This window comes from Equus caballus, unplaced genomic scaffold (assembly GCF_041296265.1).
Source record: "Equus caballus isolate H_3958 breed thoroughbred unplaced genomic scaffold, TB-T2T haplotype1-0000019, whole genome shotgun sequence".
Taxonomy (NCBI): Eukaryota; Metazoa; Chordata; class Mammalia; order Perissodactyla; family Equidae; genus Equus; species Equus caballus.
Window position 1 is genome coordinate 1,146,258 of NW_027222392.1, and position 217,493 is coordinate 1,363,750.

The 217,493-nt window shown below is 45.2% G+C and overlaps 2 protein-coding genes, 2 long non-coding RNA genes, 1 other non-coding gene and 1 gene segment (V, D, J or C); 4 read left to right on the forward strand and 2 right to left on the reverse strand.

The window, feature by feature from the left end:
- Window positions 1-23,541: 23,541 nt before the first annotated feature.
- LOC138922940 (uncharacterized) lies at window positions 23,542-62,296 on the forward strand. The gene is made up of 9 exons (XR_011436077.1): window positions 23,542-23,777; window positions 42,627-43,181; window positions 53,898-53,987; window positions 56,972-58,064; window positions 59,067-59,266; window positions 59,843-59,984; window positions 60,376-60,461; window positions 61,182-61,390; window positions 62,106-62,296. It is a non-coding gene; the product is annotated as an uncharacterized lncRNA (long non-coding RNA).
- A 15,526-nt stretch (window positions 62,297-77,822) lies between these two features.
- On the forward strand, window positions 77,823-78,367 carry LOC138922914 (immunoglobulin lambda variable 8-61-like). The segment is given in 2 exon segments: window positions 77,823-77,868; window positions 77,964-78,367. Coding segments are annotated over 2 exon segments (450 nt in total).
- Window positions 78,368-85,446: 7,079 nt separating this feature from the next.
- LOC138922941 (uncharacterized) lies at window positions 85,447-91,676 on the reverse strand. The gene is made up of 5 exons (XR_011436078.1): window positions 91,538-91,676; window positions 90,367-90,475; window positions 89,162-89,373; window positions 87,956-88,134; window positions 85,447-85,566 (listed from the first exon to the last, which is right to left on the reverse strand). It is a non-coding gene; the product is annotated as an uncharacterized lncRNA (long non-coding RNA).
- Window positions 87,882-88,026, reverse strand: MIR8927-1 (microRNA mir-8927-1). Its single transcript, NR_127913.1, has one exon. It is a non-coding gene; the product is annotated as a microRNA 8927-1 (primary transcript).
- Window positions 91,677-96,843: 5,167 nt separating the features above from the next.
- LOC138922938 (rho GTPase-activating protein 20-like) lies at window positions 96,844-181,856 on the forward strand. Of its 2 annotated transcripts, XM_070259396.1 has the most exons (19): window positions 96,844-97,124; window positions 119,463-119,738; window positions 144,683-145,301; window positions 146,239-146,406; window positions 153,018-153,167; window positions 154,148-154,189; window positions 154,826-154,910; window positions 158,883-158,960; window positions 161,206-161,272; window positions 163,703-163,858; window positions 166,586-166,755; window positions 168,130-168,291; window positions 171,054-171,163; window positions 172,540-172,729; window positions 173,939-174,236; window positions 175,135-176,576; window positions 178,202-178,406; window positions 180,531-180,646; window positions 181,511-181,856. In XM_070259396.1, exons 3-16 carry the CDS (start codon window positions 145,237-145,239, stop codon window positions 175,281-175,283), a joined length of 1,890 nt encoding a protein of 629 aa, XP_070115497.1. In that variant the 5' UTR covers window positions 96,844-97,124; window positions 119,463-119,738; window positions 144,683-145,236; the 3' UTR covers window positions 175,284-176,576; window positions 178,202-178,406; window positions 180,531-180,646; window positions 181,511-181,856. The 2 variants fall into 2 exon arrangements, with proteins under 2 accessions (XP_070115497.1, XP_070115498.1); XM_070259397.1 differs by lacking the exons at window positions 96,844-97,124; window positions 119,463-119,738; window positions 154,826-154,910 and having other exon boundaries at window positions 145,161-145,301.
- A 135-nt stretch (window positions 181,857-181,991) lies between these two features.
- On the forward strand, window positions 181,992-194,227 carry LOC138922939 (myosin phosphatase Rho-interacting protein-like). Its single transcript, XM_070259398.1, has 6 exons — window positions 181,992-182,125; window positions 182,550-182,655; window positions 183,561-183,645; window positions 187,154-187,242; window positions 190,031-190,192; window positions 193,785-194,227. The coding sequence occupies exons 1-5, from the start codon at window positions 182,122-182,124 to the stop codon at window positions 190,038-190,040; spliced, it is 294 nt and encodes a 97-aa protein (XP_070115499.1). The 5' UTR covers window positions 181,992-182,121; the 3' UTR covers window positions 190,041-190,192; window positions 193,785-194,227.
- Window positions 194,228-217,493: the final 23,266 nt, after the last annotated feature.

The window sequence follows — 217,493 nt, forward strand, 5'->3', positions numbered from 1 at the left end:
CATAGAATGGAACTCTTTATAACCCTTTAATGGGAGGATGATATCAAACCATGTATAATCACAATGAGATACCACTTGATATCCACCAGGAAGGCTATAATCAGAAAGATGGAGAGTAACAAGTGCTGACAAGGACATAGAGAAACGAGAACCCTCTTACATAGATTGTGGGAATGCAAAATTGTGCAATAACTTTGGAAGGCAATTTGGCAGTTCCTTACAAAGTTAAACAGAGCTATCATGTGATTCAGCAATTCCACTCCTTATATATACCTGAGAATTGAGAATATACGTCCACACAAAACCTTGTACATGAATGATAGAAGCATTATTCATAATAGCCCAAAAGTGGAAAAACCCGAATGTCCATCAATTGAAGAATGAATAAACAAAATACAGTATATCCATACAATGGAATATTATTTACTCATAAAAAGGAATGATAGAAGCTACAACATGGAAGAACCTTGAAAATATTATGCTAAGTGAAAGAAGCCACACGTGAAAGGCCATATGTTATGTAATTTCATTTATATTAAATTGCCCAGAATAGGCAAACCTATAGAGGTAGAAAGTAGATTAGTTGGCGTAGAGAGGGGATGAGGATGGAGAGTGACAGCTAATGAGGTCAGAGTTTCTTTTGGGGGTAATGAAAATGTTTTAGAATTAGAAATGTTCTGGAGGGGCCGGCCCGGTGGTGCAGTGGTTAAGTGCACACGTTCTGCTTCAGCGGCCCGGGGTTCACTGGTTCGGATCCTGGGTGTAGACATGGCACGACTTGGCAAGCCATGCTGTGATAGGTGTCCCACATATAAAAGTAGAGGGAGGTGGGCACAGATGTTAGCTCAGGGCCAGTCTTCCTCAGCAAAAAGAGGAGGATTGGCAGCTGATGTTAGCTCAGGGCTAATCTTCTTTAAAAAAAATAAAAAGAAATGTTCTGGAAACATATAGTGGTGATGATTGCATAACTCTGTCAATATACTGAAAACTAATGAATCATACACTAACTAATATTAGGAAAATAGCTATTATGTTTTAGGAAAAAAATGTCTTTTTATCTAAACTTATGCAGTTAAAAAAATTCATTTAAACGATAGTGCACATCAACTGTTCCCTCTTCTTTAGAAAAGATGAAACAAAGGTAAAAAGACTGAAATAAGATTAATAATACTTGTTCTCTGCCTGCATAGTCTGCAGTAAAGTAGACACACATACAGACAATTAAATTACACAAAATACATAGAAAAAATAAAGAGATCTATACAAGGTATAACACAGAGGAGAGAAGGTCTAATTTCGGGTGGCATCAAAGAGCTTCGGAGAAAGTATAAATTGATCTGAGTCTTGAAGGACGAGTGCATATTCACCAGACGCACAGGGCATGGAAACACGCACACACCAAGAGGTCTGAAACAGCATGTCAGCTTCTCAGATCTGCCAGTCATTCCATTGGGACAGAACTTTTGAGTTTTTTCAGAAGAGCTGATGAGGCTCAAAAGGTTTTGTTTTTACAAAGAATAAAACTGTGAGCTTTGTTTCATAGGAGATGGAGAGCCATCAAAGATATTATTTGAGGAAGTGAACTATTCAGATTTCAATTTAGGTAGATCATGCTGGCAGCTTTGTGGGGCAAGGATCGCAGGAATACAAGGCTGGAGGCCAAGAGATGCATAGAGAATAAATGATTAAGGCAAGGCAATGACGAAGCAAGATTAGTAGGAATAGAGATCAGGTGGGCAGTTGGAGAGCTCCTTGGAAAGGCACCGTGAGCTGAGGGAAGAGGAGGAACTGAGAATGACTCATCTCTGACTTAGGCAGGAAGTGCGTCAAGGTGTGTTTGTGTTGGTTGAATTTCTAACAAAATTGTATTTAAATCGTAATGTTGAATTTGAAGTGTTCATTGCAGGTATAGAAATCTAGTCAGTAGGATTCTGAGTTTGCAGCTTGGGAGAGAAAGTCTGAGCTCGAGATGTATGTTTGAGGAGTCATTAGAACATACCTGAAGTAATGGGAATGGATAAGATTGAGCAAGAAGAACTGATAGAAAAAAGAAAAGAGAGCAAAGACCAGAAGCCATTAGAATCCTAGATTATGGATACGACAGCATAGAGCCTGGCACATATCGCTCAACGAGTGTTCGTCAAAGAAACAGACAAGTGAACACATTTGGTCCCTAGGATAGCAAGTAGGATGAGGAGACGAAAATGGAATCAAGAAAGAGGGATGCCACAGAATCTTCTTCTCTAGCTGTCTATGTATCACAATGAGAAATAAAAGTCAGCCTTGTTCTTCATTGGCTGGGCATATAATTTTGGAATTTTTCAGCTCAGAGGCGAGATGGCTGAGGAAATGAGTATGAAGAGAAAAGGGAGCTGAAGACTGAGTCCCAGACAGGAAGAGGAGGCAGACTCAGCCACCAGAGAGACAGGCAGCCAGTGGGATGGGGGGAAAGAGAGATCAGAGTGTTGTCTTGGAAACCAAGTGAGGAACATGGAGAAGGGATGGTCACCTGCACCAAATGCTGCTGATTGAGGCAAGTTAGATGAGGACTGAGAATCTTACCCTGGATATGGCAATGTGAAGTCGTTTGTGACCTTAATAAGCGCTCTTCTGTGAAGTGGAAATGGGAGAAAGCCTGGATACAATGGGTTCAGGAGCAAGTGCTGTGGAGGGGCAAAGTAAGTGAGTTCCAGTAAAGGATCCAGGCAGAGAATGAGGAAGTGAAGAGAAGAGAAACAGGTATGGAGCTCCACCATAAAAGGGGCAGAGCTAGAGTGGGATGTGGAGTCAAGAGAGGGCTTGTTTTTAATAAGATGGAAGATATTCCACATGTTTTCATGTTGATGGGAATAATTTAGTGCAGAAAGAAAGGACGATGCAGAAGAGAGAAGGGGTCAACAGAGCCTCATAGAAGTTAAGGAGGAAGAGGACCTGGTACACAAGTGGACAGGTGGGAGGCAGGCTCCAGCAGGAAAGCAGAAGATGTGGCTCCGGATGCAGGAACATTGATAGAATTGATGGAATTTAATTTTGCAGATAAGAAAAAAAGAAAAGTAATAAGTAACTGCCCAAGAACGAGGAAGCCAGGATAGTTAATTTAATTTCTATCTAAAAATTAATGGGACATATGCTAAATGTTGGCCTAAATGGGACACAGTATCATTACTTAAAAATAATGCTATTATTTTCGTAAAGTAATTTGTCTCTTAGGAAGTGTAAGAATAAAATGCTATAAAAGTTTGAATATAGGAGGTAGTTGGTTTTTACATATCAAATAACGTGAAAGCAATTACATTGGAGTCCATGTAAAGGAAGCTTTAAGAAAACTGGACGATTTCTAGGGTCACTTGACTAGCCTGACATTAAGCAGGAAGCCACCAAGAGCAATATTCACTTTAGAAATTCATGTCCAAATCCAACGAGCTCAGAGGGTACGATTCCCGGCAAAATAGAAAATAAATGGCCTAATAGCTGTCTTCCTGGTCATAGTATATTTTCACGAAACACTTTTAAATAATTGCAATTTATTTTACACAGGAGGAACTCAAAAATCATTTCTCAATGAATACACGAATGGATGAACAAAGCTTGAAGAAACATTGAGGAGCTTTCTGGATCCTAGGAATGGTTGAATTATCCTTTCATACATGAGTTACCTCCCCTTCTAGAACACTGCTTGTTTGGGTCCTAAAGCAAAGCACACACACACAAAAAAGTATAAGCTCTAAATCAAGTCACTTTTGTAGAAAAAATAATATAAGGGATAAATGTATCTGACTAGAGTCACATTTTTATTAGATACTGGAAAAAGGCTTGGGCAGGTAAGGTGATAGAGATTTCAAAAAGCATTAGGACACATTTTATCTCCTAAATTCACTAAGTGAATGTTGGATATGGTTATCACTACTCATGTTTTCACTAACTTGTATTGCAACTCGAGTTTCTTTAGTTTGTGATGAGGTTTTCTCTACTGTAAACAAGGCAGTGGGGAAACTGTGTCCACCTTATGAGGTGGCGATATGACTTAAACAACCTGGATTTTTATGTCCAGCAAGGAAAATAATAATATTTAAATACGGCACTTTGCACATGGTGATATTTAATAAATAATTATTAATTTGGTTTAAAGATTGCAGCCATTTCACATGAAGTAGTAAATATTTAACATCATAAGCTATCAGTCCGAGAACGAACTGGAAAATAGTTACTCTCAGATCAGCTGGGGACAATACAGTGATTAGATATGAACAAGCTCTGACCAACAGAACAGATATCCTGCAACTTACTCAATTAAAAAAATAGAATTATGTTTTTTGCAAAATACATAAATACAAAGTAAATGCAAAATACAAAGTAGAAATCTCTCTCGGACTCCAAAAATCAATACACTACCTTACTTGAGAGCTGGATCAGCTTTTTACCCCTTTACTCCTACGTAAAGTAATGTGTGCCATAAATGTTAGTTGGGAAGAAAAATAAGCAAACTTAAGAAATAATCTTTCTTTACATAAAAAGTAAATGGGTTTTTTTTGACAGTTAATCATTTGATTATAGACCATAAAAATCACTTAACAAATAAAACCATTTCAATTTTTAAAGTAAATTTGGGTCCTATTTTATACTCAAGAGCATATTTATTCAAGTCACGAGCATACTTCTGGAGTTTAAGACAAATGGTAATTCATAAGTTGCTAATTGTTCTTCCCTGCTGGGGCTCTAAACAAAATGGATACATTATTTTAGGTTAATTGCTTGAGATAGTTCAATTTGAAACCCCATATTGATAGTTCTGTGATCATTTAAATTCAGAATGCTTTCTAAAAATTGCGTATACTGATACCATCTACTCATTGATCAAATGTTCTTTTTAAGGTGAGAAGTATCCTTACAACTTGTAATACATTTTAATGGCTCCGATTCGAGTGATTCTCTTTAAATGTGCCTAAAAAGTAATTCATGGCCTTTTCTTAATTTGGTGGATTTTTTAAATCTTATTTTTTTAAATTCTAATCATTTCATGTGGTTCTAAAAACAGGCAAATGTTCTACAGCAGTTCGTACACAAATTATATACCCCTCTTCCCTCTTCACTGTCCTTTCCAGGTAAATTATCACTTGGGCTTCTTGCTATCCCTGGAAATGTGTAATTTCACAAAATATGCAATGTACAATGTTCAGAAACTGAAACTTGATGACTTCAGATGAATGGGCATTCTTGAATTGGCAAGATTTTTAGCTAAAGTAATCTGTACCGGGTGTTTATTTGGCTTGGCAGGCCCCTAAGTACAGACTTCTGGGTTTGCATGAGTCTCATCATTTTGATACCATGAGCAGGACTGTCTTTTTTATTCGTTTTATTGACTCTACACCAGAATTATATTTACACAATAAAATCTTGTAGTGTATAGGTTAGAATATTTTCAGCTGCAAATGGCAGAAAACCCAACTCAAACTAGCTTAAACAATCAGATATTTTTTGGCTCAATTAATTAGAAGAGAAGGAGGAGGGGCCTTAGAGGTGACAGTCCTGTCACCTGCTAGAGTTCTTTGCCCCACTCTAAATGGAACCTTCATCTTCAGGGTAATAGCAAAGTAGTTGCAGAACAATCATGCAACGTCTGGAGAGAGGGTTACTCTGAGGATCTCTCACTGGGATGATGAGTCGTTCTCAGATGCCCCTTGGAAACCTCTCCTCACATTATTTTGGTCACACGTCCTCTCCCGTCACTTGCATTAGGGATGGAGTTAGCCTTGGATGCACCAGAGTCACCCGTGGAGCAGGTAGTGAGGTCTGCTTCTCCTGAGGTCCATTCGAGGTGTGAGGAAGGGGAAGACACTTGAATAAAGTCTGCAAAGGAACGGAGAAGCGAATGCTTGTGGACAGCAGAAATGTCTAGTTCAGGGGCTGGGCCGATGGCCGAGTGGTTAAGTTCTCGCGCTCCCCTCCGGCGGTCCAGGGTTTTGCCAGTTTGGATCCTGGGCGTGGACATAGCACAGCTCATCAGGCCATGCTGAGGTGGCATCCCACATGCCACAACCAGAAGGACCCACAACTAGGATATACAACTATGTGCTGGGGAAATCTGGGGTGAAAAAGCAATAAAAAAAAAGTTTGAAAACAAAAAAGAAATGTTTATTTCAAATGGTGATTGGCGATCATATATTAAATAAAGCCCTCCAAAAATCAAAGGTAAATAAAAACATTGAGAGAGCAATGCTCTTCTATATGTAAAGAATTTTTATTTTGTAGCTTTAGAAGTATAGAGAGTCAGGAGACTTTTTGCAATCCTGTCTTTCAAATTCATAGTGTGTTTTCGACTTTTTGCAAAAAAGGAGTCATATACCAGGCGAGTCATTCTGTAGCTGCTATTTTTTAAATCAGGCTGTAACTTTAGAAATAATATCCAACATTTTTTCCTTTTTGCCTCCCCTATTCATTACTGTGCATTTCAGACGATGTTTTTGCTAACTTTTTATGCAACCAGACTTTACCTTTTCTTTTTTTTAACCAAACTTTAACAAGGACTTCCTGTATTCACAGTACGGTGCTAAGCACTCCTTCACACATCTTTCACACATTATTGGCATGTGTAGAGTTCACGTAATCAGTGGAGGAGGTAGAGTTTAAGGAGGATATGCTGGGCTATCTGACAATAGGATTTCTTTGAAGTGATTAATTGTAAGAAATAAGAGATATGCAAAGTGTTATATTACTTTTATATTTATGTTAAATCTCAGTTTAGTTGCTAGACGTATTCAAACATCCTACTAACATTCATGCTTCACTGGACACTTGATTTAAGTGTGATCTTAACTGATGCTTATAAAATCAATCATATGGTTAGAGATCCATCTATTATAACCACCTACAAGAAACTCCTGAGCCTATGAAGCTATTTCCTCCTTTATAAGATACCTCACCGAATTGCGGGAAGATCCCAGTGAGATGAGCTAGGTAAAATTGTAGAGCAATGTCTCTCATAAAGCAGGCTCTCTGTAAAGGTTAAGCAACTTCTGGAAAATGTCTGTTGATGGGGTCTCCCAATTAGAGAAGCTAACATTCAAAGGACGTGAGGCATGTACATGCAAATCCTGTAATTTTGCAGTATTACAAGATTTTTGTTTTTCAAAGATTGGCACCTGAGCTAACAACTCCTGCCAATCTTCTTTTTTTTTTTTCTGCTTTATCTTCCCAAACCCCCAGTACACAGTTGTATATCTTAGTTGCAAGTCCTTCTAGTTGTGGGATGTGGGACGCCGCCTCAACGTGGCCTGAGGAGCGGTGCCATGTCTGCGCCCAGGATCCGAACCCTGGGCCACCGCAGCGGAGCGCGCGAACTTAACCACTTGGCCACTGAGCCAGCCCCTACAAGATTGTTTGTTTAATGAAGGACAAAAGTAAAAAATATAGAAATTAGTACAGTGTCTTGCTGGGTGGCACAGTGGTTAAGTTCACACGTTCTGCTTCTCGGCAGCCCAGGGTTCGCTGGTTTGGATCCCAGATGCAGACCTGGCACCGCTTGGCACACCATGCTGTGGTAGATGTCCCACATATAAAGTAGAGGAAGATGGGTATGGATGTTAGCTCAGGGCCAGGCTTCCTCAGCAAAAAAAGAGGAGGACTGGCAGTAGTTAGCTCAGGGCTAATCTTCCTCAAAAAAAAAGAAAAAGAAATTAGTACAGTTTAAGTTCAGATTCCCAAAAATCTATAAAGAGGAAACCAAAAATTTTTTTAAATTTTTCTAACAGAACACAAACATGTGTGTCTAGTATGGTCTGCTCCATAAACCCGGAGGAAAAAAAATCAGCTACACGTATCTCTTATTTTGTTCCAATTAACCCCGTCAGTCAAAACAACACCTACAAGCAGGCAGCCCAGTAAACCTTAAACTCCACCTTATCCTCTCCTCCCACTCCCCACCCCTGTGACTACCTCCACTTCCCCACCTCCCACCCCACCCCATCACCATTTACCAGCAACCTCCAGGGATCACTCAGTGCCAGTTCGGTCAATCCTTGCTGAGAGGCTGAGTGGAGAGATGACTGAAGTCCAGTCGGCCCACTGCTACCGGTGTTTCTCACTGCCACACAGTGCCACTGTGGAAACCTGGTCCCCAGAGTTCCTCAGGTCCTTGTTAACCCTTGCTGAGCTGGTCCAAGCCCATGCTCTGGCTTCAGGGATGCCTCCTGCTTGGATTCCTGGAGTAGAGCTCTCATTATTTGTCTACAATGTCTTGCTTAGCCATTATTCCCCAAAAACACCATCTCTAGGCAGCTGGGTCCTGAGGGTCTTGTAACATACATCATCAGCTGTGTCAGATCAGTCGTCCTCCCAACAACACTTGGGATCTTATGTCGAGCCTGGATCGGCCAAGACCTGCTCCCTTTTCTAAGGACACTGTATCCCCAGGCATCCCATTGGCCCTCTCTGCTACTGTGTCTTGATGGGAACCCTCTGAGTCTACCCTGACAGCTCACTCTAACTCCAAATTTTGGGGTATGTGTCTTGGTCCCAGTATTTCTGAGTCTGCTATCCTCTTCATGCAAATTTCACATCTGGGTTTGTAAGGAGTAACAACATGGAGTGAGTGTCAAAAGGACTCTATCCTCATGCATACCTCCTCACTCTATACTCACATAACTAGGGAAACCACAATTATTAGTTTCCTATGGCTGCTGTTATAAGTTATCACAAATTTGGTTTAAAACAATACAAATTTATTCTTTTATGGTTCTGGAGATCAGAGGTCTGAATAAAATCTTACAGGAACAAAATGAATGTTTCTGCAGAGCTAGTTCCTTTTGGAAGAGAATCCCTTCCTTACCTCTTCCATCTTCTAGAGGATGCCAGCATCCCTTGGTTGGTGGCCACATCACTCCAATCTGTACTTCCATTTTTACGTCATCTTCTCCTAACTTTAACACTCCTACCTCCCTCTTAATAGGACCCTCATGATTACATTGGAACCACTTGGATAATCCAGGATGATGTCCCTATCTCAAAATGCTTAATTTAATTATATCTGCAAAGTCCCTTTTACCATGTCAGGTAACATTTTAACAGGTCCTGGGGATTAGGACATGCACATCTTTGGGGACTCATTATACCATACCAATCAAGCCATTGCTTAGACAACAGAAATCTGCTTCAGGGGCACATTCTGTTTCCACCCTGTGCTTAGTGGACGGTAACAGGATTTTTTTTTTTTTTTTGAGGAAGATTAGCCCTGAGCTAACTACTGCCAATCCTCCTCTTTTTGCTGAGGAAGACTGGCCCTGAGCTAACATCCATGTCCATCTTCCTCTACTTTATATTTGGGACACCTACCACAGCATGGCGTTTGCCAAGTGGTGCATAGATCCGTGCTGGGATCTGAACAGGTGAACCCTGGAGCACTGAAGCAGAACATGTGAACTTAACTGCTGCGCCATGAGACCAGCCCCAAGGATTTTTAAATATATGCCTCAGTGAACATTCCCTTAAAATCCACATTAAACAGCCTCTACCTCACACCTTCCTAGCTGCATGGCAGAGTGAGAAAAAAACTCAAAAGCCTAGGATGTCTTTATCCAATAGGTTACTAAATAATATGTGATTAGAGGACAAGATGGTCAAAGGCATGATTTGAACATGGAATTCACAACTTCCCCTTCCTATGGTCTATCCTGAGTCTCCTCTTTCTCTCTTTCCTGCTGGGCCTCCCTGAAACCCTGCCTCAGGGCCACCCCTTACAGTTCTCTGCTTGGGTTCAAGGCTGTCCACCTTGGAAAGGCTAACTGCTAGGTAGGTTCGCCTATTTCAGTGGGGCGCCAGGTTCACACTGCCACGAGCTGTAGTGAGCAACATGCTGACCTCAAAAGTGTTGCTGACTTTAGGTTTTTGTCTTGCCTCATCCCTGAACAACGAAAAAATGTTTACTGTGGGCCAATTAGAATACCCATTCCACTTAAGTATTTTAGGCAATGCTAATACAGAAAATACTCAACAATAAAACAATGAGGAGCCACATTTTTAGTCATCTGATATGAACAGTTATCTAATACCAGCTTTATTGGAAAGTACCCAGAATATTAAGTTGAACTACACGCAATTGCCTACTTTTCCAGTTTTTTTAACCTACAAAAATGGTAATTTCATAAGATAAAACAAAATAGAAAGTCTGTTAATGGAGGCCTCACAGACTCCAGCAGCATTCACCTGAAGCTCTATAAGGGACAACTGGTGACTCACCAAAACATACTCCTCCCTCCCCCACCCGGACCCTGGTGATATCTTGGTGTGTTGGGTACCTTCTGTTTGCCTGTCCAGACCCATTCTCCACCATCTCACCATCACCCTACTCCAGATCCTGGGAGACTGGTCTGGCCATATGGCCTTCAGGGGCGTTAGACATGGGGATCAGAGGGCAGGAGGACAATGAGGTGAGAGGGTTTAGTCACCCTCCTCCTACTCCCCCAGCTCATCCTTGGTTATCTGCCTCCCTCCCTAAAGGCCACAGACATTCTCTTCAAATAGCCTCAGGGTCCAATCAGTCCTGGGACAGGTAACGGCTCTCTCCTTGCTACTTCTGGAGTTCTACATAATCGCTTATTTTTGGTTTTTCTTAAACTCTCCCCATGCTTTTAAAAATAATCCTTTTACCTAGTTTGAACTTACTCTGTATTTTCTTCAGAAATCCTGACGAAAACATTTATATAATCACCTAACCCAGGTTCTCCAAAATAATAACTCCCACACATTTCATTTTGTGGGTGGCATCTCCTCTAAGCACCCCCGGAACCAGAGAGAGGGTGGAGGGTTGTGAGGGGTATTGCAGGCTGCACATCCAGCTAGACCCGCCCAGGAGGGAAGGAGTCTTCAGATGATTCCAACCCCAAGCCTCCTCATCCTCCACCTGAGACTCGGGACATATAGGATTGGAGGGCCTGCTGTAGCCCATGTGAATTCCCCATCCACAGAAACCAGGAGACATAAAAACTTACTGTTGCTTTCAGCCACTGCATTTTGAAGCAATTTGTAACACAGCAACAGATAACTACTGCACTTGTCCTCTCTAGTGTCTGCCCTGTGAGGAGCATCCAACCTCTCTCTCTTTCTCACTCTCCATCAGCTCTGCCCTCACTGAGGCTAACCATACAGCAGAGCAGCGCGACTCATTTCTCTGGTTTTCTAAATCTTTCCTGCAAGATTTAACGGCACAACACAGTGGTAAAGGGTGCACACTCTACATCTACCGTGTGGCTTCGAGCACCAGCTCGGCCACTTACTAGCTGTGAGCCCTCGGGCCAGCTATGTGATCTTTACACGCCCCCATGTTTTCATGTGTAAAATAATAATAGCACATGGCTGATAAGGTTATTAGGAGAATTAAATGGGTTATTATTTGCAAAGGTCTTAGAAGAGTGCCTGGAAGATAGAAAGTGTCACATAACTGTTAGTTAAACAAAATAGTGCAGTGTCCCAGAAAATGACCATTTTCCTCCCAAACAAAGCAAAATGGGTAAGATTCACTGAATCCAGAAAATCTTAAAGGAAAATCTTAAAAACCTAGTCTTTTCGAAAGTATTTCAATAAGGGTAAGATGCTAATTACCCGATGTAAGTCCTTGATATAAGTACACAGACATACTGTTTAGCTAGTGCAAATTTTTCTGTGGCTTTCTGAAGCATAATTTTGAACTTCCTTACATAGACTGTAGCTTTCTCCTCTGCTCTTTAATAAGTCTTGAGATGTGTATCACGTCTGGTAGATGAGCCAAGATTCCAATAGGAAACAGATGATACTCTCAAACTGGGTAATTCAAGAGAGTTTAATTAGGGAACTATTTTTAAAAGGTGGATAAGATTTAAGAAAGCCAAAAACAAAGGATAGTACAGCTAGTAATGGCAGGGAGCCATCACCTCCCACAAGCTGGATGGCAAGAAGAGCTCTGTGGAGAAGGCTGTCTTGAAGAGACTTTGGCAGAGGCACATAGCCCACCAGGGATGACCCAGTGGGAGGTTACCAGGTGCTTAGTTATTGGTTGCTGTGTAATGAACCACCCTCAAACCAACTAGGGTAAAACAATAATTATGTATTATGCTCACAATTTTGTGGGCTAGGAATTCTGGCAGGACACAGAGGAAATGGATCATTTTTGCTTCACAATGCCTCAAGCCTCAGCTGGGCTGGTTTGAACAGCTGGAGATGCCTGGGACAGCTCAATGGGGGTCATATATCTGGGGCCTCAGTTCTGCTGTTGGCTGTGTTTCTTGGTTCTTCTCCATGATATATCTGCTGGGGTTGGAATGTCCTCCAAGATGGTGTCTTCACTCACATATCTGCCCGGGAAGGCCGGAATAGCTGAGGGGGGACCAGCATTGCTCTCTTTCCACGGAGTCTTTCCCCGTAGCTTCCTCCAGCAGGGCAGTCACAGGGTAATCAAACTTCTTACATCACAGCTCAGAGCTCCAAGAGTGAGCGCTCCAAGAGACTTGGGTAGATGGGGCTGCAAGGCTTCTTGTGATGACTTTGCCTCAGAAGTCCAAAAATGGCACTCCCTCTGCATTCAGTCATTCAAGCAAGCCACTTAGGCCAGTCCAGATTAATCGAGAGGGAGGAATTAGGCTCCATCTTTCACTGGGAGAAATAGCAGAGAATTTCCCACCATGTTTAGTCCACCATATCAGGTCAACGAAGATTTTGAGCTCATTCTCCTCCTGCCCCCCATCTCATACTGATGCTCCCTATCAAGGCAACCAGTAGCCAGAGGGCAAAGGAGCTTAATGAGGTGGTCCTTACAGGTCAGCCCTCTGGGGAACACAGTAGGACATGGAGGGACAAACGGAAGATGTCCAGCACATCCAATGGCTCTCCTAATCCTCAAATGCTTGTCTTAGGTCTTTCAAGCACTGTGCCAGAGTTATACAGGGGTGTGTTCTTAAGAACATAAGGATGACCATGAGGAGAGAGCCATATAAGCCCTCCATTACCTACACTTGTATTTCCCATTATGGTCCCTTTTACTCTTACCGTCTTAATCAGTGTTCATATAGAGTTTTCATTTGGGATAGAGTTTCATCCTCAAAGCACACTCTCCATTTCTGGTACCTCAATTTCTCCACCTACAGGAAAAATAACCTTACTTCCAGTTGGAATCTGCCTATGGAATATTCTTACAAGTGATTCCTACACTAGAGCAGCGAGCACCGTGTCAGTCTGTGCGTGCCAGCGTGCTGAGGCTTGGGAGGCAGTGCGCTTGACCTACCAGCATTGTTGGACACTGGGTCTTCTTCCATCGTGAGGCTCAGTTTTCCAGACAAGTTTTTTGGTGGAGGGCAGGGAGTGGTAGAGTCTCAGGCAAAAGCCTCAAAAATCACACTCTACGTCTTCTTCTCTTTGCTTTGTCTTAGGAGTCAAACAGTTAACACCTTCTTCAGCAAACACTGGTAAAGTGGCATTTAGATTCCACTTCTTCCAGAATCTTTTGCTAACCATCAAATCAGTGACTTTAAAACATCTTGTAGTCTCATTTTAAACTAAGTCTCATCATAGTTTTCCAGGTTCCCCAAATAGAAAGAGCTTGTTTCTCTTGAATAGTCCACATACGTCTAGTGACAGGTGATACAGGGCACCACAGGAAATCTGGCCCTTTTTGTCCTGGGACCAGGGGATTCTGAAGAGTGGGTGGTAGGAATATTCTTGTTAGTCATTCCTGCACTAGGGCAGCTAGCAAAAACTTAACAATAAAAAGAATTGACTTTGAACCAGTTAAAGATGTCACCTTTAAACTAAACTAAATTAAACATATCTCTACATCAACCTCCCCTTAGCTGGATCCCAAAATGGCTGCAGCCACTCCAGTGATGCTACTGAAGAAGTCCAAGATTGGAAGGTTGGGCTGGCGAGAGTCAGCTGTCTTCATCAGGCAGCAGTTAAACACACACAACCATGTGGACACATTGCTAGGGACCCACTCAGAGACTGAAGAAGGGGCCCTGTGAGCGAAGGACCCTAAAAGCTTCCTTAGCTTTGGGGTAAATCCACCTCCACCCTTTCTGCAGATGAGTTTTCCTGGGGGAGCCCTTGCTCATCTCTGCCTCTGAGCCTAGGTCAGGGACACCCTGATTCAACTTGACAGATCCCCCATCCCCCCCGTGCCAAATCACAGGGAACAAAGTCACATGTTTGAGTTTCTCTCCTCCAGAATTTCGAAGCTTCTTGTACAAATTAATCTAACTCTATCTCAGGGGCTTCCTTTGCTCACGGGTCTTAGAGAACGGCAGCCTTTTGTTTCAAGATCTTCCTTCCACTTCAGACAGGAGAAACCTTCCTATCCTACATTTACATAAATGTAGGCAAAACTTAGATAAGGGCAAAACTTCAAGTGATTCTTAGCAGAACAAAGATCTGATTCAAAGAAACTTTTTGCCTCCTTTTCCACAGGTTGGAGATGCTCACTTAATTTTTAATTCCCCCCCCCCCAATGCCTACCCACAAGGATTGTCTGTCTGAAGAGGCTCCCTGTTACTCATCCATAATATTAACCTCTCTGAAAAGATACAAAGGTAGATACCAGCTTTTTGAAGGCAACTTCAACTAATATATGTATATATACCTATCAATTATATACTCTAACATTTCAGGTTAGAGGATGTGCAGCATATGCATTTTACTGTTCTCAGGGAATTTATAATCTGGAATTCAATACCTTACTAACATTAAGCATCCACTCTGTGCCAGGCAATATTGTAGGAGCTGAGAACCCACTGGTAAAAATCAAACAAACTCAGTCTTACGGCGATTACAGAGATCAGGAATAAACAAACAAATGATAAATATAGACTATAATTTCCAGAACAGATAAATGCTATCAGGAAAAACACAGCTGTGTTTGGCAGTGGGGTGATTGTGTGTCTTATTTCCTTATGTGATCTGAGGAAACTTCTCTGAGATGGATGGTGAGCAGAGACCCACATTAAGAGAGAGGATTAGCTATGCATCTATTTGGGAGAAGGTATTGGTTTTTCCAAGGATTTCCAAGATTTAAAAAATAATCCTAATAGCAATAAAAATTGTTAGTGAGTCACAAGAATAGTAAATAAGGTGTCAGAAACATTATTTGTTCATTCGTTCATGTAATAAATGATTACTGATCCCTTTTATGTTTCTAGGGGTACATATATGAACACCAGGTCCTGGGGGGCTCAACTAGGACCAGCATGAACATGACGCAGTGCCTTCCCTCCAGAAGCTCATGTTCCGATGTGGAAATAAATTTCAAATAAATAGAGCTTTACAATAAGGTGCAATGAGTGAGCGGGTGCTGTAAGATTACTTAAGAGAGATACCTAAATGAGACTTGTGTGGGAGGTGGGGACCAAAGTGGGCCTGGGAGTGTGTGCTTCAGGGAGCATCTGAACTCTAAATTAAACCCAGAGGAAACAGTAGGAGTTAGCCTGAAGCCAGAGTACGAGAGCATATTTTAGCCACATGCAAAGTCCTGGGAAAGCGAGAACATGCTACATTTATGGAATTGTGGCACTGCTGCCTCCGCAGTAAACCGGGTTCAGAGGGCAAATGGCCTTATAGTTCTACTGAGAAGATTGTCCTTTACCAGAGGACAATGGGGAGGCACTAAAGTGTTTCAGGAGGAAAGCGACTCCACCAGGCTTACGCTTTAGAGAGCACTCTGCCTGCGACATGGAGAGTGCATGGATTCACAGGTTGAAGACAAGAAGTAGGATAGAGAAAAGGGGATGGATTTAAGAGTCATGATGAAAGATCAATCTTCAAGACTCCAAGATGGGTTGGAAAGAGAGAATTGCAAAATGAATTAGTTACACCAAAGAGGTGACTTCAGAGACTGGATTCGGAGTCAGTTTTGGATGATGCGCTGGATTTGAATAGATGGAGAAAGGAGTCTGATAGGAAGGAGGAGGCTGGAAGTCCCTTCATGTAGTTATTCTCTGAGCAAGAATTATTGAGCTCTAACTGTGTGCTGGGCACTCTAATTACTACTGTACATTTATGATGTCACTTAATAGTCACAACAAGTCTATGTGGGCTGTTGTTTACTCCTGTTACAAAGAAGGAAACTGAAGCATTGAGCAGTTGACTAAATTGCCCATGGACACAATGCCAGCATATCAAAAGGAGAATATAAACTTCCAATCTAGAGAACAAAAATCAGTCCCATGACTTTATAACCATTTCTCATTTTACAGAAAAAAAAATTGTATTTCCCACCAGTCCATAGGTAGAGTGACTTTTGGCTGTTTAAAATATATAAAGAAACAAATTCACTCTCAGCATAAAGTAAACCAAAATATTGTCAGTAACGAAGAGATGCAAAAAGACTAATGCAGACTCTGAAAGTGTTCCAAAGAGGAATTTCCCGAGATGTTTTCAGCAATGGCAACACAGTGGATCAAAATAGATGGCCTTCCAAGGCAACTATTGCAAAGAGAAAATCACTGGCATTGATCAATTGGGGAGTTTTAAGACATTATTAAAACGTTTTTCAGATTCCCAGCCCTAATATGAAAGAGATTTTGCAGGCCTTACTCTCATGCTGGAATAGTTTGTGCAATGCTTCTAATTTATGCACCAGCTCAGTGAGCTCACAGAGAAGAATGAAAATAAGTGAACTGAAGGAATTGGGGCCTGTTATGAGGAGGTAGTTCCTTCTTTCTATTGATTTACTGATTACTCTTCTTGGAAGTGCTATCACTTAAAGACAACATTTTATGTAAGCACAGCTGGAAATTTTATCCTGGAACTTATAGATTAGTATGACTGCAAGTTATTCCCTTTCACTATATTGTTAATTTTCCTATAAGAAAGGAGTAGGGAAATTGAGTCACTATGACCGCATCTATAAAGAATGAACTTCTAGCTTAATCTATATCGCCATACAGCCTTTGTTTATTCAAAAATGTATTTTCAAGTCATGTATCAAACTTGAGTGAAAAATTTTGCACATTTTATAGTATTCCTAATTTTGGAATCTTGCGTGAGTTTTCATTGATTTTATTAAATTGTAAAATGTTGATTTTTGTTTTAAAACAATTGATTCAAAGAAGTTTCTCCAAAGGCTACTCCTAAAAGATGAAAATTCTCTCCAGTCATGAGGTTCTTTCTTTTTCTCTGGCATGATAATTAAATCCTACTTTTTCTTACAAATTTGGGAGGAGGCAGGCTTCACAACGGTGTCTATGCAGCCATCTGAGATTTTTAAAATGAGACTCTGAGCATCAAGTAAAGAATTTTTATCTATTAAAATAGGAAAGACAAGTGATTCTCTAGACTAGCAATCAAGATCAATAAATCTCTTTTCTCTTCATTTTCTTTTGAAAACACACATTTTTGTTCCTTCAGCCTTTAAAGAGTCTATTTTCAATGACCTACTTTTAAACTGGCTTTTAGTTAAGTGTGTCACACCTGGATGCAGTTGGCTTCAAAGCGTTTCACTCGCCGCTCTCTCTCTAAACTCATTATTTTATTTTTAGTCATTCTGACTACTGCAGGATATTTTCTCTAGAGAAAGGAATCTCTTCTTTAACAGGAAAGTGGATGGGAAGTGTATAGATTTGTTCTGGGTATGAGCGTTTTATGTGATTTTATGTTTCTACGAGTGGTTCATATTATTTATCAATGAAAACAACATAATTCGTCTGTTTAACACACTCTCCATATGCAGGTGAAAGGGCAGAGGGGAACCTCAGGAGCTCCTGCAGTGATCTGCTTCTTAGAAGGGACCTCAAAGCATCATCAACAGATGGGTGTCCACCCCATTTGTGAGAATCTCTAGGGAAAAATTCCACAGTTGTTTTTCATCATGAATCCATCTGTACTACATCCCTCTGTCAGGAAAGTGTGTTTAGTATCTGTCCCAAATCCCTCCTGTTTTAATGTAAGGCCATTTCCTCTCTGTGTGACCTTCATTGATACGAAGAACAGCTGCACACCATCCTCTGCATAATGTCTTTTTACATGGATCAGCCTTTGTGCATCAAACTAAATTCTTGGCTGCTACAAGAGACTTGGGTAGAAAACCTCATGTTTGATTTGGGAAAGAAAATATTGTGTACTGATTGGAATCATTGCACTATAACACAGTTTTATTTTTCATGAGTTGGCTCTGTCTTTGAGATTGAGAATTATGATCTGATTTAAATTCATGGATTTCAAGTACTAGGCTGATCTGTACTTTGCAACAACTTGAAACATGTACTCCAACACTATCCTCAGAAATCTGCTGTTTCACACAAGCCTAGTGCTGCTAAGAGTAAAAGGTGATCTTATTAAGTGTGATAAGACTTCCAAAGACCACTAAAAGAAGTAAAGAATTATTTATTCTTATCAAAGATTAATTGCTGATATCATTTACATACAATATGTATATAGAAATACTGCCCAAGGACTCTAAGAGAAAGCCCACATTTCTTAAATTGACCCAACAAAGATCTGCTGAACATACGCTATGACCCAGTCACCATGCTTTATCACAGTGTTATTCCAGACGGATTGCTGTGCTGGCCTCCACCATCCCCACCTCCTGGTGTTCACATCCTGGTGTGATCCCCTCCTCTTGTGTGAGGGCAGGATTTGACTTGTTTCCAACAAACACAATAAGGTGAAGGTGATAGGGTGTATGTGATTATGTGTATGTGATTGCATGATTATGTTACATAGGATTACAGTGCCTATCTTGCTGGAGTCTCTCTCTTGCTGGCTTTGAGGAACAAAGCAGCCATGTTGGGGAATTCCATGTGGCAAGGAAGTAAAGGTGGCTTCTAGAATCAGAGAGGGCTGGAAGCCAGCTAGAAGCCAACAAGGAAAAGAATCCCTCAGTTCTACAATCGCAAGGAACTGAATTCTGTCAACAGCCTGAGTGAACTTGGATCTTTCTCCAGGTGAACTCAGACGAGACTGCAGCTCTGACTGACACCTTGATGGCCTCATGAAACCCCCTGAGCAGAAGAGCTGGTTCAGCTGAGTCTTGACTTCTTATTCACAGAAACTAGAAGATGATGTAGGTATGTTGCTTTAAGCCACTAAAACTGTGGTAATATTGTTACATAGCAATAAATAACTAATAGACACCTCTTTGGTCTTCATCTTTCTCAACCTGGGAATCTTTGAAGCATACAGGCCAGTTATTTTGTAGAAAGTCCTTCAAAATGGGTGTGTTTATGTGGAAATTCCTCAATCTAATCCTCATGATTAGATTCAGATTTTTGGCAGGACTAACACAGAAGTGATGTTGAGGCCTTCTCAGTATATCCTATTAAAAGGTATATATGGTTGGTTTCTCCAATAAAGCGATATCTAAATGATCACTTGGTTAGAGAGGTATCCACAAGGTCTCTTCATTGTACAGATACTATTTTCCATGGTAACTAATATGTAACTTGTGAGGAGATACCTTAAGATGATGTAAATATCGCAGTCATCACCAAACTTTCGCCTATTAGTTTCAGCAACTGCTAATGATTTTCTAACTATATGATTCCTTTTATGTTTATTACTTGGCATTCTACTGTAAGGGACATTCTCTTCTCTCCTATTTATTTACTTATCTAGTTATTTATTCATATCAGTATAGAATCACAGTTTCTTTAGTCAATGGTTTATAATTTGTTACTACTACTATATATTTTGATATTCCAAGTGCTCCAAATCTGTCCATTGGAAACCCCCTTCTGTTATATCTTCTGTCCTTCTGATACATAATTGCCGTCATTTTTAAGCCTTTTTTATTTTCTGGCAAAACAAAATTTCTGGGCACTTGCACTTTCCCTGTCCTAGATGTGGAATATTTTCTCCAAAGGCTCTTAGTTTCTTTTAAAGTGGAGAATGGTATTTAGAAACCAAAATCTGGGTACTAAGGGTACTCATTGCTACTAGAAGATCATTGCTTCTAGTACCTCTCAGTGACACAGCTGGAATATAGATAGCTAGATAGATGGATAGATATATAGATAGATACATACATATATAAATTTAACAAAATATATGCAACACATATACATTAAAAACTACGAGACATTGCTGGGAGAAATTTTAAAAGACCGGAATAAATGAATAAACATACTATGTTCATGGATTGTAGGACTCAATATTATTAAGATAATTATGAAGATGACTTCTGCTTAGCATCTCACAAGGCTGCAATCCATGTATGGGCTGGGATTGTGGTCTCGTCTGAGGTTTAACTGGGGAAATATCGGAGCTCACTCAGGTTGTTGGCAGATTTTACCTACTTGTAGTTAGAAGACTGAGGGATTCATTTTCTTGCTGGCCAGAGCTCCTTGTAGGCTGTCAACTGGAGGCTGCCCACAGCTATTAGAAGCTGCCTGCGTTTCCTTGTTATGTGGGATTTCCCCACAGACAGACACACATACACACATACATTTTATTTTTAACCTCCAATTCCATTTCAACACCACAATGCACCTTCTAGTCTTACTCCTTCAACAGTGAGAAACCTAGATACCATTATATGTGCAAATATATTTACTCAATTTTATCGAGCCTAGAATACACAGGATTGCTGCAAGGGAGCAGAAGATATCGTGTGGCATTTGGAAAAATAACAAGGCAAGGCAAGAAAGATGTCATGACTCTTACAATTTGTGTTCTCTTTTTTGGAAAAGGAACTTGATCATCCATCATTTTGTTTGTTTATTCTGGTTGTGTGACCAAAGCCTTTAACAGTAGAGGTAGGTAAAAGTCACTCACGTAGAACTTCGTAAGCCATGTTACAGAGTTTGGGTTTTATTCTAGTACAATGGGAATGCATTGGAAGGCTTTCTGTCAAGTCACATTTGTTTGTTGTAAATGGCATTAACAGCATTTTCCAAGTTATTTCCTGGTAATGTTTATTATTTACTCATTCTTCAACTCATTTTAAAACAAAATTTGAGATGCTTAGAGCAATCCATACCAATAAGTTAAAAACATAAAATAATTGAGCAAATTGGGATAGAATAAAATGGAGCTAAAAAACAAGAGGCCAGGGTGAGGTCTGTTCAAAATACACTTACCTTTAAGTACTTTAAAATTACAAGAGGTATTGTTACAATTTTTTCCTGAACTTTCTAGAGCATTCTAGAGCATATCCCTTGTATTATGCTCACCTCAGGTAAAAGACTTAAGCGGGAACCCCCAATCCACCATCTACACCACAGGGAATTGAGACTCACCGATGGGAAAATCCATGGATTGCTTTTCTTGCAGTGAGTTTTTTAGAAACCTTCCTAATTTCTGATAATTTAACCCTTTAAGGTTAGGAGAGAAAAAAGGACACTTGGATAGAGTCTGTTTATTTAATCAAGGCAGCCAACCAAAGCAAATAATTCAAGCCAAAAATTGACTCCATCTTTAGTAGGTAAGTGGAGTTTTAAATTATAATTGACTTCCTGTTCGAAGAAACACATGGATTTCCACAGGGAAACACTGAGCAGTGAGGAGAAAGTCTCTACTTCAAGAGCACTGTCACCAGTATCACAGTAACACATGAAGAGAGAACTCTCATTTTAAAATCGGACACAATTTATCACGCACTACTTCACACACTACTGCTTTGCTTACTTTTTATTGGCTTGTGGTTACTTGCGTACCACAGTCAAGTTTTCGAGAAACTGAAGTTACAAAAGGACAATTCTTTAATGTGGGAAAGATACACCATTGCACTGGAGAAATGGAAGACCTTTTTTAACCTTCTCATATTATCAATTTAATTATGTGTTTCTATGTAGTGAGTAATGTCTTACGTTCTTGCCAAGAATGTTTTGATAGGAGTTTGTAAAAGTATGTCAGTTCAATCACTTTTGGTATATCGCTGCTAATGGGGTCGTTCACACGTTGTGAAACACACAACGCCAGATTTAATTCTGCCCCAAAATTTAGGTCATTGCGAAATACCATTCTAAAATTGCAAATGCAGGACAGGGAGATGGGGGTGAGGACAAAGCAGAGGAAGACACCAATTTCTTCTTGTAAAACATGACAGGGATGGTACAAAACAGAGAAGGAAGGCTGATCCCTTTTATAGAGATTCTTTTTCCAGAGTGTGTGTGTGTCCATGTTAATTCCAGTTAAATATAAATGACGAATTAATGTCAAGTGGGAAACTGGCTGCTCTGCTCTGTACCGGCTTAGCACCGGTGCTCTCAAGTTACCCTAATTGTAGAGAGATGTCCTTGTTTTCTGACTTCATTCACAAACCATCCCTGATTATTTCAGTTTACCTTTTTCTTTTTCCGGAAAATCTTTTTCTAGTCACGAAAAGGGGTTGTCTGATGCAAAGGCACTTAGCTTATAATGATTATTGTTGTTCTTATTAACATGAAGTACGGGAATGGCTTTGCTGGAAGTTACCCACCCAGACCCGGACATCTGTCTTGGCGGCACACGCCCCTCTCCTTACCCGGCCATGGTCGGTGGCTAGGCGATTTGAGCCACCGCACTGGCTGGGCTCCGAGGGAGATCGGTCCCCACTCTCCGCAGACCGGAGCGCTAGGCTGGAGGAAAGCGAGACGGGACAGTCATTGTTCTCCCAGGCCCAAGGAAAAGCGCCCAAGGTAGCACCACCTCTCACGTTCGGGCGAAACTTCCCCGAGCTCCCGCTTTCTGGGCTCGGGATGGGTCTCCACATCGCGACCTTCCCTTTCCTGGAGTAGGCCACTCCGAGAACACACTACAGTCACCTTTGCGCGCTCCCCGGGAGCCGGCATGGCACACAGCGCATCCCAGCGGCCGCGTGGCCTCCTTCTAGCCGTGACCACTTAGCTTCCGGAGAGCTTGCCAGTCGCCGCCGCAGCCGCCTCGCAATCTGGGTACTCGAGAGCCTGCGAGAGCCAGGCTCGGCCGGACCCCAAGGAGGGCGCGAGGCTGCGGCGCAGGGCCCCGCCCGGCACACCTGGGAGCCGTGAGGACTGGGAGACGCGGGGCGCGGCAGAAGGCTGGCCCGGTGCCGGAGCCGCTTCCCCGAAAGCCGGCCAGATTGGAGCAAGGCGAAGAGGGAGCGTCTCGCGGCAGCAGCCTGCTCCTCCGAGGGAGGAACCCCTGCTGGGGCGGCCGAGCAGCGCCCGCGAGCCGCAGAGACGCGCTGCGCCCATCATGGAGCTGGCCGGCCTCGGCTCTGCGCCGCCGCCGCCGCAGCGGGAGCAGGACACAGTGGAAGCCTGGCTGGACGATCACTGGGACTTTACCTCCTCTTACTTTGTTAGGAAAGCCACCAGGTAAGAAGAGCATCCAGGGAAGACGCGACCGGGGCGCGGAGCGTGACCTGGGGCTGATCTCTCCCCTCTTTTGAATTTTCCCCTTCGTTCACCATTAAACCCTCTCCGTTCCCAGGCCCTTCGCTTTTGAAGTAGGTCCTTGGTCCTACTTGGTGTAGAGACCTCGACTTTAAGGCGAGTACAGTCAAAAAACCCAAGCGTCGGATTCGATCCAACTTGCTCACAAAGTTCAAATACAAAAATGTACGTTCCGCCCCCGCGCCCGCCCCCAACCGTGATCGCCCTGGTATTCCCTGGGAGCAAGATTATTTTCATACAGCCGTGCTCCCGGGCCTTCCTCCAGCCCTTCTCTAGCCTCCTGGTTCCCCTAAATATCCTTAGCGAAACCAAAACAGTTTTTGAGCCCCTTCCCTGCAGCTCCGCAAGCACCATTTCCAACTCGGTCCCAGCGGCTCCGCTTCTCCCCCGCCCTGGCGGGGCGGGGAAGCCGGGGAAGGGGCGAGACCACGAGGAAGTCCAAAGGCAGCAACATGCCTGAACCTTCCCAGAGTGAGTGCCTTTTGCCCCCTTCCAGTCCCCCGATTGTCCCGCGCGCCTCCTTTCACTCGCTCTTGCGCCCAAGGCGGCGCCGCCAAAAGGGCTCCGCGGAGGGGATCGCGGCGCGCACACAAAGGGCGCGGGGGAGAGCGGCGGGCAGCGGACCCCGGGGGGCTGGCGGGTCTCGCGCGGCCCCAGCCGACCCCATGAGGCCGGCTCCTCCTGGTCAGGAGCCAAGCGCCGGGCGGCCGCGGCGGAGGGCGGGGAGGGAACCTGTCCTTTGGGAGGCGGCGGCGCAGCAGGCAGTCGGGGCGCGCGTGGGAAACGCTTGCCTGAGAGTTGGGGAGGAACTGAGGCTGAAGCCGAGGGACGAGGAGGGTGGAGCGGAGAGCGCGCGGCGGGCGGGTCCTCCGAAGCCCGAGGAGTCGGTGCGAAGCCGGGGCGCGGGCGAGGCTGCTGCGCGCGGACTCGGGCCCACTCGAGGACCCACGCCTTTGCAGAAGGGTCCCGAACCGCGCCCCGCCGGCTCTGGGCAGCGGCCATCGGGCAGCCCGCGCTGGCCGGCCCGGCCGCCCGCGAGGCGCGCAAGGGGCGGTGATGGTGGAGGAGCCGGCCGGGACTGGGCGCTGGGCTCCCACCCGCCGGCGCGCGGCCTCGGCTCTGCGGGGCGCTCCCCGCCAGGCGGCGCAGCGCGGGGCGGCGGCGCGGCGGCGGGGGCGGTAGGGGACCTGGCTTCGAATCTGGGTCTCACCTGGGCGCGTCGTGGACCCCCGGCGCCTCCTGGAGTCCAGGGTCCGCCGGGGCCGCAGGATCTGCACCTCGAAATTCCCGCGTTTGCTATGTTGCCCTTTGGAGACAAAACAAGGTACTTCCTTCAGCATCCCCCCTGTCCCACTTTCCCCTGGGGTGCGGCGGGGGCCGGGTGCTGGGTGGTGGCGCCGGGTCACACCGGTGGGGCGATGTTTCATTGAATATAGATTGTAAGACATTTTTGTCTTCCTTTAGTCTCTTGGGGATGTATTACTTTGGGGTGTTAGATGTGGCTCTTTTTAACCCTTTCTCCTAACGAGTTGTCGATTTGATCACTTTCGGGGTTTTTGGACAGAGGCGATGGCTTTGGGACAAATCTTATGTTTTGTTTAATTACTCCACCTTCGTTTTAAATCCTCTTTCCCTCTTTCTCTTTCTTCCTTCAAAATCCTAAATCTGGAGCGACCAGAGTAAACCCGGAAAGGAAAGTGGTTTCTTCTCAAAGGGCACTTTTCTGTGAGTTTGGGGCGAGGCACTAAGGCCATCCAGGTCTGGAGTTATTGATTGCTGTCGGTTGACAGTGTTCAGATGTCACCTGCTACCCCAAGGCCATCTGTCCTCACTTTCCTTTCCCCCTACGTTTCCACCTTCTGCCCCCCGTGAATCCTAGCGCACAGAACGGGGAGTGGGCAGAGAACCGGGCTGAGTTTTTCAGCGTGTGTGGCTGTTCATGGAGGTGTTCTTTAGGCTGATTATTAACAGTTGAAAGAAAAAAGTCGTTTTATAAATCAGCATAAATGTCCTTCACCCCCCTCCCCCAATGGCATAAATTTGGGATAGTTTGTGGTAGTTTTTAACTAGTCATACACTTCACTTTCAAAGCCTGCCAAAACATTGAAAGTAACATATTATTGGAAAATAAATGAAAAGAGTTAAGTTACATTTCTTTTCGCATTACTTCTCCCAAGTAGTATAGGATTAAAACCCTAATTCTCAAAATTATACTGCTCTGTGTAAAATTTAGATCGTCTGAGACTATATACTGTTTTTCAGTTAAGGTTTTTATATTATAGTTGATGTTGACAACAGGCTGAACACTTTCTATGATATATATGTGTGTACATATGGTCTTAAGAGAAGAGTTTATGTTGCGTATAAGTTGGAAAGCGAAAGTGTCCAATATTTGAGTAGTACAGGCCCTCATTTTAGGAGTTGCAAAGTGCTGAAAGTTGTCAGTGTAAAGAATATAATCTGAGAGCTTGTGTGTACCCAGAGGTTCTTCACAAAACAATATTCCAGTTTGGGCTGAAATTTGGTGGCATTAACTGGAGACTTGAGACTGAGAGTTTGAACGTTAGTTGATTATAAAAATGCCAAACAGCTAAATCCAGTAAGATTCACATGGTTTTGGTACAAACTTATCGCAGACATTTTAACTTTACAGCTAAGATTTTATTTTTTAACTAGAAGCTCACATTGCTTTGCTTTTTTCCCTTTTATTACACTTTGTAAGTGTAAATGAATACCGTATGTGATTCAGGAACCCATGAAACAGGATAGTTCTGTAGAGGCATTTGGCATGTTTTAGGATTTGAAATACATTTGGATTCACTTAGATTGGCCATCTGTGCCTGTAAACAGGCGTGTTGATGGAACTATTTCTAGTTATTTGATTTAATTGTTGTCCTTTGACATTCATGCATGCACGCTTCTCTATCCTGTCCCCGGACATGAATGAGCTGCACTCAGTAGCAGTCATTGAACAGAATGGAGTTCCTGGCATTCCTAAATTCTCATTTAAACACCTGTGAATTCTGGTTGACCTTGAATGCAGTTGTGCTGCTCTGTTACACTGTTTCTTGTAACTATCTTCAGCTCTGGAGCTAAGCACCCCATTAAAATCTGTAGCTTGGAGCCTAGAATATACGCTTTTTCATAATCACAGCCTGTTTATATGAATTTGAGAGAGTCAGTTGAACAAGTCATAATCTACTGGCATAAAAATGCATTTGAAACTAGTAACCGCAATATGTGGAAAACTTCCACCCTCACTATTGTAGACAACTTTGCAGTCCTCCAGGCCAGAGATCCTGTCTTAATTAAGGGCTCTTAAGGCTCATGCATTCACAGCACAGCCTTCCCCTGCTAACGCCGCTTAACAGCTGTTGTTATTCTTGACAGCATATTAAAATAATGTTACCTTTCATTAGTTACTAATCAGCTCTGTGGTAGTGGGTGATATTTTAGGTCATTTAGTGTGGTAGGGGTAATATAATTGACTTTTTATTGCTTTGTTTTGTACTAGGCAAAAGCTTGAGAATATTTGGTATATACTGGAAATAGGAAATATTAAGTGAGGACAAGTTTTTATGACTGTTTGGATCAGAGCCCAGAACCTTCACACCCCGTGTAGTTTTCTGTTGTAGACTTTTCATTCGACCCTGCAGGGCTGTGCTGAATTAGTTGACCTTCCAGGTCCTGTGTTTGTGATCCTTTCTTTTTGGTAATTTTTTTCTCATCTCTAACAGCTGAAACATCGTTGTTTGCAAGATATTTTTATTAAAATCAGATGATGAATATAAAATAAACATTGCTATGTGCTCTTAAAAGTGACTCTTTCTATAACTACATAGGGACAGAAACTTTTCACAATTTTCAGACAAATGGTTTGTTAAGCAGTCACTAGTATTAAAGATAAAACTCTGTGGGCATGGACTCAATCTGACTTCAATGTTATTTATAATATTTTTCTGATGGTGCAATTACGGCCTTTTTTGCTTTTATTGTGTATAACCAGGGGGTCCATACAGCCAGCTCTAAGCAGTTGTTAGTGACCTAAAAGTCCTCATGTGGATTGAATTCTTCCTTTCTGGAAGAATCCGTAGGAGCCCCTGAAAGGATATTTCTCATTGCCCTTCTAGCTCTAGTGTTCTCCAGGTTTCAAATGCAGATCCATTCAGGTCTTGAAATACAAGATCATGATTCCTAAAATGTGGTAGAATTAATGCAGTCGCCATTAGTCATAGATGGAGATATCTGTGTGCTTAGTATGACATCATCTAAATAGGCCTGTAGTACTATTCAGTAGCTTTTTTTTTTCAGTTTGTGATCAGAAGGTCTCTAGAAACTGCCAGTATTTTCACAAGGTCATGTCTTCAGCACCTCAAGATGAGCACTTTTTAGCATTTTGATTATGTCGTGTAACAAAATTTCCTTTTTAAGTAATTCCACCTAAATAGATGATTTGACTCTGGTCTCTGATATCATTTTCTTTTAAAATATTTGAAACTGCTTTCAAGTTGTATGGATAAAGTTTTCGTCTTCACCTTTCATCTGATGACAGAGAACATGCCTTACTGAGATGCTCCCCTTCCTCTGGATTTGAAAACACAAATTCACTTAGAACTTTGTTTGAACTTCCCAGTGCCTTTTAATAATTCTTGGGAAAGATTTCTTTCATAATTGAAAAGGCTAATTGGAACTGCTCAGTATTTATTAGTTTATCCCCCAAACATTTTTCAACTAATAATTTATTAAACCGTATAAATTTATTATGTTGTATCGAGTTAGATTTGTTCTCTGTTCTCAGAGCTGATTGAAGGATAAAAACCTCTTCCTGGGATAAAAGCCTTTCGTAAAGACTGCAGGGCGATTAAATAAATCCCTGAGTTGGTTGATAGTGGAGGGTTGAACGATGACTGATTTCTGAGTTTAGGATGCAGACTAGCTGCTGACTTGCAGGACTTCCTGTGAAATTAGTTTAACTGGACAGATGGACACTCAGTGGGTCAGTGTTACGGCGGATTGACGTGGCCTTGGCAATATCTGTTATGTCAGGTTCTCAGTGAAGAGTGCCCGTGAGCTACATACCTAGGAGTAAAAAATCGAAGAAAGTCTTTCCACATGAGTCATCTGTTTGATATTTAACTCTGTAATCTTATTTACTGACTCAGTAGTCTCATTTTATTTTGAATTATATATATATATTTCACAATGTAAGTGCTTTATTCATTTTCTCTAATTGGTAGGAGTTTATACTTATTGCCAACCAAATGTTTAAGACAGGTAAAGCGATCTCAGAGTTAAGTTCATCAGAATCATTTAGATAATCATTCTAAAAAGCTTTTCAAAAGCCTTTAAAGAGATCTATGTATCTTTCCCTCGGTCTTCTGGTTTGTAGTTTGCAGGAAACATGCTTTTACAGTGTTCTTGTGCCATTGTTAGCGTCTGCATTCTTTGAGATTTTTCCCTTAATTCTGACTTGTAAAGTAAGATTAACTTTTTGCAAATTATCTTCTCTGAATAATTTTATTATATTTAAACTTGGGGGAGAAAAGATCCTCGCCTGATATTATACTTCTAGTGATAACTACAAAAAATAAGAATCATCATTTCCTCTCTGTTGAATACCTATGCTGAGGTCATAAGAAGAGAAAAGATCCTGATCTTTTAAGCTGGTGAAATAATTAAAACACACATACAGAATCTTTGAACTTTCAAGTTAGAGAGAATCATGTAATCCAGTGTTTCTCAAACTTAAGTAATGTTCCCCTGTTAAAGACACATCTTCTTATTGAGCTCTAGGATATTAGTTAGAAAGCTTTTGGTCACAAGTGACAGAAACCCAACTTAAACTCATATGAAATTAACTCACATAATTGAAGTGCCTGGGGATTGGTTTGGCTCTGAAATTCAGCTGATCAAATAATCTTGTCAAATTCTGTCTGTCTGTCTGTGTATCTAGCTAATCTATCTTTCCTTCTTTCAGTCCATGTATCCATCCATCCATCCGTCCGTCCATCCATCCATCCATCCATCCATCTTTTTTGCCCCTATGCTGTGTTTATTCTCCTGCATACTTTCTTCCTGTGCTAGAAAAGTTTTTCTTGGCAGATTTATGTGGGTCTTAAACTTCTGATTCTAGAGAAGTACCTTCTCATCTATATCAGTCCTCTCAAAATTACTCTGGCCATGTTTGGGTCCCATGCCTTCTCTGTACCAATCACGGTGTCCAGAAGAATAGGGCTATCTGATTACTTTGTTGGGGCAGGTAACCCATAGTTGGATATGTCATTGGGGGAGAGGGAATTCCCAAAAGAAAGTGATGAGGGCACACCCAGAAGTTCCAGATACCTGGGGATTGGTTTGGCTCTGAAATTCAGCTGATCAAATAATCTTGTCAAATTCTATCTGTCTGTCTGTATATCTAGCTAGTCTATCTGTCTTTCCTTCAGTCCATCCATCCATCCATCCATCCATCCATCCATCTTTTGGATGTGGACGTCCTTTTATTTTAATATTAGTTAAATATGGAATTCTTAAGAGTAGATATAATTTAATCACAGTTACAGCGTTTATGCAACTGTAATACCAAAATAAATTTATAATTTAATTATGAATAAAATGATAAAACTCCAGCCAAATGCAAATTGACAGCATTCGTTAACTCACCCTTGCAAAGTGAACGTGGCCCTGACTGCCCGTTGGAGGGTCTGGTGAGGTCAGCTCGCCTTTGCTGTGGCTGCCTTAGAAGGCATCCTTCACTGCTCCCACTGGGTCTCTGTGTGAACAGTCATGAAACTTTATTCCTATGGCACAGCATACCAGCGTTTGGGTTTTACTTGGTTTGAAAGCATATTTGCATATTATATTTACATCTTTTATTTTCTCTTTATCCTACAACCACTCGGCTGCACTGTGATTGTAAACACAAATATAAACCTGACTGCTAAAATTGTAGGACAGTACTTGGTAATAAGGTGGTCATCCCACTAATTTAAAGTATACTTCTTTGCCTTTTTTTGGTTTTACTTGTCATCAGTGTGAAAACACAAAATTAAAAACATTTTCACAGAAAAAGTACAGATCTTCAAAACATACTTGTTTTGGATTCTCAGGACTTCTCAGACCTCAGATTGAGAAACGCCAATAGACCAGTCTCTCCCATATCTAAGCTGCAAAGCAAGTCAGTTTACACATTCACAGCATAGGTTTCAGTTACGATGTTTTTCCATTCAGATGTAAGTAGGTTTTCCTTAAAGGAACATTTTTCATACACGTGATTATGAATGCGCAGAGAATTATAAAATGGGTCTCTTCCAACTCTCGGTCAAATTTGAATGTAAAACCATATGAGGATATCACTTGGAGGTGCCCCAAATCTCCTGTTTCATTTAATACTGTTATAGTATGTTAATCTTTTATTCATCTAAACCGATGCTTCCCAAAGGGCATGCTATTGGCATCTTGGTGGACCAAAAGCTTTCTAACTAATAAGACACTTTTTTTTGTTGTGAGAGACTGTTCAGTGCATTGCAGGCTGTTTAACGTCTCTGGGCCCCAGACACTAAATGCCAGGAGCACCCCCATCATTGTGATGCCATGGTCACAATGCGCCCTAAGGGCTGGCACCATGACTGAGTTGGGAGCCACTGTACAGAACCCTTTAAGATTTATTCCTGTTTATGGTGGGCCAGGGCCCCACGTAGGACAGACTCAGACTTCACCCCCAGAACTACCTCTTTCTGAGAGTATGCCCTTAGGTACTTTATTTGCTTTCTCTGTTGAATGGAAATAAGAGCATTCACTTCATAGAGTTCTTGAGAAATTTAAAGGAAATAACGCCTATTTCCTTACCTTTTTTAGAGTGATTTTCAGTTGTTTACTATTTTACCTTGAGAATCATCAATGCCTTAAATATAATCACCAACTGTGATGGTCATTCCCTTATTCTGGTAAATGGGAATTAGAAGAACAGAACAGGGGTTTTATAGACTTTAAGTGTCCTTCTCATTCTTTAGATGAATTTTTATTGATGGTTTGAACAGAACCTTTGTGGATTGTGTAAGGTCCTGGAAAGGTGACTGGAATGGGAGACCAGACTTCCCGAGTTTGTCCCCAGCTTTGTGACTGCCGCAAGTTAATAAACCTCCACTTTACAATGGGAGATGAGAGGAAATGAGAATCAAGGCAGACAGATTAATCAGTGAGCTTAAAAATCTCGTCCAGCTCTAAGCATTCTGGATTCTCACCAGGAGAGCAGAGTGTCGACTTCTCAGATTGAATAGTTTCCTCCTTTAAGTATTTTCCAAATACCTGTTGTGGATCCAGTTCAAATTATGCCAACTATGTAACTAAAACTGTATAGAATTAGGATCCAAGAGCAGAAAAATTTCTAACATTATAATGTGAGTTATTTTTATGTTTTTCCTACAGATAATTTTAGTAGATTTCCATATGAGTTATCAACTATCCCTTTCCAGACAGGAAATTAGTACACTCTTTGTAATTCTGGCTGTAGTGATTAATTCACATGACTGATGAAGAAAGCACTGGAGAGAAAGAAAAAGGGATGATGTTTTAATAGTAGATTTAAAAACACGAGAACTCGTGTTTTGTGGATCATTGAGGGCGTGCAACTTTTTGCTCTTGTTTTGTTCAAGGCACCCCACAAGTCTCCCCAAATGTTACTGCTCAAGGGACCTGCTATATGGCCATCCTTGAGGCCCATGCATCAGCCTGCTTACAGAATTTCCCCAAGTGAGCCCCCTTGGGTAGGAGCTAAAACAGATCAACTTTAATCCCCAAATCTGCTGTCGCAGAGTGTTAAAGCATTGTTTTATCATGTGTTAAAAACATTCTCCAACTTAGAATGACAGTTATTATGAAATACTGCTATGGTTTTCATCATAGTAATTAGTTGTATATTTTCTCAGTCAAAGGGTTTTATTTTATCTTTGATATTTTGGAAAAAAATCATCCCCCAAACCTATAACTTATTTTTTTTTAAAAAAATTAATTTCTAAGTAGTAATGGAAAAACAAGTTACGTTCTTGCAATTATTTTTCTCAACTAAATGTTCAGCTCTTAATCTTTCTGTGTTACTCAGAACATCATGTCATATGTAAGTGTAGTCGTTGGTCTAGGGACTCTATGTTTTTTCAGTACTAATTTGCGAAAATGCTAACGTTAAAACAACTTTTTCTTATGAGTGTTTCTGTAGAGAAATTAGTGCTTTTAAACTAGGAGCCACAATTGGCTAACATCTAGTTATTCTATAGAAGCCCATCGAATAAATTATTTTTATTTTTACAAAAAAAATTCACTTTTGAGGCTGGCCACATGGTTTAGTGGTTAAGTTTGATGCACTCTGCTTCAGCGGCCCGGGTTCCTGGGTTGGGATCCTGGGCGTGGACCTGCACCACTCATCAGCCATGCTGTGGCGGCATCCCATATATAAAATAGAGGAAGACTGGCATGGATGTTAGATCAGGGCTAATCTTCCTCAAGCAAAAAAAATTAAAATAAATCACTTTTGAAAGTATACTCCATTTAATTGGTTAACTTAAAAACAGTAGCTATCATGTGTTAAACATTGTGTCCCAGGGGGCTGGCCCCGTGGCCGAGTGGTTAAGTTTGTGCACTCTGCTTCAGTGGCCCAGGGTTTTGTTGGTTCGGATGCTGGGCATGGACATGGCACCACTCCTCAAGCCATGCTGAGGTGGCATCCCACATGCCACAACTAGAAGGACCCACAACTAAAAATATACAACTATGTACCGGGGGTGTTTGGGGAGAAAAAGGAAAAATAAAATCTTTAAAAACATTGTGTCCCAGACTCCATGCTATCATTTTATGGGCATCATTTCCTTTTTCTTAAGAACCCTATGAGGGTTATTGCCATTATCTCCATTTTAGAGAGAGAGTAATTAATGTATCTAAGGTCTCACTCTTAGATAGTAGTAGTTCTGGGATTGAAGGCTAAGTCTTTGCCACCTGGGACCTTAAGCACCATGCTCTGCTGGAATTCACTGTCCGTATTCCTGGAAGCAAAGCAAGGCTCCTAGAGTTAATGTCATGTGACTCTCACTCAGGAAGAGGTGGAAGTTTCTCCTAGGGCCTCTTACTGTGCAAGCATCTTACTAAATGATGTGCCTAGAGACCTTGCCCAAGTGGGTTTAGTTTCCATATATAATTTGAGAGTATAAAAAGTGGGAACTCTCAAATGACTTTTTAAAATACAGTGGCTGACAGTTTAGGTACTAGGCCATTACAATTATATTTTTAGTATTAGAACATGAAATACCCTAAGTACAGTATATTTTCAAAATAATTTTTATCCTTTGATACATTATTTTAGGCAAGAGTACAAAATACATTAAACTAGTTGCTCTACAAGTAGGTTTCATCTAAAATCTAATTACATTTTTTTTACAATTTTTTTTTAAGATTGACACCTGAGCTAGCATTTGTTGCCAATCTTCTTTTTTTTTTTCTTCTCCCCACCAAAGCCCCCCAGTACCTAGTTGTATATTCTAGTTGTGAGTGCCTCTGGTTGTGCCATGTGGGATGCCGCCTCAGCATGGCTTGATGAGCGGTGCCATGTCCATGTCCAGGATCCGAACCCTTGAAACCCTGGGCCGCTGAAGCGGAGTGCGTGAACTTAACCACTCGGCCATGGCGTGGTCCCTAATTAGATTTTTAACTCATGAGAGTTATTGTGTTTATATCACAATTTTACTTTACGTTGTAAGTTTTTCTTTTTCCTTACTTTTCTAGATGCCAAGAAATATTCTATAAAACCTAGGCAGCATATTTTAATTATTTTTCCCTTTCAAGACATCTGGAATATTGAATATGAATTTTTAGACATTTCTGTCTTTTTGAAGATTTCTTTTGTAAGATGAGTAAGCGGTTCAGCTTTAGTAGAAAGTAAAGTTATTGCTGCATGGAGCCCTTATGGACACAGGCAATAGTGTGTGTGTGTGTGTGTCCCTTTTGCTAATCATATTTGAAATGCCATGCAAGAGCTTGGGTCCCTCCTTCCTGTTGATAAGTTTTGCATATCCTATTTAATACTTCTAGATAGTAGGCATTTGGAGGAAGCTGTGACTTGTCTAGATTAGTAGTAAATTTCCAGAACACAAAATAAATTATAGTTTTCTTTCCTGTGATAGGTTTATAATAATCTTGAGTGAAAATGAGAAATTGGGAAAGGGGGAAAGTTTTGATTCTTAACAGGATGTGCCATATTTTCATTTTTTAACTGAATGTTACTGATCTATAAAATTTTTAGAAAGTATGAGATCAAGTGTACCCAATATACAAAACTTATTTATATCCCTAAAAAAGGTATTACTCGCTTGGCACCATGAAATTTAATCAATAACTTAATTGAGTCTATGATACACTTTTCATCTACCTGAAACATATGAGCACATAGGAAGTGTAGAATGGAATATATAGCACTTTCTCTCTGCCATGTGTGTAATTTTGATGAAATAAGCCTTGTGTTACAACCATTGTAAAAGAAGGACAGTTCACCTTCTAAGCTTCCTACCCCCCTAGAATTCCTTTGATGTTTTTTATCATTCAAGAATGAATGTATTCATCCCTCTGTGTGTTAGTAAAGACATAGCAAAATGTCCGGCCCTGGAAATGTCAAGTTCAGCTTTTGCCTGCAGCCACTGCTAGACCCCGGCTGCCTGGCCTTGTGAGTGTGTGAACTCAATTTAGTTTTGAAGGGCACTCCACCCACGTTGTAACACCGTCTTGAAGGGCACAGTGCTGTTAGTGCTGTAAAGAAGCCTCATGAAATCAAAATGTGTTGAGCGTTATTCTTCATGACACTGATTTTTATATCAAATTGTCATTGGAGGAGCAGTTTGAGCTGCAAAAGTCTTCTCTGAAATAGAATATTAGGACAATAAACGGGGATTGATTGCATTCATTGTTCAAAAGAGATTTGAGATTTAAAATTCAAGTTACATTTTTGACAACTTATAGCAAGTTTTTGGCAGCTTCCATTGGTTTTATTTCCTACTGTCTAATTCCTATCAGTGTTTTGGGTTCTTGACTTGCTCAGTGTGGGAAAGGGTTGTTCAGCGATCCTGCGCAGCGTCTGTGGTATGCAGAATACAGGTTTGAAGCCACAGATAGGATTTGCATTTGTGTTACCTGAGCAGAATAACTCCCAACATTGATTTTTGGTCCCCTCTGAGATTTCTCCAGTTATTTTAAGACATATTGGAAAAAGTCTAAAACAAAACTAAATCTAATTTACCCACTTAAAATTGGTGTATAATGCAACTCATTTATGAGGTAAGAACTTTTGTGTGTAATAAGATGAGGATGGAAATAAATGACTGGAGGATAATGAAACATGCGGTGAGGGGACAGGGAATGGTTTGGATGGGATGTTAAGCATGAGGATCTCGTCATTGATTATAAAGCCTTGGCATCAGTTTTCATCGCCTCTCCCTTGGGCATGGCTTTGTTTCCAGTGTCTAGGGCCTGTTGTCTTTCATTAAGAGCCTTGTAAACGTTAAATCAACTCAAAGACTTCAAGACGACCGCTCTGCTTGTGAGTGCTCCCAGGTTTGCAGGGCAGTGAGCAAGGACAGGCTTGCACATGGAAGTCAAGTCTCTGAGTTAACTAGTGCTGGTAGCAAAGGGTAAAATACCTTTGTGGAACAGATGTCCCCTTCGTTCTTTTTGCTCGGATGGCTAGGGTGTAACTTATGTAGAGTTAGGATGTAACTCTTCTTTTTTGGGGTAAAACTTAGGGAGAGTCTATAAAGAATGGCATTCTGAAGTATCTGCTTTGGCCAAGGACTTCGAGTCCTCAGGGTGCATGTAGTCAGCCTGTTTCCAGACCCCATCAAGCCCCCTCAGCCTGTGGGCCTGTACCCAGGAACACCACCTTTTTCCCCTTGTCTTTTCCCTGGTTCTCTTGGCAGAATTTTATGAGGAAATAGCCGTTGCTCCTTACCCCAGCCCTACATCTCCATTGGGATGAGTACTAAAGCATGTGAGACAGCAAAACGTTAAATACGTGGGAGAGATTTTGAAATGCTTCCACACGCATTTCCTATCTGACTCGTATGTCAGCCCTGTGCGGTGAGTGAAGGAGTAAGGCTATGTAAAAATGAGGAAGCCAAGGGACAAAAAGAGGCTAAGGAAGTTGATTGACCTAATGATGCCCGCCTGGCCTTTGATACCATAAGCCGTTGTGGGGTCTTCATGGCCTGTTAATACAGCTGCCCATTTTTACACCTGGAGAACCTGAACTCCAGAGAAATTGTAACTAGTTCACCCTCACATATGTGTCGTCTTGTAGCTGGAACTGGAATTATCTGCTGACCGCCAGTTTGGTATTCTTGACTTCATACCCTGCTGAAGTCAGCACCTTGCACTTCGAAAAGAAGTCAGAATAGGTGGTATTTGCCCTGTTTATAGAGGATGAAATTGAAATGCAGAAAGAGAAGTCTGCCACTGGTTACACATCCTGTTAGTAGCAAATGCTAAGACTAGATTAGAATTTAGGATTCATGGGTAAAAAACACAGCTTCTTAATGCTTTGTCGTCCCCCAAATTTTTAGCAGTTAGTCAATCTGTCTTTTATATGTCCACTGCAGTTTGTTTTTTCTCAATTAAATATATTATATAGTATGGTTTTGAGAGTAACAGGAGAAAGCTTGATTTAAGGAGGAATTTTATGCCACAAATTATTAATCCAGGAGCTTTCAAAAGGTTCCTTTATCCATACACAGGAGCACAGTGTTGTATACAGGATCCTTTGTGCTCTTTTGATGATAAAATTAGTATTAGAGATTTGATAGCCTGGAACTCATTAGTATGCTGCATAGACCTTACCGTTTCTTTGTGGTCTTTCTGCCAACAATTCCAGTTGGGAAAAACAGAAGATAGAATGACTAGAGTGGCCGGCTAAAGTACAGGACACCCAGTTAAATTTGAATTTCAGATACTACTTATACTAAAAAATTATTCATTGTTTATATGAAACTCAATTTTAACTGAATGTCCTGTATTTTTATTTGCTAAATCAAGCAACCCTAAGAATGACTCTTGTCTCGAACACATTTATAATACATTCTGTTTAGTGCCTTGTCTTAGATTTCTTAAATGTGACCTGTTTTCAGAGAAATACAGACGTGGGATTCAGGCAGGTTTTTTAAGGACACTAACCTTAAGAATCTTTGTTCTCTTGAGTCCTCTGAGGCAGAGTTCTTACCTCCGTGGTTGAGTGTGCCATCCTTTTGTGATCTGGATGGAAAGAAGTTAGAGACTGTTATTGGAAGTGATCTTACTCTCCCTGGCCTCATGTGCCTGAATTTGACTTTGACCCTTTCTGATGCAGCGGGAGGTTATGGAGGCCTTCTTCATGACAAGCACTGAGGTTCCCGAACTTTTGTATTCTTCCAGGCTGTAAGACTTGGAACAGGAGACCTGGTTTTGCTACCAAATAGCAGAGTATGTTTGGTTCAACCATTTAATTTAGCTTCATCATTGACAAAGCAGGATTGTTAATGCCTGTCTCACTAGGTTTAAATAAAAGGTGCTTTTTTACCCTCAGTATCACTAATGTAAATAGTTTTCAAAGTCCCATACAATCAAGGAAGAGCAAGAAGGGAAAACAGAGATCGTATGCAAGGTCATAGGAGTGATTTGCCCGGTCAGAATCACCACGCAGCTTTCTTGAGTCCTATCTAGTACTTTTTACCCTTATATTTGACATGTTTACAGTCACCTTTTCCATCTTTATTCGTTTGTGTGCATTTACATTTAATTTGATATGACAGCAAGATCCAATATATATATAAATTAACCTCTGAACACAAAATAAACTTCAGTTTGGGGAGGAGAGGTCAGTTAATAATTTATCTGAGGTTGCTCATTACCATTTCCCTGGTGCCCAGCCCTGCTCAGCGATCTTTACCTCATGAGAATAATTCATTCTAGACAAAAAGGACGCTTAAAAGTGAATTCAATTAAAATAGCAGTGAAAATGTTTTAATTGGAACTTTATCTTGAAAAATGGAACCGTAGATTATGAAAGTAAATTTATCTTATTTTAGATTTCATAAAATTGAGATTATAATGAAAACTCCTTGCTAATTTTTACAATAAACAATTGATTTTCTGACAAAACTATACCATAAACCATGGCACATGTTTATCATATAAATACATGTGTACCTCATGTTTGACTTTTGCAGCAGGATCATAAAGAGATTTTTTTCCCCCAAAAAATAGTTTTTTTGAATTAATATTTGAAAACTTCATCAGTTTTTCCAAGGGCCTTTCTTAGTCTAGAATGTAATTATTTGAACAGAATTCTCTTTTCAAGTATCTATCTCATTATCCTGGTTGATTCTTTCTTCAGTTGTTAGCTGGTCTTTAATTGGGCATAGCTCTTGTTCGTCAGTGGCTCTGCGTAATATTAGAATGCTTCTCCAGCATCACTTTTGTCTACTTCTGGAAATTCTGTATCTTGTATAGGAATTTCAATTTCAGTTTGCAGGTGATTTGTACTTGTATAGAGACTGAAGTATTAAAAACTCATCGGAAGAGGATAGAAGTTAGTCTTAAGAGGAGGGGCCCACTTCATCCAGCCACGTAGGTCATGCACTGCAACACTTCTGGGAGGCCTGACGAGGGAGGTGTGAGGGACAATTTAATTTGATCTGTGGTTGATTCATAAGTGATGGTTTTGATAACATGTGTTTTCACACTCAAGCATATAACCGCAGGGGCTCAGATAATCAACAATGTGGTCATGAGAAACTCCTTCCCTCCAGGACTGGTAGTTAATAAGAATTGTTGATTGAATGACTGAATATACTAGATCCATTTACCTGTGTCATTTAATACTGAGTTCATGTCTCCAAGAAAATATCTAGAGGTAAATCACTTGTGAGACAATTAACTATAGTAATAGACAACACGTGAAGAATTTTTTTAAAAGATTGGCACCTGGGCTAACAGCTGTTGCCAATCTTTTTTTTTCCTGCTTTATCTCCCCAACCCTCCCCCCGTACATAGTACATAGTTGTATATCTTAGTTGTGGGTCCTTCTAGTTGTGGCATGTGGGACACCGCCTCAACGTGACCTAACCAGCAGTGCCATGCCTGCCACCAGGATCTGAACCCTGGGCCGCAGCAGCGGAGCGCATGAACTTAACCACTCGGCCACGGGACTGGCCCCATGATGAATTTTTGAACACTGGCTCTGAGACATGTAGTCGGCACTGCAGCGTATATGAGGATAAATTAGCCATGATCAGTTATGATGCTTAACGTCAGAGAGATGGTTAATAGCTAAAACACAATGTTGATTTTCTGTAACGAATATACTAGCATTCAGATATTCAAAAGACTGTTGTCCCTTTTGATGCAGTTAATTTAGGAGGCTTCATTTATTTATTCACTCACTTCACTCAAGAAATATTTACTGAGGACATACTGTGTAACAGGCATTTTCTATGTGACAGGGAATGCAGTAGTGAACAAGGGAGACAAGTAGCTCTGATGAAAATTTACATCTGGTCAGGAAAGACAGGCAAACCAGCAGATGAATAAACAAGAAAAGTGTCTAATAATGAGATGAGGAGGCTGTGATCAGCCGGCGCAGGGGAGGGGAGAGCATTCCAGACTGGGGGCAGTTGGAGCTAGTGTGCTTGAGGAGCACCAAGGAGGCCAGCATGGGCGAGAGCAGCCGCACTGGGGGTTTCAAAGAGTTTGGGTTTTATTCTCAGTTCATGGAGGAGCCAAGTTGGGTAGTTAAGCTCTTAAGGTTTACTCTGTTAAAAGATTACTCTGGCTGCTGTCTGGAGAATGGATTGAAAGGGGCATGTATGATATGAGAGAGAGCAGTTAGGGCTGTGGCCATAGTCCAGGTAGGATATGGTGGGGCTTGGACCAGAGCGGTAGGACAGGAGATAGAAATGAACAGGTTGGGATAGAAGGTTTTGTGAGTCAAGTAGATGCAACTTGGATTGGACGTGAGAATGGAAGGAAATGGAGATTGAGAGTAATTCCTAGGTGTCTGGTTTGAGTGACTGGGAGGTGATGGTGCTATTTCTTACTGTGAGGGAGACTGGCTGGGAGTGAGGTGGGAGCAAGATGACGTTGGGAGGGGCATTAGGAATTGTTTCCCCCGTTTTCACCTGTCTGCTTAGATATCCACATGGAGTTGTTACGTATGTGGTTTGATTAAAAAATAAAAAGGTTGATCACCATTTTCCAATGAGAAGATAAGAAATAAGTTAGGGCAACGTTTTGGGTTTGTAGCTGAAATAGTTAAAATACCTATTTTCATATTGATTTCGCAATTTAAGTTACATGTACATATTTAAAAATCTCGTAAGTTCCATGAATTTACACGTACTGCTGTTTTCCTATCTTACATTTTACAAAACAATTTTATTTAAAAGCTTCCTATACATTTTTGACAGCTTCACATGTGTTTGTGACATCAATTGCCTTTGGCACTGCGGCTGCCATATAAGCATTTCCCAGAGTACCTCCCCCTCATTTCTCTCTGTTTTTAAGATACAGCATTATTTGAATCAGTGTATGTTGCTGTCACTGGAAAGTTTGTCCTAAGTCACAGCATGTCTTCATAAAGCATTAGGACAGTTATTTTTTGGAAACTCTGTGCGGTGGGTATATACTTGTGATCTGTGCTATGGACCTGTCTACTGTGTTACTTTTAAAAGAGAGCTTTAAAGGGGTTTTATAACTGCATCCAATGCTTGAAATTATGAGGGCATCCGGATAATATCTGTGTTATTTTTTTGCCCATTTCATTCTAGACTGGCACCATTTCAGAATAATATATATTTACCAAACAATACAGTGTTGTTCAAAGTAAAATAATTAAGGGAGCATCCCATAAATGAAAGACTTAGTGGAAACTCAGAAATAAGACAACCTCTTCTTTTCCCCTCAGCTTTCTTCTTTTTTCACTTAATAAATCTGGAGATTATTTGTATCAGTGCATATGACCATCTTTCACTGTCTGCCTAGTGGTCCATAGGATAAATGCGTTTAGCTAGCCTCCCATTGGTGTTATTAGGTTTCTTCTCACCTTCGCTAAAACAAATAGTACTACAGGAAATACCCTGGGCATTGGCAAGCTTTTTTTGTCTTGCCATTTGGTGAAAATAATCCCTATGTTATTGTAGGGTAGAGATTGCGTTGTTCTTATTATGGGCACATTCTTTTAAGTATTCTCAGCAGTAGCAAGTTTTTATCTTTTGAAGGTAAATTTGAGTTTTGGGGAAAGTCAAGTCTTGTGCATGAGCTAGATAGTAAGTTAGCTGTTAGTCTAGGTTTTTTTGGGTCTTTGTTTTTTGAGAGGACGGCTTAGTGAAAACCAAGATCTAACTTTTAGATAAAACTAATCTTATTTGGCTTACAAATTTTCTTAGAAGTTAGTTTCAAAAGAAGAGTTCCAAAAATGTCTAAAGTAATGGTAGTATCAATTGGTATAAGACTATGGCTTTCCAAGGGGAATTATTTGAAATGAATAATCATTTGGATGTGTATGATCTGGTATGTTTGTTTAAAAAAATCACCCACTGTGAAGGCTTTAGCTCAAATAGGTTTCTTCCACAGGAGGGTACATTAAAAACATAAATAATTTAAGTTTTCTTGGATTGAATTTTTAAAATTAGGTATTGCCTACTTTTTAACTTTCTTCCTTTATACCAGGAGTAGGTAATCTAGAATAAATCATTTTTACCATTCATCATTATTAGGATATTTACAGAAGTCTAGTCTTTCTATCAGATAAAATTGTTTGCATTTCCCATTTCCCCTTCTAAATCTAATCTATATATAGCAATATAGATAAAACTATCTAAAATCAAGCATATTGCTAGCCAAATTTAGATAAATATTTATCTTTAACTTTCAAATATTTAACTTCAGAACAAGTTGTATGTTTTAAACAGCAGATTAATTTCCCTATTTATGTTTTCTTAAGACTATTGTCAAATTTAGTGTCTTTTACTTTAATATAAACTGGTTTTGAGAAAAGCAGACTTGATGCTTGATGTGTTGTAAATCAGGTATCTGAAAATATGTATATATGGGAGTCATACTTTATTAAAATTATTCATTGAAGCAATCGTCCCTTACAGTTTTTCAAAATAAAACTTTCTTAACCAAACCATCTTGTTTATATTTTCTATGACAAATCGAATTATGATCTGACCAGCTTACCGTGAAGGAATTTTTAGCAGCTGTCAGAGGCAGCGCCTTTCCATCTGAAATATTTAATGTGTCACGTGTTCTGTTCTGCAGAGAGATGGTCAATTCATGGTTTGCTGACAGAGTTCACACCATCCCTGTCTGCAAGGAAGGTGCCAGAGGCCACCCGGAATCCTGCTCTTCCCCCTTGCAGCAGACTTCCCATGCAGATAGCAGCGCCCCTGGGACACAAACCAGGAAAATCTCTGCCTCCGAATTTGACCGGCCTCTTAGACCCATTGTTGTCAAGGATTCTGAGGGAACTGTGAGCTTCCTCTCTGACTCAGAAAAGAAGGAACAGATGCCTCTAACCCCTCCAAGGTTTGATAATGATGAAGGGGACCAGTGCACAAGACTTGGAATTAGTGAAAGATGTTTCTAGTCTTTTGGATGTCACAGCCTTGTGTCACAAAATTTTCTTGCACATCCATGGACTCATTGCCGCTGACCACTATTCCCTGTTCCTCGTCTGTGAGGACAGCTCCAACGACAAGTTTCTTATCAGCCACCTCTTTGATGTTGCAGAAGGTTCAACACTGGAAGAAGCTTCCAATAACTGTATCCACTTAGAATGGAACAAAGGCATTGTGGGTCATGTGGCAGCGCTTGGTAAGCCTTTGAACATCAAAGATGCTTATGAGGTAAATAGGGAGCCTTTGGAACCCTGGAGATGGGCTGGGGAGGGGAACATGGGTAGGCATTGGACAACTACTGTGAATGGGGGTGTTATTAAAAACTGAGATGTATGCAATAAGATAACTGAGAGGTAGTAATTTGTGTACTTAGTTAAAACTAGAATGTATGGTAGTAACTTTCCCATCTTTTAAATCTTTTTTACTGGTGGTTGAGTCAAGGATATGAACCTGAGAAAAATCTTATCTTGTTTTCCTCCTTAATGATAATTTAACATAGCTCATCTCATAGTTATATTCTCTCATCACTATACATTTTCCTATCTGTTATTTACATGTCTGAGGATTTTACTGAGATTCCAACATGATAGGTCCAAAAACTGTCAAGAAACCAAACTCATAGGCTTTTCAAAATTCATTCATTCATTCATTCAATCATATCCACTCATTCAAAGTCTCATTGACACCAAAAAAGTTTGATTTTCTGTCTTTCCATCCTTTCTTCCGTGTAGTTCTATGTTATGTATAGTTGCTGTACATTGTGCTATAGTTATGTATAAGTCTTTAATTAAGGACCTAAAGATTATACTATACGATTCTTCAAACTTTCTATTTAAAATAATCCTTTTTATTGATAGAATTATGGGTTTTAAACAAAGCATCTTAATTGAATGACACTTGATATATTTATGAAATACTTTCTAGCACTTTGAAAGAACAATTATTCTAGCTACCTACCACATAGTACACCATAAAGGTTCCGGGATAATCCCAGCTTGACATTCTTATATGTAATTTGAGAGGTCACTGCTGTTTTGTTCACCCCTGTATCACTGGTGCCTAATACAGTGCCTGGTGCATGGTTGAGTCTTAATAAGTATTGATTCAGTGAAACTTATAGTAGATAAGATAGATAAGTAGAATAGAAAGCAGAGCATAATAGATGCCAAGGAAAATGTGGTAGGTTCATGGAAGCAGGAGATGACATTGAGTTGGGGAAATGGAGAAAGGTTTCTTTGAGGAAGTAATGCTGATAACGGATCCTGGAAAATAGATAAGATTTGAATAGATTGAGTTGCGTGCACGGTGAGATCCAGATGTAAAGAGAAGCTGGAAGAAGAGACAGGGAAGTTGGATCGCATGGCACTTGTATGGAAATGTAGGGGTATAGTCAGTATAGACATTAAGGAGCTGTTGGAGCAGAGCCCAGAGATTGCTGGGGTCTTGAATTCACCAGGTTGAGGAGTATGTATGTGGTCCGGGGCCATGGGGAATAATTGAAGATGGTTTGAAAAGTGGACTAGTATGATTCTGACTGTGCTTTAGAAAGATGAATTTTACAGTGGTCATAAAATGAATTAGAGGGAAAAATACTGGAAGCTGGGAGGATAGATTATTGTAATAGTGTGAAGAAGTGAGGACCTGAACCAGGGCATTGGCCTTAAAGATCAAAAGGAGGGAATGGACTTCAGATGAAGAAGCAGAATCTGCTGGACTTGAGAGCTAATGGGAGATGGAAGTGAGGAGGAAGAGAGGAGTCACAGGTGACTCAGGTTTCAAGTTGGGTAAATAAATGATGGTAACTGGTAAGGAACACTGAGGGCAGGGATTTGGGGAGAGATGTCGTAGCTCAGAAAGGTTAAATCCTGAGATATTTTTCAGAATCCATTCTGTACAAGCAGTTTCTTCAATTCGGATTCTTCATGGAGCTCTCTCCATGTCCTCTTTGAGCTCTGTAGTAACGTCACACGGTAGCTGACTCCAAGAGGGGGGTATTAAGGACACAGCTGAAGGACTGCTGCCAGATTTGCGGAATTCCCTTCCTGTCTTAGGTGACAGCTGTGTTTCCGCTTTTCAAGGGCACTATAGTCTCAAGTACAGTAGGACCATAAATATGCTTCAGTTTTGCTGAGAAAGTTTTCATCTGTCCGCGTGCTTATGTTTCTTCAGCCCAGAGAATTTTTTCCCTTATAAGCATTTTGTTTCATCTGCTTACCATCTTTAAAGTTTTGACAATGTAATTTTTGTTTTGCAGTTAGTAATGATTTAATTCTTTTTTTTTTTTTTAAAGATTTTATTTTTTCCTTTTTCTCCCCAAAGCCCCCCAGTACATAGTTGTATATTCTTCGTTGTGGGTCCTTCTAGTTGTGGCATATGGGACGCTGCCTCAGCGTGGTTTGATGAGCAGTGCCATGTCCGCGCCCAGGATTTGAACCAACGAAACACTGGGCCGCCTGCAGCGGAGCGCGCAAACTTAACCACTCGGCCACGGGGCCAGCCCAGTAATGATTTAATTCTTGTACTGCTGTCTAAAAGAGGCCCCATGCCCTTGATCTGTGACGCTCCCAGAGTGAAGCCTCTTAGCATGTGGGTTCCTCATGTTGCCACTTCACTCTCGGCACCCTGATCTGTGTTTCTAGTGGCCTTGCAGAAGTTGTTTGTGTCCTAGGAATTTCAATAGAAGCTGTGGAGTTGATCTGTGACATGTAATTTACATTGGTATTAACAGTGGAAGTCGGTGGCTAATGAGTAATTCATTTCTCAGCCCCACCCATAATTTGAATAATCAAAATACTGTCTCATGGCCTTTGTGAAAGTAGTCAAAGTATGAAAATACATTCTAATGTTTTCTGAGTCCTCCCTCTTTAAAAATGCATCTGTAAAAATGACACTGTACAACAGTATTTCTTAAGCTTATTTGACCACAGAACACTTTAAAAGTTGTAATGTAGCAGAAGACCATGAGGTAGCCATGAAATATAGTAGTATTCAGACTGAAGCTAAGAATTAAAAAATAGTCTCAGACAAATTAATTGTAAGAAGGGGTCAACATTTGATTCACTCTTTAAAACTTTGTAACAGAATGACCTAAATTTGAGGATTCAACCATTTTATTACTAGTAAAATTACACATTCATATATTTAAAATCTAAGACAAGCTCCCCAACTTAGACCAGTAATTCTCAATTAGACCACAAATACCAATGATAGGGTTAGTTGGTAAATGCTGCCTATATATTGATGTTCAGTCACACCATCTCCTCCTGCATCAGCCCATCATTTATGCAGCTTTCTTGAATGTGGCACAGCATTTATGAATAATAAGATATTGACACATAATAATCAGAACAACTATATAAATGTGTTTTGGTGTTTTCTTTGTACAGTCATGGGTTGCTTAACCACAGGGATACGTTTTGAGAAATGCATCACTAGGCGATTCTGTTACATGAACATCATAGAGTACACTTACACAAACCTAGATGGTTTAGATTACACACCTAGGCCATGTGGTACTAATCTTATGGGACCGCTGTCGTATATGTGGTCTGTTGTTAACTGAAATGTTGTTATGCGGTGCAAGACTGTATATGAAAACTAGATATCATCCAATATCTAGATTGGATTGTGTATAAGGGTTCTTCAGAGAAACAGAACCAACAGGATATATATAGATATATTAGAGGAGATTATTATAGGAATTAGCTCAGTTGGAATTAGGTAGAACTTCCATGATCTTCCTGCTGTCTGCAAGCTGGAGAACCAGGAAAGCTGGTGGTGTAATTCAGAGTCTGAAGGCCTGAGAATCGAGGGGCCACTGGTGTAAGTCTGGTCTAGGTTTGAATCCGAAGGCCCAAGAGCCAGGAGCTCCGATAGAAGGCAGGTGGGCAGCAGAAGATGGATGACTTAGCTCAAACAGAAAGAGCGAATTTGCCCTTCCTCTGCCTTTTTGTTCTGTTAAGGCCCTCAACAGATTGGATGATGCCTGCTCACATTGGTGAAGATCTTCTTTATTCAGTCTGCTGATTGAAATGCTAATCTCTTGAGGAGACATCCTCACAGACATACCCAGAACTAATGCTTCACTAGTGAATTGTGCATCCCTTAGCCTAGTCAAGTTGACATAGAAAATTAACCATCACAGATTGCCTTGAACCCCTAATTCCGTGACCTTAAGCCTAGCTAAGATTTCCTATGTCAAAGGATTTACATTGTCAAAACACCCCTCGTTCTCCCAAGTCAACTGGAGTACAAAACTTGGACACTTCTCCTGTTTCCATAGGACAACCACTCCATGTATGCCATGATTTCTGGAAGAAAACTTGGAGGGTCTTAGGTAAGGGTCACATTCCACTTGTGTGGCCTTCACCACGTAGCTGCTAATTCCTTCCATCCTTCCATCATTCCTCCCTTGTCATTCTTTCTCCAGATAAATGAATCTTCCCCATCTCTCACCCTGTGGGTCTCACCTCTACTTCAAGGATTTATCAAGATATTTTTCTAAAGAAATATGAGCTCTCTCAAATGAATTTCTGATGAGTAAAATTATTTGCAAATTGAATTTTAGAAGAAAGAAATAACACTAGCAACTTTTAATTTTGATAAATCTACTAATCTGTCATGGCATAATTGTGCCCCAGGGAACACAGTTTGGGAGCTGCAATATTTGTCTTTGTTCAAAGTTCTAATAATCTTGGGGCAATGTCTTAAAAATGCCACTCTGGAAGAAAACCGGTGTATAATTTGGCAAGTCTACTCTGTTGTTTCCTTTTTTTGTTTTTTTATTTTTATATAATTTCGAACTTACAGAAGAGTTGCAAGACTGTATAAGACACTTCTGTGTACCCTTCACCCAGATTCTCTAGTTGTTTATGTTTTGCCCCATTTGCTTTATCATTTTCTTTTTCTATATATATTGCATATAAGTAATAATGCATATTATTTTTTTCTCAACCATCTAAGTTGGAGACGTTTTCACTAAAGATTTCAGAGTATGTTTTCTAACAAGAATATTCTTTTACGCTATTGTAACACATTTATCAAAATCAGGAAATTTTATGATACAATACTATTATCTAACAATGCATAGTCAGGTTTTGTCAATCGTCCCATAAATGTCCTTTATAGTTATTTTTTCCCTCTGATCAAGGATCTAACCCAGGATTACATATTGTACATACCTGTCATGTCTCTTTAGTCTCCTTTAAATCCAGAATAGTTTGTTAGTGTTTATTTTTCTTGACATATATTTTGGAAGAATACAGCCCAGTTATTTAGTAGACTGTCTTTCCTGAATAGATTCAAGTTAGGCACTTTGGGCAGGAATACCACAGGTGTTGATGTTGAGACCTTGTTTGGTTTTCCAAACAACAGTCAATTCTTTCCTCTTACACCAGCTGGGGGTCCTACAATCCAGTTCAGTTCTGACTGTAACTACCTGGAATCAGCGCAGACCCCACGGGCTAAGGACTCAGTCCCACAAGATTGCCCCCACTTCAGACACCAGCCACAAATGGAGTCCCCAGGCTACCTGCACTTATGCCCAGCTGATTGAAAATTCAGGTGTTCCCCCCTCAAGTTCAGTTATTTGCTAGAATCACTCACAGAATTCAAGAGAGTGCTATATTTACAATTACAGTTTTATTATAAAGGAAACACTTTGGGAACAGCCAAATGGAAGAGATGCATAGGGTGAGGAATGGGATGTGGGGGACACAGAACTTACATGCCCTTTGTGGGGGGGCGTCATCCCAGCACATAGATATCTTCACCAACCTGGTCGCCAGTGCCCACTTCCCTCTCTGGAGGTCGGGGGTGGGTCTGAGAGTTCTAACCCTCCAGTCAATTGGTTGGTTTTTCTGGCAGCCAGCCCCCATCTTGAAGCTATCTGGGGCTCAATTACCCATGAATCATCTCATTCGCATGAACTAAGTTGTGCTTGAAAGGGGCTTGTTAGGAATATCAAAATATTCTCCTATCAACTCAGGAAATTTTAAGGGTTTTAGAAGCTCTGTGCCAGGAACCAGGGATAAAGACCAAATATATTTTTTATCATACCACAGACCTCCTCAGTGTATGTTATCAGGAAGCATGTGATATTAGTTTATCCCAGTACTGATGGTGTTAAATTTGATAACTTGGTTACAGTGGTGTCCACCGGGTTTCTCCACTATAAGGGTACAATTTCTCATTGTAAATAATAAGTAGCCAGCCCTGGTGGTCTAGTGGTTAAAATTTAGCATTCTCACCGCTGTAGCCCAGGTTCGTTTCCTGGTCAGGGAACCATACCACCCGTCTGTCGATCGTCATACTGTGGCGGCTGCGTGTTGCTGGGATGCTGAAAGCTATGCCACTGGTATTTCAAATACCAGCAGTCACCCATGGTGGACAGGTTTCACTGGAGCTTCCAGACTAACACAGACTAGGAAGAAGGACCTGGCCATCCATTTCCACAAAAATGGCCACGAAAACCCTGTGAATAGCAGTGCAGCATTGTTTGATACAGTGCTGGTAGGTGAGAGGATGGAGCAAAAAGACCCAGCAGGGTTCCGCTCTGCTGTACACAGGGTGACTAGGAGTTGGAGAGACTTGCTGGCACTAAAAACAACAAATTAGAAGTATCTTATGGGGAGATACTTTGATATTATGTAAATATCCTATCCCTCATCAACCTACATTTACCTGTTTTGGCATCCAGTGATTTTCTAACGCCATCATACCTTCTATATTTATTAGTTGGCATTCTAATGTGAGGAAGAGTTTTGTCTTTTTTATTCATTCATTCATTCATGTATATCACTGAGGACTCATGGATTTTCATTTTGTTTATGAGTTATGATCTGTTATTATCTTTATTTATTTGGCTTCTGAAATTATATCAGATTTGCAGACTCCCATGTATTTTTGATATGCCCCCATCACTACAATTTTCTTGCTTTCCGGTAGGGCTGAAAGTTCTTACTGGCTTAACAAGATGTTGCAGGCTATCTTAGACTTTCCCTGCCCTAGCCCTAGAATGTTTCCTTTTTCCAAGGAGCCTTGCTTCCAAGGAAAGGATGGTATTTAGAAACCAAGGTCTGGCCACTAGGTGAGCTCATTGCTTCTGATATGTGCTCATTGCTAATATGTTAGCAGACAGAGCTAGGAAAAAAATAAACAAATATACACACATACTATATTTTATTTATTTCTGTACCTATCTACTTATTATATTAAAAACAATGAATTCTTACTGATACCTCCAATTTCAATCCACATCTCAAGGTACATTTTTTTTTTCTGCTTCTTTTCTCTGTTAGGTGTTCCCTTCTCCAAAAGTGAAGAACCAGGCTTCCTTACTCTTTAAGCATATGCTCAAGCCAAGTTCTAACCTCTTCACTCCATTCTGCAGGTTCCAGTATCTTTCCCTTTAGGCTGAAGAACTTCCATTAGCACTTTGTGTAGTGTGGGTCTGATGCTGACAAATTCTCTCATTTTTAGTTTATCTGAAAATGCCTTTATTTTGCTTGTATTCTTAAAAGATATTAGTTAGTAGTTTCTTTCAACACTTTAAAAGAGTTTTCCCACATTTTTCCTGTCTTCATTTTTCTCATGAGAAGTCAGCTATACTTTGTGTTTGCACCTCCTGTGGTGCTGTATTTCATTTTCACACCATGTGTATAAGTTTAAGGTTTTCAACAACTTTGAGAAATTTTTGGTTTAATTTTAAATATTTTATTTTTAATTGTATTTATTTAAATAAAATATTTAATTTTAAATATTTTCTGCTCCATTCTCTTTCTTCTTTTCGGGACTTCAATTACGTATATGTTAGATCACTTGATATTGTCCCAGAAAACACTGAGGCTCTGTTAACTTTTTATAGGTTTTTTCTTTTTCCCCTCTGAGTTCTTCTGATTAGATACTTTCTGTTGATCTATGGTCAGGTTCACAGACCCTTCAATGGACTTTTCATTTTAGACATTATACTTTTCAATTCTAGAATTTCCATGTGGCTTTATTTTTCTTTATAGTTTTTTCTTTCTTTGCTGAGATTCCTTATCAGTTCATTATTACCATATTTTCTTCTAAGTCCTTAAATACATTTATAGTAGCTGCTTTAAAATCTTTGTCTGTTAATTCCAACATCTGAATCATCTTGGGGTCCATTTTTATTGACTAGTTTTTCTCTTCATTATGGGTTGCAATTTCCTGTTTCTTCATGTGTCTTGATTTTTGATTTCATACTGGACATTGTGGATGTTTCATTGCAGGGCTTTTGGATCATTTCGTCTTCCTTTAAAATAAGGCTGACATTTGTTCTTGCAGTTGAGAGATCTTTGGTCTTGTTGGCCTTGGTATTATTATTTGTTAGGGTGGATGTATTTTACTTTTGAATTTAATCTTAGGGAGTGCCCCCTGAATCTAGGATATGGTTCTGTGTCTCAACTGAATGCCTGAGGTGCTTAGTAAGATCTCTCCTCTGGCTAGACTGGAAGTCCAGTGTCTCTAAACATTTCCCAAACTGGTGTCCCCGTTCTGATTTCAGACTTCAACAGGTCATTTTTGCAAGGGCAGAGTCTTGCTCTGTACGTGTCTGAAGTGAGTAGCTGCTCAGTCTTCTGCCACTCCTCCTTTAAACCCCTTTCCCCAACCCCCCAAGACAGCCTCTCTTATCAGGTACTTTGCCTTTCAAATTCCAGCCCCTTTAGAAGTCTCGAATTTCTTTCACTTCCATTTGGAACTGTTGTTCCACTTGGATGCTGCCTGCATTCTCCCCAGCACGAAAATGCCTCCAGGAAGAAAGCTGGAGTGTTGCATGGCAATCGTGCATTTCCGCTCTCCACTGTCTAGTAAAGCAGTAGGGCAAGTCTGGTACCAGTTGCTTTATCATGGCAAGTGGAGATCCAAGGCCTGTGTTTTTTTTACACTGACATGTTCTCATAAACAATAAAAGGAATAATCACAATAACAGTAGTGCTCCATTTTTTTTAAGGTGTTTCTTGGACCTAATGGGGTTAGAACTTCTCTCTGCGTATTGCCTCTGCAGTGAGTGCATTGTTAAAGGAAAATATTTTGAGATGCCAAAATTCACCTAAAGTGAATTTGAAGCATATGTTACTCCCGCCTCCTTCAATGAAGAGTGCAATCCAGGCTGCTGTTGATATTAAACTTCTACTATGCACAAAAATGTTGTGATAGTCCTGCTAATTTCAGTCTGTCAAACTCTATTGCTGTGATTAGATAGTTGGGTTTAATCGTCTTCATAAATTGGTCTTGTAATTCAAATATTCATTAACAAAATAATTGCTGAAGGTGCATTTTTATTCATATTTTGATTATTAGCTTGTAGAATAATTTACTGTATAAGTTAATAAATTTCTACTTCTTTAATTCATCAATATCAGAATTGCTTTTGATACTTTGCATACTAAAGGATGTTATTTAGGAACTATTTCTTAGAAACATTCAGCCCAGGTTTTCTCTGTGTCTCAATATAACTTGGAGTATGTTTGCAGAAAAAGCAAAAATGCGGTAGCGTTTATTTATAATATAAAATATTTAAACTGATTTTCCACCATTTTATAATTTTTCTTTTGCAGTTGTCCTTAATGTCGGGTTTGGCCCTCTCAGGGGAAAATTGGCCTCATTTCTGACCCCAATTGATGGAATCTAGTATAGTCATTTACTTCATTCACAGCTTTGGCTTTGCATGACTTTAGACTAATTTAAAAAAAAAAATAGAAATGACCTTCAAAGATGAGGATTTTCCAGTGTAGTGATTCCATATTCTCTGAAGGGAATTCCTACAGCAGAGTTTTGAGAGCAGTGATGCTGTCATTAGGTTAAACATGTAACTTCCCAAGGCTGTTGCTTTGAAGGAACAACACTCATTCAAATGTTTATGTTCTGGTTTGTTTTTTCCATTCTAATCTTTCCTCATATAGTGGTTATCTGTCCATTTCCTTTAGTATGTTTTCCCCCTACCTACAAGATTTAATTTAAACTATAATAAACTAAAAATGATCACAGTTGATAACTATGATATCACTTGTTGATGAATTCTTTCATTTATTTACCAAATGCTGTTGAGTTCCTGTGCTAACATTGGGAATACAGTGATGAGCCCAAAAAAAGCCCCTCACAGAGTTTACAGCCTAAGTAACTTCAGTCTTCCCAATCTGGAGTTTAAGAGAAAATAGCCTGTACCTTTCTTTAGCTCACATTTAGAATTTTTACACGTGTCAGAGTCCTTTGCAATTACTGGCTGTGCATGATATACTTTATAAAAGGGGAAAGAGATTCAAAAGATTGAGTTGTTTACAGTCTGATTGAGGCCATGCAGCTTTTTTACATATACAAAAAGAAAAAAGAAAAAAGATATAAATTCTTGTGAACACCTGAGATAGAACAGAATACTGAGGAATTATATAAATGACCATTACAAGGGAGTAAAGTCAATACTGGAAGTTTGTTTTGGAGGTGGTTCGTTTTATAGGAAAAGTTTCAGAGCAGAGATGCTTTCCTGTTGGATGGCACGGAAGAATCAGGTAGCGAGATGGGAACAGGCAAATTGTGTTACGGGGAGGAGAGTTGCCAGTCTTCCTGAATCTAAGTAAGGCTATCCAAATTGGTTAATATTTTGAATTTCCTTAATTTCTTTGAGTTTATTTCTTTGTTTATATTTCCTTTATATGTTTGAGTCTGTATTTTTTTGGTTCTCATAAACACTAGCTGCTAAAAAACACTTAAATTTATCTTTGTCAAAGATGATACGTACTTACATTCAGCAGTGCCTTTTACAATGATAAAATTGTCATTCAGAGCAACAAGGTAAGTCAAAGGTTAGATTTCTCTAATCTTATAAATGGGAAAAATCAAATCAATCTTTGAACAGGTCAGTCATTAAATTGAATTTCTTTTTCCCTACTAGGATCCTCGATTCAATGCAGAAGTGGACCAAATTACAGGCTACAAGACACAAAGTATTCTTTGTATGCCAATAAAGAATCATAGGGAAGAGGTAAGCCAATTTTCCATTTTATAAAAGGTTATTTGGAAACATTTCTCTTTTTGAAAAAAATTTTTACTTTACTTTGCACATTTATGAAATAATCCCATAGTGATTAAGTTAACTATGAAGTGCTTAAATGTTCTGCTCGATATTTTTTATTTGGACCTTAGTTACAGGGTTCAGTCCTGAAGGAGACTTTACTTTGACTCAGGAATAAACTTCAGACATTTTGCTTCCTTCCTGTCCTTCTCCCCCAGGACCTTATTCTATCCTAAGATATATAATTGTGGCTGCAGTTGGAATCAATTTATTTCATATTATAAGTGTCTGAATAATGCTCATTTCATAAATGGTTATCTAATTGCAATGGTCATAAGCCGATTCTTTTTGGATCCAAAATTAAGTTTTGAAAAAATGGAAATTGTAGCTAATTCCAAGTAAATTTCACTGTGAAGTTATAACAAGCAAAGGAAAATAGGTTGGTTTATATTTCACCTAACTAGAAGGTTTGGAGTCTGTTAGCACTGATTTCCTCTTCATTTATACTTATTTTAAAAAAATGGTTAATAAATTACCAATTAAACTGAATTTTTCAATTGAGTGTTCTCAACCCTGGCTGCACATTACAATTGACTGAAGAACTTCTAAAATATTACCAATTAAATCATAATCTCTAAGGGCAACGTCTGGATACTGATATATTTTTAAAGCTCCCCAAGTAAACTGTAGCAAGGGTTGAAAATCACTACTCTAAGTGAAAACAAATAGATTGAAAGAGCCCATATTGGTGTTTCTTTACCTTGGCTGCACAGTAGAATCACATGGGAAGTAGTCTGAAATTCTAATGCCCAGGCTTCACCTTAAATCAGAGTCTCTGGGGTTGGGACCCAGGCGTGAGTATTTTAAAGCTCATGGTGATCACAGTGCAGCTAAGGGTGAGAACCCCTGCCAAGAAGACTAGAAACACTTTGATGCTTCTACTTGATTTACATTCGGATTCTGACATCTTTCCTTTCTCTCCTCCATCTGGTCTGTTACCAAGTCCCATTGATTTTTTTCCATTAGAGTGTTTCTCATTTCAGTTTCTTTCTTTTCATTCCTGCCGCCTGCACCAGAATTCAGATCTTGAAGCAATGCCTGAACTTTTAAAATATTCTTGTAAGGGGTTTCTATACTTGCAGTCAGTTCCCCTTCAATCCACCCTGCATATGCCCTGGGAATTTTCCTAAAACACAGCTTTCTAAATCAGTGCTCCTAAAATATTAATGTGTATGTGAATCACATAGGGATTTTGTTAAAATGCAGATTCTGAATTCAGTAGGTCTAGGTGGGACATGAGATTCTTTTCTAACAAGCACGAGGTTGATGCTGATACCCTGGGTCAATCACAATTTGATTAACAGGATCGAGAATCAGTCACTTCTGAGTATCTAAAATAAGTTCTCAGTGACTTAGAGTTGCCACAAGGATTAAGAGGATAGTTACTAAAAATTCCTGCACCTAAAACATGAATATCAGATTAATTATTAAGTTAATTAAGGCAATGTATGGACTAATGATGATAGTGCTATTAATTGGGTTGCCAGATATAGGAAATAAAAAATACATCCCATGTAACATTTAGGACCTAGTTATACTAAAAAATTATTTGTTGTTCATCTGAAATTAAGTTTGCTTAGAGGTCTTCTATTTTATCAGGCAGCCCTAGTTGTAAACCAAGGACTATGATTCTGTGCTCTTAAGAAGACAATGTTCAGCTTTTAGTTAGTATATATGCTTTAAAATCATGGCCCAAAACACAACTTTGTACTGGCCAAGAGACTCAGTTTGAATCCTACTCTGATTAAAGTCCTTCTAAATAGTGTGAACAGTCTCAACCTATGTCATTGTGTGTAGCTGGACCCTCTGCTGGCTACATGCCTTGTCCCCTCACTAGAGCTGTCATGCAGGGGGGCTGGAAACCTTTCACACAGCTGTAGGGCTGACTGCATATTTTGTGGGGCCCATTGAAAAATGAACATTCAGAACCCCTTATGCAGGAAGCAGGGGGAAATACGCAGTTAAAGGTACCAAAATAGGAAGCATTTTCCTTTAAAATATCTTATTACTTATAAAACATAACAGGACTGAAAAAGACATGAATAACATAAATTTACACATTACAAGGCAATCTTATCAGTCTTACTTTATATAACATATACAGTACATGACACTTTCTCAATATTATGTTTAAACAGATCATAAGATTTTTTGTCTCACTTATGCAAATTCGTTTATGTCATGAAAATATATAAAGTTAGTAACTTTTATTTTAAATTGATACAGTTGAAAGCGGTGTCTGTTATTTTTGGCAGATGCAAGATTGCAGAACACGTTTACTTATGCTGAGGAGAAGAGTCTGTGTTGGGGTAAACACTCGTGGAGCCGTGAAGAGTGTTTTATAGGCTATGACAACATTGGAGAGATTTCTGATAAATTATTTCAAAATACAAATTTTATTACACCTAGAGCTGATGATCCTTGTGGAAAAATTTTTCTAAGAAGATTTAACCCTTCAAACAAATCAATTTCATGCCATCTGAATTTAATTTTAAATGTAAATTTATACTTTGGCATTTCAATGTTTCCTCTGACATTTCCCATAACTTATGGAGGGTGTATAAATAGCTGAAAGTGTGCTCTGCATTTGCATATAATTCAAAATGCCTTTTTATTCATCTACCATTGTGTCTTTGGTTACATGGAATATTAATTTTCTACTTGTGTTTCTTATTAACACGTGGTTCTTCTGAAGGTTCATGTGAAAAAAGTGTTTTCTGCTGACTGCAATGATCTTTTAATTTTCTTTACTATTTCTGTTTGTGGATATTTACTTTGCAACATTGCAGCAGTTGTGAAACCAGAGATATTAAATCTTTTGAATAATTCTAACACTCTTCAATTCTCTCCGATATGATTTATTGCAATGCCCAGTATCCACTTTTATTTTGCAGGAATTTCTTGATTGAGTTTGCTGCCTGAGTACCGCAGTTCGTGTCCTTGCATTCAGGCTGGACAATTGTATTTGTGCAGATGCCACGGGGACAGGCTCCTGGGACAGACAGACCAGCCAGCCTGCAACCGCGGGTCCTGGCACACCCCCGTGCAGTGGCCCTCCTTTCTCCTAAGGCTGAACCTGCCGCCGCCTCTGCTACCACCACCACTTGGGGCCCTGCTGCCCCTGGAAACATCCCCATCAGCAGCCAATCTCCTGAACGGCAGGGTTCTGGAAACCTCCCAGGGGTTTCTGCCAGGGGATGCGTCGTCAGGGGCTGCACCTTTCATCCAGGAGAAGGAGAGCTGAAGTACAGCGCTCCGGAGTCTGAAAAAAAGGCTGGGGAGCAGATGAGAGACCCAGGGCACCCCGGCTGGTCTCTGGGGACTGGGGCACCAGCCCCTCCTATGGCATCTCCTTCAGGATCTGTGGGTCCCTGAGTTGTGGAAAGCCGCCCAGCCTTCTGAGCTGGGGGCCCGCAGGGTTAGCTCTGGTTGCTCTGGGCACTTGTGGGAGAGCAGGGTCAGAGCGGAGGGCAGCAGTTGGGGGCTGAATGATGGTGCCCACCACTGCACACCCCGCGGTGGGCGAGGCCGCCCCTGCCTCCCTCTCCAAGGAGCCGACCACGAAGTCCGGGAAGCAGAGAGGGGAGATGGGGAGGGAATGGCAGTGGGGCTGCAGGGCACGCTCGGGTCAGCGCTAACCGCTGGTGTAAAGGGACGAGTGGCCACTTCTGGCGGAACAACAGGCGGCGGTGGAAGGCAGCGCTCAGGACGTCAGCGGGCCTGCGGGGGACGCACTCACCGAGGACCAGCAGCACTTTCCGGCTAGGCGCCCGATGCGCACGGCAGAGCTCAGGGTCCGGCAGCGCCTCGCAGGGCAGGCCCGCACCCGTGGCTCTGGCCCCGCCCGAGTACACGTGCGCGTCAGGCCCCGCCCCCAGGCGCCCTGGCCCCGCCCCTCGCTCAACCACTGCCCCTCGCTCAACCACTGCGCCTCCCGTGGACCCTGATGCGGTGATCTCAGGAGACCCCCAGCTGCTGCGGTTCCTGGTGAGTCCGCGGCGGCAGTGGGTGGCGTTGGGCCCATGGAGGGGTAGGCGAGCTCCCGGGAGAAAAGCGGGGCCGCGGGGGGAGGCCGATGCGGGGCCTGGCGCAGGGGCCGAGGATGCGGGCGCCTTCCACGTGGACCCCGCTCCCCACCCACTGCGTCCCAACCCAGGTTCCCGCCTCCCTCGACCTTGGTGGAGCCCGCAGGCCATAGACTCTTAGGCAGCGTGGTGTCCCACCCTTAGACCCCAGGTTTCGCCGTAAGTGGCTTCGGGGTGGGGGCCACGTTGTGCCCAGAGCAGCCTCGCAGGGGCAGGGATGAGGGGCAGTCTGGGGCCAACTCTGTGCAGGTGGTGCCAGGATCCTACGGATGCTGTGCACTCTGAGTTAATCAAGGGGCCTTGAACTTCCCAGAACCAACTAGAACCCCTGAGGTCCCCTAGGATGCCAATGCCACAGGTGGGGGCGGGGGTAAGGCAAGGCCTCAATGGAAGACACCCCTTCCAGCGCTGCAGTCCCCTTAGTGGGTGGAAGTCTCCATGGCTGGCCTTTGCAAAGCCTCGGGCCCTCAGGGCCTCCAGTCCTCCCACCCACACCAGCCAGAGGAGGGAGCCCCCTGGACGCTGCTTCTCTCTGCACTGTGCCTCCTTAAATTCCCTGGGGAGGAAATAAAAAGAAGCAAGTAGATTTTCCTTGGAGGAAAAACTGAGTGTTTAGGCTTCTTATTGAGAAACTGTTTACCAGCTAGGGTTTGGGCAAGTGGGGTTCTGGGATTTGGGGCAGGGGTGTGGGGACACTCCATCTTTGGTGGACGCCCCCTCTGCACAGGTTTCTGGCTTCCTGTCTCAGACCAGCAAGGGGGTGGGATGTAGGCCATCAGGCTCAGACCCCCTGGAGGGGAGACAGATTGTGCCTCTCCTGATGCGCTGGACCCCTGCCCTATTGCTGGGTCCTCTGAGGCCGGGACCCTGACTGCTGGTCTGTGTTGCCCCTGCTCCACCCCAGGCTGAGTGAGGCCAGGCCTTCAGGCTCCAGCATGGCCCTGCAAGACCACTGCTGCCCCCCTGCGGCCGTGCAGAGGAGGCTGCCCATCCTGCCCTGGCTGTTGGACTCTGAAGATGGACTTCATCACTGGACTTTCAGTGGGGCTCAAGGTCATTCCCCACACGCTGGCCTGTGCTGAGGTGGCCTGACTCCTGCCCCAGGTGAGATGTCTGCCCCTGCTGCTGGCCACATCCCCTCCCTGACCCCACACTTGGCCTCATTGCCTGCCCAGAAGCAGAGTAGAAATGCACAGTATCCCCTCCAGACAGCGGGGCACCCAGGGCTCCAGCCCCATGGGAACCAAGAAGCCTTGGTTTACAGTCTAGAGCATGTGACTGCCTTTGGGGAGACGCACGCTTTTATAACTTCTCTTGTCACACTTGTCACACACAGGTATCAGGGCAGTTCTGGGTTGTGTGATGGGGCCAGCAGGATGACTCACTGTAGCTTTAAGCATTATTTCTCAGGCTCACAGACTCACACAGAAACACGCAGGTCTTTGTGCTCCCGCAGGTGGCACCTGTGGCCCCACTTGGGTGCAGGTAGAAAAGAGGTCCCCTCATCACAGCAGGTCACACTCATGGATGATCGAGGGTGAGTGGTTACCCTGCCTGTGTGCGCTGGTATGCCCAAAGTACACAGTGGACACCGCAGACCCCTGTGCTCAGATGTCTACACCAGGGGCACCCTGGGTGTGCCGTGTGCCTCCTGGGTGCTCATCACTCTCTCCCCAACAGTGTGGCTTCTACTCTGCCTTCATGGGTGCTTCGTGTAGTTCTTCCTGGTCACCTTCTGGCATGTTACCCTGAGCCCGCCTGTGCTGTGCTGCTGGCTTTCCTGTGGGCTGCATGCAGTTAGCCATGGGGTCCCTGCGCTTGGGTAAGACTCTCAGGCCTTCATTCCATGGTGGGGGAGGTGTGGTTCTGCTCTTCCCAGAGTAGTGGGGCCCCTGCCTCCTGGGGATGGCCCTGCCCTCTGCATTTCCTTCTTTGCATTCCAAGGGCTACCCCTGTGTGTGTGTAGTAGGGGCAGGGGGACCCTCACCCCTCAGCCCTCCCCTATTCTGCTGAGAGGTCAGGACACTTGGAGAAGCTCCCAGAGCCTCAGACCCCAACCTCCCTTTCCTGCTCTCCAACCAGCCCAAACAGGGCATGTCATTCCAGTCCTCAGCCTCAGTCCCATCCACACTGCCTTTCCCAGCCATGTCCACCCATGTCCTCTGGGACCAGGCAGAGCTCTGACCAACACAGTATTCCTTCTTGGCTGCCAGGGTTCCTGCTGGACTTCGTCTCCTGTGCCATCATTAAAAGTTTCACCTCTACTGCTACCATCACCATGGACTTCGGGCAGATCCAGGTAGGCTCACTGTTGGCACTGGGGCACCTGCAGGGTAGCAGGACCAAGGCCAGGTCCTGATATGTGTGGGTCAGTCGACCCCTTGCTTTCCAGAGCTGGAAGCACATGGTGCTCGCGTGAGTCTCCATCAATGAAAATGACCCTCAGGGGGGATGTTGGGTGAGGGTCAGATTGTGCAACAGGTAATATGGGGGAGTGGTGATGACAACCCCGCTCTTGGTGGAGATTTCCCACCAGTGCGCTTGGTTCCCGCACAGGGTGGTTTGTTCCGCTGCCTCTACTACCCACTCAGCCAGCAGCCTGCACAGCTCGTGAGCATCCTGCCTAGATTTTGACAAGCGGATTATACCTCCATGCTCATTTAGCTAGATGATTTCATTTTTTTTCCAATTTCTGTCGACTCTCTTTCAAATGGCTTGCTTCTTTATGTTTCTGTTTAAACCTCCATGAGAAGCTCTAGATCAGTGATCACTGGTTCCCCGAGGCCGTCATTGGTTCTCCTTTCCCTGGGTTCGATGATCCTGGGGGGCAGGAGCTGTCTTGCTCCCGACTGTGGCCCCCAGCGCTGTGCTTGGTATAAAGCAGGTCAGCGCTCAGGTGGGTGTGCAGAGTGGACCTGAACTGTCTTGTACAAATGAAGCTGTGGGGCCCCTGGCGGCAGACTCGGGGCCAGGCCTCTTTCTTGTGACCTGGTGTTCTCACCTGGGTCTGGTTCTCCAGGCTGGCCTGTGCAGTCTTCCCTGATGGTGGGCAGTGAGCAGATCAAGACCAGGAGGAGGCATGTGTGAGAATCCAGCAGCTGACACGTCTTCCCTCTCACTCTGTGCTGGGGCTGGATCCACACTTTCCCTGTGCTCGTTTCTCATCACACCCCTGGGACAGAGGTTTATCATCATCTGCATTTAGAGAGGAGGAAACCCCTTAAAAAGGTGGGTGAATGCGATTTATATATTATGTACACACACATCAGGGGAAGCTTGGCAAATGGTCTGTCCTAGGATAGTCTGTCCTTTATTCTAGAAACAATATCTTTCCTTTTTAGTGTCAGTAATGTTCCTTGATGTGATCATAATACGGGTAGAGGGCAGCTTCTTTGTGCATTCATTACCTGGCAACCCTACACCCACAATGTCATTAAAACCTTGACCACGTCATGACAGCCATCTGAGAGCCCCTAGGGTGGGGTGGGGTTCTCCTGACTGCCCAGGACAGAAGTGGAGGAGGCGGAGGTAGGAGGTGTCCCCTGGCTAAGTAGCCCAGACTTCCGTGGCACCAGTGCCTCAGTCACCTTGGCCCTGGCGAGCGGTGTCTGTGCTCAGGGGTGTATACTGTCGTCGGTGATAGTCATGTGAACTGAAGGGACACCAAAGGCTGGTATCAGGAACAGGCACACGCCTGGACAAATCCAGGATGTCTTTGTATTTGCTTTTGTTTAACCGTGAAAGGTGCGTTAAAGCCTGATGAATTTTAATAGACACGTGCCCTGAAATATCCCGGCACACAGAGCTGAGTTTTCCACAGTTCCTTGTCACTCTACCTGCTGGTTGTGCTGCTCCTCGTTCACGTCTCTGATCTTATATAGAGTTTAGGGTCAGACTAAGCATCGAGAACAGCCTTTTACACATACTCTTGGACTCTTTTCAGTTTGATCCTGAAGGCATCTGCCACTTCTGGAATCCACTCAAACCACAAGGAGGAGAGTCACTCCAATGCCTATGAAATGGAACCTTCAGGAGTTTTTAGTTATAAATCTTGGAATCTGGAAGATTCAATTCATGATTGCAAAATATTTCCTAATATTTTGTTTTTTCATAAACTGATGCTTTTGAAAGAGATCTCATTAATTGGGCTGTTTGACTTTGACGTCTCTTTGGGGTGGAGCAGTAATAAACGTGGGTCCACTTTCATGTTCAGCGTGCACATCCACGTGATCCGAACTCTTCCACTTCTTTTCTATTTGATGGCTCCCTGTGTTCCCCTCCCCCTGGGTTATGATGATTCATTTCTGACACTTGTGAATATGTTTTTTTAAACTTTAGGTACCTTTTAAAAAAAATTTAAAACATAGAAATCCTCATGGATGTTTCAGGTTGTCTTAGTACCTAGAACATTCGCTACTGGAATTCCTCTGCGCTTTCATTGCCCTGGTTGGGACCCTTTAAAGTGAGTGAACGAGACTCTGTCCTCCCTCCTGGGGGATGTCTTCTGTGTTGCTGATGCACCGTGCAGTCTTTCGTCATCATTACAGCGTCAGTGAGATATAGTTCACATGTAATACGAGTCACACTGTAAGGTGTGTAAATCAGTGTTTTTAGTATACTCACAGAATTGTGCAACGTCACCACAATCGATTTTGGAAGCTTTCCATCACTGCTCCAGAAGAAACACTCTACTCGTTAGGAGACAGTCCCGTTTCCCCTAAACCCTCAGGCCTAGGCAGACAGAAATTCATATTCTGTTTCTATGGATTGGCCTATTTTGAACATTCCCTATAAATGGAATCATACGATGCGTGACCTTTTGAGTCTGGCTTCTTTCACTCAGCATGACGGCTTCAGGGTCCACCCGTGTTGCCACATGTGTGAGCCCTCCATTTCTTTTCGATGCTGAATGGCATTCCATCGTGTAGCTGCAGCACAGTCTGTTTATTCCTCAGCTGATGGACATTTGGGTTATGTCTACTTTTTGGCTATTATGTATTTGTCTGCTATGAGCATTCACGTACAAGGTTTTGTGTGGACACCTGCTTTCGTTTCTTTTGGGTCTGTACCCAGGAGTGGAATTGCTGGGTCACATGGTAACTCTTGGTGTCACTGTTTGAATACCTGCAAGGAATTTTCCCTAAGCAACTGCACCATCGAGTGCAGACCTGCAGGACGCTCAGGTGTGTCAGGTCTGTGGCCAGGTTGCAAGGACATGTGGCCAGCAGGGGGCACCGTGGGGCTATCTCAGAGGTGAGCCTGCCTGGCCCTGCCACCTGGGAAAGTCTCGCAGGCCAGAGGGAAGTGAGCAGTGAGTTCACTGAGCTGTGCTGTGATGAGACTGCAGCGGTCAGGACCTCCGGGACCCAGGGCCATGAAGGGCCAGGCTCTCTCACCACCTGGGGCCTGGGAGGGTGCAATTCTCTTCCTCCTCCTCTTCCTCCAGGCAACAGAGACTTTGCCTAGAGCTGAGGGGCACTGCAGCGGGTCAGGGACCTGCACACATTTGAATGTAGGAACTGCTCCCCTGTTGGGTCTTGTAGATAATGAAAGAGATATGGGGTTCCCCAGTGTCCCTGAAGGGGTCTTGGGAGGGGAGCTCTTGAGCACCTGCATGGTGCATTGGGCCCATTTCCCCATCTGCCTCCTCACTTTGCACAGGTGTGGGGGGCCTCTCCTGAGTGGAAGACTCTGGGGAGCTTCAGCTCACCTCTGCTTCCCCCTCACTCACTCAGCTCACTGTTCTCCCTGTGTCTCCCGCTATTGATTCTGGGTCCAGATGGGACTGACTCAGCCACCCTCAGGGACCAAGTCCCTGGGACAGACAGGTACACTCACCTGCACGGGAAACAGCAACAGTGTTGGCCAACAGGGGGCAGCATGGCTGCAGCAGCTCCCATGCCGTGTCCCCAGACTCCTGAGCCACAGGAGTAACAGCTGGCTGTCAGGGGTCTCTGAGAGATTCTCTGGCTCCAGGTCAGACAGTGTGACCTCCTAGATGTCACTGCAATGGCCCAATCCTTCATTCCTGAAAGGTAGGGACAATCAGTAGACCTGCCTGAATTGAGTTGTTGTCATTTTCCAGTGACATTAATCCCAGGGCATGGTAGTTGTAGGAGACACCCTAAGGGGTCTTCTGTGTTATAGACACCCTCTTCCTTACCTCCACTGTGAAATAATGGTCCAATTTCTCCTTGGTAAGGTAGTCAGGAGAAGTCACCCCATCCAGCACAGTGATTTCCTTCTTATCCTGTTGATTCAGAGGCACGAGGAGCCCAAAGTGCCTAGCTGTCAGTCTTAACTTCCAGTTCAATGAGATCGTCATTGTGTCTCCTGGTGGCAGCATATATCCCTTTGGAACTAAGAGCTTTAGGCTAACAGAACATAAGATCAAGGGGACAGAGGTTAAACACTTGGCTAGTGGGTCACTAGGAGTAATAGTTATGTCATTGTCATTTCCACTCCTTGATTCCTGGAACCCTGAATGCTGGATGTGGGAGAGAGAGCATCACATATCGATTAACGATTCAGTGCATTTAAAGCCTCCTGAAAAGCCATGCCCCAGCCCTACAAGGGATCGTCCCCTCGCCAACACTGTACTGGGAATTTAAAAGGCCACTGCACCATTCTGTCAAGCCAGCTGCTTCAGGACGGACAAGTGAATGGACAGGTAAAAATGATAAGCCAAGTGAATTCCATGAGCATGGGCCCATTGTCTCACATCATCTGCTATGAACTGAGTTCCTTGATCAGAAGCAAGGCTATGTGGAAACCATAACTGTGGGAAAGAGATTCTGAGCTCACTAATGGTAGTTTGGGCAGAAACATTGTGTTCAGGGAAGGCAAGTCCATATTCACAGTGAGTGTCTGTTCAGGTAGAACAGCACACTGCCTCTTCCATGTTGGATGCAGTCCAGTGTCATCACCCTGACCCCAGGCAGCTGACTGATGGCTGTGGCAATGCTTGCTGTGTGAGTCACTCAGTGTGGGTCTCCGCTGTCAGCAGAGTGGGCGCCCAGCAGTGGCCGGAGCCAAATCAGTCTCTGTGAGTGGAAGTCCATGATGCTGAGCCCATGCAAAATGTCCATCCCTGGCACCGCGTCCATCCCTGCCACCAGGACCCCTTTGCTCATAGCTCATTGGGTGATGCCAGGGCTGCTGGGGAAGAGGCTGATTGGTATCCACAAACAGGCCATCCATTTGATTAAAATCCTCCTGTGCCGAGGTCACCCTTTGGGGAGCATTCACATGTGAAACAAATCTCTGCGCATTTTTTGCCCATTCAGAGAGACCTGTCTGCATTTTCTTGGTCAGCAGTTTTCCAACGGTATTGCTTCCAGGGACCTGACCATCAGGCCAAGCAGTTGGCCACAGCCCATGTGTCAGTGCATGATCCCACCCGTGGATCACGTTTCTTATTCCAAGCAAAGTGAGCAGCCAGGAGCGCTGCTGGAAGTCCTGCTCACTGGAAAGATTTCCCCCCATCACTGACCTTCATGGATGCCCCAGAAAGGGGCACAGGGCTGCTGCTGTGCACCTTTGGGTGGGACCTGCGTATCACAGAGTGCTCTGGAAATCTGGCCCGAGGCTTCTCCTGCTCCCCAAGCTGATCACAGGGAACTCCTCACGAGGCTGTTTCCACAGTGGTTAGAGAGGCTGCCTCCACCGGCAAAAAAGATTCATCAGAATTTAGAGTTGTTATTTTAAAGATTGGCGCCTGAGCTAACATCTGTTGCCAATATTGTCTTTTTTTTTCTCCTTCTCACCAAAGTGCCCCCAGTCCATAGTTGTACATTCTAGTTGTGAGTGCCTCTGGTTGTGCCATGTAGGATGCTGCCTCAGCATTGCCTGATGAGCGGCACCATGTACATGCTCAGGATCTGAACCTATGAAACCCTGGGCTGCTGAAGCGGTGGGCACGAACTTAACCACTCGGCTAGGGGCCTGCCCCTGGGGGTCTTTGTGTTGAAGGATCCGCAGGCTGGGGGGTTGCTGGGATGAGTGAGAGAGGTGTGTGGATGTCTCTAGGATGACTCATGTACACAGCTGGGGATGTGGACGGTCGATGAGAGCACAGATAAAAGAGCAGGTCCGGCACAGTGTCTCTATCCATGCTTCACCCTGTGTGGGAGAGGGGAGAGGCATTTTTGTCTTTTTTGTTGACTCATTTATGTTTTCATTCAAAATTACTTTTGGACTGGCTACTACTAAGTCTCAGCACTCTCCCGGGTTTGAGTGCCACAGCAGTGAAACAACACTGTTAAGGCCACGGGCATCCTTTGGCTTTTAGTCTGACTCAGAGGTAGAGAAGTTGAGCAGATGTTTTCTGTGACTCAGTCAGTTGGACACAGTCAGTACTTACAGGAATAGAGTGTAGAGGACTGAGGTCAAGAAGCAAGTGCTTGGCTAGAAATATATGTATGTAATCGACTGAAGTTTATTAAAGCCATTGTAACTACACTTGTGGATCTGGTCACTGGGAGAAATAATTTTGCTAATGTTCATAAAGCATGTAGGGTAATATCTAACACATGGCAGTGCCACAGAAGGATCTGTAGAGTAGGAAGAAATGATGCATGGGCTGCAAGTAGAGGATTTAGACAAGAAATCTGGGGACATCTGTGCCACCTTCCTCACCCATTTGCTTGCAGGTTCAGCCCCTCTGCACTTCCCCGGAGGTCCAGCCCTGTCCTAATGCACAGCCCGCATTGTGTGTGGGAGACCCATTCACCCTGCTGTCCACCCTCAGGGCTGTGGGTTCCTGGCTGCTTCCTGGGGGGACTGATGTCCCTGATCATCTTCCCCAGGGTGGACGAGCAACAGGAGAAGCAGGTCTCTCTCCTAAATAATAAAGGTTCTTCTGGAAGAATTCCTTGTGTGTAGTTATTAATGGACCCCTGCCCCACTGAGGGTAAAGGTGGGGACAAGTAAAGAAGGTTATGGAGACTGGCCTGCTGTGGCTGGAAGTGACCTGTGATGAGGGAGAGAGGAACTGGTCACCTCAGGCCCCCCACAGAGAGGGTGTGGAGGAGGGTTAATGCCCTCTGCCCTCTGCCCTCTGCTCACTGGCGGCAGGACACAGTCTCTCTGAGGGGTCAGTCACCCATGGCCCCAACACATAATTAACTAATGGTGGAAGGGGCAGAGGAGTGACTTTATACTGAAGAGGCCATATTTTTGAAGTAAGGAAAAGATGCGGTGACACCTGCAGCACAGCAAGGAGCTCCCTGGGGACGAGAAGCTCCGGCCCCTGTGTGGGGATGGGTGGGGTGCGAGGCAGGGCTGAGTCCAGAGTCTCTCTCTCTCCTTGCTCAGCCCTGGGGTATCCATCCCAGTCACAGGTGAATCTGGGCTCTGAGACAGCAGGGGGAGCTGTGGGCCTGTCCGGAGGGTCTGTGGGGTGATCTCAGCTGGGAACCCAGAGCCTGGAGCCCTGCCTTGTGCATCTGCTCTGTGCTTACTGGGGCCCAGCAGCTGGGAGCTCCCAGGGCCCTAGGAGAGGCTCCCCAGCCCCACCCATACTCAGCTTCCACCAAATGTGGGCCCAGGCACTCCAGGGGAGGGGGGTGGTTTGCATGAAGGGGCCCTCTCTGCTCTCCTGAGGGGAGAGATAAGAGGACTCTGCAGTTCCCTCACTCCTGAGGCTCCGAAGCAGAGCCTGGGTGTCTCCACCGTGGCCTGGACCCCTCTCCTCCTCGCCCTCCTCACTCACTGCTCAGGTGACTGGCTTTGGAAAGCAGGAGAAGTGATTATGGGGGACAATTTGGCTGCTCTTTAACCATAATTTTGTGCACATGCTGCGGGCAATAACCCCAGTCTCAACTCTCCGTGTCTCTACCTCCTCTGTTCCAGGGTCCTGGGCGCAGTCTGGGTGACACAGGAAGCCTCAGTGTCTGGGTCTGTGGGACAGAAAGTCACCCTCTCCTGCGCTGGAAATAGCAACAACGTTGGAATATTTGATGTGGGCTGGTACCAAATTTCTCACGGTGCCCCCAAAACTGTGATGCTCAGAAGTTCTCGTCCCTCAGGGATCCCAGCTCAGTTCTCTGGCTCCAAGTCCGGCAACATGGCCTATCTGACCATCTCTGGGCTCCAGGCTGAGGATGAGGCTGATTATTACTCTTCAGCATGGGACGATAGCATCAGCAATAACACAGTGCTCCGGACCCATGGGGAACCGAGACCAAAACATGCCCCATTCCCTGTGATCACCTCCACACTGCCTCTTACAAACAGGGTTGACTGTGGCCCATCCTAGAGTGTCAACATCTGAGGGTCTGACTCTGAACACAGACCAACTTTAAAGAGTCAGTGGCAGAAGCTCCCTCTCACATTGTTTATAATTTTATTGAGATGTAGTCTGCACGTCATAAAGCTCCCCAGTGTAATGTCTACAGTAGTGCTCAGCATATTTACAGGGCTGTGTAGCTGTCACTGTAATCTACTTATAGATCATCTCCATCCTCCCTCAGAGAACGTCCCCACCCATTTGACATCACTCTTCCTGACTCTCTGCTCAACCTTAGGGAACCGCCCATCCACTGTCTGTCTTCACACATTCCCCTATTCTGGACATTTCATGTAGCTGGAACCAGGAAAATACGTGGCCCTTTGTGACCACCTTATTTCACTTATTTCATTTGCATAAGAGTTTTGATGTCCATCTATGCTGTGGCATGGCAAAGTAGTCCATTTTTAATTGCCAAATAATACTCCATTGTGTGAGCAAACCACCATTTGTTTATGCATTCACCTGTTGATGGGCATTTGAGTTGTTTGTCATCTTTCACTAGTATGCATGATGCTGCTAGCAACGTTCAGGTACAAGTCCTGTTTGCTTTGGTTTTGATGAATATGTGTCTTCATTTGCCGGAGAAGCACCCAGGAGCGGGATTGCTGAGACGTATGGTGCTTTACGTTACAGTGCTGAGGAGCTGTCAGATCTTTCCAATATGGCCCACTGGTTTACATTTCCACCAACACCATCTGCATGTTCTGATTCCCACACATCTTCCCCAACGATTGTTATTGTCTCTCATTGTTATCATAGCCCTTCTAGTCTTGGGGGAGTGATACCTCAGTGCATTTTGACGGGTATTTCCCTTATGCCCCATGGTGTTGAGCCTCTTTTCATGTGCTGTGTTGTTTTTCAAAAGTGATGAGCAGCAGAGGCTCTGAGGCCCTTCCACAGATCACTGACACTAAGAAACTTTAGATTCAGCTGTTGCCAAAATCACACACTCAGCCTGTTCAGCTCAACTCAGCAGAAAATCTTTCTTCAGGAACAACATTCCTCTCAGAGGCAACCAGCAGCATGAGGCCACCTTCCCATGTGAGGACCATAAGATCAGGACGTCCTGTGGAATCTGCCTGTGACAGGCACTGTAGCCTCAGGGCTCACACTCTTTTCCAGGACCGTCTATAGAGTCTCATTTCTGCGCATGTCTCACACTCAGTCACCTCTTCAGTAAAGCCCCAGGCCCAGCGTGTGTCTTCTGACACCTCAGCAGAGGCCGCTCCGCTGGGAACCAGGCTCGGGTGGAGCTTGAGTGCAGCCCCTTCTCCCTGCACACACAGCGCCGTCTTCATTAACCACAAGGACCGCAGAGACCGCAGGCAACCATCTGACACAGAATGCACACGGACACTCTGGGAAAAGATAAAAATTCCAACGGGGGGATCAAACATGACCTGAATAAATGTAAAAATAGACGTTGCTGAGAATGATTAATATCAAAAATATGATATGTATGCTTATTTAATATATAAATATAATTATGTGTAGTATCAGTCAGAATATTCGGGAAACATGACATTTTTTCTAATATTTATGTGGGAAAAGTTAAGTCCAAGAATAGCCTAGAGCATTTTGTGAACAAATGAAAAGGAATTGGGATATAAATGATTAGATATCGAGATCTATTTGAACACACAGATAATTTAAAGAGTATGCAGTGGTTGCAGAAATGAAACAGAACAACCAACCACACAGAAATCAATGGAACTCAATTACCTGCCGAGGAGGAGGCCTGTGCGCACGCACAGCGGGCTCACGATGGGCTGTCCAAGTGCCACGCAGCAGTCACATCGTGAGCTCAGTTCTCAAACAGATCCACGCATCTTCAGGAAACACAGATGTCTTAATAAAAAAAGTGAGATTCAGAATAAGATCTCTGGAAACTACCATTTATGTAATTTTAAAAACACAAATAGTTGCAACCATGTTGGAATAACTGAAAAATGATTTAACTGCCCATTGCAAACAACTGGAAAAACTGATACATGTATAAAAGTTCTTTCAAACATTAGACAGCAGGCAGAACAAGATTATTATTTTTGTGAGGAAAAAAATGGCACAAGTTGTATCATCAGCCCATCTTTTTTGTGTGATGCACAGCCTGGCCCCTGGAGCAGAGAGGGGAGCTGAGGCAGCGCACAGCCTCTCACCGAGTGGAGCAGATGGAGACCTGAGCTCAGGGATCTGAGGCTCTTGGGAGCTGTGGGGATGAGTTCTGGAGAGGAGTGCCCTTCACAGAAAACATCTAGAAATCAGCATGGGGTTCCTCTCATCTTAGCTGAACCCTAAAATCCATGTGCATAGTGTGAAACTACACAAGGTCTGTCCACAGGGTGACCAGGAGCTGGTGGATGAGCAGTGTCCACGACTCACACAGGCTGTGAATTGTACACATTTCAAGCAGTCAGCTGTGGTCCTTGTTAATCACTTTGGGGCACTTAGTCGAGTTCACAGAAAAATACAGCAGAGGGGCTAAATGATTCCGAGAATATGCTGTTGTGGAAGAGCACTTACAGTCTACAGCAAGCCTCAGAAGGATCAAGCTGAGGCGTCAATATGCTCACAAGTGTTTCCAGCTGCTTTATTCATGATGGCCAACACTTGGAAGCAACCAATACGCCCTGCAACAGGTGAATGGATAAAGAAACACCGGTGCATCTATACAGTGGAACGTGATTCAAGGATAAAAATACATATCATTTGGCCCCCAAAAGGCATGGAGGAAACTGACATGCATGTTTCTATGTGAAAGAAGCCAATCAGAAGTGGCTGGATCTGCGAGGGGTCCGGGATGGAGAGGGCAGGAACCCTGATCGCCTGCTCCAGCTCAGATCACAAGTCTCCTGCATCCACCAGAGGGCGCTGGTGCTCCCCAGGTCCTCAGCTTTGAGCTCTTCTCTCCCCTGCGTCTTGGAAGTGTTCCTGTGTAATCCTTGCAGAGAAGCCCTTTCCTGTCCTACACTCTCCTTTTAGTAGATGCAGGCCAGGCTAACGTTGAAGGAGGGGCACCCACAGCCTCCAGAAACGGGAAGATTCGAGTGGAGACCTCCCACCCTGAGAATACAGGTAACATACAAGAAGGGTTGGTGGGCTCAGGCCTGGTGGTGGAACTCAGGAAGCAGAGTCTGGGTGCATCTCCACCATGGCCTGGGCTCTGCTCCTCTCACCCATATAGCTCACTGCACAGGTGGCTGCCTCCAGGGAATTCTGGGAGGACACCTGGACGTCTCCTGGCATGATGACCTCTTTCTCTTTCCTGGCAACGGAGTCTGTCCTGTCCTTACTGATCTCTGTGTTGCTCCCTCTTTGCAAGGTCTTGGGCTGAGGTTGTGCTGACTCAGACCAGCTCTGTGTTGGAGTCTCCGGGGCAGGAGGCCACCATCTCCTGCACCCACAGCAGTGGCTACATTGGGAGCAGATATGTGCACTGCTACCAGCAGTGCCCCCATCAGCGAAATCTACAAGAGTGACAAAGGACCCTCCAGGGTTCCTGATCAGTTTTCTGACTCCATAGCCAGCTCCCCTAATGCCACCTGCCTGACCGTCTCTGAGCTGCAGCCTGAGGATGATGCCGACTACTCCGGTCAGTCTGATGACAGCAGCTATAAGTGCACAGTGCTCCAGACCCGTGGGGCAGTGAGATAGAAGTTCCCCAGGGCCTCCCCATGCTGGGTCTGCCCTCAATCTGTCCCCAGCAGAGATGGTTGTTCTTTCTTGTCTCCTGCTGGAATATCCATGTTGAGATTGCATGTTTATGAATCTATTTTTTTTTCCAAAATTTCCCCCCATGTCTTGATGGATGATTTCCTACTTCCTTTGCAATCATTTCATGGAGGTGATTTGGTTCAAACAGGGTTTCTGAACCGCGGCACTACTGACAATGTGGCTGGGTCATTCCCTGTGCTGGGGCTGTTCTGCATATTGCAGGATGTTTAAAAACATTCTTTGGGGTCCGCACATCAGATAACAGCACCCTACTCTCCAAGTCATGACACACAAAAACACCTCCAGACATTCCCCAAAATGCCCTAGGGAGGGGGGCCAAATCACCCCAGTTTGGGATCCTCTGGGTTAGAAGAACATATTCTCAGCTCTTAGGAGGCCTTTGACATTGAGACCTGTTCCTGACATTCAACTGGACAGAAGCCTGGATGTGTCACCTCTCTGTGCTTCCACTTTCCCATCTGTTATACAAAACAGGTGCACAGACTCAAATGAGGCCAGAGAACCTGTGAGCCAATCACACGGAATCTCCTCTCAACCAGAGTGTGGAGCACACATTTAGTCAGAATAGATGTGCAATTAATATTTTAAAGCTTTACACAATGCACATGAAAATGTAACAGATCCATCTTCATCTGTTCTCTTAGTGAGCGTTTTTCAAGCATGGGATACAAAGATTAATAAAAACAGACAGAGTCACATACCCTTGGAGTTTGCACTTAGTGTGGGTACGAGACAGCAGACAGAAGCAGCAGGTGGATGGTGGAGCGATTCTGAGCATAGAAGACAACCTCCAGGAGGAGAGGAACTGCCGGGAGCACGTTAGTTGTTTAAATGTCTGCTCACATTTCACTGAACTAAGAGCCTGTGAGACAATTGATTGTCACACAATACTAAATACACAGTTCAAAATCCACCATATGCTGAATGAAATTCAATATGCAACACCTTAGCCTCAAATCCGCCAGTGGAACCAGGTGGGAAAACTCATGAAAGAAGAATGACGGGTTTGAAATCTTAGTGTCCAAAAAAGACACGATTCTTGAAGTGTATGAATGGAGACCCATAATAGACTGTCTGAGGATGGACGTGCTGGTCTGGACTTTCTTCTACTCAAATGTGTCATCCATGAACCTCACGGCTCCAAAACACAGGATGCCTTGCTCTTCCTTCACTTTCTCAGTCAGTACAACAAGCAAATAAGCTAACCATTCAGGAGATGACAACGCAAATACATTTATGTGAGAGTAGTCATGACGCATTGCTTTAATGGACAAGGGTTTTGGGACAGTAAAAATGCATGTGCATGATGAAGCATGGACCGATGATGCGGTACGGTGTTTGGAATTTGTTTTTATATTTAGGTATTAGGATGAGGCATAAAGAAGGGTGGGAGATTAAAGAAGTTGAGTCCTATTGATGACACTTGAGGTTGGGTGACGGGTGCAGGTCGTTCTTTGACTCATTCTCTGTAGTTTGTGTAACTTCAAAATTGTCCACAATATAGTTTTTAAATTCTCTACTCCTGTCTGATACTGTGGGTATGTCCTGCTAAGAGACACTCAGAGTTGGCAAAATGTGTGTTTTCACCATGATTTCAAGTTTAAGCCCATCTATTCCCAATAGACAGAAGACAAGTTGGCTTGGAAGCCATGAAAGGGACAGGAATGCCCGCTTTTGAAACTATAGGCAAGTGAGGGAGGCTAGAGGTCTGAGAATAAGGAGAGGGGCTGGGAGGTGGCCCATGGAGGGGGCAGGGACCAGACCATGAAGTCACCTTAGGGGAGCTGAGGAGTTGAGTTTTATGCAAACAGAAGTGAGGAGTTACTGAAGGGTGTTAGGCAGGGGGTTGATCCACCTGAGCTGGGTGGGAAGGGTCCCTCTGAAGGCCTCAAGGAGAAATTGTCTGAGGGGAGCAGAGGTCCTGGTCACAGGTCATTACTAAGAGGCCCTGTGAGTCTAGACATGTGGGGACCATGGGCACAGATCCAGCAGCGCTGGTTATGGGGTACAGTGCAGAAGTGATGGTTATAGGATTTAACTGTCCATCCACTACATCGGCAAAAACTTTAAAATCTCCCTTTTAGCTTGCTACCAAACTAAGATGAGTAAGGAAATATAGGTAGGAAAGTTTTCTTTAAGATATAAACAAATTGTATGAGACCTAAGGCAGAATCCTGAAAAGAAATATATGACATAGATATGCAGAAGAACACAAAGTTAAGAAAATACAACTCACTTCATAGAATAAAGAAGTACGTTCCATATTCACTGGTAAAGGTGAAGCCTAACAAGGCCATGCTTTTTTCCCAGTCGCTGAATCAAATCTAATCTCTATCAAGACTTTAAATGTGTTACATGACTTTTGGCATGATTGCTCAATTGTCCTCGCTGGAATAGATCACTGATTTTATCCCTGGAAAACTCCCGTCTACGTTATTTCCCTAAACAGTCCCTACACGCTCTTCAAACCAGCGTAACTGTCCCCTCATCTGTGACACCTGACCTGATGCACATCTGGGCCACCTGGCATTTTCTAGAATGAACGCTAAATAGTTATATATGTACATACAAGCATGTCCAAACAGGACTCCTTCTGGGACTGAGAAACTGCAGTAATCATGCTACATGTGTCAGAATACCCGTATCTAGGAATCTAACCATGGGTGTGTGAACAGAGACAGGGACCTGGTGAGCTGCAGAAACCAGCTGGGCTCTCAGGGCTTTTGGGCATGGTGAGCGGTGTGCCCTGAGACCAGAAGGGGGAGCTGTGGGAGTCCTTGTGGTTCCTACATAGCTGCTCAGTGAGGACCATTCACTCAAAGGAACCTGGACCTGGTAGCTGGGCCCTGTGCTCACTGATGGGGACTCAGCAGCTGTGCCCTCTCTGGCCTGGCAGAGTCCCCTGAGCAGGGACCTTCATGTTGCCTCAGCAGGTGCTTCCTCCCAGGGCTCTCCTAAGGGGTGAAGCCTGCCTCCATCCTCCTCAGTGTGTGGTGTTAGCTGAGCTCCAGCACCAGGGCTCAGGGAGGGGCTGGGCTTGCACTGGATGGAAACCCATTTGCATGGACAGCCCCTCCTGTGGCAGAGGGTAGAGAAGAAAAGGAGGCCTGGGGCATCCTAGCCCCACTGTGGGGACCAGGGGGCTGTGTGCACCATGGCCTGGACTCCTCTCCTCCTCGTGGTCCTCTCTCACTGAACAGGTACGGACAGGACTCCGAGTAGTAGACATCCCCAATTTTCACTCCGTTCCTTCTTAGAATGCTGAGAAACTTTACCCTGGTCCCTGCCCAGCACCCATATTTGTCTGTGTCTTCAGGTTCCCTCTCCCAGCCTGTGCTGACCCAGCTGCCCTCCCTCTCTGCATCTCCAGGAAAAACAGCCAGACTCACCTGCACCCTGAGCAGGGGCGTCAGTGTGGCCAGCTATCCCAGTCTGTGCTGCTACTCAGACTCAAGCATGTGATTGGGATCAGCAGATCCCAGTTGCTTGTCTGGATCCAAAGATGCCTCGGCCAATGCAGGCTTTTTGCTTATCTCTGGGCTCCAGCCTGAGGACGAGGCTGACTCTTACCATCATATCTGGCACAGTAGTGTCTCTCACAGTGACACACAGAGATGGGGAATTAGGGACAAAAACCTGGGCCTGCTCAGAGTCTTGTTCCATGACGGTTTTAAGTTTTAAAGTAACTCGCACATATACAAATGACATTCGGAAGTGCTTCTGCTTCATAGAGCGTCTACTCCCAATTTTTCGTTCCATGTTTCTGAAGTGTCAGGAAAACTAAACACAAAAAGAAAAAGAAAAAATTCATGATGACGCTGAAATGTTGCCTGGTTATTCATATGGAATAAAACCAGAGATTTTTTTTTTTCTCTTGAAATAAGGAAAATGAGACTTCCCTAGCTTTTACCATCATCAGAGCCCAGGGACCCTGAAGACAGGTGGACAGACCAACACAGAATGGACTGTGCTCTGTGAGGGGTCAGAAGCCTTCCCATCCCCCAGGTTCCTGTGCCCAGGGACAGCGAGGCTCACTGTGTCCCAGAGATGACACACTGCAATGTGAGGTGCTGAGTGAGGAAAGAGCTTGGGGGGAATTTCAGGCACAGAGCTGGCCTGGAATCCTTACTTGGCACCGGAGCCTTCAGTTGTAAAGTCAGGGAGAGGGGCATTAGTCAAAGGGGCAGTTTGGGACTTGTGTCCAGGGAACCTCTTTATGGGTCATGAGAGGGTGGGGGATGCTCAAAGAATGCTGGGAAATGCCGAGCCTGCTCCAGAGGAGTTGGGTGAAGTAGGTCCATGGATAAGACCTTACAGCTGACACCACTCAGGACCCAAGGAGCCTTCCATGACTGGGTTTCCCTGAGCCCACAGCTATGACTTGTATCCACCTCTCCTCTCATACCTCACTGGAGCTTTCCAACAACCCAGGGCGTGGGGCGGGGCTGTGAACATCACGCGCAGGGACTCCCCAGTGTGTGCTTGTGTGACTCCTCCTGTGAAGCTCCTGATGGGCCCAGATCCAAGGTCACCTTCTCCTGCACAGGGAGCAGCAGAGACATTGGGGGTCACCATGGCAATGGCACCAATGACTCTCATGCAGAGCCCCTACTTGTGTGACCTAGGACAGCAGTGGGTACCTTCCAGGGTTTCCAGACTGATTCTCGAGATCCACATTTATTACTAGGACCTCTTTGGCCACCTCTGGGCTCCAGCCTGAGAACGAGGCTGATTATCACTGTTACAGAGCTAAATACAACCCCAATGCCACAAAAAGCTCCCGTTCCATGGGAAGTTGGAGATACTTAGCTCTCAATGCAAACAGAATTACTTTGTTTCCAGAAAGAAAATAGCCTCCACAGGGGCTGTTTGTGGATGAGAAGTGCTGAAGTACAGCGTTTATGACCTGGAAGAACCAGGTGATCTCACCCTAGTCCTGTGTATGTCTCCTGGTACCAGCCAGGGGTTAGTGGATAATTCTCTGAGCTCTGAAAACTTAAAAAAGCTGTACTTCTCACTTTCACCTGATTTCAGAACTTTGTGGGACTCCTGATTTCCAGGAGTTCTCCCCCTCATTGAGGAGAACCAAAGGAGACATGAGTGACATGGACAAATCAATGTCTCAACCCCAAACGTCACAGAGAAGACTTACTCAATCTACTGCCCTGGGCAGTGACATCATAAAAAACCCATCTGCAAAAGTCAGCAACCCCTTCCAGGACAGCTGGGTGGTGTCATAGGACATGGGCTCTGAGCCCAGCAGGGGACGCTGTTGGACTGCTCCTGAGAGGACAGGGTTCTTCCCTGGGCCATCAAGGAAAATACTGTAATGCGTCTTTCACACTTTGGCAACAAGTGTCCACATTGACGTTTTACTTCCTGCACCTGGGGCCTCCAGGAGCCACATTCGATCTTGGCTCTGACACAACCATTCATGTCTCATATTTCATTCTTTACATCTCGTGGAGACATTGTTCTGAGCTTATGTTCAAGAAGGTGTAGATGCACGATTACACAGCAGGAACAAATTTGCATGAAGAAACATGGCCTGTGAATCTCTCTGGGCACAGGACCAACACCACACTCCACACTCCAGCCCAGGAGCACAGGAGGTGACGTCCTGTGAGTGTCCCCACCATGGCCTGGACGGTGCTTCTTCTCCGGCTCCTTGCTTACAGCTCAGGTAAGGTGAAAGGACATTGCATCCTTGGGGGACACATAAAAGCTTGGTCTCAGGCTGACCCTTGTCTCTCATAACAACACTTGTCTCTCTCCCAGTGGTTTTAGGGGCGGATTCTCAGACTGTAGTGGTCCAGGAGCCATCACTCTCAGTGTCTCCAGGAGGGAAGGTGACACTCACCTGTGGCCTTAGCTCTGGGTCCGTCTTTTCCAGTAACTATCCTTTCAGGTACCAGCAAATCCTGGGCCAGGCTCCCCGCACAGTTATCTACAACACAAAGAACCGCCCTTCTGGGATCCCTGATCGCTTCTCTGGGTCCATTTCTGGGAACAAAGTCACCCTCACCATCACGGGTGCCCAGCCTGAGGATGAGGCCGACTATTCCTGTGCTCTGTATATGGGTATTACACTGACACAGTGCTGTAAACCCATGGGGAAGTGCAACCAACACCTCCTCCTGTGCTCAGAATGGCTCAGCCCTTCGAGGCAGGAGAGCCAGTGAGAGGGTGGAGACAGTAACACCACCATCGGGGGAGGTCCATGGCCCCATCCTCCTATCCAAAGGTTCATCTCCATGTGCCTCCTCCAGCCTCTCCCAGGCTGTGTCCATCCCTCTAGGGTGACTCCTCCAAGACTTTCATTCCTTTCTCCCTCTCTGCCTGTGATGATGGGGGGAGGCTCAGCTCCAAAATACATCAACCGACAGTGAGACTCAGAGACGCCACCACGAGCTTTGAGACTCTTTTTATTCAAACAGCATTGACAGGCCTACTCTCATCCACTAATGATGATGGAGAACAAGTTAATATTTAACATTTCTTCATGAATATGCATAAGCTAGGTCCATAGCACATTGTTCTTCTGCTCCATATGCCAGATGCTTATCGTCATTACACAATGAAGATGAAGAAGGAAAAGAAGCATATGGGAAAGTTCAGGTTTAAGGATGTCAGCGAGATAGTTGATGCTGCCCTGATATCCATTTCTCACACTTTTCACCTCCTGTGATTTGGGGAATCACTCAATTAACTGTGACAGACATTTACCTTTTTATTAGTGTAATTTAAAACTTATCAAAACCTTGATATATAAACTATATGGTAGATTTTTATAATTTACTAATTTGGGGAAGTATTTGCTTTGCTTTCTGAGAAATTGAACAGTCAATTTATATCAGTATCTTGGCTCACAGTAGGGTGCATGGCCCATGGATGTTTGTGGTGACAGTGACCAGGTCTCAGGCCAGTGCCCCTGACATTATCTCCACCAGAGCTGAAGTCTGACTCGGGAGCAGAAGGGGGCGCTGTGGTTCTCCCCAGGGTCTGCACTGTGGGTGCCCCGCTGTGTAATCTCCCAAACTTCCCAGGGCTGGGACATTGGTGCCTTCTGTGCTGATGGGGACCCTGCAGCTGTGTCCTGTCTGGGCTGGGCGGAGTCTCCTCACAGGGCTGAGAAAGGACCCAGCAGCTGCTTCCTCCCTGGTCCCTCCCTGGGGGCAAGTTCTGAGTCTCACTCATCTTACCCCAGTTCCCAAAACTCACCCATCACTGGAGGGGAGTTGAAAAAGATCTTGTCTGAGATTTGGAAAAACAAACAAACAAAACTGTATTGAAAACCAGGCTCTTTCAGATAGAGGCTATGCATCATGCTCATGCTGCTGAATTGCTCTGTGTGCCACTGTCATTGCCTGGGCAGGTGCCATCATGCCCCCCCCAACCTGTAAGGAAGAGGACACGGGATGAGGAAGCCAGAGCAGCAAATGCAGATCTGGGCACAGAACAGCAACGAGAATGGTCAGTGCTGCCACCAGCTCCAGGTACCCTGAACCACTACTGAGCTCTCACGTCAGCCTGAGTCAGGGGTGGACTGAGGGGAAGCTGAGGGAGACACCAGGGCTCCCTGTTATCAGCTGCACACAGGGCCTTGGACACGGTGGAGACAGCACTGAAGGAGCCTCTTTGAAAGGAGAGGTGAGCGGAGTTTGGGCATGTGTGCAGATACTGATGAGGCCTCACACACCCACTGTCTCCCAGAGGAATCCTGTCGGGGGCAAAAACAGACGGAGGTCAGCAGATCCCGCCATCTGTGAGATACGGAAAGGCACTGTCTCCTCCACACATTGTGTCTTCAATGCCCCGGGTGCCCAGCCCTGATCTGTGTGAGGAGCGGAGGGGTCGTTAGAGCTGGAAGGGCTGGCAGCTTCATAAGGACCATGAATTTTACTTTTGAGGGAAGTGGAAATTCTGGAAACACATCAATAAGGTTTCATTTGGGATTCCCAGTTTCTCAGTGGTTAGGAAGAAGTAGAAGCTTGAATCAGATTTCCACTATAATTTATTTATTGATTTTTCATAAATTCCTCTGAAAATGTCATCTAATCCTTACTGAGGGCCTGTTGTGGGCAAAAAGCAGCCCTAAATAACGGACAGACTGTCTAACCATCTAACTTCACTACCAGCTTTGTGGTCAGAATAATTACCTTTTCCTCCAACTTACTGAGCTGGAAATCTAGGCTAGAGAGACGAAACAAGGTGCTCAGGGTTATCCCACCAGTAGTGACAAAACTAGGTCTTGACTAATCCGTAGTTGATGCCGAAGGCCATTTTAACCAGAACATAATTGCCTCTCACAAATATCTAATGAAAGTAAATCAATGTAATGTAAGTGACAGGACAAATTCAAAACGTTTTATTGCATTTTCTGAGTGCTTATACTGAATCTTTCTGGCTGGCCTCATAAATCATGAGTTATAGTCACCCAGCAATCACAGTCTGCAGGTGCTTTGGAAGGGTCTAGCCAGACCCAGTCAAGATGCTGCTGACTGAGGAGGCAGGAGCCATCACATGTCCCTCCTGCGGCGGCCTTGGCCAGCCTTCCAACCATGATGAGGGAGAAAGGGTTTGAGAATGTCCTTCCCCTGCACTCCTCTCCCAGGAGCCGGCCAGAAAGCATCTGGGGGCAGCAGAGGCGAGACTGGGAGGAAGGGCAGTGGGGGCTGAAGGCCTCCTGGGTCAGCACTGAGCTGACCGCTGGTGGGGAGGGGCGAGTGGGGGCTTCCGGGGGCGACAGCAGGCGTCCAGGGAGGGCGGCGCCCAAGGCAGCAGCAGGTCCGCAGGACGCCCTCACCGAGGTTCAGCGGCACGTTTGTGGGCGCGCAGGAGATCCCAGGACAGGCGGAGCCAAGTGCAGGCGGTGGAACCCAGGGGTGGAACGAAGGCGAAGCCCAGGATGGGACAGACGGCGGAGCCCAAGGGTGGAACGAAGGCGAAGCCCAGGATGGGACAGACGGCGGAGCCCAGGACAGGCGGAGCCCAGGGCAGACGGTGGAACCCAGGGGTGGAACGAAGGCGAAGCCCAGGATGGGACAGACGGCGGAGCCCAGGACAGGCGGAGCCCAGGGCAGACGGCGGAGCCCAGGACGGAACAGACGGCGGAGCCCAGGACAGACGGAGCCAAGGGCAGGCGGCGGAGCCCAGGATGGGACAGGCGGCGGAGCCCGGCAGGCCGCCCCGGCCCCGCCCCGCGGTCACGTGCCCCGCAGGCCCCGTCCCTGAGCGCCGCAGTCTAGACCTCGCGCCTCGCTCCTCTGATTCTCAGACGCCTGAGGACTCGCTGTGGTCGTGTCCGGAGGCTCTCAGCTGAGACGGCGCCAGGTGAGTGCCCAGGGGTCGGCGTGCGGGGCCCAGGGGTGGGGGGCAGGCAGCGCGGGACGCGGGGTGCGGTGTGGCATCCCACGGGGCGGACGCCACCCGCTTGGACCTCCATTCCCCACCCGCCATGTCTCCAGCAGGTCCCCGCTGCCCTCAGCCTTGCTGACACCCAGCCTTCAGGTCAAGCGCCTTCAGCGGGCTGGGAGCAGGATTCTGCCCAGAGCAGTGTCGCAGGGGTCTGGGGTGAGGGGTGGTCCTGGGCCAGCTCTAAATACGGGGAGCTGGGATCCTAGAGGATGCTGTGCACCTGAATTAATCAAGGAGCCTCTAAAGTTCTCCCGGACCAAATAGAACCCTGGGGCCCCTCTAGGGCCGCAGGTGGGGGTCGGCGGCCTCAGGATGAGTGACCGCCCTTCGTGCAGCGCTGCAGTGTCCTTTGTGGCTGGAGGCTGCCATGGTGGGCTCTTGGAAAATCTCAGGACCCTCAGCGCCTCCAGTCCCCCATCCCCACCCTGCCAACCAGAAGAGGGTGCCCCCTGCCCTTGCTTCTCTCTACACTGCTCCTGGTTAAATTCCTGGGGAAGGAAAGAAAAACAAAAAACTAATCCTCCAGGGAGAAATCTTGAGTCAGATTTGTGCTTAGGCTTCTCACTGAGAACTTTGCTCATATTTTTCCTGGTGGACGTTGATGGAGGCAGAGCAGGCACCTCGCCTTTGGGCAGGGGGATTCAGGGAGCGCAGTGAGCAGGGCGTGGGGGTGCTCCACCTTTGCTGAGGTCCCTCTGCACAGCTTGTTGGCTTCCTCTCAGACCAGCAAGTTGGGGAGGCTCAGACCCCTGGAGGGGAGACAGATTGTGCCTCTCCTGATGCCCTGGACCCCTGCCTATTGCTGGGGTCTCTGGAGTCCTGACCTTGACTGCTGGTCTGTGTCCCCACATGCCCACCCCAGGCTGCCTCCTTCTGTGAAGGTGCTGGGTCAGGCCAGGCCCTCAGGTGCCTGCATGGCCCCATAGGCCGCTGCTGCCCCCCTGCGGCTGTGGAGAGGAGGCTGCCCGTCCTGGCCTGGCTGCCGGACTACTCCATGCAGTGGATGAAGAGGGACTTCATCCCTGGGCTCTCAGTCAGACTCATGGTCATTCCCCAGGCGCTGGCCTGTACTGAGGTGGCCTGACTCCTGCCCCAGGTGAGATGTCTGCCCCTGCTGCTGGCCACCTCCCCTCCCCAGGACCCAACCTCCCATGCCTCAGCACCCCACACAAGCAGAGTAGAAATGCACAGTTTCCACTCCAGACAAGCAGAACCCAGGGTTCCAGCCCCTTGGGAACCAAGAAGCCTTGGATTACAGTCTAGAGCATGTGACTGCCTTTGGGTGGATGCAGACCCCTGTAACTGCTCTTCTCACACCTGTCACACTCAGTTATCAAGGCAGTTCTCGATTGTGTGATGGGGCCAGGGGGTGACTCACTGTACCCTTAAGAACGCTTCCTCAGGGTCCGGCCCGATGGCAGAGTGGTTAAGCGTGCACTTCTGCTTCTCGGCGGCCCCGGGGTTCCGGTTCGGATGCCGGGGGCGGACATGGCACCACTTGGCAAAAGCCGTGCTGTGCTAGGCGTCCCACGTATAAAGTAAAGGAAGATGGGCACGGATGTTAGCTCAGGGTCATTCTTCCTCGGCAAAAAGAGGAGGATTGGCAGTAGTTAGCTCAGTGCTAATCTTCCTCAAAAAAAAAAAACACCTTGAGGGACAATGATAGGCACTGCAGAAACAAAGGAAAAAGGCTAGAATCTTGGAAATTAAACATAAGTTATAAATACAAACCAAAGGGAAGTTCCAGAACTAAAATTGCAATACATGAATAAAGACCTCCCTAGATGGGCTCAGGAACAGGTGACACTTAGATTGAATTTCAGGTATTGGGGAGGATATTTAGTACAACTGGAGAAAAAAGTACCGACAAGGATTAGCAAAGACAGACAAGCAATGAATATGGTGTTATGTGCCAAATAAAGTGGAATAATGAAAATATTTTTAAAATATTTACGTACTGAAAGAAACAGGACCTTTTGTTCTGAATAATTCCCATCTTTGTTAATATTCTCTCGAGGATGTCACCAGGGGGCGCTGTCGGTCTGTTCCAGGTGAGCAAGGCCTGCAGCAAATTCAGGTTTAATGGACCCTACACCCAAGCTCAGAGGCCTGAGTTAGAGTTACAGCAGGTGCTTCCTCCCAAGGGACAAACTCAGAGCTCACAACACCCCAGCATTTCCTTCATCCTACACCACACTCAGTGGAGCCTTTTTATTATTATTATGGGAAATTTCAAATATACACTAAATAGGAGAAATTGAGTAATGAATCTACATACCCATCACCCATCTTCAACTCAATCAATGTTTTGCCAAATTTATTTCACATACTTCCCAACCCTGCACACATTGCTAGTTATTTCCTGAGGTATATTTTAATGATATAAATCTCACTTACTTTAGCTGAGTTTTCATAGATTAACAAATCACATATCACCATAATCCAATATTAGAACATTTCCATCAGCCCAACTAGTTTGACAGCACCAGTTTGCAGTCAATTCATGTCCCACATCCAGCTCCAGGCAACCACTAACTCATTTCTGTTCCTGTAAATTTGACTTTTAAGGATATTTAATATAAACTGAATCATCATTGTGTAGTTTTTTGTGTCTGGCATTTTGCAAACCATGTTTTTGAGATTCACCCATGTTGCAGCATTTATCAATATTTAGCTCCTCTCCTTTGAGGAGTAGTTTTTCACTGTATGAATGGACCACATCTTGTTATTTTTCTCATCAGTTGATGGGCATTTGGATTTTTTTTCCAGTTGTGGCTCAACTGAAAAGTAAACACCCCAGCGAGAATCTCCCAAATGCAGGAACTTGGGAAACTGTGCAAGATGCCTTGCTAAGTGAACAGAGCCATGGGAACAACTCTATCATAAAATACTGAGGGGGGTTATTTCTTAACAACGTATAGAGAAATTCCTGAAGGTACATTGAGAATTTATGGAATAGTGCCCAAGTAAATGTTTACAGAAGATATAGATATCTGTAGGGTAGAGGAGAGTTAAATGTTCATTTTACATCCTTCTAGACGATACAACTTTTTTTAATTAAAATATTATTTAAAAAATGTCCCCTGGCACCCCACTGGCCTGGCATGCCCTGCCTCCCACAGGACCCCATGGTGGCAAGGAGAGCAACTAGAAACACTGGTGTATTAGGTGTGGGCTGCATATGCCACAAAACTAAGTATGCAAAATTATTACTTTCTTCAACTTGAATGAGCACCATTTAATTTTTATTTCAATCTTTTATCCATGCTTGAAATAGATTTTTAAAGATCTGGTCAGATTAATCTACAAATGCTCGATTCCACAGGCATTTCAAGTTTAAATGCCACATTCTGCAGTTGCCACCTCTCCCCTGCCCTCCATCCTAAGTTCCACAACTACAATGAGGGAAGTTGGTGCAGGCAGGGGGTCCTCCCACTGCTGGATGGGCCCCGCCATGGCGTGCCCACTGTTCACAGGCCCAAGTAGCACTTGGCAGAATTAGCCTCACAGGAACCCCTCACAAGGTCAGGTCACAGCAGGGGTTTGCCCCTCTCAGTTGCTGAGGTCACTCTGAGGCCTCTGTGAGGCTGACACAAGCTTCCTCTCCTGGCCCCTCTTTCTGAATGTCCCCTCACTGGCGCTGTCATCTGGGAGGGCTGGGGAGTTTTTAAACATCTGCACAGCTGAATAGAAACTCTGTAGGTTCAGTGCAAGATCAAAACGTTCGATCCCTTGTACAAGAAACCAGGGGGGTGTTCAGTTAAAAAGAATATAAAGCATATTCTTTTAAATTAATTATTACATATTAAATGTAATAAAAGTGATAATGATGCATGAATAAAAACATGAAGTTATACTTTACCAAGCAATAACCTTCCAAAGTCATACTTTATGTTATACAATAAATAATATTATTCTCACGATTCCTTCCAGAGGAATTGATAAAATTCACACGATGAAATGCCTAGAAGGACATTAACACAAGGACATATGCAGTAGTAAATTTGCAGTGATTTGTACAGCTGAGACTAACTGAGCGTTAGATGAAGAAGGAATGATCTTGGTGGTGGTCACTAAGGTGACTGCCTTATAATCATTTATTAAGTTCTCTCATATTTTGGTGCTTCTATATATATTTATTTTACCTCATATAAAATACTTTTAAGTACTTGCAATATATAAATATCAATTTATGTAAAAACCCCCAACAGGACTCTCTCTTTGATCTGGTCAATGCCAGGATTCCACTCAATGGGAATTGCCCTCTTGGTGACTTTAGAAAACTGATGGGAAATCATCATTAGTCAAAGATCCCAAAGCAGGTGTGGAACACACCAGTGAAAAAAGCATGGGCTTCTCCAGGATAATTTACCATTTATTGGTTTTCAATTGCAAATTTCTTAATCCCAGGAAGAAAATTTGTGCTGAGGACAAGTCCCTACCACACTGTTTGTCAGCTGATGCTCTTATTTGTGAATGTCCTCTTGAATCAGGCATCAGTTGATAAAAGAGTCACAGTTGACAACTCACCCCCAACAATGAAACTGTGTGTATCTTCTATCATGTACATTGTCAGATATTCATACAAGAGTTCAGTTGAAAGAGAAATAAACTAACAAACCACCATATCTCTTTCAGACAAAGATGGGCAGCCTTATCTTGGCATTACATGGGGTCTCCACTCTCTCATGAGAAAGCTCCTCCAAAAGGCCCTCATGGGGAATGAGGAGGACACAGATTAACTGTCAGTCATTGGTGGTGTTGCTCAGGAATTACTCAGGGACCCCTGCTTGATATGGATACAGAACTAGAGTGTATGGATGTGGTTGATTAACAAGCATAGAATAAGCTGCTGCTAGGTCATCCTCTTTGGCAGAAGAAGCATAGAAGAGAAGAGGAAAAGGAGAAGAATGAGACACAGAATCCTCAGCTTTGGAGCTAAAGACAGCTTAAACCAACGTGCAGTGTTCCACTTACAAATGGAATTAAATACACGCTATGATTAAACGAATTCCCATCACTCTTCTTTCCCATGTTTAAATCCAGCTAACTGCCACTGGCTTCTTGACTTCCTTCAAACCATCTCAGCCTCCATGGAGCCATGTATGCTGCATTTCCCCTCGGTTGTATGAGATTTTCCAATTGATGAAAAGCAACCTTACACTGGGAGACTGATCTAATTCCAGCAAAATTTTTCTTTTATTTATTCACTAAATATTTGCCATAAAGATAATCAATTTTAGAAATTTGGAAAATACGGATGTCCTACCATTTCAACTAAACATTATTACGCACGTGATATTTTCACTTCCAGTCTTGCTTCTCTAACTATATGTGTGTGTACATTGGTCAGCAGCCGGCCAGGTTCACACTAGCCAGCCAGGAGTGGGCAAGTTCATTACAGAGAGGAGGGCTGGGGTGAACAGTGATGCTCTCTGACCGAGCTATACAAGAGAGTTACAATGAGTGACGGGCACCAGGGTAATAACCAAGTAGTACTGTTATTCTTATGTGACAATCTTCCCAGGGGTGATAGCTCACAGAATTTGAACACTTCTTAGCCATATTTTTATAATCTTATCAAATACCATTGAAATATCACCTATATTCTTATCTATTCTGGCCTAGATGCTGAGGAATGACCCCACACCATCAAAAGTTGGTGAGGTTGTTCTACACGGTGTCTGGATCTCTCAGAATCTGTGGCTGACCAGAAGCATGTGGGCTTTCTCCATGCTTTTTCTGCTAATTACTATGCCAACATTTGTGGTAATGTGCACCAATATATGATCTGTGTGATGTGACCACAGAGGCTACCTTATAATGAAGGACAGTGATTGAGACCTCTGTATGCCCAGGTGATTCAGGAACATGGATGGATGCTGGGACAACCTTGCACTGGGACTAATGATCCAATTGTGGAGTAATGAAGGCTATAAAGTAGTTCAGAGCCTCAACACTGGGGCCACAGCCCTGCATACACACTTAGACTCTTTCACACAGGAGCTCAAGAGCTTGGGTCACTCATCACTGCACCTCATTTTCTGAGGAGTGGGAACAGCAAACACACCCACAGATATGGCTGTGGTGAGTGATGAGCAAGTCAATGTATGTAAAGCATAGAGTGGCTATGGGGTTTTCTTTGAGGATGGTGGCACTTACAATTGTGCTGTGTAACTAGGACGTATCTATGGAGAACTGACATTCTCTGTCATATGCACTCCCGACACATTCACAACAACATCCCACAGACTCACACACAGGCACCCCTAAGGCCCCCTGCACACAAATCCACACCCCTGAAGGGAACACAGCTTTTCCAGGGACTGCAGAATGTTGCCAGAGTTCTTTACCTGGGAAAACAGTTCTTACATCACACTCCCCATCCTCATTCCCAGCAGGAAGCTGGAATCATGGAGGCTCTCCAGACTAAGGCCAGCAAGAAAGCCCCACCTTTCTGTTCATTTGGATTTTTTCCTCAGCATGTAAGTGTTCCAGAATGCAGACCATTTTCACGTGTCATTGAAGTCACCTACAATCACAGAAAAGAAAACACTGAGGGTCAGATCATACTGTGTAGGTTTTATCAGATCTTGTGTCTTCTTAGTGAGTATAGAATACCAGAGAGAAAGCAGTAGTCAAGCCATGGGCACCAGAAGCATACAGGACATATGGAAAAATACTACCTTTTCCTATGGGCTGTAATTCTCAAGTCCATTTTGGTCTACAATTACAAAATTCTTAATCCAAAGAGAAATTGCTACTAAGGATAAGTCCCCCTTCCACACAGTTTATAACTTGATTCTGCCATTTCTTTTCCTTCCTCCCCAAAGCCCCAGTTCATAGTTGTATATCATAGTTGCAAGTCATTCCAGTTCTTCTATGTGAACCGCCCTCAAAGCATGGCAACTGGCAGACAGGTGGTGTGGTTCCGTGACCAGGAAGTGAACCCAGGCTGCTGAAGAGGTGGGCAGGGAACGTTAACCACGAGGCAATAAGGGATGGTTCAGTGATGCAGCCATTTTTAAATGCCCCCTTGAATCCTGCATCTGTGTGTAAGAGTTTGTGTTAGTCAGTTCAGACTGCTGTAACAAAACACCATGGACAGGGTGGCTTAAATAACAGACATTTATTCTTCATAGTTCTGGAGAGGAGGATGGGAAAGAACAAGGTGCCTGTGCACTCGGTGTGTGGTGAGGGCCTCTTCATGGCCTGTACACCACCCCTTTGTATCTGTTTTCTCACATGGTAAGGAGAAGGGAAGGTCTATTCTCTTGCTCTTCTTATGAGGATACTAACTCACCATGAGGGCTCCACCTTCATAACCTCATCCAAGGTTCCCTCCAAAAGACTCACCTCTTAATACATTTACATGCGAGTTTAGGGCTTTGGCATATGGATTTTTGGGGGAATGTAAATATTCAGTTTATAACCTTCTACCCTTCTATTCTCCCAAGATATGTATTCTAGCATAATTAATGTATATTGTCATATTTTCAAATTTGAAACTAAGTTTTAAAAATTCAAGAAGACAATATTTCTATGAGACACAACCTTACTTTGGCACTTCATGGAGCCTGTTTGTCTGCCCCGCCAGTAGGAAGCTCCTCCAACTTGTTGTCTTGGGGTGCTAGGGGGACTCAGAGTAACAGTCCTTCAGCGGTGGTGTTGCTCATGAAATACTCTTGGAGCTTTGCTTTATTTAGAGAAGTGGCTGGAGTGTACGGATGTGATTCTTTAAAAAGCATAGACTGAACTGAGATTGGCCAGTCTTGCTTAGTGGAAGAAGGAGAGAGAAATGAAAACAGCAGAAAATAAATGAGAAAAAAAGTATTTAGCTTTGTAGAAAAAAAGCAGCCTAACGCAATGTGAAATAGTCACAAATGATCCTAAACTACATGCAATGATTCGGTTACACATTTCCATTACTCCTCTCACCTATTGTGAAATCCTGCGGAGCTGGTGCTATCTTCTTGTCACCTCCCAAAACAATTTCACTCTCCAAAGGTACATATATTTACCACTGCAATTATCATCTTTTCTATATGATTTTTCATTTGATTACATGCAATATTTTCTTAGGTGACTGGATTCAATTCTAGGTAAAACATTCCATTGCAACTATTGGCTAATACTTTGTCCTAATCAATTATGGAAGATAGGTGAAGCACAGGGTGTTGTTAGGATAGTTAAATCAGCCTCCATGACAGTGTAATGGTGACATAAGACAGGATGTATTTGAATGTAGAATGTAGAAATGTACAGCAAAAGAATAAACCCTAATGTAAACTAAGGAATTGAGTTAACAGCAATGTGTAAATATTGGTTCATTAACTGTTCCATGCTCCACATTAACGCAAGATTTTAATGACAGTAGGAACTGGCAGGTGGGCGGAAGGATATGAAAACTTTATTATCTGCTAGATTTTTGTTCTTGTTATTAATATAGAACTGTTTTAAATAGTAAAGTCTACTAATTAAAGAATAATATGGCAGCAGTATTTCCATGAGAGATCTATTTTGGCTAATGCTAAGTGAGCAGCTGATATATAAATATTAGTTTGACACATGGTTTATTGTTAAATGTGAGCCAAATTTTGACAATAAATGCATCTTTACTCCTGTAGTTGAAACACTACTGATTGACTTGGTAAGTTAAACTTTTCCTATGTAAATGAAGAAAGACATGGCTTAGCACTTTTATAGTATTGTCTTGAAAAAGGGACATGGAAAAATTATGATGATTATCCTTAAATTAACTTACACATTGAATTTCCACAGCACCTTCAATGGAGTCCTGTGTGTGGTGCACCCTGGCATGTGACAAGATGCCCACTGTTCTTACCCACTGCTGGAATTGGGCTGTATCTTTCCTTAAACAAAGCACAATTTTCTCTTTGTATCCATAAGGTTAGATCCTGGGATATGCAATCACACTAGAGAGAGCTTTTGACATACTGCTGGCAGAAGACCACAGGAAAGTCAATAATAAGTTATTCTCAGTTCAAACTTTTGATACCATTATTCACAGGCTGCCCAACAGAACTACTTGCATTAAAGTTGTGCTTCCAGAAAAGAACGCAGTTTAGTGTTCACTTAAAACACTTGGATTGTGTGGGAAAATACTTTGATTTAGATGAGACAACACAAGCAGCAGAGCACAGTGACAGAGAGCATGGGTGCAGGTGCCTGATGACCTGGGTTCAAATCCCACTTAGATGTCACATGACCCTGGGAAAGTTACATAACTGCTCTGTGTCTCAGTTCTCTGCGCTGTCATATGAAAACTTGAAGGGCCCATTTATTACTATTATATTATAGGACTATCATTATTACAAACAAGTAAAGCTTTAAGACCAAGTACTGATTCATCACAAATGCTCAATAAGACTTCAGTTATTAAATGTCTGAAGAATAAGCTACATGTTGCTGGTGGTTGACCACAGAGAGGGGATGGCTACAGAACAGGGGAGGATGGAAGCTTATTCTCCAACCTTTACATGGGAAGGATGCCCACAGTTCATGGAGAATGTCTGTTTTCATCTCCTGTGATCCCCATTGTAACCCTATGCGGGGTGCAGAACAGGGGACATAGCACACCTCTTGCAGTTGAAGGCAATTAAATTTAGAGAGGTTAAGTGACCTGTCCGGAGTCAGAACACTGATGAATGAGCGATCTGAGGCAGGAATGTAGTTGGTTCCCTGGGTACAGAAATCGGAAAACCTGAGACCAGTAGATCACACCCCAGATGCCTGAATCAAGATCCTCCATCATTCTCTTCCTGAAAACAACTTAATGACAGGTTTCTTTGGGGAAAAAGTTGATGCCCTGGATGATGTATCCAAACCAAAAGAAAAGTTGGTGGGGGCTAAGTCCATGATCTGGCCTCTTGCCTCCACATTTCAATCCCTTATCCAAATATGAAGCAATTTACCTGGATTAAAGCCCCTCAGAAGGAAAAGGGATGTTCAAACTTGTGTTCAACCTTCCCCAGCATGCTTACACTGTCACCTGCCTCCTGGTGAGCCTTCCTGATGGTTAGGGGACCACCCTGAGTGACCAGTATCTGTTTGGCTCTCTGCCTCAGAAGCCCAGATATTCCACCGCAACTGTCACATGACGGTTCTGACAAGAACTAGCTTTCAGTCAACTGACCAACCCTGGATGAGCAGTTAACGTAAACTAACTGGGAAAGTGGCTGTCTGAGCTGCTGCTTTGGTGGATTAATGAATTAAGTGTGTGACCCCAATATCCCGCTGACTATTAACCTGAGCTGCCCCTGTGCAGCCTGTGTAAAGGCCTGACTGAGAATCAGCTGTGGCTGCCCCAGCACTGAGGGTGCACCTTCCCTGCTTGCTCCTTCCTCAACAAATCTCTACAATGAACTCTCTACAATCTCCTCACCCTCCTCTAGACCCTGCAGTGGCAGAGGAAAGTCCCATCTCCTCTTGGGAACTCCTCCATAGCCACAGCCTATGACCCTCACTCCAGGACTGTCACAGAGGATCACCCAGACACTCCATCCCTCTGTCACTACAAGAATACTCCAGGGATTGTAGAAACATGGTGGAATTTTGTTACTTGGAAAATCAACTTATTTGACTAAAACTGCGAGCATCATTCCCAACAGGTGGCTGGGGCCAGGGCGGCACTCCAGACAAAAGCCAGCATGTAAGCGCCACAATTCTTATATTTTTTCATCAGACAGTGAATCTACAATATATACCATTTTCATCAGAGTGAGTCTACAATATATACCATTTTGTCTTTTTCTTGATGCCACCTGCAATTACAAAAAAGTAAACAGTCTTAGAAACAGATTACTCTGTGCACTGTTTGCACAGATCTTTTGCTCCCTTGGTGACTGAAAAATGAGATAGGAAAGTGTGGTCATGTCAAGGCCCACAAAAGCTAGAGGAGACAACACCTGTGGAAAAGGCAGGAGTTCGTCTTGGAGAATGTACCTGTCAGGGCCATTTTGGTTGACAGTTACAAAATTCTTAATCTGAAGAGGAAAAATCCCTACTGTAGAAAAGGCTAAGTAATGTACAGTTTTAATCTGATCCCACCAATTTTGCATCCATTCTTGAGTCAGGTGTCAATTGTAAGATCCTCCTCCTCAACCCCTTGACTAAACACTCTTAGGCAGTCAAAATTAGGGAGTGTGTAATGCATATGATTAGTTGTGTATATCAGAAATTGATTGAAAAAGAAAGGAACCAAGAAAATCACAATTCTACCTTAGGCAAAGAAAGTCTCTCTTAGCTTGGTAATGCATGGGACCTCCCATCTGCCCTGGGTTGATGAACATTCTCCACAAGATCTTTTTGGGGAGCAAGAAAGACACAGAATAACTAAGTTCAATGGTGGTGCTGCTCATCAATTACTCAGGGAACTTGACATAGACCAAGGACCAGTGTTTATGGATGTGGTTGGTTCACAGGCACGGATTGAGCCGCTGTTGTACCATCTACTTCTTGGAAGAAGAAAGGGCAAGGAGAGGTACAAGAAAGAAATGAGAATAGAGCCCTTGGTACTCTAGGTGATGACATACTAAAGCAACACAAAATAACCAATCTACAAACGTGTAAATACTAAAATACATGCTATGAATCCATGACAGAGTCCTGTCCCTTTCTGTCTTTTTTGAAGCCCAACGGAATTGTCTTCCAAGACTGTCTCCAAGGATCCACATACGTTTCCACTTCATTCATCACGTGCTGATTAGGAATTTGCCCTTGATTATTCACAAACTATTATTACGGAACTGGATTCAATATCAGACATAACATTTAATTTTATGTATTCACTAATCTTTTGTTATAAAAATAATCAATTATTGAAGACTAGAAAATACTGAAATACACACATTTTAAAACAACCACTATCAATCATACATTTTCCTCACAATCTTCCTTTTCTATGCCATGTGTTTGTTTTACTTTGTGGTTGTCTATGACCGGCCAACTAACAGTGGACAGAGCATGATTAGGAGCCGCCCCTGATGAGCACTAATGCTCTTTAAACCATCCATGCAAGAGAGTGGTTATTTGAATATCTATACTGGAGAAATTTGTATTCAAATCCTTTGCCTAATTTTGAATTGGGTTGTCTGTGTTTTTTGTTGTTGAGTTTTAAGGGTTCCATACATTTTCTGGATAATAATCCCTTATTAAGTATATGACTTGCAAATATTTTCTCACATTTTGTGGATTTCCTTTTAATCTGTTGATAGTGTCTGTGATGCACATTTTACAAAAACATCGTGAATCCAGTTTGCAAATATATTTTGTTGTCTGCGCATTTGGTGTCATCTCTAAGAAATCATTATAAAATGCAGTGTTGTGAAGTCCTTAGAAAAATGCCTGTTACAGAGTCGGTGCTAATGATTGTTCAATTAATAAATCCAGAAGTAAATTGGAAATTTAACCATGTTTCTTCTAGTGGCAGAAGCTGGAAGGCTGTCAGGAAGGAAGGAGGAAACTCAGATTTTAATACACACACTTTTGTACATTTTGAGTTTTCTATGAGAGCATTATTCTTATTGCTATTACTGTACAAAACAAATCAACAAGGATAAAATTTTTAAATTTCCCCAAAATATTGGCATAAAAACACCACTTAATTTTGTTCATGGACACAAGATAGGAATTCAGACAAGACATAGTGGGGATGGCTTCTTTTTACTCTATGATGTTGGGGCCTCAGCAGAGAAGACCCCCTGGCTGGGCCTGACTGGAAAACTAAGGGTTGGAATCCAGGGGAGGTGACTTCACTCCCATGTGTGTAGTTGATGCTGAATTTGGCTAGAGGACCTACGTGAGACCTCCCCAAGTGACCTGGGCTTCCTTGCAGCAGGGCAGTCCTAGGGCATTCAGATGAGGGTTCCACAGGGGAGTGACCTGAGTGACCAGACAGAGTCTCATGGTCATTTCAAACAAAACTTTAAGCATGACACAATGTCGTTTCCAAGATATTGGTCAGTGACAAGGAGCACTAGAGTCAGCTCTGGGTAGAGGGAGGTACCTAGACCCCAGGTTTCAATGGGAGGAATGTCAGGTGGTAACGCAGCCCTCTCCCTGTGGCATCAGTAGAGAGCTTATGGGTGCTGGATTTCCACTCTCCACCCAGCAGTGAAGGGGTGGGTGCTCCTCCACATACACACAGAGGTAGACACAGAGCAGGCCAAGAGCAGAGTGGGGACCTTTATCACTACCATGTGGTAATGAGCTGGCCTGCCCTCCTGAAGTCAGTGTAGGCATATTTGCATCAATAAGGAGACACTCCTACCTCTCCCATCCAGGGAGTATCTGTGGAGGCTTGGTGGGAAGTCTGCACTCCTACCCCCTCCCAGCAGGGAAAAGATCTCCACCTGCAATGGTGAGTCTGAACATTTCCCCACACCTGGAAGGAATGAAGTGTTGCTCACCTCTTCTCCCCTGCTGGAGTGATGTAACAGAAAGCCAGCTAAGACAAAAAGTTTAAATACTACCCAAAGTCTCATAATACAATCCCCAAAATGTTCAGCTTTCAATTGAAAATAATTCTTCATACTAAGAATCAGGAAAACATCACACAGTGAAGAAAGACAAACAATAGATGCCAACACAGACATGACAAAAATGTTAGAATTACCTATCTGACAATGATTAAAAGCAACTATTAGCAAAATAAATTAACACATATGAATAAACTTGAAATAAATGGAATAATTGAAAGTCTCAGCAAGGAGATGCAAAATATGTGAAGCAAAACTGATATCAGTGAAAGGAGAAGTAGATCCACAAATACACCTTATGACTTCAATAAAGCCTTCTTAACATCTGATAAAAAACTCAACAGAAAGTCAGCAAGAATATAAGAGAACTCAACGTGATGAACTGATAAGATCCAAGCAACATTCATAGACACTAAATCCAACAACATAGAAGACGCATTAATTTAAAATGCACAAAAATATATAGACCGATATCCCTCACAATTATAGACATAAAATTCCCTAATATATTATCAAATTATATTTTGCAATATATAAAATGAATTATATAGCATGTCCAACGGTGTATTAATGCAGGGATGCATGCCTAGCTCAATATGAAAAATCAATCAACGTAATTAACCATATGAAAAGATTAAAGAAGAAAAATCACATGATTATATCAATCAATATATAAAACAATTTGACAAAATTTAACACATGATTAAAAAAATCTCAGTATGTTAGGCATAAAGAACAGCCTCACCCTGATAAAATTGATCCACAAAAACCTACAGCTATCAGTATCCCTAAGAAGGAAATATTTAACACTTTCCTGCTATCACTGAGAACAAGGCAAGGAGGCCCATCCTCACTACTCTTATTTAATATCATACTGGAAGTTCCAGTGAGTGCAATGAGACAAGGAAAGAAAAGGCATACATATAGAAAAAGAAGAAATGCAACCATGCCTTTTTTGCAAAGGACATGACTGTTTCCATAGAAATTTCCACGGAATCTACAAATGAAAATATCTATCAGTAATAAGTGGCTTCACCAAATTTGGAGGCCACAAAATTAGTATACAAAAATCATTTGTATTTCAGTATACTAGCAATGACAGCATTGGCAGAAATTTAAAGTATATAATCAGTTACTATTCTTCAAAGATGAAAAACTTAAGTGTAATTCTAAGAAATACACAAAAAATCTGTAGAAGTCTTGTACAGATCTTGGATTCTGAGAACTTTCAAATGCAGATGAAATTAATCAAAAAAAGTCGATCTAAATAAATGGAGAGATGCAGTACATTCGTGAGTCGCAAAATTTAGTATTGTAAAGAAGTCAATTTTCTTTTAAATTGATATATGTATTTAATATAATTCCCATCAAAATCTCAACAAGACATTTTGTAGATACAGAAAAAATTATGCCAAAATGTGTATGGAAAAGCTAAGGAGCACGCATAGCTAAAACACTTAAATAAGAGAATAAAGTGGGAGAAATAAGGCCACAAGCTTGTACAAGTCAAAGTTAGAGCGTTCAGAGCTGAATGGTTTTGGCAGAAGGATAGACGCAGATCAAGAGCACACGGTAGGCGTGGTTGGCGGCATTTTGGATGTCCATCACGCAGCCCTGCACAGCCCTCCTGCATTACTCCCCGCGACCAGAGAGGGCGCTAAAGGAACTGGCCCTGAGGTGAGAAGTGGATTGCCCCGCCAGCCGGAAGTCCGCGGTGGGCGTGTCAGGGGGGCGTGGCCGGCGCTTGGAGGCGGGGCCGCAGCGGCCAGCCCCTCCCCCAGGGCCCTCAGAGCCGGCGGCGGCGGCGGCAGTTGGGCGTCAGCGGACTTGGCAGCGGGGACGTTGGCGGCAGCGGCCCCTCAGAGCCTGGACCCCGGTGAGGGCGCCGACCCTGGTCGTGTGTGGCAGGTGACAGTCGCGGGCGCTGAGCAGGGACCAGACTCCGCTCGCGCTCCTCGTCCTGAACGCGCTGACTGACTGGAAGGTGTGGCCGCCCCGCGTGCCCCCCGAGGAGGATGTGCAGGTTTGTCCTCAGGGACCGAGGGCTCCAGGTCCGGCCGAGGGGGCACAGGGCGGGGCTCAGGGCGTCCGAGTGGCTCCTGAGCCCGGAGTCAGTGGGTTTGGCTCATTTAACTTGAGGCTTTGGGAAGCACGAGGGTAAAATTGGGCGAGTTGTGCAGGATTTCAACTCTAAACAGCCTCGTCATTTAGGTCTTTTGGGTAATATTGAAATTTCAAAAACTGCAGAAAGTAGTTTGTCAACGGCTTTATCGTCGATTGATGTGATAGCGATCACGGAGAATCACTGTTTTGCAGTTGCATTTCCTGTCGGTGTCATTTGGGGCAGTTTTGAGAGAAAACTACAAACCGTAGATGTGGTGGTTGAGAGGGTGGAACTGAAGGGCGGATGTCACTGACGTGAGAAGCTGGAGCAGGCGGATCAACGGTCAGAGAGCGGACCCCAGGGTCCCAGGGCCTGAGGGGGGGGCTGGGCGTTCATGTTCAATGGGAACAGGGTTTGTATGAGATGGGGAATGTTCTGGAAAAGGGTAGTGGTCATGGCTGCACAGCATTGCGGATGGACTTAATGCCGCTGCGTGCAAACTTAAAGACGGTCGGAACGGTAAATTTTGGGTTATACATATTTTACCATAATGAAAACAGATGATTAGGAGTGGAGAGCCGTGCTTTTTGTGCCAGCTTGTCCTCAAAATGCTCCTTCCCGCTTTCCTGCGATCACTTGGGGCAGAGATCTCCTTTCTAGATCCATTATGCCTCCCAGGAAGTTTATCGTGGAGATTTAAACAGTGTAATTTCTTTTAAGTCTTAATAAGTTTGCAAAGAAATTGGCTATCTGGGATGAAAAGCCATAGGGAGTTAGGATTGGGGGAGAAAGGATTCCATCTTTCTTTCTTTCATATGGTAGTTCAAGTATCAGTTTTTGAGGAATCTCCATCCTGTTTTCCAAAGTGGCTACAACAGTTAACATCCCACCAGCAGTATATGAGGTTCTCCTTTCTCCACGTCCTAAAACACACTTGCTATTTCTTGTCTGTTTGAATAGCCATTCTGATTGGGTGTGAGGGGGTATCTCACTGTAGCTTTGATTTGCATTTCCCTAATCGTTAGTGATGAACATCTTTTCAAGTGCCTGTTGTTCATCTGTATATCTTCTTTGGAAAAATGTCTGTTCAGATCTTCTGCCCATTATTTAATTGGGTTTTACTGTTGATGTTGAGTTGTATGAATTCTTTATGTATTTTGGATACTAATCCAAATATTAATGCAAACATCTTCTCCTAAGTTAGTTTGTCTTTGCATTTTGTTGATGGTTTCCTTTGCTATGCAGAAGCTTTTTAGTTTGATGTAGTCCCATGTGTTTATTTTTCCTTTTGTTACTCTTGCCTAAGGGTGCATGATATTCAAAAAGATACTAAAGCTGACATTTAAGAGTATATTGCTTGTGTTTTCTTCTAGGACTTTTATGATTTCAGATCTTACATTCAAGTCTTTAATCCATTTTGAGTTAATTTTTGTGTATGTTGTAAGATAATGGTCTACTTTCATTCTTTTCCATGTGACTGTCCAATTTTCACAGCACCATTTTTTGAAGACTTTCCTTTCTCTCTTGTATGTTCTTGGTTCCTTTGTCGAAAATTAGCTGCCCATGGATGCGTGGTTTATTTCTGGGCTCTCAATTCTGTTCCATTGATCTGAGTGTCTGTTTTTCTGCCACTACCAAGCTGTTTTGATTACTGTAGCTTTGTAGTCTATTTTGAATTCAGGAAGTGTGATACCTCCAGCTTTGTTCTTTTCTCTCAGGATTCCTTTGGCTATTCAGAGTTTTGTGTTGTTCCGTATAAATTTTAGGATTCATCATTGTATTTCCATGAAAAATGTTGTTGAGATTCTCATTCACAGTGCATTGATTCTGCAGATTGCTTTATGTAATAAAGACATTTGAACTATGTTTATTCTTCCAGTACATGTGCGTGGAATAGCTTTCCATTTCTTTATGTTTTCTTCAATTTCTTTCAATAGTGTCATATTTTTCAGTGTATGGGTCTTTGACCTCCTTGGTTAAATTTATTCGTAGGTATTTTATTCACTTTTTTGAGACTGTAAATGGATTTTTATTTTTGATTTCTCTCTCTGCTAGTTCCTTGTTAGTGTATAGAAATATAACTGATTTTCATATGTTGATTTTGTACCCTGAAACTTTACTGTATTCATTAATTATTTCTAGTAGTTTTTGGTTAATTCTTTAGGGTTTTCTACATAGAAAATCATGCCATCCAAAAATAGTGACAGTTTAACTTCTTCCTTTCCAATTCAGATCCTTTTTATTTCTTTTTATTGCCTAAATTCTCTGGCTAGGACTTCTAATACTATGTGGAATATAATGGTGAGAGTGTACATCCTTGTCTCATTCCTGTCTTTAGAGGAATAGCTTTCACTTTTTCACCATTGAGTGTGATGTTGGCTGAGGGTTTGTGGTATATGGCCTTTTTTACATTCAGGTACTTTCCTTCTATTCCTACTTTATTGAGAGTCATTATCATAATTGGATATTGGATCTTGACAAGTGCTTTCTCTGCATCTATTGAGATGTTCATGAGTTTTTTATTCTTCATTTTGTTAGTGTGGTGTCTCACATTGATTGTTTTGTGGATGATGTTGAACCATCCCTGCATCCCTGGAATAAATCCCAGTTCATCATGGTGTACGATTCTTTTAATGTATTGTTGTATTTGATTTGCTAATATTTTGTTAGGGATTTTTGCGTCTGTGTTCATCAGCAATATCAGTCTGTAACTTTCCTTTTTCGCATTGTCCTTATCTGGCTTTAGTTTTAGGGTAATGTTGGCCTCATAAACTGAGTTAGGGAGTGTCCCATCCTCTTCAACTTTTTGGAAGAATTTCATAAGGATAAATATTAAGTCTTTGAAAGTTTGGTAGAATTCACCAGAGAAGCCATTTGATCCTGGACTTTTGTTTTCTGGGAGGTGTGTATTACTGTTTTGGCTTTCTTACTAGTGACTGATCTATTCAGGCTCTTTATTTCTTCTTGATTCAGCTGCAGGAGGTTATATGATTCTAAGAATTTATCTTATTCTTCTGGGTTATTCAATATATTGGCATATGGCTTTTCTTAGTATTTTCAAATAATCTTTTCTATTTCTGTAGTATCTGTTGTAATTTCTCTTCTTTCGTTTCTCATTTTATTTGAACATTCGTTTTTTATTTGTGAGTCTTGCTAAGGGTTTGTCAATTTTGTTTTTCTTTTTGAAGAAGCAGCTCTTATTTTCGTGGATCCTTTCTTTTCTTTTTTTAGTCTATATTTCATTTATGTCTGATCTGATTTTTATTATTCCCTTCCTTCTGCTGACTTTGGGCTTATTTGTCTTTTTTCTCCTACTTCTTTTAGGTAGAGTTAGATTATTTATTTGAGATTTTTCCTGTTTTTTCTCCATACTGCTTTTACTGCATCCTGTAAGTTTTGGTATGTTGTGTTTTCAATTTCATTTGTCTCCGGGTGTTTTTTTGATTTCTCCTTTGATTTCTTCATTGATCCAATAGTTGTTCAGTAGCATGTAGTTTAGTCTCCATGTATTTGTGAGTTTTCTAGTTTTCTTCTCCTAGTTGATTTCTAATTTCACAGCACTGTGGTCAGAAAAGATGCTTGATATGATTTCAGTCTTCTTAAATTTATTGATGCTTATTTTTTTTTCCAACATATGGTCTATCTTTGAGAATGTTCCATGTGCACTTGAGAAGAATGTTTAGAATATCTATGCTGGTACTTTACAGTAGAATATTATATATAGAGAGAGGGAAAGTCCATCTGGTCTAGTGTTTGCTTTAATGCCAATGTTTCCTTGTTGACTTTCTGTCTGGATGATCTATCCATTATTGTATGTAGGGTGTTAAAGTTCCCTACTATTATTCTGTTGCTGTCAATTTCTCTCTTTACTTCTGCTAATAGTTCCTTTATATCGTTTGGTGCTCCTATGTTTGATGCATACATATGAATATGTCATGTCTTCTGGGTGGAATGTCCCTTTTATCATTATCGAATGCTCACCTTTGTCTCTTGCTATCTTTTTTGGCTTGAAGTCTATTTCGTCTAATATAAGTGTGGTGACACCTACTGTCTTTCAGTTGCTATTTGCTTGGAGTATTATCTTCCATCCATTCATTCTGAGCCTTTGTGTGTCTTTAGACCTGACTTAGCTCTCTTGGAGGCAGCATATTATTGGGTCTTGTCTTTTAATCTATCCAGCCACTCTGTGTCTTTTGATTGATGAATTCAATCTATTTCCATTTAGAGTGATTATTGATATGCGAGGGTTTAATACTGCTATTTTATCTATTGTTATCTGGTTGTTCTATGTTTCCTTGTTTCTTTTTCCTTGTAATTCTGTCTGCAGTTTCAGTCTGCTGGGTTTTTGTGATGTTTTTCTCATTTTCCTTTTTATTTATGATTTATGACTCTGCTCTGATTTTCCAGTTTTGTGGTTAACATAAGGTTTGTATAAAAGATCTCCTAGATGAGAGGTCCTTTTTCTCCTGATAGCACTTTATCTCCATTAGCCTATGAAGATACTATCCTTTTCTTCATCCTGTTCTATGTTTTTATTGTCACAAATTATCCTTTATGTGTGGTGAGTTTGTTATATTAAAGTGGTTATAGTTATTTTTGATGTGTTTTTTTCCCATTTAGCCTTTATGGTATAACTGTTTACTTAGTATGATATAGAGTTGCAATTTTCTGATTCTGTCTGTGTCTTTATCACCAAGCTGAAATCTTGTCAACCTTTTCCTTTTAGTTTCAGGTACGATGCTCCTTTGAACTTTTCTTGTAAGGGAGGTCTACTGGTGATAAACTCTCTCAGATTTGTTTGTGAAAGCCTTTGTTTCTCCTTTATATCTGAAGGAGAACTTTGCTGGATAGAGTATTTTTGGCTGATAGTGTTTGTCTTTCAATATTTTGAATATATCATTCCGCTCTCTCCTAGCCTGTAGAGTTTCTGCTGAAGAATTTGTTGATAGCTTCATGGGGGTTCCCTTTGTAAATTATTTTCATCTCTCTGGCCACCCTCAATATTCTTTCCCATCATTGACTTTTGACAGTTTTAATGTTACATGCCTTGGAGAGGTCTTTTTGCATTGAGATAATTAGGAGTTCTATTTCTTTCATGTACTGGTATATCCAGTTCTTTCCTCAGGATTGGGAAATTCTCAGCTATTGTTTCTTTGACTAAGCTCTCTGCTCCTTTCTCATTCTCTTCTCCTTCTGGGATACCTGTTATACTTATGTTGCTTTTCCTAATTGACTCATATATTCCTCATAGAATTTCTTTATTTTTTAAAAAATGTTAGTTCTCTCTCCTCTTCTACTTGAATCATTTCTACATCTCTATCTTTGAGTTTGCTACTTCTCTCTTTGATATGGGCTGCTGTATTTCCAGTGCTTTCTACTTTATTTTTCATCTCATTTATCGTGTTCTTCTCCTGAATTTCTGTTTGTTTGTTTCTTGAAAGTTTGAGTCTCTTTGATGATGTACTCCTTCTCTTCATTAATTTTATTTCTGAGCTCATTGAATTGTCTGAGTTTTCTTGTAGCTCATTGAGTGTCTTCATGACAGCTATTTGAGTTCCCTGTCAGTCAGATGGCAGTCATCCATGACTTCCAGTTTGATTTCTAGAGACTTCTCATTTCCTTTTTGTTCTGCCTTGTTACTGTAGTTCTTCATGGTGCTTGATGAGTTGATCCTCTGCCAGTGCATTTGTGGCAGTAAACACCTTTCTTATTTGGGTAAGACTTTGGGTACTTTGATTCTAGGCTGCTTCTGCATGTTTTTGAGAGCCTGCACATTTCACCATCCACTGCCACTGCAGAGACATTGTCAGTACCGTCCCTGTGCTGCTTGTGATTCCAAGGTTGTTGGTGCCTTGATGTTTATGATGTTCCTGCATTCTCAGGTGTCACCATCAGGGTGACAGCCTGCAAACACTTCCTCTGCATTTGGAGTCTCCTGAGTGTCATATTTTCCCACTGGCTCTCCATGGGCTTGGGTGAGGCTGCCCTGTGCTTCACTTGTGCTGCTGCTCCCAGGTTTTATGGCAGCATTGCTGCCAGGAGCAGTAGGTTCACAGGTGTCACTGTCACTGCTGGGTGACCAGGGTCTTGTAGACATTCCCTGCTGCTGGTAGAGTGTGTGTCAGGAGTGCCACCACTGGGGGCTGGGTCGTGGGTTCTGCTGTGGCTCCTGAAGCCTCAGGTCTCAGGTGCCATTTGCCACTGCTGGAGAAAGGGCAAGGGCTAAGACATGAGTACCGTTGCTGCTCCTGCAGCATTTGGATGAGTTTGACTATTTTAGAAATCTCGTATAACTGGAACCGTGCCGTATTACAGTATTTGTCCTTCTGTGTCTGGCTTATTTCACTTAGCATAATTCCCCTTGAGGTTCATTCATGTTGTAGTATATGGCAGGATTTCCTTTTTGTTTTTTTGGTTCCTCACTGAATTATATTCCATTGCATGTATATATTATTTTTTCCTTACTGTTTCATTTGTCAGAGGACATTTACATTGTTTCTACCTCATGAATATTGTGCGTAATGCTGCAATGAACACAGGAGTGAAATTTTCTCTTTGTGATCCTGATTTCAATTTTTTAGATAAGTACCCAGAAGTGGGAGAGCGGCATCATATAGTAGTTGTACTTTTGGTTTTTGAGGAAACCCTGTACTATTTTCCACAGTGGCTGCATCACTTTACATCAAACATTTACCCATTTTTCAATCAGGTTATTTGACTTTTTCTGTGATGTCATAGGTGTTCTTTTATGTATTTTTTATAATAACCTCATATCAGATATATAGCTTACAAATATTCTTTTCCCATTCTATAAGTTGTCTTTTCACTTGCTGTTTCCTTTGCTGTGTATATTTTCAGATAATTGTGACCTCCCTTTTCTAATTTTTGTTTTTGTGTCCTGTGATTTGATGTCATGCCCAAGAAATCATTGCCAACACCAATGTCATTATCCTTTTATTCTGTTTTCTTCTAACACTTTTACAGTCTCCACTATTATGTTTAATTCTAATCCACTTGGAAATCATTTCTGTGTTTGGTGTTAGATCAGACTCCTCAGTTTTATTCTTTTGAATATGCATATTCAGTTTTCTGCAAACCTTTTTTGGAGAGCTATCGTTTCTCCATTGTGTATTCTTGGCAACCTTGTTGAAGATCAGTTGACCATCTATGTGTGACTTTATTTCTGGGCTCTCTATTCTGTTTCATTTGTATAGATGTCTGTCTTTCTTCCAGTGTAATACTTCATTGACTATTGTAGCTTTGCAATATGTTTTGAAATCAGGAATTATGAGACCTCCAGCTTTGTTCTTTCTCAACATTGTTTTTTTCTGTTTGAGGTATTTCGTGGTTCCATGTAAAGTTTAGGGTCAAATATTTTTCTTTCTGTATCAGATAGCATTTGGATTTTGAAAGTAATTGCACTGAGTCTATATAACACCTTAGGTAGTATAGATGTTGTACCAATACTAATTTTTCCAATGGACATTGGATATCTTTCTGTTGATTTGTGTCTTTTTCAATTTATTTCATCAATGTTCTTTAGTTGTCACTGTGCAGATGTTTCAGTTCCTTGGTTAATTTTATTTCTAAGCGTTTTATTCATTTTGATGTCATTGTAAATGGGATTGTTTTCCAAATTTCTTCTGCAGGTAGTGTGTTGTTAGTGTGTGGAAGCACAACTGACTTTTGTATTTTGTTTTTGTATTCTGAAAATGTTCTAAATTTGTTTGTTTATTCTAACAGGTTTTGTGGAGTCTTTAGAGTTGTCTATATATAATATCCTATCATCTGCAGAGACAGTTTTAACTGTTCCTTTCCGATTTGGATGTCTTTTATTTCTTCTTCTTGCCTAATTGCTCTAGCCAGGACTTCAAGTGGTATAGTCAGTAGAAGTGGTGAGAGTGGGCATCCTTGTGTTCTTTCTGATCTTAGAGGAAAAACTTTCAGCTTTTCATCATCTGGTACAATGTTAGCTGTGATTCTGCCATATATGACCTTTATTATCTTGAGGTAGGGCCCTTCTGTTTTGAGTTGGTTGAATTTTTTGGTCTTGTTTTTATCATGAAAGAGTGTTGAAACTTGTTGAATGCTTCTTATACATCAATTGAGAGGATCATGTGTTTTTTGTCCTTCATACTGTTAATGTACTATATTACACTGATTGATTTTCATATGTTAAACCATCCTTGCATTCTAGCAAATATCTTACTGGTTCATAATGTATAAATTTTTTAAGGTACAGTTGAATTTGGTTTGCTGGTATGTTTTTTTGGGGGGAGGTTGGACTTTTGTGTAAATATTTATTAAGGATATTTTTGTGTTGTTTTGTTTATTGGTTTGTGTTTTCTTTATCTATATCTTATTTCATTGAAGATGGTATTTAAGGTGCTGGCTTTGGCCATTTTGGTGAGTTACTCGGTTTTCCTGTGTTTATTTCATGTGTACATGTTATTGTACTTTGATTTTTCTCCTGTTATCCTGTCTCATGTCAACTTAATTCTTAGACTAACCAGAAGGACGTAGAGGGTAGAGGAATTGTCATCCTCCCCTACAGTGGGAACCCTGCCTGTCACTCTTCCCCAGGAAATACAGCACCTGATTCTTGGCTCCAGCTCCTCTGTGTGTTGAATTCAGTTATTTTGGGCTGGGTGTGTTCTCACTGTTTATATTCTCTGGAGGAGAGTGTTCAAGATTGGAATTAGGAAATTGTACATTTTTCTAAATGGATACACAATTTAACACAACCAATTTGAATGAAGTTTCAAAAATATAAACTGAGGAATAAAAGAAAATTATAAGACGCATTTATAACTCTGCATAATGTATTGGAGAAGGGGACATGAAAAGTAGTGTCAAATATTCTGAGAAGAGTTAGACAGCCCATTTGTTGTCACCACATTCACAGAATCCTTGTGAACATACTTCTAGAGCAGCAGTGCTGGTTTCCCATCTTGGAGGACTCTTGGTATAAAGCTAAGAACTGTTCACCTGCCATCAAATCTGACCTCAGCACTGACAGAGTGACAAAATGGAGGACAAGGTGTCCATCAGCGCAGAACCACTGAGATGGGTCATCATAGGATTTTCAGAGTGAACGTATGCCCCACACTGTGGCGCCCACCTGGTGTTCTCTATATAAGTGTGTTTTTATATCTTGTAGTGCATCATTGAAGAGTAAATAGTTTGTTTGAAAAATTGAATAGAGTGTCACAATAATTGTTCTCTGTTTCTGGAAACGAGCTATATGTAGGAAATAGACCTGCACCTCAACTATAGTGGAGAGTGAAAATTTCAGAGTGAGAGGCCTAAAAGCTGACTTGATGGAAATAAATACAGTACATTTTTTTTTATTTGAAATACCAACCCACCCATTTCTACCATTTCTGAGATGTCACCTGACATTTCTAGGACAAAGAACATAAAATTTGTTCCTATTTAAGTGAAAAGTAGCAAATGGTATACATTTTCAGTATTAATATGAATAATTGCTGGGGCTGGCCCAGTGGCACAGCATTTAAGTTCATGCACTCCGCTTCAGTGTCCCAGGGTTTGCTGTTTCGGATCCCAGGCACGGACCTACGCATCACTTGTCAAGCCGTGCTATGGCAGGCCTTCTACATATAAAGTAGAGGAAGATGGGCACGGATGTTAGCTCAGGGCCAATCTTCCTCTGCAAAAAGAGGAGGATTGGCGGCAGATGTTAGCTCAGGGATAATCTTCCTCAAAAAGAAAAAGAATAATTTCTGAGGCTCTAATATATAGCATGGTGACTATAGTTAATAATACATTGTTGAACACTTTAAACTTGTTAAGAGAGTAGATCTTAAGTATTCTCACCAAATACAAAAAGGTGATGGATGTGTTAATTAACTTATTGTGGTAATCATTTGAAAATGTGTGTGTATATATGTATTAAATCACATTTCACACCTTAAATATAATACAATATTTACTTGTTAATTATACCTCCACACATTTGGAAATAGAATCATTGGAAATTCCATTTGAAAAGCCATATTTATCTGAGTTATCAAATTATGTAAATTCTTCTCTAGTCATCTCTATATATTACCTACTTTTTCTCTCTATGCAACGGAGACTGTGTATTTAGTGAACTTCCTATCTCTATGAATTCACTGAGAAATTTGTGTTCATTGTCACTGTGAAAGGCTAAATTATTCACTGAGAAATTAGTAAAGAAATATCACAATATTTTCACTAGTACAGTTCTGTTAGAGTGAACAGGTTGGGTAAAAAATTACATAATTATTTTGTAAATGGAGTATTTTAGTTACAAAAAAGAGTAAGATTAAAGCTGTGTTCTAGTTAATAAATTGATGCTCAATCACACACGTTTATTATTTTTTCACGAAAACTATACATAGAAAGAGAAGTGATGATACACAAAATACACAGAACAGGTAAAAATTTTAGGAAAAAAGTGAGAGAGTAGCCAAGTTTAAAGCAAAGTTGGTCTCTTTCATGGTATGAAATTCTTCAGTACGAATGCCCATCATGGCTGATTCATGACACATTTCTACCTATATTTGTGTGTGTGTGTGTGTGTGTGTGTGTTTGGAAGGGAGAGAGAAAGAAATAAAAGGAAAAGAGTAGGCAAAATACACCTTTCTGAATGTTTCCTTAAGAAGGTGCCTGGTGGGGATAAATAGAGGCAGCTGTGCAGGTCCCCCGGACCTCTAGCATGACCCCTGCTCAAAATAGCCCATCACCTCAGCTCCATCCGCTCTAATGTGTGCTCATTGTCATCTTCTGATGTGAGGGTCCCTGTGGGCAAGAGGATGGTGTGAAACTTCCCTTCTCCTGTCACTCAGCCATGGCTCAGTCACTCAAAGTCTGCTTTCCTTGTCTCCTGGGGTCTCAACCCTTAAGCCCCCTTCACTCCTCAGTCTCTCCCTCCTACAAGGGTCTCAGTTTCACCCTGGGGACGCTGCCCTCTTCGTGGAGCCCTATCCCCTTAGGTCCCAGGGCTGCAGCCCCAGCGTCATCCTGGACAGCTGTGCTGAGAGGTGGGTCCCAGAGCAGCCGACCTCTGTCTTTCTGAGGATGAAGAACAGCCTCTTCTCAATACCTCCCTGCCTTGTTCCTGTTGATGGACCCCCATCCCCACCAGGGGGGACATGAGAGGCATGAAGGGGGAGGGTCCAGGGGCCTGCACCTGCCTCAGTGGAAAGTGGGGTCAGAGAGAGGGGGAGTGCCTCCACCTTCCCAAACAGTGAGACGTGGCTGGTCTCAGGGCCTTTGTCCTTCTGCTGTGAGAAAGCAGCACAAATTGTCCCTCTGGGGCCAGTTCTCAGGGCCCTGCGCTCCACTGTGTAACAACTGAAGGGGCATCAGTGAGCCCACCATGTGAGGAGGCCTCTCTATGAAACTGAGGGGTCAGTATGGGGAGGAGGTTGCAGCCCAGTGAAGGCCTGGGTGAGGGTCCCACCCCTTTGTGAGGAGGGGACTGTGGAGAAGGCAATGCTTAGGGAGGCCCTGCCCTCCTGCAGTTGGGATGCTGACAGTGTATTCTGACATGGTGCAAAGTGCACCATGGCCAGCAGGGGGAGCGGTGGGCGTGTGTCTGAACCACATGTGATGAGAGAGAGCTGTGACCCAAGCACCTGGCTGCTTAGCTGGTGCCCTCTGCTCAGTGACCCCTGCGCCCCAGAAGATGCTTCCTCCCAAGGTCCCAGAAGAGCCCATATCATAAGTTACCAGTTCCATGTCATCCAATGATAAACTCCAAGGCAAAGGGGATTGAATCTTGGTTCACAGACAGGCTGGGAGAGGTGAGGGGAGGAGAAGGGGAAACAATTTGGATGAAGGGCTCTTGCTTCCATCAGAGTGAGGGAAGGGATGAGGGATAGATAATTGGGCAGCCCTGTGTCATCTGGGGGAGGGAGAGAGAGCTCTGGGGCGTCTCCGTCATGGTCCAGACCCCTCTCCTCACCCTCCTCACTCACTCACAGGTGACTGGACTCTGGGGTCAGGTCGGGTCCCTAGGAGGATACAGGGACGTTTCCTTCCCCTTGGTGTCCAGCCTGGGGTGTGGGAAGGGCCCTGACTCTCCACCTCTGTGACTCTGTGTCCCTCATTTCAGGGTCCTGGGCACGGTCTTTGCTGACCCAGCCATCCTTGGTGTCAGGGACCCTGGACCAGGAGGTCACCATCTCCTGCTCCGGGAACAGTAACATTGGATCCCATAGTGTGTGTTGGTTCCAGCTGTCAGTGGTGCTGCACCAAAACTCTGACTCTTGGAAGTACCAGGCCCTGAGATTCCAGATGATTCTCTGTCTCCAAGTCAGGCAACGTGGTCTCTTTGACCATCTGTGGGCTCCAGCCTGAGGACGAGGTGATTGTTACTGTCACACATATGACAGAGACCTCAGTGTACTCAGTGCTGTGTGCCCACGAGGAAGTGAGACATAAACCACCCCCCTGGGGCCCCTGATCACACCTTCACTCCTCTGTGATTGACGTCACCTCTGTCACCAACATCTGAGGGTCTGAGCCCCCTACATGGGTCTGTCAATCTGAGCATGTCCGTTCCTCTGATCCCCTGTAGACTGAGCCATTCCCATCGATGCACCCTCTGCCTGCTCATGTCCACACAGGCAGGAGCTCCTTTTCCAGGGCACCCGGTCTCTCCAGAGAGACAGTGATGGGGACAGAGGGAGGCTGACTCCAGTCATGTCAGAAACAAGAAGGACCTAGAGACTGCGCTGGAGCCGACACGGATCTCACACGATCCCAAGCTCCTGGTGATGACAGTGTTAGGAAAATAAGTGTATTAAATTGTTGGGGTCTAATTCTCATGAAAAACTGAAAGAGAAAATATTCTCCATTTTTGGACTTATAATCGATGATCTAATAAAATTCTGTGCATACTCTGCTGATGCAGCTGAAAGGCAAGCTGCTGTGGCCTCTTTGTAGTGACGGGGACATCCCTCAACCCACACCCCCGGTGTCTAGAATCCCAGCTGCCCAGGTCCCTCTCTGACACCAGGAGCAGCTTCATGAAGAGCATCGGGACAACAGTCCTCCTCTAACCGGAGGGCCCAGGTGTGTCAGAGAGGCCGGGTGGGGTGGGGTCTGAGGGCATGTGGGACAGTGTGGGACAATCCCGAGATGGCCCCTCCCAGTTGGGAAGCCACCCAGGGCTCCAGGGGTTCAGCCATCAGTGTGCTCACTGGGCTGTGCTGACCTCCAGGACCCAGGGTCATCAAGAGCCAGGGCCTCCACCCCCTGGGTCAGCTCATCCCTCCTCTACCTCCATCTCCCTGTGAGGACCAGGGCAGGGAGGCCAGGGGCAGACAGAGAGCAAGGGCTGATTTGAGTGTATCCACTCCACCCCCGATGAAAGTTTCAGGAGATTCAGAGAGACTTAGGGCAGCTCCGTCTCCACAACACAGCTCTAGGGCTCAGAGTCTGGGTCTCTCCCGTGCCCTGGGCTCCTCTCCTCCTCACCTCCTCACTCCCCACACAGGTGAGAGTGACTTACCCTCGGGATGGAGATCCACTCCCAGCTCTGCCCCCCACGCCCCCACCCTCCTTCACAGTGAGCTGGGATCCTGCCCTCACACTCCTCTCTGTGCCCTACAGTGTCTGTGGCCCAGGCAGGGCTGACTCAGCCGCCCTCAGTGACCAAGTCCCCAGGACAGACTGCCACACTCACCTGCACTGGAAAGAGCAAAAATGTCAGCCATGAGGGGGCAGCGTGGCTGCAGCAGCAACCCCAAGGCCATGTTCCCACACTCCTGACCAGCAGGAATAACATCTGGGCCTCTGGGGTCTCCAAGAGATTCTCTGGCTCCAGGTGAGGCAGTGTGGCCCCCTGAGCATCTCTGGGCTCCAGCCTGGAACGAGGCTGATTATTACTGCTCTGTGTGGGACAGCAGCCTCAGTGCGCACACGGGGCCCCAGGCCAGTGGGGAAGGAGACGCAAACCCTGAGCTCCCCAGGCTCACCCAGCGCATGGGGACCTCCCAGAGCAGCATTCACTGCCAAGGAAAGGACAGGGACTGGGTTCCAGCTGACAATTGTGTGGCCTATTCAGGAGTATTAAAAATAATACAATAAGTGAAAATTTCTTCATTTGCATGATTAACAAATGTATAGGCAACATCATTGTGAATGCATTTGTGGCTATATGAAGATGCACGTTCATACACCTTAAAAATGTATAATAAAGGATTTCAAGGTTTAAGTAAGAGAATATTAATTTTTCGAGATTTTTCTTTTCTATTCCATTTGGAGGTGCTGGGTTCACCTGCTTAGAGGGTCTATCTCTCCGAACTCAAGAGGCCATCCACCAGCATCACCAGCAACCAGCTTCCCCTCTTTTCCGGACCTCGGTACATGACCTGACCTCTGATTCGAAGGCTCTTCCAGTCTTTCCCAGGGTGATCACTTGACTCATCCCACAGATCCCAGCTTACATATCACAGCTTCGTCCAGGCTCCTTTGTCCCAATATCCCAGGGCACACCCCACATGCACACAGAGCCATGTGCACAACCCACAAGAAAACACAGAGCCATGTGCACAACCCACATGCACACAGGGCCGTGTCAGCATAGGTGTGTTCCTGTTGCACCCTTTCACTGTCCTCTCACACACCGAGTTCAGTGTCTGCCACAGCAGGCAAGGTTGGAGCTCTAGGGTGGAATGGACAGAGACTGACAGTTTGAAAATAATTATAGTTTTTCATGAAAATAGAAGTGCAGGTGTGAGAGCATCACTGTCCCCATGTAATCCTAGAAGGCCTTTCTCATTCCACTCTCTTGGGAGTAAAGTTGGGGAAGACTGCTGTAAAATCGAACACTCTGCGTGGTGTGCTTAGGGATGTCACAGCAGCTGTGGGATGGGCAGTCACCAGCAGGGGCAGCAATGGAGTGTCCTCAGACTTAGGAGAGGCAGGTGTTGGGTCAGACAGATGTTCAACCACTCATTGGGCTCCAGGGCAGTTGGGCGACCTGTGTCCTCACTGATGTGGGACTTGCCTTCACCCATGAGGCTTCCCATGACCCTGTGAGCTCCTGGTTTTGGCTTCCTAATTGATGGCTTCAAATGTAGGTCATCGCCTCCTTTTTCCTCAGGGAGTCTTGAACAAGGTGGGGCTGACAGACCATTAGGAGCCCAAATGCACTTCCACGGAGGAAGTGGGCTCCTGGGAAGACTGTGCAGAAGACAAGACACAGCTTGTGGGCGGAGTCCACACAGTGGACCCTCAGGAGACAGAGCTCAGTGGTGCCTCAACCAAATCCGGAAGTCTTGTTCTTCCAGCTTCTGGTAGGGGACCTTTACAAGATCTTAGGCACAGCACCTGCCTTCTCCTTGGTTCCACATGGAGCAGGTGCTGTGACACCAGACTCACAACGCCTGTCTCAGTGTGTTGGTCACTTGGGCAGAAACTTTCTGCCCTGGAAGTCTGCATGTGGCTTATTCTGGCTCTGAGACAGAAGCCCCATAAGTGTGATGACTGATGTTACTTGGGATGCAGTGTGAGTGGGATGCAGATGATTACCCCAGACCTCAGGTGACTGCCTAATATCTTACAAGATGCTCTTCACTGCTGGGCAGGTGGACCAAGACCTCCCCTTTGCTCCCCCTGTTCCACTCACATGCCTCTGTCACTATCTGTTACCAGTACTAGTGAGTGTTAGTGACTAGTCACTCACTGGGGTGATCTCTGCTGTCACTTCTGCACCGGGACCAGAGTATCTAAGGCCACAACGTTCATTTGGATCATTAAGAATGTCTACTTCTTTGTTCCCATGAATTCTATGTCCAAACCATTGCTATCATTACTTTAATTGGATTTTCTCATGCTTGCAGAATACTGTGGAATATTAATGGAGGTACATGGGCAAAGGGAATCACCTTTGCCTATTGCTGATCTTTTTGGAAATGCTGCCCTTTACCACTCCATTGACTAAGATGCTGCCACTAGGATTTCATTATACGTGTGTGAGAGAGTGTGTCTGGCCGTATTATAAATGTTTCTGTTTGTGGCTTTTAGTTTTATGTGGCTTTTATTAGGAATTGATGCTAAATTTGGTCAAAATCCCTCCCAGTATCATTTGAGACCGTATGATCATATCTATATATATATATTTATATTGTGTGTTATATTAAAATATTTCTTACTATTGCATACAACTTGCATCATTGGAATCAATGCCACTTGGTAATAATTCATCAATTCATTAATCTAGTATTGAGATCTCTTCCTTAATATTCTATTTAGAACATTTGCGTAATATCTAATGTTCGTTTGCCATTTTTATTTTTCTGTAATTTAACTGTAACATGCATTATAACTGATATAACTGATCTCTAAAAGAACTGGTAAGTTTTCCATCCTTTTAAGTGTTATTTAAAAATAGAGCAAGTAGATTGGAACCTTCTGGTCTCTGATGTTTTTAGAGCTTCCATGTGAGAATATCTGTCTGTTCATTCATTCTGTGGAGTGGGTCCATATCATTTTGTATTTCTGTATTAAAATAGGTAAGCTTACTTGTTTTATTTCCAGTAGAGCCAATTTTGATCCTTCCTAGAAAAGCACGTATTTTACCTATTTTTCACAGACATTATCTCTTGCATTTTTGGCATTTTTCATTTTTCCACATATGACCAGCAGGGGGTGATGTGGGACTGCCCTGTGGTCCCTACACAGCGGCTCAGGGAGGATTTTTACTCAAAGCAGGGTGGGTACCAGCAGAATGCATGGTCCCCTTCCCAGCATCTCCTCTACTACCACACGGATTCAGAGAAGCACCAGGCTCAAGGTCCCCAGCTGCTTCTCTGGATCCAAAGATGCCTCGGCCAACGCAAGGATTCTGCTCATCTCTGGGCAGCAGCCAGAGGATGAGGCTGATTATTACTGTGTGATTGTGCACAATAGGGCTTCTCACAGTGACACAGGCAGATGGGAAATTGGGACAAATACCTCAGCCCACTCAGGCTCTTGGAATAGACGCTTCTGCAATTTTACAGTAACTTGTAGATGCAGTAGCTGTGCCTGGAAGTAGTTTCTGGTTCACATCGGCTGTCTTCCCAATTTTCCAGTCAATATACCTGCAATCTCAGGTAAACAAACACCAAAATGAAAACTAAACCAAACAAAATACAAATCTCATGATGACACTGAATCTTTGCCTGGTGACCCATGTGTGATAAAATGAGAGCCTTTGTAGCTGGGCTGTTTGTCTTGAAAGATGGGAAATTAGCCTTTGCTAGATTTCTTCTTGGTGGGAACCCAGGGTCCATCCAGCAGATACACAGTCCTCCACAGCAGGGACTCTGCTCTGTGAGGGGTCAGAGCGGAGACCTTCCCTCCCTCCCAGGCTCTTGTGCTCAGATCTGGCTGAGGCTCACTGTGTTCAAGCACAAAAGATTAAGATGTAAGATGTTGTGAGAAACATCCCAGGAGGAATTCCAGGCACAGAGCTGGCCTGACACACTTGCTGGGTGCCTGGACATACGGTTGTGATGTCAGCAAGAAGGGGAGACTAAAATGGTGAGCCTGCAGCATGGAAGCTGGGTGAAGTATGTCCCACAGTTGTGACTTTCCTACCGCCGATCCCCCTCAGGGCACATGGGACTCCCTCCGGTGTGTGATCTGGAGCCTACAGGTACACACTTGAGTTCTTCTCTCCTCTTGTATCTCAGTGGACCTTTCCAATTAGACAAAGTGTAAGAGAAGGACAGTGGAATATGAGCGAGCAGAAACTCCCCGATATGTGCATGAAGTCAATCCAACCCAGGAAGCTCTTTAGAAGGACCCAAACCGTCTCCTTTAAGGGAATCAACAGAAACATAGGTTACAATGGAAATCAGCATCAAGGATTCCCAGAAAGAGCTCCTAAGTGTGTGTCCTAGGACAGCAGGGGTTCCAGACCAATCTCCAGATCCAGGTCTGTAAAGATAACCTCCTTGACTACTGCAGGCTCCAGCCAGAGGATGAGGCTGATTGTCACTGTCAAACAGCTGCATGCAACCTCGATGCCAATCCTAGTCCGTGGGGAGTGAGATCCACTCCCCAGTCTGACCTAACTCTCCTCTGTCCCTGCCTGGAGGCAACACCAGCCCAGGTTTTGGCTTCTGCTGTTACTTGTGCTACTAAAACCAGAGGGTCTGATGCTTTTTAGTCAGTCCACCTGTATGGATGCAAAAAAAAAACAAAAAAAACCCCCCATTTTATTACTGGTTTTCCAATGCAAGCAAATCATTTTGTCACCAGAACCTATACAAGCACCTCCCTGCCTCGTGCATGCATGGAGAAGAGAAGTCAGCCAGCGAGAGCCAGGAGACCCAGGTCCTCCTCTGCTCAGTCCCCTACATGTCCCATGAGCCTGGCCCAGGCTTTGCTGATCATGCCCTGAGTTCTCACACCCATCACCTCCTCACTTTCCCCAGTTTAATCCCACAAATCTTACCGGTTTTACAGCTACAGATTTTTTGTGTGTTTATTTTATTTTGGAGGGGGAGATGTTTGAAAGCATCTCAGGTCATTGGGATCTAGAGCCTATGACCCAACCCTCCTTATCACAGAGAGCCCTGATATTACAAAACAATTTACAGACAGCCGTGTTCATTAATCACATCAGCATATGGAGCAGCTACCAAGTAAACCTGGTCAGGGCCCAGTGTGAGTTGTGTAACACATCTTGGATGCCACTAAGTCAAGGAGGGAGGACGGACCTCAAAAAAGAGAGATGCACATAGTAATGGTTTACTTATCAATCTTCAGACTAAAAACATTGACAAAACGACTAAAATGGGAAAAACTACCATAAATATATCACAGATTCAAAAGAAGAAAGAATAAATCTCCAGAACAGCCATTAAGGGCAAATGAGCCCAGAGTGATCAGCAGGAGGGAGGGCGCCTTTCTCCAACAGCACCGTGTTCCAGTGGCCACTAGAGAAGGCATGACCAGCACTTGTGCAGTGGGGTTGGGGGGTCTAACAGGAATCCCTCACAACAACAACAGCAACAATAACGGTGACAACAACAACAGAAATCAGCCTGTCAGGATATCCCAGACAGATTTCTCACCAGTATGAACCAACAGAGTACACTGTAGAGTCTTAGGCCTTGAACTTGGTTTAAGATGCTCCAGACATATGGCAGAAGCAAAATAAAATGTTGGGTAAACCTGAAATATCTGGCGCCATGAGGACTGTGCGATGCATCCCGTATTTATCCATCCGGAGGTCATTGGTTATCTACAGGCAATTAATGTCTCAGACTCAAATCCCATGAAACGACCTACTTGTTTTGCTCTTCTGGGTAGTGACATCACAATGATCTGTGAGCAAAATCAGGACATCCTCCAGGAGAGTTGAGTGGAGTCAGAGGCACTGGCCCCTGGATCTGAGACCAGCAGAGGTGCTGTTGGACAAGTCCTGAGAGGGCAGTGTTCTGGGAAAAGCAGGCACAGAGAATGCTCTACTGGCTCTTGCAGACTTGGGCATTGAGTTTTCTCATTGAAGTGTGGCTTTTTGATACCTTTGTTTGTTTGGCCTAAAACTAGGTTCTCATACCCAGTCTAGGGAACATGGTGTACAGCTTGTAGCCCCATCTTCTCAGTTTATGCTCCCAAAGCCCATCCTTGGCAGCAACAAGTTATCTGATCATCTCACATTCATCAGATATTCCTCAATGTCAAGGTCAGGCTGCCATGAGGCCAGAGTCCACGATGGGTCAGGGAAAAACCAGAGACACATAGTCTAGCTGTGTTTGATGCAGGGTAGCCGAATGTTCATAGGTACATCCGTCCACGCCATTTAGGAAACACCAACAATTGGCTGGGCTAAATGGGGAATAGGAACCATTAGAGGATTTGACATGGAATATATGAAATCTGATTAAGTTTATGAAGTCCTGATGCTACAAGGAAGATGAGTGGGTAGGTGGTGAGAGTGAAGGCAGAGACCTTTCGGGGGTTGTGGATTTGCTACAAAGATTAGACTGGCATCCTGGATGAAGAGTAGATCAGGAGAGGTGAAGAAAGATCATCAGCTACTGTGCGATTTTTGGAGGCAAGAGGTAAAGAATGGGATGTGGGGAAGAGGTTTGGAGTCTGGTTCTTGGAAAGAGGATGGGACCTGAGTGAGCTGTACCTCCTGGCTGAAGGTTCATGGACAATGATGTGGGGTTGAGGTCCTGAGCTCATCCCAGTGATGGAAATGTTGACAACAACCTTCCTGCTGTGTTCAGTGGTGACACAGGAAAGTTTTCTCTTTAGTTGTCAAGTGTGGAATCTCAATAAGCTTCACTCCTTCTTCTCTGAGATTCACTTGAGATGTTCTCTCTCCATTATCTCTTGTGTCCACAGGCTGATTTATCACATGGATCAAAAATGTCCCTGCAGTCCTAGGTATCGCATCCACACAACAAATCCTGTTGAATGAGAGAGACTTCCCTCCCTGATCCATTGAACAGGAATCCTGGTTGTCATGAGGTCCAGACCAGAGCACTTAGACCATTTCCCCTGATTCCGTCATGGCATCCCAGGAGGGGATTTTCTGATCGGTTTGGGAAATTAAAGGCCTATTTCTGGAGCTGCAGTGGGGGTTTTTCACATGCTCACCACATGGTTAGGAAATTAGGGGTCTAGAGAGGACAAGAAAAGGCAAAATGTTTGCCTAAGTGGTCCCCACCAAGCACATCACTCTGTCCTCCATTGCCATCGTTAGTTCATGTTGATCCTAGCACTGTGGATACTGGGAGCTGAACCGGGGACACAGGCCACAGGTTCCTGTCTCACACAACTCTGCTTCTGGCTCCCAGACCTTTCTAATGGTCTGCAAAGGATCGATCTCAGGTAAAATCACACCCACTTCCATCAGTGAGGCATCAATCTGAAATTCAATATTCTCAGGAGAAGTAGAAAGAAGCAAAAATCCCTCATGAGGACATCCTCTCTCTAGAGGGAGTGAGAGGATGATTAAGGTTCAAGAAACCACAGTAGTAGCTGGTGCCAATCATCACATGCATTCCTCTCCACCATCTACCGTGTCCCTCAGGTGAGGACGAGTCCCAGAGGGTCAGCTCATGAGTCTCTGGATGCATGCTCCATTCCTGGCCCCTTCTACCCCCATCCCCAAGCACATGCTCCACGAGGTCAGTGAGGGGTCATTGCTGAGATTCTCCACCTCATGGGGTCCAGGTGACAGGTGCTCTATCCCAGTCACCTACCACTTCTATGTTCGGGCGTTGGGATCAGAGTGACCCTGAATCAAAAAGGTAAACACCTGACTCTCATACAAGTATAGAATGAACCAGTGTAAAATATTTTATTCAACTCATACATTAGTGAGGAGACCAGTAAATGGTAAGTATTGGTCACAGAGCATAGCAAAAATCAAAGTCCTTATATTTCAGCAGGAATAGAAGCTTTGGAGCAAAGTTTTTGAGTGTTGGAGATGCACTGCTTAATCTCTAACAAGGGAGGGATCACATACGAGGAAAGAATCTGGGTCCTGCACAGAAGGGGACCTCCCTCCATGGGGCCGGTCACTGCTCTGTTCTTGATCCTGATCTAAGAGGAGTTTGATAAGAGACACCACCTCAGTCCTGTCCGCTGAACAGCCAACGGCGACACGAACATGCTCACCCCTGAGGAGGCTGAGCAGAGCATAAAGACTGCCTTTAGGTGGTGGGGAGGCAACATGAGGGGCCACCTGTCCTGACCCTAAGGCAAGGGGAGAGTGGACAGAGCAGTGGGGACCAGAGCTGTTTCTAATTGGCTTTAGTCACTGTGTCACACCTGATGAATCATGGCCTGGACACCAGGGGGTGCTCAGTGCTCGTTCCTGAGGTTTTTGTGGCTGATCACAGCTGGGACCAGCCCCCTGGCACTGCCTGGTGCCCTCTGTTCAGGGATCACAGCTGTGAACTCCCCACTCCCTGGCCATTGTTAGGCAGTGAGACCTGAACCAAGGCCCAGTGAGAGATCAGAAAGCTGGGAGGGTCTGATTTGCATGTGTGGGCCCTCCCTCTGTTAGAGTATGAAGAGGGGAAGGGAGAGATCTGGGAGAAGCTCTGCTTCAGCTGTGGGGCCACAGACGGTGGGAATCGGTGATGACCTCCACCATGGCCTGGACCCGTCTCCTCACCCTCATTGTTCTCTGCACAGGTGACTAGTTATGGGGACAAGGGACCCTGGGAAGATACATGTCACCCTGCTTTCTCATCTTGTTTCTAGACCCCAGCATCACCATCTCTGTGTCTTTCCCTCTTCTAGGATCCTGGGCCCAGTCTGTGCTGACTCAGCCGGCCTCAGTGTCTGGGAACCTGGGCCAGAGGGTCACCATCTCCTGCACTGGAAGCAGCTCCCACATCGGTGATTATGATGTGCACTGGTACCAACAGCTCCCGGGAATGGCCCCCAAACTCATCATCTATGATAACAGCAAACGGCCATCTGGGGTCCCAGAAGGATTCTCTGGCTCCAAGTCTGGCAACTCGGCCACCCTGACCATCACTGGGCTCAAGTCTGAGGACGACGCTGATTATTACTGTGAGTGCTATGATGACAGCCTGAGTGCTCACACAGTGCTCCAGGCCTGTGGGGAAGTGAGACAGAAACCTGCTTCCCCCCCAACCATGGGGCTTCCCTGCGCAGCCCCCACTCCTCGGCCACATCAGCTGCTTCCTTGGTTTGTTTGGCCCCAAACTTTCTATGACTCAATCCAGGGTGCTTTGTTTAGAGACTGTGTCCTCGTCCTCTCCCATTCTTCCCCCGCTGCCTGTGTCTGGTTTGAACACATTATTGATTTTCTCAAATCGAGCAAACATTCCTGGATGTGGGGGCAGGCTGCGCTGGCCACAGCATCCATGCAGTGTGTTAGTCCAGCAGGGCTGCCACAGCGAAAAAACACAGATGAGTTGGCTTAACCCAAAGAAAGGTATTTTCTCACAGTTCTGCGGGCTGGAAGTCCAAGATCAAGGTGCTGGCAGGTTTGTTTTTTCCTGAGGCCACCCTCCTTGGCCCACAGATGTGTACATTCTTACTGTCTCCTCACATGGCTTTTTCTCTGTGTACTTACCCCTGGTTTCTCTTCCTCTTTTTAGAAAGACACCAGCCCTACTTGCTTAGGAGAACCACCCCCATGAACTCTTTTACCTTAATTACCTCCTTTAATGCCTTATACCCAAAGACAGTCACACTGGGGGTTAGAGTCTCAACATAGGATTTTGAAGGACACAGTTCAGTCCATATCAAGGGGTCAGAAAAGAACCAAGGACACAGAGTCCAGCTATGTTTGACTCAGGATGACTGTCCAGATGATGTGCATCCACACAATTTATTGAACACCTATTATGTGTCAGACTTTGGTTAGGAGCTTAGGATAGTAGGTGGAAAATATGGGAAAGTCCCCATGCTCAGGAAGCTGACACTCTCAGGGGAAGAGAGAGAACAAACAAACAAAACATGCTTTGAAAGAAAGATGTCCTGGGAGAGTGAGGAGAGGCGTGGCGGTTGGTGGAGATGGGAGAATTAGGGGGGGTGAACAAGGAAACAGCAGAATGTGATTTAAGTGTATTTAATCCAGGTGCTGCATAGAAGGTGAACTAGGAGGAGGGGAGAGTGAAGGCAGGGACCAGGTGGGGTTGTGGATGATACGATGTCAGACTAGGAGCCCTGGAGGAGGGGAGGAGCAGGTGGGATGGAGAAGAAAGGTCAGGGTCCCCATGTCTTGAAGGTAGGAGGGACTGAAGAATGAAAATGGGAAAGAGAGGAACCGAGGCTGGGCTCTTGGGAACAGTGCGGGACATAAGTGAGTCGATTACTTGAGACAACATGATGACCCCATATATTTATGACAGGATTATTTAAACCTTATATTTTCAGGAGACATGATCAGCTCCTGACAAATGGGGGCTGTTCACAAGAAGTCCTAGGAATGCACGTCTCTGGTTTACTTTCATCTCACATTTGATGTAAACTACACCTGTGCCTGTTAAACTTTCTCATGTTGTTGGAGGAATAGAATGTGAAGGATGAACTCAGTCCCCTCGTTCGCAATGCTGCCCCCATATTAGAAATCTTCCACTTTGGAAAAGATGAAAACCACAATTTCCACCAGATTACTTAATTTTAAACTCAATAAGTGGGATTCTGTAATAGGTTTGTGTTTACATGCTTCCAGAAAGTTCTTTTATGTATCATGAATAGATAACCCCTAATTGGCTACATCTGCCATTCTATTGATGAGAAAAATGAGCCAAGAGGAATGGACAGGCTGATGACCCTGAGAAGACTCATTTGCAGATGCAACCCCAGGCCTCAGAGCAGGGGGTCTGCTCTCCCACTGGGCAGGGTCAAGGCAGACGTGTCCACACATCCTGATCCCAGTCATCCCCTGGGGGACGGGGAAGGATGTGCTGGGAAGCAGGTGTTAGGATGGGCTCATTAGGTCCCAGGATGAACACAGTCTAGTAGGAGAAATATAGAAAACTCTACTAGAAATCAAAATGTGATGGATGCACCTAAAGAAAGACAGCCCTTCACTGCAGGGATGAGGAGGGAGGCAGGACTTAGGCAATGCTTTACATTAGAACCAACTGAAAATAGTGAGAGGATTTTTCTAAGATATGTATGTCATGCTATCACTAGGTTAATCCGTTCATTCAGAAGATATGATTTTCCAGAAGTTCAATCTGTCCCTTCAATTGTTAAACACATATGAGCTAAAGTGAGTTTAAAGTGGCCCTGAGCCAGGCACAGGGACCCCCGTCACGTAGGAGAGAACCTCATCTTGCAGGGGCTTTCAACCTGGCTGCTTAACAGTCTTTGGTCTGGAGAATTCTCTCCGAGGAAGGAGGGACAGAGGGATACTTCGGTCTGTTTAGAACCAGAAATTCAGGGTGGGCTACAAAGTTTGGATTGTGGTATCAGGAAGACAAATGGCAAAATTTCACAAGGACCAACTGTAAGCAGGGCTGATGAACGCTGCTGGATTCTCTGTGATTGTCTCTACATCCTCCATGAGTATATAGAGCGTCTCCAGGCTGTTTTCCCACATGGACCAAACTTGCCTCTGCAGTCCCAGGCATCATGTCCACACAACAATCAGTCCATAAGGAGAGAGACTTGCCCTCCCTGTTCCACTGATCAGGAAATCAGCTTTCAGGAGGGCTGGACGAGCTCACTTACACCATCACCCAGCTCCACCATGGTGAGCAGGGAGGGGATTGTCTGACTGGTTTAGGTAACACAAGGGCTATCCAGGAGCATGTGTGGTCAATCCTACGCCAACTGCATGTCTGGGAGACTTGGAGTCCAAATAGGAGAAGAAAATGATAGAAGTTTTACCAAATAGGTCTCTAACATTTCCTCACTCTTCCCTGCACCCTCATCGTCAGTTCAGGTTGGGGCATGTACTGTGGACACTCGGATCTGGGAAGGGGACACAGGCCAGACTGTTCCCGTATCATAAAGCCACAGCTTGGCTCCCTGGCCTTTCCGATATTCCTACAAGAGATCAATTCCGGGACAAGACAGATTCATTCCCATCCACAACGTGTTGATCTGAAATTTAGGTAGTCTCATGAGAGGAAGAAAGAAGAAAAAAAAAAGCTTTCTCTTGATGACCTCTTCTTCCCAGGTTTAGTAAGAAGGTAAAGAAGGCTCAAGAAACCTCCATGGTGGCATCTTCCAAAGCTCACCGGACACCTCTCCCCGCCTTCACTCTCTCCAATGTGGACCAGACTCAGGGACCATCACATGAACCAATACCTCTGTCCACATGCTCCACATGGAAGTCCTTTTGCTCCCAAACCACAGCAACTGCTCCCTTGGCCACCACTGTGTCATTTCTGGGAGTGTCCACATCACAGAGTAAAGTTCCAAGGGAATGAGAGCACTCAGCCTGACGCTACCTCTGCTGTGACTCTGCCCATCGAGGACATAGAGAAAACTATTAAGAGCCGCAGTTGAATTGTCCTGGTTTTTCCTCCACCTGGACTCTACATGTCAAGGTCCTTCTGGAATGTCCTTTGTCTATCCAATCATATCATGTAATGTCCTCAGACTAGAATCATTGATTTTTCCCAAATTCTACCATCTCTCTTATGTTCTCATTTCCTTTCCACCAGTCAGCTAATGACCCCAACCAAGCATCTTCAGCCCATTGTCACAAACGTGTGTCGGGGTGGAGTTTTAGAAAAATATAGCATCAGAAAATCAAAGTTTTAGTTGTTCCTGGGAATCACTTCAGGACTCGAGAGAAGCGATTCCTGACCTTAAAGATTCCAGTCCTCAGTCACCACGGGGTCAATAGATTAGATAGAAGGATCCTCTCAGAGATCTCAGTAAGTAACCTAAATTGTCAGGGAAAATTTTCCAAAAGTTAAACATATGGAGTAAGAACACGTGTCAAAAATTTATTCAACTTATATTTCATTGAGGAGACTAGTGAGACAGTAATAGATTTTAAAGAGTATTTTCTAAATATAGTACATTTATTCTACCAAGACTGGGCCAAGGAAGCCAGTTTTCTACGTTGGAAATAAACTGGTTAATGTCTTCAAGGGTAATAAATCTATGAGCTTTGGATTTCTCTTCTGTGTAAAAGTCTACAAATTAACGTGATTCCATTTACAAGAAACATATGGAGAAGGGCAGCTAGACTTTAGATTCCTCCATCTTACACTTCCCGTCCGATCTTTCCTAAAGGGGAATCTGTCCTCTCTCTGTTGACTCTCTCACCCACTCTTCACTTCTCACCTTCCTGACATATGGCCTCTCACTGTCTTCCTTTCCAGCACTCCCAGTAGGTCACGCTCAACTAGTGAGCAAGACCCTTCACCTGATAAACCAAACCACATCTGGGATTCCTAAGGCACTTGTCCTGCTAACTAATCCAATTTTTCCTAGTAGCCCATATCTCCGGGGTCATGTTATTTATCTCTGTCTTCCTCTGTTTGTATCCACTTTTTGGACTTCTCTACATCTTCACCTAAACCCAGGGAATCTTCAAGTCCTGCCCATGTCCTCTCAGCTCTCGTGTTGTCTCTGACTCCCTGCTCCCCTGTGATCCCACAAACCTTCAATCCCCCACAGACCCGTGAGTGCAGCAGTGTCTGCTCTGGTCTCCTGCCTCCAGTGGTGAAAGTGAGGAAGGGAGACCCCCTGTATGCCTCCCACCATCGTGTTTCTTCTTCAGGTTCAGCTCTATGAGCAGGGATGAGGCTGTCTAGCACAGCCTAGAATTCCACTGCCAACCCCCAGACTCAACACCAGATCGGTGTTCAGTAAACATTTGCTATTGAAGACATGCTCCTCACTACACAGGCCGAGTAGTACTGGATCAGGGTGGGGCCTGAACTGGGAGAGAGTCAGCTGTGCCCGTGCTCCTCTCTCTGCCCTGAGCCTGAGAGCTGAGGGGGCCCCACCAGGGAGAGAGCATCCATGGGGAGAGGGGACACAGGCAGCCTCATCCTGTGTGTGAGAGACTAGGCAGACCTGCAAATCCTCGTTTATTGAAGTGGAAGGAAAAGCAAAATAAAATTCACAATGAACATTTCTGCATCATCAGAAAGGAAGCAGTGCCAAAAAAACTCAAGGTGCAAATATTTTGTAAAAATTAATTTCTGCTCAATAATGAAGAAAATTTCATAAAGTCCCCGTTGTGTGATTTAATCAAAATTGTTTAAAAATAACAAAACTTACAGAGAAAATAATATTTCAAGAGGTGGTATCATTGTAAATGCAAAATTAAAATAGAGCTTTTTTCCCCCAGGAAAATTCATTGACTACTCTTGATTAAATAATGACTTTAGATTTTCACTAATCCATTTAAACATTTTGGTGTATTAATATCTCAAGATAACGCAACCCCACTGTAACACACAGAGAGCGCACCAAACTGATGGCCAGGATGTGCTCTCTGCCCCTAACAACTCCCCAGACTCAAGTGAGCTAAGAATCTGGTGCATAGAATTCTCAAAGTTTTCTGGCTATAGAAATCTTATTATTTGATCTTATTATCTGCTTATTTTGTTTTATTTTATTTTGGTAAAAGTTTTTGTTTTTTTTGTTTTATTTTTGGCTGGAGGTGATCTTTCTGGCAAAATCATGTAGAGTGGACATTTTGCCAGATAAAAGCATATAAATCGTTCTCGTTTTTAACCTCCCCACCCCTGCCCAGAGCTTTGGTTCTTGAGTATGAACCACATTCTTTTCAAAACTCTCTAATAAGAAAGATTGATCCTAATAGCTACACATGTCACGTTCCCCTGGGCCCAGGCTCTGTTCACAATGATTCAGAGGCTTGAGGAAAATGCTTCAAAGAATGTCATTTGTGATGACTTCCTGAAGAAAAGACATGGACTTTTTCCCAGATCTTTCCTCAGGAGTGCTCCTCACATCCCTTCTCCTCTCCCAACCTCTCTAGTCCCTTAGTTCCTAAGGACCCTCGAGTTTCCTGACTCTTCCAGCCACAGGAGTCCCTTCCCCTTCTCCTCCCTGGGCTTCTCCTCATTCCCCAGGGAGCTACCCAGTGTGCGCCTTCATCCTCGAAACTCTCACCCCCGTGTGTCCTCTGTGCGCATCTAGTGAGGGGTCAGGCAGGAGGAAAGGGACCTGGATTCCTGAGCAGCCTGGGAAGTGACTTCATGGCTGACCTGTCCCTGTTCTCAGCTAATGAATGTTTTCCTTCATGTAGGGTTTGCATATGAGGCCCCTTCCCCTGAGGACTCCTTGCAAAGGGGGTGAATTCTGTCTCTGATTCCTGCTGAGGAGGCCCAAGCAGACAACGACAGACTGAAATGAGGTGGGAGGCTACCCCTGAGGAGGGCCTCGCTCTGCCCTCAGGGAATGGCAGTGATCAAAGCAGTGGGGGAGGCAGGAGCCTCTGGCAGGGTCACCTGTCCTCTGGTCACAGATATGATGGACCTGGGCCTGGGGCAGCAGGGGCGCTGTAGGCTTGCTGCCAAGGGATCTTTGAGAGCTGGGAAACCAGACACCTGTCCCCTGGTCTCTGCTCACTGCCCCCTGGGCCCAGGAGCTGGATGTCTCGGCGTTCCTGGTGATTCTCAGCCCAGTCTCAGCCCAGGTCTACCCCTCCCAGAAATAATGATCTCAGGACATTGTGTGTGTGGTGGGAGAGGCAAACATGAACCGAGGAGGTGTTTGGTTGGCCAGGAGAAGAGGAGCAAATTTGTATGAAGGGCTCTATTCTCTGGGGATTGAGGAGGATGAGAGAGACCTGCAGCATTTCCATCTCAGCAGAGCTCCGGGGCGTCTGCACTAAGGCCTGGATTCCACTCTCCTCCCCTTCCTCCTGTACTGCTCAGGTCAGGACGGTCCTGATTCCCCAGCCCACTAAACTACCTCCCAACCACATGGAAGAAATGTCCCTCCCTCTTTCCCTCCCTCCACCATAATGGCTGTTTGTGTTTCCAGACTCAGTCAGCCTGTGTGACTCAGTTACTCTCCGCGTCTGCCTCCCTGGGAGCTTTGGCCATGCTCAGCTGCACCCTGAGCAGTGAGCAGAGCACCTTCTACATCGGATGCTGTCAACAGCACCCTAGGAAGACCCATCAGGATGTGACGTGCCTGAAGAGTGAAGGAAGCCACAGCAAGGGGGATGGAATTCCTGATCATTTCTGGGGCTCCAGCTCTGGGGCTGACTGCTACTCAACCATCCCCACCAGCCAGTCTGTGGAGCATCTCACTGCATTGCTGTGTCATTTGTTGAAGCAACAGTGATCCAGATGAATGGGGAAGTGGGATGATCCTGTTTCTTCTGACCTGCTACCGACACTGTCACATGGCTCCCAGAAAGAGTGTCTGGTGTCCTGACCATCAAAAGTGTTGGATTTTTTCTTCTTGTTTCTCCAGGGAAGAGCAAGGCATATAGCTTCCTACCATGAGTTCCCCAGGCAGCAGGCGGCTGGAAAGCTGCTACAGAGTGACCTGGTCCTGCAGTAATGGTGCAAATGTAGAAAGCAAACCTGGTGCACCCTGCTGTCTCGTGCGGTGTCATTCCCTAGGGGAGCAGGAATACTCTCCTCTCCAGGCGGAAACCCCAGGATGACGCCCCTCACTCCTGCCTCACTGGAGTTCATTGGAGTGACCACCTTAGAGGTATCTCACTGATCTTCTGGACCAAGGATTTTAGAACTCTCGCAATAAACTCAAAAGCACATGCTAATTTAAGGAGGAGAGAAAGAGACAGAGGCAGAGAGACATAGGAACAGTAAGAATGGTGGGAGTAAAAGCACTTGACTCTTTCTTATATCTTGAGACATTTTATCTCAGGTGTCCAGGATGTGGGTTTGGTGAGTAAGAGAGAAGGAGGAGGGACCGACCCCATCACAGTGAGGAAAAGAGGTGCTAATCCAGAAAAATGAGGGAGAAATGAGAAAGATGCATTAAGGCCACCTTGACACCCCTGAGACTGAAAGGCAGGACTCTGTGACCTGTTGAAAAGCAAGCACTCCAGCCTCAGAGGCAGCCGGTGCAGCCGGAATCCTGCCTGCCCTTTCCTCCCCTCGCTCATCCACGGCCCGGCTCAGTGCTCACTGGGACCCACAGGGGGTGACTTCCTACCGCCCCTGGGGCCTGGGGACAGATGGTGCCCAAGGGACTGAGAGAGCCCTAGTTCCCTTGGAGCTTGGGTGACAAAAGACACACAGACTTGGGACAGCTCTGTCTGCACTGTGAGTCCTCAACAGGCCTGGGTGTGTCCACCATGGCCTGGTCACTTCTCCTCACCTTCCACACTAACTGCCCAGGTGTCATATGACACATGTGTGACCAAAATGGCTACATCAAAAGTACATTAATAATCGCTATTTTCACATGAAAAGAGAAACAATCCATTAAAATGGGCAAAAGATCTGAACAAACAATTCACAAAGGAAAATAAATAAAAGATTTTAGAAAGTGCTTGGCCTTATAAGTCATCAGCAAAAGGGAAATTCCAACTATAATGAGACCTGGACCAAAAGGTGGCCCATAGTGAGCCAATTAGCACAATCAGAGCTGCCTCGGCTTAATGGAGAGGAAGGAATATGCACCTACAGAAATTATGCACCTACTTGGGGCCGGCCTGGTGGCACAGTGGTTGAATTTGCACCTTCCAATTTGACGTCCCTGGGTTCACTGATTTGGATCCTGGGTGTGGACATGGCACCTCTCAGCAAGCCATGCTGTGGCAGGGGTCCCACATATAAAGTAGCAGAAGATGGGCACGGGTCTTAGCTCAGGGCCAGTCTTCCTCAGCAACAAGAGGAGGATTGGCAGCAGATGTTAGCTCAGGGTCAATTTTCCTCAAAAAAAAAAAAAAAAACGAAAAAGAAACTATGCACCTACAGAAACTGATGGAATGAGAAAATCTAACAAACCAAATGTTGACAGGGATGTGGGGCCAGAGGAACTCACCTATATTACTCATTTGGAATGTGAGATGCTTTGAAAACTTTTGCCAATTTCTGATAAATTGAAATCTAAACATTTAGTTTGACTCAGCTTTTCCAGTTTTATATATTTAAGCAAAACAAAAAAGAAAGAAAGAAAACAATGTCATAAAGGGAAATATGTAAGAATGCTCACGCTGGAAAAGACCTTTTAGTTGCAACACCAGAAGCTCCAACCAAAAAAAGAAAAACCAAAAAAACAAATTGATAATTTGGAATTCATCAAAAATGAAATACCCTGCACTTTGAAAGTCACTGCTAATAGAAGGACAAGACAGCCATCGACTGGGAGAATATGCATGCAAATCACTTACCTAATAAAGGACTTGTGTGGATAATATGTTGCAGAGTTCTTTCCATTCAATAATTACAGGAGAGTTCAATTTAAAATTAGGAAAGATATTTCAACAGACACTGCACCAAAGATGATACATGATAGCAAATAAGCTCATGAAAAATTTTTCAACATCATTATATATTATGGAAATGCAAATTAAAATGAAAATTATATGCCGCTAAACCTACCTGAGAAGGGACAAAAGTACAATACTGAGAGGAGGCGGCAAAGCTACTCTCACACGGCTGGTGGTAGCACGGAATCGACAAACTAGTTAGGAAAACAGTTGAGCAGTTTCTAAAAGGGTTAAATATATAGCTTCTTAAGACCCAGCTGCTCTGTTTACCCAGGAAAAAGTAAAGTGCATACTCATTCAAAGACTTGTACACAAATACTCAGCAGGTTTATTCATTTATAACATAAAGTTACATATTAAATTTTATTTTAACTACTTAATATATGAAATTCACATATTAAATAAATGCAAAGAAATAAATTTACTTCTAACATAAATAACGGCTTTATGTATAAATAGCCCAAAGTGTAAAAGACCCAAACGCTCATGAACAGGCGGATGGAGAAGCAGACTGCGGCCCATCCATACTGTGCACCCAGGAATGGCCTGTGGATAACTGTGAAAACAGGGATGGGTGTCAAAATACATATGCTCAATGAAGGAAGCCAGACAAGTAAAGCTGGGAAACCAGAACAAAGATTTGAATTATATAAAATTCTACACAATGGACATTAATTTATAAAGACAAAAGCAGATCAGCAATCACCTAGGGATTGGGGAGGGGATGGCGGGATGGAGTGGTTTCAAACTGGTGATGTCAACATAATGACAGATACAGTCATTGCCTTGACGGTGGTGATGGATTCACCAGTGTGTTCATATATTCATGAGAGCTTGCCAAATTACACACTTTAAAATGGTTGATTATTTGAAAATTAAACCTCACTAAAGCTGTCATAAATACATCTCAATCCCTTCTTGGTGAAAGAAAAAGTTCTTTCGAATCGGGCTCCAGCTCTCCTCAGAGCCACAGCTTCAGTGCCGTAGACCACTGCAAAGGTCCCCTGTATGGTTTGCCACCCAACCACCAACCTAGTCTACTTAATGTCCCTGAGTATTTGCAAACACTGCCGATCTTCCAAGAATCAAGCACATTTTCTAGGAACAGTTATTGCTTTGTTTGTCCACCAGCAGAACCCCGGTCTCCATTCAGACCCAGGGCTCCAGTGGCTCCTTCATGTGGCCCCTGTGGAAGGAGCTGCTCGGGTCTTTGCTCCAAGAGCCCTCTGCTTCCTCACTCACTGCAGACTCAGTCTCATTGTCCTGTGGTCAGATTTCCACATCTCTTCCTCCTAGTAGTCCAGGAAGCCCACCGTTAAACAGGTTGCTTATCAATATCACTTACGTGGGGGCAGAGCACGGGGTGTGGCGCATGGATGTTTGTGGACCCACAGTGACCAGGCTGTCAAGCCAGTGTCCCTGACATTATTTCCAACCTGAGACTGAAGTTAGAACAGTGAGCAGCAGGGGGAGCTGTGGGTCTTCCCCAAGGTTGCACCTTGGGTGCCCCCTGCTGTGTAATCCCTCAAATCCTCCAGGGCTGGGACATTGGTGCTTGTGTTTGCTGAGGGGTCTCAGTAGCTGTGTCCTCTCTGCTCACAGGTCTGCGTAAGGTCCCTCAGCTGCTTCCTTCCTGGTCCCTCTGATGGGGCAAACTCTGAACTCACCCATCAGCTCCTCCATCTAAGGAATCAAGCTCAGACTCAGCTGGTTCTCAGGATAAAAGTGGGATCATCATTAGGGGGGACAATTTTGTGTGAGCAGCCCCTTCTCTTTCAGGTCAATGGAGAAGATCAAAGATTTGGGGGCCACCCAGCCCTGATCTGGGGCCCCAGCAGGCTGTGTGCACCACGGCCGGGACTCCTCTCCTCCTCATGCCTCTCTCTCCCTGCACAGGTAGGGACAGTCTGCAGTGTCCAGAGTCAGCTCCTGAGCCTGTGTCAGCCCCCTGTGGCTGAGACCCTCTAGCTGCTTAACCTTAGTCTCTGGCTCATCATCCACGGGTGTCTGTGTCTGCAGGTTCCCTCTCCCGGCCAGTGCTGACTCAGCCACCTTGCCTCTGCATCATCTGGAGCATATGCCAGACTCACCTGCACTGCCAGCAGTGACATCAGTGTTGGTGGATACAGGATATTCTGGACCAGCCAAAGCCAGGGAGCCCCCAGGTATCTCTTGCTCTGCCACACAGACTCAAATGAGCATCAGGGCCCAGGATCCCCAGCCACTTCTCTGGATCCAAAGATGACACAACTAACTCTGGTGTTCTGCTTGTCCCCGGGCTGCGACCTGAGGACAAGGCTCACTATTACTGTAACACATGGCCCGGCATCACTAATGCTCACATGTGCTCTAGACCCCCGAGGACGTGAGACACAAACCGCACCGCACCCCCACTCTCCTGGCCTGGTGCGCTCTCCCCTCTGGTGGCTCAGGAGATGGCTTCTGCTGTCACATCTTAGACAAGACCTGATTTTCCTAGAACCAGAACAGTTGACAAAGTCATACCCTTTTCTTCATATCATGAAGAATATCATTGCTAATATATTCTTATCCAACTCATGTTTGCATAGACAAAAATTACTTGTTGAGAGAGAAGATTCTCTCAGTGGAGACATTTGAGGAGGCCAAAAGAGATCGAGTCTGCCCATGCCCAGCGCAGGGTCGAGTGACTGCGATATGCTTCCGGTCTGACCGTTTCAGTTTGGATTTTGTGATAAAATGCCAAGATGCAGAAATTAATTGTATTCTATATAGCAGTAATGAACCTTCAATTTTTAAAAGAAAAACAATAACATACAACATTATTAATATTTAATGAAACGTGGATATATCTGAGAAAAATTGCAAATCTTGTATACTGAAAATTACAAAACCTTTCAAGAGAAATTTAAAAAATAAATGAATGAATAGATATTCCTAGTTTCTGGGTCAAAAAACTGACTGTCACTAAGATAACAGTTCTTCCCGAAATGATCCAAAGACTCGCTGCAAGGTCTTCAGGTAAAATGTAATCACGATGAACCATGAGGGAGAAGATCTCAGCAAAGAAAGAAAATGCTAAGAGCAGACATAAATGGCACACAGCCCTGGGATGCTCCTTCTCTCCCTCCTGGGGAGCCGATCCATCTGGGAAGGGAGGGGTGGAGCATCGTCTTTGAACACCAGGAACAGAGAGGTTGTTTTCGATGATCAAGGTGAGGCAAGGAGAGCAGCGTTAGTCCCAGAAGAGTCAGAGGCCAGGTGGGGAACCTGCTCTGAGGGCTGACGGGCAGAGGGTGGGTGCAGCAGGCCAGGGCTGGATGCCACTGGGCCCTGAGCCCGTGCTGGCACCCACCATGTGCGCCGGGGGTGATGGGTTTCCTGTTGTCGCCTCACCACAAGGAGCACCTTCTGATCTGTCACCTGTGCATGAGGATTGTGACCCAGCGGCTCTAAAGAAGAAGGTGCTCCCAGGGTCCCTGACATCATTTCCAAGGCTCAGAAGTGGAACATGCATCCATGAATCCTGGACAGGAAACCCAAAGGTCCTTCTCACAAAATCATGGATTACTGGCGATAGCTGCCTGGCCTGTCGCAGAAAGAGTGTGAATCCGTCCTTCAACAAATGGGGCGCCGACAGCCTGGTCTCATGGGGTTGTGTACAGTGCACAACCATCCAGGAATATTCCTGGACCTCTGCTTCCCTGTGACCACGACCTCCTGAGGTCTGTGTAGGGCCCAGAGCACAGGCTGCCCTTGTGCCACCGCGTATCACAGATTGTTCCACAGGACAGGACCCTGCAAAGGGCCAGAACGAGCGAAGAGCAGGCAGAGATTTGGATGAAGGGCTGTGTACGACTTATGGTTCTCCTGAGCACAGAATCAGTAGGATGTGTCTCTCTCTCTCTTTATCCATGTATCTATGTATGTATCTGACTATCGTCTATCCATCTACCTATGTGTGTATGTATGTGTGTATCTATCTATGGAAATTTATTTTAAGAAATTGTTTCACATGATTATAGAGACTGGCAAGTCCAAAATGTGCAGAAGGCTGGCAGGCTAGAGACCCAGGGAAGGAAGAGTAGAAGTTACAGTTGGGTTCTGAAGGCAGTCAGCTGGCGGAATTCCCTCTTCCTAGGGGAGGTCAGTCTTCTCTCTATCAAGTCCTTCAACTGATTGGATGAGGCCCACCCACATTATGGATAGTAATCAATTTCAATCAGTGTTTACTGATTTAATTATTAATCTCATTGAAAACATGCATTCACAGAAACTCTTAGAGTAATGTACGACCAAATATCTGGGTCCTGACTGAATATCATGGCATACATAAGCTGACAAGTAACATGAACCTCCACAGGCCCCTCCCTTCCCTCTGGGTGTGGAGGAGGATAGAGATGTGAGGTAGCTGTGCCTTAGCTTTGGGGCCTTAAGGGGCAGGGTTCAGGTTGTCCTCACCATGCCTTGGGTCCCCCTGTTCCTCACTGACCTTGAACACCACACCTTTAATGGCTCCCTGACACACATGTAGGCACACTGCCCAGGGCTGCCCTGCTCCCTGCAGCGTGGACCTGTCCTGTGCGCACAGGACTCTGCTTCTCTCCCTGCTGAGCCGGCCTCCTGCGGGAACTGGGATTCCCGGATGGAAAGCCAAGATCTGCTGCCCCGGAAAAAAGCGCTGGATAGAATGGAGTGGTTTTGACACATCAGCCCCTGGGATATCCAGTTAAAGCTCCAGACCCATCGGAACAGCCACACTCTCACAACCTCAGTTCTCTTCTCGGTCTCCACATGGCCCTCGGCCAACAGCTCTGGTTTCCAAGTCGAGGGTGAAGCTTAGCATCACTAACCAGCACAACCCAGATGCCAAAGTGCTCTTCCAGTGTGGGAGGGCTGGGGACCGAGAGTCACACTCCTTGGGCAGCAAGAGTCAACCCCCCTTCAGTGCTAACGAGGGGCTGACTTTGTAGCATTATTATTAAATTTGCAGAGTGTCTCCTCACCTGATCAGTGAAGACATGAAACACGAGTTGGGAGCTCCTCCCCTCACAGTCTCCACAGCCAGAGCTTTCTTCTCAGTCAACGCTCAGGTTTTGTGGCTCCCATACTGGGTGACTTCGTTATCTTTGCAATTTCCCCCTCACTTATCATCCTCTCTGGCAATCCCAAATGTCTGCTGTGAATCCTCAAGTGAGTCAGGCTGTGGACAACATGAGCAGGGACCCCAAACCTCCCCTTCTCCATCTTTTATGTGTTTCAGGCTCCTGCTTCCAAACTGTGCTCACACATCCATCTGTGGTGTCGGGTCAGGTCTCAGGAACAGGATCATCCACAGCAGAGAAAGCAGCACCTTGAGATGATCAGTGTGGCCTGGCGACAACAGCATCCAGGCAGAAGCCCTAGAAACGTGGACCCAGGTGTTCTTTTCTCACAGCATCTGAGACAGACCCTCTGGCTTCAGGTCTGGCAGGAAAGCTTCCTGAGGGTCTCTTAGATCCTGTCCTAGGACGGGGTTGGCCACTGGGACCAGACATGAGATGATCTTGACACAGTGTCCAGATCTGTGAGGAATCACGATGCAGCCCCTCCCCCTCCCCCTGTGAGCCCGTCACTCTCTGGTCACTTCCTCATCTGAGTCTACATCCGGGTGACTCTGCCGTTCATCTGCTGCCATCCCTGAACGTCTGGAGACTTTGTGGGAGCTGCGCCTCTGAGGATGGCTGCGCCATTCCTGACAGCCTGTTCTCACCCTCATCACTGCTGCACAGACAGAAGCTTTATTTTCAGGGCACAAATTCTCTCTAGATAATTGACGGAAGAGTCAACAGAAGGGTGATGCCAATGTGTCCAGCCGAGTTAAGAACCTGCCAGTATCTGACCACAAGGAACCCATGTAATCCAATCCCAGATCTTTGTCAGAAACCCAAAATATGCCTCTATTTTCCTGTTTTACCCAATCCCAGGATGGTGGCCCTCTTCCTGTCCTCTTGAGGCCAGGAGCAGTCACTTCCATCCTGATCCCCTGGGCCTGACCCTCAGCTCTGTGCATCTTGCTCCCTGGGGGCTCCCTGCCCTCAGACCCCAGGCTCCCTTGTGAGGACTGACCTTCCTGCATGAACAGGAACCCAGGGACAAGGCTGCTCCGAGAGTCACAGGACCCATTTGGGAGGAGGGAAAGAGGGTACCTTGACGCCTGTGTGTCCACATCCTCGGAACAGTTTGTGTCCCTGACCTCAGGACTGTGTCAAGACTGCAAATGTGTGTTTCTCTAGCCAGATCAGGAGAAATCGGTGAGAGTTTATCAAGGCAAAGAAGAGACCACTGTTCATCATTTATCACTCAATGAAGGCACAGGGCTTAGGTCTGTCAGTTCCCTGGAAGATTCTGGAAATGGAAAAGAAGACTCCACAGCTGGTGTTGGAAATCGAACACAGAATTAGTGGATGTAAAGGTTTACCATAAGCCAAGAGAGACAGAAGTGGGACTCAATCGTGAGAGTGAAATGAGTGGATTTGTTTCAAAACCATCCTTTTTTGGCTCCTTTCTCATTGCAAAGGTTTAAGTAGAAAAACACAGATGACGTTTTCAATAAACGCTTAAGAAGATGACAATTAAATTCATCTCCATGCCTGCCTTTGTAAAAATAAATGTAGAAATAAAGCAATAAGGACTACTTCCTCAATGGCTTAAGGATGGTGTATCTTTAAACCAGAGAAAAGCATTATCCCAGAACAGAGAAGACTAGAATTGTTCCATTTCGGTATTGGACCACACGTGATGACTGCCGACACAGCTCTTCTGAAAGGTTTACCCTGAGATTTGTGTCAAGTCAAGAATAGAAAAAAAGAGAAAACATTTAAATATGAAGAATTAGATTTTAATTATGAAAGCTATAAGTATGTACCTAGAAGTCTAGAGATTGTACTGAAAATTAGGATGAATGAAAAAATTATCTGAGTCACAATGAATAAACATAGTATCTCATGTTAAAAGTATGTAATCTAAAATGTAGTTCAAAATGTATATGATTCTGTTTCCAGTATAAAAAATTAAAAATTTGACCATATCTGTAGAAAAACAATTACAAATTTCAGCATGTAATAAAATGAAAAATTGAACAAATGGTGGAATGTTTCCTTACATGAAAACAGAGTAAAAATGTCAGCAGTGAGTAGACAGGTTATATGGGCACCTTTATTATTTATGTTGTGACTTATTCATACGTGTTTCCCCTTGAGAAAGTGTGGGTTAGCGTAAGCAGAGGTCACGGTGCACGTGACATGCCACCACTGCAGAGCCTGACATGGACCAGGCACAGTGACCCCGTGTGCTGCCCACTAACTGGCATTTGCTGCTAACCCATCCCTCCCTCTGATATCTGAGGGGCCGCACTGGAGCAGCACCCACTGTGGGGACAATGACGTCCTCCCTTCAGCACTTCCTTGCTTATGTCGTTCTGGAGCCTCTGCCCATAGGGAGCGAGGACTGAGGCTCAGCTTGACAGGAAGGAGAGGCTGGAGAGAAAGCAGAGTGAAAGAGAGACAGAGACCAAATTTCTTGGGTCCCAAACTGTGAGTGCACAGGGTCAGATCTGTGGTGCCTTTGTGTTTTTATTCCCTGCGCTGGGGATGGGTTATGACACCCCACCTCAGCCCAGCAGTGGAATCAGTATGGGGACAGTGGAGACAGATGTGGATGGTCCTCAGCGAGAAGGCCACAGCAGTGAATTCTGAGCTGAATGTGACCAAGAGGCTGCAGCCTGAGCAAGGCCTGGGTGTGGCCCCTTCCTGTGGGGAGTGAGAGGCAGAAGCTGAGCCAGGGGTGGAGGCAGGGCATCTCTGTCTGAAGGGCTCCTAACCCCTCATGTCAGGCCGAGAGGAATAAGGGCTGGGGCAGCAGGAGGCGCTGTGGGCCAGTTGCTGGAGGTTCCATGGGGTGATGGCAGCTAGGAAAACAGCCACCACCTGAGTCTGTGACCCATGTCCAGTGACCTCCATGCCAGGGTCCCAGAGCCTCAGGGCCTCCACCCAGCCCACTTCTCCCTCGGTCAGACGCCGCATGTTTTTTGGAGGGAAGGAAGGGGATTTAGGAAGAGGTTTGGAGGCTGGTTCTCAGGGACTGGGTGAGATGTGAGTGAGCTGTACCTCCTGAATGATGGTCTATGGACACACGTGGGGGGTTGAGGTCCTGAGCTCATCCTTGTGATGGAAATACAGACAAAAGCCTTCCTGCCTTGTTCAGTGGTGACAGGAAGGTTGTAGTTGTCAAGTGCATCATCTCAATGGACTTCCCTCCTTCTCTGAGATTTATCTGAGTTGTCCAATGTCCATGATCTCACATGTCCCTAGGCTGATATCCCACATGGGTCAAAAATGTCCCTGCAGTCCCAGGCATCACACCCACACAATAAACTCTCCTGAATGAGAGAGATTGCCCTCCCTGATCCATGGAACAGGAATCTCAGACTTCATGAGGACGGGACCGGAAGAGATACCTCACACTGTCTCCCCTGACTCCATCATGGTGAGCAGGGAGGGGATTGTCTGATTGGTTTGGAAAATGAAAGGCCTGTCCCTGGAGCTGGATCTGGGGCAAATCACAGGCTCACCACATGACTGGGAGATTTGGGGTCGGAGAGGAGAGGAAAGGACAGAAGGTTTCCCTCAGTGGTCCCAGCATGTGCATCATCTGCTCTCCATCCTTGTCATTAGTTCATGTTGGGTCAACTACTGTGCACACTAGGAGCTGGGCAGGGGACACAGGCCAGGGGCACCTGTCTCATAAGACTCTGCTTCTGGTGCCCTGGTCTTTCTAATGTTCTGCAAAGGGTCAGTCTCAGGTGAAATGACACCAACTCCAATCAGGGAGGCCCCAGGCTGAAATTCAATACTCTCTGGAGAGGGAGAAAGGGGCAAAACTCCCTCATGAGGATGTCCTCTTCCCAGAGGGAGTGAGAAGGGCGATTACATCTCAAGAACCCACACTAGTGGCCATTGCCTGCCATCACCGGGCTCCTCCCCTGCAAGTGCCTCCTCTCTCAGGTGAGGACCTGTCCTAGAGGCCCAGCTCATGGATGTCTAGACACACACTCCAGTCCAGAGCCCTTCTGTCACGTTCCCCCAAACAAGTGATTCCTCAGGTCACTGAGGGCTGATTTCTGAGATTCTCCCCCTCACAGGGCCCAGGTCTCAGGGGCTCTGTCCCAGTTATGTTCCTCTTCTGTGTCCTGGAGCTTGGATCAGAGTTAGCCTGACTCAGAAAAGTGAACGGTTCACTCATACAAGTAGAGAATGAGCCATGTGAAATATTCTATTCAACTCATACATTAGTGAGGAGACCAGTGAATGGTAAGGATTGGTCCAAGAGAAGAGTGTAGCAAAAATCAAAGTACTTCCATTCCACCAGGAATAGGACCTCTGAAGCAAAGATTTGGAGTGTTGGAGACACGCTGCTTAATCTCTAACAAGGAAGACATCACATAAGAGGAAAAGAGTCTGTGTCTTTCAATTACTGCCACCACTGCTTGTCCTTGGTTTCAATCCATTGTCTGTTTTTCTCTAATCGAGCAGACATTCCTGGATGCTGGGGCAGGCTGCCCTGGGGACAGAGTCCACCAGGGGTGTGTGAGTCTGCCAGGGCTGCCATAACATAACACCACAGATGGGGTGGATTAACCACAGATGTGTTTTCTCACATTTCTGCAGGCTGGAAGTCCAAGATCAAGGTGACGGCAGTTTGGTTTCTCCTTGGCTTGCGCGTGGCTGCCTTCTCACTGTGTCCTCACAGGGACCTTTCTCTGTGTGCTCATCCCTGGTTTCTCTTCTTCTTCTTATAAACACACCAGCCCCACTTGTTTGGGCACCACCCTCATGACCTCATTTACCTTAATTACCTCCTTCAATGCCTTATCTCCAGGGACAGTCACATCAGGGTTAGGGTCTCAAACTAGGATTTTGAGGGACACAGTTCAGTCCATATCAGGGAGTCAGGGCAGAATCAGGGAAACAAAGTCCAGCTCTGTTTGACTCAGGCTAGTTGACTCTCCATATTATGTGCATCCACACCATTTACTGAACACCTAATTTGGGTCAGACTTGGGTGTAGGGGCTCAGTATAGTAGATGGACAAGATAGGAAGGGTTCACATGCTCAGAGTGGTGACACTGTCTAGGGGAAGAGAGAGTACAAACAAGCAAAATATACTGTACAGGAAAGCTGTTTTGGGAGAGTAAGGAGGGTGAGCTTGGTGGGGTGGAGATGGGAGCATTAGAGGGGTTGTCAGGGGATCAACAGTATGTGATTTGTTTATGAGGCCCAGGTGCTGCATAGAAAATGAAGGAGGAGGAGGATTGGATGTAGGTAGGGACTAGGTAGGAACTGTGGACGACACAAATGTCAGACTGTGAGTCTAGCTAACTGGTGGAGCAGGTGGGATAGAGGAATAAGTTCGGATTCCCCATGTCTTGGAGGAAGGAAGTATTGAAGGATGGTGTTGGGAAAAAGAGGAACTGAGGCTGGGCTCTTGGGAAAAGTGCGGGTGTGGGGTGATTCAATCAATTGAGACAACATGATGGCTCCATCTAGTTGAGACAAGATTATTTGAAGCTCACATTTTCAGGAGATATGATCAGCTCTGACAAATGTGTCTACTCATTAGGAAGGCCAGGCCTGCGCATCTCTAGTTTACTCTCCTCTTACATTTGATGAAAACTTCACCTGTGCCTGTTCAATTTCAGCATCTTGTTAGAGGAACAGAACACTAAGGATGAACTCAGCCCCCTCCTTCTCAATGCTGCCCCCATATTAGAAACTTTCCACTTTTCAAAAGCCAGAAAATGACCCTTTCTACCAGATTAATTAATCTGAACTTCAGGAGCTGGATTCTGTAATGGGGTCATGTTAAAATGCTTCCAGAGGTTTATTTTATGCAAAAAAGATTGATAATGCCTACTTGGCTTCTCTTCTTATTTTCTTGAGGAAGAAAATTGGCCAACAAGACAGGACAGGCTGAAGAGGCTGAGACTTGGCTCCAGATGGGACCTCAGGCCTCATATGAGGGGGCCTGCTCTCCCACTGGGCAGGGTCCAGGAGGATGGTCCACACATCCTGATCCCAGTCATCCCCTATGGGGGCTGAAAGGCTGTGCCTGGAAGCAGGTGTTAGGATGGCGTCATTTCCCAGGCAAGCAGAGTCTAGTAGGAGAAATCAAGAAGACTCTCCTAGAAACCAAAGTGTGATGGATGCATTTCAAGAAAGACAACCCCTCAGTGCAGTGAGAAGGAGGATCTAGGCAATGCTTTACCCCAAAATCAAGAGAAGATAGTGGATGGATGGGTGTGGCTCCCCCCTGGGCACTGGACAGTTTCCTTGTTGGGCAGGGTTGGCCCTGGGTCACAGCTGATAAGGGCTGTGCTGAGACAGAAGTCTGCTTCATGGTCCACAGCTGGTATTAGTCTGAAGGCCTGCTTCCTGGGGCTTAAATGGGCCTGTCCCCAGCCCATTTCCTGCCCACAGACCACTCTGCACAGGGCTGGAGCCAGGGCACAGGGCTGCCTCAAGATTCCCATTCAGACTGAGGTCAGCAGGCCTGCCTCCAGGGGCACTGATGAGCATTTGTCTTGTGCAGTTCCTGGATGGGCAGGACTGCTCCTGGACTGTGGCTAAGAGGGGCTGGAACTGGATCACGGGCTGCTTCAGGGCTCACAGCCAGGGACACGGTTGTCAGGCCTGCTAACTGAGGCACAGACGGGAGTGACTCCTGCTGGGTCCATTGACAAATGGTGCAGGTGACAAGAAGAAGACAAAAAAAAGATGTGCCATGTTCACAGGGGTATGGCACTGATCTGGGCCTGTGGTCAGGACCCCCTGAGCATGGGCCTGCCTTCTCAAACACCACTCCTCAGCCTTGGGTTCTGCCAGGATTTCACAGTCTCCTACCTGGATCCAGAAGCTCCCACAAAGGCACTTTTCTCCATTGATGGCCACCAAATCATGGTTGCTGAGTGAGGACACGAGTGGGGGACCGCCTATTCCATCATCTTGCTGATGTCACTAGCCTGTTAAGTGATATTTAAAAATTTTAGGTAATGTATTTTGTTCTCGTATGGTTATTAATTTTTGTGTTCAACCTACGATGAATTTGTCTATTGCCAGGACATGAAGATGTTACTGTATTTTTTCTAGAACTCTTATGATTTTAACTTTTATATTGATGACTATGATTCAAATCAGATTGAGTTTTTCATATGGGATGAGTCAGTGGTCAGTGGTCACTATTTCCAGACCACAGGCTTGTGATCCATTAAAGAAAAGCCAGTGACTATTTCAACAGAAAAGAATTTGATAAAATTTCAGAACTTGTTTGTGATTTTGAAACAATCTCTCAGGAAACTGGAATCAAAGGGAAGTCCCATTCCCTGATGGAAGACAGGAAAATAAATAAATCATCAAAAATCATTATTCTAAGTCACTTTATGTTAGAATTTCTCTATTTAAAACAGAGATAAAACAAACGCCACACATCAGAAGAAGCGATCTGTTAGAATTGCTATGAGAGCAGCATCCTTGGTCCTGCAGAGGACGTTCTAGATTATGAGCTGCCCCACACGCAGGGACGTCCTTGTCTGTCACAGTTTTTAAATTAAATGATCATGAGGAATAGTCCTCCAGGCTCTCTAATGGGTCACATTTTTACAGATCGTCATATTAAAGTTGTTCTGGAATTCAAATGCTATAAAATCTCTTCTTACAACCCTTTATCCTAGATGTCTGACTCAGTCCAAGGATAATACTCCACCAACCAAATTGGAAATATGAAATGTTTAAATAAAAAGTAATAACACAATATACATCCACTTCTTTAGGGAATGTAAACAGGGTAAACTAATCAGAAAAACAAAATGATGATAAGAATCATAACTGCATTCTTTGTTCAGTATTTCTATGCTTAAATTTTATCTAAGAGAATATGCACAATGGGATCAGATGTAAGTGTGGAAATTTCCTAGTAAATTATTATAATAAAAACAGGTATTTGCTCATCTCAGCATGGTCAGTATCTCCAGCAGGTGATGTGTGAGCCTGGTCCTGATGGAAGGGGACAGCGGTGGGAAAGGAGGACCAGAAGTACCAAAAGGAGAAGGTGACACTGGGTTTCAGGGTTAAGCATCCTCTTAGCAAAGGGGCCCTACTTGTGCTTTTGTATAGGCTCCAGGGGAGAGGTGAGCCAAGAGGTCGGAAATAAAGATGGTCACATATACAGAGACTTTGAATGTGACACTCAACAGCTTTACATAATCTTGACAGTGAGAGAAATTGTGTGAAACGTTTAAGCAGGGAGGTGCCTTTATCAGATACATGCACTTGAAATATCGCTCTAAATACAGAGTGAAGAATGGAATACAGTGGGCAAACTGTGGGATGAGGCCACACTGAGGGACTCTGCAAGGCTGGGGGAGCAGGGCTGGGCTCCTGCACGTGGCACCTGGAATGGGGCAGAGCCATGTGCAGCTGAGGGGAGGCTGGGGACAGAGCACGGAGAATCTCAGTGTCCACGTCCTGAGGGAGATGAGGGGCTCTCAGCCAGCAGGAGCAGGCTCCAGATGCCCAGAGGAATTATGCGAGTCTATGCACTGCCTCTTTCTCCTGCTGGGATCTAACTTCCATGTGAATAGTTTTCCCCTCTTATGTCACTGCTGTATCTACAGAGCCCAGAAAACTGTGGCACAAAGGACAAACTCAGCCAGTGTTTGCTGAAAGAGTATTAGAATTCTCCTGAATTTCAAACCTTGTTGAAGAGCAGATCTGAGGCAAAGATAATGATTTCTGCTTTCTGGACAGCTTGAGCCTGGAGTTCTGAGTCGAATTAAGAGTAGAGGTTAAGTAATAATGGTGATCTCATTGTCTATAGGACAGAAGAGAAACTCCCCCTTGACCCTGGGGACAGTGACCAGGGAGATGGACTGGGTTCCACGGCTTCACGCAGAGAAAGAGAAGGATGCGCTGGGCCTACAGGGACTGAGGAAAAAACCATGGGGAGCAGGCGGAAGGGGGAACAAATTGTGAGCACAGGAGACAAGCTCCACGAGCAAATAAACTGCAGAGTGTGGGTGAACTTGATAGAAGTCAAATAACATTCCACTTAAGAACATGTATGATAGACATTTTTTTTTTAAGGATTGGCACCTGGGCTAACAACTGTTGCCAATCTTTTTTTTTTTTCTGCCTTATTTCCCAAACCCCCCTGAACACAGTTGTATATCTTAGTTGCAGGTCCTTTTAGTTGTGGGATGTGAGACGTCGCCTCAACGTGGCCCGACTAGCTGTGCACGCCCAGGATCCGAACACTGGGCCGCCGCAGCGGAGCACGGGAACTTAACCACTCGGCCATGAAGCCGGCCCCTAATGATAGACATTTGTTAACAAGATGTTAAATATAGAGCTCATGATCCAGCACAAGATCAATGAAATTTTAATACTCAATTTTTTAACCCAAAATCCTATGAAGGACCCTAGTGGGAAAACCTGTGAAGAGAGGATGATGGGGTTGGTAAGCTGTGTGTCCATAGAAGAGATGATTCTGAACAGGGAGAGATGGATGACAGAAGCCAACAAATGAGGGTCTAAGACTTTCTCTGCCAGGTTGGACTTTACTCTAATACAAGATGGCGTGATGGGAGCTGCACAGCTCAAATATTAGGATTCATTGTGCTTCTTTGATTTCTCACTAGTACAGGCAATAGATTACCTAAAAATTGGAGTTTAAAACACAGATAAGGTTATGTGAGATTATTTGGAATTCATTGCTTTATGCACAAGTGATGGAACACTGAACATGGATGCGCTCCCTAAACCACATTAAAATGAAGGGATATGATGTTTGCAACATCTTGTCTCATGGTTAAAACACTTTAAATTCCAATTTCTGTACATTTTTCCACCTTCCATGTGCACTGCCTTATGAGAGAGTGATACAAGAGTCATTGCCTCCAATGTATGTGAATGCCATTAACAGATGATCAGACCATGGATGTGTGAATAGAGACAGTGACCTGGTGAGCTGCAGAAACCAGCTGTGCTCTCAGGGCTTTGGCCCTGGTGAGGGGTGTGTCCTGTGACCAGGAGGGGGCAGTGCAGGACAGCCCTTTGGTCCCTACAAAGCTGCTCAGCAAGGACCATTCACTCAAAGGAGCCTGGGCCTGGGGGCTGGACCCTGTGCTTACTGAAGGAGGCTGAGCAGCTCTGTCCTCTCTGGCCTGGTAGAGTCCCCTGAGCAGGGACCTTTGTGTTGTCTCGGTAGGTGCTTCCTCCCAGGGCTCTCCCAAGGGGTGAGGCCAACCTCCATCCTCCTCAGTGTGTGGTGTGAGCTGAGCTCCAGCACCAGGGCTCAGGGAGGGGCTGGGCAGTCACTGGATGGAAATCCATTTTCATGGGCCGCCCCTACTATGGCACAGGGTGGAGACCATGGGGATGTGTGCACCATGGCCTGGTCTCCCCTCCTCCTTGCGCTCCTCTCTCACTGCACAGTTGGGGACAGGCTTTGGGGACAGAGGGAAGCCCCCAACATCACTTCTCCCTTGCTTAGACTTCTAAGAAATTTCCCATGATTCTTGCCCAGCAACCATGCCTGTCTGTGTCTGTAGGTTCCCTCTCCCAGCCTGTGCTGACTCAGCTGCCCTCCCTCTGCATCTCCTGGAAAAACAGCCAGACTCTACTGGACCCTGACCTCTCGCTTCAGTGTTGACGATTACTGGATATGCTGGTACCAGAAGAAATCATGGAGACCGGGCAGAGAAAGGATCCTGTGGTGATGGAAATAAATGTCCTGTATCTTGACTGTATCAATGCTACTATCTTAATTATGGTATTGTACTATAGTTTAGAGAGATAGTACCATTCGGGGAACCAGGTAAAAGGTTGATGTAATTTCTCTGGGTTGTTTCTTACAACTTCCTGTGAATCTACAATTATCTCAAAGTAAATAGATTAGTTTTAAAAACTCAAAAGATGCAGGCAAAACCAGGGAAACAGATATGTCAGTTTGTCAGTTATGGCATGCGCCTTAGAACCCTAACGTCATAACGGCCGGTGACCTTGACAACTCCAGAATCCTCAGGCTTCAGTGCCTAGTTTACAGTGCTCTGCCAAGTGCTGTAGACGTGCTCGCTAGTCAGTGCCAAGAATTGAAGAAAACGGGATGTTTTCGTCAATCAAAAAGCGCTTTCAGCTTTCAGGCGGTCGTTCAAGGCTTCACCTCCGCAGGTAGTCTTTGAATATACTACTCTTGATCGTCCAAAGGGACTAGCAGTCACAGGAAGTGTTCTGTTTTGTTTCTCCTAAAACATGGGAACCGATTCTTACCTTCAGCACTGCTTTCACGAAAAGCTACTCATGTTCACAAGGTTCAGTGCTGCTGAGTACAGAAAGCAGGCTTTACATACTCAAGGGAGACTCTTTCTTGGCTCCATGAGGGAGAATTTTCTGTAGACCTATGACAATATCTCCCTATCATGAAAGAGTTTTTGTGTCCTGTGAAATTTAGTTGTTTTACCTTTTATGACCAAAGAGTCATAGCTTAGAGCTTAGTTATAGCTCAACAAAATAATATCTAAGACCCTGTTGTGTTTAGAAACTTATAGATGTTTCCAGTATTATTTGCTGATCTTTGAGAATTTCCCCCCAAAACTTGAATACTGATTTAGCTATGATTGGAGTCAATTTTCCAGAATCTTCAGTTATCTAAATTTTTATGTTAACATGAAACTAAATTGTAATTACTTTTTCACAAATCTCTAGGTCACTTTATTTTATCTGTCTCAGGCCACAAATTGTCCTGGGTTTTGGGTTTTTTTTTTTTTTAACTTCTTGTAATATTCTCAACCTTTGGCCTCTTGGTTCTCCCCTTCCCAACAGCTCGTGGCCATCTTTGCTTTGCTGCTGCCCCCTTCTCCCCACCTCTAAGAGTTGGCATGCTCTGGGGCATGTCCTGGAAACCGTTCTCCATCTACCTCAACTCCCTGTGTGCCCTCATCTTTTTTAATAGCTTTCTGTAATTTGGAGACTTGAATTTGAGCTATAGAGTTCTGTTTTGGGGATCGAGGCTAATTTTTAGTGTCGTGTTAACCTTGACCTTTGGCACAAAACTCTATCAGGTATTTGATGGGTGACTGGTTGTCCTGTGGTATTTGTTGCTTTGCAGGGAAAGCTCTTCTGTTGAGGTGGACACCCACAGTGAAAATGCTACGTCATCTGAGAGTGCCGGTCGCACTCTGCTGATCCACGGCCCCGTGGAACTCAAAAGAGGCTGGAGGAGGCAGAAGCGACACCTCTTCTTGCTCAGCGATCTGTTGCTGATAACTAACACCAAGTACGTGTACACTACAGGCTCTCCTGATTACCATCAGATTGCATTTTCACCAACCCTTACTGTGGGAAAATGTTAAGTGGATTTCTTCTTTTGCTTTTGCAAATGTTTTGATCCTCCCTTTAGTCAACAAGTATCAACAGAGGTCTTGTTCTGTGCCGTGTCCCTGTAGAGAAAACAATTGAGAATGTGACAGGCAGGGTCTCTCCTGCCTGGAGCTTCCGGACGGATGATAAAAATAAGAGGAGGGAAATTACACATTGAAGTTAGTGCTTCTCATAAGAGAGAGAAGAGGGTACCATGTGGAGAAGAAAATGGGACCATCCTAGAGAGGGGCTGTCTATGGAGGTCTCTCCGAGGTGGCAGCATTTAAACCAAACCTATGGGGTGAGAAGCAGCCGCATTCCTAGACTAGGTGGCTGAGCCTTCTAGGGTGAGGGACCAGCAGGACTCAGTGGGTGCAACTCAGCCCTCTGGAGGGAGGGGTTCAGGAAAGGCTGATGTGACTGGAGCCTTCAGTGTGGGGCACAATATCAGGTAAGATACTGTGGTCAGGGGTCCAGCCACACAGGGTCTCCACAGGCCACAAAAAAGGATGAAATATTATGCTGAAGCATATTTAATTAAGCAAGTGACCATATCTGGTTTATATTTTTAGCATATTGTTCTGCCTATTGCTAGATAGCAGATTGGTGGGTAAGCAAGAGTGGACGCAGGGAGACTAGTTAGGGAGGCAGTGGTTCTGATGAAATATGACAGGGACTCCATCTTGGGAGTGGCAATGAGAAGAGGCAGCAGACAGATTTGGAACATATGTTGGAGACAGAACCAAATGGATGCACTTTCTTCCCAACCCTGGACACAAATGTAACCAATATCCAGCCTAAAACATGGTAATTGCTCAATTAACGTCTAACGGTAGGTGGATGCAAGGTCATCTGTTTACTTTCTTCATCTCTGTTTTCATGATTTATGAAACACCATAAAAGACAAAGAATATTTCACCAAACAAACTATCAAGAAGCTTTTTCATTACTAGAGAAAATGAAAACTCTTTTCTTGGCTGCCCTCACTGCTAGCTCTCAGTTAGTTACGCCATGTCATAGGTAAGACACGCAAGTACCGACTTTGCAAAATGCTATATTTAATCTGAGCGATGTTAATAATAAGAAGCATGAATTATCAGAAGTTTTTTCTGTCAGGAATTATGCTGAGGACTTTATGTACCGAATCTTGTCTGAACCTTGCAACTACCCAGTGAGATGGGATCATTTTCCTTATCTTATGGAGGACCTTGATGCCCGGAGGTCTGCTGCCTTTCCCCAGGTCACCACCTTAGCAATTAGTGGAGTCCACGTTTGAAACTAGGTCTGTTAATTTCAGCACACAGTCTCTTACCCAACCTGTGGTGCTGCTGCCTCTATTCTCTCTTTTGTCTGGATTTCACAGAACACACCACAATCAACTAGTTTCTCTCTCATCCTTGAAATCAACCTTTCCTTTGTGGTGAGGAAATGGCTACCTCACATCCTGGTGAGAAATGGAACTGAGAAACAAATGAGAAGTCTAGCTATCAAAAAAAAAAATCAGAGGCCAAAATAAAGACGATAAAATATATTTAAGATGAGTGAAATTGCCTCCAGATGTAGGCTTGGAGATGACGATGTCATAAAGAGGACAGAGAGAAAAAGATTCTGTCCAGGGCTTGGCATGAGGTCCATTCAAGGCACTCTGCTCCTGATAGAGGGAATGAGGCATTATTTTAAAAAGTGTAGACTAGTTACCAATCTCTTTATTTAAGCAAGGTTAGTATAGGAAACTGAAATTTCTTGGATGCATTCTTGGGACCACACGAGGAGCATCACAGATGGCTTGTTTAGTTTCCCCAATAGCCCTCCAAGGCAGGTACTGTCATCATCTCCAGGCTTCAGATAGGAAGACAAAGACTGAGGAAGGCTCAGGAACTGGCCCAATGTCATACACAGGAAAATGATGGGAGAGACTGCACTGCAGGTCTGCCTTCATCCCAAGGCCATGCTCTTCCTGTCACACCATGTTGTATTCCTCTGTGCTCAACCTGAGACACACAAAAGCAAGCAACCACAACACTCATCTCCTGCTTGTCAGGACTTTGCAGACCACTCACATTCAATTTGTAAGGGGAATACGTTCTCCTTCACTTTTCTTTTCACCTTTGTAATTATTACAGTATTTAGGAGAGTAGGCGACCTTTGTTTTCCTACCAGAAGCCACTTGTCTCAGATACTGCTAACCTCTGAATGGGTCTGATAGAACCTACAGTACTCTGCCAAAAACATTTTATATTGATACAGTGTTCTTTTCTCCTAGCAAATTGCATCCATTTCAGAGCTGAATTTTTATTTTGGTTGGTCCATTATCACAGAAGATGCCCACCATCTTTCACATACTGCTTTTCAGAGAGCTCTCTGTGTCTGCTCAAGGGTTTCATAATGTGACACAATCTCTATCAATTTATTCAATAATATTCTTGTTTATGAGACTCAGTTCCTGCAAGATTACTTTTATATGCTTTCTACATCCATTGGGAATGTTGGAAAGTGTAGGTGATCTAAGGCATTTGATTTGCTTCAGAAGACCTTGATATAGAGAGAGCAGAGATTTTTGATAAGGTAACTGTCTTCATCTGGTCAGGCTACCAAAACCAAATATCATCGACTGCTTGGCTTAAACCACAGAAATGTATTTACAGAGATTCATTTATTTATTATTAGCGCTTCAAGTGGACCTCATGCCAAGCCCTGGACAGAGTCTTTTTCTCTCTGTCCTCTTTATGACATCACCATCTCCAAGGCTACACCTGGAAGCAATTTCACTCATCTTAAGTATATTTTCTTATCTTTATTTTGGCCTCTGATTTTTTTTTTTTGATAGCTAGACTTCTCATTTGTTTTTCAGTTCCCTGAGCATTCTGTTCCATTTCTCACCAGGTAACAAGCAGATGAGAGTTAGTCATTTCCTCACCACACAGAAAAGAAATTTATTTATTTACAGAAATTTGTCATGGTTCTGGAGACTGGAAATCTGAGATGAGGCTGTCAGCAGGGTCGGGTCCTCATGAGAGCTCCCCTCCCGGCTTGCAGATGGCCGCCTTCTCCCCATGGGCTCTCATGCCTCTCAGTGTGTGCCTGTGGAGAAAGAGCTCTCTCTCTTCCTCCCAATCCTATTGGATTAGGACCCCACTCTTATGACCTCATCTAACCTTAATTACCTCCTATAAGCTTTATCTCCCAAAACTGACATATTGGCTATTAGGGCTTCAAGGTATGAATTGGAGGGTGGGGAGTGGGGTGGGAGTTGGGGACACAATTCAGTCCATAGCAGGAAGCAAGCAGTACTCAATGCTGCCACCTTGTACAAGAGTTTACCACAGCTTTTAGAAAGCTGGCTACTAGATCATTTCCATAGTAAACATTTGGGGACATTCGTGATTACTGTTCATATGAGAAAATTTATTTATTTTTTTCCTACCAAGAAATAACAACTTCAATGAAATAGCCACCCGCAACAAGCCGCTTATTTCCTTTCTGTCATGCCTCGCTCTCAGATGGAGGATTGTGTTATGTCCTGGATCGATCTGTTCAAGTTAATCACCTGAGTTTAGTGCCTGCTTTTTCTACTCAGGGAAGGGGGTGGAGTGACTTAGGTTCCGTTTTTCCTCAGTGTGTCTTGAGGCTTCAGTTGGAAACTCTTTCTTCTCCAGGTTGATGCTACAGAAACCAACACAAAGGGAGTAAATAGTTGACTGACTGCTGCGTATATATTAGTCAGACTAAATGAACTTTAGTTTGTGTGTAATAATAAAGGGGATTTATATGTCCTTTCTTCATGAGGAAATTATATTTCTCCCGTTGTGCTGGATGTTAATAACAGTCAGTGGAAATTGTTTGGATATTTTTTTCATTTTTTTCATACTACATTAGAAACTTTGGTTCTCAAGAATTAAAGTCAGATGGGAACTTTGTTAACATTTTTGATATTCATTAGAATGCTAAATAAGAGGTTATTTTTCAAATGAAATTATGACTTGTTTTTTTAAACAGCATCTACTTCATAAGATACTAATACTCGTAGAGGCCCATGGAGAACAAATAGAAAGTAAGAGACTGTACTTACTTAGCTCACACCCCCCTCAGACATCTCTGTCCTCATATTTAGTTATTAAAGAATATAGAAACAACGAAATCCAATTTTGTTTAGGTCAAAAGATGAAGATGACTATTAGCTTATTATCAGTGGCATTACAAAGATTCTTGCAGAAGATACCATGACCCCTACTCCCAGCATCTAAGGGAACACCTGTGCCTTAGAATGAGGGGAATCTCCCTAGAATCTGTGACTTTCCACAGTTCACCGGGGATCACGCTCCCGTGTCCAAGTTGAGGTAGAAGAAAGCGAGAGGGATACCATCATCTTAGCAGATGGATAGTGAGGACCCACGTGTTAGAAATAAAAACTGCCTTTTTCCTCCTGCTCCCTTTGAGCCATGTTTTGTAAGGTTCATCACTTCTCATTTCTACTGATGTAATCTGAAGAGTCAGTCACTGAGCGCAGAGAAACACGGTGAGATCTCAGGAGAATCCACTGTAGTACAAGCCTTTGTTGTAATACATTTTCAGTATTTCGAGGCTAGCATTTAGCTTTGTTGATAGAATGTCAGGAGATTGATCCTCTCACTCTCAAATGAGAGAACAATGCCATCAGAAAGCCTGATGGCTCTGGGGGGAGAAAGGAGGCTGAAGGTAGGAACGATCAGGAGGGCACTACGTGGAACTGTCCAGGTCAGCACTCATGGAGGCCGAGTGGTTGTGAGCATAGGCTCATGACTTAGGCTGTCTGGCTTCAAAGCCCATCTCTTGCTTTTGGCAATTTTCTTAATTTCTCTGTGAGTTTCCTCATCTATAAAACGGAGCTAATAGATATAGTGGATTGAGGATTAAGTGAAGCAATGTTTGTAAAATATGTAGAATAGTGCTTGGCATGTGGTGGGAGCTCAATAAATGTTATAGGAGACTGAAAACCAAACAGAAACTCCGTGGTTTGGTTTCAAGGAAGTGGATAATCTTGGGACTTCATGGAACTTTGGAGAGAATTAAAGAAACGACTCTTTCAGGTGCACATATTTGGAATTTTCCACACAGTACCTTAGGTGTCTCCACACATGGACATCTACATGACAAAACTTTTAAAATCTGTAAAAACAAGTAGACATGTGTCTCTCTTTCCTATCGGCAGTAGACTATTTTTAGCTTCGTAATGCTTTTAGAGTTACGATCTAGAACAATTATTTTATCTGAGAATTGATTGTGTTTCACACAAATATTCAAATACATCAACATAGGGTAAAAATGTGAAATAAATGTCTAAGAAGCCACCTGTGTCACAAGGCGTATTTGCATCCACTGTACCCTAACGTTTGAATCTAGGTCATCCTTCAGGTAGGCTTCCTGCAGAATTATTTTCGTTTCATAAATCCCATCAAAGCCTTTTTGCTTTAACTGTTCCATGAGTCAGCAGAGTCTTAGGGGTTTTTGAACCTGAGGTGTCTTGGATCTCATTTTAGCTTTAGCGTTTCCACATGTGGTTCTGAATAGGAGGCAATTCCGAAGTGGCGTGCCCGTGTTCCCTAGGCATCCTTCAGAGGACTTGTACCGTCTAAATCTCAGGCTCACCTGAGTGTTAAATTTGTGAGTTAACCGAGAGATATAGTGGTTTCCATGTCAGAGGTCAAAGGAGATTAGGCAGAAACTGTCGGAAAACCATTTCATTGCTGACAAAGCCGATCACCTTCCGATTCCTCAGAGATAAATGGGAAATATCTCCATGACTCACATGTAAGACCTCCTGGGCACTGATGTGGGACCAATCGATTGATTGGTTGAATTTTGAGCTCAGTCCGCGCGCTAACAGTTTTTCAGTTTGATCCGGAACCTGATAGAAAATGGTATGAATGAAATCTTAATAAAGGAAATTTAAAATAACCTATGCTTAAACGCTAGAAAATCTTTTAAAAAATTAAGGCTGAAAATGTATTTTAAATCCCTCTGATCCAAGCTTATTGCTGTTTTAGTCTGATTCTCAAGAAAAAAGTTGTATAATTATCTTTATAAATCATGTATCATGTATCTTTGTTCAGCTACTCAAAGGCTTTTTAAAGTAAGCAAGACATGAACAAATAATAAATTAATTATAGTAATAAATCATTAAGTAAATAAAATGATATATGTGAATATAATAACAAATATAACAATAATAAATGAATAATAAATGAATTAATGGTTCTCTAAAAAAGCTCTAAAATGTAGAGTATGGTCCGTACTCAATCCTCAACATGCAGAAAAATTGCTATTTGCTGCCATTGTGTTTTCAGGGCCTTCCTGGCCCAGGCATCACTCAGCACACACTTTGTAAAGACCCATCCAACCCCTGACTGTGCGGAGCACAGAGGGTCACAGAGCTAAAGGAGGCACGTTGCACCCTGGGGCAGTGAGAATTGGCATCTTACCATAAGCACAGCTGTTCCCATAACATTTAAGAAACAAACTAACAGAGGTCTTGTTTGGTTATCTTTCTAGTTACAAAAAACACTTTAAAATAAAAAATAAAGTACCCCTGAACACCATATGGATTGCCAACTGTTTGGACAAATTTGGAGAAGTGGACACCTCTGCCAAGAGGTCCTTTGTCTTGGGCTGGCCCACAGTGAACTTTGTGGCCACCTTCAGGTAAGACCTACAGCTTTTGTATTCAATGACTCCTTTTCTTACCTCTCATAATGACACTTGTATGTACTTTCCCCCAAAAGGTTTTTATGTGCAAATTGATCATGAAAAATGGGAACTATTGGAGTAATTTCCTTTCCTTTTTGGATGAGTGCTTTTTCAAATGGGCTCTAGGAGCTACTTGGGGAGGTGGAAGTTCAGGGTACATGGAGTAAGGTTTAAGGCCCCTCTCAACATCCTGCCCCTAATCCCCAGTGAGTAGCTGTGTTTTTAAATCACTGGAATATCTTCCGTGAGCAAGTAGTATTAAATAGTCCAAGTCAGTTTGAAAAATTGCTTTTATACTCTCAAATTCATTCCCTTAAAAATAGTATTTAATTATACAAATAAAATTAATCATGTCATCAAATACTGGGTTGCCTGAATTGCTGTGTACATATTGTCTTATTTGGTGTCTATAGAGAGGTGACAATTCAAGACAAAGGTATGGTCCAAGAGTACAAGTTAGTGTTCCAAGGCATGTTCTAAGACTGGCACGAAGATGGGGAATGTGGCCCCCTGACCCTGGACATCCTGAGTCTACACTTTTGGGTTCACAGGGGTTCTTTTTTATATTTGAATAGCACTGCCAGCTGCAGGAACGCTCTGAGGTATAATTAACCCTTTTCCTGTTCTGGAAACTGAAACTCAGAGTGGTTAATTGATTTGCCCGTGATCACATAGCTTGCCTCACATAGTTGCAATTATGTGTTTAGATTCCACACCAACTGCTCTCCCACTTTACGATCTATTTCCCATCGCTGTAACACTGCTTGGAAAACAGCAGGGCCCATCAAATGCCCAACGATGAGGAGAGCACAACTGACACGCACATCCACGTCAGTGATAAATGGCTGCTGCTATTTTCATCTGCAATGGCAGTTCTAATATCTTAGTATAAGTATTTTATGTAGTTAATTTTTCTCCCTTTTTTTAAATTGCAGTTCTTCAGAACTAAAGGAAAAATGGCACTCTTCCCTTCAAAGGTATTTTTTCAGTATACATATTCTAAATCTTTGATCCACAATAAAAGATTGCAGATCTCTTCATGGCAGCACCCTCAAACTATTCTCCCTCTCTCTAGTAGAAGCTGTCCGAGCATCCTCAAACAACTCCTTGTTTAGATTTACCCGGCTGCTACTGCAAAAATGTCCTCTCACTTACATGCATGTTTTGCTTATTTTTGAGGAAGTTCTGCTTGTCACTCTCATCTTCCCCTTCTCTCCAACCTAATGATTGGATCCAATGTTACTCTCAAAACACATGCTCAATTTCCCTAAGTGCAGGTTACTCTACTGAGTGATTCTCAAAGCAGCTGCTACTTCCTACCCTTGAACCCAGGAAGGTGCTGGGCTCTCCAATCAGGCAGGAAAGCTCTGAGGACTGGATCTACTGCCAAATCTCACATGACAGGGGCAACCCATTATTTTCTGGGTCATGTCTTACTTTCACGAAGTATTTTTGCATATTCTTCCAACTCATAATTTGGTTTTGCCGAGTCTATTTATATGCTTTCAAAAATAACCAAGTAGACTGAAAATATTAGCAGTATAGATTATTTGAAAAGAAGCTAATAGCTAATGCATCCTACTCTATTTTGGGTTATTATTGAATGTGATTAGGTGCATCAATCTAGCCAAAGAGAAGGACCAGCCAGAGAGCATTCCCCTCAAAATCATCACTGAGGACATTAAGAACTGTGTCTGTGTGAGTATTTTTAAGAGCAAAAATTAAATTAAATTCCAAGTTCTTTATTTGGGCAGAATGAAAGAGAAAGGCATAGACATAGACAGAGAGAGATGGAGGTAGAAACAGAGAGAGAGAGAGAGAGAGAGAAAGGGAGAGAGAAGGAAAGAAAAACAGGAAGGGGAGATGAGGGGGAGGGAGGGAGAAAGGAAGAGAGGGGAAGAGAAAGAGAGAATTTAGAAGGTACCAAGTGGAAAACTGTATTTTCCCGTATCCATACTGTGACATAAAACGTGAATCCCAGGTGATATGAAGCAAGAGGAATCTATGATGGCTTCAGTGCTTAAGCATGAAAAGAATATTGCATGGTAAACGTTCCTAATGTTTCTCTGGATCCTGCTAATGGTAATTATAGTGGCTTGTTGTAATAAAGTGATTTTCACAACCAGGTATTTCTTATTAGAATGAAACATTTTTTCCAATTGTTGCTACATGCAGAGTGGCCTGGGTTGTTTCCACAGTTTTTTTCTTCCTAGGATGTTTTATTTAGAATAATTGTAAAGTTACAGAAAAGTTGCAAAAATACAAAAGGTATAAAGAACACCCATATACCCTTTAGCTAGATTCACCTATTTGGTTAACATTGTACTCCATTTGCTTTATCATTTATTTTGTTGTCTCTCTCTCCTTCTCCATATTGTGTATGAAGATACCTATTTTTGAGGGTCACACATACGTCGTGGTCCTTTATCCTTAAACACTTGGGTATGTCCTAAGCATAGGGGTATTCCCTTCTATAACAGCATACAGTTAGTGCCTTTAGTACATTGAACATTGGTGTGATACTTGAAGATACCATTCATGTTCCCATTTTGCCGGCTGGCCTCAGTAATGTCCCTCTTCTAGGAGAGAATCTACTGGAGGGTCAGGTATTAAAAATGTGGAGAAGTTTTGAAAAGTCTTTCATTCTGAGGAATGTCAGCACTAATTGAACTGAAAAGTTTGAGACTTTTAAGAGATCAGTATATTTCTACCTTATTTTGTTGATGCCACTGGGGAAAAAAACCATTCACCTCAGTTGTTTCTATAGAATTTGATCTCTGAAACTGTAGTGCAGGAGCCAAGACATTGACCCTGAGGAGCAAATATTCTGGGTGTTTTTCATATCACTTTGTTCTGTTATCTGTTACGGGAGCTCTCGATCACACACGATAGTATGTGAAGGTGGAAAAAGAGGCAGTTTAAGACAGTTATTTCCTGGCCAGTAGGAAAGCCGTGCAAATATTCTGATCTGTTTCTGAGTATCGGAGAGATGCTCTGCTTGAGGAGATAAGACTGGAGAGTTCCCCAGCAAAGCACACAGCCTGCTCTCATTTCACTTAGGGCATGGGTTGCAGTCAGAATTTTTCATGGAAAATCACCTTTAAATTTTTGAAAATGAACTTTAATTGCATAAACATTACACAAAACAAACATTTCTAATGTTCTTCATTCATTCCTGAAGATCCAAATTTCCCTCTAATTCTATTTCATTTCACCCTGGAGAAACTTTCCTTAGCATTTCTTGTTATGCAGATCTGGTGCCAACAGATTTTCTTAGTTTCTTTTATCTGAAAATGTCTTTATTTCACCTTCACTCTTGAAAGATGTGTTTGCTGGATGTAGAATTTTGCCTGCAATTGTTTTTCTTTCGGCGCTTTAAAGATGTTCCACTGTCTTTTGGTCTTTATGCTTCTGATGAGTTGTCTGTGATCATTCAAACATTAATTATCTGCATATGATCTGTCATTTTTCTTCAGCTGCTTTCAAGATTTTTTCTGATTTTTGGTTTTTAGCAGTGTGGGTAAGCATCAGAGCATGGTTTTCCTTGAATCTGTTTTTTTGCCAAACAAAATCCTCTTTGGCATTTTATAAACTTCTTGAGTTTTTAAATTTATGTCTTTATGAATGTAAATTATGTCTAAAGTTTGGGAAATTTTGGTCATTATTTCCTCATTTTTTTTTCTTCCCCGTTTTTTCTCTTCTTTCTTTCTGAGATTCTAGTTACACGTATATCAGACACTTTGATGTTGTCCACAGGCCCCTCAGGTTCTGTTAATTTTTTCAATCTTCTTTTTTCCCCTCTACTCTTCACATTGGATAATTTGTATTCTCTACTTTCAAAATCATTTCCTCTTCCATTTGTCATCTTCATTATGCAATTTAGCCTGTGTAGTTTCAATTTTTTTTTCAGATTTCAGATAAAAAATTTCTATTTTTCAATATTTTTAATTTCTATGCTGAGATTCCTATATTTTTGTTTATTATGACCATATTTTCATTTCTATAATTGAGCATAATTGTAATAGCTGTCTTTGGCTAATAATTTGAACGTTTAGATCATCTCAGGGTTGTCCTCAACTCTTGAGAATTGATCACATTTTCCTGGTTCTTCATATATCAAGTAACACTTTAGTTCTTATGAAAAAAATCACATTTCCATTTTTTTCAAATTATTTGATGAAATAGTTTATTTTTTTTAAGGCGTTTGTTTGCAAAGAGCTCTGTCTACTGGAATTTATCTGTTTTGGAGAACAGACAACATGCAGGAAGAAATACACACATCCCTGGAATGACTATTTTGAACATAATATGTTCCTTATGCCAGGAAAAACCGTTATCTTACAGACCAGATAAATTAGGGAGTGATGATTAGCATTTGAAAAGAGATTCTTTTACTTTAAAAAATCTTTCATGGGAGAGTTTTTGATTGTATTGAAGGGACTTCAGACATCTTAAAAACAGCAGCACCCTTACTTCTGGTTAGGTCCCGAGGGAAACCCCATGTTTGAATGCCCAGGAAGCTCCCAGCATGCCTGCGTCTGGGCGCTCGGAACTCTACCACTGGGTTCTGAAGCACTTTCTCATAATCCTTAGGGCTACAAGTAGTTGGAAATCAATGAATGCTTTCATTGATAGAAGTCCCATTATAAGCAAGTTTCAGGGCCATCTGTCATATCAAGCAATTGAATTCATACGAAGAAAAATACAATGAAAGGACAAGGAATGAATTACGAAAGGATTCCCTTTGTTTTTAATGTCATCTTCAAGCCTCTGATTGTCCCCTTATGCTGTCTGTCTTCTTTAAGCACCGTTGATTTAGGACAGGGGCCTTCCTGCCTGATAATACTCCAAAACTATGTGCGCAGTCAGTGTTCTTGGTTACCGTTTTTCTTCTTTTAAAATGTCTTTTGGAGTTCAGAGTTCAATAGATGTCTCAGAATCCTATTAATTGCTTTCGGGTACTTTTCTGTAAACTGTCTTCCTATTTTAATGGAGCAGTTTCTCACTGTGAGGTGTGGCAGGGAGCTATTGTGAATACCCTAGTCACTGGCAGAGTTTGGAATGGAACTTGAGTTTCTCAAATTTTCAGTCTAATTTCCTGGACTCACTGGTTTCAGTTAATTGTCTCAACATATCTTGACAATGAAAGCTTAGTGACCATCATGCCAGACACAAAGAAAGTACTCACTAAAGAATAGCTTTTAAAAATGCCTTTTATAGCCAGTTCTTCTGATTTTACCAACACCAAGTATGTAATTGCAAAGAAATAAAGCCATATTACAAAAGCACAACTCAGGAAGAGAAAGGGTTCAGCTCCTCCTTTTTAAACCACCCCCCCTCCATTACAGAAATAGCCTCAAGGTGCTGAGGACCAGCCCACGGGCCTGCCCGGAATTCTCAGTCTTTCTCCTTCTTGCTTAAGCTGTTATGTTTTTTGTGCCACAAATCCTTTCAGAGAAATGTTTGATTTACTGAAATGCTTCCTACTAGCCTCATGTTATACAAAGGAATGAAAGTAAATGGTATTTAGGGGTTCGTGCTCTGCATGTGCTGTGCTGTGTCACTACCTGAAAACAAGCTTGCCTTTAGAATACGGATAGTAATTTGACAGAAATTATTTAAATTTTTCAAATTTAAATTATAGCATTTTTTCGCATTTATTTTTTACAGTCTGTAACTGTAACAGTGACCAATTCGGATACAGTGAATAACATTATCAACATGTCACTACCAATGCTTGGAATAACTGTAAGTTACCTGCAAACTATTTTTACTTAAAAACCAACTTTAATTTTTGAGATTTGTGTGTGTGTGTGTGTTTGCATAATGCACCACCCATCATGACAACTGATTATTATGGATTTCAAAGTCATATTTTGTCCCCCTTCAAATTTGGAAATTGAAGGCAGCAAAGCTATATTATTAACCTATATATGGTTGCTATTCTTGTATTCCCATTTTAAATTTTGTGCAAATGGAAAGTAATAGCATAATGAAATTGGGCTATAATTTTAGAGTGCTAATGGCAACATGCATTTTTATTGTATGTATTTTATACATGGACAATCACATAAGATTCTAAATATTTCCTCCTCCACTGGACTGTTCCTTCTGTATAATCTTTCCTGATTCCTCCCCTCCCATCGCCATTTGCCCTGGTTGTCATTCAAGGACTCAATCTCAGTATGATGAACCCTAAATAAGATGTTTTCTTGTGAACTTTGATATAAAGACCATCTGGCTACAGGCTCCACCCCATTGATGCAGACCCTGAGGATGAGTTGGCTGACGCCCTTTGTGAATTGGTAAAGGAGGAGACAAGTTCTGAATGAGACCACGAATCCGGGGGCGTTTATGTCCACATCACTTTCATCCTGTTCTGCTTTTAAGTGTCTGCTCTTTGATACTTTGATGGAGCTGGTGTGAGCTGTTGAAATTCTTTTTGGTGAGAGATACATATGTTTGAGGACGAGGTTGTGTCAGGGAAAAGAGAGGGAGAGTAACATGCAGATGGACAGAAAACAAGGAAGCACTTGTAAAGCACGGCTCCTCAAATAAAATTCTCTGGAAATGTAAAAATGCCCTGCTACAGTGACAGGGCGTAATTACAAGACTTGTATTTAAAATTTGCCTAACCCAAAGGTATAATAAAGCCTCTTAAAAGCTAAGCGCAACCAGAATTTTCCATAAGGAGCCAATGATTTCTGTACAAACAGAATTAATAATAATACATTTTAAATGAATTGGAATTTATATGCATGAGTAAAGCACACTTCTGCATTGATTTCTAACCTAGAAGATATGTACACTCTGAATAACAATTAAACCTTGGAAGAGAGTGAGTGTTTTTAGGGATGAGGTTAGGGAGATTGATTAATGATATAGCTCATTTTATTTCATGATTTTAATTTTCCTTAGCGTAAAGTGATCAATCTCACTAGACAAAAAAATTTCTATTCTAACGAAGAGTTGAGCCTATTTGGCTATATATGTATGTCTGATTGAAGAGATTCCAACAGTGTTTCCAATCCCTACCTTAAAAGAAAAGGTTTTTATTAGCTCTCATTTCCTATTTGCAACACAATTTTGAGCAGATTTAGCTGTGCAGGCACGTGTGTGTGCCTGTGTATGTGTGTGTGATGGCTGCCATAGCTGGGACTCTCCTTCAGAAGGGCTAGACTGATTTTTAATCGGGAGTCAAGGGCAAGCACGGTACCTATCACCAACAATTCCGTTTCAAACATCTTTTGCTTTATCCTCTCTTGGAGACCTCTTTAAAATAATTCAGCTGTCTTTATAATTTTGACTTGTTCGTTCCGAGTAGGCTTTACAGCATTACTGGCAACGATTCTGCTGGGAGTGGCTGTGCTCTGCATCTGACCTGTTCTCTCGGTTACAGTTCTTGTGGCTTCTTTCCCGCGTCTGCACCAGAGTCAGTGCGCTGACTTCGCTGGGCCATCTCCTCAAGGCCTCCTGGGCTTCCGCCTCCTTTAGCTCAGGGTTGCTGAGCCATCGAGGCCTTTCAAGCTTTACTTTCATGGAACAGTCATGGCAGGGCGTGTGGCTCTCTGGACAGCATGCTTGTCTGGGCAGGGACATTTGAAGGCAAAAGCCAACATTCTCCAAGGAGTTTGGAGATAGCAGAAGGCAGGACTCTCAAGATTAGACTTTTCCTCCTTAATAAAGGGGGCATAACTGTGATTTCTTTTGCTATCGGCAACGCCCAAATTGAGGGGCTGACTGCATTGTGGTTCCATAGATCCTTGGCCTTCATCAACAGGGACAAGAATCAGGGAGGGTCTATTGGAGGCTGTGAGAGGAATAAGGGGTTACTGAAATCGGCGCCATTGACTCCGAAAAACTGTAGCCACCCCCATTGACCAAATGGCATTTATACTGGCCCCAATTTTTTCTTTTTGGAATCAGAAATGCTAAGGAACTGGTACCTGCTGTGAAAGATTTTGTGTGACACATAGTTCTTTTTGTTTCCAAGGGCTCTGAGAAAGATTACCAGCTGTGGGTCAGTTCCGGCAAGAAAGAGGCCCCATGCCCACTCACTGGTAAGTGTCTGGGAACATCTCAGAGGGGGCTGATTGGGTGGAAAACTGCAACTCTGAAGTCTCAAAGGAACGGTTGCTCAGTCTCAAGCTCCAAGACCCTTAAAAGTGAAAATCTTATGCAATATTCCTTCCTACATTTATTAAATAATTACTAAGCACTTACTCTATCCCAGGCACTGATAACATCTCTTCATTCCACGGCTTATGGTCTAGTTTGTGGGAAATGTGAGTTTTTCTTCTTTACTTTTTTACTTGACAAGCAGAGCTGTCTTGAAAAACTTATGCATACTTACTTCCTCAGGTATGATGGCAACCTGGATCAGAATTTCTTTTCCCATCTATTTATTTTTTTATATTCCACTCTTGAATTCCTCTGTTCCATTTCCTAACTACTAAGTAGCCTCTATTTTGTGAGAATCTTAAAAAATCCAGCCATACCTCTGAATCCAAGTACAAATATTTATTTAATACTTGCTCTGTGTCCGAAACTTTTCTCAGCATCATAAGAAAGATGAGATAATCGCAGTTAACTCCTCACATCTTCACTGACTAAACCACCGGTACTTTGCTGTTTCTCAGGCCGAGTTTTCTAGCATTGTTCTTGAGGTTATTGATAAATCGATTACACCTCTCCTAAAATCGTTATTAGAGCAAGTGAGCTAAAAGAATAATAATAATTCTTGGATCAGCAAATTTGTTCAGTGTGGAAAATAGAGGGACTAAGACAAGGGAAGGGACAGGCTCTGTCGCAGACCTGGCAGGATGTCTTCTCAGCCTTCACGGAATTGAAGAGAGTGAGGACCTTGCTCTGGATGAGCTTGGGCTGAAGGGAGTGTTGTGGCTGGTTTGATCTTCTATCCAGACCACTAACACTGTCTCCCTGTTGGCAATAAGGCTGTTTTGCTTTCTTCTCATTCATGTGTTCACTGCAGGAGCACTTTGAATTTCCTTCAAGAACTTTTCTTTTGCGTTCATGACTTGGCTAACTCTCTGGTGCCGGAGGACTAGCTCTCAGCCGCCTCAGCTTTCGACATGGCTTCCTCAGGAAGCTTAATCATTTCTCACTTTTCATTTAAGGTGAGAGGTGTGTGACTCTTCCTCTCATTGAACACTTAGAGGCCATTGTAGGGTTACTAGCTGGCCTAATTTCCATATTGTCATGTCTCAGGGAACAGGGAGGCCTGAGGATATGGAGAGAGAGGGGAATGTCAGGTCAGTGGAGAGGTCAGAACACACACACATTTATCCATTAAGGTCTCGATCTTAGATGGGCAGTGTTCATAGTGCCCCAAAACAATTACAATAGTACCATCAAAGACACTGATCACAGATCACCATAACAACTATAATAATCATGAAAAAGACTGGAATATTGCAAGAACTATCAAAATATGACACAGCGACATAAAGCGAGCAAACACCGTTGGAAACACGGTGCTGATCGATTTGCTTGACATAGGGTTGCCGGAAGTTCTCAATTTGTAAAAAGCACAGTATCTGTGAAATGCAATTAAGGGAAGCACAATAAAACTAGGCATGCCTGTATTCTTCAAGAATGAAATCCACACCACACTGTTGGGGAAAAGTGCAATTCTCCACAGAGAACTCTATGGAGAGGAAGCAATTTAAAGCATGGAAGAGCAAAACAAATCACATGGCAGGCAACTCCCGGTGATGTTGGGGGCAGTTTTCCACTCTGTAAACACTGTTTTGCACTTTGCTTCTGGGTTTCCAACACCATGCAGCCTTCCCTCTGATGGCTGCCTGGCAGGGCCCTGGGAGGGTGGGCAGCCGTGGGAGGGCAGCTGAAGGCACAGAGCCCTGCTGCTCTTGAGGAGCCCTTGTCTTTAGAACTGACAAAAGGAAACAAAAAATCTGTGTTAAAATGACATTACGAGTGAGACAACAGTGATCACAGCAATTATGAACATATATGGTCCAATTCTTTAAAAACCATTGACCACCAATGTTTACTAATATATTTTCCTTGATCCTTATAAGTCTGTGTGAGGGTAAGCATTTAAAAGGATGAATGTCAGGCTCAGAGAGGTCAAGTAATTTGCCTCAGATGTACAGATCTAGTTAGTGTCAAGGCAGAAACTAGAAGGCATTAAATATTCTCGGAGGGAAACACAGCAAAAGTCAACATTGTGCAATGCACTTACGGATCTATGCATTCCAAAGAAAGCAACGTGGTTAAAAATCTTTTTCTCTTTCCATTTTAAACTCTTTTGCTTGGGCACCTGCTTTTTGCAAGGTGTCGCCCGTGAGGGTGCACGTGGCGCTCGCTCGGGAGCACAGCCTTCTTCATCCAGAAGCTGCGGGAGAATGGCAGCACACACTGGTGTGGCCCACACGCTCACAGTAAGGAGGTTTGATCCTAATCCATCACCATCATCCTGATGCATAGTTAGATTTTTCTCTGTACAGGACATGAGCATCCCTACATAATTAAAATGAGCCATCGTCCAGCCACTGGGCTCCTGCCACAGGGACCAGAGGGCTCCACCTTCCAGGAGTCCCCAGACACGCAAGGCCAATTCATCCTGAAGCCAAGGCACCCAGCCAGGAACCAGCAGAGGAAAGGTGAGCCCCTCCCCTCCAGCAAGCGCCTTCTCTTGGCTCATGTCTCCACTTCCCAAATGCGTGACACGGAGCTGATTTTCCATGTGTGGGTGGAGGGCCCGTGTGGACAGGAACCCAGTACCTGCCCAGAATCAAGCTTAGAGAAACTCCAAAGGTCTGAAATCAAGACCCAGCTCAATTCTAGGAAGGTGTTTTTTCTTTTTTAATTCTTCTAGGTAGACAGTTGCTCCCTTTTCTGTATCCCCAGAGCACTGTTGCCATATAGTTCTGTGTCTGCACATCCATGTGTCTTCTCAGAGCATGTGCTTCTACAACCCGAGAACGTGCCTTCCCGATCTCAGGGATTTGTCCAGTATCTCGGTCTGTCACGGGAGGGGACCAAATGACCACATGTCTTAGACACACCTGGAATCAAAAACTCCAGTGGAGCGAAGAGTTATGGAATTGAACTGGACTCTCTTCTGGGCTTCGGCTGAAGTGGCCTTGGGATTCCAGAGAGAACTGGACTCTCAAGTCTGTTCCCACAGCAAGCTCGCTTTCCACGTCTGCTTCAGACCCAGGGCGAGACCAAAACTAGACTGAATGTTTACGGTCAGGGCTTTTTTATCTTCCTTCTTGTCATTTTTTCCCCTACCACTCCAATATTTTCCCATTGATATTTCTTTCTCTGAAGAAGACATTTTATTTATTTGGGAAGTATTTGAGCCAGAATAGAATTTCTACTTCAAAGTATTTTTATTATGATTGTTATTCTAGAAGGATAAATTTTCAAAAAATTTATTTTTTAATACACACACCCTAATTGGAGCATGAGGAAACACTAAACTAAATCTTGCCAGGACTGTTTAAAACTAGCTAGGTTTTCGGGGCCAGCCCGGTGGTGTAGTGGTTAAGTTCAGTGCGCTCCACTTTGGTGGCCCAGGGTTTGTGGGTTTGGATACCAGGTGCTGACCTACACCACTTATCAAGCCAAGTGGTGGAGGCGACCCACATACAAAATATAGGAAGATAGGCACAGATGTCAGCTCAGGGCCACTCTTCCTCAAGCAGAAAGGAGATTGGCAACAGATGTTAGCTCACTGTCTATACGTTCTGTCTATGCTCATAGAGTAGCTGAATGTGTAGCTTTGTATCAAGGGATAGAGCACACTTCTTCAGAGCATTCTTGTTTAAGCTGAATAATGGAATACATTTGGATAGTTTTAGAAATAATAAAATCAGGTTAAGAGTAGGAAAACCAGGTTGCATACAACAACTCAACCTACATTTTAACGTGTATCTGAGACAAACATTTGTACATGCAGACATATAGAAATCTTCTCCTGGAGTTAAGAATGTATTGGCTTTCTTCTCTCTTTTTAAAATGGTAGGGGTATCAAATGCCAGGCAGGAAGAAGCCTTAGTTAGGGGAGTGGTGGCATTCCTTCATGACTGCTACCTTCTGGAGGCAGTGAAATCAAATGAAGAATGGGGGTGGGGTCTGCTTTGGGGGTAGGAGACAGATGTCTAGGCCTCCTTAGGCCTCTGAGTGAGGGAGATGAGATTTATCAAGGCTGCTATGAGCCATGCCTTATGCTGAGTGGGACCTTCTAGTATTTAGTCCAAAGAGGTGTAGGTAGCATCATTTACATTAAAGTTGACCAAACCAAAGCTCAAAGAGTTTTCAGTAAACTTATCCGACTAAGCGGCAGAACCAGGAGCCTTCTGTTTCTCAGATCCTGCTCTCTCTGGTCCAGCCCCAGGAGCACTGCATCCACGTGAGTGGACATGGAGATGCACTCACTCCTTCCCAGGAAGGCCGAGTGGTTGGACGTTGAAGGCTACTTGGTGAAATGTTGCTTCACTGTTTATCCTTCTACAACTTGGCTCCTCTGTTGACATTTTTAGTATTCGGTATAAACATGTGATTTAAACAAATGTTAAGGTACCTTCTTAGGTAAACATTCATAGCTGAGCAGTAGAAACTTGGAACTCAGCTTTTCCTTGCTGATCACCTTTCCTTTGAAAAGCATTCTTTTGACAGGGGCTGTTGGGTAGTTAATAATCATCTCTGGGTAGCTTTGTGGGGTGTCTGAAGAAACACGGCCACCTGGAATCTTACCACATAGCCAGCATTTAATGACCACTTCCCAAGGACCCTGACTGCTGATAGTCATCATGGAGCTGCCTGAGCATTGTGGACCCCAGAGCAGAGGCCAGAGGCCCGCTGAGAAGTGGGCTCAGGCAGGTTGTGTCTTGAAAGGCAGATCCTTTTGCTGAAAGAAAGTTGACCATGGTTGGGCGTTCAGAAAGCAAACAGGGAATCTAAGAGTGGGAGGAGACTTACTATGAAAGTAGATGATTGCCAAACTCCACTTGATTTGAAAACCAAACCTGGTTAGCTTTCAAAATGTGATCTGTCACCTGAATCCACTGTTCATACTAAACATCAGAAAACACGGACAAGTACAAGTGAAGTGTCTCATGCAACAGGCAGGAGAGAGCACTGCCTAGGAAGCATTTCCCCTGGAAGAAGTGACCCTGAGTCTGAGCAAGCCTCTAGGTTTGCAGGATGAGGGGAAGAAGAGCAGATTAACACCACAAGGATGCAGTTGGCCAATTTCCAAACGTGGGAAATTCTGTGCAAAAGCTGACTCAGTTCCTCTTTCTTCTTGCCATCGCAATGAATGTGCCGTAAGTAAATTAAACTAACTACTACTGATAATCTCACTTCTTCTTTGGATTCAGGCCAGAAGTCAGTGAGAATTAATTTTATGGGCAACTGGGCCCTCCGGCGTGGCTCCAGCACCTGCCAGGACCTTCTGCACGTGACGCCACCATCCCCAAAGCCAGGGCAGCTCTTCGGCGTCAGCCTCGGGGATGTGTGTGAACGCGACAGCCTGCCCCCTTCTCTTCTGGTGGGTCTCATTTTGGTCTTCTGTGGCTTTCCTGAGGAGGGAGAACTCTGAGAGGTCAAGTGTCTCATTTAAATCTATCCCTAAATGGAGAAATCTTTAGACAGCCGCTGGCTTTGGGGGAAAAGCTTTGCTAATATTACGTCAAAGAATAAAATCAGATTTAGGTACTGCTGAGTCATAAAGCAAACACGACAAAGAAAAGATACCCATGTCCATTCCATAGGTTTCAGCAAAGACCCACATGTGCCTGCTCAGATCAATGCAAATGGGCTCTATGTGGATGAGTCTCTGAGAGTCCACCCCGTCTCATCTTCTCTGAACTCCACAGTAGTCTTCAGCCTCCTTCAGCTGAGTCTACTCAATCTCACTCCTCAGAATCTCTCAGGAGATTTTGACCTGTATTTCCAGTGCTGAAGCATACAGACTCAGCCTCTGGCATATGTGGATCCTTTCATCCAAATAGAATGTGTCAAGGGACAGCCAGAGAATTTGGCCTGTGTTAACTCAAGTTGGTGTATGGAGTTGTCAGTTTCAACATTTATTGAGTGTCCAGTATCTCTCCAAGCACTCTACCAGATCTAGGGAATTTTAGGCTAACGATGAAGAAATGTGTCATGCCAGTCCCATGCTCCTACTACCTCAGTCCTTGCAAGTTTCACAGCAAATTTAGGGGGTAGCTATGATTATCATCATTCCCACTTCACAAATGAGAAAAAAAGTAACCTCACTAAAGTGTACACTGTGCCCAAGGCCACACAGCCAAGATGTAGCATCATAGGATTCGGGTCCCTTGGATTACCTGACTCCAATACCTAGAGCCTTTCTGCACCACAAGCAGAGGACATGAAGATGCAGCAAAAGGAAAGGAAAGAGTGATGAGAAGGGGATGTAATTAGAGGAGGAGGAGAGGGGTTTGGAGAGCCCGATTTGAAAGGAGGGAAAGCAATCCAGGAAGTAGAAATGGGGTATGCAGCCCCTTAAAGGGGAACGAACAATGGGACACGGGTATGGCACGAAGATTTCCATAGCTGGGGAAGAGCAGCTATATTAGGGCACGATGAGGAAAGATTGGTGGAGTAGGAGCGGGTGATTCCACAAAGGCCTGGAAGCAGGGAAGTTTGATTCAAAAGTGTCAGTTCACTGAAAAGGAAAATCTGACTTAACAACTGTTTGAAATGTTTCAGCATATGAATGTAGAAGGGATGGTTGGGTAGAAAATAGAGACACTGAGAAAAAAAATTCTACGTTTGCTTGCATGCACCCCCCCTCCAGCACTGCACCTCGCTTACCCCAGCTCAGACAAGGGGGGAGCTGGTGCTCTGGGCTCCTGGATACAAGGTGCCATTGATTTTTCCTTTCTCTTCTTCCCTATAGGATATGCTTTGCTTTCTTAAGCAAAAAGGGCCGCTCACAGAGGGCATATTCAGAAAATCGGCCAATATGAAATTATGCAGAGCCCTAAAGGAGACATTAAATGCTGGGGACAAAGTGAACCTGAACTGTGAATCTGTTCTTGTGGTCGCATGTGTCTTAAAGGTAGGGAAACTTCTAGCATTATCCACACACAGCGTAACTCTGAAGGTACATGATCAATTTCCTTCACCGTGATTGCCCAGGAACCATAATAGGCATAATAGATTGAGAAACTGAAAAACACTTCACGAAGTCCAAATTTAAGGGCGTTAGTTTGGGTGTTAAAAGCCCCAAATGTTAGATATACTTTCCTTTTTCATCACACACTACCTTCTTCATTCCTGAACATTATCCCAGAATAATAATAATAAAAATTCTACACACACACTTAGATATACAGAACGTTTACCAGAACAAACATCCTGTTTTTGATGACTTCTTCACCATTGTCCTAATGAAAGCAAAGTTTACAAAAGAAAATTAGTATGAAACATTTGAAAATAGATAGAGAGGTTGACCGTAGTCAGTAAGCCAACATTTGTCATTCAATGAATCAAAAAATGCTCAATGAGTGACCAAAAGCTCCGTTCACTTCCTCATCCTTCTTTCGCCTGCCTCTTTTAATTTAAAAGTAGTGTAGGGGTGACTTCACTATTTTTTGCCTTCTTTCACCCTTACCAAATTTGGCATCCTTTATTAATGTTTGTTAAGCTTAACCCACCACCCACGATTATGGTCACACAGTAACAAGCTCCTACCACATGCTTCTTCTTATAAATCTGACTTTTAAAGTAGGTGCAGCAACGAAAATTTGTTTGGAATTCTGAAAATTCAATAGATTTATACAAAAAAGGTTTTTAAATGATACCGCTAAATCACAAATATCCAGTTATGTTTCTATGAAGGGAATCATAGAACAGGGAAAGAATTGACTCAATCCATCTTGGTATTTGTTAACAGCTGTAAAGAGGAATGTCATAAGTAGAAATGACTACAATAGGTTATTAAAATTCTCTTATAATCGAGATTCCATTTGGTCTTTCCTTGTTCCCCATGATTGTTCAGCTCTGTCATAAATAGGGACAGTTCAGAAGTGGCTTAGAGTCGACCACTGTGACACTGGGATGATTAGAAATATACTCTAGGCATACAAATAGCAAGTTGAGTGTTGCCTTCTGTGAGGTGCCCACCTGGAACTGATTTTCCAGCAAGAGTTAGAGTTGCCCATCAGCAGAGTCTTGCCTATCTTTCTGTTATAAGTACAGACTAGCAAGGGGGTGGCCACTCGTGGGTATAGTTCTTAGACATTCCTAAAGTTGACTGATCTTGGTGGGGAATCAGACTTTGCAACTTGGCTTTGATAATACCATGCCCAATGAACTGGGGTGTTGACCTAAACCAGAAATGAGTACATCATCAGGACCACAATGAGTTTGCCATTGAGCTGTCTAAAAACAGAGGTCCAGCAGTGAATACCCTTGGCATATTCTGCTCGGGTCATGTTCTGGCTTCACCACACTCAGCCTCACCAATGGGCTCCCACAGAACAGGGTTCAGGAAACAGAGAGGAGACACATGCTCCGAGTGCATGTAGTGTGGTACGCATGAGGCAAGGGCCCTCCTGCACGCTCCCAGACTCGAAGAGCCGGCCAGAGTTGGACTGCTTCCTCCCTCCAAATATATTGGAAGCACTCCATAGGAAACACGGTGAAAAGCACTAACTACCATGACTAGCTACAATACCATGGGTACCACACACCAATCAACATAGTCAAAGTGAGAGGACTGGGACTCTGTCCATTGGCTTCTCTGCTCTGTCCCCAGTGCTCACAATAGTGCCTGGCACTAACAGCAGCTCAATAGGGATTAGCATGAGTGAACCTTCATTAGATTCTAATTAGGATAGTTGCCCTGAGGCACTTCTCGAGCAAGCCACCACTAAGAGAAGGCATGTGCTGCTGAGTGAGAACAATAGAAGCTAGGTGTGCTTGGAAGCTAGCAAGACAAAGTGACAACTTCCCCTCAGTCTTGCACAAACATTAAAGCTTCGTAAATTTTAATAGGCCCAATTCTACGATGTTAAACTTGTTCCTCAGCCCTCTAAAGTGACAGATGTTCCAGGCCTCCACTTAGGAAGCTGACATTTGTGCGTCTGTAGCCCTGATACTCAGAGTCCTGAAGCTGCAATGTATCTAAGTTTTTAGTAAGTTTCTTCTTTTGGAAGGATCTGTATGTCCCACTCACAGACTGTAAGGGGTAACACATTGTTACCCATTGGGGATTTTAATATATTTCCAATGTCTGCTGCTTCCCAGTCTGCAGGATCGAACGTTCATACAGTTAAAACCAGGATGAACGAGGCTATTGTGACGCAGTGTTCTCCCAAGGAGCACACATACCTCAAGTCAGAAGGCTCAGTTCTCTCTTAATATGTGTGCGAGAGCACGAGGGTGTGCGCGTTTGGTTTGTTTCAGAACTTCTCTTGCTTGAGTTAAGAGCAAGCACTGTGTCTCAAACGGGGATGGGTATTTCTTCTCAAGAAACTAGCAGGATTGAGGATGACGTCTTACCGGACCTTGTCAGTTTCTACTAGTTTACTAAAATGGACACCAAGAGGAAGTTCCAGGTGATAGAAGGGGGCTTTCTCTTCGCTCCCACTGTGGCCCACTCTGCTTTGGTGCTTCTAAGTTTTAGAAGTCCAAGCACCCACTTCAGGGTGTGCAAGTCAGTGGAGAGGTGGAGCTGAGCGCTGCGTGGGTCACAGTGTGGGGAGCCTGAGAAGGAAGTGGGGACAGAAACTCAACTTTTCAACTCCATGTTTTCCCTGTAATTTGTCCAATATGTATTTGCCATAAGAATAATACTCTTCTTTTGATGTGTGTAAGGATTTTCTTCGAAACATCCCAGGGAGCGTCTTTACATCTGACCTCTATGCTAAATGGGTCAGTATAACTGATGGAGAGAATGAGGAGGAGAAAATCGCTGCCACTCAGAGGTAACGATGCCATGATTACTCTACTGGGGCACACCTCCAAAGTACAATCAACATACTCTTAGGAAAATATTAGCTTATACTTTACAGCTTTGTCCACTAAAATAATGACCAATGCCAAAGAGTTTGATTTGACCACTCCCACGGAGGCCAGTTCAAAAACAGTGGCATGCCTTACTGCTCTTATTGAGTTCTTGTTCTTCTCCTAGTCTTGTTAATAAGGAATCCTTGACCATTTTATACCTTCTGAATATGTTGTCGACGAAAATAATCCATAACCAATCAATAAATGAAAATTTGGGTGAGTTTATTCTGAGCTTAAATTTTAGGATTATAACCCGGGAGGTCTTTCCACAAAGGAACAGAGCACTCCAAAGTAGTGGGGGTACATAAGGTGGTTATATACCCTCAAAGAGGGTGTTTCACATGATTGAAATGTCCCTCCCACAATAGTCACAAGAGTGCCCTGTCGGCACAGCACTTGATAGACACAGCAGGTAGTGGGTCTGTTATCTCCAAGGGCGCAGCAGGAGGCAAGTCTATTGTCTCAAGCTGAGCAGTCACAGGTGAGCACAGCAATCAGTTTCTAGCCTAAGGAAAGATGCTTAATCCTTAAGGAGACACCAACGTTGGCAGGGGGAGGGAAGTTGCACCTTTATCTCAAGGGCCTTTTGCTCTTGCCATAGGGAATCTCTAAAGCAGATATACAATGCATGCTCAACGGCCTCGGTCAGGCCCTTTTGGAAAGACAAGGTCAGGTCCGAATTAGGTTTACACCAAAATGGCTTCCTCATATATTCCAATATATCCTATTACTTGCCATTTTTATTTGACAATATGAAACTGAGAGCAGATGAAATCCTTTGGTCCAAGAGAGATGCTAAAGGACCAATCTGCCAGGGATATGGTCTTACCTTTGTCAAACACTTAACTAGCCAGAGAAGTTCTTATCTGGTTCAGGAACTGAACTCAATGAAACATTTTTGCCTGGAACTTTGCTGGGATCTTACCCTGAGACAGTGTTCCTATATTGCTACCTTCAAAACAAAGGGAGCCTTTGAAATTTCATCGCTGTTTAATTTAATCAATGAGCTTTTGTGAACTTTAATTGAAGAGTTTCTGCAATGTTTCAGAGTTTTAAAACATATTTACATTAAATTCGATGTTAATAAGATGTGCCCAAATGAGAACACGTTCTAGGCGTTTCAGGGAAAATATTTCAGGCAGCATGTTTAGGAGGGCCATTTCTGCATTCTCGTGCATGTTCACTGGGCTTTGTGCCTGCTCTACAAAGAAGTCCTCTGTTCCCTTTCTCTGTATTTCCAACTTCCTGAGCAAAATGACGTGCTGTCTTTAAAGGTCCATTTTTGTGTCTTTAGGCTTCTGGATGAGCTGCCCAGAGCCAATGCAGAGCTCCTGCGCTATCTTTTTGGAGTGCTGCACAACATTCAGCAGCATTCATCCGTCAATCAGATGACAGCTTACAACTTAGCCACCTGCATAGCCCCAAGCATTCTTTGTTTGCCCAATGCCTGCAGCGCAGAATTAGAAAGTGACATCACAAGAAAGGTAATGAAAGCTCTCATTTGCGTGCCCTAGGGGTCAGAGTCCCCACTTGGAACCCAAAATGGACGGTGTTAACTCTGACAGACCAGTTTTTGAAAGTGTATCCGTTGAGTGGCAGAGTCATTTATCCTCCTCTGTGGGGATGGGAAGGAGGGTTGTTAAGGGGGAACTGTGAGCAGTTGAGTCTCTCCTCCCTTCCTGTCCATGAGACTAAACTCTGGACGGACTGAACAGCAGAGAGAGGAGTGGCTCGATATGACAGAAAAGAACCTGGGCTTTGGAGTGTGACAAGCCAAGGTTCAACTCTCAGCCTAATCACTGAGGGATGTGTAACCCTGGGCAAAGTTTCCAAGCCATGGTTTCTTCATCACACGATGCCGACAACACCCAGCTCCTCTGGTCATTACTGGCACATCCTAGGCAGCTTGGGCAATATGAGCACCCATGGCTCCACACACTTTGGCCTTCCTCTGCCAGCTTTGGCTCATTCAGAAAAATACTTGGCTACTATTTTGCCTCTGCTATAGGGTGAGGAAACTAGTAAAAGATTCCAGAACACCCTATCAGAGCTACAACATGCCCAAGAAGATCATAGCTGTTTCCCAAGAGAGTTTCCCAGAAAGTAAGGGTGGGGCAGGCAATGCAAGAGGAGGGGCTGCAGCCAGACAAACTGAATGGTGTCTCTCCAGCTGCTTTCTTCCCTCACAAAAACCCACAGAAATCTCTGCTGCCCAAGTTTAAGCAGCACCTAAACTTACAAATGAATTTCACGTATCCGTGTCTATTGGGTGCTTTATAAATTTTCCTAAGATGCGATATGTCTATTATATCTCAACAAAACTGGAAAAAATGTTTAATGAAAATGAATAGATAAAATTTCATAAGAGACTATACATCTTCCCCCAAACATCCTATGTGGGTTACATTTGAAAATTGCCTTTGTTTTCAAGATGTAACCATTGATATAAAAATGTTAGCTTTTAAACTAGACCACAAATTATGCCTTTAGTCCACTGATGAAAAGTATTTTAAAACCTGTGCCCGAAGTACTCACGAAAGTATCACAGTTCGTTCTTAGAGAAAACTGGTTCTCTGAATTTTTCTTAGTATTCTTTCACAATTTTTGTTAGAGCCAAGATTCATGTATGAAATGTGATTTATAACTATGCCATATGAAAAAGAACACCCCGTTTTTACCCTTTTGTGTTGCAGATTTCTCTTGTGCAATTTTTGATTGAGAATTGCCTCCAGATCTTTGGAGAAGACATTGCTTCCCTCCTGGGGGAGAGCTCCATGCATTGTGATGGCAGCGAGAAGGCTGCAGATCCTTCGACTGACCTCGGAGAAGACATTGCTTCCCTCCTGGGGGAGAGCTCCATGCATTGTGATGGCAGTGAGAAGGCTGCAGATCCTTCGACTGACTTCGGAGAAGACATTGCTTCCCTCCTGGGGGAGAACTCCATGCATTGTGATGGCAGCAAGAAGGCTGCAGATCCTTCGACTGACTTCGGTGAGAAACAGGCAGCGAGGCCGCCAGGGGTCATGGGAGATACCTAGACGGGGGATCCCAGAGCACATCCCAAGGGCAGTGATTCCCGTCTGCTCCTCCTTCCACAGGCTGGCTCACAGGTCAGGCAGGGTTGCACACTGTTGTGAGACCAAAGAAAGAAGAAGTCGAGGTCTCTGACTTCAAGAAGTTGCTGGTGCAGCTCGTAACAGCTTTAGGAGACATCATGGGATAATAGAGTGTCTGGGAACATTTTCAAACAAAACTTCAAATCTATTATGTGTATAATAGACGTCCTCTGGTTGAAACCAGAGTGAGGGCCCCGAGGCGCTGCTGCTCAGTGGTCCCTGAAGCACCGAGGAATTCCAGTGCTCGTTGAAACAGATTAAGAGGAGCAGCATCATTGAGAAAAAGGAGCTGACTTGATGTCAGACAACCTTTCAGAGTACTGCAGACTCCTGTGCTACCATTTCCTGGCTGTTTGATCTTTGTCCAATTATTCTAGCTCGTTTTCAGTTTCTTCATCTCTAAACTGTGGGGGGTAATAATGTTTAAATCTTAGGAGTGTTGTAAAGATTAAGTAAGATAATGGATGTAAAATAAATTTGTGAAAAAGTATTTAAGAAGGCTAGTAGAAGTGCCCCTGATGCTAGAGCTGGTATTATTGGCGCCTCGCTAATCACAGCTAACGGGCAGGAGTCCATTCTAGAAGGTAGAGTTTAGATTCAGAACCTGGGGGCCTGTATCATGAGCCCCTTCCTATTTTTGACATTTCTTGGTTTCAGACATTTACCTCAATGCTCTGAGGAAGTCTTTAGGAAAATCCATTTCATCGCAATGAGATGAGTCTAGTATCTGAGAATATGCTTATACTAAGACAATCGTTGGTTTTTCATTTCAGGAGTGTCAACCAAGCAACCTGTTGAATCCAAGCCAGTGAGAGTGATAGTGACTTACAAAAAGGCACAACTGCAGAATGACGTCGAGGCCCCACGTGGCATGGGTCCACCCAGCTCCCTGTCTGCAATGCTTTCAGTCACTGAAGATTAGAGTCTCCATAATCATACTCGACACTTTCCTTTCCTTTCCTTCCTGTAATATCCCACCAAGAACGCTTTCTCCAAAATTCTACTACCTCCGTTATGTTCTCATCACGTAGACACCAGTCAGCTAATGCCCCTGAAATCATTTTCAGCCCCTTGTAACAAAAAAGTGTGTGGGGGTGGTGAATTTATAGAAAAATACAGGGTCAGAAAAGGAAAGTTTTCGTAGCTCCTGGGAATCACCTCAGGACTCAAGAACAGTAATTCCTGAGCTTGAAGATTCCAGTCCTCAGTCACCACAGGGTCAGTAGATTAGATGGAAGGATCCTCTCAGACATCTCAGGAAATACGCTCCCAACTTGTAAGAGACCAATTTTCACAAAGTTAAACACATGAATCTCACACACTAGAGTCTAAACTTGAGTCCAAATGTTATTCAACTCATCTTACTGAGGAGACCAGTAAGGTGGTAAAGAATGTTTTTGAGTATAGTACTTTTATGGCACCAAGCTGGGGCCAAAGAAGCAAATTTTCTTTGTTGGACATAAACAGTTAATGTTTTAAAGGGTAATCAATCTATAAGCTTTGAATTTATCTTCTCCTGTGACAAAAATCTACAAATTAACATTATTCTATTTTTACGACACACAGTGAAGGACATCCAGATTTGGACTCCTCCATCTTATACTTCCCATGCAAGGTTTCCTGGAGGGGAATCTGTCCTCCCTCTGTCAACTCTCTCACCCACCCTTCACTTCTCACCCTGCTGACATGTGGCCTCTCCCTGTCTTCCTTTCCAGCAGCCTCAGTAGATCACATTCAACCGATGACCAAGCCCCTCCACCTGACAAACCAAAGCACATCTTCTGGGATTCCTAAGGCACTTGCCCTGCCAGGGTCTCGTAATTCCTGAATTCTAATCTCATTTCCCTGGTAGTTCACTTCTCCCAGGTCATGTTGTTTATCTCCATCTTCCTCTGTTTATATCATTTCATGGACTTTTCTACATCTCCGCCTAAACCCGAGGACTCTTCACGTCATTCCCAGGTGCCCTCAGCTCTCGTGTTGCCTCTGATTCCCTGCTCTCCTATCATCCCACCAACGCTCATCCCATCACAGACCCATGAGTGCAGCAGTGTCCTCTCTGGCCTCCCTGTCTCCAGTGGTGAAGTTTGGGAAGGATGGCCCCATGTCTGCCTCCCACCCTAATGTTCCTACTTCAGGGCAAGCTCCCTGAGCAGGGATGAGGCTGTCTAGCACAGCCTGGCATTCCACTGCCAACCACCAGACTCAACACCAGGTAGGTATTCAGTAAATATTTGCTATTGAAGACATACCCCTCACTATATAGGTCACGTGGTACTGCATCAGGATGAGGCCTGAACTGGGAGAGAGTCAGCTGTGCACATCTTCCTTTTTCTGCCCTGATCCTGAGAGCTGAGGGGGCATCAACCAGGGAGAGACCTGTGCATGGAATTCCTTCCTAAAGTGCATAGTATGGAAAGAGGGGGCAGTAACTTTGCAGTGGAGAAAACGGACAAGCACTACCTTAGCCAGGCGATCAAGGTCAACATCAACAGTCATACATCTAGTTAATAACAATGAACCTGTATAATTTCATCTGTTGTAACCAATATCCCCGATTGAGGTAAGATGCTAGTAATAGCAAACCAGAACAGAGGTGTATGGGAACTCTCTGTGCTGTCTTTCTTAAATTTTCTATCAATCTCAAAACTGTTCTAAAAAGTAAAGTCTATCTTTTAAAGAGTTCCCATTAAGTATAGATGAAAAATGGTATCTTGGGTTTTCTTTAATTGGACATGCTTTGTTTACTAATGCAGGGAAGTCTGTCCACATTTGGGTTGGCTACTTACATTTGTTCTTCTGTGGATTGCTGATTGTCATGTGCCCCTAAGGTTTATGGTTATCTGTTATGTGACATTAGTGTAGTCATAGCTCACTGACACAGTCTCATGAACTACCAGAGTCCGAGGAAGTATTAACTGCCTGCTTTTCATTATCCAAATACCCATTTTACTGATGAAGAAATGGAGATTCAGAGAGGCTGAAAAATTGAACCAAGTCCACATTTAGTGTCACACCTAGACCTTGAACTCATATCTGTCTGACTCCAGAATTCCCTAAACACCACACTATACTGGGAAGTACAAAGTGTGTGACATTGGCAGGAGGAGGGGGGTATCCTGACAGCTGGCTGGGTGTCCAGTGACAAACTTTAATTCTGTATTTTAATGAAGTGATGACACCCCAACGGGGGGCACCATCCAGGCAAACTAGAAGTATGTAGGAAGTCCCTGAGTGGCTGCTGTGAGAAATGGCTCATGAGGGCAATGAGCTTTGTGTTCCAAGCAGAGGGACTAGAGTAGGTCACTCCAGACCTACTGAGAACAGCAAAATGGATCCTCTGTAGTCGCCCTCAGAAGAAATGCAACTTTCAGGGGCCAGCAGGGGACACAATCTCATGTCATACATCATCATAATTTAATGTTGGCACTGAAAACTGAAGCCAGGAAGGGGTATCGCCTCTCCTCAGAATTCTTAAACAGCATCCAAGCTGTGGGGGACCCCATTCACCAGCACTTGCTTGTCAGGTCTTGACCTCAAGAAATTGGGCAGAAATCCAAAGGCTCTGGACTCAAGGGATGGGATTTGACCTCTGGCTTGGCTGCCTGTCTTGTACAACCTTGAGCAAATCAATTCACCACTGGGGTCCTTGCTTTGTTCATATCAAAACAGGAACCACTGCCCTACTGACCTCATAGAATTTTCCAGCAGATGAATAATAGTACTGATGGCTAACAGTTACTGCACAGTCACTACAGACCGGTATTTTGCAGGCATCATCGCATTTAATACTCACGGCAATCATGCTGGCCACGTACTTATATTATCCTTATTTTATAGATTGGAAAACAGCTCCAGAGGAAGGATATCGTTTGTTTGAGGTCACCCGGTTTGCGAAGATGAAGTCAGAATTTAGAGCCCATGTTGTTCAACGATGAGTTACGTCACTAACCACGTTCCAAAGTGACGCTAGATGGAAAGAATGCTGGTGCTTCAGAGTCCTGGGGCAACCTTGAGAAGCTGCAGAGGAGTGGATGACCACGAGGTGGGGCATGGTATTTATCACTGGGTGGATATGCAAGCTGAGGGGGTTTGGAGAAGAAAGGTGCAGAGAGAAATGAGCTTGACTGGGGAAAACGAGCAGAGCGGGAGAAGAGAGAGTTGGGGCAGCTGCCAAAAGGAATGGAAATCTAGGAAGACAGAGCTACTCGAAGGGGATTTTGAAGAAGCTTTGCTCTCAGGTGTACTTTGTGATAGCTATTCTCTAGCCTCCACTAAACCTTCAGGAAAATCCCTACTTTTCCTCAATGCCTTTAGGGGTGGATCCAGGGTTACTCATTGTACTGCTCATGGATGGCAGTGCTTCATTTTCATATTCCCACCTGCCTCAATACTTGTTATCCTACTGTTTCAAGATAGGAAAACCAACTCCTATCATAACCCCTAATGGGTTCTATCTGGTATCTCCTACGGGACTTAAGGGTAGTAATACTCTACAAAAATCAGTTGGTTTTCTAATTAACAACAAAGAACAAGATTAAGAGGATATTAAGAAAGCAGTTCCATTTGCAAAATCATCAAAAATAATAAAATAGAAAAGGCTGTAAACTGAAAAATACAAACATTACTGAAAAAAACGAATTTAAATAAGTGAAAGGGCAACCATGTTCACGGACTGGATGACAATACTGCACAGGTATCCATCAATACCACCCACAGCGATCTCCACATTCAATGCCATCTCATTCAGTGCTCACCTCCCTCAGGTCAATCCACAACGTCTCCTGCTCTTCCCTGTGGTTCCTTGGTTGGGAAAGTTCTGGATAAACATCTGTTCTTTTGGATTCAGATCCTAGACACCTAACACTCAATAATTCCATGGAGCTCTTAAAAAAATCTTGATTAGGGCCCAGTACATTACAGTCACAGGCTATGAGAGTTTTTAGTACAGCAATGGGAGAAGAGCCCTAAAATAGGGAGGAGGTTCCATTGTAGTAACGTTCCTGTTCTATCAGCCCTCACACTGAGTAAAACTACAGAACTTGATTAAAAATATATTAGCTACATCAAACAGTCATATAAAGTAAGGAATTTATATTTATTTTAAACTAATATGCATATTATAAAATTACATATAAAAACATAAATATATGTAATGTATTATATGGAGAGAACTTCGTATGTAAAATGCATTATAATGTATGAAATGCTACATATTGCATATTATGTGTTACATGTTGCATCTTATATATGTTGTATATTATATGTTACATATAGAGAGAGAGAAAAAGAAGAGAGGATGTAGGGCAATTTCATTTTCCGATTCTAGGAAAATAATGAAACCCAAACCATCAGGAACGGTATCACTTGAGCAGAGCATAGGTGCAAGTACCATCCGTGTTATATGCAGAAACATTCACCTTGACCCCAGGGGGCATCTGGGCTGAGACTAGATGACTGGAATCTCTGGGCGATGGTGAACACAGAATTGGGGGACAGCAGATATGAAGACGCACTGAGCCACATGCCAGACGCCCCAAGCGCAGAGAGAGCTTGTGAGCTTCTAGCGGTGGAGACTTGACACACTGCGGGAGAGGAAAATGAAGTTACTGGACCCACTGAAACAGGACTCATTGATCCTCTAGCCCATGGTGGGCAGTGTGCATGAGCGTGGTCCTTCAGATGTAAACAGCACAGCCCAGGGAAAGCTCTGACCTGGGTCAAGCAGCATCACCCAACAGCCACCAGGGGGAGCTCCTCCCTGCACTTTCCTGCTCTGTGAAGGGCCCCTGAGCCCCGGGTTCTTCTCCCATATCCAGCTTCCCAATCCCTCCATTCACCACTGGCTCCACACCTTCCCTATAGGAAGGAATGATTCTGACCCATGATGCCTTGAGAGTGTCTGAGACAGTTTCTGGGGTTGGGTGAGGGCTCCCTGCAGAGGTCAGGGGTCCTGGCTCATTACTATGGCCTCCCAACTTATTCGTGATGGAATATATAATAAATGCGTTAGCTCTAAAAATGTCCTAATTTTAGTAGCTATTTATAAGTAGTATGTCATTAGTCATTTATTTCTATATTTTACAGTGACTTATGAAACCTGATATTATTTGTGTTTTTCAGATAATTCAATTATTTTTTCTAATTCTTCCTTTTCCTCTTGTTTTAGATGCTCCTTCTCTTCAAATTTCGTGCTCATCAAAGTACATATTTTTCTGCACTGTATCAAAGAATCCTTTGTTTAATAGAAGACACAGAATAATTCAGTATGGACCTTTGTCTGAGGTGAGTTGGGGCTCTCAAATACAGATGACGGGAAAGGAAACAATAACCCTGCACATTTTATGAAACGATGTGCTAGCAATCCTGGAATGAACATAAAATCATATTTGATTTCACGCTGTGAGAACGCCAATGTGGTGGTTAAATTGCAAAGATTACTGGAGAAGTTTTGTCTTCCTCCTGCTCCTCTCTAATTCCAAATCCCCTCAGCTGCTCTGCCCGTTCCTTCTGCCCCAGATAACACTGCTGAGGGAAAAGGGCATTTAAAATGCTGCATAACGTTCACACCAACTCGGTCAGACTCATTTCAGTGTCATTCTTTACATAATACAATAAATAATATTCTTCTCATGATTCATTCCAGAGACATTGACGAACTCCACACAATGAAATGCCTAGAGAGACAGTAACATAGGGACACAGGAAGTACTAATTTGCAGTCTCCTGTACAACTAAGACTGAACAAATGTCACAGAGGACAGGAATGACCTTGGTGGTGGTCAATAGGGGGACTGCCTTATAACCATTTATTAAGCTCTGCCCGTATTTTGGTGCATATTTTCAAATTTATTTTGCGTATATTTTTAAAGCATTGGTAATATATAAATATTGTTTTATGTAAAAACCCCAACAGAACCTGTCTCAGACCTGGTCAGTATCAGGATTCAAGTTACTGGGAGTTGTTCACTTGGTGAATTTAGAAAATCAGATGGCAATTATTTGTTCTCTGGCCAGAGTTTCATTTGTCATCTGAGAGAGAGAGGCTGCATGGGGCTCACACCATTTGGCCCAAACAGAAGTCTGCAGTCGCTTGTCAAATAAATGTCTTTATGTTGTTGCATATGCAAAATACCCTTCTCTTTTCAGGCTGAGTAATATTTCTTGGCATTATCGTTATCTATTCATCTGTCGATGGACACTAAGCTGTTTCCATATCTTGGCTCTTGTGAACAAGGCTGCAGTCAACACAAGAATGCAGATGTCTCTTTGAGATTCTGATGTCAATTCTGGTGGATATATACCCCAAAGTGGGATCGCTGGATTGTGCTGAGTGAAATAAGCCAGTCACAGAAGGACAAATATTGTGTGATTCCACTTATGCGAGCTATCTGAAACGGTTCAACTCACTATAGTTGACAACACTGCATTGTGTCATTGAAATTTGCGAAGAGAGAACTTAAATATGCTCCCAAGAAAAAGAAAGAGAAGAAAAGAGAAACCTGTGTGGTGACGGATGTATTATTTATCCTGATGAGGGGAATCCTTTTGCAATGTATCAAATCATGTCATTGTAAAGAGATAACACGTTTATTTGGCAGTGATGCCCTATTAAAACTGGAAAAATACCCCCCCAAACCAAAAAAGAAGAAAAAAATGTCAAACTCACAGAAATAGAGGAGAATGGTGATTGCCAGGAGCTGGGGGAAGAGGAAAGAGGAAGCTGCTGTCCGACAGGCACAAAGTTTCAGTCGTGCAAGATGAGTAAGTTCTAGAGAGCTGCTCACAGCTCTGTGCCCAGAGTTCCCGGTACTGCAGTGTGCACTTATGACTTGGTTAAGTGGGCCGACCATAGGGTAAGGGTTCTTACCACAATAAAAAAAAAAAACTGGGCAATTTCTGGTGATCACAAAATGCTTAGAGTATATAACTGAAGGAGTAGTACATGAAATATCAAACTTCAAAATTAGATAATTTCGAAGAAATGAAAACTAGAATTGTTTGACATTGAAAGAATTAATATCTCACTAAATGTATTCTCTGAAAAAGATGTACAGTGTTTATAAATGCAGCGTTGAGAGGATCTGATGGGGTGACATTTTAATAAACTACTTGACGTTTAGTGGATACTCAATAAATGCTCGTTCTCCTTTCATTTCTGGTAACTTTGGACCCAATTCCTTCCCAGAGGCATCAGAAGAGATCACATCCATGTGCTTAGAGAACGTCACGTGTGCTCTGCGTCCTCCACGTAGGCAGGGCGGGATGGCTGAAGTGGGCTGGAGTCCCCACAGGTAGGTGTGTCCCTGGTCAAACCTTAGCACGTCAGGTTCTAGTAAAATAGTTTCTCCTTAGAGCAGACTTTTTAAGAACAGAATGCTCTAGCATATTTCAAAATTGTTCATTTTTTCTTTCCTCTGTGAGAAGCACAATATTTTTTCTCAGACATTCACTGTAAGAAGCCGGTCCAGCTGCTGGAGGCAAAACTCACAAAAGTTTGGGCCCCTGTGACCAGGTCCTCCTGGAGTTTTAACTCTCTGAGGGTCCACACTTGTCCACACTGGGCCTCCTGCAGATTGTCCATTACAGGTTAGGCTTCCCTGCCCCAGCACTGGTCCCCTCGGGGGCTCAGTTGTGATTCTCTGCGTTCACCTGTGAGTCTCCCCAATCTGGGGGCGGCAATTTGCCCTATGACCTCACTGCTCTTATGAACCTAAGAACAGCTGGAGCCTTTTCAGTTTGTTCAGCTGTTTAGTGTTTGGGGATGGAGTGGAGACTTCCAGGCTCCTAACATCATGGACCAGAAGCCAGAAGTCAAGCCAACACCTTATTTGTTTTATTTATAGCTCTTCTAATTAATACGGACTGGACATATAATAAAGGGTCCATATTTGAAATGCATAATTTGATACCTTTTGACAATTTATACCCCTTTGAAAACATCAGCACAATCAAGAGAGTGAACATTTCCACCCTGGCACAGTGCTTGTCCTAGGCTGTGCTGCTGGCACTTCCTGCCCCAGCAGTGGCAGGCTCTAATCTGGGCAGTGCTCTGCCCTGCTTGGGTGTCCAAAGGCCTGGCCACTGGGTGGGTGCCTCCAGTCCGGAAGTGTTGAGCCTGGTGCCTGGACCACCCAAAAAGAAATGGTCCTAGTTCCTGAGAGCAGGGGTCTGATTCGGTCCTCTCTTCTCTCCCCAGGTGGCTGGAGATGCTCATGTTCTATCCCAGGACCAACAAACAGAACCAGAAGAAGAAGCAGAAAGTCAAGCCACCCACGCCACAGGTAGGCAGTGGGTTTGCCAGTTGGTGTCCACTTTGTGGTTTCAGAGATGAGGAGCTGGGGCAAAGTGAGAGTACCCCAGAAGATTCAAGGGCTTCAGGACCCAGCCTAAAATTAGGGGTGAGGGAAGGAGTCAGGTCAGGGCTGAGGTGGTCACCAGCCCTGCACGTTGTCTCCATCCTTCCAGTGGTCTGTGGGCTACAATCTGCATGCTCCTCTTCAAGCCACAGGGCAGGACCCACTACAGGGACAGGGTGGCCTGCTTGTGTGGTCTGGGGCTGCCCCAGGAGGCTTCCAGCCAGGGGGCAGGTGCTGAGAACCAGTAGCAGAGAGTGTGTCTCTTCTCCTGGCTGTCCTTCCAGCTGCTGGGAGGCAAAGAGCATGCCAGGAGGGGTTGCTGGCTGCACACACTCCTCATGCGCCACAGTCCAAGGAAGGACTCAGCTCGGTTCCACTTTCTACACAGAGATGCTCTTGCAGAGAGCAGGCTGAGAAAGGGGAGCCAAGTGAAGGGCAATTCGGGGACCCCACTCTTGCTCTGGGGCCTTGACCATAAATGGAAAAAATTGGTGCTGGTCTTGATTTTTGTGCCCCTGCTCTGACTCCCATGTGACCAGAGTGGGAGGTGGCTGGGGTGGTCCCACCAGGTCCAGTCCTTCCCCAAAGACCCCTCTCCTCTTCCTTCTCTTCCCCAGCCAGTGTCCAGGGGCTCAGGGCACCAGGAAAGGTTCTGAGCCTCAGTGAACTGATTTGCAAAATGGGCTTGTTTTGATCCGGTTATAGGATTATTTGTGAGCTTGAAAGGAGGTCTTGGGCCCAGTGTGGGTGCTCAGTAAATGTTATTCCTTTCCTCTGCGCTCAGGCTTCACTGTTACCAAGTGTTCTTGCCTGATCGAGCCTCGCAGTAACCCTGAGAACGAGCAGAGTGGAGATTGGGGGTCCCTTGGGCATCTTGCAAGGCCCAGAGCCTGGCAGAGGTCCAGGCATAGCAGAACATGGCTACCCCCAGGGTTCAGCAGTCCTTCCTGGTGCTCTCTCCTTCACTGAGTGGCAGAGATCAGCCTGGGTGGAACTGGGTCCCCCTTCTCCTCTACGCCCCCCGGGTCTCCCCTGGATTTGCCTGCCCTGGGCTGCTGCGCAAACCCTCCTACTAGTAGAGTGCAGCTCTGGGCCTGCTCTCAGCTGATGGTCATTGTCTGCCCTCTGTCTACCCTCCCCAAGGAGTCCTAGGCTAGCATCCTCTGGAAGGTAGTGTCCCTGGCAAAATCAAATGGGAGTTGTTCCTGGAGACTGAACAGCTTCCTGCAGGGGAACAGCAGACACACATGCAAATCCCCCAAAGCTGGCTGGTTTGAGAGAAAAAACTCCCAGGCAGAATAACAGCGTTCAGGGTTACGCTGCGTTTCCATAGTAATACCTTGGAAATAGTGCCGTAGCAGACCTCCTGCCTCCAAATAAGGCAACTGCAAGTGCAGAAGACACGCTCGGCCCAGACCAGGGAATTTGATGGTGCTCCTGCTCCCTAGCCGTTCCCTCCCCTGTGACGTCCCCTCCCCCAAATAATGCTGGCCTTGGCCAAGCTTCACCTTTTCTGTTGGTAGCAGGAGCCATGTGATCACAGGGTGGGAAGAGCCCCCACTTCCCTGAGGGTCTGTTAGAGCCCGGGTGGTCTGGGGTCCCAGCCTCTTCCACTCAACCCCTCCCAAGCCCCAGCAGAAGCCAACCAGGCAGAGTCTCTTTTCCTTTGCCCCTTGCTCCTCAGAGCATCACCTTGAGGCTGCTGGTTTCTGGAAGCTGTGAACTTTCATCAGGGCCACGCTGCTGTGAGTCAGTCTCATGGGGTGAGGTGGGGCCTTTCCAGAGGAGAGCTGCTGATCTCTGAGAAAGCCTCCCTTCCTCAGCCTGATGCCAGAGTCATTCTAGTGCACCAGACGAAGCTGAGGGGGAAGTCTAAAGCCTTTGGGGCCCCCGTAAAGACAAGAACCCAAGACCCCATACCTGGCCTCTGTCTCCATGGCCTGGGAGTTTCAGATCAAACCAATGGGGAGCTGCTACACCCCATTCCAGGCCAGAACCCTCCTTCTCATTGGGTTCCTGCTCAGTTTCTGTGCCCAGGAAGTAGAAAGAAAGGCTGTCGATGAAACCCCTTCCAGAGAGGTTCCATGGAGGTGACAGAGGCTGCTTGGCCCGGGCCTGCCTTCCTACCCTATTTCCTCTTTCCTCTTGCTTTGAAAACCCTTTCTGAGTAGCCAGATAAATAGCACAGACTTCATTATAGCGTTGACATCCCTGAGCAGTGCCGCTGTCCTGGCCACACAGGGACATAGAAAACCTGGTGCCTCCACTCCTTCCTTGTGCACAGGCACTCAGGGTCTCTGTCGGCATGAGCTCCAGCATCCCTCTCCGCCACAGTGGTGACAGTGTGCGGAGCGGTAGCAGTGCCATGTGGCCCTGGCCTGGCCTGTGAGGCATCTTACTTTCCACATACCTGCTTTGGAGAAGAGAAGCAACTTTCCCTAGAGACCAGGCTTCCTCCCATCACCCACCCAGCCCCTCTCCTGGAAGCCAGCATGGCTTTTCTGCTGCCAGACTGTCCTTCAGTCCCCGCTGACTTGATCAGGCTTTGGCTGCTGTTCATGGCCCCCATTCTCTGGGAAGAGTCCTCCAGAAGCAGGGAACGTGGGGAGGGATCTGGGGATGCAGCCAGCCCTGCACAGGTTGGGGGGCCCTTGGTGTGGGAAATGCATGCATTTCCCTTGCATTTGAGGCCTGGAATTTCCTCTGCCTCTTGCAAAAATTAAGCATAGATCTACCATATGATCCAACTATCCCACTGCTGGGTATTTATCCAAAGAACTTGAAAGCACAACGGCATAAAGATACATGCACTGCTATGTTCATTGCAGCATAATACACAATAGCCAAGACATGGAAGCAACCTAGGTGCCCATCAAGGGACAAATGGATAAAGAAGATGTGGTATGTATACACAATGGAATACTACTCAGCCATAAGAAATGATGAAATCCGGCCATTTGTGACAACATGGGTGGTCCTTGAGGGTATTATGCTGAGTGAAATTAGTCGGAGGGAGAAAGTCAAATACCGTATGATCTCACTCAGAAGATAAAAATAACGACAAACAAATACCTAGCAACAGAGATTGGATTGGTGGTTCCCAGAGGGGAATAGGGGCTGGAGCAGGGCAAAAGGGGTGATTAGGTTCACATGTGAGGGGGTGGACTATAATTCATTTTTGTGTGTTGAACATGATGCAGTCTACACAGAATTTGAAATATATCACGATGTACATCTGAAAGCTATATAATGTTATAATCCAATGTTACTGCAACTAAAATGATAAAAAATAAAAACATAAATTAAATTTTTTTTTAAATAATGAAAATTTGCTACCAAAACAACACAGTAATGATTCATAGAGGCAACATATTAAGAGGATACCAAAAGTGCAAATGGAATATTTACCACATGTATATTTTTTTATTCCCAGACTGTGCTTTGTGACCTGCCTTTGCCTGGAGGAGTCACACCTTGCATGCTGATAACAATTCTGGGCACAGTGAAGTGCAATGCAAACAGGTGAACAGCAAGATTAGCAAGTCTGTCGTATTTGCTGATTGGTTTAGAATTTTTAAAACTACACATTTAGAATCTTGGCTATACCACAGTACGGGATTATCCTATAAATCAATATGTATTCCCAATACGGGGACAACGTTTCCCTCACTGAATCTTAAACCAGAAGAATCAAGAATAAAACAGAGTCCTACTTTCTGAGGACAAAGAGGAAGAGCAGGAAACCCATTCTGTTGGTGTTTCCTGGCAGTGAAAGCCTTAGAGCTCAAGGAAACGTGGAGCTTTTGTAATGTGATGCCTGGCTGTCTCTCCACCTCTGAGCCATACATTGTGTAAAAAACCAAGCATGCACATTATGTCTACATGCCCATCAAAAACAAGGTGTGAAAACAAAAAGACCCCACTGGACATTGTTCCGAGTTGGTCTGAGCGCTTGAAAGTGATGCCACTCTGTCCTGATGTGCGTACAAACCTCCCCGCAGTTGTGCAGGTCACAGTGCAGTCTCGGACCTTGCGAGCTCAGCTGCCATTTCTATCTTCATAGTGGGGGCAACAGCAGGGTCACAGATTCCTATGGTGTTAGCCTGGTCTACAGCTGACAAGTGGCAGGATGGAGAACCCCAGTTTTCTGAGCAGACTCTATATACTTAGAAGATTTGAACAGATCCCTCAAGTTACAAGACTTCCTCAAAATAAATCAACCTTTGCCATTGGAACTGGTTTGACTGAGGTGAGCTAGGATGGGGTAAGATTGGAGCTAACTGGTAAATCCGTGCTGATCCATGGCTGCCCTGGGATGCCTGGGCCTGGTGATCACCACTGGTTATACCTACGTGTAAAACAAGAAGGCTAAGGATATCCTGAAGCTGTCCAGTACGCCCGTCCCTGAGGTCAGTGGTACCACTAAAGCTACTGCAGCCATTAATTCATCTGTGTTTCTGGGTCTTATGACCAGGACACAAAAGGCACAAAGTCAAGCTGTGCACACAGGTTTATTCAATAATTTGCAAACAGACTCCATGAGTGTCTGTCACCTTTTTCCTGGTGAGTCAAAGGGAGCCACCTCCTCTGTTAGCAGGAGATAGACTCAGCTCTGATCTGATCGCTTTACATCCAAATGGCCCACTCACTCCAACCTCCAGCCAGCTTCCTCTGGTTCCGCATGAAGGTTACCACCCTAAGCCAACTGCTACTTCCACACAGCCTGTACAGCTTCTGATGGCACAGTTCTTCCCTGCACAATAAAGCTTGCCTCACAGCAAAGTACAAAACATATATACCCTCTGCCTATGTCCTCGTCCATCTTTCCTCCCAACATAAGGTAGGACCCAGCACACCTTACCCTGTGCACACAGCACTCATGATTTTTTAATATCTGCTCTCCTCCCTGTACGACCCCTCTCATGCAGGACCACACTGATATACATATCTTTGCTTTATTTAGGGTTATTGCACTGGAAACTTTAGCTCCAGGAACACTAGAGGTGCAGACTGACACTGCGGCCACTCAGAACTAATTCTGGTTGAAGTGGTTAAGGTGGTCTAAACTGAAAAAATTATTGCTTGGTCCTGCAAATTCTATGTGAGGAATTACAAGAAAAAAAGAACACTGAAGGCAGTAGAGATGACAGTATCTTGCTTTTCACTGCAGAGGAAATATAGGCATTGGATTTTCAGTCAAATACAAATTCTATTGCCATTGGCTATCTTGGTCTTTTCCCTGTGAATTTAATCATTGGAAGACACAGTGTGGTGTATGTGTTCATTACTGGGTGAATCAAAACATACAGAGAATCATTGTTAAAAGGTCTAGAGTGCAGACGTTGCTTTAAAACCAGAGCACATGCTGATTCTGTCAGTGCTCTATGGGGTTCGCTGAGACACTGAGGGAAAGAGTTAGTGATTCGACAGCCAGGACTTGTGTTTGCCTTGACATCCAAGTGCAGGAACTGGGGTCAAAAAGCCAAGCAGCACTTTCGTGGGGTTGGCCCCGTGGCCGAGGGGTTAGGTTCTGGCGCTCCGCTGCATGCGGCCCAGTGTTTCATTGGAGCGAGTTCTGGGCGCGGACATGGCACTGCTCATCGAGCCACGCTGGGGCAGTGTCCCACATGCCACAACTGGAGGGACCCACGGCTAAGAGTATACAGCTATGTACCGGGGGGCTTTGGGGAGAAAAAGGAAAAAATAAAATCTTTGAATAAAAAAATAAAGCCAAGCAGCACTTTCATTAGTTCCACTTGACATCATGGAATGTTTACCACATTTATTGTCACGACTTTACAACTTAGCATCGGAATACTGAACTTTAACGATGTTGTCTAGCTCTTGCTGTGTCAGGACTTGGCTTTTGGTTAACTATGAGGAAGCCGAGTATTTGAAAGCTCTTATTTGCCATTAATAGGGATTAAAAGCAGGCTGGCAGGGCAGGAAGGAGGTAACCGTTATTCTCTGCAAAGTAAGCATAAAGTGCCCTCAAAGTGACCCGAAAACCTCTGTGAGAAAACCTTGAAGACCTTTCATGGGTAGAGGTGGTAAAGGGGGAATGACAGCTGACTAGAATGACGTGACCAAGACAACGAGGCAAAAAACTCAGCACGTTGTCTTGCTTCCTGTCAGATGCTCATGTATTACATCCAGTCCTTGGCCCAGTGTACCGTCAGTGTGATTTCTGTTTAGAAAATTGTCAGGTATTTATACAATGATTTGCTCTTTAGAAAATTGCATGTTCTTCACTTGATACAAATGCACAGCTTGAATCATTTTACTAACTCTGGTCTTTGGTTTAAAACAGGCTTGCTTGAGATTTCAAGAGAGGGCATGATGTCGCCTTCCACTGTAACCCGCGCTTCAGTGAGAACAACAGGGGAGACATTGTTTGCATTACAAAGCTGGATAATATCTGGGGAAAGGAAGAAAGACAGGCAGATTTCCCCTTTGAAAGTGGTAAACCAAAGTAAGTTATTGCTACTATGAGATATTGAAAATGTCTGTTGCTCATGGGACTCGCTCTAAACCACAATGCCCTTGAAATGAATTTTCATCAGCTCCCCTGAGACACCTAACTAGGACATCTCCTCCCAATCCCAGGGGACCAGGCACTGCAGGCTGGAACAGGGCAGGAGCACTGACCACAGGACCTTGGCACATGTCAGGATTTGGAGATGGCTCTTTAAGGAGGTGAAATGAGGTCCTGATGCAACGGGACTGGGGTCCTTATGAGAAGAGGAGACACAGATGCAGAGAAGCAGCCCCGTGAGGACGGAGGCAGAGATGGGAGGGAGACAGCCACCAGCCCAGGGACCCTGGAGCCCCAGACACTGGAAGAGGCCGGAGGGACCCTCCCGTGGAGCCTCCGGAGGGAGCACAGCCCTGCAACCCTTGACCTCAGACTCTGGGCTCCAGGATGGGGTAGGACGGATCCCTGGGGTTCAAGCCCCTGAACGGCCCTTCACCTGGAACTCTCCAGACCTGCACTCTGCCTCACCCATCCAATCCCGCTTTGCAGACTTGGCCACCCCTCAGCCTGATTCCCAGCCCCTGAGCGGCCCAGGCAGCCCTGACAGGGCAGGCCGACGACCTGGGTGGGGGGACCGGAGGCAACTGCCCCCCACTAACGATTCCCCTAAACCCCATCTTCCCTCTGGCATCTGATACGCAGACGCCCTCGGCTCGCGCCCCATTCCTTTATATCCAGGCCGATGACACCCGGCCCCCCCCAGGGCTCCCCGGCCGAGCGCTCGGTGTCCGGGGGTGATTAATGCCCAGCTTGCTGCGTGAAAGATGTGAGTCCTGACTCGGTTGGGGGCCAAGCAGCCCCAATTAACACAGCAGTGGCTTTCATGTTCACCTCAATTAAGCCGGCTGCCGTTTCCTGAGTCGTTTCCCGGGCAGCGTCCCGCGGTGTCGGCCACACATCAAAGGGCCTCACGGGCCACGCAGCAGGTGAGGCTCATTTGCACACTGACCCAGGCAGGCGGGGGCGGGGGGTGCTCTGGGAGGGACCCGGAGCTGGTTGGGGTGAAGGGTCATGGGGTCGGGTCCCTCCAGCCTCTTCTGCTCATCAAACCATGTGAGGCAGCATCTTGCATGCAAAATGCAGGAAAACGGGCATGGATGTGAGTTCAGGGCCACTCTTCCTCAGAAAAAACTGATCTCTGATTCAAAGGATGACTCGGGTCTTGAGTCAGAGGCCGCTTCCCCCTTTGATGAGCCTGGTGGTGGGGAGGTCACAGGGCATGGTGGGCACTGCCTCCTTCCACCTCTGAGGTCCGACCACCGTCCTTCAGAAGCGCAGGACGTGACTGACCCAAATCACCCATCACAAACCGACTCCCAGACAGCATTGCCTCCCAACCTCAAAACCACCATCAAAAGGGCCCAGTCGGTCCCCACATTTGCTTGTCTCCTTCCCCGTGCAAAAACCGACGCTCCATCCTCGGTGCCGAAAGCACAAAAACAGATGCCTGCATCCTGGGACAGTGATCTAGCTGCTGTTTGCAGGAGGAATAAATGAGACCAAAAACGAATGGGCAAAATACGGTCCATCTGTGCAGTGGAATATTATGCAGCCATGAAAAGGAGCCCATGTCAAAAAAATCTCTTTCCTTTTCATGGCTGCGTAATATTCCCTCCACAACGGACTGTGTGCTGTTCCTCCATTTATGCAGCTGTGGACACTTGTGGCATTCGATGCATCTGATTTTTATAAGTCGGTCTATTAACCTGAGCCGCTTCCTGTCCATTTTCCTTTCTCCAGGGGCTCAGTATTTATTCCCAGGCCATGTGACCCTGGGGCATCATGTCCCTGGGCAGCATTGACAGCTGTCGACCCTGCAGAGAGGCCCCCGTCCTGCTGTTTGCACACGACCCCACCCACCTCGCCCCCATCTCCACGAGGAGCTCGCCTGTCAGATGCAGCAGGCGATGCAAAAAAAATCCAGCACAAAGTGGATTTTTCATTTCTCAGGAATACTTGGGAAATGACTAGAAGGAAACACTAACAAAAATTAGCAAGAGTGACAAGGCAATGGTAATGAGCACGCTGTCTTTCAAAAGAAGAAATCATTCAAAATATTTCTTTATCAGAGTCGCAAACACAATCATGTCCTCTGGTACAGTAAAACCACTTTAAAGATATATTCCAGCACCCTGCTCCATTCCATCCCATTTCCCGTATATATTCTCTATCAGTGCACATCACACTGTATATACATATTCCAGCACCCTGCTCCATTCCATCCCATTTCCTGCATCTATTCTCTATCAGTGCACATCACACTTTATGTTTACTCATGAGATCTAAACTTCGTGTACAAAATACTCATCACCCTGAATAAGAGAGAGTGCAAGACGGCACAATCAAGCACACAGACTCAGCACGCTCTTCACAGTCTACTTTCCTTCAGAAGGTGGGCAAGTTCCTTTCCCTCCAGCTCTCGTTTTTCTCCTCTGCCAATATTTATTCATCCACTAGATCCTAGTTACTGTCCAAAAAAATTTATCAGCAGTTCTCTATATTTTAGATACCAGACTTCCCTCTGACATACTAATGGCAAGCATTACCTCATTCCATTGACTTTCTTTTTATCTTTGTTTTCTTTGATGTAAATGTTTCTTATTTCCATATATATAGGATTTGAATTTTTCTATTTTGCCACCAATAATTTCCTTTAATGTTTCTATAATTTCTAATTTACTCAGTAACTGCCCTGTCTCAGATTGTATCCTAAGAAATTATCAGAAACTTGGACACACTGAAAGGGATCACACTTATGTGGAGATGGCAGTGGTGGGGAAGGACAGAAAGGGGTGGAAATGTATAAATTTTGCATTGTTTGACAGGCATCTTTACTTCTTTCAGTTTTTAAAAGAGTGCCATTACTGTCTTCCATTGTAAAGACCAAGGAAAGAAAAATCTAATGTTGAGACATAAAAGAGAAGCTTGAACAAAAGTTGACCTTTTAAAAGATGTTAATTGAAGGATTATGTATAATAGGGAAATTAGAAATAGCTTAAATAGCTAATACGAAGAGAGTGATTAATTTGTAATATATAGCATATGTAAAACATAAAACATATACAGCAATTAATTAAAACATTTTCTTTTAAAGAATGATGTGGGTTTTTAATAACTGAAAATTTAACATTTAATTAGATCATCAGGGACATAATTAGATTGAGCTATTTGCAGGAATTTTTAAACGATTTTTTTGTATAAAAACCATTATTACAATGCTGGTGGAAATTAAAACACAAGAAAGGGTCACGCGATCTTGTCAGATCACCCAGCTCCTCCCAGGCTTTGTCAATATGTGTGTGTGACTTGTAAATAATTGCAGTCTGTCAACTCTGTATTTATACATTTTCAGAGATGATTTTGGAGATGTGTGTTTAAATTTTACAGAGATTTTTTAACAGTGTTTTTAATCATATTTTATGAGTTCTAAAGCAGCATAAAAGAAAAATATTTGTCACCTTATATAAAACATCTACATAATAAAAATGCCAATTAACATATTTATTGTATTTCTGCTATGTTTTCTCAGACAGTTTCTGAGGGAAGAATCATCAACAGCTTTTAACTATTGCTGGAAGAAAGCAGCAATAAGTGGATGAGAAAAGAAAAGTTTGAGTGAGTTCTACTTTCTTTAAGTCTCCAAATGGACACTTAAGGGGGAAAATGCTGATCCAAAGCAATGGCTGACAGTGTTCCGGATTAAGTGAGAGCCTATTCATCCTCTAAACATGTAAGACTGATTGGGAAACATCTCTATATTTGTTTTCTAGAAAGACTCCACAGTTTATACTTGTGGCCAACTAATGTTAAATTTTGTCATTCTTACTAATTTTTTATACCAATACCTCTTGCTCTTGATGTCTCAATACTTTAACTAAAAATGCTCATAATTTCTAATGGTAGATCCAAGGATATTGTTATTATTGTTGTTGTCATTATTAGTATTTTAAAGTACCATTTATTGAAAATCTACTATTTGCCAGGTACTGTAATATAATTTATCTTAAAACTCCATGGAGAAGAGACTGTTATCAAACTGAGGTTTATGAAGGATTACGTCTCTTGCCCAAGGCCATATATGGCCTTCAACCTTTGGATTTAAAACAGTGGCAGGGTAGAGATTAAAACCCAAGTCAAAGCCCACACTCTTTGCCACTATCCTGTACACATCTTGGGCCGCTGCTAGACACACCGGAACCACCTGTTGGATATGCCAGAAACATCTGCCGGATACGCTGAAACCACCTGCCAAATATGCCAGAATCAGGTCCCGGACATGGTGGAAACACCTGCCAGACACGTCCAAATCACCTGTCAGATACGCCAAAACCATGTGCCACACATGCCGGAACCACCTCGTGGACACATCTGCTGGATACTCCAGAAACAGGAAAACCACAGGATGGAACCAGGTGCCAGACAAGTGTGAAGCCCCTTCCAGACTAGCCTGAACCACTTGCTGGACCAGCCTGAATCACTTTATGGACATTCCAGAACCACATGCCCAGCACGCTAAAACCGAGTGACTGACACGCCAGAACCAACTGCTGAGCACACCTGAACCGGTCACTGTGAAACCACCTGCCAGATACACCAGAACCAGGTGCCAGACATGCCAGAACCACCTGCCAGATACACCAGACACAGGTGTCGCACATGCAGAAACCAGGTTCCCAACATGACTGAACCACCTGCCAGACACGTTGGAGCCACCTGCCGGATATGCCAAAAACAGCTGTTGCACATGCTGGAACCAGGTGCTGGACACACCTGAACCACCTGCTGGACAAGCTTCAACCACCGGCTAGACACAAGGGACCCACTTGCCGGACACGCTGTCATCACCTTCAGGAAATGACAGAACCATCAAGTGAACATGCCGGAAGCACCAGCCAAACATGCCAGAGCCAGGTGCTTGACACGCCATATCTGCCTGCCAGACACACTGAAATCACCTGCCAGATATGCCAGAACCAGGTCCCGGATACGCCAGAACCAACTTCCAGGCAAGCCAGAAAAATCTGCCGGACACGCCGGAACCACCCCTCAGACTGGCCAAAACCACGAAAGTGAAATGACGGGATCATGTCCTGGACATGTTGTAGCCACATGTCAGACACGCTGGAATCAACTGCTGGACATGCTGGAACCAACTGCTGGACACCCCGGAAGCACCCACCACACATGTCAGAACCACCTTCTGGACATACTGGAAACTCATGCCAGACAACTGGAACCCCCTGCCTGACAAGCTGGAACCACCTTAATGACATGTCAGTACCACTGGTCGGACATGCCAAAACCAGCTGCAAGACAAAACTGAAACACCTGCCAGACAAGACTGAACCACCTGCTGGATACACCTGAACCACTTGACAGACACTCCAGAACCGCATTCCAAGCATGCCGGAACCACATGTCCGATATGCCAGAAGCAGGTTCCGGAGGTGCCGAAACCACCTTCAGGACAGGCCTGAACCACCTGCTGGACATGCCTGAACCACCTGACTGACATGCTTCAACCACCTGCTTGACTCCCCGGAACCACCTGCTGGACACCTGTTGGATATGCCGGAACCAGGTGCTGCATACACTGAAACCACCTGCCAAATGCCCCAGAACCAGGTGCCAGACATGGCGGAACCAACTGCCAGACATGTCCAAATCACCTGTCAGATATGCCAAAACCATGTGCTGGTCACACCAAAAGCACCTCCCGGACACGCCAGAACGATCTGCCAGATAAGCCAGAAACAGGTACAGCTAGGGTGGAACCAGGTGCCAGATAAGCCCGAAGCAGCTGCTGGACTAGCCTGAACCACCTCCTGGATGAGCCTGAACCACCTGCTGGACCATCCTGAACCACTTTACGGACATTCTGGAACCACATGCCAGGCACGCTGTAACCAGCTGCCCAACACGTAAGAACCACCTGCTGAACACGCCTGAACCACCTTCCCGACACGTGGGAACCACCTGCCAGATACACCAGAAACAGGTGTCACACATGCCGAAACAAGGTGCCGGACATGACCGAACCACCTGCCAGACATGCTGGAGCCACTTGCTGGATATGCTAAAAACATGTGTTGCACACCCTGGAACCAGGTGCTGAACACGACTGAACCACCTGCCGGACAAGCCTCAACCACCTGCTGGAAGTGACTGAACCACTTGCAGGACACGCCATCACCAACTTCAGGACACACCAGATCCATCTGGTGGACACGCCAGAAGCACCAGCCGAACATGCCGGAGCCAGGTGCTGGACACACCAGAACTGCCTGCTGGACACACCAAAATCACCTGCCGGATATGCCAGAACCAGGTCCCGGTTACACCAGAACCGACAACCAGAGAGGCCGGAAAAACCTGCGGGTCACATCGGAACTACCAGTCAGATACGCCGAAACCACCACCCCAATTTGACTGGATCAGGTCCTGGACATGTCGTAGCCAGCTGCTGGACACACTGGAATCACCTGCCAGACATGGGGGAACCAACTACCGGACACCCCAGAAGCACCCACTGGACACGTCAGAACCACCTTCTGGACATACTGGAAACTCATGCCAGACAACAGGAACCCCCTGCCTGACATGTTGGAACCACCTGAATGACACACTGGTACCACTGGCCGGACATGCTGGAACCACGTGCCAGACCAAACTGAACCACCTGCCAGACAAGACTGAACCACCTGACAGATACCCCTGAACCACTTGACAGACACTCCAGAAACACATGCCGAGCACGCCAGAACCACCTGTCAGGTATGCCAGAACCAGGTGCCGGACACGCCGGAACCACCTTCCAGACATACCTGAACCACCTGCCGGATATGCTGAAATCACCTGCCAGATACCCTAGAACCAGGCCCCTTATATGCCGGAACAACCAGCCAGACATGCCAGAATCACCCACCAGAAACAGTGGAACCACCACACAGATATATCAGAACCACCCACCAGACCCGCCAGAAACACACCCCAGACACGCCGGAACCACCTGGAACCACCCACTGGACACACTGGAACCACTACTCAGACATGCTGGAACCACCAACCAGACACACCGAACCAACTTCCGGACACAGCAGAAGCACCCACCAGACACCCCAGAACCATCTTCCAAACGTACCAGAACCACATACCAGACACACCAGAACCACCTGTTGGATATGCCAGAACCAGGTGCAGGATACACTGAAACCACCTGCCAAATAAGTCAGAACCAGGAGCCGGACACGACAAAAACACCTGCCAGACAAGCCGGAACCACCTGCCTAACATGCCAGAACAAACTGCTGGACATGCCGAAATCACCTTCCGGACACGCCAGAAAGAGTTCCTGGATATGCCAGAACCAATTTCCATAAAATGCTAGAACAACCTGCTGGACATGCTAGAATCAACCACCGGACACATCGGAACCACCTTCCTGACATACCAGAAACTCATGCCAGACACACAGGAACCCCCTGCCTGTCATGCCGGAACCACCTGAATGACATGCCAGTACCATCGGCCAGACATGCCATAACCACCTGCCAGAGAAAACTGAACCACCTGCCAGAAAAGACTGAGCCACCTGCTGGACATGCCTGAACCACTTGACGGACATTCCAGAACCACATGCCAGATATGCTGGAACCACCTGCAGTACAGGCCTCAACCACCTACTGGACACGCCTGAACCACCTGGTGGACACACCACAACCACCTTCCGGATGCACCAGAACCATCTGGTGGACATGCTGGAACCACCTGAATAACATGCCGGAACCACCTGACTAACATGCCAGAACCACGTGCCAGACACGCCAGCACCACCTGCTGGAAACCCCGGAACCACAGCCCAGACATACTGGAAGAACATGCTGGACATGCAGGAACCAATTGCTGCACACACCTGGACCACTTGCTGGACACCACCAAAGCACATCCTGGAGAGGCCTGAATCAGCTGCTGGACATGCCCAAACCACCATTCGGACACTTCAGGACCATGTTTCAGAAATGCCTGTACCACAGGACGGCCATGTCTGGACCATGTGCCGGATGCATCTGGACCAGCTGACAGACCTGCCTGAACAACCAGCTGGACACCCCGGAACTACCTGCCAGGCATACCGGAACCATCCACTGGAAACGCCTGAATCACCTGCCTGATATGTTGGAACCAACTGCCGGAAATGTTGGAAACAACACCCGGACAATCTGCAACCACCCATTGGAGACACTAGAATCAGATCCTGGACACACCGGAAGCACCTGCCGGACACTCTGGAACCACCTTCTGGAACCACTGGAATCACCCACCGGATACGAAGGAACCACCTTCCAGACACACCAGAACCACTTGTCAGATTCGGCGGAACCAGGTGCTGGACATGATGAAACCACCTGTCGGATATGCCAGAACCATGTGCCAGACACGAGAGACCCACCTGCTGGACAAGCCGGAACCACCTGCCTGACATGCTGGAACAACCTGCCGGACACGCCGAAATCACCTGCCTCATACACCAGAACCAGGTCCTGGAAAAACCTGCCAGACACACTGAAACCACCACCTGCACACTCCGAAACCACCAACCCGATTCTGGCAGTTCCTGCAGGTGGTTCCAGCGTGTCTGGCAGGTGCTTTTGGTGTGCTGGGACCTGATTCTGCCATCTCCGGTGGGTGGTTCCAGAGTGTCCTTGTGGTGGTGTCCAGCAGTTGGTTCAGGCAGGTGGTACAGGCGTTTCTGGGAGATGCTTTGGGGGTGTCTGGTGAGTGGTCCGGGTGTGTCTGGCAAGTGGTTCCAGCATGTCCGGCGTGTCCTTCCAGTATGTCTGGCCTGTAATTCCTCATGTCCAGCCAGTGGTTCTGGCGTGTCCGTCACCTGGTTCTGGCATGTTTGGCAGGTGGTTCTGGCAAGTCCACCAGATGGTTCTGGCTCATCCTGAAGGTGGTTATAGCATATCTGGCAGGTGGTTCAATCATGTCCAGCAGGTGGTTCAGTCTTGTTCAGCAGGTGGTTCAGTCGTGTCCAGCACCTGCTTCTGGCATGTGAGAAAGCTGTTTCTAGCATATCCAGCAGGTGGCTCCAGTGAGTCCGGCAGGTGGTTCAGTTGTGTCCAGCACCTTGTTTCTGTGCGTGCGACACCTGTTTCTGGCATATCAGGCAGGTATTTCTGGCATGTCCAGCAGGTTTTTCACTCAAGTCTGGCAGTTGGTTCAGGCGTGTCCAGCAGGTGGTTCTGGCGTGTTGGGCACCTGGTTCCAGCATGCCCAGCATGTGATTTGGGAATGTCTGTAATGTGGTCCTGGCTGGTCCAGCAGTGGTTCAGACTAGTATGGCAGCTGCTTCAGGCTTGTCTGGCACCTGGTTCTGGCCTGTCCTGGACCTGTTTCTGGTGTATCTGGCAGATGGTGCCGGTGTGTCTAAGAGGTGGTTCCGGTGTGTCTGGCAGATGGTTTTGGTGTACTCAGCAGGTGATTTGGAAGTGGCCGGCAGGTGTTTCCTCCATGTCTGGCAACTGGTTCTGGCGCATTTGGTAGGTGGTTTCAGTGTATCCGGCACCTGGTTCCCCCATATGCAAAAGTTGGTTCCAGCATGTCTGGCAGGTGGTTCCGGGGTGTCAGACCAGAGATTCCACCATGTTTTGCAGATGGATCAGTGCTGTCCAGCAGGTGGATCAGTCGTTCTGGCAGTGGGTTGCAGCATATCTGGCGGTGGTTGTGGCGTGTCCAGAAGGTGGTTCTGTCGTGTTCGGCAGGTGGTTCTGGTGAGTCAAGCAGGTGGTTATGGCATGTTTGGCAGGTGGTTCAGGCGTGTCTGTCAGCTGGTCCAGGTGCATCTGGCACATGGTCCAGGCATGGCCGTCCCGTGGTCCAGGCATTTCTGAAACATGGTTCTGACATGTCCGAAAGATGGTTTGGGCGTGTCTGGTATCTGATTCAGTCCTCTCCAAGAGGTGCTTTGGGGGTGTCCCACAGGTGGTCCTGGTGTTTCCGGCCAGTGGTTCAGCATGTCTGGCACGTCATTTGAGTATGTGTGGTCTGGGGTTCTGGTTTGTATAGCAGGCAGATCCAGCGTGTCTGGCACCTGGCTCCGGCATGCTTGGCAGGTGGTTCTGGCATGTCCACCAGATGGTTCCGGTGCATCCTGAAGGTGGTTATGGCGTGTCCAGCAGGTGGTTCAGGCTTGTCCGTCATTTGGTTCCGTCGTGTCCAGCACCTGGTTCCAGCATTTGCGTCACCTGTTTCTGGCATATCTGGCAGGTGGCTCCAGCGTGTCCAGTGGGTGGTTCAGTCATCTCCTGCACCTGGTTATGGCGTGTGCAACAACTTTTTCTAGCGTATCTGGCAGGTGATTCCAGCATGTCTAGCAGGTGGTTCACGCTAGTTTGGCAGGTGTTTTGGGTGTGTCCAGCAGGCGGTTCTGGCATTAGGGCACCAGGTTCCGCTGTGTCCAGCACTTGGTTCTGGCATATCCTGCAGGTTGTTTCAGTGTATCTGGTCCCTGGTTCCAGCATATCCAACAGGTGGTTCCGGTGTGTCTAGCAGGTGGTTCAGGTGTGTCTGGGAAGTGGTTCTGTTACATTCGGAAGGTGCTTCCGGCGTGTCTGGTGGGTGATTCCAGTGTGTCTGGCAGTTGGTTCCAGCATGTGTGGCTGGTGGTTCCATCGTGTCTGTTTGCTGGTTCTGATGTGTCCGGTGGGTGCTTCTGGGGTGTCCGGCAGCTGCTTCCCACATGTCCAGAGGGTGATTTCACCACATGCAGCAGGTGGCTATGGCGTGTCCAGGATCTGAATCCATCAAGTTGGGTGGTGGTTTTGGTATGTTTGGGTGGTGGTTCCTGCGTGTCCAGCAGGTGATTTTGGCGTGTCTGGCAGGTGGTTCCAGTGAGTCAAGTAGGTGGTTGCAGCGTGTCAGGCAGGTGGTTCAGGTGTGTCCAGTAGGTGGTTCAGGCCTGTTCGGAAGGTGGTTTCAGCGCATCCAGCACCTGGTTCTGGCATATCTGACATGTCGTTCCAGCGTGCCCAGCATGTGATTCCAGATTGTCCATCAAGTGTTTCAGGCGTATCCAGCAGGTGTTTCCGTCTTTTCTGGCAGGTGGTTCCAGCATGTCCTGCCAGGGGTACTGGCGTGTCATTCAGGTAGTTCCAGCATGTCAGGCAGGGGCTTATAACGTGTCCAAGACCTGATTCTGGCGTCTCCAGTGCATGGTTCCAGAGTGTCCGGGTTGTGGTTCCGATGTGTCCAGCAGTTGGTTCCAGCATGTCAGGCAGGTGGTTCAGGCGTTTCCAGGGGATGGTTCCGGTATGTCCAGCAGGTAGTTCAGGTGTGTCCAGCAGGTTGTTCAGGCATGTCTGTCAGCAGGTTCAGTTGCATTTGGGACATTGTCCTGGCATGGCCATCCCGTGGTCCAGGCATTTCTGAAACGTGGTTCTGACGTGTCCAAAAGGTGGTTTGGGTGTGTCCAGCATCTGATTCAGGACTGTCCAGGAGGTGCTTTGGTGGTATCTGGCAGGCGGTCCAGGTGTGTCCAGCATTGATTCCAGCATGTCCAGTGTGCCTTTCTAGAATGTTTGGACTTTGGTTCTGGGACGTCCAGTGGGCGATTCCAGTGTGTCCAGCACCTGGCTTTTCAGTAGGTGGTTCCTGCATGTCCACCACATGGTCCCAGCGTGTCCTGAAGGTCATTCCGGCATGTCCAATAGGTATTTCAGTCCTGTCCAGCAAGTGCTTCAGGCTTGTTCGGCAGTTGGTTCAGTCGTGTCCAGCACCTGGTTCCAGCGTGTGTGACTCCTGTTTCTGGCATTTCTGGCAGGTGATTCTGGTGTGACCAGCAGTTGGTTCATGCAAGTCTGGCAGGTGATTCAAGTGTGTCCAGCAGGTGGCTCTGGCATGTCAGGCAGCTGGTTCCACCTTGCCCAGCATGTGGTTCCAGAATGTCCGTAAAGTGGTTCAGGGTGGTCTAGCAGATGGTTGAGGCTAGTCATGCAGCAGCAGCAGGCTTGTCTGGCACCTGGTTCTGGCCTGTGCTGGACCTGTTTCTGGTGTATCCAGCAGGTGGTTCTGGCATGTCCTGCACATGGTTTTGGTGTATCTGACAGGTGATTTGGACGTGTCTGGCACGTGTTTCTGCCATGTCTGGCACCTGATTCTGGTGATTTCAGCAGGTGGTTTCAGTGTATTTGGCACCTCGTTCCGGCATATCCAACAGGTGGTTCCGGTGTGTCAGGCAGGTGATTCAGGTGTTTCTGGCATGTGATTCTGGTACGTCTGTAAGGTGGTTCTGGGGTGTCCAGTGGGTGCATCCAGAGTGTCTGGCAGTTGGTTCCGGCATGTCTGGAGGGTGGTTCTGGATGTCTGAGTGGTGGTTCCAGTGTGTCCGGTGGGTAGATCTGGCATGTCTGTTGGGTTGTTCTGGTGTAAAAGAGGCCAGGTTCCGGCGTATCTGGCAGGTGATTTTGGCGTGTCCAGCAGGTTGTTCCGGCGAGTCAAGCAGATGATTGCGGTGTGTCCCAGTAGGTTGTTCAGGCATGTGCAAAAGGTGGTTCAGGTCTGTCCTGAAGGTGGTTTCTGCACGTCTGGCACCTGGTTCTGGCATATCTGACATGTGGTTCCAGCGTGCCCGGCATGTGGTTCCAGATGTCTGTAAAGTGGTTCAGTAATATCCGACTGGTGGTTCAGTCTTGTCTGGCGGGTTGTTCAGCTTTCTCTGGCTTGTGGTTCCGGCATGTCCTGCCAGTGGTACTGGCGTGTCATTCAGGTGGTTCCAGCATGTCTGGCAGGGGTTTCCTGAGTGTCTGGTATGAGTTTCCAGTGTGTCTGGAAGGTGGTTCTGATGTGTCAGGAGGGTGCTTCTGGGGTGGCTGGCAGTTGGTGCCCGCATGTCCAGTGAGTGATTCCAGCGTGTGCAGCAGGTGGGTACAGCGTGTCCAGGACCTGATTCTGTCATGTCGGATGGTGGCTTTGGCATCTTTGGGTGGTGGTTCTGGCGTGTCCAGCAGGTGATTTCAGCATGTTTTTTCCACCCTGTGTGGAAGTTGGTTCTGGTGTATTCAGGACTTGGTTTTGGGGTATCCAGAAGTTGATTTTGGCATGTCTGGCAGGCTATTCTGGTGTGTCTGGCAGGTGGTTCTGGCTTGTCTGGCAGGTGGTTCTGGCATGTCCACCACCTGGTTCTTGTGTATCCGGTGGGTGGTTTCATGGTGTCCAGCACCTGGTTCTGCTGTATCTGACAGGAGGTTCCGGCGTGACTGTCAGGTGTTTCCAGGGTCTCAGGCAGGTGGTTCTGGTGTGTCTGGCTGGTGGTTCAGCTGTGTTTGGCAGGTGGATCAGTGCTGTCCAGCAGGTGGATCAGTCATGTCTGGTGGTTGGTTTCAGCATATCTGGGGTGGTTCCAGCGTTTTCAGAAGGTGGTTCTGGCATGTCAAGAAGGTGGCTCCATCGTGTCTGGCTGGGGCCCAATAACCTGCATCCCTTGGGAGACAGTCCAGAACCACCTGCCAGGCACGCCAGCACCACCTGCCAGCTAAGCCAGCACCAGGTGCCAGACACGACTAAACCACCTGCCGGACAACTTGAACCACCTGCTGGAGAGGTCTGAGACACCTGCCAGACATGCCAGAACCATGTCCTGGGCACGCCGGAACCACCTGCTGAACAGGAAGGGAAAAGCTGACAGACAGCCCTGATCCACCCAACGGACATGCCATAACCACAGTCCAGACATGACAGCATCACCTTCTGGACATGACAGAACCACATTCTGCACATGCCAGAACCACTCCTCAGACACACCAGAACCACCCACCGGACATGACAGAACCACCTTCCAGACACGCCGGAACCACCTGACACACTGCAGCCACCTTACTGACATGCAGGCATCACCCAACGGACATGCTGGAACCACCTGAGGGACACGCTGGCACCACCTGCTGGTTACACCAGAATGAGGTGGCAGGAATGCCAGAACCAGCTGCCACTCAAGCCTGAAAAATCTGTCAGACCAGCCTGAACCACCTGCTGGACATGCCTCAATCACCAGGCAGACACACTTCATCCACCCGATAGACATGCCAGAACCAACTGCAGGACCCACCGGAACCACCTGCCGGACACACAGGAACCAAATTCCAGTCATATGGGAACCACCTGTCGGATACACTGGAACTAGGTGCCTGGTTCACTGAAACAACAAGCTGGATACGCCGGAACCAGGTGCCAGACATGCTGAAACCAGGTACCAAATATGCTAAACCCACCTTCTGAATATGCCAAAACCAGGTGCTGGACACTCCCAAACCACCTGCTGGACACAGCCAGACCACCTTTTGGACATGTCAGAACCACATTTCAGAAACACCTGGACCACGGGATGGCCATGTCTGGAACACGTGCCAGGTGCACCTGGCCTACCTGACGGACATGCCTCAACAACCTGCTGGACACGCCTGAACTATCTGCCGGACATAGTGAAATGATCCACTGGAAATGCCAGAACTGCCCAGCAGACATGACAGAACCACCTTCCCGTCTTGCCCCAGCCACATGCTGGACACTCTGGAACCACCAGCCAGACAAGATGGAACCTCCTGCCGGATATGCCTTAACCGCTGGAGGGACAATCTGGAACCACCTGCCTGGCACGCAGGATCCACCTGCCAGATATGCCAGAACCAGGTGCTGGACTCGCCGGAACCAACCGCTGGACTGGAGGGAACCACCACCCGGACATGCCGGAACCACCTGCTGGACAACCCTTAACCACCAGCCAGACATGCTGGAACCACAGACCAGATATGCAGGAAGGTCATGCTAGACACAGCAAGCCACCTGCCATACCTACCTGGACCACCTGCCACACATGCCTGAAGAACCTACTAAACACTTCCAAACTGCCTCCAGACAAACCCAAACCACCATTCTGACATGTCAGAAACACGTTTCAGAAATGCCTGGACCACGGGACTGCCACGCCTGTAGCAGGTGCCAGAAGCACCTGCATCACCTGACGGGCATGCCTGAACAATCTGCCAGACATGCCAGAACCACCTGATGGACATGCGAGAACCACTTCCCTGAGATGATGGAACCACTTTTCTGACAAGCAGGAACCATGCCCCGGACACACAGTAACCACATGCAGGACATAATGATCCACCAGCTGGACACAACTGATCCACCCACCAAACGCAGCTGAATCACCCACGGGACACACCAGAATCACCTGCCAGACATGATGGAACCACCTTCCGGACATGCTGGAACCACTCATTGGACACACCGGAACTACCCACTGGACATGATGGAATCACCTTCTGGGCATGCCAGAACCACGTGACTGACATGCAGGAACTAACTGACTGAGACACCAGAATCACCTGCCAGTCATGCCAGAACCTCCTGCAGGACACACCACAACCCCCTGCCAGTTACAGCAGAACCAGCTGGCAGGAACACCAGAACTGGCAGATGGACAAGCCTGAACAACCTGCCGGAGCAGCCCGAATCACCCACCGGACATGACTGAACCTCCTGCCAGACATGCCAGAACCACGTGCTTGACTCGCCAGAACAACTTACTGGATGTGCTGAAATCACCTGACGGATACTCCAGAACCAGGCCACTTATATGCAGGAACCACATGCAGGACAAGCTGGAATGACCCGACGGGCAGCCTGAACCACAACTCAGACACACCGGAACCACCCACCAGACATACCAGAGTCAGGCCCGGGACACAGCACAACCAACTGCAGGACATGTAGGAATCACCTGTAGGACACACCGGAACCACCTTAAGAAAATACTGGAACCACGTGCCAGACACACAGGAACCACCTGCCAGACACCATGGAACCAACTGTCAGATACGCTGGAACCAGGCACCTGATACGCTGAAACCACCTGCTGAATACACCAGGACCATGTGCCGGACATGCCAGAAGCATGTGATGGATACACCAGAAACAGGTCCAGCACAGGCCAGAACCAGGTGCAGGACATGCCTGAAACACCTGCTGGACACACCTGAACCACCTGCTAGACCAGCCTAAACCACTTTACGGACAATCCGGAACCACATGCTGGGCACACCAGAACCAGGTGCCCAACACACCAGAACCACCTGCTGGACACGCCTGAACCACCAGCCAGTCTTGTAAGAACCACCTGACAGATGCACCAGAACCACCTTCCAGATACGCCAGAAACAGGTGTCGCACATGCCAAAACCAGGTGCCAGACATGATTAAACCACTTGCAAGACACGCCAGAACCAGGTGCCCCACACGACTGAATCACCTGAGGGACAAGACTGAACCATCTGCCAGAGAGGCCTGCACCACCTGCCAGACATGCCGAAACCACTTTCCAGACTGTCTGTTGCAGATGCCAGAACCGCCCACTGGACATGGGTGAACCAGCTGCCTGCCACGATGGAACGAACTGCCGGAATCTTGGAACCACCAATGGGACACTCTGGAACCACCCACCAGAGACTCGAGAATCAGGGCCAGGACATGCCAGAAGTACCCACAGGACACACTGGAAGCACCTGACTGACATGCAGGAACCACCTTCTGGACACGGTGGAACCATGACTATGGCACTCCAGAACCAACTCCTGGACATGCCGGAAGCACCCAACTGACACGCCGGAACCATCTTCCAAACGTAGAAGAACCACATGCCAGACACACAGGAACCACCTGCCAGACACGTCAGAACCACCTGTTGGATATGCCGGAATCAGGTGCCAGATACACTGAAACCACCTGCTGAATACACCAGAACCAGGTGCCGGACACGCCACAGACACCTGCCAGACAAGCCAGAACCACCAGCCTAACATGCCAGAACAACCTGCTGGACACGCCAAAATCACCTGTAGTTCCGGCGTGTCCAGCACGTGGTTCTGGCATATCTGAGAGGTGGTTCTGGCATGCCAGGCATGTGATTTCAGAGTATCCGTGAAGTGGTTCTGGCGTATCTGGCAGGTGATTTCGGTGCTCTGTCGTGTCCAGGACCTGGTTTTGGCATGTGTGACACCTGTTTCTGGTGTATCCAGGAGGTGGTTCTCACAAGATTGGCAGGTGGTCCTGGCATGTCGGGCACCTGGTTCCAGTGTGCCTGGCATGTGGTTCCGGATTGTCCATCAAGTGGTTCAGGCTGGTCTAGCAGGTGATTCAGGTGTGTGTGGCAGCTGTTTCAGGCATGTCCGGCATCTGGTTCTGGCCTGTGCCAGACATGTTTCTGGTGTATCCATCACATGGTTTAGGAGTGTCCAGCACATGGTTCTGGCATATTCAGCAGTTGGCTTCAGTATCCTGGGCGCCTGGTTCTGGCGTATCTGACAGTTGGTTCCGTGGTGTCTGGCAGTTGGTTCCCGTGTGTCTTGTGTGTGTGTTTCCAGTACATTCTTAAGGTGGTTCCTGCGTGTCTGGCTGGTGGCTACTGTGTATCCGGGACCTGATTCCGGCGTGTCCAGTTGGTGCTTTCAGAGTGTCCTGGTGTTGGTTCCGGCGTGTCTGGCAGTTGGTTCCCACATGTCCGGTGGGTGATTCTGGCGTGTCTGGCAGGTTGTTCTGGCCTTTGACAGAAATTGGTTCTGGCATATCCAGGACCTGGTTCTGGTGTATCCGGCAGGTGATTTTGGCATGTCTGGCAGGTGGTTCCGGTGAGTCAAGCAGGTGGTTCTGGCGTGTTCGGCAGGTGGTTCAGGCGTGCACAGCAGGTGGTTTAGGTCTGTCCAGGAAGTGGTTCTGGCATGTCTGGCACATGGTTCTGGCTTATTTGGCAGGTGGCTTCAGCGTACCACGTGCCTGGTTCCGGCGTATCTGACAGTTGGTTCCATGGGGTCTGGCATGTGTTTCTGGTACATTCTAAAGGTGGTTCCTGCATGTCCAGCAGATGCTTCAGTCTTGTCTGGCAGTTAGATCAGTCATGTGGGACACCTGGTTCTGGCGTGTGCTGCGCCTGTTTCTGGCGTATCTGGCAGGTGGCGCTGGCGTGTCTGGCAGGTGGTTCCATTATGTCTGGCACATGGTTCCCGGGTATCATGCAGGTGATTTTGACGCGTCCTGTGGGTTGTCCCAGCGTGTCCAACACCTGGTTCTGGCATGTCCAGGAGGTAGTTTTAGCGAATCAGGCACCTGGTTCCAGCGTATCCAACAGGTGGTCCTGGCATGTCTGGTAGGTGATTCTGGTGTGTGCGGCACATGGTTGCGGTGTATCTGGCAGGGGATTTCAACGCGTCCAGCAGGTGTTTCCAGCATATCTGGCACCTGGTTCTGTCATGTTTTGCAGGTTTTTCATTCATTACCTGCACCTGTTTTTGGCGTGTGCAATACCTGTTTCTGGATTATACTTCAGGTAGTCCCAGTGTGCCCAGCAGGTGGTTCTTGCAAGTCGGGCATGTGGCTCAGGCACGTCCAGCAGGTGGTTCTGGCGTGTTGGACACCTGGTTCCAGCATTTCTGGCAGGTGGTTCCGGACCATTCAGCAGGAGGTTGTACCATGTCCCCTACCTGATTGCGACGTGTGTTTTGCGTGGTTCTGGTGTGTCTCTGTAGTGCCTCCAGTGTGTCCTGCAGGTGGTTCCGGCACATGTGGTCAGTTTTCCTGGCGTATAAGGAGCTTGGTTCCAGCCGTCAGTCGAGTCTGGCTGTTGGTTGCAGCTTATCCAGGGGTGGGTCTGGCATCTCCACAAGGTGGTTCCAATATGTCTAGCAGGTGATTCCAACATGTCTTGTGGGTGGTTACGGCACATAACCCTAGGCCAGATATAATTAAATGATACATTGGATATGCCAAACCACTTGCTGGAAACACCCAGACCACCTGCTGGACACCCCCAAAGCACTTCCCAGAGAGGAGCAAATCAGATGTCTGGCACACCCAAACCATCTTTTGGGCACATCAGAACCGTATTTCAGAAATGCCTGGAGAGGTCGGCCATGCCATGTGCCATGCCATGTGCCAGGTGCACCTGGACCAGCTGACTAACAGGCCTGAACATCTTGCCAGACTTGCCAAACTACCCTCTGGCCATACCGCAACCATCCACCCGAAACGCCTGAACCACCTGCCTGACACGCTGGAACCAACTGCTGGAAACATGGAAGCCACCACCTGCAAACTCTGGAACCAACCCCAGAGAAGCAAGAATCAGGTCCCAAACATGCCAGAAGCACCTGCCGGACATGGTGGGACAACTTGCATGAACTGCCAGAATCACCCACCAAACACAATGGAACCACCTTCCTGACACGCCAGAAGAACCTGTCTGACACGCTGGAACCACCTGCCAGGCACGATGGAATCACATTTTGGACATGCTGGAACCACCCTAGGACATGCTGCAACAAACTGCCAGAGATGACTGATCTACCTGCTGGACAGAACTGATCCACCTGTCAACCATGGCTGAACCAGCAGCTGGACACAGCAGAAACACCTGCCTGACACCTCAGAACCACCTTCCTGACAAGCTGGAACCACAGGTCGGATACAGCAGAAGTAGGTGCCAGACAATGCGAATGCACCTGCCAGATATGCCAGAACCAGGTGCCAGACATACAAGAACCACCCTCCAGACATGCCAGAGCTAACTGCCAGACATGCCTAAACCACCTGTTGGGTATGCCAGAACCAGGTGCCGGACACACCAGAACCACATGCCGAACAATCTGGAACCGCCTGCCAGACACGCCAAAACAACCTGCCGGACATGCCGAATTCACCTGCCACACATGCTGGAATCATCACCCAAACATGCCAAAACCACCATCTGACATGATGGAATCAGGTCCTGGACACGACATAGCCAGATTCAGGGCACACCGGAATCACATGCCAGACATGTGGGCACCAACTGCTGGACACCCTGGAAGCACTCACCTGACACGTTGGAACCACCTTCCAGACATACCGGAAACTCATGCCAGACACTCAGGAACCCCCTGCCTGACATGCTGGCACCACCTGAATGACACGCCAGTACTACTGGCAGGGCATGCCAGAACCACCTGCCGGACAAAGATGAACTACCTGCCAGACAAGACTGAACCACCTGCCAGATATTCCTGAATCACTTGACAGATAATCTGGAACCACATGCTGGGCATGCAAGAACCACATGTCAGATATGCCAGTACCAGGTGCCGGACGCCCCAAAACCACCTTCACGACAGGCCTGAACCACCTTCTGGACAGGCCTGAACCACCTGCTGGACATGCGCAACCGTCTGTTGACTTGCCGGAACAACCTGCCAGACACACCAAAATCCCTGGATACACCAGAAGCATGCCATTATATGCCGGAACAACCCAACAGACATCCCAGAATCAACTGTCGGACACTCCAGAAGCACCCACTGGACACGCCGGAGCCACCTTCTGAACATACCGGAATCACATGCCAGACACCTGCCAGACATGCCAGAACCACCTGTTCTATATGCGGGAACCAGGTGGCAAATACACTGAAACCACCTGCCAAATACACCAGAACCAGGTGCCGGACATGGCAGATACACCTGCCTGAAAAGTACAAATCAGCTGTCGGTTAAGCTGAAACCCTGTGCCGGACATGCCGAAACCATCTGCCAGATACGCCTGAAACAGGTCCAGCACAGGCTGGACCCCGGTGCCGGGCAAGCCTGCAACTGCTGCAGGACTAGCCTGAACCATCTGCTAGACCACCCTGAACCACTTTACGGACATCCAGAACCACATGCCGGTCATGCCAGAACAAGCTGCCTGACACACCAGAACACACTTCCACACAGGCTGGAAAAGCCTGTGGTACATGCCTAAATCACCAGCCAGACACACAGGAACCACCTCCCAGACATGCCAAAACCACCACCTGAAATGAGGGAATCAGGTCCTGAACACACCATAGTCACCTGCCTGATACCACGCAAACACCTGCCAGACACACCAGGACAACCTGTCGGATACGGCAGAACCATGGCCAGACACCCTGAAACCACTTGCCAGAGATGGCAGAACTAGGTGCCAGACACGCCAGAACCACCTGCCAGACAGGCCAGAACAACCTGCCAGACACACCAAAATCACCTGCCGGATACGCCAGAACCACGTCCTGAATACACCAGAAGCAACTTCCACAGAGTCTGGAAAAACCTGCTGCACATGCTGAAATCACCTGCCGGACACTCCGGAACCACCACCTAGACATGCAAAAACCACTACCCAACATACAGAATCAGGTCCTGGACACACTGGAATCACCCTCCGGACATGCAGGAACCAAAAGCTGGACAACCTGGAAGCACCCACCTGACGCATCACAACCACCTTCCAAAAATACCGGAAACTCATGCCTGACACACAGGAACCCCAAGCCTGACACACTGGAACCACCTGAGTGACACGCCAGTACCACTGGCAGGACATGCCAGAACCACCTGCCAAACAAGCTGAACCACCTGCCAGATACGCATGAACCACTTGATGGACAATGTGGAACCACATGCCGGGAATGCAGGAACCACATGTCAGATATGCCAGAACCTGGTGCTGGAAGTGCTGAAACCACCTTCAGGACAGGCCTGAACCCACCTGCTGGACACGCATGAACGACCTGCCGGGCACACCGCAACCACCTGCTTGACTCGCTGGAACCATCAGCCAGATAGGCCAAAATTATCTGTCAGATATGCTGGAACCAGGCCCCTAGATGCCAGAACAACCCAACAGACATGCCAGAACCACCCGTCGGACACACTGGTACCACCACTCAGACACGCCAGAACCACCCACCAGACATGCCAGAGCTAACTGCCAGACACACCAGAAGCACCCACCGGACACGCCAGAACCACCTTCCAAACATAACAGAACCATATGCCAGATACCCCTGCACCACATGCCAGACATGCCAGAACCACCTGTTGGATATGCCTGAACCAGGTGCCAGGTACACTGAAACCACCTGCCGAATATGCCAGAAACAGGTGCTGGACATGGTGGAACCTGGTGCCCTAAGTGCAGAGCCACCTGCTGGACACAACTGAACCACCTGCCAGACTTGTGCGAACCACCTGATGGACATGCTGGAATCACCTGCTAGATATGCTAGAAAAAGGTGTCACACACGCCGAAACCAGGTACCGGACATGAGTGAACAACCTGCCAGACACGCTGGAGCCATCTGATGGATATGCCAGAAACAGGTGTCACACATGCTGAAAGCAGGTGCTGCACACGACTGAACCAAGTGACGGAACAGCCTGAACCACCCGCTCGACACACTGTAACCAACTTCAGGATGCACTGGAACCATCTGCTAAACATGCCGGAAGCACCTGCTGAGCATGCTGGAACTAGGTGCTAGACACACTGGAACTGCCTACTGGACATGCCAGAAACACAGGCAAGACACAATTGAAGGACACACCAGACATGCCGAACCACTTGCCAGAAACACCCGGACCACCTGCCGGACACCCCCAAAGCACCTCCTGAATAGGACTGAATCAGATGCCGGACATGCCCAAACAACATTTCGGACACATAAGAACCATGTTTCAGAAATGTGTGGAACACGGGATGGCCATGCCAGGACCAAGTGCCAGATGCAACTGGACCACCTGACAGACATGCTTAAACAACCTGCCGGACACACTGGAACTACCCACCAGACATACTGGTACCATCCACCAGAAAAACCTGAACTACCTGCCTGACACGCTGGAACCAACTGCTGGGCACGTCGGAACCACCACCCAGACACTCTGGAACCATGCACTGGAGATGCCAGAATCAGGTCCTGGACATGCTGGTACCACCTGCAGGAACTGGCAGAATCAGCTGCTGGACACGGTGGACCACCTTCTGGAAACGCCAGAACCATCTGCTGGACACAACGGAACCACTTTCTTGACATGCTGGAACCACCCCTGGATATGCTGCAACCAACCACTGGACATGACTGATCCACTTGCCGGACAGCACTGATCCACCTGGCAAACACGGCTCAACCACCAACCGGACACACCAGAACCACCTGCCTGACACCCAGGAAACACCTGCCTGACATGCCGGAACCACCTGTAGGATATGGCAGAACCAGGTGCCGGACACTGTAAAACCACCTGTGGGATACGCCAGAAGCAGATGCCGAACACACCACAACAACCTGCTTCACATGCCAGAACCACCTGCCAGACATGCCGAAACAACCTGCTGGACACACTGAAATCACCTGCTGGATACGCCAGAACCAGGTCCTGAATACGCCAGAGGAAACTTCTGCACAGACTGGAAAAACCTGGCGTACATGTCGAAATCAACTGCCGGACATGACAGAACCACCACACAGACATGCCTAAACCACCACCCGACATGACGGAATCAGGTCCCGGACGTGCCATAGCCACCTGCCAGACACGCTGGAATCACCCAACGGACATGTGGGAAACAACTGCTGGAAACCCCGTAAGCACCCACCAGACACATTGGAACCACCACACAGAAACGCCAGAACCACCAGCCACACACGCTGGAACCAACTGCTGGACACCCTGGAAGCACCCTCTGGAAACGCTAGAACCCCTTTACTAATGTAAAAGAACCACTTGCCAGACATACCACAAACACCTGCCAGACACACCGGAACCACCTATTGGATATGCCAGAAACAGTTGCCGGACATGGTGGAATCTGGTGCCCTAAGGCCAGAACCACCTGCTGGACACGCCCGAAACACTTGCCAGACTTGCGTGTACCACCAGCCGGACATACCGGAATCACCTGCCAGATACGCTAGAAAAAGGTGTCACACATGCTGGGACCAGGTCTTGGACACGACTGAACCAAGTGACAGACAAGCCTGAACCACCTGATGAATTCATCGTAACCACTTTTAGGATGCGCCAGAACCATCTGGTGGACATGCTGGAAGCATCTGCCAAACACACTGGAGGCAGGTGCCAGACACACTGGAACCGCCTGCTGGACACGCCAGAACCCCAGGCCAGACATACTCCAAGGACATGCCGGCCATGCCAAACCACTTCCTGGATACACCCAGACCACCTGCTGGACAACCCCAAAGCACCTCCCGGAGAGGACTGAATCACATGCCAGACACTCCCAAACCATCATTCAGACACGTCAGAACCACGTTTCAGAAATGCCTGGACCACGGGATGGCCATGCCTGGACCATCTGCTGGATGCACCTTGACCAGCTGACAGACACGCCTGACCCACCGGCCGTACATGCCAGAACCACCTGCTTGACTCACCAGAACCACCTGCCCGACACGACAGAACCACCTTCTGGACACACTGCAACCACCCCTGGATATGCTGCAACCCACCACCCGACATGACTGATCCACCTGCTGGACAGCACTGATCCACCTGTGAAACACGGCAGAATCACCAGCCTGACACCCCAGAACCAACTGCCAGACATGCCGGAATCACCTCTCACATATGGCAGAATCTGGTACCGGATACCCTGAAACCACCTGCCGAATATGCCAGAACCAGTTGCCAGACATGGTGGAAACACCTGGTGGCCACGTCCAAATCACCTGCTGAATACACCGAAACCATCTGCCAGACACAGCCAAGCCACCTCTTGGACGCGCTGGAACCATCTGCTGGTTACGCCAGAAACAAGTCCAGGGAAGGCCAGAACCAGGTGCTGGACAAGCCTGAAGCAGCTGCCATACCAGCCTGGACAACCTGCTGGACCAGCGAGGACCACTTTATGGACATTCCAGAACCACATGCCAGACGTGCTGGAACCAGGTGCCCGACACACCGGAACCACCTGATGGACATGCCTGGACCACCAGCCAGGCTTGAGGGAAACACCAGCCAGACATGCCAGAACCACCTGCTGGATACGCCAGAAACAGGTGTTGCACACACAGAAACAAGGTGCCGGACACGACTGAACCAGCTGCTGGATATGCCAGAAACAGGTGTTGCACATACCAGAAGCAGGTGCTGGACATGACTGAAGCACCTCCCAAACAAGACTGAACCAGCTGCTGGACATGATTGAACCAACTGCCTGATGTTCCGTAACCACCTTCAGAATGCGCCAGAACCATCTGGTGGACATGCCGGAACCATCTGCCGAACACGCCGGAACCAGGTGCCAGACACACCTGGACCACCTGCCGGGACCTGATTTTGGTGTCTCCGGCAGGTGTTTGCAGATTGTCCAGGTAGTGGTTCCGACTTTTACAGCGGTTGGTTCCAGAGTGTCTGGGAGGTGGTTCAGGCGTTTCTGGTGGACGCTGGGCGTATGTCCGGCGGGTAGTTCCAGAGTGTCCAGCAGGTTGTTCAGGCATGTTGGGCAACTGGTTCTGGATTGTCCGTAAAGTGGTTCAGGCTGGTTTAGCAGGTGGTTCATGCGTGTCCGCCACTTGGTTCTGGCCTGTGCTGGACCTGTTACTGGTGTATCCCTCACATGGTTCCATCATGTCTGGCACATGGTTCTGGCATATTCGGCAGGTGGCTTCAGCATACCGGGTGCCTGGTTCCAGCGTATCTGACAGTTGGTTCCATGGTATCTGGCAGGTAGTTCCTGTGTGTCTGGCAGGTGGTTCTGGTACATTCTTAAGGTGGTACCGGCATGTCCGGCAGGTCGCTGCTGTGTGTATGGGACCCGATGCCATTGTGTCGGGTTGGTGCTTTCAGAGTGTCTGGGTGTTGGTTCCGGTGTGTCTGGCAGTTGGTTCCCACATGTCCGGTGGGTGATTCCGGCGTGTCCGGCAGGTGTTTCCCACGTTTTATGGAAATTAGTTCTGGCATATCCAGGACGTGGTTCCAGTGTATCTGGCAGGTGATTTTGGTGTGTGCGGCAGATTGTTCCGACATGTTAGGCTGGTGGTTCCGGCTTGTGTGGCAGGTGTTTGTGGGGTGTCCGGCACCTGGTTCTGGCATCTTCGGCAGGAGGTTTCAGTGTATCTGGCACCTTGTTGCGTCATATCCAACAGGTGGTTCCGAAGTGTCTGGCAGGTGGTTCCTTGTGTCTGGCATGTGGTTCTGGTACGTTAGGAAGATGGTCCCAGCATGTCCGTTGGGTGCTTCCGGCATGTGCAGGAGTTGGTTCTGGAGTGTCAGAGTCATGGCTCCAGTGTGTCCGGCAGGTGGTTCCAGGTGGATCTGGCGTGTCCAGTGGGTGCTTCAGGTGTGTCTGGAGTGTCATTCAGGCATGTCTGTGTGGTGGTTCGAGAGTGTCCAGCGGGTGGTTCCCACGTGTCTGTCAGGTTTTTCTGGCGTCTAAGGGGCCTGGTTCCAGCGTATCCGGCAGGTGATTTTGTCGTGTCCGGCAGGTGGTTCCAGCGAGTCAAGCACGTGGATTTGGCATGTTCGGCAGGTGGTTCAGGTCTGTCCGGGAAGTGGTTCCGGTGTGTCCGGCACATGGTTCTGGCATATGTGAGAGGTGGTTCCAGCATGCCCTGCGTGTGATTCCAGAGTGTCCATCAAGTGGTTCTGGCATATCTGGCAGGTGATTTCGGCGTGAGTCAGGTGGTTCTGGCATGTCCTGCAGGTGCTTCTGGCGCGTTCTGGACCTGATTCTCACATCTGTGGTGGGTGGTTCCAGAGTGTCCAGATGATGGTTCCGATGTGTCCAAAAGTTGGTTCCAGCCTGTCAGTCAGGTGGTTCTGCTGTGTCTGGAATGTCATTCCCTGTTGTCCTGCATTTCGTTCTGGTATGTATGATGATTTGTTCCGGAGTGTCCAGAATTTGGTTACATCGTGTCCGGCTTGTGGTTCTGGCATTTCAGTCACATGGTTCCGTCATGTCTGGAGCATGATTCTGTTTTGTCTGACCTGTGGTTCCAGTGTGTCCGTTGACTGGATCAGGGTTGTCTGTCTGCTTCTTACTTCCTGTTCAACAGGTGTTTCTGGCATGCCCATGAACTGGTTCCTGTGTGTCTGGCAGGTGGTTGTAGTTTGTCCACCACATTGTTCCAGCACGTTTGGATGGTGGTTGTAGGGGGTCCGGCAGATGGCTCAGGTCTCTCCAGCAGGTGGTTCAGGTTGCCTGGCAGGTGGTTGAGTCATGTCCAGCACCTGGTTCTGGCTTATCTGGCAGATAGTGCTGGCGTGCCCGGCAGGTGGTTCTGGACTGTCCACCAAGTGATTCAGGCGTATCGGGCAAGTGCTTCATTCTTCTCTGACAGGTGGTTCAGGCCTGTCCAGAAGGTGGTTCTGGCGTGTCCAGCACCCAG

Bases quoted from the DNA above. Each gene is read 5' to 3' on its own strand.
- LOC138922939 (XM_070259398.1), top strand. The intron at 182,656-183,560 runs GTAGGTGTGTCC...TTCTCTCCCCAG, and splicing joins GTGGGCTGGAGTCCCCACAG to GTGGCTGGAGATGCTCATGT. The intron at 183,646-187,153 runs GTAGGCAGTGGG...TTTTATTCCCAG, and splicing joins TCAAGCCACCCACGCCACAG to ACTGTGCTTTGTGACCTGCC.
- LOC138922938 (XM_070259396.1), top strand. From the start codon at position 145,237: ATGTTTTCGTCAATCAAAAAGCGCTTTCAGCTTTCAGGCGGTCGTTCA. The intron at 146,407-153,017 runs GTACGTGTACAC...TTATCTTTCTAG, and splicing joins TTGCTGATAACTAACACCAA to TTACAAAAAACACTTTAAAA. The intron at 166,756-168,129 runs GTGGGTCTCATT...TCTTCCCTATAG, and splicing joins GCCTGCCCCCTTCTCTTCTG to GATATGCTTTGCTTTCTTAA.